The sequence below is a fragment of the Pleurodeles waltl genome, chromosome 6 (assembly GCF_031143425.1).
Source record: "Pleurodeles waltl isolate 20211129_DDA chromosome 6, aPleWal1.hap1.20221129, whole genome shotgun sequence".
Taxonomy (NCBI): domain Eukaryota; kingdom Metazoa; phylum Chordata; class Amphibia; order Caudata; family Salamandridae; genus Pleurodeles; species Pleurodeles waltl.
The window spans coordinates 716,201,802-716,490,159 of NC_090445.1; the positions used below are offsets into that span (position 1 = coordinate 716,201,802).

General features: G+C 44.2%; 1 long non-coding RNA gene across 1 annotated transcript; it reads left to right on the top strand.

Annotated features, from left to right (window-relative positions):
• The first annotated feature begins 78,387 nt into the window (after positions 1–78,387).
• On the top strand, positions 78,388–212,882 carry LOC138300197 (uncharacterized). Its single transcript, XR_011204887.1, has 3 exons — positions 78,388–78,630; positions 115,558–115,665; positions 211,633–212,882. It is a non-coding gene; the product is annotated as an uncharacterized lncRNA (long non-coding RNA).
• The last annotated feature ends 75,476 nt before the right edge of the window (positions 212,883–288,358 follow it).

The window sequence follows — 288,358 nt, forward strand, 5'->3', positions numbered from 1 at the left end:
AATCACCAATTGCATGTTGCAAGTCCTACACCCGCAAACTTTTTAGAGTTCAAAATACCTGTGAGGATGATTAAACGCAACTGCAGTAAAACATCCTTATACCACTGGGGGAAGGTGAAATCAGAATGAGTGTGTTTTAGAGTCCTTCTAAATAAAAGTAGCTGATTACAGAGCACATGACCCTCCCGTAAAGAATTCCAATAATAACATAAGATGCACAGCTAATATTTGCCACCTACCTTCTTTCTGACGTTTTTGTTTCAAAAATCTATTTATTTGAGGCCAATCTCAGATCCCTAGCTTGCTGACAGAGCATAAATTGTATCCTCGGGTATTCCGGCCATTGCCAGAAAGTGACTTTTGAGTGTTATCAACAACACATAACAGTGTAAGTGCAATGCATGCTCTTCCATGCCCCTGCCGCCCTACGCTTGAAGGCATGGTGGCACCATGGAAATGCATTGTATACCATGTGTGGCATCAAGAGTAAGGGTTGAATTCCTCATGTGGGAATGAGGTGTATTGGGTATGATGTGTTGCTGCATGAGTGATTCTCAGCAAACTGTGTGTATCTGTGCTACTTGCAGAATGCTTCCTCTGACATGGTAATACTTGGCATATTGGGGGCATCTATGACACAAAAATGCCAACCTCATGACAGTGCTCGCCAATGTGGGACATTGTCAGGACCGGCCCCACTACTGTCATAAAGGTAATGGTAGTTCTGAGGTCATATGATGGACCTTACTTTCATCGGATTGTGGCACACATGTATGCAAGGCAGAATTTGGTCACCTCTGAAACACTGGTGCTTGTGACTCCAACGTTTACTCACTAAACAAATATAAATCAAGTACTTTAGAAAAAAATGAGTTTTTTTCCTGAACCATGTGCTTTGTATAGGAAACTTGGTTTTGCTTATCAAGAATGAAAAACATGTATGCAATAATAAAGTGAGTATATTTCCAGAAAGTGACAAACTGATGCTGGAGGATAAAGTGATTATAAATATTGTTATGTTCTGGAGAGTTATAGCCAATGTTTTTTGTTTGGCGCCAGAAGGTACTTCCTGATATGGCTGTTACTTCATAGCTAGTAGAGACATTTCTATATTGATTAAGGTTTTTATGACATGAGTACTGCTGTTTCAGATATCATCCAATAAGATTGGTAGTGATAACTGTGCTAACTGAACCTTTAAGGTCTAGGTTTCTCTCTAGGAGCTTAGATTGTGAGTTCTGTATAATGTTTAATTTTTACACCACGTTCTTCCCAATAAAGTTTTTAATCATAAAGTTTGATTTGACAATCTGCTTGGAAGCGGAAGACAAAATGGGAGGGTTTACATACTTTAGTTACTGTAGAAGTGAACATAGATACTACATGCAATTAAAAAACAATATGTCAAATAAACTTACATACCAAAATTCCTTTAACTGCTTCTAATGCCCATGGCGTTTTACACAATTTTTAGTGAAAATGGGCTGAAACATGCACGGCTCTGTTACTATTTTTGAAACTTTTCATGAGACGGTGAAACTCACCATGCCTAGAGAAAGTCAGTATTACCTGGAACACGATAAAAGTAATAATCTATTTCACGAGAGCTCCCCTTCAGAACTAGTAGGCTTTTTAAACCAATTAAGGTGACAATTATGTCCTAGAATGCACAGTTTGGTAACATTCTTGCAAACTTTTCTTGGAATTAGGCCCGCCAAGAATCCTAGAGCAACTATAGTTTGATCATTTCACTGGGAAATATCTGGAACAATGGGTCCGGAACCACGCCTGCGTTGTTCACACAAGCGGAATGACGCTTGCCTGAACAACGCAGGCCTTTTTCTCTGCCTTAACCACGCATGTGCTGAAAAACGCACATGCGTGGTTAAGGCAGAGAAAAAGGAAGATTCATCGGGAGAGGACGCGGTCAGGTAAGTGTGGCTGGGGCAAATTTGGGGGTAGTTTTTAGGGGTGGGGGATGAAGTGGTTGGGGTGGTTAGGTTATTTTATTTTTATTAAGGGGTGGAGGTGGGGGGTTGGTACTATGGTTTTTAGGTGGGGGTTGAGGGGTCGGGATTATTCGTTTTTTACGGGCGGGATGAGGGTCCACGTAATTTTGTATTTATGGGGATGGGGGTTGAGTTTTTAGGGTTTAGGGGTGGGAGTCCAGGTAATTCTGTATTTAGGGCAGGTAGGGGGTCAGGTTTTTAGGGGCGGGGTGGGGGATCAGGGTAAATTTCTATTTGGGGGATTGGGGTAATTATGTTTTTAGGGCAGGTGGGGAGGTGGGTTTTTGGGGGCTGGGGTAATTTTCTATTCAGGCCGGGTGGGGGGGGGTCGGCTTTTTAGGGGTAGTGTGGGGGTTAGGGTAATTTTGTATTTAGGACAGGTGTTGAGGTTGGGTTTTTAGGAGCGGAGTGGGGGGTTGGGGTAATTTTGTATTCAGGGCCAGTGGGGGGAATCTGGTTTTTAGGGGGGATGGGGAGTTGGGGTAATGTTGTATTTAGGGCGGGTGGGGGGCAGGTTAATAGGGTTGGGGGTGGGGGTTGGGGTAATTTTGTATTTAGGGAAGGTCGGGTCGGGTTTTTAGGGGATGGGTGAGGAGTTGGGGTAATTTTATATTCAGGGCAGGTGGGGGGGGTCGGGTTTTTAGGGGCGGGGGTCGGAGGTTGGGGTAATTTTGTATGTAGGGCCAGTGGGGGGTGGGTTATCAGGGGTGGGGGCTGAGGTAATTGTGTATTTAGGTAATGGCGAGTTTTCAGGGGTAGGGGTTGCGGTAATTTTGTATTTATGGCAGGTGCAGGGTCGGGTTTTTAGGGGCTGGGGTGAGGGTTGGTGTAATTGTGTATTCAGGGCAGGCGGGGGTCGGGTTTTTTGGGGCAGGGGTGGGGGGGATAGGGTAATTTTGTTTTTAGGGGTTGCTTTGTTTATTTTTGGGGTGGGGTTGGTTTTAGAGTCTAGGGTGGGTGGGGTATCGGGTTAGTTTTTAGGGTGAGAGGTCAGGGTACTTCTGTTTTTAGGGTGGGGGATGGCATGAGACAACCATGCATGCCGTTTCCACACACGGCTTTACTAGGCATGCCTTTACAACAGGGCAGGGGTGGGGGGGATAGGGTAATTTTGTTTTTAGGGGTTGCGTTGTTTATTTTTGGGGTGGGGTTGGTTTTAGAGTCTAGGGTGGGTGGGGTATCTGGTTAGTTTTTAGGGTGAGAGGTCAGGGTACTTCTGTTTTTAGGGTGGGGGATGGCATGAGACAACCATGCATGCCGTTTCCACACATGGCTTTACTAGGCATGCCTTTACAACAAAAAATCATTGTAAAGGCATGCGTGGAAACAATGCGGTCGTTGTTCCGACCGCGTTGTTCAGGCATGCGTGGTTGCCACATGCATGGTTCCATCATACAAACACACAACCAAGCAATACTGCCTGCTGGGCTAATGGACACAACAAGCCAGTATTCTGTCCCAGCAGCCACAACAATTCTAAGATCCAAGCAAATATATACAAAATACCTACTGGAGCTATTCCACACTGACATCAAACATATTACAACATTATTCCATGGTAGTGTGAATATTATATTTCTATCACTGTGGATAAAATCCCATAAATTCATAGGGTTCCTGTGGTGGCAATACTCATCACATTATACAATGCAGAAAGTAGGGGTGTCTGCTATACTATCATGGATGCTCTGGATGTTTTAGGGACCTGCAATGAAGTTTCACTTACAGCAGTGCTCCAGAATGTATATGATAAGTTTGGGGGAAAACTGGAGTGATGTTCGCATTTTCAGTGATTCTGCTAGTTACATGAACAAATGCGTGAGGACAGGTCACAGGGAACGGCTGAGTTCAAGGCCTTCCCAGTCAGAGATCCATCCCAGTTGCAGGATGGTGTTTTGAAAGCTGCTCTCAAATCTTCTGAAGTAATGAAGGAAACCGTTCACTCTGTTGTACATCGTGGCACACTATTTAGGTGTTCAGCTGAGCTCAGAAGCAAACATTTATTCTTTTGCAATTTCTATGGCATGAAAGAGAAAGTGGTTTCAAAAGTCCGTCACCAGGTGTGTTTCTGTGCTTCCGTAGTGAAGGCCAAGCTCTCCATGTGGCAACTGATCACAGACTTTCTCCTGAATGCCGATGTACAGGCAAGCAGTGTGGAAACCTTACAACACACATTAACAGTGAAGTTAAAAGACTTAGGGCCAGATGTACCAAAGGATTTTACCCATTCTGTCTCTATGGGAAAAAGCTTTCGTACATATGGCCCTTAAAGTATACTACACCCTTCGCTTCCTGCATGATAACATGACTGCAGTACTTGTATATCTACTCCGTGTTCTTCTGCTTGAGAAAAAGCAAGGGAACTTTCAGTGACTTTGGCACTGCAAACTGCTCACTGCTGGAGTGTTTGCACTGAGGCAAAGAACAGTAAAGGATAACTTCCTGATATTTTTCTGCAACAATGCATGAGAAATGACAAGCAATGCTGAGTCGCAACATCCCCTCAAGAATGCCACTTGATGTTACTGAATGGTATTTATGGGACCTGATGCAAGTTCATTACCCCTTTCGGAAAGGATAACGTTTTGAAAAGTATCTGTGTGTTGCTAATATCGTTTTGATGACTGTGACTTCGTATGTAGCAAAAAAACAACAACAAAGAGGGGTGAAAATGGGGTACTTCTGTTTTTAGGGTGGGGGATGGCATGAGACAACCATGCATGCCGTTTCCACACATGGCTTTACTAGGCATGCCTTTACAACAGGGCAGGGGTGGGGGGGATAGGGTAATTTTGTTTTTAGGGGTTGCGTTGTTTATTTTTGGGGTGGGGTTGGTTTTAGAGTCTAGGGTGGGTGGGGTATCTGGTTAGTTTTTAGGGTGAGAGGTCAGGGTACTTCTGTTTTTAGGGTGGGGGATGGCATGAGACAACCATGCATGCCGTTTCCACACTGTCTCTTTCTTACTAATCTCTATTACGAGATATAGTAACTATACCTATCTGTTTTTTATGGGGAGTGTAGACATTATTCTACTATTTCCCTATATACTGGTTTTAATCATGTCAGAGGTATGGATTGGTATGGAGTGGATTGGATTGGAGTGGCCTGGATAGGGGTGGATTGAGCAGAGTTGGGTGGATTGGTGTAGGGTGGACTGGATTGGAGAGGGATGGTTTAGATTGGGTTGGGTTGGGTGGGATGGGGTGGGTGGTTTGGATTAGAGTGATAGGGCTGGGATGGAGTAGATTGGAGTTGGGTGGATTAGATTGGACTAAAGTGGGGTGAATTGGATTCACAGAATTGGAGTGGGGTGGAATGGACAACAGTGGGGTGGGGTGGATTTGATTGGATTGGGTCAGATTGGAATGGGGTGGATTGGATTGAAATGGGGTGGATGGATTGGATTGGAGTGGGATGGAATGAACTGGGATAGGGCGGGTGGTGTGGATTGTAGTGGGGTGGATTGGATTGCTGTGGGGTAGATTGGATTGGAGTGTGGTGTACTGAGCTGGGATGGGTGGGGTGGATAGCATTGGGTGGATTTAAGTAGAGGGGGTGGACTGGAGTAGAGTGGGATGGGTTGGAGTGTGGTGGAGTGGATTGAAGTGGAGTGGGGTGGACTGGATGATTGGATAGAGCTGGATTGGGGTGGACATGAGTGAGGTGACTGGAGTGGGGTGGATTAGATTGGGGTATATCGGATTAGGGTGTGGTGGGGTTGATTTGGATTGAGTGGGGTGGAAGTGGATTGAGTGGGGTAGATTGGATTGAGTGGTGTGGAGGAGGGTTGGGCGGTGTGGATTAGGATGGGGTGGGGTGGATTGAATTGAGTGTGGAGGATTGGATTGGGTGGTTTTGATAGGGGTAGGGTGGATTGGATGGGGTGGGGTGGATTGGATTGGGATGGGATGAACTGGAGTGGAGTGGGGTGGATTGGATTGGTGAGGGGTAGATCAATTGGAGAGGGGTAGACAGGATTAGAACTGGGTAGATTACAGCGGTTTGGAGTGGGGTGGATTGGACTGGAGTAGGGTGGATCAATGTGGACTGGATTGGACTGAGTGGGGTGGATTAAAGTGGATTGTATTGAAGTGGAATGGTTTGGGGTGGTGTGGGTGGATTGGATGGTAAAGAGGTGGATTGGATGGTAGTGGACTTTATTGGAGGGGTGAATTGGGATGGGTGGATTGGATTGGTGTGGGTTGTATTGGAGTAAGGTGGGTTGGATTGGAGTGGGTTAGATTGCAGTGTGGTGGATCGGACTGGAATGGTGTGGGTTGGACTGAGTGGGGTGCATTGGGCTGGGGTAGATTGGATTAGGATGAGGTATATTGGATAGAAGTGAGGTAGTTTGGACTGGGCTGGATTGGGTTGGTGTGGGGTAGACTGGATTGTAGTGGGGTGGATTGTGATTAATTGGAGTGGGGTGAATTGGGAGGGAGTGGGGTGGATTGGATAGGAGTGGGGCGAATTGAAGTGGGGCAGATTGTTATGAATTGGAGAGGGTCAGATTGTTTTGGATTGCAGTGGGCAGATTGGGGTGAGACAGATTGTTTTGGGTTGGAATGCAGCAGATTGCAGTGGGGCAGATTGTTTTGGACTGGATTGTGGTTAATTGGAGTGGGGTGAATTGGGAAGGAGCAGGGTGGATTGGATAGGAGTGGGGCGAATTGAAGTGGGGCAGATTGTTTTGAATTGAAGAGGAGCAGATTTTTTGGGGATTGGGCAGATTGGAGTGGGGCAGATTGTTTTGGTTTGGAGTGGGGCAAATTGGAGTGGGGTAGATGGGAGTGGAGCATATTGTTTTGGATTGAAGTGGACCAGACTGTTTTGGATTGGAGTAGGGCAGATTTTTTTGGGGTGGTGTAGATTGTTTTGAATTGGAGCGAGGTGAACTGGAGAGGGGTACATTATATTGGGGTGGATTGGGAGGATTGGAGTGCAGTGGTTTGGAGTTGATTGGAGTGGGGTGGATTGTTGTGGGGTGAGGTGGATTGTAGTGGAGCGTTTTGGAGTGGGGTGGGTGGGGCGTACTGCATGATTATGTGTTAAAGCATCATTTCAGAAATTGCACACAATAAAGAAATGTTGCTTTGAAATATTTAGAACAAGATAATCGTCTTATTTTGAGAACAGCGCCCACAAGCAAAAACAAAAGAAAACTTGAGTGCAGAGTGAGAAAAGACGACTTGACCGAATAAAAGAAAGTTAGCTATAAGAAATAATACTTTGCAATTTTGTTTGTCCTGCTGGGCACATTTTTAACAGTCACGCGCCTTCTGTTTCCAGGACACTAGAAGTTGAAAAGAACAAAATAGTACCTCAATCATGTCAGGAGCAGCGGACGGGAACTTATTAAGTTGAATCAATTAGTGATTGATCCCTGCTCCACACAAAAGAATGGAAAAATGATGCCAGGCCTGCAGTGATGAATTGCGATGCTGTAAAGCAGAGTGCCAGGCAAGCCAACAAATGGTATGCGAAAGGGGAGCTCCAAGCACTTTACTATACACAAGAGTCTTGCAAGCAAGACGCATGCGCTGGCACATGCACTCGCAGATTCGACCCTAAAAAGACATCAGAATGTCTGATTTAAATAGGATGTGATACCCTTGCTCAAATGGCCCATACTCTGCCGGGCCATCTATAAGTTTTATAATGGGAGGGCCAGAGTGGGCACCGCCATCTAAAAACTGACAGCCCGCCAGACTCAAAATAAAGCGGGTGGACCAAGGGTTTGGCAGACAGAGTATGGCATCATGTTTGTGATGGAATATTCTGCCCACCAAATTGTAAATCAGTCCCTTAGCATGTATATTCACTTTATATTTACATTATATGCCGTGATTGCTCATACACACATTCCCAGACCCACTAATATAGCTTCAAACCCACACCCTGGCAGATAACACTTGCACTTATGAACACTCAGAAATGCTCTTTGTGCTTCACAGTTTAGGGGTGGCAAAAAGGACACCATCCATGGGTGAAGAAACAGAGTGAGAACTTTTAGAGTAGAAACTGACATAGAGAAGAGGCAACAAGGCTGCATCTGTGTTCCCTCAGTCACCATGCTCAATATTGAGAAATTTATATTTCGAGCTGCTTGATCTTAACATTCTTTTGAATGCTGCTTTTCTCAAAGGCTCTTTGAGGTACTTTTAATCATTGCCTTGAACATAAAGGAAGAGAAAGGAGACTAAGAATTTACCCCAATGAAGACCAAATGGGTTTTAAAGTTTTCCTGAGTCCACCCACCTACCCTACATCCACTCACTTTCTGTTTGGAAGAAGACGGTGATGCAAAGTAGTGTAGGAAGAGTGTCTGATCCACATATGTGCTGTTTACGTAGTTATAAGTTAAAAACGTGAGACTTTGGTCTGGGAAGGAAGGAGTAGCTGGTGAGTGTCACAAGACTGCATATCACACACGTATCCAGGCATACAAACAGATTTTGCAAAAATCCAGACAAACCGCACACTTTTTCTTTTTTATATTGTTTTTATTGGCATTTAATGTATAACATCATCATTCACATAGCCTGTTGGATTTGCCATTTCCGTTATAAGTATTGTGAAACAGTTGAACGTACATCTGAGTTTTAATAACTGAGCATATGATTGTTCAGCAGAGATAGTAAATATTCCTCTAGTTTGGGAAAACCAATGTTGGATGCTGCTCTGTAAACAACTCTCGTACTTGTATAAGTGAAATATAAATACATTTACAATTTACATCACCTTTGAAAGAACACCAAACTAACACCCGTTGATTGGCTGTCTTCTTTATTGACTAGATACAAGAGAGTTATCACTACATTCCTATCCTATGAATTGTGACTCCTGGGGATGTTGGTGCTCGGGACAGCGAGACTGCAACCCCCCCTCTCATGAAAAGTTCCAATAATTTCACCAGTGATGACCACTTACCCCCAGTTTTGTACAATGAGCATGATACAACATTTTTGACTCAGTAAAGGATGCAAGTGTTTCTATCCACTCATCGTCTCTGGGTGCTCTAAGCAACCCTCTCCTTTCTGCCTCCCGAGAGTCTGCCTTCCTTCTGCCATTGCCCACAAACACCATCTCTCTTCGTGGGGTCCTATAAGGGATGTCCAGTGCATAACAGTGATCCGTGAATGCTAGATCGAAAATCGTGGAGCCCCCACTCACTGTCTTCGGTTTAGGGTAAAGATCCGGGAGTCAGACATCCAGCCGAACTTAACCGGCTCTGTGCAAAGCGCACTGCAGGTCTCCAGTCACCTGCAAGCAGAACTGGTCAATTATAGGGCAAGACCATGTCATATATGTAAAGGCTGCATCAGTCAGGGCACATTTGGAGTATGCATTGGCCTGTATCACAGCAAGTTAGTTTAGCCTGTGTGTATAAGATATGCACAATGGGGATAATTAAACTGCATACCTAAGCCTCGTATTTCAAGATAATTTGGGGCATATTTACAAGAAAGTGGCACATCATAGATGATGTACCACTTTTCTTGCGCCCCCCTGACCGGCATCTAACGAGACCACGGTTGTGCTGTATTTATAATACGGTGCACCATGGCAGTCGTTAGCACAATAGCGTCAACATTTTTGATGCTATTGTGGCGCTTTGTAACACTAGCGTCAGCAAAGCACAGGGAGGCCCATTGAACATAATGGGTGCGTCATTTTAATGCCTACTCTGAGCAGGCATTAAAAATGATGGAAAAAATTGAGCAGTGAAATCTTGTAAATTTCACTGCGCCATTTTTTCGGGCCTCCCAGGGCCAGATCACCCCCCTGCATACATTATACCTAGAGCAGGCATAATATGGTGCAAGGGGTTACAAAATGTGGCACATCGGAAATGCCAACCTAAATGTGGCACATCGGAAATGCCAACCTAATGGCATATTATCATTACAAAAAATTACGCTAATATGGTGCAAGGAGGTGCAAGGGGCTTGTAAATATGCACCTTTATGCGTATGCTCTAAGACCTGATCCAATTCTTTATCACGGAAGTCACAACCTAATTCCTTCTCCCATGATGTTTAATGGAAGTCAGATCAGTTTTAGTAATAGAGAACACGAATTTGTAAAGCCATGATATTACCCTGAGTCCGTTCCCTTACGTTAAGAGAATCTGCAGGACTTTGTGCATTTGTGCATCCATATGACCCCCTTCCTCAAAAGTTACACATTTAGAGGGTTAGGGCCCACCACTCTGAAATTGGGAGTCCGGAAATCCGGTATCTTCAGACAATGCAGCCAATCCCTGCAATTCCCCATGCTCTAAGCAGTGGCTAGCTGTGAGCACGCCTGTCCTGATTCCTTTCTCCTCCTGCATGGTGTAAAGAAACCTCCACTAGGCGTCGAAGACCCGCCGGTGGCAGTCTTGGGGCATACACTTGAACAAGCTGTGTTTTCCTAACTCCAACACTGTACCGCTATAAACTGTAATTTGGGCAGTGCAATGAAACATGCATGCCCAACATGAGTGCGATGAGGGCTACTTGCTTCCACGGTTCACCAATATATCCCAACTCTTTGCCTCTAATACCCTCCAACCATCTACCCGCCCATTGCAGCTGCAAAGCAAGATAATGAAGTTCAGCCTGATGCTAAGGCCTCCCTCCCGCGTTGGGCGCTATATGGTGTGTAATGAGGCACTCTGCCCCCCTCTCGTTTCAGATCTCTTACCTGAATGACTAATTGGTGGCTCTGAACCATGATTGTACGATCCACACTGGGTTACCCCAGCCATTGCGAACAGTTGCAGCTTGCGTCAACACAACCCTTCAGTGCTTGTAACGACTTGCCCAGGTTGGCCGCTCTGATATCTCTGTCGTCCCGATTTATTTTGACACCTAGGTATTTAAACACCTGCAATTGCCATTTTATATTCTGCTGCTCCACAGACCTCAGGCCCACCGCACTCTTACATACAGGAGCACGCAGAGGTGCACACAGCGGAACCTAGACAAACATGCACACTGACAACCTGAGCACCCCTATACATCATACACTCCAACAACAAAGGTATATACACACACACAGACATATACCTTCCAAACACACATGAACCCAAGCAGACAGCACACACGCAGAAATAGTCACACCGTCCGCTCGCGCACAAACCCACGTGCCTTAACAGACCTAGACACGCTTGCAAAGGCACTCACACGTATGTATATTGCAACAGAGATACATGCTCGCCGTCGTACAAGCATTACGCGCTTAAATCTAGAAACAGTTAAAATCCCCAAACGCACACAATATATACAGGCTTGTATGCACAAAAAGGCAGGCACATAAAACACATCTGTATGCGCAAACACGCATCCCTCGTGCCTGTTCAGTCTTCAACCTCCCCTCCCTTAGGTGAGAAACCCTATCCCAGAGCCTCCCATCTTCTGCTCTCTGCACATGGCCTCACCTGCATACCTGAGGAGGAATCCGATCCGCGGGAGCCAGAGGGGATAGCGCCGTGCCAGCCCCCTGCCTCTTCCAGGAGCCTCACAGCTGAGCAGTGTGCAGTCTGGTCACATTCCCCCAACCCACCCAGAGGCAGTGCGCGGCACTCCCTGTCCTCACATTCCTGAAGGGGAACGTGCATGTGGACCTGTTCCCCAGTCTGATCTGCAGAGGGGGTGCTTGTAGAGGCCGTGGTGTTCTCGGTGGCTCCCTCGTCGAAGCTTCTTTTGTTTTGTCTTTCGGGGCCTGTGCCAGGCTGTGGGGCACCTGCAGCCTCCTGTGTTCAGGCCTGGAGGTGTTCTCGGAAGCAGAAGCACGCGGAAGCGAAGCGCAGCATCAAGCGTGGGCACTTGTAAATGTCACCAGTTTCTCTGGACCTTTAGGCTTGATCATGTGCAGTATGGAAGACTACATGGATTTTTGCAGGCATTGTCTGTTTTAATGTCTGGGAAATCAACAGTAACAAGCAGTGGCAAAGCCAATAGGTCTCGACTATGTGAGAGCTATTGGCTTTGCCAATGTCTTTTGCCCATTTTGTACCACAACAATGATGCTGCTTAGCGTGGCTGAAAGTTAGTGGTGTGGTGTAGAGTGTAGTAGAGTTGTGTAGGGTGGAGTGGAGTGGCGTTGAGTGGCGTGTGAGTGGCATAAAGTTTAAGGTTGAGATTTGAGTTGCATAGGGTAGTGTAGAGTGGCATAGAGTAGAGTGGCATGGAGTGGTGCAGGACGGAGTGGCACCTAGTGGCGTAGAGGGGAGTGACGAAGTGTCATAGAGTCTCATTGTGTAAGGTGGCACAGAGTAGTGTGGTGCAGAGTAGAGTGGCACAGAGTAGAGTGGTATAGAGTAGGGTGGTGTAGAGTGGAATGATAGAGTGGCATTTTGTTGAGTGGAGTGGCATAGAGTGTCCTGGCATAGAGTGGAGCAGCAAGGAGTAGCCTGGAGTGGCTTAGGCTGGAGTGGCATGGTATAGAGTAACATATAGTGAAGTGGAGTGGCATAGAGTGAAGTAGCATAGAGTAGAGCGGCATAGAGCAGTACAGTTGTGGGTGTAAGTAACTAAAGCTTCGTAAGAGAAAGCAGATTGGGTGAAAGCAACATAAATAAGAAGCTGTATGGCTGTATTAGAAGTAGGAAGCATATTTTTATTCAAAATTAGTGTGTTTTCCAAAAGACGAGGAAGAACACCTGTACTTGGTCCATGCTGCCAGGAAGAATTAACACATGAAAGAAAGAGCAGCCTACCTGAGCTAAGCAATTAAAACTAATAGTGTGCTGTGGGTGGGTCATAAGCTCACTGAAAAGTCAACAATATCCCTCGCAGCACAGTGCATGTGCCATGTAAGCAAGACCTAAAAAGGACCCAGCAAACCATGCCCACAAGCAGCCAAAGAAACACAGACTGAACTGTCAGATCAGCCCATCAGGCGCTGCTTTAACGCTCCATAGGCCTGTCTGACCCTGGTGTAGATGCCTGACACAATGGAAATGTGCATGTGTGCTAGTGGAGGTGGGTGACCCAATGAAAGCTCAAACCAGGCTTGAGCCAGATTCATGGCTCTGGCTCAGCTCGAGGTGCATTTGGTCCCTCGAACCTAACACAAACAAAACCTTTACGTCGCTTCTGCCACTGTCTACGCTGTAACCTAAGACACCAAGAACTGTGTTTGATTGTAAGACTGTAATGTTGCTGGATGGATAAGAATCTAGGCCACATGTACGGTGCACATTACAACACACTTGCCTCTTACCTCACGAGTGGAATTGTCGCCAGGGTGTATTGTCCATGGTTTTTCTTTGAATCCTAGGACTTGTACTCCTGTTTTACAATCAAATAAACAAGACGTCAAGTCCAAGAACTAAGAGAAAAAACCTGGACTGGAGGAGCACGTCACGCATGGACCTGGGAAACTTGGTGTTGCAAGACAAGGGGGTGTGAATATTTCTAAGTTCAGTTTTAAAAAACTGTCATGTTTAAAAGACCTCTCAAAGCAACAATACAATCTAAGGCAGTAATGCGAAGCACTCCAGCACGTTAAAGACATACAATGTTGAAAAGACTTTGCCATATTTTTATATAATGTTTGTTGCACAATTAGCATATAAAATATTCTCAGGGCTCGGCGCGTGCATGGACGCTTGAGCCAAACCAGATCCTTGGCTCTGCTCTGATGGGGTTCTCCTTCTTTATTGGCTTGTCCACCTCCGTGTAACTGTGTTGATGTCATGTTGTTTGCTGGCTTCTCCTATCCATGCTAGTATGCTCTGATCCTTTGTGTTATGTACATTTTCATGTGTCACGCTGTGTCTGTGCTGGTTCCTGTCCACTTGTTATACAACCCATATGTTCCTACCGAGATGTTGTAGCTTGTATATTTGTGCGCACGTGCTAGAGGCACACGACAGGACTGCTGAATGCCGTAAAGACTGCACATTCAATCTCGCCAACGGTGTCACTAACGTAAACGTAGTACGCTAAACCAACTTGTGAAAAAACATATCTGCTGCATATATTTCTCATGCTTCCAGTGAACATTCACAAAACTGAGTGGGATGGGCAAAAGAATCATTCATGGAAACAGCTCACATAAATAAGAGGTGTAAAAACAATGACACTTCTTACCGCCCAAACAGGCACACATTTGCCTTTTGATCTCACTTGTATGTTTACCACTTTCATGATTGAACAACTTGAAGTGCAAATAAACCAACAGCAATGTCTTCATTCTCAGCCACCCCCTCCACCCCCCGGGGTACAGTTCGTAATACATGTACTGCAAAATATGCACTATGTGTAATCGAGAAAAAAAAGTTGTTGTAAACCACGATGAATTTCAACCGCAATTATGTATCTAAACTTTTTTATTTTTTTCTGCTGTTTATCCTGCAATGAACCTTGACCTGAGGGGCTTTCTCTGTATTTGTTTCTCTTCCAGCACAATATGCTTTGCTCTCCTTGGTAAATAAAAGGTGGATGTTTATTTGAAAGGTGCCAAGCGGTTTGTTTGTAGTTTACATTTTTCAATTTGAAAATCATGTTATCATTACCCCTTGGGGGGTGGGTTCCAATATGATTTATTGGCAACGTATGGAGGTCTAGAGATGGAAAATATATGATAAGAAGTCCTAACTCTTTGCCTTTGGTGAGTTACCACTCCACTCCCAAGCTACCTTGATGTAAATGGAAATTGGTCCATAATGTTTATTGTGAATTTTATCACTAAAAATTACAATGAAAGTGAATGTGATTATATAAATTGATAATATTTCTAATAGTAATTATGATTGTATTAAGTACACCAGATAAAATGTATACATTTTTTAATTACTTTTTCCAGAGCTGGTGGTGAATGACCGTGCAGCATCATGAGTAAGACTGAAACAAGCACATCCTGTCCCTTTGATCTCCAGTGTATAATTCATTTATCGTCAGATGTCTAACACGGAGTTACCCTGACAAGCCTGCAGGACTGCTCATCATGGAAAACCTTCTTAGAGGCAACTCAAGTAAGGAATCACATTCCACTGTTAGACATTGCGAGAAATGTGTGGAGCAACATGGTTCCTCACATATTTTACCACAGGAAGTGCAGGAGCCTGTTTAGTATGAAGAGAGATTTATGGACTATTAAGTGAAAAGCTGAAGCAGTGTCAGTGATAATGTTGGAATGAGTGAGTGCACGAGTAAACACTTAAATAGAAGAACATTATTAAAGTCAAATGTGCATGCTGAAGAATGTATATTTTGTGGAAAGATAAAATGCTACAAGGGAACATCAACACATAAGAAATTAATCAAGGCCACAGAGCGTAGAGTTGACAAAAGGCTTTGAGAGTGTGCAACCATTAATTGTGATTCAAAGACCTTAGCAGTTTGTAGGAGGGACATGGTGGCTGCAGAAGCCCATTATCATGCATCTTGTTATAGGAACTATGCAAGGGTTAAAGCAAAGGAGGAAGATCATGCATCTAGCATTCAAACGGATATTCACTGCAAAATATGAGAGATGAAGCATATGATGAACTAGTTCATTATTAGAACTGTGATTATTCCTAACAAAGAGGAAATATGTGTGGCAACTCTCACTGAAAGGCTTGAAGTTCATGACATGCAGAAGAATACAGGGAATAGACGAATCGACCAAGAAGCATATTAAAAGAAAATTGGGCTCCAATTTTAGTGACAGCCTCCACATATTCCCAGAAACCAAGGAAATTATTGGCCCAACCTGATCGTGTCATGCTCCAGGACGTTCAATCAATCAATCAAAAAAATGTATAGAGCGCGCTACTCACCTGTAAGGGTCTCAAGGCGCTGGGGGGATGCTGTTTTACTGTTCAAAAAGCCATGTCTTGAGGTGTTTTTTGAAGGACAAGCGGTCCTGTGTCTTGCAAAGGTTGTTGGGGAGGGAGTTCCAGGTTTTGGGGGCGAGGTAGGAGAAGGATCTGCCTCCGGAGGTGGTGCATTGGATGCAGGGGACTGTGGTGAGGGCGACGGAGCGGAGGTGGCGAGTGGGAATGTGGAAGTTCACTCTTTCATTGAGGTAGGCTGGTCCAGTGTTGTGGAGGGATTTGTGTGCGTGGATGAGGACTTTGAAGATTATCCTTTTGTCGATAGGAAGCCAGTGAAGGGATCTGAGGTGGGCGGAGATGTAAGAGAAAACCAGAGTTCGAAAAGAGAATTATCAGTTTTATAGGTTAAGGCAACAGACATTAACAAGTTCATTCATCAAACATCATTGCACATAAGAACAATGATTGAAACAAATTTGACATCAGCACCATGCCATATCATCCATCAGATGTTGATCAGGTAGCGCAAACCCGCCTTATTCAGCTGCAGGGCTTGTAATTGAAGTAGTGGCTTCTTGCCGTGCCACGAAATTCTGTGTCCACTAGCTCAAAAAAGGCCTGTGGCACTTTAATCAAAATATTGACAAGCAAAAAAAAAAAAAAGAGGGAGGATAGACATATCAATCAATCCAGCGCACCCCATGATTGGCAGGGAAAGACCTATCCATTGACAGAATAATGCTCGCATCTTCTGCAGAATGGTCTTAAAATTAAGAGAACAAAGATCCTCAAATTTAGGTGACACACAAACTCCCAAATATCGTATGAGCTGGGATGGTGAGTAATTAACTTGCATAAACCTGGGTATCATGTCTGAAGTGGAATTAAACAATAATGCCTGCAAATTTGCTTGGTTTATTGTGTACCCTCCTACCGCAGAAAACGTATTAATTCTAGCAAAAGCGCATAGAGTATTAGCCGTGTCAGCAGCCAGATAGAGTGCTATATCATCTGCAAACAGTTTTAACTTTGCAGATCCCGCAGCCAGGGGCTGATCTGCTGCATCTTGTTGAAGAGCTGAGGCTAATGGTTCAAGGAACAGTGCAAATAAAGTAGGTGATAAGGGGCACCTTTGCCACGTTCCCCGAGCTATTTCAATCTGGCCTGCTAATCGAGCGTTAATAACAATGGATGCCTTCGCTTGGTTGCACAATTTTTTCAATAATAGGGCATTAATTCTGGTGTTAATTCTGGCGTCTGTGCTGATTTTTTATTGATGTATTTCAAAAGATGTAATATTGTCTACTGCAATAATTTTTTTATTGTGCCATTGATGGGTGGGGCCACAATATCCAGCGGAACATTGAACTACATATCTCCCGATGGCATGTTAACCAGTAAATCGTGGTTTCTTTGATAGGCGGTGATTGATCCCCTGGAAGAGGGATCTTGAGTGCTATGACAAGGCACTCAGCTAAAGGGCAGGGGGAGGGAGGGTTAAGAGGGGGGGGATCCCATGGGAGAGCCCCAGGTAGGATGGGCTCACTGTGCCTTTTTACTTTAAACTTGGAGGGGATGGCGGCTGGGCACTAAGGGACTGGAATTTGGGTGTGGAGTGTGGCACTTGGAGTTGAGCTTTAACTACAAAATGTAGCAGTGTATGTCAAAAATGTTTATGGGTTCCCATGCTGTTAATACTTTCAAGAGGAAGGATAGGCCAGCCTCAATATGTTGTTGAGTGTAGCATGCTGAGTAAGTTCGTACCCCTAAGATGAGCTTGATATTCCTTACTATTGTGTCATGCAATGTGATCAGCTTTAATAATAGGCAGAAGAGGAATGGAATGCTGGCTTGGTTCAAGTCTATGAAAACTAAAGTAATTTTTGTTCAGGAGACACATTTTAAATCATCAGCAGCCCCAATTAAATTCCCCAGTTATACCCAGCATGCTTTTCAGCATCAACAAATGCAGCAGTTCATGCGGTTGCAATATTGATTAGTAGAAATATTGCTGCATAGATAATAAGGGTGCATAAAGATCCTAGTGCCAGGTGGGTGTGGGCCCAAATGAACTGTACTGCCAAGTTAATTTGGTCAGCTTCTATGGTCCTGTTATAAAGACTATTCTGACTCACCAGCTTCAATCTATGACTTTGCTGAGGGCATGGAAGGGCCAATAGTAATGGGTGGTGACTTTAATATACTTTGTGATCCTGCGCTGGACTGCTCCCGACTCAATAAAACCCAGACAATACCTAAATCTATTAAAGCTCTTCATACCTTCATGCATGATTTTGCCTTGATCGATCTATGGAGATCTGTTCACTCATCGGATAGGCTCTAGACCTGTCACTCAGAAACAATTTCAGTCATCATCAAATGTAGATTTTTTTGTCACATCACATGATTTGCCAAGATCGCAGACAGCTATAATGGCAAACCCTTTTTCAGATCACACTGTGATCACCCTGGACCTTAATCTCTTATCTCAAATTCAAATGCCATCAAGGTGGATGTTTGATAAATCTCTATTGGTAAATGAGGCATGGGTTGCACAGATGCGGCTAACACATCAGGATTTCTTGGACTGCAATGTTGGCTGTGCCTCAGAATTCACAGTATGGGACGCCTTAAAGGCCTTTTTCAGGAGGAAGGTTATAGCTTTCAACACACAGGTTAAGCGGTCAGAGAAAGCTACATACCACTAGCTACAAATTGTGTTGGAACAAGCAACAGCTGCATACTTAGCTGTTCCTTCATCAGAGGCTAAGACCAGGTTGAGGTGTGCCCAGTTGGATCTTAAGGCCCATTTCCTTAGCAAGGAGATGGTAACCCATAGTACAATGCTACAGAAGATTTACGAGGATAATGAGCAGACCGGTAGGTTGTTGGTGCGGCTGGTGAAGCACAAGGTTCATGCGAATAGCATTACGTATATTTATGACTTGAGCACCACAGCATCTACATCAATCCCAGAAGAGAAAGCTGTTTTTTTTTACATCATTCCACGCTGTTTATTCAGATGCCTCAATCCCATCACCTGATGAGATCACAAACTGGTTAGCGGATATCCATATTCTGTTAATCACAGCAGAGCAGGCCTCCTTGACCGCCCTGGTGGAGGTCAGGGAGGCAGTTGATTCCATGCCTAATGCCAAAGCTTGTGGAACTGATGGGATTCCAGCTGAAATTTTTAAGCTGCTCACTCCCCAATTAAATCAATGTTTAGCTGCTTTGTTTAATAGCATTCTCCAGGGGGCTAAAGTTCCAGATATCTTCAGTCAAGCAGTGGTTGTTAGTTTTCTGAAGAAAGGCAAGCCTCCCGAAGACATTCAGTCATATCGTCCTATCAGTTTATTAAATGTTGATTATAACATTTTCATGAAAATTCTGTCAAATCGTTTATCACCCGTGGCAGCATCAGTCATCCATTTAGATCAGAATGGCTTTTTAGCTGATAGACATATGTCAAAAAATATCCACTACTTGTTCCAAGCAATGGATTATTACACTACACAACAAACTTGCACTCCTATTATTTTTTTAGATGCAGAAAAAGTATTGGATCAGGATCAATGGAAGGTGCTTTTCACTACATCAGCAAAATTTGCTTTTTAGGCTCCATTTATTGATGGTATGGTTCTTGTTCAGAGAGTAGAAGGAGAGTAATCAAACTTTGGTGAGGTGGCTATGTCTGTCTTGCCCATGGATCTTCGGGAAGGAAATACGAGTCAAAGAATCCATGTTGTGTTTGATACATAAAATAAGATGTCTATCACGAACAGCGAAGGGACAGTCAGAAGTGAAAAACTCCGGCACCACTTATAGAGCATCTCACCTTCCCAGATTGTCAGACAGTGGAGGAATTTCCTAAGCCACATAAGGAGTAAAACAACTCTTGTCGCATTTCTTGTTAGTGAATGGAGGAAACCAGAATATTTTATAAAACTTGAGAATAAAACACTGTTCGTGACTTGTGAAGATAAATGATACAAAATCACATCTGAAGGGAGCCATGAAGTGCCAGATCTCAACAGTACACACAAAGAAGCAGATATTGTTTGTTGTTGCATGACGCACACGCTGCTACTGAGGGTTGAGGCAGTAATGATTACCTCAGGTGACACCGATGTGTTTATTATATGTTTGGAATTCCAGAACAGAATCGTGGCTAAATTATTTCTGAAATGTGGTACGAAAATGCACATGTGAGTCCTTGACATTGGGAAAATTGCTTCAACTCTTGGTGAAAATGTTTGTCGAGCTTTGATAGGTCTCCATATGTTTACTGGTGTGACACGGTAAGCACGTTTGCGGGAAAAGCAAAAGTAAATGCATTCAAAATCCTGTCTGCTAACTGACATACACAGGAAACATTTTGCAGCTCGGAAGCTAATAGGATCTCTCTGAAGATCTAAGAGACAAATTGGAGCAATTCTCTGGCTTGCTGTATGCACCAAAATCTTCGGTTCATCACGTAACTGACTTGAGATCTCACCAATTCTGCGCAAAGAAGGGTGAGATAGACAGTCATTAACTTCAACGTTGCAGGGACTGTCTGAAGAAACATGCCGAATGTGCGAAATATAAAGCTGCTATAAGCAAGAGATTTTTTCAAAATTATCCACAGACACCTAGTGCAATTGGGAGAGGGTAGAAGTTGCAAAAACACGAGGGAACAGACCAACTGGTAGTGGACTGGATGGAGGGGCAATCAGCACCTCAGGCTGTGTCTGACCTACTGCCTTAAAAGTGCATTAGGAACTGCAAACTGCCAACATGTGTCTGCTGTCTAAAGGATCTCAAGTGCACTGACGTGCAAACTTTCCACCTGTGAAAATCAAACAGATGCAGAGAATGATGACACCTATTCAAAAGAAGAAGACGACAATGAAGGTGAATGATAAAATTGTGTTTATGTTCACTCATAACATATTGTCTATGTAAGATGTGACAACTATTATTATTTGAAATTGTAAGTGAAAATTATGCATATAATCTGTATCAATCTATGAGGAATACAATGACGTTATTGTTATTTTAATGACTATATTGTTATTGCAATTAATAATCATATTTATTTTAAATTATATTGAATTTAACCAATATGATGGAATTAGATTTATTTTTCCACATATTATGATGGATTTGTATGCTATTTATCAAAAATATGAAAACTATTACTTTTTCAGCTATGGTTGCTAATCCAATAATATCAGACAAAAGGCAAAGAGTGATGACTTGCAATCACATATTTTCCATCTCTAGGCATCCATACCTTGCGTAAAAATCATGTTAAAACTCATCCCCCGAGTGGTACCAATGGCCTAAATTTGGGGTCCTGGCTCATAGCCTAATGGGGCAGGAATTGAACAGCGAGAGCTGTAAGACATAACATTACAAAGGAGCTGTAAGACACAACAATACAAAGGGAGATGACGTGGATCGTCAGCACGCTACATGTGGCAAGCACGTAGCAGGCATAATCACGTGTGGGGCAGGAAACTGTTCATGTTACAGGCATTTGGGGTGATGATTATGGCGTTAGTGCAAAAGAGGCCCCACGGGGTAAACATACTTGTCAACAGGCATGACCCAGGTGGGGGGACTCCTGATTTTTCAACCAAGAAACAGCTTTATTTTTGCTGTTTTCTGTCTGAAATTGCCTCTGGTTCAATAAAAGTCAATGGGAAAAAATATTACCCCGATTTTTTTTCAAAATCCCCCACTTTCCAGGTCTAAAATGTTTGCATGTATGCTACAGTCAAATACAGAGTGAAAAGCGGTAAACAAAAGGGAGTTCAGTTGTTGATTCCCCAATATTTAGGTCTGGGAGGAGTGAGCGGAGTCCTGGTTTGCGGAATTCTACTGAATTGAAAAAAAAAAAACTCAGTGAAATTCTGTGAAGCTGGAGTTCCGTGAACCAAGGAGTCCTCCTGCTAAATGTGCCCATCTCGGAAGCGCTAAGCAGGGTCGGACTTGGTCAGCCAGGCCCAACCCTCCTTAGCGCTTCCGAGATCGGACGCATTCAGGAGGGCCGTAGGGAGTGAAAGCTGCAGTCACAGGCCTCTTGTGCACTGGCCTGTCCCATGTCCAGGGCACACGGGGCAGGCCGGTGCACAAGAGACCTTAAACGCATGCTCTCTTTCGCTGGCTACGGCCCTGGCCTAAATTCAGGCCAGGGCAGTTTCAGTCCTTGTTTATGCACCGTTGTGCATACACAACGACAACCAAAGAGACGAGGACTTACCTGAGTTTTTCCAGGGGGGTCCTCCTCTCCTCGTCATCTGATGGCGATGATGAGTCCTCCTCTTCAGCGGCTGCCTCCCTCCTCTGCTGTGCGCTGCAGCCTAGTTATGGGCAGACTGTCTGCTCTTGCGCTGTGCAGCCCATACTGGGCTGCAGCACGCACCAGGTGTTCTCCCCTCTGCTGGTGGGGCCAGTAGGGTTTTTGGACTAACTCCATGCTCGGAGTGCAACGCAGACTTCCAAAAACTCTGTTAGCTCTTCCAGAGGTGCAGAGTTCCCAACACGCCCCTACCAATATTATGCAGCAACATAAAATTGTAAAGATCCACAAATGGGGATACCCAAGCTGGTGTAATCCCGGTTCAATTGATGTTTAATGAACAGCAGGAAGGAGCATTTACCATACCACCATCAGGGCTTGTACTTAATGAGGGAATCCATCTCATATAAGTTTTGAAATTGGCCCTCTGGAATTGTTAGAAATAAGTCAGGTGTCTGATGGAAATCTGCACAATTTAAACTGATTGCCTATGTGAAACAATAATCATATATTCTTATATCCCTCAGTGCTATTTTAAATAGATGTAACACATGTGTTAACTGATATATTTAATAGTTAAATATGGATGTAATTTCTTATTGATGTAAAGTGTCATTCAACCTCCGTTATGTTTGCTAAGTTTCATGGCTCTGGTAGGCCCAGTAGCCATTTTATTTAGAGTGGTAAACGTTAACATTTCTGCCTGTAACCTCGTTATCACTGATATGGCAATTGTCTTTTGAATATTACAGTGCTGCCTGATATTTTTACATTGAATGCATAATAGACTGGATGAGCGAGAAAACAGGAAAATATCATGTGGTGAGATCCAGTTCAAAAAAATAATAAAGTTCACTTATAACTTTTGATGCAACTCAAATATCATTACATCCATCAACATTTAAAAAAAAACAGAAACCCAGTCAAATCAATCATAATAATGGTCCAATCCCCAGCATTCCAACATACATGACATAATAGTACATGAAACAAACATCCAGTTAATGTATAAAAGGGCATTCTTCAAGACCATAATTATGTTTCTGTGCACGGAGGAAGATCATGAATTCCTTCTGAAGCTTCTCTTGAGTATTCAATTATTGTTTCTCTTCTGCAACTGCAAGGACAAAAATAACAGTAAATCCTTGCATGTCCTTATATGTGTGAAAGGAACATTTCGATTCATAAACTTTAACATGTCTGTCAGAGGGAAAGCGCATTTTAATGACAATTCCAATAATATCATTGCAATATATGAGAGAAACACTAAGGCAAATCTAATACTAGAAGTTACCTAAAACACAGATATGAATTATGAACTACACAACAGTGCATGTATAATGCAGGGTCGAGATGGAAAATATGAACGTTCTGGGTGAGATAATCTTCACCCGTGTGTCCTTAATAGACGTAACACGTTCCTTCATAATAACTGAGAAATTTGGCATTCTAGTCCAAGACCGGAGGCTCAGATTACACTCATTCAAAGCCTTTTACCACTAACCTTGCCAGCCCTGAAACTGATTTGAAATACAATTTTGTAAAAATAGAGTTGGATGGCCAGTCTGTCTCAATTAGAATACCTTCTAATATAGCTCCTAGATGGTAGGCTTTAGAAGACATAACTCTCCGGGCAGAATGAACATCAAATTAGTAAATGTCAGTCCCCTCCTCCTGCATCACACATTTAACCCATCCAGCTGGAGTGGATGAAGAATCTTCCCAATGAGCCTTCATCATTGAAATCACAAATTGGTTGACTCCCCTGGCTTTGAAGTCTCATGAAAACCTCTTAGACTCTTGCAGACATTTCACCACACCCAGCTTCGGGTTGTCAGGAAAAGCTGGATAGTAAACTGACTATTTGACGTGGTGCATCTGCCAATGGAAAACATTGCAGCCTCTCGAGTAAAGAGTTTCTCTGACAAGTCCAAACATCTCAAATGCTCTTGCAGGAAATTATGCATAGTAACATGGTTGATGTAGCAAATAGTTGCTTTCTGGAAAGGTTAGGGTTGTCTGGCTCGCTAAAAAAGGGGTGCAGTACTGTTTTCACATCTCATGTCTTTGAATACCTGGGATCTGAGTGGTCTACACAATTTGATGTGTCTTATAAGTTTACAAATAAAGGGGTGAGATCCAGCCATCAGAAGATGTTCTGCTAAAATGGCAAAGCTGAATGAGTTAATGGTAGAGTATTCTCTTCTCACCTCACCCAGTTCAGAGAGAAAATGTAAGATTAATAAAATGTCAGCCCCATAAGATCCACATCTCTAACCACACACCAGCTACACCAAGCTGCCAAGGGTGATTTGTATCGCTTGTGGGTTCCTGGGGCCCATGCCTGTTCGAAGAAAAAAGAAGCCTTCTGCAAAACGCCAGGGAAGTGTTATCGTTGCCTGAAATGCTTTCACTTAAGCTGGCTCTGAGTCCAATCTCCAGCTGAGAAGTGTGTCACTTGAGAATTCATTCTGATTGCAAATAAATCCTTAACCTAAAACCCCATTTGTGACAGGAGGTGAAACACCTGAGAGTGGAGCTGCCAATCACTGGAGTCCTTCAGAAATTGTGAATTCCAGTCCCCTACAGTGTGGGATTGATCCAAGAGAGGAATTGCCTTCACCAACGTTCCCTTCTCTAGACAAAGATGATCGGCTATTAATGTGAGAATCTTGGCCCTGGCACATTCCAATTTGCTGATGTATTGTACCACTTACATACTGCCCATTAGCAAGAGGACACATTTCACATTGCCCTTCGTTAGGCTGCTAGATTACCTCACTAGGTGTGCTTGGCAATTGAAATTGAGATCCAGTTTTTTTTGGAACTGTCAACCCCCTGTAGAGGTCTCTCTGCATTGAGCTCACATGCCTCAATGGCTGGTATCTGATTCTATAACAATATCTGGGATTTAAAAGAAGATCACACAGTTGTTCCATGCTTTCATGTGGTTCAGCCACCTCTGTCATCTCTGACCTGGCATCCTCTGACAGTTGAATCTTCTCTGAATAAGAGAGTCCCTTATGCAAGTATTTAAGTTTGAATCTCTGAAGGGCTCTGAAGTGTAATGGACCTGTGTAGATTGCCTGAATAGAAGATGTCAGAAGATCCCACCACTCTGGTGAGACTCTGCAAGGAAATCCTTTTCTTCATATTCTGTTTCTTTTGTTCTTTCTTGACTGACTGGATTTTGAAGAGGGGTAACTTCATGATTGCTCTCTGGGAGTCTTTTATGAACCCAAGAAAGTCCATCCTGTTCTTTGGTTCGAAATCTGGTTTGATTGGTCAGGAAACCTCAGTCCTCCTCTACGAGTGAGGTGGCCATCTGAGCCTGATTCAGTACTGTGCACTTATCCTGCTCCATGAAGATGAGATTGTCCAAGTAAATGATCAGTTTGGAACCTGGTGCATGTGCTATGCCACTAGATATAGTGAAGCTTTGAAAAGTACCAGGGGACAGAGGAAAGACTGAATGGAAGAGCTTTGAACTCCCATACCTGATCTCGCCAAAGAAATTGTAGAAATCAGTGATGCAGTGGAAAAATGGGAATCATCAGATAGGTGTCGTTTAGGTCCAATCCAATTAGCCAATCCCCCTGTCTGAAGAGAGCCCTTAAGAGATGGATTCTTTCCATCTTGAATTATAGGCCACAGCATGATCACTCTGTCCAAGTGGGAATCGGCCAAGGCCAGCATTGAATTTCACAGTCAAGCGCGAGTGTAAGTGTAGATTAATCATGAAAGGGCCCAAACAAGGAGTATTTATATACAAAATGGCATCCGTGACCCATCCTGTGGGGCTGAGGGACCCCCCTCCCCCCCACACCATTTACACCTCAAGAAGAGTGTCTGTCAGGTTGAGCAAAGGTCAGCCTGACTGACACTCTTCATTTTCAGGTAAGGCAGCCAGGAGCAGGCTCCCAGCTGCCTGAGCTGAACTTTGCTGGGCTGAAGAAGTCACAGCCCTGTGGGTGTTACCTCTTCAGCCTAGCAAAGGTGCCTCAAGGCCCTCCCCATCATGCTGAGGGAGAACGTCACTGATAGCTTCTGAGGTGAGGGAAGGCAGCAGTCCCAACCCTCCTGGGACTTCCAAGGCAGTGCAGAAGGTAGATGTGTGTGTGTGTTTTTGTTTAATGAATATTTGGTGCGTGCGTGTGTGTATGTTTCAATATTTGATAATTAGTGTTGTGAATGGATGTGTGTGTGCGCACGTGTATGAATGAATGAGTGTGAGTGTGCATGTATGCCTGTGTGTCCCTGCACCTCCCTCCTGAAACTACAAAATGGGCTACAACTAATGTTTTTCCTTACTCCAATCATATTTATTGAATTTACGGCAGACTTACCATCCAAATCATAGTTCAGTAGGAAGTTTTACTCCAACGTTTTGCTCAGTAATGTTGTAGATTCTCGTGCATGTTGATATTCTGATCATTTTGTTTTATACAGCAATAGAGCTACAATGCCTTGCTGGATTCCTTGCAAACTTCTAATGAGAAACATTACATAAAGGTTAATCTTAAGAAAACAAATATTTTCATTTATGAAGTAAAGAAATGCAAATGAAAATAGTGGTTAGCTAACATTGAAGTGAATCAGGTATAGAACTATTGCTATTTGGGCCTTTCATTTCAAAAATTGGAAATTGTAAGAAAAATAGTAGTGATTACTAGCAGTCTAAATCTATTTAACAACACCTATTGTGCAGCCTACCGGTGTCAGCTCAAAAAATAACTAAATAACTTAGAATGCAATCTTTTTCTTTCCTTGGTGTATGTTAGAGTAGCCACCCACAAACACATCTTCAGCTACCGTTGGGTTTATCTGCCCTGCCCCTGAGGACCACGGGCAAGGCAACAGAAGGCAAGTGTAACTCTCTTCCCCCAGACATGGTCACTGGAGGCAGGCAAGAAAAAATATTCCATCCCCCCAACCCTCTCCCAACTCTCCTGTGTAACATTCTGGGACAAATCAACATGGGGCTGTCAAGTTTTCTCTGTGAAGAGCCCCTACTAGGGTCTTGGCTCCTATCCCCTGGATGACATCACTGCCATATCCCTTCCCACCGAAACTTCAAGTGGAGCCTCTGCAGTGTTTGGTACAGATATCTGAGCTTCCTCCTTTGTTCAGGGGGCCTGCGATGACCCATCCCAGATGCAGTGCACCAGCTAATTGCCAGATGAAGATTTCCCCCATGTCCCATTTGTCTCCCAGGAACTAAGTCAATCCCTGATAATGCTCTTTTTGTGTGGACTGGCCTTTATCCCCTTGCTGGGGGACAGACTAATTAACTTGGCACAGCAGTTGGGATAAAGGCCTGGAATCTGATGATGAGCTCAGCCAGAGAAATATGACAATATTTGGTGCCCCATTAGATGTAAATGTGCGGTTTTGGAGCCTGCATATTCAAACTCATTGTGCATGTTATACCCCAGTTTGGCACTTTGTTGGACTGTGTAGGCCTACATGGAGTGAGATTGCACTTTAAGTCAGATTTCCCCTATGTATATAACACATTGAAAGCACTACTTATTTTGCAGCAACCCCTACTGACCTATCTATGAATGCCCACTAATATCCTAAGGCCAACCCCAGGTCAGTACCTCCCCTTGCAGAGTCCCTTCTGTGCCAGGCTACCTATGTGCAATTACCAGACTGCGGATGATTCGAGTCTCACACGTCCAGTCTGCATGCGTGCGCACACACATGTGCATATGGGTTCACATGTAAACAGCCGGGTGCCTTTTTACAGTGAGGTAGACTCAGGTAGTGAGTTTCACCCACTGTAAAGACTCAAAAATCTGGTGATCAAAATTGACAAATCCTGGTGAATTTAATACTTCATGGGTTGAAACCATTCCCAACATTCATCATGTATCAAATCTTTTTATTTCGTTAGTGTAACTTTTTTGATGAACAAACACCTTTTTTAATTTGAGATAAGTGGCCTACTGAAATTATTCACAGTAATAGCTATGCGACTCTCCTGGCACAGGGACATCAGTCTCTCCCCTGACACATGCATATCAGCATCCCACATGACACATGGACATCAGACTCTCAGCTGACACAGGGAGAGCAGGCTTTCACATGACACATAAAAAGCAGCCTCTATCCTGACACATGGACAGAAACCTCTCACCTGACACATGGACAGAAGCCTCTCACCTGACACATGGAAAGAAGCCTCTCACCTAGCAATGGCAGCCATGGCAACTGGTTCGTAACCCCAGAGCTGTAGCTGAGCAGAGCCAAACTAGCACAATAAGCAGCAACCTCAGCCATGGCAAATGCGCAACAGTAAAATTAAATAAGCAGAGAGTGCCTCACCGGTATTAAAGGCACAACACACAAACTGACAATGAGTTTGATTATTTTGTTTTGTGCTTTCTTTCCGTTCATATTTTTCCACTTTGAATATTCCACTTTGAATAATATGCATTATTTGATATAATTTCTCCATTCTTGATGTATACATCATCATAGCTTTTTGATAACACCCAACATGTTTCAAGACAAAAAGCCCACAATACGACAGATTGGGGGCTAACTAGGTTTGGTGGCTAGCATCTACTCCTTGACAAATGTGTAACTTCAAGGGAGACTCCCCAACTCATGGCCATGAAGCATTGAGAAACCCCACTGCAGGGTGTCTCTGAAATTAGCAGTAGACCGGTATGAGAGCCTTATGCCTCATAATTTTGCAAAGATTGAATGTAAATTATAAGAAGGGAGTTCATGAACCCTGAAGAAGATCACAGACAAGTATAGGCATTATAGTCAGTCTAAACATAGGCATTTACAAGTGGTTAGGTGATCCATTGATTTCCCCATTGAGCCACGTATATTTTTATTTAAAAAATACCAAGGGCCCCTAACAATAAAAGAAGATCTTTGAGGTGCACCGTAAATATTTTACCACATCTGGACCCCTGTATTTGTCCTAAATAAATTAAATAAGTAAGAACTCCCCATGTTTATGTCTACCTGCGTGATACTATCATACTTTGGTGTGGAGGGCCACTGAGGAAAAAGCATGCCATGAGAATTTGTGGGTAAGGCAACCAATCAAATATATTTTTGATTCCTGTAGGCTATTGTGTTAGTGAAGGGAAACGGAAAGTTTTTTGTTTTCATTTTTTCAGACCAGGCAGTGCCTGGGCCAGGGCTCACTGCCTGCTCTGGAAAAAAAAATTCCCATGCATTCACAAAGGGGAAGCTGTCCCCTGGGGACCCCTTCCCATTGGCGAATGGGTTAGCACCAGTTTGAAATTGGTGCTAACTGTCATTGTTTTGTGACCACATTCACTGTCACAAAACAATCATACATCGCACTGCGAATCGCAATTAGGAAGGGAATGCCCCTTCTTAATTGCGACTTGCAAACGCTTTTTGCGATTCGGTAAAGAGATTACCGATTCGCAAAATTGGGTTTGTGGAATGTAAAATGTTTTTTTCTTGTCGCAAACGGCCCGAGTCTGTGAATGGGGCCGTTTGTGACGATAAAAAGGCTTTGTACACGTGGCCCTCAGTTGTCTAATTATGAAGACGTGAGTGGATTTTCATCCTCTTTTGTCAGTGTGATGGCTCAACTTCACTGTTTAGCCACATATTTTTAATAAAACATGTTTGGGCCTCTAGATCCTCTATTTAGGAAGGCTCTTAAATGAACACTGCAGTAGGCAGCAGGCACTACAACAACACTGAGCATTGTGTTGCTTTTAGTGTCACCATTACATGCGGTTCTTACAATCTCAGTATTTAGGAATTCCAATCACAAATGAGCACAAACAGTAGTATTGCTGTCATCCATACTGCCTAAAACGCTTGTAATTTATCCTCATGACTGCCTGCAAATCAGGGAGGCGAATGGAAGAAAATTATAAACAATCATTGGCAAAGCCAATACGTCTTGCCTTTGGAACACATTGGGTTTGCCAGTGCCTTTGGTGATGCTGTTCAGCATCTACATGATACTGTGCAGCATGGTCAAAAGTAAACGTTCATGCCATTTTGTATGGGTGTGCATGCTTGATGATGTATATGTGCAATGCATGATGCCTACAGAATGATGCAGGCCCCTTTTTTTCATTATTTACTGATTTGAGAGGGATCAGTAAATCAATAAAAATGAAAAAGTAGTAGGGAACAGCAGCAATTTGCTGCCTGGTCGCCACCCCTAAAAATGTAAAAAAATAAAAAACAAAAGTGAAAGACGGTGGCCTTGGAGCCCAAAGGAGGAGTCCGTGGGTGGATATGGGTGGACTCGGACAACAGTGAGCGGGCAGGAGGAAAGGAAAAGCTGTACACAAGGGAAAACAACATTGGGAGAGGGAGTAGCATGCGAGGGACAAAGCAACACAAAGAGTGAGGGAGGCAGAGAGTTTGGTGGGGGGAGAAGCACACAAGAGAGATTGCTAAATGAGGGAGGCAGCAAAACAGAGCGCAAGGGCAGGTATTTGATGGAAGGGAAGCACACAAGAGAGGGAGCTGGAAACACCTGCACTTGCATGGGGTGCTTAATCCAAAATAAAAAAGTAGTTCCTTAAAAGTGAGAAATGGAAGGATACAAGTCAGCCAATCAGAGAGACTGTAAAGAGACTATGCTTCACTGGAGGAACAAATGCAAGATGGACAAGCTGGGACAAGGAAAACCATTGAATAAGAAACAAGCAAATGAGAGTGACAATAAAGCAAATCAATGGTAAGCAATCAGTGGGCTGTAAGCCTCTGCAAATTATTGGTATATTAGAATCAACCTAAAAAAAGTCAAGAGCACACACCCGTGTATGTACGTGGATGGTGAGAATAAGATTAACCTGTACTCTCAGAGCCAGTTTGGGTGCACGTTTTGCACTGACACATAGATGTTCTTGTTTGGTGTGTGAGGAGGGGAGTAGTTCAGACATTTTCTGTGGGATTATATGTTTGTCCTTCACAGATGCATCGATGTTCATGTCTGGTGAGTGGAGTGGCATGCATATACCACATTCAGGACTGCTTGGAGATGGTATGTATGGATGTGTGCTTATACAATGACCCCTGAATTTTCATGTGATTGTATGTATTTTGTGCATATGTGAGGAAAAATTGCATTGCTCGTTCTCGGAAGACCTGTGTTTTGGTGTGTGGTTGTGCACTTATGGTTGTGTGTGTGTGTGTGTGTGTGTGTGTGCGCGCGCGCACACGCATGTGGCCAGTATTGAGGGCGGCAGTGCTTCTGCATGAACGTCAGCACCCGGAGTCGTAGGCCCCAAATCACCGGGTAACTCTGGCGGGAGACTTTTTTTCATGACACAGACCCTGACGCAACGAGTAATCCCTGCTACTGCTCCCAGTTCTCTGTGCGCCCTTTGTCTGGCCTCTCTGCATGAGGCTGGAGATTAATCTGACAAGTCTTTGGCTGGGGGATGCTGCAGGCCAGGATTTATGGAAAGTCCTGTCAGAGGTTGTACTTTCAAGCAGCACAGCTTGAAATAACAGGCCGCTGCAATAGCAAGGACATAAATCTCACCTGAGCTACAGGTCACCAAGAAACATGCAGAGAAAGAGCTGAAAAAATATCAATTTCGGCTCCGAGGTCTCAGTTTAGGGGGTAGTCAACTCTTTAAACCGACCAGGGGGGCCGTACCAGAGAGCCCAAACTGGTATATTTGGAATGAGTGCGAAATGCAATGTGTAAAGTTAAAAAAACAACAGAATTCAAAGACTGGCTGAAAGTAAATTTAAACTTCTTTCCTGGAAAGAGGCTGCTTGTATATAAAGGGGCCTTTCAAGGCAGCCACAGTGAGCGAGTCTCACTTAGCGGTGACGCTTGATGGGCCTGACATGTTTAAGGAACCAGTAAACTGAATGCTGGGCCGGGCTCCTCGGGAGTGCAGGCCCCCGGGTCTCCAAGTACTTCAGGAGTCTCTGAAGTGTTTGACAATCTCCCGGCGCCGCCCTGCACCCTTCCTTTTTCTGAAATGGATGTAATTGCTTTGAAATTTCATTGAAAATTGTTGGAAGGCCTCTGCACATGCTACCTCTCATTGGCGAGTACTGATCAAATTGGCCAACACATCTGGCACTATGCTAACTTCTTCAGGCGGCCAGTCTCGTTCAGGCGCGAAACCCAAGCAAGCCAACAGTATCTATACAAACCAACAGCTGACATTAAAAAAGGAATAAAACAATACGCAACCCCACGCGCCTCCTCATGCCCCCCGCACCTCATCGCAAACCCACCTATTTATAGAGCACGGAGGTGCTTGCATTGTTAGGCTGCACGGTTAGCCTATTGTATTGTTATTGCCACACAAGTAGTGAAATCTTGATACTGTTATTTTAGTGTTATTTTGCCGTGCATTCAGAGGAGTTTTAAGGCATGGGCAAAGTGAGCATTTGCCTAGGGCCACACCTTCCAAAGGCCCCCTTAAAAAGTGACCCTCCGTCTCACCTCTATTTCTTCATCACATTCACTCTCCATCCATCTGCCGACCTCCCCCTTGCACTCTTTCTGTCTCCATGCAGTGCCGTTCTAAGGATTCATGGAACCCTGAGTTAGACATATTTCCCTTTTGTATGACCGATTTCTGAAAGTTTCAATATAATTCAATGTTGTTTGTCATCATGTGGGCATGGATTAACTAAACGTGTGTAAAAAAATTGAAAGTTGCTCTGAGCGTGGGGTCCCAGGGAATATTTTGCCCGATGCTCCAAAACTACTTAAGGTGGGTGGATTGTGCTGGTGTGGTGTTCAGTGGAGCGCCCATCTGCACATGTAGCGAGACTTGTGATCATTCACTCGAGGAGCCCTCTAACCCAAACTGCAGGGGTAGCGGAAATGACAGTAGGCATCTTTCACCCCTATCCAGCAGGGTGGTCTAGTATGTTAAATAAACGCTCACTGCTGAGATATGCGGTGATCTACATGTCTTACGTTTGAATTCTGGCAAGGCTGGCACAGTGAGTAATATAGACCTACAATACTCTTATATCCGCAGCTCCCGCTAAGGTAGGTTTAGACCTTCTTTTCTTACTTCCAAATCTACTTATCTAGACTCAGCTTGTGATGTAGAGGTTTGGTTGAATATTTTTATCTTGCGCAATACTGCATGTGATATTGCTGGGGCAATCATTGACTCTAGAATGAGTAAAGGACTATTGCTATGCTGTTGCTCCTGCCCCCACGATTATCAGACCAGGGGTAGCAAGAGTAATGCCAGGGGGATCAAATGGCAAGCCAATGGTAGCAGCTGCCACCCAAGTTGAGATCCACCCTGACCTTATGTACGTCACTCTCTGCTTAGGATACTGGGCACCACCTCAAACTAACAGTGCCACAGAGGGAACTTAATAATGCTCTGCTCCCTTTCTCGACAAGAGTCTCGCCGCACCATCCGCCTGCCCTGCTAAGTGATTCAGTCCATAAACCCCAGTCTATCTGTCCCTTTGACTAAACCACCATCGCCAGAAAATCACAAGAAAGTGGAACACATCTACATGCTGACTGTTTTATATGTTATGGACCCCCGTGCAAAAAGTGGCATACATGTTATGTTTACAATGTGCTCTGCAAAGTGAACTGACTTCAAAGTGATCTTAAGTACCTCTGATACGTTTGTCCGACACCTCTCTAAACTGGATACAAACACTGACAATAGGAAGAGCACTTCTGGGAAATAAATAACATGAATAGTGTTACCCTTTCCGAACAACCACCCTGAAATAAGTTGTCCACATTGAGACAGTCGTATTTAATGACTAGATGCGGACAAGTGCAATATACAGTATAGTCTGTATGTAGTGCGTGAGATTCTTATTCTCCGTCCTTGATGTACCGGCCCCACTGTTAATGAATGTTCCCTATGCTGCCAGAGAAAGCTACAGGGAACTGTCCATTTTTCCAGACCCAGCCTTTGAGAATGATCTGGAGAAATGGGTGCAGTGCAACCAGTGATTATTGGGGGTGTGTGAAAAATTCTGCTCCACCGGCAGAGTTCACAGAGATTTGCCCACCCCTTATTCCGCTTGGAGTGCAGAGTTCTGACAAAACTCCATCAACTGATGCATTTCAGAGTTTGCTCTCACACTCAGCTCGCCAACATTAAGATGGTGATCAAGCATTTGCATCCCCTAGAGCAATTTTCAGGCACTAGAACCCTCCTGGTGAGATTTCTCAACATGGGTGGTCCTGGCAGGTCAAGAGCGTTTGCATTAAGAAGCTGCCGCTTGAGTAGAAAATCTACTCGAGCGGCAGCAAGAAGCAGCATCCTCTGGCACCCCACATGGTGCTGTTGGCACTGAGTTTACATTGCAGAACAAGCTCCGCAGCACTATAAATAAGCGTGAGCAGCGTGCCGTGCCCAAATTCTGCCCTCTGTTCTTTCTCTCTCTCACACACATGTGCACACAACTAAGTTACCCAGCGTCAAATCATCTCCAAAATTGCCAGGTTCTTTGAGAGTCGAGTTCAGTGTGCCTAAGAAACGTATCCCCCAGGTCATGGGCCTGTACATATAGCAGTAGACCCGTATACATGAACTTCCTGGTTTGGTCCCTAGAGATACTCCTAACAAACATATTTCATATTTCACCCCATGGACAAGCTTACACACAACACATATTCTATTTTAGCCACTGGAGGGGCATCATCACATCCACAAATCTTTTTTCAGCCACTTGTTGGCGCTCCTCTCACACACATTGTTTGCTTAAACCACTAGATGGCATGGCATCCATCACATACGGTTATATTATATGGACTGTTAGACAAGCCATTAAAAAAAGACTATGCTAATGGAGAATGCAGTGGCCGGAGAATTATCCATGAACAAAGCTTCAGACACTGGACATTACCAAACATGAAGTAATTTATGTACAGGACCACTGGATTTATGCTATTTTGGAGAAAAAGTGATTCCTGCATACGTATAGATTTACCTCATGATCCACCATCTGCTACATAATCTGTAGGATTAGGGAAAAAAAAAGTTTCTAGCTCAAATGGATAAACCGATATTAAAAATGTAGCGACAAACATAGCAGAGCAGTGGAAGGCCCTTCATTTGGCTGGTAAACTGGCACTAATGAGGTGAAACCTATGCCCAGACAGTGTTAAAAAGTGTAACAAGCTATTGACTTTGGCAATCAGGTAGGAGTGGGTAAGAGGGAGGTAACGGGTGGTGGTGGATAACAGGATTGTTTTATAAAGTGGTCAGCGCTGGCTGCTTCATAGTATTTTTTTCCTTCTGTTAGTTGGGAGTTGCTGAGTAAACAGAGATGGGCGCAGTGTGGGAGGGAGAGAAGAAACAGGGATGTGAGGGCAGGAGGAGGGGGGGAGAAAAAACAGGATGGGGGTAGGGGAGGTGAGAAGAAACTGTTGCGGGTTGAGGAAGAAGAAAGAGGGAGGGGGTAGAGAGAACATTTTTAAAAAGTGATCTGATGTGGCCAGAGATGATGGCAACATAGCACCTTTTTAGAAGAAATAATACCTGAATCACAGCATGAGCAGCAGATGGCCAGCAGAAAGACACTAGTTAAACTTAATTAATCTGTGCTTGATCCATGCACCACAGAATAAAAAGAAAGTGACCCATGGCAAGCTCTGTCCAATCAGAAGGCCGCAAAGAAGAGTGCCAATGATGCCAATTATTGCTAAGCAATGGGTGGGCTCCAAGCAAATTATTAAACACATAAGTCTTGAAAGTGGGAGGGCATGCTCCTGCTCATTCTCACGCAGGCTTGACCTAAAAATGACAAAATAATGAATACTATTTCAAAATGTGCCACATTATACTACATAATTTTCCCTTTCTTGTTGCATAATTTAGTCAACCCTGTCACATAATTTGGTCCTCCACTGCTGCATAATTTCAGTGGCTCTGAATATGGAGAAGAAAAAAAAGCACTTCATAGTATACTGCATTCTCTATGTGTATGTGCACCAGAAAATACTGTTTTTCCAATGCAATATTCAGACTAACCTCATGGCCAAAGTAGGATTACACAGAGGATACAAGGTGGTTTCCTTTGTTTTTATAGTTATATTCATATGAATCTCAAGGCCATGAAATATTGATGTTTTACAGACCTACTCTGAGACACTATGCAGACTCCAGGCATTACCTGGGTATAGGCAGGCAGCTTTCTGGGTAAAGGACGATTTGGTCATTTTCAGACCTGCAAAATAAATCTTATCGGTAACTATAGATATTTGGACCTCTGGTGGGCAACAATTTGGGTATTTACAGACCCACTCTGAAACAGTTTAGAACCTATTTGAGGAGTCTAGTTAGGATTTATAAAATGGACCTGGACACAACATTATAGACTTTGGTGTATGCAGAGGGCTATCTGCAAACCCTCCTAACATCATGAGGTGAGGGGCAGGGGGAACAGTGCCGCTCTTCAATTAAGAAAAGTTAAATTTGCTGATTTTAATTCAACGTTTGCTTTAGCACAGATTTGTCAGGCGGTGCTAGAGCACCTCACAATGATTTTGCTGCACAGCATTGATTGCTGCACACGGATAACCAGAAGCAAAAAGAAAAACAAAGGAGAAAAGTGTTAATGCACAGTATTTCTACTCAGTAGATGTACAACAGAGGCACAAATTACCAATGATGTGCAGATACAAACAGATCACTGTTATGGACGCTCGTTGGAAGATGAACACTTGTCTTTTCCGAACTTGTCAAACAGTGTGGTGTCAGATCTGGTGGTGAAATGTTTGAACTGATATTAATAATTAGAGATTTAGAGGAACATTTTAACATAGACTGTCCCCAGAAAGGGTTCATCAATAGACGCAATAATGTAAAAACAAAGCCAAACAAAATGTCCAACCCCATAGCGCATAGCGAAAGCGACTAGTTGCAACTGGAAATTGTGGTAGAAATGTGCTTTTATGATGCTAACAATATAAGCACTTCCCAAAAGCTCCACCTTCACAATTGTTTTCATGTTATTACGTTGGTGTCCTTTTTACGTCTTGGCAGCAGACAGACAGAAAATTGCCTGTAGATAGAGCTATTGGTTCCAGTACATAACTTACACTTAGAGTGGGCTCAGCTCCTTGCTAATGATTGGATAGTTTTGTTGTCTAGTTCAATTATCTGCTCTTGAATGAATGGATTCCCTTCCTATTCCTGTGTTTGTCCTGCTCAGGACCATTTTGGCTTCCAAAGATCTCTTTGATTTAGTTGTATCTTTCCACTTCATAGAGAGTGTTTTTTAGGTGGAAGCGTAAAAGACATATTGGGAACATGCTGAAAGCTTCCCTAGTAATGGATACCACCCATTGCTTACCATTGGCTTTGTGTTCTGTAACTCAGATTTGCTCGTTTTCTGTTTGCTGGCTTTATTTGTTTTAGTCTGTTCAGCGTATCTTTGTCCCTCCTGTGGAGCATAGCTTGTTTACCGCATTTCTGATTGGCTCCTCGTGTTCTTCCATGAGTGTTCACTTTCTGGGAATGATTTTTTCTTTGTCGTGAGGCACTCCATGATATAACGTGTTTTCAGTTGTCTCCCTTTTATGTTAGTTCACAGCAGTAAACATGTTGTATTTCTTAAAAAATTGTCCTGCCTCCTATCTTTCTGCTTGACTGAGTCTACTTAATTCTGCTAATAACAGTTCATCAATCTTGCATTCCTGTGAAAAACAATGTTCTGTTTAATGGCCTTGTTTATTTTGGTCAGTGCTCTTTACTAATAGCATAATTTAAACAATCATCTTACTCAATTTCACACCCATGCCATAGGTGCTGAGAGTAGGGGTGCTGAAGCATCCCCAAAATAACCATGCAGGAGTCCAGAAGTGAGTGAGCAATAATTATTAGGCCTTTAGATTTTGTTTGTATCTTGTCACATTTGCTGTGCATTCAAAGACAGAGGTCAGATGTTAAGCCCTGTCTTTTGAGGGAGATTGGTGTTTACTTTTCCTTCTCTGACTGCAAAGTGAGAAGATTTATGTGGCAATCTTTCTGGGTACTCGGGGTGTGCAAAGAAATGCTGTAGGATGTTATTTTTTTATAGCAACCAAAAACTTTAAACAGCAGTAAATGAACTGTACAAATATTTCAGAATATATCAGAATTAGGAAAGCACAGATGAAGAACAATTTTTTGCAATTCTGAAGTGTGGTGGAAACAAATATTTTACTACAATAAAAAAAATCAGTACACTTGGTGATGCCAAATTCCACACAATATCGTTTGTGCACTGTATAGTTTTGTCAGCAAACTATGTCTGTGCAAATGTAATGTTAATTTCAATTGGAAATGTGTTGTCTGTAATGGTAGTGCGCTACCACTCTATGCATATTCCACTCTACACCACTCCAAATTATTCCCCTCAATGCCACTCCAGTTTATGACACTCAACTTCACTCTACACTACTCGTTGTCACTCCACTCTATGACACACTAGTCCACTCTATGCCACTCTATGCCATTCTATTCCACCCTGTACAACACCACTCTATACCACTCCACTCTATGCAACTCCAGTCTCCGCCACGCCAATCTACGCCACTCTGCTCCACTCCACAATACTTTACTCTACTCTATGTCACTCCACTCTGCGACACTGTACTCTACAACAGTCTGCTCCACTCTACACCACTTCACTCTATTGTGATCCACTCTGCTCCATGTATTTACTGCACTCAATGACACTCTACTCCACTCTATGGCACTCCACTCTATGACATTACACTTTACAGTACTCCACTCTATGCCAATCCACTCTACGCCACTCCATGACAATTTTCTCCACTTTACGCCACTCCACTATATTGCACTCTACGCCACTCCACTCTAATCCACTCTACCTCACTCCACTCAATGACACTCCACTCTAAAACACTCTACTCAACTCCACACCACTCCACTCTATGCCACTCCACTCTACTCCACACTCTACTCCACTCCACTCTATGACACTATATTCCACTCTTTGCCACTCCACTCTAAGCCACTCTACTCTATGACACTCAACTCTACGCCACACTACTCCATGACACTCTATTCCGTTCTGTGCCACTCCACTCTACAACACACTACTCCAATCTACTCCATTCTATTCTACACCACTCCACTCTACAACACTCTACTCCACTCTGTCACTCCACTGTGTGACATTCCACTCTACACCACTCCACTCTATGACACTCCACTCTCCTCAACACCACTCCACTCAAAGCCACTCCAATCCATGACAGTTTAATCCACTCTACCTCATTCTATGTCATTCCACTCTACTCCACCCTGTGCCACTCAACTTCATGACACTGCACTCTATGACACTCTGCTCCACTCTACGCCACTCCACTCAATCCCACTTTACTTCATTTTACTCCACTCCATTCTATGAACCTCTACTTCCCTCTATGCCACTCCTCTATATGCCTCTCTGGTCTACTATACTTTACTCTACTCCATTCTATGCCCCTCCACTCTATAACACTGCACTCCACTCTACCCCACTCGACAATACACTACTCCACCTCTATTCCATTCCATAATGCACTCCTCTGTTCCATTCTATGCCATGTCACTCTATGCTATTGTATGTCACTCTATGCTACTCCACTCTATGCCACCCTACGACACTCCACTCTACAGTGCTCCACTCTGTGATATTCTACTCCACTTTACACCACTCCTCTCTACAATACTCTACTCCACTCTAAGCCATTCCATTCTACAACACACTACACCACTCTACCCTACAATACTATGCCACACCACTCTATGCCACTCTATTTTACTCCACTCTGTCACTCCACTCTACAACACTCTACTCCACTTTACATCACTTCACTCTATGCCACTCTACACTACTCCATTCTACACTATTCCACTCTATGCCACTCCATTGTAGGTCACCCGACTCCACTCTATGACACTCCACAACCACTTTTCTCCACTCAACTCTGCACCAATTCATGACACACCATTCTACAACACTTTCCTCCACTCTACATCACTTTACTCCACTACACATTACTCTACTCTATGACACACTACTCTAATACACTCTATGACACTATATGACACTCTTCTCTGTGACACAGTACTCCACTCTATGACACTCCACTCTATGACACTCCACTCTATGACACTCCACTCTATGATACTCCACTCCATCACACTCCACACTACAACACATTACTCCACACTACTGACACTCCATTTCACTCCACTCTGCGATACTCTATTCTACTCCATTGTATGCCACTCTATGTCCCTCCACTCTATGACACCCCACTCTACTAAACTACTCCACTTTATGACACTCCAGTCCACAACACTCTACTCCAGTCTATACAGCTCCATTCTATGACACTCCTTGCCACTTTACTCCACTCTACTCAACTACTTTCTGCTCACATGCAACACTCTACGACACTCCACTTTATAACACTTTACTCCACTCTGCACCACTCTATTTTATATCACTCCAGTGTGCTCCACTGTATGCAACACCACTGTACTCCACTCTACAACACTCCACTCTACAACACTATGCTCCACTCTACTCCACTCCACTCTATGCCACTCTACTCCACTCTATGCGACTCCACTCTGACACTGTACTCCACTCTATGCCACTCCAGTCTACAAGACAAAACTCCACTTTATGTCACACTATGCCACTCAACTCTACAACACTCTACTCCACGCTACAGAACTCCACTCTATGTCACTTTGGGCCACTATACGCTACTCCACTTTATGCCACTCCACTCTATGACACACTACTCCACTCTATGCCACTCCACACCACTTTGCTCTATGACACTTCACTCTATGTTGCTCTAATCTACAATACTATATGCCACTCCACTCTACTGCAACTTTCTCCAGTCTACGCCACTCTGCTCTATGAGAGTGACTGCCACTCTTGGCATCTCCACTCTACACCACTCTACAGTGATTTCGGAGCAAATATGGCACAAATATTGGCAACTAGTCCATTATGCCAAGAGTACCATTGATGCCAGCGCCCTGTCATGTCATGAGTGATACTGTAAGGAAATGCCTCTTTTTGCATGATCACTCCCAAAGTTTTGGACTAATGCTACTGGTTTTATCAACTCTGAGAGTGCACCGAGGCCTGCTACCCAAGCCTCAGTGCCAGTGCTCTAACCCCGTACAAAATGTAGTTGAATGGGCTGCCCCCAATAAGTTGGCATAATTATAAGTTCCTAGTATATGGTACCAAGGGTGCCCAGAGCATGTAAGTTAGAGTGTCCCCCCCAGGGCTGCAGCACTGATTGTGCCACCCTGGGTGTGACAAAGTACAAAATGGCTCCCAGCCTGCCAATGCAGGCTGAAAGAGCAGTTTTAAACTACTAGTTTGATTTTGCAACTTAAACCAATGGCAAAGCCCCTACTTCTCTCAACAATATATAGAATTGTCCTAAAGGAAGGCCTATGGAGCCCTGAGGCAGGGAGCTGTGTATTATTAAGTAGGACATATACTTTATCCTATCCTAAAAGCAAAACTTCCAAATTGTCATTTTTGCTGTGGAAAAGTTAGTAGCCCCGTTCGCTAACACAGGGTTACCGACTGATCACTCCACCCTGGTAACTTCTAAATGGGACTATGAAGATGGATACTTTAAGGTATCAAACTAATTGTGCCATTAAACCTGACATGATGCCCAAGTCAAATTTAATGTCACTTTTTTAGAAAGGCAACTTTTAGTAAGTTGCCATTTTGTTGCCCAGTTGTCCAGTGGCCTCACACAGCTGCTGGCCCCCAGACCGCCTTCTGCTCTCTTGAGGAGCAGGGTGAATGACTCTCTGGCTCAGGAACAATAGTAGCCTGCTACAGAGAGAGGTGTGACCTTCCCCTTGCAGGAAGCTACTCAGGTTGTTGGTCCAAAAAGTAAGCTTCAAAAGCAAAGCCGCCTTTGGTGGGTGAACGGGAGTCATAGTCCTCAAGGGTTGCTACTTTGTTCAGTTGGACAGGCTAGTGGCGGGAACAGAAATGGGAGACCAGTGCCCAAAGAATTTTTCCCAATGGAGTGTTGCCTATGAGTAGCCACACCTCTAGGGTGAGTTGACAAGCTCCTAACTTCCAGGGAAGGGTTCAGAGATCTTGGGGGTGGGCAGAGTAGTGCGCCATGGAGATGCTGGATGCCACATACAGCCGAACATCATCACAGTACAGGAGGGGTCCCAGCAGCTTATTGGCTAGTGACCAAATTATCCCTCTAGGGCACTTTCTGGGTATACAAATGGCAGCAGGCACCCTGAACCTCAAATTTTGGCAGAACTGGAGAAAGTACCAAAGAAGGACTGCCTTGCTTTCCCCTGGACCTGGCAAGAGAGGCTGCACCAACAGCAGGACTGCATCTGAGGCACTTTAGGCTAGCAAAGAGAGGAATGTGCCTGTGGCTCCTGATTCCTGGGAACATCATTCTCAAGTCTCAGACCAAAGAAGTGACTTAAAGGATCAGTAGGCTGACTCATGGAACCAGCACCAGGGCCATCAAAGCTGAAGAAGCCCCATCCAGCAAGATGGTAGCCACATTCCTGGAATTATCACCAGCCACCACTAGGCAACCCGAGAGATAGATCCTTTGCCAAAAGTTGCCACTGACTCCCCTGGGCCCAGGAGTGTTGCCTGAGTCCGTGTTGGTCTTCCAAAGGGACACTGGCCTCCACCAATGGATATGTCGCGCCGCGTGGTGCGGCGCGAGCCGAATGTTCGGCACAAGCCGGGCGTTCGGCTGGGGCCGCACAACGCGTTTCTAAAACGCGGCGCGCCCCCAGCCTTTCATGCACTTTTCGAGGCCCCAGGCATTGCATGGGGCCTCGCTCTGTCGTTTTCCACCGCCTTGCTGGGGTCTCCTGACCCCTCTTACCTGTTCTTCTTTCTTGTCCTCTTTCTTTTCTTCTTTCTGGGGTCTTTTTGTTGTACCTTTTTTATGTCTTCTTCCCTTCCCAGGTTACCTTTCTCTTCCCAGCATTCATTGTTCCCTATTCTCTATGGTTTCTATTCTGTTTTGTTCTATGTACCTCTCCCTGTCTAATATGGTGTCCTTTTACTTCCTGTGGTTCACTTCCTGTCTTTTGGTATATAAGGGCTGTGTTTTCTTCATTTCCTTGCGCTGCAACACTTTCTGCTCAGATAGTGTCTTCGCTCCTGATTTCCTCGCCTTTTTGGTTCTGGATTTCATCGCTCTGTGTTTCCTGAATTTTGTTCTTTTTGATTCCTGCTTTTTGTTCTTGTTTTTCAGGAGTCCTCCTGTTTAGAGGTTTTTTCCCCTTTTGTTCTAAGGGTTTTTTTCCCTCTGGCGCTATTTTCTGAAGGCCACGGTCTGTTCTTGGCGTCTCCATCACCTACAGCACCGTGGCTACCAGAAAGAGTCGCCCCTTTTTGGGCCAAAGCCGAACATCGAAGATCCACGCCACTAGATCTGCAAATTCCAGGCGCAAGCAGCACGTGAGTCGTGACAGATTGCAGCGCCCAACCATTCCGACGTCCTCAAACACCATGGATAATACAGTGGCGGCTGCTGCAGATTCTGATCAATCTCTTTTGACCACGATTCAGCAACAAGCTCAGGAATTGCAACAACTACGCAATGAAAATGCTGCGTTACGACAGGCTTTGGCTCTCCGCACTAGTGATGTTCCGACTATCTCCGCTTCTACCCCTCGTTTCTCCGGCGAACCAACCAAGCTTCGTGAGTTCCTGGATGCATTAACGGTGTACTTCGCCTTCCGACCAACCCAATTCTCCCACGACAGGACCAAGGTGGGTTATCTCATCAGTGCCTTATCCGGTCCAGCCTTGGCCTGGGCAACCCCGATGGTGTCGTCCAATGACCCAGTTTTGTCGGACTATTCCACCTTTGTGAGTCGCTTCAAACAAATGTTCAGTCGACCTGGATTGGAAGCCTCTGCAGAAGAAGCCTTATGCGACATTCACCAAGGCTCACAAGATGTTCTGCAATATATAACCCGTTTTCGTCAGCTAGCAGCAGAGACCACTTGGGTGGAACGTACTCTGGTAACGTTATTTCGCAGAGGACTCAAAGAAGAAATAAAGGATGAACTAGTACATTCTACCAGAGTGGAAGATCTTCGTGGCCTGATGGATCAAGCACTGTCCATCGAATATCGTCTTCAGGAACGGAGGTCGGAGAAGAGAAGGAGTAGAGGGTTCTCCCAGCCAAGTACCTCACGAGCTGGTCTGCAGCGTTCTGAGGAACCTCGCCCTCCTGCTAGAGACGTCGAAGGGGAACCCATGCAGGTAGATACTACCCGAGGTCCGCTCTCCGCCAGCGAGCGAGAAGACAGACGCAAGAAAGGGTTGTGCCTGTACTGTGGTTCTGCTGGTCACATAATTCGAAACTGTCCTGTACGTCCGCCCAGGCCATCGGGAAACGCCATTTCCCGTCCTCTGTAAGAAGGGAGGGGACGGGATCTACAGCTATACCTTCCATCAGCTCCTTTAATGACAATACAACCTCCTTGTTCATTTTTCCTGTCTTGTTGCAACTTCCTGACGGTCGTCAAGAAGAGACTATGGCATTACTAGATTGTGGTGCTAGTGGAATATACATGGACCAGACGTGGGCTGCTACTCACCAAGTGCCTACACAATCTAAAGAAGTTCCCGAAAGGCGCGCCCCCAGCCTTTCATGCACTTTTCGAGGCCCCAGGCATTGCATGGGGCCTCGCTCTGTCGTTTTCCACCGCCTTGCTGGGGTCTCCTGACCCCTCTTACCTGTTCTTCTTTCTTGTCCTCTTTCTTTTCTTCTTTCTGGGGTCTTTTTGTTGTACCTTTTTTATGTCTTCTTCCCTTCCCAGGTTACCTTTCTCTTCCCAGCATTCAGTGTTCCCTATTCTCTATGGTTTCTATTCTGTTTTGTTCTATGTACCTCTCCCTGTCTAATATGGTGTCCTTTTACTTCCTGTGGTTCACTTCCTGTCTTTTGGTATATAAGGGCTGTGTTTTCTTCATTTCCTTGCGCTGCAACACTTTCTGCTCAGATAGTGTCTTCGCTCCTGATTTCCTCGCCTTTTTGGTTCTGGATTTCATCGCTCTGTGTTTCCTGAATTTTGTTCTTTTTGATTCCTGCTTTTTGTTCTTGTTTTTCAGGAGTCCTCCTGTTTAGAGGTTTTTTCCCCTTTTGTTCTAAGGGGTTTTTTCCCTCTGGCGCTATTTTCTGAAGGCCACGGGCTGTTCTTGGCGTCTCCATCACCTACAGCACCGTGGCCACCAGAAAGAGTCGCCCCTTTTTGGGCCAAAGCCGAACATCGAAGATCCACGCCACTAGATCTGCAAATTCCAGGCGCAAGCAGCACGTGAGTCGTGACAGGATATTGCTGGGCCAGCTGTATACAAAGATCAGTTCCCCAGCAGAGGTAGACCTTCTGGCAGCTTAAAGAGGACTTCATAGGACCCTTACTACTGTGTCTAAAGTCACTCCACCTCATTCGTGATCCAAGGAATAACTGCAAGTACACCCATGTTGACCCAGAACATCCTTAGCATCCTTAGAATTCAGCATCCCCAGCATCAGGACCACTCCATTGCAGTCTATAGTTATTTTTATGTGAAGTGTGGAACTGGACTAGAGACTTCTTTGGTGACCTGGTAACTGTCCAAATACTTCTTAGAGGACCCCTGACCTTCTCCCTACTGGATTTGGTTGCCCTACTCAGACCCGAGTAGTCAAACACAACTCTTTCAAACTCTTTTAAAGTTTCTAAAATGTACAGGTATCAATGCTTGCGCTTTGGACTAAATGCTGCGAGTTACATTTTACTTTAAAATCTATATCTCCCAGAACCCTCCATTGGATTGTGCTCATCTTGGTGACTAAAAGATTCTTAAAAATATAATCTATTTTTATGAATTGGTGTTGGATTTATTTCCTGTTTGTGACTTTCTTATTTCATTGTTTGGTGCTTCTAAATGCTTTACAGTTGTTCCTTTATTTAAGCCTTGCTATTCGCAGCCACAGCTACCCAGGGTTGAGCTAAAGATTTAACAAACAAGCCTGACAGGAATCAAGATGGTTTTGCGAGTATATTACACAGCAAGATCGCACAACCGTGCCATATAGTACACCATAATCCAAACAGAGATCTTGAACAAGTCCCAGCTTTTCAGACCTAACCATGATGCACAATATTTTGAGTTTGTTTTTAACATTTGAACTGGGCGTCCTGAATCCCTAGTATGCAAAGTCATGTTGACTAAAAAGACAGGAGTGGCCACTGAAGGTGTTACACTTGACATGAGAAGACTTCCTGGAGACCGGAACCTTTTCCTAATAGGTCAAATCGCTAATTGGGCGCAAGTAGGCAATCATCTTTGCATGTGAAGGGCTGGCTAATAGTCAGTCAGATATCAGCCAGATTAGGTGTGGGGAAAGATCATTCACCTGTCAGACATTTGAAAAGCCGAAAGGGCTGGAGATCGGCTGCAGAAGGTTTAACAGCCAGTCCCTTGGCAGAAGGGAAACAGCATCTTCAAACATTATAATAAAGACTTTCTACCATTCATAATGACAAACACAACCTTAAAGACTTCGGAGGAGCTACATAAATGGTACATCAGACGACCTCCCCCCCCCCAGGAAGTGTGCTAATTATCTGCAGCTCAGTGCCTCTTCATGCTGCACGCGCCTGTTCCCGCCCTTGTAACTTTCATGTGTCAATAATTAGTGCTGCAGTCACAGCTCGTCCTACAGATCAAGAAGGTGTCGAGTCAGCCAGGTCTTGCACCTTTCCGCACTTCAGATCTTGGACCTCCCTCGAGGCAGACTGGGCAATAATGTACCCAGAAGTAGAAGTTATTGTAGTTCTGCTTCAGTGTTCACAGGTGAATTGCAGCACCACGTGTAACCCCTCTACTGTTGCCATCACCTTCAAAGATATCCACCCATTGATTGGCCGCCAAAAGTGACGGTGCATCAGAACGCCTGGGGTGGAATCAGTCACATGCCAGGCATGACCCTGCTGCATCCTAACACTGGTGGACGTAGGTACCCAGTAGGATTTGCAGAAAAAGTGAAATGGGTTGTATGATGGAACCACGCATGCGGCAACCATGCATGCCTGAACAACGCAGTCGGAACAACGACTGCGTTGTTTCCAAGCAAGCCTTTACCACGCATTCCTTTACAAACTTTTTTCTTTAAAGGCAGGCCTAATAAAGGCATGTGTGGAAACGGCATGCGTGGTTGTCGCATGCCACCCCCACCCTAAAAACAGAAGTACCCCGACCCCCAGCCTTAAAAACTACCCGATACCCCCACCCACCCTGAGCCCTAAAACCGACTCCCACCCCCAAAAATAAAACAACCTAACCCCTATAAACAAAATTACCTCGACCCCCTCATCCCCACCCCTAAAAACTACCCCGGTACCTCCCACCCCCCCTGAGTCCTAAAACCGACCCCCACTCCCCAAAAATAAAACTACCCAACCCCTAAAAACAAAATTACCCCCACTCGCCACCCCGCCCCTAAAAACCCGACCCCCCCACCTGCCCTGAATTCAAAATTACTGCAACCCCCCACCCCTGCCCCTAAAAACCCGACCCCCACCCTAAATACAAAATTACCCTGAACCCCCCACTCCCAATAACCCACCCCCACCTGCCCTAAATACAGAATTACCCCAACAACCCATAAAAACCCGACCTCCCCACGTGCCCTGAATACAAAATTACCCCAATCCCCACCCTGCCCCTAAAAACCCGATCCCCCACCTGCCCTGAATACAAAATCACCCTAACCCCCACCACCCCTAAAAACCCGACCCCCCACCCACCCTAAATACAAAATTACCCCTAAAAACCCGCACTAAAACCTAATTACCCCAACCCCCCAAATACAAAATAACCCTGACCCCCCACCCCGCCCAAAGACTGGCAGGCAGTGTTGCTCACTCACCCTGTCACTTGAGTTTTGCTGGGATCCCAGGCCCACCAGGCAGAGTAGCCTCCATGGGAGAAAGGGAGCTTTGAATAGAGATGCCCACCCCCAGAATTCTGATCTTCCAAGCCCCCAATCCCAGCAAGCAGTTCCCACACACCTAGACTACTGGCCTTCCAGGACCCCAACTCGAAAACGCAGTTTTGCTTATCTCTTTTAGCCCGACAATTAATGCCTGTTGAAAGCCCAAGGCCTGCGGGAAGGATGGCCTCCTTGGGAAAAGGGGAGCTTGGCGTAGTTCTGCCCCAACCACCACACTATTGACCTGCTGGGTCCCCAAGCCTAGCAGGGAGTGTTGTTGTCCCTAACCCCGTCACTTTAGGCCTGCCAGATTCTTGAGTCCAGCAGGCAGAATGGCCCTCACAAGGGTGGGGAAGCTGCTGTTAAGTGATTTTCCTGTCCCAGAACACTGGCTTGCTGGGATTCCAAGCTCTACACTCAATGTTGCTAACCACACCCCTCCACTTGAGGCCCACCATATCCCCAAGCCCTGTAAATCGCTGGGGCCCCCTTTGGCATTGATAAAAGAGACAGAGCTGAGAATCTTATCTGTGCTGCTGGCCAGGCATCTTGTCCTTTGTGTGCAGGGTCCTCTTCCTCAGTGGCAGCAGCAGCGGATGGAGGAGGCAGTATAGCCATGTTTTTAAGAGTTGGAGGCAACACTTGACCTGCTTCCTAGCCTCCCCCACCAGCGCACTAGTGGGCGAGAAATAGGGGGCTTCAATTTGCCCTCTCCATGGGCTGTTTTGCAGCTATTCAGCACAGACATTGCAGTCCTTTCATGGTTCATCTCAGTGTCTTCCAGTTTCAATATTGAGAAGGGGATTTCTTGCTGGTGGGTTTTTTTACCAGTGAAAATTGGTAGAAACCGAAAACCAGAAAGCCAATGTAGGAGTTATTGTACATCACCTGGAAAAAATCCACTTCTTCCTGGTTGCATTTTTCAACTGGTATTGGCATTGAATAGTGTTTGATGGGGTTCTAGCTTTTCTGTTTCTATTTTAGTTTTTTCTTGAAGTGTATCCTTGTTTTTAATGCTAGACACATACTGCCCAATGTCCAACAACTCACCAGGATCCCATATAAACTACCTGTAACTCATCAACTGGAATTTCCACCAGGATGCCTTCCACAGTGTTCAGGGCCAGACATGGAATCAAAATCACCCTTGGCAAAAAGTTTCAAATGGCCCTGTGGCGAGCATTGTAAACATACTATACCCCCTGGAATGAGATCTGGGAGATTCTCCTTGTTAAGGATTATTTAGAAAATGGGCACAAATTATGCATTTTAGGGCAGTTTGAAAATGTCTGCAGAGCTAAACGGTGTACAGGCAGTTCTAAAGGGGAACTAGTGAACTAGTACATTAATTTAGAGTATGTAGAGGACTCAGGAACAATATTTTAGCAAACTGGAAAATCATGTATGTGTTTATAAAGAAATTACATACCAGTACAGGAAAGTGAATGCCCAGCTGACAAATATTTGTGCCACAGGAGATATGGGGTACATCGTATACAGCATACTCCACTGAATAAATGCCAATACAAAATTATATGTTGAGAGAAATAGCACTGGTTCAGCATTCTGTGTCAGGACGTTAGGCCCATCGCTAATCCGGTGCCAGTTACAGATCATCAAAGTTCCTGAGCCAATAATAAAATGATGCTAAGCATGCCAGCCTACCGGTGGTGCCGCTGAAGTTTGCTTGAGTTCCTCTAAAAAGGACAGCTGGTCAGAGGTGGTCACTGCTGAATATGATGACCAGGAGACAGGTCACTATGTCAGTGGGTGCTCGGAGTGCGTGTTCTTCGTTGTGCTGTTGTTTACAGCACCGCTCAATTACTATATAGGCTCAAGTTTCACATGAAAACATTTCCATTAGGTTACATGTAGTGGTATGTTGCTGGAGTCTGCATTGCTCGAGCATGAACATTTCAGACTGCCATGGAAGTTTCTACTTTGCCCCAGTACATAAAAGACCAATGCCATATATATATATATCTTCCTTCAAGGTACATAAATGTGGAGATAAAAATAGTAAATCTACACCTACCTAGTTACACTTACCTTCTCGATATTTTGGTCCTCAATATTTCTGCCACGATATTCTGTCCACACAATATTTTTGTCATCGATATTCTATCACACAAGTCTCCAGCACTTCACATCTGTGTTTTGGTACATCACCAGTTGTATTCTCTGTGTCATATACCAGTTGGACATTATCTTGTACATGGTCTCTGTTTTTGTACACAGCATGATGATTTTGATAGATTGAACAACAGGGTCTGCTAATCAGTTAAATCATTGAGTCACCTCAAAGCCTTCTGTCACCTGTCCATATATGGCCACTATAGGGGTGCATGGGCCACATCCAGTAATTCGTATATTTTGGAGACTAAACATTTTGCTGAGCATCAGAAAACAAGCAGTGTCTCCAAGTCACTTGTACTAAGAGTGGTCAATGTCTAAGCAGGAGATAATAGAACCGCCTTTATTTATTAAGGAAATAGTCCATTTTACAAGAATTGAATGATTTCAACTCCTGTGTCAGGGGCATATCCATCAAAATTCTACAGTTGTTCTACTTGAATAGATCAAATTTACCCCTTTGTAAGGCAGGTGTAAAGTCTGGATTGTGGTGTAAAGCTGTGAATAGGGCGGTAAATGTTTGTATTAATTGAAATTGTATCTCAGGTGCCGAAAAGATTCTTGAGCCCTTTCCAGATATAGACATCTGAGATCTATCTAGCTATAGTGAGTTTCAAAGTTTGAAAGTTTTCCTTTCCCCACATGCAAGCGCCTCCAGCAAAGCCTGAGTGCCTTTCCTTTTTAATGTGTTGCATATTTGCTGAATCTTTCTGATTGTGTTAGCAGGATCCATCACTGGGGTTGCCTCAAAAATGTCTAACAATCTTATTAACATGTTCATCTTAAGGAAACAGTTGCCTCCAGTTCCTCAGATCTCTTCTAGCATCATTCAGGAAGGAAGGGTAGTTAGTTCTTTATAAGCCCTGTACTATGTTTTGTAAATAAATCCCTAAATACTTGAAGTTCTTTTTAGCTCACCAGAAGGGAGATGCTTCCTCAAATAACTTCGGAGTATAAATTCTCAGGCTGACATTTAGCATGTTGGACTTCTTAGAATTAATCCTAAATCCTAACATTTCTGTAAAGTCAACGAAAGCCTCAGAGATCAACATCAATGGTTTGATTGCCAATAATAAAATGTTGGTTGTATGTGAGGCTATTGAGGACCAACGCATCGACCTGCCAAAACACAATGATCAAAATAGTGACCTGCCAAAATAAGATGGTAAAAGTTTGGCTACCAATATATAGTGAAGGCAAGTATTTATACGCAAGTGTAAATTTACTTTTGCTGATATATCATCAAGGTACAGAGATGTGGAGATAGGTATTGCATAAATTCCCCACCTATATATACTTACTTTTACAATTCTGTACCAATCAGTATTTTGGCAGGTCCATATTAAATCATGCTATCCTGGAAGAAAACCAAAAATATAATTTGCAAATAAGTTAATTTTATGAACAATCACCAAAACGGAACTCTCTTTCCAATCCACTAGTATAATACTAAGAGTTAGGAGGTGCACTTTGACCCTTACTTTTCATTCGGACTGGGGATACCACTGGTGTGTACCGTGCCCAGGAGGAAAGGTTTTAATTTGGCCTGGTTAACCAAGACGAATGGCCCTTATGTTAGTGTAGTTAACCCATATATGGATGATCATAAGCCTGAATGATACGTTTGTAACAAGTAAGACATGTAGGGGTCCAGTCTATTAGCAAGAATCCTGATGTAGATCTTTAGATCCACATCTGTTATTGCATTTTGCTCTGCCACATATGCACTAAGTACTGTTAGTGGATGCGTCGTGACTTACACCTTTCTGAAGATCTGGCAAGTCTGAACTACACATTACTTAGACCATCATGCTGTCGTGGTGGATTTGTGATGGTGGAGCCGGCACTACAGTCACAAAACCTGGCAATCTTCCCAACTCTTGACAGAAGGAGTAGTCCGAGGTTTTGATGGGCATTTGTGGTGAAGTACCCATTTTGCCAAACTCTAACTTGGACCCAGACTATTCATTATCAGGTTTCCAACCTGTCACCTGCAATTGACAAGCACAGAGCTGGGCAGCGCGGGCTTCATTCACTGTGGTATATTACTGTCTTTGCGCAAGTCTCATTGTGTCTTCACACTAAGCACCCATTGACACACAAATCAGTCTCCAGCTTTTTCTGAGCTTTCCACAGAAACACGCTGCCTTTTGTCATTAACAGCAGCAGCACATTTTTTAAAATATTGAGGTACTTGTTCAGTTCATTTGATCTACAGATGTATTACCTAATTTCAAACGCGGAATGAGTCTCGTTACATCAAACTATTTTTACAGTCTCTGGATTTGAGAATTATATAGGTTTTGTGTCTTATTTTTGCCACATCAGCTTCAGCCTCTGAACTTGAGAGACCACATTCTCTGACTTATGGTCTTCATTAAGTGCTCATGGTGGGCAGCAAGTGTTGGAAATCCTTAAAAAAGGCACAGGGTCTCATTGAAAGTTTGGCGGACGGTCACTCCTTCACATACATGATGGATATCCTGTCTGCCTTATTATAATAACTGCCATAAGATAAAAGGTGTAAGGGATATCCACCCTGTTTGTGACAGAGTAACCCGCCTGCAGAACTCTAAACATGCCCATAATTTCCACTGAGGTGCTATTTTCGGTCCCACTCCCAACCAGGGCATTCATTCCAGTTAGGTCCTAGAATCTGAATCACCAACATGGGGAACTGCTTGCAAGGAGCCCAAGTGGGCTGTTGTCTTCAGGGCCTGAAGTCTGGAGCGCCTCAAAAGCTGGAGTTTTGAGCAAAGACATGGGGCCAGGGTTGGGGATCGTCTTCCTGAGTCAGGTGGTTTGCGTACATCTAAGTGATTCCCTGGTTCCCGGGGAGCTGAGAACTTTTGAGAGCCTTGAGCGTATCTGCACCACCTTAGGGTGAGAAGGGGTAGTTCACTGTGAGTGACTTACCAAGGATTCTTTCAGGTTTAGATGAAGTAGCATTTCTCATGGTCAATGAGTACAAAAATATTTCGCATTCTGTGGTGAAACCGATTCCCTTGCTGGCCAACACCCTAGGCCGTCTGCTGTGTTGCTAGGCCTGTTGTGTCAGGGAACATTTCCCTCGGCTCGGTGGGGATGGCCTGACTTGTGGCGCCTACGTTATGAGTTCAATAGTTGAATAGCACTGGCACAACCGATGATTAAGGAGGAAAAAAGTTGCAGACAGAAAAAGTTCCCAGTTAAGGAACGTGTTCCCGCCAAAAAGGGTAGACAGAAGAGGCCAGGAGGTATGCAGCTCACTGTGACAACACAAACATTTGGATGCCAGGGTTGCGGCTTGGGCCTGCTGAAGTGAAGGAGTTTGGTCTCACCATTCAGTGCCAGTGCTGAAACAATTTGCGTACTTATCTGCTTGGCTTTCGTCCCGCTCGGGCTTTGTTCAGGTCTTGTAAAGATGTTTATTCTGCAACTTTTCATTCTCCAAGCAGTCTATTCACCACCTGCCGGGCCTGAAAGGCCTGCGCTCCGATACACGAGATTAGGCTTTGTGTGTTCAAGGCAAGGACATGCTGCTACAGTATTCTTGTTTTTATCGTGCCCAGTCAAAGGGGAAAGCTTATTTTTGCAGAACACAGAGGCTCAGCAGCCTACTATGTTCTCTTTCTGCGCCCAATGTAAACTAAAGGGACATGTAAACTCCTGACCCGAGCGATTTGCTCTAGCCTGACATGCCGGAACGAAAGTGTAACGAGAGAAATTCCTCATTCACTATGCTGGTTTGCATTGTTGCAAAGCAAGTGTAGAGCATCACCAGAAGAGGGTGACAGGCTGCTCTCAAAGGGAGAAAAGACCGCCACCATGCTAGAGGAGAAGGACAGCAAAATGTCACTTGCCTACATCAAATACCTTTCATGGGCTCTGGTTTCCATTCCCAAGGGCCTGATGTAGAGTTCGGCAGATGGGTTACTCTGTGACAAACTTGAATATCCTGGCTGCCACATTACAAGTACCATTGGATATAATCATTGCTGGAATGAAGGGGCAACCAGCCGGATCCCCAATCCATCAGCTATTATTCAGTCTGATCGAGGATCTGTCTCGCCCTAGTATAATTGGTTGAATAAGCCCCAGTGTAATTTGCCAACATTTGGACACTTCAGCAGCACCTGCATGTTGTCTGCTTGGAGCAGCAGCACGCAGGCAGCAAAGGAGTCTTTTTTATTTTCTCTTACACCTTAGTCCCAAAACAAAGGGCGAATTTAAAGGGAAATCAGCCCTCCTTTTGTTTGAGTAGAATGTTGTCTGGGAGCTATCTGCAGCCTAATACGTAGATGCCAGTGCAATTGGAGCTTAGTACTTTATAGAAAATTAAGTACTTCGGAGATTTTGAGGCATTTTTCTTGACTTTGTGCAAACCCTTTATGTAAGAGATATGAATGCTCTGTAAGAATGTCAGATTACATAAGACAAAGAGGGTCTCAGGGTGTAGGAATGACAGAATGTCTTTACTGTTAGGGTTTATATGCTAAGATAGTACGACTGAGCGAAACACAAAGTCAGGAATTAAAATGCAGTGCATTGCTTAGTGTTGTCCTTTATTACTACCCAATAAACCCTTTTTAATAGCCTTAAATAACATATTGAGAAAAATCAATGAGGTTTCTTTCAGTTTGCATGCAGGTCCTTGGTGTTGATTCATAGCTCACTACGCTATGTTAAGAGAATTTCAATTTATAAACTGCAAATAATAAAAGTATCTCTGTGTCAAAGGCAATGGCCCACTTACCTATCCACGTAACACAAGAATCTGTCCTCTACATGTTAGACTATGTGCTTTGCAGGAAACACATTAACTCTCAGTGCTCTGGTATGAGTCAAAACTGTGACTAAACAAAACACAAATCGTTCCAGCAACTGTTTCGACCACCAGAGTTGTCCTATCATTATTATTTTTCTTTGAGATTTACTGGGAACATAAAGCTCTCTGCACGAGTGCTTTAAACCCATAATATCTCTTAAAATGAAGCCTTTGCAACTAAAGGAGCCAAAACAGATTTACTGTTGCATTTCTCCTTAGTGCCAATTTCTTTGTGGCAGAGTTTTTTTTTTAAATGTATAAGTTGACTGTCAACTTCTTTTCATGACTCCGCCACTTGTGACTCTATCCCCTTTTTGTTGCCCACCTTGACCCCTAATTTATGGGTTCCCAGAGTAGAGTGTTTCCAATTACAGAATTGGATAACGCACTTGTAATATGGCAGACAGAATGTCTGTCATGTTTGTGACAAAGTGTCCTGCCCACCGAACTCTAAATGAAGCCCTTAGTTTGTTAAAACTTTGTATAATTGTCCAAGGTTTTGTCTTTAAAGCCTCCTCGCCAGGATGATGTAGAATTCCCTAGCTGCCTGCCATTGATTCCACCTCATTACTCCTTCTTCCAACACACTTCACCATCTGTCTCTCTATCTCACTCCTAAATGTTCTTCCTATGTCAATATTTCCCATAATTTTTAATTAAAACATCAGCACTGCCCACAGAACAACTCTCTGCATCAACTAGCATCTGCTTCATCTAACACCCAAATATAGGCCACCCACTAAGAAAATCCAGATAGTTCCCAAGAGGCCTGTGCCTCTTCATGGCCTCAAACAGCAGCACCTGCAACAGACTCAACCCCTCTTTTTTGAAGCACAGCCCTATAGACAGGTCTGTCAGATTTCCGTTAAGTCATTCAGTGTCTGTTGCTACCACATACAGGTGTAAATATGTTTTTGTTGCAATCATCTGGCCCAAAGGTCCAGAATAATCAAGAAAATAAGAATATTTAGAAACTAATTTGATGGTGTGACAGAGGAAAGATTTAGCAAATGATGAATGAGACTACTAGATGTGCATGAGATCTTGGGAGCACTTCTCCAGGAAAGTCAACCTCAATAAAGACAATTGATCCTCCCTCCTTTGCTCGTCAATGTGCATATTTTCACTTTCTCCTTTAATGCCTGTTGTTTCCTTCTTATTGTAGAGTTATGACTGATATTATTTCTTACTCCTAGAGATTATCCTTAAAAATTTCAGAGAATGGGTTATGTGTATTCTATCAATTCCCTTGTTGTAATGTGTTAGCTTTCACTCTAGTAATATAAAGATATATAAACACATTGCTAAACATCTTGACCTGATGTCTTAGTTGCAGTCATATTTCTTACTTTGCAACATAATTCCAAGTATTTGGAATAACGACCTATCTATAACAATTCTCTTTACCTGAAGCTACCAGTTATTGAATGCTGAAACGCTGTGGGTCCTCGGAGCGCGTTACATAGCTTTCAGTAAATATGGAAATCAGCTTCATCAAATCAGAACACACCATTAAGTACCAGTGAAATCTTACATAGTAGGACATTAAGCATTACCCGCTAATCCATGTAGGGTTTTGCCCTGTATTCTAATAAACATATCTTTTCAACATGGGTATTTGAACAATGCACCAGTGTCAGCGAATACAGTAATAGAGTGTGTCACATCTATCACCAAGCTGTTTAAAAAGACAATGCCATAGGCAGGGATCAAGCTGTCACCACAACCCTCAAAGTTTTGCAAACTTACAATAGGTTGAGGATTGGTGAGTGATCTAGGGTTGCAAGAATTTTGCACAACCTTACTCCTTTGCTCTGATCAACAGTGTTAGTAAGAGTGTGATGCACCTGAGAGTTTCACAGTAGTAGACAAAGATTGCCGACCTTTGAACTTTCTCAAAGCAAACCTATTTACAAATGTTTTATAGTGAAAGGCAAAAAGCTGTCTCTGTTTGTAAGTAGCTTACATCTAATTTTCTCACAAGATAAACAATATTAAAGAGAATATTTGGAGTTACAGTAAAGCTTTCCAAAAACATCTACAGGTGGTCATAACAACACATTACAACAATTAAGTTAGACTCAAAGCGTTTTACGATTAGATACAATGGTAAGGAGATGCACCAATAGGTGGGATGGGTAACAAGAAGAACCAATAATAATGGAAATGATAACCAATTATAAAGCATTGGAAATGGAAAGAGATAATAGTCATGTGGTAGACCCTGAAGGTTGTCACTACTGGGTTTAGTAAACTAACCAGCAGGTCTGAGGCAGGGCATGGTGGAATCAGGTTGGGGAATGCTTCCCATACCATTGCCCAAAGAAGTGACTTTCTGGGGCAATCATCTGAATCTCAGTCAAACTCAGGTTTTAGATGCAATAGGAGGGACTTCCATAGAGAAGATCCTTTCAAATGAAGTACCTGTAATCCACAATTCTTGGTCAAATGGACAATATGTTTTTAGGAGTAGAACATATGGACAATACGTTTTTAGGTGTAGAACATAACATTTAAGATAAAAGATAAGGACCCAAAAACTCTACATATGTTTTAATTCTGTCTCTTTGGAAGACACAGGAATCTGAGTGTTGTTTCAGTTTTACTCTTAAAACATTGCCCCAGAACCATTATAAAACAGATCATAGATTCAGCAGATCCTCCATTACAAGAGGTTACCAATTCTTGCTAGTTTTGGGCATTGTATCCAGACATGATTTTAAAAAGTCAGTGATGACAGCATTTCCCAAGTAGCCCACAGTAGAACTCAAGGAGCCAATGAATGTTTACCTCATCTCATACCTACCAAATCTTCCCATGCTACTTAATAAGGTGATGACTCAACAGTTTTTTGCTCGGTCTTCTTTAAGACGTCTTCATTCTGGCATTAGACCAGGAAGGAGTATTGTGGCTGGCAACAATGGTATTTGCGCTGACAATACTGGTGTCTGCCCTGTGATCCTTTTGGATCCCTTGCAGAGGCATTTGACAAAACTGGTCAACCAATGCTGCTCCCCACCCACTGTAAAGTGGGCATACCTATTTCTATTCTGTAGGGTATTTCTGGAGCTGAAATCTAGATTTGAAAAGGAGCAGTGTACTCCACAATGTAGAGGGGAGGATGCTTAGATAATGAAGAATTACAATTTGTAGCTATGACCCGAGGGGTATCCCAGGCTAGAAAGCACCAGACACTAAGTGGAAAATTCAAGCATCCTTCAACAGAAATTGAAGTCAGGTCTTAAAACAATTCCTAGAAAGGAAATGATCAGGTTTGTCTGGATATGCACGCAAGTAGCAGGAGAAAGATAGACGATCCAGGATTATTTTAAGGGAGTCTGGGAATGTGGTGTCTCAGTGTGTGCTCAACAATGTTTTGTCAGAATCATGGGCAGAGTGCTCGCTAGATTGGAAGTTTAAGGATCTTACGGGCATGATTACAGGAGCTCCTTGAAAAGCACAGAATTGAACTCTGTTAGAAAAATGCTTTGGTGGAATATTTAGCTTAGCATCTTGCATCAATTTAGAAAATAAATATTCTGAGGTCCTTGCTCAGGAAATGTGATGATGTCACTGGCAGAGCATGGAACAAATTGAAACTAATAGAATGTGTGATGAAAGGGGATTCTATGGTCTTCTGCAGCAGTTATTTCTGTTTCCATGTTTGTACTGGATGCACTGTTACTCTTATCTAAAAAAACACCATTTTCACCACTTCACAGTGTGGGATTCAACATCGCAAGAACTCTATACGATGATTTTAAATATTACAGTCATATCAATTGTGGTATGAAAACTAATATTGTAATCAAATAGGGAGCAGTCATCAAATGGCATTGGTATCCCAATGTTACAGTAAAATCCATTGCCTTGCCCAGGTATAATATATTCTCCCACTCTTGAATTTAGATCAAAAGTCAGTGGTATATATTAGTAGAGCTCTCATGAGAAATATATCTGTTCAAGTCTTTGATAAGCCTAACTATTACACTTTATTCTTCATGAAAAGTGATTTAACAAGCTAAACCAGGACTTCACAGGCTAACTGGAATGTAGACTCCCTCCAGATACAGGACAGTATACTGAGTAGGTATTATTCAGATAAAATGTCATACTACCCAAAAAAGCTAGAATTGCTTACAAGATCTCCAAGGGTTACATTTGTGAACTGCTGTAGGAATAGACTATCCAATCCGACTATTTAAGTTTCACAGGCATGTTGCAAATCTTATAAACTGTTCTTTGTTCTATATATATTTACGTTATATACTCGTAAAGCTTCAGTGCAAACCAATCTCACATTCATTAACACCGTGCAATATGACAGCTAAAAAAATCATCACTTCATATCTTTTCCACATCGTCAAGGAAGAGAATGAAAGCACCTGGAAAAAAGATCAAATTGAAACTGGAGGACTCAAATCCAAATTAAGCGTAACTAAGGGCCTGATTTAGATATTGTCGGATGAGTTACTGTGTCACAACGGTGATGGATATCCCGCCCACCGAAATCTAAATCCCATAAGACATAATGGGATTTATATTTTGGGGGACGGGATATCTGTCACCATTGTGACGAAGTAACTCATCCACCAATCTCTAAATCAGGCCCTAAATCTCTTCCAAATGTTTTCTATTTATACCATTTAAAGTCAGAACCCACGAGGCCGATTTAAATTGTGCAATTAGTAAATATAGTGCAATTCATAAAAGCATACCTTATCAATTCATACCCTTCTGTTCTTCAATGCCCCCACAAAATGGGTCTAGTATTTTCTATTTCTATTTTTTGGCATTATAAGGACGCCGTTAATCATGTACTTAGCTAAATAGTTAGAATAAATAACTTTTCCATTTCCCTTTTAATTGTAGTAGGGTGGCCTTACAGTACTCTAAGGAGTTTATCTAACCTCTTCAGGGAGATGAGAGCAGAAAGAGCTCCTTCAAGGGACATTTCTGTCTTTTTTAAGGGATATGGATCTTTAGTTTAGGGGTAATGTGTGTAGGGCAATATCCTAGAACTAATTTTCATTCTCCCTAACTTGTTTGCTTAAAGAATGGTAAGCTAATATTTTCCAGGAGAAAAACACAAAGACATGCTCCCTGGGTTTATGTGTGAGAAGCACCTGTTATTCAACAGCTGGCTCGCCTAACTTCAGGCTCAGCTGTGGTGCTCAGAGTTAGGCTATTTTAGAGCATCTGTTTTATTCTACGTGGTGCAATATTTTTCTGTTTCACAAAGAGAACGTGGGCACAGCCAAAATATGTCTCAATTTCTTCCCAACACAATGTGATTGATTGTTAGTTTACCAGTGAGAACATGCGTTTCATTCACTCAATCCACTTATGTTACCCTGGCCCAACCAACCCTCCAACCCTATCAACCTCCTCCTTAACCATCTCCCCAAGGTGGAACAATATGAAAAGATACACAATTAATCTCCATTCAACTACTCCCCATTTTGCTTAACACTTGCTTACACAAAATGATCATAAAGCTATGAGGACTATTAAGAGGGCACCATACGTAAAGATCTCAATGATTTCAGACACACAAATAACAGTCCCCTGTCTGATACATCATCCGCTCATTGCTGCCACAGTTTCTCATACTCCCCCCCCAGGTTACTGAGTTTCCAGGTTAGCTTTTCCATTGCTAGTAACGACCAAAGGTTACCGGCCCATTCTTGCACAGCAGAGACCACTGAAGATTTCTACTTTTAAGTAATTAGCTGTTTACCAATGGGTAACATTCTCAAAATGAGTCTCTAGCCCAACAATGCAATGTTGGGTATTCCATAAGGTCTGAGGCCAAATAAGATCATCATTAGGTCTGGTGGTAATGAGTGGCCCCTCCGCCCCATTATGTGACTGAGTATTTCTTTGAAAACATTTTCAGCCTAATGCAAGACTACCAAATATGTATGTCCCCTCTTTCCTGACCAGAGCCCCTCCATCTTAGATGATCGGTAACCCTCTACATCCGTTTTAGTTTCAGTTGAGTGAAATGCCTGTTTGTCATGACTTTATACATAGATGCTCTGTTTTTGAGGTTTTTGCACATGAGGGGGTGTCTGATCATAGCTTCTGGAAATGTGGAAATGGTAATCTGGTGCCCAAGATATGCTGTCAATGCTTCACATACAACTATGACAGATGTGAGACCAACCTCCCCTAGGATCGCACAGGTGTTTGAAATAAGACCTCTAGGGGAGGGATAGGTCAAGAAGAGCATCTTCCATGAGGTATGTTTTCTAACTGCTGGATCTTTGTATCCTGGGTGGAGGGCCCAGAGCCATAGTTGGAAATAGCACATGCAGCCCATCTCATTTAGGTCGCAATCATTGCTTACAATGGGGGAATGCGTTAATTTCCTCTCCTTGTAATAAGTGTCTCAACATTCTACACCCTCCCACCTCCAAAGCTACAAAGACGGATCTGGGAAGCCCGATGAAAAGCTGCGGTTACCCAGGAGTGGGATAAAGGGTGAGGGGAATGCTGTCAAATTATGAGAGTGTGTATCAGAGTCCCTTATCTTCATAGTAGGTCTCAATATATCAAAAAGTAGCATATGGGGGTCTTGCTGCCTTATTTAACCAACAACTTGTCCAAGGGGATCTCCCTATCACAGCAGCATCCAGCAGAACCCAGTGTCTCTCTGCCTCATATGGAGGCCATTCAAAAAAGACTCTGAGCTGCTTGATAATTCTTTCTTATATCCATGAGCCTCCTATCCCAGATTTCCTGTGGGCTTTAATACTTTCCCGAAATATGGATCATCCTCCCTGCCCAGATGAACTTATCAATCAATCGCTTTCTAGATACAATATAGATCCTTCTTTGAGATCTTCATGGAAGGGACTGAAACCTGGATAATTTAAAACAAATGAGGGAGCACCTTGAGCTTGACTGCTGACACTTAGTCCAGCAATGAATTCTAAAAATTTTCTTCATTTTTGACAATCAGTAGTGAAGGCATGGAGCAGTCTTGTTCGACTGGCGGAACAGAGTACCTGAGCTTTGCTGTGATGCAAATCCCCAATATTTCTTTTTTGTTTGTGGCCCATCGAAACAGGTTTTTGACAGCTTTCATACAGTTTTGTTGGGAAGGTCTACATTTAGCATTTCAGATTTAGTGAAGTTTAGTTTAAACCAAGGCACATTAGCATAGGAGGCTGAAACTTCCATAACCCCTTTGATAGATATCTCTGGGTCAGTTAGTGTAAGAAGGATGTCATCTGCAAACAAGCTCATTTTATGCAGCTCCTCCCACCCCAAAGGGCATCCCACTAATTCCCATATGCTACCTAATGATTGCCACCAATTGTTCAACCACCAAGGTGAACAGCAATGGGAAAAGAGAGCATTCCTGTCATTGCTAAGATAATGTCCGCTTAAATATCCCCATTGACAAGCACTTTTGCTGTTGGGATTTATAGCTTGCTCTGAAGAACAGTCTCATATGGGCTACTAAACATATTGGCGGTGATTATAACCGCGGCGGGCGGCGGTCGCCGCCCGCCATGCGGTTACCGTCAAATGACCGCACCGCGGTCACAAGACCGCGGTGGCCATTCTGGCTTTCCCGCTGTGCTGGCGGGCGACCGCCAAAAGGCCGCCCGCCAGCACAGCGGGAAAGACCCAGCAACGATGAAGCCGGCTCCGAAAGGAGCCGGCGGAGTTGCTGGAGTGCGACGGGTGCAGAAGCACCCGTCGCGAATTTAAGTGTCTGCTAGGCAGACACTGAAATTCTTTTTGGGGCCCTCTTACGGGGGCCCCAAGACACCCCTCACCGCCATCCTGTTCCTGGCGGGTGGATGGCGGTGAGGGGTGTCAGAATCCCAATGCGGATTCCAAAGGGCAGCGGAAAACCGGCGGGAGACCGCCGGTTTTCCACTTCTGACCGCGGCCGAACCTCCGCGGTCAGAATGCCCTGCGGGGCACCGCCAGCCTGTTGGCGGTGCTCCCGCCAACCCTGGCCCCGGCGGTCAAGGACCGCCGAGGTCAGAATCACCCCCATTGTGTCCAACGTCCGGGAGAGGAATACCCAGTTGACCCTGTCAAATGCTTTTTTAGCATCCATCTCTAGTATTCTCATAGTAGCCTTGGTGGTATTTCTATAATGATGAACACAAAAATACTTTTCAACTGTGGAGACTCTGCAGTACTAAACATACCACAAGTAAAACTACACTCATAGCTTGTAAATACCTAAAAATGTTAACCTTATACAAAAGTGTAAGTTTACCTTTGAGGATAAGCCAGCTGGATTATAGTTTTTCTCAGAGCAGCACATTTGGTGCAAACATTCATCCCTAGGTGCCCAGAAAGACAGTTCGCTGCGCAGATCCATAATGCAACATCTTCGAGCAACCTATCAAACTGTTATCCTGAACCTGTCTTCAGCCAATGGACACACAAGCCAAGGAGGTGGCAGCCACCAACCTGCCATCAGTACAGCCTGCACCCCTCTGTCTCACTGACAGTCCAGGATCAGTCTAGGAAAGAAGTAAGGAATACAAGCTGGCCATTCAGAGAATGCATATTGCGGCCACTGATGGCAACCAACAAGCAGGTAACTTACATTATGGAATCACAGGTAGACTCTTGTGGGCACTGAAAGAATCTTAAAGTCGTGTGTTGAAAATATGATGACCAACTAGGGAGGGTAAAGTCCCATCATTCAGAAGGGAAGGTGAAGAGAACATGACGCAGAGCTGCATTGCTTGTGCATGAATCACAGTTTCTGTGTTGCATGTGTTCTCCATCTGAAGTCTTTGTTAACAAGCACTTTCAGGTTCCCACCCTTCATCAGGGGCTTTCTGGAATGGAATTGGAAACCTTTAAATATTTTGGTATCCAGATATACCACACAGATGACAAGCTGAAGAAGGAAACTTACACAAATGTATTTCAGGAATCAGACGATCACTACTGTTCTGGACTGGGTTTCTATTGTCCCCTCTAGGCAGGGTAGTGACAATTAAAGTTATTCTACTTCCTAGGCTACTCTGTTTCTTTATGGTGCTCCCCTTGACAGTCCTGGGATCAGTTTTGTTCCAAGATCTTGGACCTTTCTTGTCTATATTGATCAGGGCCCAGCGAAGGAGACGCGTCCACTACACACAGGTGAAATGGGGGTGCGCTCATGGTGGTTGGCTGTGGAGACAGACCCAGAACGTATGAATCTGATAAGCATCACAAGCAAAACTGATTTACTCCAGGTCATACGTGGTGCAGGAAAATATAGACTTAAGCAACCTAAAGCCCTACACACATCTCAGATGTGTTGGCGCAAGTACGCCGTAGACTAGGGCCGATAGTACCATAATGCCCAGACCTCTCATAATGGACGATTCCTTAATTGCCAACTGTGGCCAAGACACACCCTTCTCAAATATGAACAAAGCACAATATTGTATTATTAGGGGACCTGTATGACAAAGGCATGATTGTCACATTTCAGACTCTGGTAGAAGATTATAGCCAGTCAATGCCCTCGTTGATGCAATTAAACCAATATGGAATATAGACAGAACTGGAACCCCAAAATACGATGCACTATACACAATACTTACACATGGCGTACAACATTCAGCAGTGGCAATCATGCCCAAAGAGTTTGCTCCACCCCTATACCACTCAAGAACTGGGCTGTAGACAACCCGGGAACAGCAACTGGGAAAAGACGTACATGACAATGAATGGGTATGTTCTTATACACCAAAAAAGTTAAAAGAAACCTGCACTTTAAACATGCCCAACTTGGGCCCATATTTATACTTTTTGACGCAAACCAGCGCCAGCGTCAAAAAATGTACCGCCGGCTAGTGCCATTCCAATGCGCCAGCCAGGGGCCTTATTTATGGATTTACGTTAGCCGGCGCTGTGGCCTGGTTAGAGTAAAAAAAAAAAAATGACTCTAACCGGGCAATGCAGGTGTATGGAAGAATGGGGGCTGTGCATCAAAAAATGGTACAAGTCAGGTTAGAGTCAAAAATCATGGCTCTAACCGGACTTGTGCCATTTTTTGACCCACAACCCCCATTGAAATGACTCCTGTCTTAGGAAAGACAGTAGTCATGCCCCCTGCCCAATGGCCAAGCCCAGGGACTTCTGTCTCCTGGGCATGGTCACTGGGCACAGTGGCATGTAGGCGGGCCCAAGTTAGGCCCCCTATGCCACTTAAAAAAGAATAAAATAATACTTACCTCTACTTACCTGTTCTTACCTGGGATGGGTCCCCCATCCATGGGTGTCCTCCAGGGGTGGGCGAGGGTGGCAGGGGTGTCCCTAGGGGCAGGAAAGGGCACCTGTGGACTGCTTCCATGGTCAGAGACCATGGAAATGAGCCCACAGGTCCCTTAACGCCTGCCCTGACCCAGGCGTTAAAAAACTGTGCAAATCAGGCCCCCTCCTGTGCGTCAAAATGATGCGGGGGTATAAATAAGGCGCACATGCCTTAAAGTCATTTTTTGGACGGGAACGCCTACCTTGAATGTCATCAACCCAAGGCGGTTTCACGCATCCATAAAATGACGCACACTGCTGAATTTTGACGTTCGTGGGGTCGGGCGTCAAAGTATAAATATGGTGTTGGGTTTACGCCAAATTTGCATCACAAATGTTGATGCAAATTCAGCGCAAACAAAGTATAAATATACCCCTTCATTACCTAAATCATGCCTAACTTTCTCCTACACAAAAAGCTAAACTATACCTAGGAAACTCAGTGGCCTGTCCTAGATATGGGACCTATGAAGCAGATGCTTTCATATGGTGAGGCAGTGCTCAGGTATTTACCTTTGTAGGATAGCACTGCTAGAATCATGGGGAAGAGCTTTGACACCATATGGAGACTTGCCTTTTAGGTAGATTCAGCAGTCCGAAAAAAGCTAAAAATATTTCCAGCTGTGTAGCTCTAGCATTGCTTATTGGTAAGTACACTATTGTGATGAGATGGAAAGCCCCTGCAGCCCCCACAATTTAGAAATATCTACTGAATTTGCAGAAATGTACCTCTGCAGAGATAAGTGTACTGACACTTCTATAAAGACACATAAGTGGAGGGGTGATGATGATTCAGTGGGATGGTATACTTCTAGTGATACAAGCCAAAATGGGCAAAATGCTCCCCTGATGGAATACAATTATATTATCTGTCGAACATACCAGACAGGCGGAGGGAGGAGAAACCCTGTTCGTGTATGTCATGTAGGGCGGGAATTCATGAGCACCTGAAATGCTAATAGGGTACAAACTTATACAGCAACATGTTTTTCAAGATTGTACTAGGATATATGGTCTAGTAAAGGTCAAAGATTTGTTGTTATAATTCTGAGCTCTCTACTTGGCAAGATACAACAACGATGACAGCTACGCAATGTCAACGCATTTATTGACACTGTATCACATGCAATAATATACATGTACGCTTAAAAAAAATAAAAAATAAAGAGCTGTTCAACAAAAGCACATCCAGGTGTTACCTAAATCTTACTACTGAATGCTCAGATGACTGGTACGCTCATGCTGGATCGACAATGCTCAATTTAATTTAATTTATCAAAAAAGAGCCCTGACAATGTTCATTTAAATGCTCAATTTTAATTCATTTCATAGAGAAATAAACAGCACAACAACAAAATACAGGTAAATCTCGTAGCCTGTTTGTGGGCCTTAAACTGAATGTAATGCTCGAACTGGACGGAATGGTCAGAGATCTGGCGTATGGGAAGGTAAGTAAAAAACTGGAATTTAAACGTGTGTGAAAGAGCGTTTCACAAGCAGAGAGTCCCAGCACCAGAATGGCAGCTGCTGGGCACACCAAACGTTGTAAATAGAAAAAAATGCTCAGAGGACGGGTGGAGGGTGTTAAGAAGACAAGGAGACATTAACAATATTGCGTCACGCTTCTATTTTATAAACACTTACAGGCAGCTCAAACTCCTATGCATGAATCTGCACAGGAAAAGAACAAAAACTCATTATATTTCAAAGACAACAGTGTCTAACTATCATCTACTTGTTTTGCCTTACACAGGTTTTCCTAAAAAATTAACTCCTCATTTATTTTCGGGTCCTTTTTCAATTCAAAGATTCATTCTAGCACTCTGAGGTTCCTGCCTCTTGGAAAAACACCCTGTTTCTTATGTGTCAACTTTTCCTAACCAATGTCGTCTGCCTTCTCTTCCTGTTTTGTGTCTCTGGTCTTGAAGACTTTAAGGTGGAGGAAATATGAGCTTTTCGAATTTGACGGGGCTATCTTTATGTTCTGGGTTCATTTAGGCATGAAAGGGTAGGAAGCTTGTGATTGTTCATGGGAAAGTGCTGATCACCTTCATGTGTTTAAGAGTTTATGGTAAGACATGAGGCTAGCATTACGTGTAAGTGTTTTATTTACCACATCCAAGCAGCAAACATTTCAAAGTTTCAAGAAAGCAACACTGTATGAACACATAAACCAGACAGAACATATCAGGCCAAACAACTATATTGTACACAACGCTCAGTGAGATTCATTTGATTGTTTTTATTAGTGAGTTTTCGAGCCCTTTTCCCACATGGATGGACACACACAAGAAATTTACGCTGTATATTTTAAAGGACATTATTAGCAATTAATCTAGTACAGACTATATAGATACATCTTATCAGCAAAGTAAGTAGAATCGTTACTGCAATTACCGAAATCAAAATGAAAATGAGAAAAAATGGCAACATATGTGAGGTGTTTGACACAATCTGTTGAACATCTTTCCTTAGTTTTATAGCGCTATGCCAAACCTGCATTGCATCAAAGTGTTCACCAGCAAATTTCTTAGGAAGACTGCATATATCTTGGAAACGTAAGATGTTTTGTTTTTTTATCTGCCACTTTGCACTGTGTCCCAGGCAAGGCCTTAAAGTGTTTTACTTTTGCTGTGTGTGCGTCGAGGAGCGTAGGTAAGAGGCCAGTGAAATGCTGGCCCTGGATGTGTCTCCAGCATAGCATGTCAGACCTTTCTTTTCCATACAAGCGCGAGGATTCCCCTTTGACAGTATAACTGCATTCTTCCGAAATACACTTTTAACCATTATTTTACTAAATCAAATCTTGCGTTGTATGATGTAAAATGCTGCAACTAGGATGTGAAATGAGTTGCACATCTACTCAAACTTAACTCAAACCTATAATAGATAGATCAAATCACTATTATATAGTCTTTTAACAAGTATTATACTATCATAATAAAGCATACTCTAAATGAATAGCTAATGTATCATGCATATATTTAATAATGAAAAAAAATGCACTTATATATCTATGAATAAATGAAAGGAATGAAAGGAATCGAAAGTGCACAAAGTGCAGGCAAAAGCATGTAATATATAAATGGTTGGCTGGCTTCTTAGCAACATCTGCTGTTTAAAGAACCACAGGGCATGTAGGGATCATTACAGGAAGTAATGCTACTTCTTATGAGTGTATCCCAATTCAAGGTTAGGAGCTATTTCTGGGTTACCGAGGACATCATCAGTACTGGTACTTTAAAAGGGAGGTTATTATGTAATTCCTTGCACTGCAACATTTGTGGCTCCATCTTCATTTCCTTTGATACCCCCTTGAACCTCAGTCCCTTGTTTCTATTCTATAGGGCCTTTGCCTAGAGTCGCATGATGGGTGAAAAATGATGGATTGGAATGCAGCCCAAGCAATTGACAGTGGCTGAGATTAATTCAAGCATTTCATCCATCACCTTGCTGTTGCAATGATATCATTGAGAGCACCTTGATGCTATTGTATCTGAGGAAAGGTAGCTGAAGTGAAGGCACCAAGGCAAACAAGCACTGGCAAAGCCAATAGGTCTAAACTGTAGAAGAGCTGTTGGCTTTAGCAAAGTGCTTCGCCATATTGTACACCAGTGTGGCTGCAGTTCAGCATGGCTAAAACTTATTGGCATGGAGTGTTGGAGTGAGGGAGTAGAGTGTTGTAGAGTGGATTTGTTGGAATGTCGTGCAGTGGAGTAGGAGGAGTACAGTGTCATAGAGTTGAGTAGAGGGGAGTAGAGTTCAGTGGTTCAGAGGCAGAGTGTCAGAGAGTGGAGTGGAGTAGGGCGGAATAGGGTGGAGTGGGATGGAGTGGAATAAGGTAGTGCGCAGATTGGAGTACAGTACAGTGGGGTGCATTGGACTGGACTAGAGTGGGGTGGATTAAGTGGAGTGGGGTGGATTGGTGTGGGGCAGATTGAATTGGAGTGGGTGGTTTGAAATGGGGTGACGTGGATGGGATTGGGGTGGATTTGAGCAGTGGCACCTCCTCCGCTAGGGCGGAGGAGCGTGCCCCCCCTCGCCAGCCACAACCACTGAAAATCCTTTCACAAGGAAAGGATAATAATCCATGTTTATCATCCTTTCCTTGTGAAAGGGGTGGGGCTTTGTGGGATGGCCTGGATGAGGGGAGTGCACTGTGCACTCCCCTCAGAGCGCATGTGTGTTTGACCGGCCGTCTCAGGTCAGCCAACCACACATGCGCAATAGGCTGTCTCCAGCCCAGCAACTGTGCTGCCAGGCTGGAGAGAGCCTGCACAGGCTCCTAGTCTGCCTGGGAGTGCCCTGGCTGGGCGCTCCCAGCCAATCCTGATGCTGCTCTAAGTAGAGTCAGGATTGGTGCAGGACGGCTGGGAGCCTGCTTCTGCAGCGGCGTTGAGGGAGAGGAGCAGCGTGTCTCGGCAACAGAGGAAGTAAGTGCAATTATTTTTTTTTTTTATCTTATTTGATTAATAACCCCCATACCCTCTGTGCACCACCCCGCCCCCAGCTACACCCGCGAGCTGCGACTAGATTTGAGTAGGGTGGATTACATTGGATTGGGGTGGGTGGTTTGGATTGGGATGATAGGGCTGAGGTGGGGTGGAGGGGGTGAATTGGATTGGGGTGTGTTTGGATGGGTTGGGGTGGGGTTGGTTACATTGGGGTGGATTGGACTGGGGTGGGTTGCATTGAGGTGAGGTGTTGGATTGGAGTGTAGTGCAGAGGGGTGGATTAGATTGGAATGCAGGGGGTGGTCTGGATTGGAGTGGGGTGAATTAAATTGGGGTGGGGTGTGTTTGATTGGATTGTGGAGAATTGAATGGGAGTGGGGTGGATTGGAGTGTGGTGGGGTGGATGGATTGGGGTGAGGTTGATAGTAGTGAGGTAGATTGGAGTGGAGTGGATTGGAGTGGGGTGGATTAGGGTGGGGTGGGTGAACTGGAGGGGGTTGATTGGATTGGGGTGTGGTTTGGAGTGGGGTGGATTATATTGGTTCGGGGTGGGTGGCTTGGATTGGAGTGATAGTGCTGGGGTGGGGTGGAGGGGATGGATTAGATTGGAATGTGGTTGGTTAGATTGGGGTGGGGTGGGGTTGGTTCGATTGGGGTGGATTGGACTGGGTGGGTTGCACTGAGGTGAGAGGTGGGTTGGATTGCAGTAGAGTGTAGTGTTGTGGATTAGACTGGACTGGAGTGGAGTGGTTTGGATTGAAGTGGGGTGGGGTGGATTAAATTGGGGTGGGGTGGGGTGTGTTGGATTGGAATGTGGTGAATTGGATTTGAGTGGAGTGGATTGCATTGAGGTGGGGTGAATTGGAGTGTGGTGGGTGGATGGATTGGGGTGGGGTTTATAGTAGTGGGGTGGATTGGAGTGGATTGGATTGGAGTGGGTGCAGTGGATTGGAGTGGGATGGATAGGAGTGGGGTAGGCTGGATGGATTGGATTGCGGTGGGCTGAACTGGGTTGGGGTGGGTGGACTGGGGTAGAATGGCGTGGATTGGAGTGGAGTGGGATGGATTGGAGTGAAGTGTTGTGGATTGGAGTGTGATGTATTGGAGTGGCGTAGGGTGGGATGGGGTGGATTGAAATGAGGTGGGGTGGATTGGGGGCGGGTGAACTGGAGAGGGTGGATTGGATTGGGGTGTGGTTTGGAGTGGGGTGGATTGAAGTGGGGTGGATAGGAGTGGGGTGGGCTGGATGGATTAGCATGTGGTGGACTGAACTGGGTTGGGGTGGGTATACTGGGGTATAGTGGAGTGGAATGGAGTGGAGAGAGGTGGATTGGAGTGAAGTGGGTAGATTGGAGTGGGGTGGGGTGGATTGAAATGAGGTGGGGTGGATTTGGGTGGGGTAGGTTGGGGTGGAGTGGGTGGACTGGAGGGGGTGGATTGGACTGGGGTGTGGTTGGTTGGATTGTGGTGGGGTTGGTTACAATGGGGTGTATTTTACTGGGGTGGGTTGCACAGAGGTGAGGTGGATTGGATTGGTGTGGGATGTATTGAGTGTGGTGGATTGGAGTGGGGTGGAAAGGCTGGATTTGGGTGGATTGGATTGGTATGGGATGGACAGGATTGTAGGTCAGACTGGGGTGAATCTGAGTAAGGTGTATCGGACTGTGGTGGGGTGGGGTGGCAGGCATATAATATTAATAGAAGAGTATCGGTGTTTAGTGGCAGGCAGATGTAACAGAGACCAGGTATAGAACCCCCTTTTATAATTGTAATTTACATTCCTGGACAATATGATTCTCCTTAGCCCAAAGAAAATGAACTACTTGCTTTCAATTTCTGTAACCTGAAGGCATAGTTTAACCGCATAAAGGAAGACTAAAAATGAACATAGGAAAGAGAAAAGCGTTGGCAAAATAAAGTATTGCTCCACTAGGCCTAGGTCTGAAATGCATTTCTTTTTAAGTGTATGTGCACATGTAATCAAACGAAATGCTCTTCTTTGCAGTTCCAGAGAACCAATGCAACACAGCTGTCCCATTTATGTATGCTGCATGCTGCGATTGACAAAGTAAGATATGACTTTGGGTGGCTGTTTGATGAGAAGGATTTACCCAGATTGCCCCTACGTTTGTGTGTAGATGTGTATTTTTGTTGTATTAAATAATGCTGGAGAGAGAGGACTAAAACCGTCTCTAAGGTAAGCCTAAAAATAAGTTAATTTATTAAAATGTGTCCGTGTAGGTATTTTTTTGAACTATGTTTTCGCCAAAGGGTAAGAAAAGAGTGAATATTATCCGTATTGAATAAACATATTGTGCAAACGCCAATACCTCTTCAGTAACACCCCCTCGCGCTACTTTGGTATCACCCGTGGCATTTCCACCTCGTACAGTGGAATGCTGCTCTCCTCCCTATTGTTCTACGCCTTCCTCGTACAGGACAAGTGTTCCGGGCTCACACAATGTGTACTCTGTGCTCTGAAGTGGCACCACAGGCTGGCATTGTTTCCTTCTGCCATGAGAATAATGCTATTATCTTCAAAAATCAGGTCTCAGTGCCAGGTCGCCGATGGCAAGTGTAAGGGTTAATCCTTAGGGTTGGAGCATGCAGTGCCCGGCTCGAGGGTTCGACTGGCTCGCAGCGGTGTACACCTGTTTGTCAAAGTGGAAGCAGCGATTTGACAGGAGCTCATGGGTACCCAAGGTCGCCTGGAATGGTTCATTCCATGGCGATGCAAAGGGGTGTGGGGACTTCGAAGCCCGCCCTGTTTGGATAGAAGCTGTCTGGCCAGCACAATCTCGAGAAATAAAAGCTTTAATTACTGGACTCCTTTGTTGCAATAATTCTTAGTGACAGCACATTTCGTGTTTTTTACAATTGTTTATTTTAAACAATGTACTTTTTTTTTTCAAAACTGACCTAGAAGTTCATTGAAAAATGCACATCTTTTACTACGTTCTTTTGGGAAACTTCTTTAGTGGACAACATCACACCCTCTATATTATACTGTTTCATCCTAGCATCTTGGGCCATGCGACTTAGAAGAAAACAGGTTACATGGGATGGGTAGATGAGGATGCCGCACAACTGCGACTTGGCCTTTGGGTATCAATAATCCTTGTGGTGTCCTTGGCACGACTCACGTGGCTAGAGATGGCAAAAGGTACCAAGCTCAGGGCACAGAGGCAAAAGCCCCTTCTCACACCTCAGGTTACACTTGGAGAGTGCTACCTAACGTGCAGGTGGGATCCAGGAGGATAACAGTCAGAGTTTCATACTCTATTTATACCTTTCATAACCAAAGAGTCAACAGACATTGGGCCGTAGGGGGTACTCCTTGAGGAGGAATAGAACAAAAGGATTAGGACCAGCTATACTCTGGCCCCGTGAAGAGGTACAAGACAGAAATAACTCTTGGTGGGGGAAGCAACGAAATTCCTCTTAGTGAAAGGAAAACAAAAAACAACTCTGATACAATCAAAATTCCAAGCAACCAAAGGCTTTTCAAGTGATGCTCATGCACAGACGACTTCTTTACTCAGTGTTTCGCTTTTCACAAACACCACGCTGCATGTGTTAGTGTGGAAGCTTCTAATGAACTGTAAAATTAAGTGGTGTGAACTTGCTTGTTATATGACCTTGGACTAGCGCTTTAAGCGCCACATCATGCATGTAAACAGCATGTATGTGAGCGTTTGCTCCAGTCTTTGCACGCTGATATGGGGGTGTCTCTGCAGGAACGACCCATACATGTGCTGAACCAGCATCCCAAATCCTATGCGCTATATGTGTGTGTTTATACTATATGTGTGTTGTAATGAGGACAACGTGTAAGAGAAATACTTTATTTAGATGAAATGCGCTAGTCAATACAGGAGCGATGTAAACAATCCGCATCGCCATTAACCGCCGCCGCTAGAATCCCTGGTTCCCTTCCTTTGCGACGTAGATCGAATGTAAATCTCCATTCTACATTCGATCCATGCGCCACACATCTTTCCCTTACTAAACAAACAAAAGGATTAAAAAAACACACAACAATATATACATGTATACAATATCAATTTCCAAATAGAAGTACCATAACCATTACTTATTTACTTCCCTTCACAAATTCATTGAAATGCCTTGGTAATTTCCTTTCCCTCTGACTTTTCCGGATAGGTATCATACTATTCTCACGATCCCTAGATTCACTCCCTTCAACCCCACCAAAACACACCTCCTCTGATTGCAATCTGGAATCATCTCCCACAAATTTCCATTATCTTCATCTGAATCATTACACACCTTGCTTTTGTAAGTGTCACTCGCTTTAAACAAACTAACATGCCGCAAATTGCGTTTTCTTCCATCTTCAAGTTGAACAGCACCATCCAAAACCCTTACAACCTTCACAGGAGGCGACCATCTAGCATTCCCCTTATTTATCAAGCCATGGTTTTTCACTTGCACATACTGTCCTACCACCAACTTCGGCATTGGTTTATCATTGTTAATTCTTCTCAGTAATTTATTTTGATACTCTTGCACACGTTCCCTCACAGAGCTAAAATCATTCCCATCTAAACTCTTTTGTTTTCTGTTCCTTAACCACCCAGGATTTAATCTAGAAGATGGTTTCCATCCCCTCAACAACTCAAAAGGTGTTTTGCCAGTAACTGAATGTGGTGTAATCCTATAAGATAGCAACAAATTATGGATAGCTTCTTTCCAGGATAAATTAGATGCCAAAGCTAATTGTATAGCCTCCTTGATTAGTTTATTAAATCTCTCGACCTGGCCATTTCCCTCTGGATGATACAATGACACTCTCACATAATTTACACCACAATTTTTCAGAAACATTTGTATCATATCAGAGGTAAATTGCACTCCATTATCTGAAACAATAGTTTCAGGTATGCCTACCCTCGCAAACACATCCTTCAAAAACTCAATAACATTATCAGTGGTTATATTGCCAACCATACAAACCTCTGGCCATTTGGAAAAATAATCAACTAGAACAATAGCATACATTTCTTTAGCAGGTAAAGTAATGAACGGACCCATAAAATCAATCGCAACTTTTCGTCACGGACCATCTGGTAGTTGAACCATCTGTAATGGCACCACTAATGGTTTCACTGATTTATCACTCAATGCACACTTGCTGCACTCTCTTACCCAATGGTCCACCATACCTTCAAGGCCCGGCCACCAAAAAACTTCTTTAATCTTCCTCCTGGTACTTGCCATGCCACCATGACCTTCATGCCTCAACCTGGCAATAGTTTCATGCATACCATAGGAAGGCACACTTTTATCACCTCTCAAAATAATATCATTTGACACAGACAACTGCTCTTTAACCTTCAAACTCCATTCCGATGGCCACCCCTTCAAAATAAAATCTTTCACTTTCAACAAAATCTTATCCTTTTGCATTTCCCTCATCCACACATATTCAGATATACCACCATCCACACCCTCGTTTTGCAGAAACATCACATCATCATGAGTGAACGCAACATCACATTCACCATCGTCAACTTCTTCAACACTACCATGACATAGTGGTAAACGAGACAACCCATCTGCCACACAATTACTCTTCCCCAGAAGATGAAAAATCTCGAAATGGTACATTTGTAATTTCAAAGCCAACCTTGCCAACCTAGGAGTAAGGTTCTTTCCCCCTCCGGTACTCAAAATGTTAACCAGAGGCTTGTGATCCGCACAAATTTTGAATTTGCGCCCCCGTATATACATTATAAATGGTTGTACAACCCAAGTAGTAGCTAACAACTCTTTCTCAATTACAGAATAGTTCCTTTCTGCTTGAGACAAAGTACAAGAAGCATATGCGACCACCCACGTGTTTCCTACAGTATTGCTCCAATACCATATGCTGAAGCACCCACTGATATTGTACATTTAGCAGTTTCATCAAACAATTTAAGGCAGGATGCATTCACAACTTCCTCTTTTATAGATGCAAACTCCTCGTCATGTGTCTGATCCCAGCAAAATGTCACATTTTTCCTCAACAGGGCGTGGAGATTCTCCACTTTAGATGCACAGTTTTGCACAAAACGAGAATAAAACTCTGCCAGTCCTGAAAATGATAGCAATTGTTCCTTGCATTTAGGTTCTGGAGCTTCACGTTTAGCCTTCACAAGACTAATCTTAGGCCGAATACTATCCTTAGAAATGATATGACCTAAATATTCTACTCGACTTTCTCCAAATTTACACTTTTGATCTTTAACAGTTAGACCATAGTCTCTCAATGCCAGCAATATTGCCTTTAGATGACTGTCATCCTCATTTTTTTCCTATCCATATACTAATATATCGTCCTGGAATACCTTTGCACCCTTAACATTTGAAAGTAGCTTGGATAATTCCCTTTGGAAAACTGCAGACGCACTAGCCAAACCAAATGGCATTCTTTTATATTGGAACATTTCTTCTGGTGTAATAAATGCTGTACAATGTTTAGACTCCGGATTCAAATGTATTTGATGATGCGCACTCGCCAAATCGATAGTTGAAAATACTGTTGCATCTCCAATGGATGACATCAATTCTTGAAGATTCGGCAAAGGAAATGCATCTACCCAAATTGCATCATTGAGTACCCGCAGGTCAACACACAACCTGAGGTCCCCATTAGATTTTACTGAAATTACAATAAGAGAAACCTGATCTGAGCATTCAATAGGTTCAATAACATTCACACAAATCCTTTAATATTTCCTTCATTTTCCCTCTATAATTTAAGGGAACATTCCTCACTTTTTGTTTTACAGGAACAGCATATTCCTTTAACAAAATTGTATGTTGAAAATTTTTCATACTTCCCAAGCGATTGCTAAATACAGTGGGAAACATTCTCTTTACGCCATGGTACAAATCGTTCTGCACATTATCCATTTCTACAGTGTACACTGATGGACTGGCACTAGGGTCCACTTTTAATCCTAATTCACATGTATGCGGCCAACCCAAATTATCGTACCACATTCTGCAATGAGAATTTCTCCCGGACACTTCTTCTCAGCAAATTCAATCTCTGCCTGCATTTTCCTTACAATCACAATTTTGTGGCCAGAATAGCTGCAGGGACTGGTTTTAGTGTTTTGTAATTTCCTTCCAGGCCATAATTGGCTGAACATGGTTTTGCCCATTATGGTGTACCATGCACAGGAGTCCACCATAACTTCAACTTGTACACCATCAATCTTCATGAAACACTTGGGAAATTGAAGGTCTCCCCTCTGAGTGATACAACTCTGAATGCTTAAAACCATGTTCTGCATTTTCTCCTCAAATTCATCATCGCCCACACTTTCCACAATGCAACTCACTTTTATTCCAAAACTTTTACAGTCTCGCACAAAATGTCAATTTTTCTTGCACATACTACAAACTTTACCAACTGCGGGACAGCCACTCAAATTTGCAAAATGCAAATTGGCAATACACCTAAAACACAATTTGACTTTGTTATTAGTTCCAGATTTGTTATCCCCACCAACAGAACGCGATACCGCCCATTTCTTTTTTTCCTTGCCATCTCTGTCACTTCCTACAGTACACACAGTGTCATTATCCTTAACTTCCTTCCTAATAGTTTGTATGCAATCCTCTGTAATTTCACTGCTCCTTGCCAACTCAACATCTGTTTTTAAAGATATTTCTCCTGAAGACCATAACTTTTCTTGTATTTTTTTAGATTTAGTTTTCATTAACAATTGATCTCTTAAAACTTGATCATATGTCATAAAATCAAAAGCGCAAGTAACAGCAAGGCCTCTCAGTACCTCCATATACTGGTCGATAGATTCATCCACCTTCTGTTCCCTGGAATAAAATTTATACCTTTCCATAACCACATTTATTTTCTGGCCATACCTATCCTGTAACTGTTTTAGTGCACATTTGTACACATCTTCTCTATTCGCATTATCTGTAGGTGGCAAATTTTAAAATTCTCTTAAACCAACAGCCCCCAAGCGATGCTTAACCAATGATAAATGTCTATCAGGTGAACATTCACCTTCTTCCAATACATCCACATATGCTTCAAATAGATCTAACCACTATTCCCACTGAATAGGTGGGTCCTCTGGTTCATTAAAACTAAATGGTGGAGGTTGAATACTAGACATTTTGCTGAACATTTTCAAAACAGAATGTGTATATATATATATATATATATATATATATATATATAAACTACAAGGTTCTAAGCAGAAGATTGCTTAAGTCATAAACGTCTTTCATATATCCATGAACTGCATAGTAATTGACTGAAAACTGCAAAATGAGTCTTAAATGTTTCTTGAAAGATTTTTAGATATCCATAAACTGCATAAATGTCTTTCAGATATCCTTGGATTGAAATGGTGTTCCACTAAACCAAAAAAAAATATATATATAAAAAAACAATGTGCACAAAGATATGCCGTTCACAGTTACCAGCAGTTTGTAGACTGTTTGTAGATAGAAAAAATAATTAACATCCAAATTGCAGGCAAAAGGTGTGTCTATCACCGTAGAATAAGGTTGGAAATTGGAAACCTTCCCAACATCCCAAGATGGCAGCGCCCACACTGCGTAGTATGCTCTCTAGGGGAATTTGGGCACACTCCTACCCACAATTCCAGTCGTCATTGCTGCATAAGATACAGCCGATTTGGTCCGTAGAAAACACCACCAAAGCACCTCTTCTGGAAGTGGCAGTCCTCAAAATGGCAGCACGCACAGACAGCGCCTTGGGTCCTCACCGAGATGGCCATACTGCCTCCAGAACGTGGAGATCACGATCGTCGAATATAAACAAAAACAAAAAAAAACGATCTGCGAAAACCGATCCTACATCACTCACTCCTGCCCGCCTCGTTACCATTGTTAAAACGAGGACAACTGGGTAAGAGAAATATTTTACTTAGATGAAATGTGCTAGTTCAATACTGGAGCGATGTAAACAATCCGCATTCCCATTAACCGCTGCCACTAGAATCCCCGGTTCCCTTCCTTGCGACGTAGATCGAATGTAGATCTCCACTCTACATACGATCCATGTGCCACAATGTGTTCCACAGCAGGGAACTGCTGTTGCTAAAAGAGCTGCATGTTTAGGTTTTAAGCACCTATAACTCTGCTGGGGGTTGTCCGTTCACTGAAACATTTCCACTGAGCCTGAGTATTTTTTTTTAGGTCTGGTGACAGCCAAGACCTTTTTTAATTTTACTACATGTATAATATACTTACCTATAGGGGTTTTCAGCCACTTCTCTCCATCTATAAGTCTGTTGTTATTCCCATGTTGCTTCAACCCCCACCCCCACATCATTCAGAAGGTGATAGTGGATCAGCCTACATAAGCCAATGGTTCTCTTCACTTTAAGTGACTACATTTTGCTCTCTCACAAGGAGCCCATCTGCACAGCAACTAGTTTTCTTCAGTTTTTGCTTTTCCTTTATAACTGCTTTAGTGTGGCCTTTGTATTTAGATCCTGATGTGATAGCAGGGCGTTTTGATACACATTCTCTCTTTATCAGATCTCATCCCCTGCCAATGCTGGTGTAAATTATTTTTTGAGTGTCTTGCTTTTCTGACTGTTACTATTACACAGCCCACCGAATTGTGTCAATTTGAAACTGTTCCACATTGTTGTGCTCTTTTTACTTTTGTCACCTTCTTTGTTTCCTTCTTTCTTTCCTAATCACTTTTATTCCTACTTTCTTTCTTTTCTTCTTTCTTTCCTGCTTTTTATTTTCTTTTTACTTCTCTGTCCTTTTTTCCTTCTTTATTGTCCTTTCTTTCTATTACCTTCTTTCATTCTTGACTTCTTTCATTCTTTTTTATTTCCTTCTCTCCTTACTTCTCTTTCTTTCTTCCTTTTTTCTTTCGTTCTTTCTTTCTTTCCTTCTATTTTATTTCCTTTTTCTTTCCCATTCTTTTTTCTTTTTGTTCTTTCCTTCCTTCCATATTTTTCTTTCCTTTTTTCTCTTCCCTACTCTTTCCCCTTCTTTTCTTTTTTCTTCCTTCTTTCCTTTACTTTCCTTCTTTCTTAACATCATTCCTTCTCTCTTTCCTTTTTTTTCTCTGTTTCTCTCTTTCCTTTCCCCTTCCTTTTTCTTTCTTTCTTTCTTGCAGCCAATGCCAGACTGATTGACTTTCCCTTTGGTGCCACGGAGCAATACGGTAATGTGTTGTTTTTAGACCAAACAAAATTGTTTGATTGTAGCAATAAATTTTTTTATATTGATGAGGGCCCAGCATATGCCCAAGCAATACAGACAAAACAAGAATTGCCAGAAGATTGGCAGCCAACGCAAGACATAATGGCTTTTCCAATACTTGTTTAGTTCTGGCAATAGCCAAGACCTTTTGATTTTACTAAAGTTTTATGTATAACATAGGGCCGCTCAGTCTGCCCTCTTCATCCAGTGGTCAGTTATTGTTTCATTCACATTTTGATTCTTCACATTAGTACTGATGATGATGGTCATGTTTGTGCATACAGCATTGAGCACACAGCCCACTTCAACCATTGTCAAACTTCACTGTGAGTGATGGCACTTTGCCTTTTCACAAGGCGCACACCCACACATTGAGTACTGTGCAATGTATGCTTTTTGAACCTCAAAAATGTTAAAGTAGTTTCGCTTTTAGCCAATGTTTGGTTTAGATTGTAGAGGGCCCAGCAACTTGCCTTGCAATACCTTTTTGCAAAACCCCAACAACTACTTTAGTGCGTTTTCTCTAATGAAGTGAGAATTCTTTAGATTTCTCTCAGAGATGAGGTCTAGGTTTCTACGAAAGATGTTCCAGGTGCCAAAAAGCTTAATTTTCAGGGTTCTGAGCCGAGTCTGTGTGGATTACAGCAGTCACAGTAGTTTATGAGCATGTTTAAAGCAGAATGCGCTATCTAGAATCACTCAGCAATGATTATAGCTTGGTAAGTGGTAGCATGAGATTCATATATAAGTGGCATTGAGTAGCTTGAAATTTATATGAGCGTAAAATGGATCTCATTTGAAAGATGAGTATATGTAATCCCACCAGGGTAGATGCATGTTCAGGTCTGTAATGCAGTGGGTAGTGGCCAAAAAGAAAGAATTAAAAAATGTGAGTTCGGAAATTCGCAATGTCACCTATCCAGAAAACTAAGTTTTAAATCAACCTAAGGTTCCAGTATCGGGCCACAAGCCCTCCACAGATCTAGGCTCCTTCCTGGACACTTGAGAGCCCCTTCTCCATTTAACAGCTGTATGCATGGCTGTCACCCAGGTGTCCACATTTCACCTGCCTCCTAAGGATCACAAACATTTGGTGCTAAGTGTACTCAGGGCTGTGGACTGTACACATCAAACATATAATATTTGGTCACTGAAATGATTTAACAAGTCAAACTTATAATAGAAGATTACTGAAATTATTTTTAGGTATGATACCTACAATACTAGATCCCTCCATGTACTTAACATAAGAAACCTATAGTACTAGAGCCTGGAGTGATTTCGCTGTACTACTAGACATACTGAAGTTATTCATCAGTTGCATATTTGAGAGCTGTTTTTGAATTAAGTCAGTCTGAAAATGTGTTCAGTGGAAATTCGACATAAACGGTTGCAAAACGAATGCACAGTTCCAGTGGGAGGCACAGGAGGCGGGAGGGGATCCTGGGCTGCACCTTCCATTTGCATATCTCTGGCTGGTCATAATGTTCTGTGTACTGCTGTTTGTGAATTCACGGGTTTATTTTAAAAGTTTAAAAAGTGCTGTGACATGTCACTGGTAATAGTTGGCCTCACAAGTCATCAGGCCTTGTGTATTGTAACTAGATCGCGGATTGCGGGGTGTGTGGGGTTAACTTGACACACACAGTGACTTTTAAGGAGGCACGGTCTGAAGGAAACTCGCATCCCTGGGGTTCGTTAATGTAGAACTCAATAATTACACTCTGTCCTTGCTTAAGGGAATCGGCTCCTGGAAAATTCTTGCAGGTGAACTCTGACACAGAACAATTCATTGCCACTGGCATCAGGTGAAAAAAACGTGTGTTGCAAAACAACTTGGTCGGTTAGAGAATGTGTTGCTCTTAATGCAACACTCATAAGAAAAATACAATTAAAATGAATCATTAGTACACCGCAAACACCTGGATATGTACCAACGTTGGTGATGAGAATCATTCATAAAGTGTTGTGTGTTTTCTTGATTTTGGTACCTTATTATTTTTTTCCAGTGCGAATATTATCCCAGAGGACACTTTAAATAGGACGTGCAGAAAAGTGTAATGATTTGTATTTCACATACGTTTCATGAAGTGTACAGTACACACTCATAGATTCAAAAACGAGATAGCTAAATTAGATTTTCTATGTGATTTTTCCTGCTAACATACATACTTTTTGTGCAAATAAGTAATTTAATATAAAAGACACACACTATATCGTAAATTTCATAATTTCCTTTTCATCTAAAAACAAAAACTCTACGACCTTTACCTAAAATGCTACATCTCATCTTTTATTGTTTTTCAAAATTATGAATTCAAAAGTTAACAAAGTCTTCAGTTAAATTTGAGAAATGAGAGTAGACCCTTTTAATGTGTATAGTGAGGCCTCAATTACTGATGGTCTTTTAATGCCTTTGTTTGAGTCCTACACTGCATTAATGTCATAATCAATATTTTGAAATATGTTAAAAGTAGTTTTCTGCAATCCTTCTTCAAACTAATGCCACTATATGTGGAGGAAGAACCCAATACATTACCACATGAATCTTTACACAGTTTCTGACACACTGACATGGTTCCTTTATTTGTGGTATAAGCTGCACTGGTTTTGTTAATAATGCTTTTTTAGGTCACAGCTTACGAGACAGCAGAGCTTGTCTGGTTTGCAAAAAGTCATCCTGGGGACATTCAGAAAGTTGGCCTAGGAATGCATTCTGCCCCTTTGCTTGCCACTGGCCTTGTAACTCACATTTTCTTGCTTTCCATTTGCTGACTTTATTTGTTTTAGGCAGTCCAGCTTCAGTTTGATCCTTCCCTTGCCAAAACCTTATTTAAAGAATCCTTCTGAGCAGTCCCTTTCTGTAAACAGGGCTGTAAATCTTGTTAATATCTCGTCACATTTGCTGTGCATGCAAACACTGAGGTCAAATGCCAGGCGCTGTCTTACAAGGGTGCTTGTTTACTTTTCTTTCTCTGACTTCAAAGTGAGAGGATTTATATGACAATCTTGCTGGGTATGAAAGTGTTTTTTTTTTGCTACCACATAACAACATTTAAACAAACTGTGTAAGTATTTCAAAATATATATGTGAACGCACAAATTAAACACTTTGTTTTTTATTTCTGAAGAGTGTTGGAAACAAATACTTTAATATGATCAAAACAAATCATTAAACTAGGCGATGCAATTTTCACAAATTTTCATCTGTGCACTGTATAGTTTTATTAGTCTGTATAGTTTTATTCGTCTGTGCAAATGTAATGGCCATTTCAGTTGAACGTGTGCTGCCTTTAATGGCAGTGTGCTACCACACTATGAATAGTCCAGTTTACACCACTGCACTCTACTCTGCATCACTCCACACCACTGCACTCTGCACCACTCCACTGTATGCCACTCCGCTCTACTCCACTTCTTGTTACACCGCTCTACTCTACCCTGTACCACTCTACTTGATGCAAATGCACTCTTCGCCAGACTGCTCTACCCGACTGCACTCTTTAATACTGCACACTACAGGACTCCTGTTTAGGCCACAGTAATCTACTCTGCACAACTTCACTCTATGCCGCTGTACTCTACGACACTCTGTAACACTGCACTCTGTGCCAATGCACTCTATTTCACTGCACTTTACTCTGTAACACTCAACTCTATACCCTGCACTCTACACCAATCCACTGTACGCCACTCTAATTAACTCTGCATAACTGCACTCTATGCCACTGCACTCTACTCCACTTTACTATATGCCATTACACACTATGCCACTCTACACTCCACCCTGCACCACTTGATTCTACACCCTGCACCACTTCATTCTACTCTGAAATAATCTACTTGATGCCACTGCACTTTACATCACTCTACTCCAATATGTACAATCCACTCTATGCCCCTGCACTCTATGCCACTCTACTCTTAACCACTGCACTCTACGTCAATGTACTCTCCACAACTGCACTCTATGTCACTGTAGTCTACACCACGGCACTCAACTCATATCACTATGCTCTATGCCACTGCTCTCTACGCCACTCTACTCCACTCTTCTTCACTGCACTCTGACACTCTACTTTGCAAAACTATGGGGGTCATTATGACCCCGGTGGTCAGCGAAAATATGGCAGTAAGCACTGCCAACAGGCTGGGGGTACTTACCACCATATTCCGTCCGCCACAGCGGTCGGAGTGATGGCTGCCATCTCCAGCCTGGCAGCCGTCACCGTTCCGCCTGCGGGATTATGACCCCGCCTACTGCCATGGTTTTCGTGGCTTTCTTAATGCCATGAAAACCATGGCGGTAGGCACTATCAGGGACAGGGAATTCCTTCCCTGTCACTGATAGGGGTCTCCCACCAACTCCTCCACCTCTCCAAAGCCTCCCTGCCCCACCTACATTCACACCCCCTTCACACTCACACACGCATTCCCATATGCATCCACGCATGCATACATCCATGCACACACACATCCGCACACACTTTCATACATACACGCAGATATGCATTCACATAACACAACATACACGCACTCACACCTCCATACAAGCACACACACATTAAACACGCAATGCACACCCGCATCCACACACACACAAACATTCATACACACACCCATACACACAACACCCCCCACCCCACTCCCATGTCGGAGACCCGACTTACCTGTGTTCAGGGAGTCCTCCGGCAGGAGACAGGATGGGGCGCTGCTGCCACCAGCAGCATCCGCCAGCAGAACACTGCCAGGCCGTATTATGCATCATAATACAGCTGGCGGCGGTCTACTGGCATGGTGCTGCTGGTGGCAGCAGCGCCACCTTACCACCATCCGCCGACATGGCCACAGCCGGATTTCTGCCATTCTTCTGGTGGAAATCCGGCTGTGGTCATAATAGGGCGGAGTCACGGCGACGGTCTTTTGGCAGCCGTCACCGCGGCAGTAGGCGGTTTTTACCACTGGTCTCTAAATGAGGGACTATATTTTCAGCCACTGAACTCTATGCCACTCTATTCTTCATTACTCCACTCTACACTTCTCTAGTCTACACCACTGCAGTGCATTACACTCTACTCTGCACCATTCTATGCTACTCTACTCTGCACTACTCTATGCTACTGCAGTCTATGCCACTTGACTCTTTGCACCACTCTATAGCACTGCACTTTATGCCATTCAATTCTACTCTGCACTCTATGCCACTTAAACTCTATTCTGCGCCACTGCTCTCTGCATCACTCAATTCTATGCCACTCCACTGTGCACCACTCTAGTTCACTCTACTCTGCGACACTGCACTCTATGCCACAGCACTCTGCCACGCAACTCTAATCTGCACCACTCTAATCTATGCCACTCTACTCTCCATCACTCCACTCTGTGCCACTCTACTCTATGATGCTGCATTGTACGCCGCTGAATTCAATGCTAATGCATTTAATGCCACTACAGTCTACACCGCTATACCCTGCAACACTTTTACGCCAATACATCTACATCAGTTCTCTCCATTCTATGCCACTCCAGTGTATGCCACTCGGCGTGACTCCACTCTATGCCACTCCAATAAACAACACTCTCTTCCACTCCACCCTACAACACTGTACTCCACTCTTCGCCATTCCACTCTACAGCACTCCAATCCACTCATATCTATGCCACTAACTTTTAGCCATACTGGACAGCAGCCACGCTGGTGTACAACATGGCTAAACACATTAGCAAACCCAATAGCTTTTCCTTAGGCAAGACTTATTGACTTTGCTAATGCTTGTTATTCTTTGAAAATATTTTTGATAGTTTTGCTTTTAGCTGAATTTGCAATAGGGAATTTGTATTTAGATTTTGAATGTAGTGTATTTGCAATCGTCTGAATTCCAATGACTGGTTCGGAAGATGACTGATGAGTTACAACAAGAGACTCCTGAATTATTGTCTACCATTGGTTTTGACGTTCAGGTAAGGTGGTCTACTAGATCTGTTGTCTTAAGTGGCTCATAAATAGACATAGAAGGTTTGAAGGAGTTCATCAGTTGCTGTATTCTTGGATCTTGCTCAGTGGTTAATCGACTGAAAGAGCAAATCTGCATACTTTTCCGGTTTGCTTGTTATACACTGCTAAGCATATCAGATGTCTTTTGTCTGTGGATCACATGTAAGTTAGTAAGTATTGGAGAACCGTGAAGTTTTGGTAATGGCGGAAGCAAAGTAGAGTTGTTGTAGGTTGGTAGGTGAATGGAAGCTCAAAAATGTAAATGGGGAATTATTATTGTAGTATGGTTCAGGGTAGAGCACACTTCATCTGGATTTTCAAAACATTTTCATAATATGTGGGTTATTAAATATGTGTAAACGTTCCCTGTGTTACTCTTTTGCAAACACACAGAACACAACTACCAATATGGCTAGATGTGAATTGGTGAGGAGTGACATAGCAGGGCAGAGTAAGGTTTCTTTGTGGATCAGAGTCCATTTAGTGAGTTGTGTGTAGCGAACAGAGGTTTTGATTTGATCATTTAATACATGTATGAATGTCAATTTATTTCGGTCTAGCTTTTGAGAAAGCTTTAACTATCGCATTAGACTCTGTTTTATCCAACATATTCAAACATAATATGTATACATAAAGGGGATTTCATCAGAGGGCATCTTTCATTGATCTGTTAAAATGTCAACCCATCACACATACAGCTTGGGGAAATGGACTAGCCCACTTTACAAACTTGCTTCCTTCACTTTAATTGACTGCACAAAGCCTAAGCTTGTTGTTCACTTCCACCTGAAAACAGTTAATTTCTCTTTATGAAAAAATCTGGTTTCAATTGTACTTTTTTATGGTATGTATTTTGCTTCTTACCTTTAGATACAAGGTATTTATTTTGCCTGCACTTTTGGTGCCCAGTTATATGACCATTTATTTTCTGTCTCCTTTTTAAAGTTATAAAGTGTTAAGTAACATTGTAGCTGTTGGTGACCTGAGTGCTTAATTATGTGATTATTCTGATCTCCTTTACAAATAACAATCATAATCAAATGTATGCCACTACTGAACGGCTTGTTATTTAAAAAATAGCACTAGTAAAATGATGACATCAAAGAATGATTTTCAAATTTAAAATGTTTAAGACAAGGATGTGGTTGCCTGTTTATGTGTCAATTGTTTCTTTTTGTGGCATATGCTTGTAAAAATACTTAAAACTTTACCATTACACAGACCTACTTGCTTTGCCAATGCTTGCTACATTTTGGTCTTAGAGGGTCATTATGAGTTTGGCGGTCTTTTGGGAAGACCACTGCGGTGGCCGCTGCCAAAAGACCGCCATGTTAGTGGTAATCCGACTGCTAAAAAAACAGCCAATTTCCTGAAACCGCCAGGACACTGGGGGATGGAAAAAAGGCGGTCCCACCACCAGCACCGCCAGCCCGACAAAACTCCTCCCATCAGATTAGGATTCATAAATCATGACAGCGGTTCTTCCAGGGTGGAAAACCGTTGGCAGTGAAAACTGCGGTGGTCTCCACTCACATCCACTGAACACAACACCACATTGGATAGTTTGAATACCCCACACCTGACACACATCCACACACTCGACACACCTACACACTGCACTATAAAACATACCACAATCCTTTGCAACCTGAATGCTACACACAGCCACATAGAAGAAATAACAAACCCACAATTATAAATAAAATACTTTGCCACCTATACACATTTCACCACGCATACATCACACACCCGCACAACACACAATTTACTTTTACACGCAACACACTGCAACCATCACCTACGCACATCACAGCACCAACACCTCATCACTTATATATTTCTCACTCTTATTCCTTTAACACTAGCTCCCAATCTTTACCACCTCTACCATGTCCCCACAAAACACCCATGTTTCAAGGATGACAAATTGAGGGTCATGTTAGATGAAATTGTCAGGGTAGTGCCACACCTGTTCGGAGCACCGGTCCATCAAACATCAACTGCACGGAAAATGGAGCTGTGGCAAAGAAAAGTCGATAGGGTCAATGCTGTAGGCACCTATCCACGCACAAGGGAGGACATCAGGAAGAGGTGGCACGACCTCCGGGGGAAGGTGTGTTCCCTGGCATCCAGGCACCAGCTGGCGGTCCTCAAAACTGGTGGTGGCCCCCCTCCCTACTTTCACATCTTGGGAAGAGAAGGTCTTGGACATACTGCATCCTGAGGGTCTGACAGTAATATCTGTGGGAGTGGAGTCTGGTAAGCACACCATTCATGTCATCCAATTGTATTCTCCTGCATGCTCCCTCACCACCTTATCCCTCCTCAATTAACAAACCAGCCACCACTCCTCAGTCCAAATGTGCTAATACCCCTCACTGGCATGCCAATTGTCCACTAAATTCATCTGGCACCACAGCCCATGGGAATGGCATGTGACGTTCTGGGAACTGATAGCACTGCAACTCCCAGAAAGCAATATCCCAAAATAATGAAAACCTGAGCAGTGCACCAAAAGTGAGTTGTCATGCATGTGAAACTAACTACCAGTCTAACCCACCTTGAACTGGGAAACAGTTTATGGCAATAACAACAATGCCAAGGCCCACTCCCACCATCATTGCATGCAAAACACAGCTACTGCTGAGTGCCCCATCAAACTGCCCTTATACCTAATATACCTAAGATAGAAATATACTCACCTGGTGGTGAAAATCTAGATGTCAAAGTGAATGCACGTGCAATACGTCCAAATAGAGGTCAATGTCTATTGCTTACTCCCATACTGTGTCCCTACTATGACACTATTGTGCATTGTCTAGCTTTTAATTTGTACCATGTATCATGCCAGATACTTGACTAGGCAACAAAGGTGACCACCCATGTAAATAATCAGAGAAGAAGAGATGGTATGAACAGTCTAATGACTACCAACATAGTTTAACATCTTCAAGCATGGTGTATGGTATTAAAATTACAGAGACTCATTTTACACTAAGTAAATGTTTTCAGCAGCTGCCATTGTCATTACTGGGGATCATGTCAAGGCACAGTGTGTATCTCACACAACATCACCAATACTCTAAAGGACATATCACTTGTTTTATCTCTTACTGCAACTCTGTGTTCCACTTCCCGCACAGGTAACTCTACCAAGACTGACCCTACCCCCCTGGATGAAATCCCCAGTGAGGACAACACCCCTGGATTTGTGGACACTGAGGAAGAAGCTGGACCATCAGTGATACCTGGTCAGTCAACAACGGTCAGCCTCACCCTGCAACCATTCAACCCCAAACCTGTGTCCCAAGGACTGTTTCATCCATTGTGTGCCCCCTGTGCAGGTACCTGAGTCTCACCGTGTCATCCCTGACAATGATGGTCTTGCCACCACTTAGAGTGGGCACACTGTGCCAGGGACACAGGCATATGGAGTAGGGTGCAGAGGATGGGGCCTCCAAGAGACAATACTGACCAGGAAACCATCTCCCAAGTCTTGGGAGCCTACCATAATTCCCAGGCTTGATAGGCCAGGTAGTCACCATGATGAGGGAAATCCAACAGCTGCAGAGGGATAACCACCAGCAAGTCATGCAGCAGTAGCAGGCACAAAATACCATCCTGGCTTCCATTGCTGGGGTGCTGAAGGACATTAATACTACCATGAGTAGGTCTGCCACACAACATCAGGCCTCTTCCACTATTAATGACTCTCCAGGCCCTTCAACATCTGCAGCTGCTAGTGGAATGGAGGCCCTGCCAGGGGAAGGACATACCTCAGACACACCACCCTCTAGCAGAGGAACCCCCACACAAACGTGGACATCCACCCAGACATCCAGGAGGAGCAGATGCCAAGACCAAACTTACTGCCAAGAAGTAAACCTCTCCTGACTGTTTCCCCTTGTGTGCCACAGATATACCCTGTTGACTGTTCTGAAACCTAACTCCATTTTCCTGTGTTGCAAGGACACTGGACTTGTGTTACCTAACGGTGTAGAAGCTACCCTGATGATTTCAGCCTCCATGACAGAACCTTTCACTGTAACTTTGTGGTTTTTTGGTTACTATTCACACATACTATTTTGCACTCCCATATAAATAACACTTTAACGCAGGCCCTGTGTAAGTGTCATTCATCAACGATGTGCAACTGTCATCTATGCCAAGTATGGTATCAATATGTCCCTCTGTATTGTAAAAGCTTTGTTATGGACATCACATGTGTACTCTACCACCAGGAAACTCATTACACTGGGTTTATAACATAGACAGAAGCCAATAAAGCTGTGTCCTACATCTCCACACATTTATTCCAAGACTTGTAAAGAGCAGAACGCATAGTACTGCTAGTGACTTATGATTGTCAGCTTAGGCTTCGAACCCCTACCAAGCCATAGGGTAGAGAAGTTAGGGACATGCCAGTCTTTCTACAAGCCAGGAGGCGTACAGATTGGTCCTTTGTTACACCATGTAAAGCCTTATCACATACCACTACCTTAGCTTCCGAATACTCATACCCCATTATACAGACAGACATCAGTACTGATGTACCCAGCCTAGGGACCTTTCGCTTACATTTCTCACGTACCTGTAGGCTTACCGCTCACCTATGTCAGTCCACAGAGATATGCACATAGGTCTGCAAAGTAGGAATACACTGACTCTTATATTACAGGTCGGTCACATACAATATAAACCATTATGATGAGAGAGGCTCTGGGTCAACATTTTTACGTGTCAGACACAAATGGACACACAAATGACACAATTGACCACCTCCAGTACCAAACAGGTCTTCTTGGTGGGAAAACACACTTCCACCCCAGTGTCCTGACAAGCTGGCCATATTAGATACACTCCGCATACTTATGCCAATCAGTACCTGGTTTCATCCTTGTCCATTTCTCATGTCTGCTTGCAATTCCCATCTACCTCTGACACTCTCTGTGACTTGTCAATGATGAAGAGCCTAACCGAAACTCAGCAAATATGTGATTGACAGAGATGAGGGATAGGACATAGTTGTAAACATACATCAATTCTGACAAGCCATTTTCACAAGTGTGACTGCATGTGCAGGAACAGATCAGGAAATGTATACATTCTGTTCTGTGCACAATACCAAATTACAAACTGCATGCACAAATGACTCATTGGCATTGGAGCTACCTAAGACCTCATGGATGATGCTAGATAGGAGGTGACATGCCAGCCATCAATTATAGGTTACAAAATGTAATCTCACCATCAAGAAGACATCACATTCCTGCAGTCAGTTGAAGTACTAATTGATGAGATCTGCCCTGGAGTCTCCAGCTTCATCTTCATCTGGCTCTTCGTCACTTGGCAAATCTGCATTTCCACCCACAGGTTCTGCTGCCTCCTACACATCCCGTATGAATGGTATCTGACGCCTCAGAGCAAGGTTGTAGAGCATGTAGCAGGCAACAATTATTTGACATACCTTATTGGGTGGGTAGAGGAGGGCTCCTCCAGATATATCCAGGCAGCGAAATCTTGCCTTCAGAAGCCCAAAGGTCTGCTCAACTATATGCGTTGTCCTTCTGTGGGCCTCATTGTAGCGACTTCCCCTGGCGTTGTTGGGTACCTCACTGGTGTCAACAACCAGGGATGGTTAGGATAGCCTGAATCCCCTGTAAGGAATATAACAACACAAACATGAGTCCAGGACATGCACATTTGTGATAACAAGAGAGAAACTCAGCAAACACACATGTCAAATGTGACTTACCAACCAGCCAGGCTTCTCTGTGTAGGGTCGTGTCATCGGCAGTGGGATATTGCTGTTGCACCTGATGAAGGAATCATGGACTGATCCTGGATACTTTGCATAGACTTGTGAAATGTGATGATCTGCCAAACACACCACTGGGACGTTGATGGAGTGGTAGTGTTTCATGTTCCTTTATACCTGTTCACTGGCACTGGGGGGAACCAAGGCAACATGGGTGCCATCTATGTCTCCAACCACATGTGGAATGTGTACCACTGCACAAAACTCTGCCTTCACATAGGCCAAATCTGCACTTTGAGAAAACCTGATGTAGCTGTCCAGGTGTTTCAACAACGCACACACTACATCCTTCAAAACTAGGCTGAACATGGGATGAGACATCCCTAAAGTTAGGGCCACTGTATTCTGAAAGGATCCAGTGGCCTACAAGTGTAGCACTGATATGACTTTAACGATGGGAGGCATTCTATTAGGACTTCGAATGGCAGGCATCAGACATGGCTCCAACCGATCGCAAAGGTTCGTCATAATCTGGCTATTCAGGCCATAGATCTATATAATATGTTGCTCCTCTATGGTGTGCAGGTCTGTCTACTGGTTGCCGGTACACTGGAGGTAGACTTCCTCTCCTCATGCCAGGGTAACTATGTGGAAAAACAAATAGATTATAGGTGACTTTTACGATGTACACATAATCAATATGTTCATATACAAGTCAGACATATCTGCTGTCGATGTCTGAGACAACATATGACATCTGAAGTACAGGATCTTGCTATTCATCTTATGACACTCCCCTTGGTTCCCATTTCCTGAATCCTCTAATGTACTATACATGCATGCTTATTTGTGACTGTCAGTGTTTGATAGTCCAACTTAGTGTGCATGTGAAACATATTTGTAGCACCTATGCTACATTACCAATGCACATAGGATGTAGAGAATAGAGGTACATTACCATTTCCTCTGTCACACAGCTTTTACTACTCACATGCACAATTAGACTACTAAACATGAAGGCAGCACTCACTCATAATTCACACAATATAGGAAATCATTAATGACTCAGATTCCCATACTTTCCCATACCTATAATTGCATCAAAATGGCAGCTGTCTGACTTACTGTACTGGACATGAGGAAGTGGCCTTACTTTGCCGGCGGATGTCATCATGGCTGTAGGCAGTTACAACCACGGTGCCATTGCCATTGGAAGACATTGCTGCCTTTGGCAAACTTGGCCCATTGGCGATGCCCACCGGCTGTGACAGTCCTATACGTGGTGGCCATGACCGCCATCTTCTGCAGTATTGCTCACTTGACTCCTGACACTGCTGCAAGCAAGACCTCCACTACCTGAGCTACTGTGTACTGCCTCTGGGAGCCATCATGCCACATCCTGCAGGAGATAGGGCCCCAGCCTTCACCCCAGAAGAGCTGGACAAGCTTGTTGAGGAGGTCCTACCCCTGTATGAACAGCTATATAGTGCACCAGAGGAGCAGGTGAGTCCAATGGTATACCACTGTGTGAAAGTTGGAGTGTATGATGGTGTACATGAAATATGAATTAGCGAAGGTTTCACAACTCATGTCTGGGTGTATGGAAATGTGTACTTGTGCTTAGGCAGACATAGGCCCTCATTACGAGCCTGGCGGTCTGTGACCGCCAGGCTCGCGGTTGGCGGGAGCACCGCCGACAGCCCGGCGGTGCCCCGCAGGGCATTCTGACCACGGCGCTTTGGCCGCGGTCAGTGCAGGAAAACCGGCGGTCTCCCGCCGGTTTTCCGCTGCCCGTTGGAATCCTCCAAGGCGGCGCAGCTTGCTGCACCGCCGAGGGGATTCCGACCCCCCCTACCGCCATCCAGTTCCCGGCGGTCCGCCCGCCGGGAACCAGATGGCGGTAGGGGGGGTCGCGGGGCCCCTGGGGGCCCCTGCAGTGCCCATGCCACTGGCATGGGCACTGCAGGGGCCCCCGTAAGAGGGCCCCTAAATGTATTTCACTGTCTGCTGCGCAGACAGTGAAATACGCGACGGGTGCAACTGCACCCGTCGCACAGCTTCCACTCCGCCGGCTCGATTCCGAGCCGGCTTCATCGTGGAAGCCTCTTTCCCGCTGGGCTGGCGGGCGGGCGGCCTGAAGGCGGCCGCCCGCCAGCCCAGCGGGAATGTCAGAATTACCGCCGCGGTCTTTCGACCGCGGAACGGTAACCTGACGGCGGGACTTTGGCGGGCGGCCTCCGCCGCCCGCCAAGGTCAGAATGAGGGCCATAGTGTCACATGGTGGATGGTGTGTAATGTAACTTCATTCATATACAGCATAGATTGCAGCATGGACAACAATGATGTGGTGAGAAATGTTTCTGTGGACACTCCATGTTATGGACAATCATGTGTGCTGGTCATATGTGTGTAGTCAATTCCAGGTAGTGATCATGGGACACTCCACTTCACACATAGGCTGCCTGCAGATGCTTAATTGTGAAGGTGTTTGAACTTGGAGGATGGGAATGTTTGCCTACTTGCTGTGACTAAAGTGTTTTGACCACTTTTGTTGGTATGGTGCATTTGGACATGGCTTTCTCCTTTTGTCTGTGTCATCCATGCAGGTCAATGCCCATAGAAAAAGTGAATCTGGTATGCCATTGCCAAGAAAGTGCAGACCCTGGGGGTCCACAGCCAGCAGAGCACTCACTGTAGAAAGTGGTAGGAGGACCTGAGACGCTGGGCCCAGAAGACTGTAGAGACCCAGCTGGGGATATCCTCCCAACGAGGGAGGGGTGCCCGTCTGAACTTGACCCCCCCCCGTGGCCCGCATTTTAGCGGTGGCCTACTCTGAGGTGGATGGGCATTTGAGGGCAGCACAGCAGCCTCAAGGGAGTAAGTACTGATTACAGACATTTAAATCCCTCTGCCAGTTAAGTGTTTGATGTGTAAGTATCTTAACTGTAACAATGTCAAAAGTGCCAAAGGTAAAAGGTCTCCTAGGAATCCATAGAAGTACAGATGGCACCTTTGACACATAGGTGTGGAAATGGTATTGTGTATAGGGAAATATAACTCACCTACGTTAAGCCCATTTTATGACAGCATGTGATGATGCACATGTGACTGTATAATATGTATACCTCTACATTACCATACATATGTGTAACCTGCTGTGTCATCCTTCCTAACTACTGATCCTTAGTCCAGATATCCTGTTGGTAATTTGTTCAGCTCTTTGGTCTCGGTCCATTCCTGTTTCACTGGATCTAGCTCTATGTGTAACATAGGGTCTGACAAGTGAGAAACAGGCCAAATATTCCAAAGTTGTGAAATAGATGTCAACTTCATGTGAGGGTGTTATCTCATTCAGATAGTTCACATAGCATACTTGCTACACTTACTCAGATGTGTGAGGAGGTGACCCCAGTGTTAAGTGTGGGCTGTACTTTGGCAAATGTGATGTTTCATCAGGGTGGACATCCTCCATGATGAAAAGCATGGTGGTATTCATACATTCCTAGTGCAAGACATATCATATTCATGTGACTTCAGACTAGTTGTACCATGTACGTGGTATTGAGAAGGTAAGTGGCTAGCCTACTATTCACTTAGCCAACTTATTTTGCCCATCCTACATAGAGCAGGACATCTCCTAAATAGGTACAACATCCACTGTATTTTGACAAATTCTTGCGTATATTGATACTTCCTGCCATTTGTATGATTTAAGGTGTAGGTTTGCCATACTTACTTTTGCTATTCTGAAAATGTTTTAAAGTATTTTAGTATTGATAAGCTATTTTAACCATGACCACATAGTGTTGCTGGTGCTGTAGTTTACAGTTACATGTTGGTGGAACGGTATATGCTGTCAGTCAAATTGCTGGACTCTAGGTGTGTGTGTAAATCGTAGATGTGGTTTATGTCAGGGTAACTGTACTCCAAAGATGTAAGGTGACTCATGTCTGAAGTGTTGATAGTAATGTTGATCATTTGATTAGGTCATTTTGAGGGTGCTACTCAGTATGATTTGTGAAGTTGTATGTGGCCTTCATGCACACAACAGGTGTCCATCATATTGACGGTGTTGGGCATGATCCCTATGACCGTCTGTGGGCGCATCCTGTGTGCTAAGTACACTGCTATTGCCGTACATTACTTTGTTTCCTATGTGAGAATGACAACGCTGAGTACGTCCTGATTGTACAATCCTTTCCAAAAACACAGTTGATACATGTGTTGGAGAAATTGTTTGGGAGTCTATCATGCTTCAAACTTGGATATGCCAAATTCTGTAGATGCATCTGAGTCCTTTGCCATTGTGAATGTTTTAGACACAGTTACAAATTAGAGATGTCATAGATGAGCAACATGCTGTGTGGAACTTGGATTGTGATGAGGTGATTTTCATTGAACATGGCATCTGGCAATGGACTGAGCAAGTGTAGATTTGGAGTAGGTATGAATTTGATAGAAAATTAACACTGATTTCCATGAATGGTTTGTTGTTTCACAGTGATGCTCTGTTTAGGGACATGCTTATTATGTTGACAAATCATCTTGTGCAGGAATAGTGTGTGTTTTACCTGTACTGATAGGATAGTGATGTAGTGGTCAGATAGTAGGACAGTAGGTCAGCTAGTAGGGTAGTAGGATAGCATGCTGGATGTGACGTTGTTATATAGGGTTGTGAGGAGTATGTTGTTGCAACATGATGTTGGCTCAAAATCTTTCCTACCTGGGGATGTTTTACACATAAATGTGATATTACTGTTGTGTATGGTGTAATGTATGCAAAGAATGTGATGACCCTACCTTTCTCTTTGTTTCTCAGCATCAGCAGGCAAAGGAGATGGGCCGAGTGGGGAAGCTGATGGCCAGGGGACCTGGAGTGCTGATACCACTGAGGGCGAGGGGAGTGCCAGGGGGTAGACAGGAGCCAGTTCTTCATTGTCAGAAGCCTCCTCCAGTGGACACTCCCGGGCGGTAGCAGACCCATCTGGAACCACCCCAGCACCATCTAAGTCCTCCACCCGCCTTACTACCAGTACCCTTCCTGTAGCTCCCAGCCCAGTTGGCCGTGCCCGCTCACCCAAGAAGGTGGGCGTCTTTGTTGCCGCGGGCACCTCTGTCCCTGCCCCTGAAAACCCTGCTGCCCTCAGTGAGAAGGCTATTGACCTCCTGAGGTCCATCTCTGTGGGTCAGTCGACCATCGTGACTAAACCAATTTTCACTGATCCAGCCACCATACCAATCCTACTCACAGACAGCACCACAGCAGACCCTCAGACATCCACCTCAGTCACCACACCCACAGACATCACCACCACTGACACGCCTACATGCAGCACATCCACCATACTTGCAGTCATCGGCCCAACAATCACCCACCGACCATGGCATCCCCCAGCATCTCCACCCCCATCACACCTGCACTCACCCAACCAATAGACACCCACCACCTACAAACATACCTTGCACAGACATGCACCCAAGACATCCACAACAACACAAGACAACTACTCCCTCCTTCTCCACACCCAAACCCTTTTGCCATGACCGCCCTCATGTGTGTAAGAAATCTTTCCTTTCTGAGTTTGCCCTTTTCCCCACTCCTTTCCCACCTCATGATACCCCTAAATGTTCAGTGTCTCCCCCCATGTCTGGCCCTTCCACCTCCAAGACCTCCCCTGCCCCCCCTGCAAGTACCCTCTCACTGCCAAGAAGCCTATCCCTCCTAAGAAAACCCAACCCTCCCCAAACCTAAGATGAATTCAAGATCCCCCTCCCAAACCAGATCCAAAAGACCCCCTTCCAACACCTAAGCACAACCCCCCCCCTCCACCAACCTCTCCCCGATAACCCTTGAGGTGCCTGCCTGCTGCCATGATGCCCATACCTGTGGAGATTACATGGCATTCAGGAGTCAAGTTCAGGGTAAGGATATGTGCACTGTGGGCATTGGCACTCTTCTCTATGGACTGGCCTATGGTCTTTGTTTTTCCTAATAATTGTGTACAATAATAATTTGAGCCAACCTGTTGCTGGTTCCCTGCTTCAATCTGGGTCATGCATTTCTTTCCGTAGTATGGAGATGTTCATGGCTAACATTAGTTGTGTGTCTGTATGTGTGTGTGCTGCTTGGGCTACATGTGTTGCTTAGCCAGTATGTGAGGTTGTGTGCAGTGCTTATGTCATAAAGTGGAAGGGTGTGTGTTGTGTGTTGGACATTTGTGTGTTCAAGATTTTTTGTGGTCTTGGGATTGAGTGTTGTTTGTGCTGAGATGTGTTTGTTGGTGTGTAGTGTGGCTTTGTGTGCTTGACTGTGTGCATGTGCATGTTTTATGAATGATATGTTAGATGTCATGCTCTGTATAAGTCGTTTGGTAAGTAGAATGGTTGTGTATTTGAGTGTATTTTTTTGCCTCTTGGTGTTACGTTGGGATGTATGTGTAATATGTCCCTAGGTAGTGTCCTCTGTGGATCCCTGCCTTGAGATTGGAGTTGGTGCGGTGGTGTTGTGGTGTTGTGGGGTACTGTGTCAGTGTGGGCCTTTGCAGTGTTTCCGTGCATACCTGCATGTGTTTGTGACATGTTTTTCTGTGTGTGTCTGTGTGTTGGCCGCAGAGTGATTGTTGTGCATATGCGTGTGTGTGTCTGTATGTGAGTGTGTGTGTTCGTGTACTGTTACGTGTGAGTGTCATCTTCACACCCTCTTCCCGAATGTATGTAAAGTGCGTGCATGTAAATGTGAATGTACAATACCAGGTAACAGTGTGCACTTACAGTTGCTGTTGTCGCAGCAGATTGCAGAGTTGTTGGGAGTGCAGGAGCAGCGGGAAAACGTGTAGTTCAGGTTCCATGGGGGCTCCGGACGAGTACGGCTTCCTGAAGGTGAGTGTTTCCTTTTGTGCAGTTTGTTTCTGCCTGGGTTTCCAGGGTGGTGAGACCGCAGCGGAAACCTTGGTGGTGTGTAACCTTGTGATCTGTTCGGCAGAAACATGGTATCCGCCGGCCTGCAGGTGCCTTCCATCGTCCATGGCGGTCTAACCGCAGTGGTGGTGCCTGCGGTGCTTTGGCTGTATTCTGTTGTGAATACCTCCATGGTCATATTTTGACAGTCTTCTCTACCAGCATGTTGGCAGTACGACCGCCAACACCGACATGAAGGTCCTGAGACCGCCAAACTCGTAATGAGGCCTGATATTTGAGGACTCAATTGTTATTTGTCGCTAATATATGAAATTAGGAGTATGAGATTATTGAAATGTAAAGTATGCTTGTTTTGGGGTAAAAAAGATAAGGCATGCCTGTCTATGATTTGTATGTAGCAAATTTGTGACAAAATAATATTTTAGTATGAAGACCTTGTGCGAGTAAATAGCTGCAAGTAAGGTCAGTAGAGTTGTATGTACTTGATGCTATCCCATGACTCTTATTACGAATGAGGGGTACCTTCCTCGTAGGATACAAATTTTGAAGCACACACGCCATAGTATTTACACTATTAGTGAGAATAAGTGCACAAAGCATGACTTCCTGGTAACATCACATGCTGTATGATTGTGGGAAAGTATATGCCCGTATTTACGTATTTCCATATAATTCGGTAGATTTAAAAACGTTTTCCCGAAACTGTGTGTATTTGTATCAAAGTGCTGAGGTGTGTATATATTTGCGCCTCTATGTAGGGATGAGTTGATGTGTTTATGCATATGTTTTTGTCTGTGAACCCTGGCCGCAGTACACTGATCCCTAATATTTCTGATTTGCTATGAACAAATGAAATAATCGCTCTGACACTACGTGGTCTGACCGACCCTGCCCCAGCCTTACTGCCTTACGCGGCTCTCGGGGATCTAGAAGACCGTATCCCTAGTCCGATCCACTCTTCTGATGCGTTCTGCAGAAACAGATGCTGTTCTCACATCCCTGTCAGTCACACAGGCTGGGGGTTCTCTCTGTGCTCCCAGCGCTCCTGGGCTCGCATAAATCCAGGTTTTTATGGAAAGTACTGGCAACCAACATCTGTTATCCTCTTACACTAATTGACCTTTGCGGAAATGTATTAAATATGATATACAGCCTCCATTTTGGAATAGATTTGACCATGCTGGAATGTTTCGCTTCTTTATCAAAGCAGGCCCTATTGAGATATTACTGTCCACTCTTGAACGACAGTAGGGTTCGGAAATCTACACATCCTTCAAAAACTAAGGCAATAATAAATTATGGGCGGTAGGAATCCTGAGTGTAAAAGCTGCCAGTTAAAGTAAGACAAGCTGCAGCCTGTGTGATCGCTGACTTTAATTGCTTTACTGCTGATGCTCCCTATTACAGGAAAAATAATACTAACGCAAAACAAAGAGATTCCATATCAGACGTATAAAAAACGATACTGTTACAAATAAATAGCATTGAAAATGTTTCAATTTTGAGGATGAGATTCTGAAAAAACTCTAAAATTGTCATAATTGACTATTTCAAAGGTCTCTCGCAACGGGAATGTCCTGAGTGTCTCGGGTCACTACCATCGTCGCCTTCCCATCAGTTTCCACTCCGAACTCTCCCTCTGCTCTGTCCCTTTTCTTCCCACATCTCTTTCAGAAGTGTCTCTGCATGTCTTACACGTCCTCTCCTTCCTCTTCACCGGAGTCGCTTAGTTGTCTCCTTCTGCGGGTGCTTCCTTTCGTCTTCTCCACTTTTCCATAGAAACACCTACGCACACGCCTCTCCCCACCTGCAAACACTGCATTTTCTTTTTATTTTGTGTGCTGCAGCCATGTACTTTCTCCACACGCCTTTCCATGAAATCGTAACTACAACTGGCACATACGTGGTCATTACACTTAACGCTACCAGCCTAGGATTGTGAGGGTTTGTAGCGTCAACACTTTTAAAATCCACTGGCAGGCACTGTGAGAAATCCACACTACCCTCGGAAACTACGCCAGAGCATGAATACTCATCTGTAGTCTGCACCGGGGCTTCAAAGCTGTAGGGACACCCGGTACTGAGGCCCTGCACTTTAATTTGAAAGGGGGAGTACCAGCACTTCTCGGCGCAGCTGCAATGCCTCTAATGGGAGAGAGCAGCACTTCTCTGAGGGAAAAGGCACTCTTAAGAGCGGGTGCCTGCACTTCTAGATTTCCATTTAAAGCACTGGTCTGAACACACACAGCCACCTAGAGGATACCCAGCTCGCAGTAAGCACCGTAGAAGATCCGTGTTACACAAAATAAAACTACTGAAACAAGACATATGGTAAAAAAAATGTTCTTAGGGAATAGACGAACAGGTGTCAAGCGACACGAAGTAAAGGTGTGAAATTTGAAAGAACTGTACAGGTGGTTTGTATTAATTATTTTAGGGTTCTTACACTCATTGTCAAGAAAGTAATCAGTTCCCTGCGAAACTAAAAAGGACAGTTGGCTACACTGGCACCTCTTGGCTGGCTTAGCTTTCGCTGGCACTTAGATTTCTAACACAACCACGGAAAGACAACGGAGTCTCTTCGGAAACAGCACATTTCACTCCACTCCGGGAACGATGTGCACACAATAAGATGTACACGCCTCGAGTTCTCGTTACTCGTGTTGCGAACCAGAGATAACCGGGCAGCGTGCGCGGGGGATCGGTTGCAGGCCGCGGTGGGCGAGCGTTCGCCCGAAGGAATCCGGGACACTCGATAGCCCTCCGCAGACAGCAGCACCTTGTTTCGGAACGAGTTCAGCTGGATTGGCGTACGGAAGAGCGTGATGGCACCGTGGAACCCAACACTAAGCCATCTCGCCAGGCCTACTCGATATCTGCCTCCGAGACAATGGCTGGCTCTTGTCATGTTATTTTTAGCTACCTCGAGCTTCGGCTAACTAGTCTGCACTACGCATGCGCCCTCTCTTGTGCAGTTTGGGAGCTGTAATTGAGGTCCCTGTCTCAATTCTACAAAGTCGCGTGGAGTGTCACACAGCCACGCTACTTAATATTCACCATTCGTACTTCAAAGACCACACATCGAGTTGGTACTGTATCCCAACTATTATAACGGGCACAGCGAATATATAATCTTCTAAACTTTTTTTCCCTAAAGGTTCTGTCTGTTTATATTTGCCAGGGAGATGTCCTGCCTGTCAGGGACTCGCGGCTCCCAGTTGTCCTCTGTCGTTGTCTCTAAGACACCAAAAGTAAAAGAACTGCAGCAGGGCGATGCCTCGTGGACTGGTGATCTGCCTCTGGTTGGTTGGGTCTACAACCTCGTGGTAGGTCTGGGGCACTGCCTTCATGTGGCCGGCGATCCTACGCTCCACAACCCACTTTCCCGAGGCTCTAGGAGTCCAGCAACTATCACAATGTCTTAAGTGAATAGGGCAGTGTCCCTCTGACGTATTTAAAATTTCTGGCGGATTCGCTTCGTTTCATTTTGGCAAGAAGTAAGAAAATATGAACATTTCACCTGGGTGTTCCCTACATATCCTGAGCAGCCCTTACACAAAAATAGCCCAAAGAACAATCCCTCAGACCACGTTCATGAGACAACTGCGGTAGAAACATGACCTTATCAGTGTTAGACCTAGCATCCTTAGCCTGGCCTTACCCCTGACTTTATACTTTTACCTCCTGTTTTTTTTTTGCTTTACTATTTTGTTGACCTTAGGATTCTGACATTTTGCTACTGATAACCAGTGCTAAAGTGCATGTGCTTCTTCCTTCAACATGGTAACATTTGTGTATCCACTATTGCCATATTTAATTTACACATAAGTCCCTGGTAAAGTGATATACCATATACACATGGCCTGTACATTAAATGCTACTAGTGGGCCTGCAATACTGATTGTGCTACCCACTTAAGTAGCCCTGTAAACATGTCTCAGGCTTGCCACTGCAGAGCCTGTGTGTGCAGTCTCATTGCACTCAACTTGGCATTCTAAACCTCTTGGCAAGCCTTAAACTTCCCTTTTCTTGTATATAAGCCACACCTAAAGTAGGCCCTAAGTAGACCATAGGGCAGGGTGTCATGTAAGTAAAAGGCAGGACATGTACTCTTTAGTTTTACATGTCCTGGTAATGAAAAACTCCCAAAAGTCATTTTTCATTGCTATAAGGCCTGCCCCTCTCACAGGGCAGGATTGCAAATTCATTAAAATACTTTGAAGCTGTAATTTCTGATCAGAGAGGAGTAGCTGCATCATGTTTAGTATCATTGAAATCCTCCTTACTGGTAAAGTCAGATTTATTATTATCTCAGAAATGCCACTTTTAGAAAGTGGGCATTTCTCTGCTCCCACTGCCCTGTGCGCCTACAGCCTGTCTTCAATACACGTCTGACCTGGGCTAGGTGACAGCTACACTTGTGCATTCTTTCCACAGTCCCACAACACAGGATACTCAACTGCATCTGCATTCATCTGGATACTGATGAGTCTTCCTAGGGAGGAGGTTAGGAAGGACTCACACATGCACTTCAAAGGGTAGTGACCAGAGCCACACGAAGGGGCTGATTACCTCCTACTGATATTCTGGAGCTGGGGCTGGGCTAAAAGGGGGACCTTTGAACTTCAGAGAAACCTTTTGAAGTCACCCCCCTACACCCAAGGCATCTTTTATTATAAGTACTGGGTCTCTGACCCCAAAACATCAGTACACTCTGGACCTGGAAGAATATATGCTGGAGTAAAGGCTGCTGTGCTGGAGGATCACCACCTTTCTATGCCTGACAGTTTTAAGGAACTGCTGCCCTGCTTTGCTGTGCTGCCCTGCTGCCTGCTGCCATCTGCCCTGCAGACTTAGAACCACCACTACATGCAGAGTAAATCCAAGGGCTTGTTGGATTGCCCCCTGTGCTTTGTGAGGTCACATCAAAACCCTCATCCCCTTCATCATAATTTACACCTCTGAGAGCCGTTCTGCAGAGTAAGCACTGTTCAACTGGAGCGTGTGGGCCACCTTGCACAGCACCTAGTCAGTGCAGCAGGTGGGTGAAACTCTGTGGAAAACTCTCCAGTGTTGCTTTCCCCCGTTAGAGATTGTGGTACCATCTCGCACGGTCATCCAGTCAGCAGGGCAGGTGCCCTTGACCTTACAGACAGTCGGAGCCAGAGAAGACTTTCCTCTGGTTGTTTGCTCTCCCCACCGAGCCCCGGGGGCTTCCCCACTGCACTCCTCACCTTAGGAGGAGACCCGAGCAGCAAGAGTGCCCTCCCCAGACACCATCAGCACCCAGCAGGTACCGGGGTGAGGGTGATAATTGTCTACAGAAAGGAGTCATTTCAAACTTACTGTCGTTTTCTGTGACCCGAGGGGCATCTGTCTCTGCCGCACAGAGATTCCTTAAAGCTGCAGCCCCAGCTGCTCCACGGAGTAGGGCTTGGCAGGAGTGACTACCACATTCCATATAAAAGAAGTGCATTCATATCGCAGGGTTCTTCTCATTGTGTTGAGCCACATATTTGGCTAAAAGCACTGCTTTACTAACTTTCAAAATTGCATATCTTATGATTCATTAATTGGATTTTTGTGATGTTGGGCTTGATCTACTCAGATAATCAGTATTTTTCATACACCTATATGGAGTTGTTTGCAGTGTTTTCATTGTGATTGCAGTATGTGGATTGCACACATACTTCACATTTTGCCTTCTAAGTTAAGCCTGCCTGCTATGTGCCAAGCTACCAGGGGGTGAGCACAGGGTTAATTTAGGTTGTGTACCTGACATCCATACTAGGATTGTGGTCCCTCCTTGGACAGGGTGCACACCTCTGCCAACTAGAGACCCAATTTCTAACATTGTTGATCAGCAGTGAGGATATGACTTGTGTTTGTGCAATAGCATATAGTAATTAAGTGTTCTCTACAACCCCATACTTAGATCAACTTGATCCTATTCCTCCGGATTTCCAAATTTTCTGCCTGACGTATACTAATTGGCATTTTTGATCTTTCAAATTATTGGGCTTTTTGAATTGTCTATTATGTGTTGTTCTGGAGAAGGAGCACCGGTACATGTGTTTATTGAATTTGAGCTGACCAGGCTGGAGTCTTACACTGTGCAATAGCTGAAGGATTTCTGCAAGGACTTTCAAGTGTCTACCAGGGGTTTTACCAGGAAGGTGGAACTGCAGAAGACTTTGAGGGCCTGGGCAGAATCCCTGGTTGTAGGAGAAGACATTCCAGAGGAGGAGCAGGAAATTCTTGAGGAGGAGGAGAATGACCTGATTCTGGATTCCCATGAGGAAGTGGAACCTCCTGTGGAAAGGGTCAACAGTTTGCCAAAGCAAGAGTGGAAAGTGCCAACAGTTTGCCAGAAGCTCCCTGATCTGGTTTCCAGACCAGGGAGCAGCTTCTCTTCCAGAAACCTGTCACTAGAGGAGCTGGCTGGCAGGAGGGAGGAAACGAAACTCAGGTTGGAGCTTGCTAGATTGGTGAGGAAAATAAATTTGCTCTTGAGGAGAAAAGTTTTGCGCATGAGCTCAGTTTGAGAGAGTTGGGCATAAGAGCTCTGGAAATAGAGTCCAACAATGGAAATGGTGGCAGCATACCTGCAGTGTCTTCAAGTGAGTTTAAAATCCACATCCCAAAAGATGGGTTGCCCAGTTTCAATGTGGGGGATGACATGGAAAAGTGGTTGGCGGCCTACGAAGTGGCTTTATGAGTGCACATGGTCCCAGAGGAGTTCTGGGGTGGTAGTCTATGACGGTACATGCTCCCAGTGTGGAGGGACACCCTCCTTACCTTAGGGGTGGAGCACCAGACCAACTGCCCTGCTATGAAAGCTAACTTGGTCAAAAAGTTTGGTATGACACCTGAGAAGTACAAGCAAAAGTTCAGGGCAATTTGCAAACGCAATGCACAAACATGGGTAGATTTTCTAGATTATGCTGGTAAAGCACTGAAAGGCTGGGCAAAGTAAAGGCCAGCAATGTGAATGATTTTGATGGGCTGTAGAACTTGTTTTTGAAGAAGCACATGCTTGATGGTTGTTTTACAGAGATGCACCAACACCTGGTGGATAGAAAGTTTATTGATCCCAGGAAGCTTGCTGAGGAGGCAGACATCCCAGTCAGCACCAGAGTATCCACAAAGGTGTCTTGGGGGGACTCCCAAAAGGGTGGTCAGGGTTTCCACCAGAGGGAAGGGAGGGATAAAAAGAAAAAGTTCTCCAAAGGCCCCCAAAATGACTCACAGGGGAAAGGGTCTGGTTCTCATTCCCAATCTGTCTGCCAGAAACAAAACTACCCTGACAAAAGTCAGCAGCCCAAAATACCCTGTGACTATGGATACTACAAGAGGGACCCCAAGTGTCCAAAATGAGCACACCCTTCCACTGGAGGTAAGAACCCAGAGGTGAGAAACATAGTGCTGGAGGAAGAATCTGTCCCAGTTAATGGGGGACACTTTAGTGCGGTTACCCTACTTTCATTGGGGAGCAGTGAGATGATTCCTAAGATCTACGTGCCATAAAATACTACCAAGTATAGGCAATGGGTCACCGTCAATGGGCAAGGTGTTGAGGCTCAGAGGGACACAGGTGCCAGTATGCCTATGTTAAGGAGTCAGCTGGTGTCGTCAGAGCAGGTGATTCCCAACGCATTCCACCAAGTTGTGGTGGCTGGCAACAGAGAGGGTCACTATCCAGTGCCCCTTGTTCTATTATAGTGGGGGGGGGTCAGATCTTCTGAAGGTTGCAGTGAGCCCTGCCATGCCTGTGGACTGTTTGTTAGATAATGACTTAGAGTCTTCTGCGTGGAAGGAGGTGGAGCTCGAGGCTCATGTAGAGATGTTGCAGTTACCTGATTGGATCTGTGCTACCACAATATCCATGGCTGCCCTGGGAAGGAGTCAAGAAGGGTTGAAGCCAGGAACAATGGCCCAACCAGCTGCTAAAAAGGGGAAAGTCAGAGGGTATGGCAAACTAGCCCACAAGTGCACCCCTAGTGAGATGGATGGGGCCCCTGCAATGGCAGCCCTAGAGTCCACTGAGAAGGGCACTGCCTCCCTTAGTGAGCTGCCTACACCTGCTGACTGGCATGTGAAAGCAGGACCCACCAAGGAGGAGTTCTGTAGGGCACAAAGGGAGTTTCCAACCCATGAGGATATGAGGCGACAGGACAAAGCCCAAGCAGCAGGTGATGTCTCTGGGAGCTATCACATTTAATGGGAGGACAACCTCCGTTACAGTGAGCTTAAGGCTCCTGTGGATGGGACAACAAGGGACCTGATAGTCCCCCAATGCTACAGGGCCTTCCTACTGGAGCTGGCTCATGAGATACTCCTGGCAGGACACTTGGGTCAAGACAAGACCTTTGCCAGGCTTTTCTCACTTTTATTGGTTTAAGATTAGGACTTCCTCAGACATGTTCTGCAGGACCTGTGTGACCTGCCAGGGCATTAGGAAGACAGGGCAGATGCTGAAAGCTCACCTGGAGCCGCTACCAGTCATTAGCACCCACTTTGAGAAGGAAGACATCGACATTGTTAGACCTATGGATCCCCTGACCACTTCTGGTCACTGCCAGAGGCAGTGGTAGTACCCTCTGAAGACCACCACTGCACTTGTAGTGGCAAGGGCCCTAATGAGGATTTTTACCTTGGTACATTTACCCAAGGAAGTGGTGTCTGACAGGGGCACTAACTTCATGTCTGCATACATGCAGTCCATGTGGAAGATGTGTGGAGTGACTTACAAGTTCACTACCCTTTACCACCTCCAAACTAATAGACTTGTTGAAAAGTTCAATAAGACTCTGAAAGGCATGATCAGAAGTCTGCCAGAGGGCCTGATAGAAAAGTGGGACACCATCTTGCCCTGCCTGTTGTTTGCATACAGGGAGATACCATAGAAGGGATTGGACTGCAGCCCCCTTTGAGTTTTTGTACAGACACCCTGTGAGAGGACCTCTTGGTTTAGTGAAGGAGGGTTGGGAGCAAGTTCCCAAGAAAGACCCGCAAGATGTAGTAAGCTACATGCAGGCCTTCCGTAGCCGAAAGGCTAAGTTGTGGAAGCAAGCTTCTGACAACTTAGAAGCCAGCCAGGCTGTAATGAAGGAGTGGTATGATCAAACTTCTACCACTGTGGAATTCCAGTCTGGACTGAAAGTGTGGTTGATGGAATCTGTGGAACCTGGGGCCCTCCAGGATTGCTGGACATTGAAAAGAAGGATGAGGGCACCTATGTGGTAGAACTTAAAACCCCCAGGCAACCCCACTGGGTGTTTCATATCAATTGCCTCAAACCACACTTTGAGAGGTCTAAGGTCACCATGCTGCTGGTGACTTGTGGAGCTGATAAGGAGGAGAGTTAACCTCTGCCTGACCTCTTAGCCTTCAAGGAGAAGAATGGGTCAGTGTAAGGAGTGATTCTTTCTTCCACTCTGACTCCAGAACAGCTGAGGGACTGTCGCCAAGTATTGGAATAGTTCTCCTCTCTTTTCTCCCTTCTTCCTGGGATTACCCACCTGTGTACCAATGATGTGGACACAGGGGACAACCTCCATGTCAAGCACAAATCTTACAGATTGTTGTGTAAGATGAGGGCCAGCATCAAGAGTGAGGTCGCTAAGATGCTGGATTGGGGGAGATAGAACCCTCCAGTAGCTCCTGGTCCAGTCCTTTTGTTCTGGTACCGAAAGCTACCCTACTAGGCACCACACCAGAACTAAGGTTCTGTATGGATTACAGGGGGCTAAATTCTGTACCCAAAACGGATGCTCATCCCATCTCCTGGGCTGAGGAGCTGATTGACAGGTTGGGCCTGTCAAGTACTTAAGTAGCTTTGATCTTACATCAGAGTATTGGCAGATCGCCATAACTGAAGGTGTCAAGGAGAGGTCAGCCTCCTCCACTCCAGAGGGGCACTACTAGTTCTGAGTAATGCCCTTTAGTTTAAAAACACTCCTGACACTTTTCACAGGCTGGTAATCCAGGTACTTGCTGGGTTGGAGGCCTTCTCTGCTAGACACTTGGATGACAATACTGTCTTCAGTAGCAGCTGGAAGGACCACCTCTGTCACCTCTGGGAAGTGCTTCGGGCCCTGCAATAGGCAGACCTGACTATCAAGGCCAGTAAGTAAGTGTCAGATAGGGCAGGCGGTCAGTGGTGTACTTGGGGTACCAAGTGGGTGGGGGTAAAGTGCAGTCCCTCCAGGTCGAGATTGAAACTATCATGGCCTGGAAGCCCCCAAAACCAAGACTAAGGTCAAATCGTTCTTGGGCTTTACTGGGTACCATAGGAGGTTTGTCAAGGGATATGGCACCATTGTTGCCCCTTGACTGAGTTGGCTCCTAAGAAGCAGCCCAGAAATGTGAATTGGACAGAGGCATGCCAGAAACCATTTGACTCTCTGAAGCAGGACATGTGCACAGCTCCTGTGATCAAAGCCCTTGACTTCTTCAATGAGTTCATTATAGAAACAAATGCTTCAAAGCATGTCAAAGGGGCAGTATTGCCAGAGCTCAATGATGAGGCCTGGATGAACCTGTAGACTTCATCTCTAGGAGGGGAACAGAGGTGGAGTGCTATAGAAAGGCAAGCTTTTGCTGTGGTTTGGGCCTTGAGGAATTTGAGGCCATACCTGTGTGGCACTCACTTCCTAATTCAGACTGACCACAGACCCCTCAGGTGGCTAATGTGCATTAGGGCTGTACATCCCAAACTGTTGGGGTGGTTCATTTCCCGACAGGGTCTTCAGGGTGGAATACAGACCTAGGGTAGACCACACCAATGGTGATGGTCTGTCTTGGTTTTTCCACCTTAGTGGTGAGAACTCCCTAAAGGTTGGTTAGCTCTCCCCACTTTCAGCGGGGGTGACACATGTTAGACCTGGCATCTTTAGGGTGGTCTTACCCCAGACATTGTGCCCTTAACTCCTGTTTTGTTGCTGTAACATTTTGTTGGCCTTTGGATTCTGACACTTTACCACTGCTAACCAAAGCTAAAGTGCATGTGCTACTCTCCTAAACATGGTAACATTGGTGTATCTGCAATTGGCATATTTAATTTACATTTACGTCCCTTGTAAAGGGGTATACTATATACCCATGGCCTGTAAAATAAATGCTACTAGTGAGCCTGCAGCACTGATTGTGCCACACACTTAAGTAGCCCTGTAAACATGTCTCAGGCCTGCCACTGCAGAGCCTGTGTCTGCAATCACACTGCCACCTCGACTTGGCATTCAAAACATCTTACCAAAACTCCCCTTTTTTGCATATAAACCACTCCTAAAGTAGGCCCTAGGTAACCAAAAGAGCAGAGTGCCATGTAAGTAAAAGGCAGGACATGTACTCTTTAGTTGTACATATCCTGGTAATGAAAAACCCCTAAAAGTCATTTTTCATTGCTGTGAGACCTGCCTCTCTCACAGGCCAGCCTTGGGAATTCCTTAAAATACTTTTAATCTGTAATTCCGGCAGAGGGAGGAATAGCTCCATCATGTTTAGTATCATTGGAATGGTAATGATAAATCCTCCTTACTGGTAAAGTCAGATTTACGATTACTATTTTAGAAATGCCACTTTTCGAAAGTGGGCATTTCTCTGTTCTCACTGCCCTGTGTGCCTACAGCCTGTCTTCAGTACACTTCTGACATGGGCTAGGTGACCGCTACACTTGAGAATTCTTTCCAGACATCCACAACACAGGATACCGAACTTCATCTGCATTCATCTGCATACTGATGAGTCTTCTTGGGGACGAGGTTAGGAAGGACTCACACATGCACTTCAAAGGGTAGTGACCAGAGCCCACACGAAGGGGCTGATTACCTCCTACTGATATTCTGGAGCTGGGGCTGGGCTGAAAGGTAGACCTGTGAACTTCAGAGAAATCTTTTGAAGCAAACCCCAACACCTCAAGCACTTTTTGTTATAAGTACTGGGTCTCTGACCCCAAAACATCAGTACACTCTGGACCTAGAAGAATCTATGCTGGAGTAAAGGCTGATGTGCTGGAGGATCCCCACCTATGCCTGACAGATTGAAGGAACTGCCCTGCTTTGCTGTGCTGCCCTGCTGCCTGATGACCTCTGCCCTGCAGACTAAGGACCACCACTATATTCAGAGTGAATCCAAGGGCTTGTTGGCTTGTCTCCTGTGCTTTGTGAGGTCCCAGGGACATAAAAACCCTCATTCCCTTGATCGCATTTTACCCCACAAGAGTCATTCTGCAGGGTAAACACTGTTCAACTGGAGCATGTTGGGCCACCTTGCACCATCACCAAGTCAGTTTAGAAGGTGGCCGAAACTCTGTGGGAAACTCTGCAGAGTTGCTTTCCCCGTTAGAGATTGTGGGGCCATCTCGCACGGCCATTCAGTCAGCAGGGCAGGTGCCCTTGATCTTACAGACAGTCGGAGCCAGAGACAGCTTTCGTCTGGCTGTTTGCTCTCCCCCACCAAGCCCCGTGCGGCTTGCCCACTGTGCTTCTCACCCAGAGAGGAGTCCTGCGCAGCAAGGGTGCCCTCCCCAGACACCATCAGCATCCAGCAGGTACGGGGGTGCGGGTGATGATTGTCTACAGAAAGGAGTCATTTCAAACTTACTGTTGTTTTCCGTGACCCGAGGGGCATCTGTCTCTGCCGCACAGAGATTCCTTAAAGCTGCAGCCCCAGCTGCTCTACGGAGAAGTGCTTGGCCGGAGTGACTACCACATTCCATCTAAAAGAAGTGCATTCATATTCTAGGGTTCTTCTCATCGTGTTGAGCCACATAGTTGGCTAAAAGCACTGCTTTACTAACTTTAAAAATTGCATATCTTATGATTCATTAATTGGATTTTTGTTATGTTGGGCTTGATCTATTCAGATAAATAATCATATTTTTCATACACCTATATGGAGTTTTTTGTGTGGTGTTTTCATTGTGATTGAAGTATGTGGATTGCACAAATACTTCACATGTTGCCTTCTAAGTTAAGCCTGCCTGCTCTGTGCCAAGCTACCAGGGGGTGAGCACAGGTTAATTTAGGTTCTGTATCTGAGTTATCCTGACTAGGATTGTGGTCCTTCCTTAGACAGGGTGAATACCTCTCTTAACTAGAGACCCAATTTCTAACACTGTTGATCAGCGGTGAGGATATGACTTGTGTTTGTGCAATAGCATATAGTAATTAAGTGTTCTCTACAACGCTATACTTAGATCAACTTGAACCTATTCCTCCAGATATCCATTTTTTTTTGCCTGACTTATACTAATTGGCATAGAGCAGGGTGTCATGTAAGTAAAAGGCAGGACATGTACTGTTTAGTTGTACATGTCCTGGTAATGAAAAACCCCCAAAAGTCATTTTTCATTGTTGTGAGACCTGCCCCTCTCATAGGCCAGCTCTGGGAATTCCTTAAAATCATTTAAAGCTGTAATTCCTGTAGAGAGAGGAATAGCTCCATCATGTTTAATATCATTGGAATGGTAATGATAAATCCTCCTTACTGGTAAAGTCAGATTTAAGATGACTATTTTAGAAATGCCACTCTTAGGAAGTGGGCATTTCTTTGCTCTCACTGCCCTGTGTGCACACAGCCTATCTACAATACACGTCTGACCTGGGCTAAGTGACAGCTACACTTGAGCATCCCTCCAGACACCAACAACACGGGATACTCAACTGTATCTGCATACTGATGTGTCCTCCTGGCGAAGAGGTTGGGAAGGGCTCACACTTGCACTTGAAAGGGTAGTGCCTAGAGCTCACACAAAGGGGCTGATTACCTCCCACTGAAAGTCTGGAGCTGGGGCTGGGCTGAAGAGCGACCTTTGCACCTCAGAGAAACCTCTTGAAGTCATTCCCCACATCAAAGGCACTTTTTAGTATAAGTACTGGGTTCCTGAGCCCCTAAAATCAGTACACTCTGGACCTGGAAGAACATGCGCTGGAGTAAAGGCTGCTGTGCTGCAGGATCGTCACCTTGCTATGCCTGCCAGTTTCAGGAAACTGCTGCCATCCTTTGCTGTGCTGCCCTGCTGACCTCTGCCCTGCAGACCAAGAAAGCACCGCTGACCAAGAACAAAGAACCACCACTACTTTCAGAGTGACTCCAAGGGCTTGTTGGCTTGCACCTTGTTCTATGGGAGGTCACAGGGACATCAAAGACGTCATCCACTTCATCGTATTTTACCCCTCCAAGAGCCACTCTGCAGAGTATGCACTGTTTGACCAGACAGTGTGGGCCGCCTCGCACCATCACCAAGTCAGCGCAGTGAGCACCCATAACTCTACAGACCACCAAAAAACTCTCCTGAGTCACTTTCCCTCATCAGAGGATGTGGGGCTATTTTGCGCTGTCATCCAGTCCATACGGTAGGCACCCATGACCTTATGGCCCATTGGAGCCAGAGATTACTTTCTTTTTGTTGTTTACTCTCCCTACTGATTTCGGTGAGGCTCTCCCTCTGAGCTCCTCATCCGGAGAGGAGTCCCGAGCAACGTGAGTGCCCTCCCTGGACACCATCATCATCCCAGGAGGTCAGGGGGCATGAAGCATGATTGTTTACAGAAAGGAGTCATTTCAAACTTACTGTTGCTCCTCATGACCTGAGGGGCATCTGCCTCTGCCGCACTAAGATTCCTCAAATCTGCACCCCCGACCACTCTACAGAGAAGAGCTCGGCTGGTGTGAATACTGCATTCCCTCTAAAATAAGCACATTGACATCGCAGGGATCTTCACATTGTGTTGAGCCACACATTTTGGTAAAAGCACTGCTTTACTAACTTTAAAGATTGCATATCTTATGATTTATTTTTTAGATTTTTGTTGTTTTGCTCTTGATCTACTCAGATAAATAGTTTCAATTTTGATACACCTGTGTGGAGTCTTTTTGTGGTGTTTTCATTGTGATTGCTGTATGTGGGTTGCACAAATACTTTGCACATTTCCTTCTAAGTTAAGCCTGCCTGCTCTGTGCCAAGTTACCAGAGAGTGAATACAGATCAATTTAGGTTGTGTATCTGACTTCCCCTGACTTCCCCACTTGGACAGGGTGCATACCTCTGCCAACCAGAGATCCAATTTCCAACGATCGGGTTTCACATGAATATGGGTCTCTTATAGTTGAAGCCAAGAGAGGTAGCCTACAAATATAAAACACCCTGCAGAAATCTGAGGCGATCATTCTACCCTTCAACTACATTACAGCACTACATCACCTGGACTTACTTTTGGGATAGCACCAATTCATCCAGCAAATGCAACAACCTTAACATTTACTTATAGAAAGAGACCACATACCTCAAAGAAGATCACCACCCAATGCTGCACCTGTAGGAGGATACACATAACTCAGAGGAGATGTGCATCCCTCTTTCTACCAGCAAGAGGATCAGCGTGCTAGCAGCTCACTGTGTGCTCTTGGTGTCCATTAATTGTAATCTTGGCACAGCCTTTTGAGGTCTATGAATTGAGTAGCATTAAAGTGAGTAACAGAAATGCCAGTTACTTATGGAGTTAAAGGTATTAAAATTGAAGTTTGAAGCATTGTGTAAAAGAAAGTTATTAGTAATATGAAAGGGTGCAACATTGCTTGGAGGAGATAACCACAAATGTAATGACCCATAGGCGGTCACCACATTATCAAGACTCACTGCTATAATTAGATTTATCCTCTAACAGCTAATTTAAACTCAGCATACTGGAACCTGAAGCACAGGGATCTGTACCTCAAAGTGAACTCAGCACTAAGTTCTCAGTTCATTAATTGGAAATCTCAAAACATGTAAATTAGGGGTTCAAACATCAGCCTCTAGAAATACAGCATGCAAAGTACCTCCCTTCATGTTGGCCAGAATGGAACTATAGATCATCTGATGCCCTGTTTTTGGGAGTTCACTAATCAAAGGCCCCCTTCGCACTCTGCATGCAGACGAACACCACTCTCATTCCTTGTCTCCTAAACGTTGCTATGCTAAACTATAGATTTGGCACTGTAGGATGAGGCTACATGTAACTTACAGCAGTATTTTAAATCTGGAGGGAACTCCACTGTGGATGTGAAGCCTCCGACTCCAGGGCAGAGACTCTTCTTGGTGGTCAATAGGAGACCTTCACATGTGAGGTGTAGACCTCAGTTTGGCAGTGAATAGGAGACCTCCATATGGTAATGAATAGGAGACCTCCACATGTCAGTGAATAGGAAAATGGTATACAGCTGAAAGAAATCAACCACACCTTACACACATTCTCTTATAACCACACAAAATACTGTCAAAACTATCTGATTTTTTCCACTTCAGCTTTCTGGCCCTGCAACCACAACTGTCTTTTTTGCCTGAAGGACTCTACCTTCTGAGAAAAGGAAGATAAATTTAACTGAAGAGACAGCAGTTGTATTAAAATGTGTGGTTACATCCTACCAGAACTATATGGGCTGCCTCCATTCTTCCTCAATGGAACCCAGAAGGTAGCCTTATGACAGGAGGTCACAGACACTGTAAATGCACTGGGAAAGGATGCCTGGACCATGGGGAACATTTAGAAAAATGGTAAGACATTTTAAAAAATGGCAAGATGGAATTAAGTGTGTGAAGGAGAAGTTATCTAGAATTTAGCTGGCTTAATTTCTTCTTAAAAGGCCACCTGGAACCAATCTATGTCTCAATCCTTTAAAAGGGACATACTCTCCACAATTCACCCCCACCTGCTAGATTGGCTGCCGCTTCAGAACAACATCAGTATGATGCCAGGTAAGACCATGTCCCCACCACCACCTCTCTCTATCTCTCTAAAACAAAGCCTACAAGCACTTGTCCATATATGTCCTTCCCTCATACCAGCATTGTTAGTCGCACATCACATATTAACCCATCATAAACACCCTGTAACACAGTTCCTAAAAATTTATATATGTTGTGTTAATGTTGATTTTACTACCCTTTCCTGCAGGTACTCATTAAAATAGATTGGGTGCTTATGCAAGGGCAGAAGGCATTGCAACTGCAGCAGGACAACACACAGGACAGGTTTTGCACTGCAAGCAACCAACACTGACAAGTATGTCTCTATGCTAACAATCTGACTATATAGTTCTCAATTGTTGTTTTTTAAATCCAAAACATAAATGTCAATATGTGTTTTACTATGTCTTTTACTTGAACTAAAATCTACTCCTGCCATGTATATTGTTACACTGTTATATACACTACTGTTCCTTTGTCTTTTTAAGGTCTAGTGTTGTTGTCCCACATTTTGGATCACAAACGTATGTCTAAGTTTCATCTGTGTTGAATGTTTGCTGTTGTGTTAACAACATAGGAAAGTGTTATGTATGTTTTGTTCTTGGATTACCTTCAAAGTGTAAAGCATTTTCCAACTAAATGAACACTTTCTTTGCCTGACAAACAAAGCATTATACAGTTACATTTGTAAATAGAAGAAATAGATTTGTGTTTGAGTTTCAAATATATTTATATATTTTAGAAAATACATTTTAATAAAAATATTTAGGGGTAATGAAAATCTAGAAAAAAATAGTCCTTCATCAAAAACACGTCCCAAATCAAGAGTCCATGTCTAAAAATCAAATAAAGTCAGTCCCCCAAGGACTAGACATATCACAGGAAGCAGAACAAACAGGGGTAGCAGAGGAAACAGAGACCATAGACATACTGGAAGATGGGACAACAGGAGGTGTGGTGGGATGTGGAAACATTAGACTCGCTATCAAAGAGGTCATGAGGCACAATACGTTCGGAGCTGCTCAATGATCATCTCTCAGTGTATCTGGAATTTGGTGACTATGTGTCTAATTTATTTATTGGTGGATGGGGTTAACAATATCATGGCAACAGAGTATTTTACTCCGCTGCCCTGATGGAGTCCCCATCCGCCAAATTTAGAAATGACGGCAAGTATGCTGTCATTTCTAAAGCATTGACACAAACCGCTGTCACAGCGGTTCCTGTCAATGCTTTTTTAAGTTTGACGCAAAGCTCCGGCAACATGATGGTGCTGTCCATCAAGCTTATTTTCTTTTATTTTCAGAAAGAAAATCCCAAAGAGAGATTTTCTTTTGGAAAACAAAAACATATGTCCTTCACCATGGGAGTCGCCCTCCATGGCGAGGGGGCATTTTTAGCTTTTTACTGCTCCTTATCACCAGGGTTTTCCAGGCAGTGATGACAATAAAAAAATGACTATATATCTGCCCATCGAAATTAGGTTGGCACAAATATAGCCAATTATCCTACGGTCCTTACTTCATCAGGCGGTTGGAGAAGTTTGGCCACAGCAGAGATGAAGTAGTCTCAGCCATTGTCAAACTATGGTCTGTCAGTGGATCATTATATTGGCTCTATGCATACTCCACCTGCATTGTGACAGAGTATGCTTACCGACAATATATATATATATATATATATATATATATATATCAGGCCCTAGGTAATGGCTATCTTAAAAGATTGCTCCCTGAATCTCCCCAGTTAGCCTCAGGGCATCCTTGAGACCAGCAAATGACACTTAATCAGGGGGAAGAGGGTGGACTGCACAAGAGGGGTGTGGAGTATAGGGTGCAGAAATGAGCCTCAACTTTAGTTGTTCTGGACAGGCATTGAGAGGATAAGATGATGCCTAGGCAGTGAGTGCAGCTGGAAGCCCCACTGGAATGGTAGTCTCAAGAGTTACAAGGGACTCAATGTGTGCGGGCCTGCTATTGGGGTACCACAGATTGATCTTGCTTAAAGGTAGGAGGAGACTCAATAACTCCCTCCTCCTGGCTTGTGGTGTCCAAGTCCCTTGCCCACCCAATTGGCTCTTCAGCCCTCCCCAAGTCTCTTGGTGACAGATCTTGTTGCTCTCTAGGTGGAAGCACTGTCACTGCTAGGTGTTGCTTCATCCTCACTGGTGGTTGAAAGTCTTTATGCCTGCCTCCCATTCAAGGTTATTTTTTCCTGCCCCAGGTCCTGCTGAGATGTTATTTGGCCTGCCTGATCCACTGAAAACTAATGTGAGAAATGAAGGTGTTTTGGAATTCATGGGGCCTTTTCATTAAGTAATTTCGCTATGATGGGGACAAGAAAAAGGCAGGGAGCAGCAGAATGGAGTACTATGCTGTTGTGGCAAAGAAAGATGGCTTAGACTGATTTTGAAATGGCTGACTTACTCCTTCTTTCTGTAAGACATTTCCAGTTTGGACTAACAGGCCGAGATCTCTTCCTCAAATGGAGTCTCTGTCCCACGTGTAAAGCAGAGACTCCACACGCAGAGCAGAGGGATCTGCATATGGGAGGGCACCCTACACACTCAGAATAGCGACTCCACAGGTGAGGGGGCACTCTGTATGGGGAGGAAATACCACCGTACCCAGGAGGGAGAACCCTGCATGTAGCACAGTGACTGATTAAAAAATAAACATTGGGTGCCTAATTTGCATGTGACACATCAGGGGAGAACTGGTATTTGGCAATAACTGTTTCCATGGTCTTGCTAAAGATGTTAATCCTTTGCCTGTAAACCCTCTCTCTCCTTCCTTTGTTCTCCTCATACTCAGGGGTGTAGATCTCATCTCCATGTGGTTAAGACCAAGGAAAAGTAACAAAGTTCATTTAAATTAGTAAAAAAATGTGTATGTTAAATATTAATGTAAATTAATTTTTATATATTTCTTTTATACGTGCAACAAAAGAACCAATGCTACAGCCCTAGTAATTTCATTTTGAATTCAATATTTATTTAAGTTCAATACATCAAATACAATACATCAAATTAAGTAGAAATTTTTTAGCAGAAGTTTAAATTCCCACCTAAAATAAAAAAATATATTGCTTAATAATTATTAAAAGTGGTGCATAGAATTAATAAAAAGTATTTAAAATATGTTTTATTTAACTTTATTGTTACATTAATTTTGAAATACAAAAAAGGTTTTTAAAGTATTTTATAATCAAATAGTGATTTTGTTTTACTTAATTTTAAATTATATTTTTTTAGATAGTTAAATATTTGAAATACATAATTAAAGTTAACATTATTTTCTTATTTTTTAAAACCCCCAATTATTTCTATGGGTGGGTATTGCAGTACCAGTGGTTGGCCATTTGAGGTGCTGGTCTTACTTCCGCTAAGAGCAGAAGCAGAGACTACTGCTTTGGGACACTTTTTGGCTGTAGTAATTTTAGAAGTGCAGTTTGTGTATAGGAATGGGCTTGCTCATTTTTGGGTGGATACACATCCCTCCTCAAAACTCTTCCTAACCATCCTTACCCACTGCCTACTCCTCCCTAAACCACTCCTATTTAGTGGTAAGATATCTGCACAGAAAAAGATAGGACAGCTGGAGGTTGAGCATCCGCATTTAGTTTTGAGAATAACATTTTGTAGTGCGTTTGTGGTACTACAAAACGTATTACAACATGGAGTTTGGAAATAGGCCCTGTTATGTCTAGTTACACTACTAAGTCCCAAGAGGCCACTGCGATGGTGTGAATGCTCTTCTCAGATGCAGATAACATAACATTACCAGAAGCATTCGTCATAGGTAGGCTGACTATTAGAGAAACTACAAAATGTATCTAGTAATTAAGGCCAAAGAAAGCAACTGTCGATACATTCCATTGAACAGTTACAGAACCCTCAGACATGGCTGCTCTTTTTTAATTTAAAAACCATATAACATAGCTGTGATGACTCACATTGCAAATGTATGCTTGTGATGGCACAGAGCGTTTTCTGTGGTTCTGTAGTACAGGCTTTTTATGTCAGTTGCAATTCTTTTGAACCTCACAGTGTAACAGGATGGATCTCCATTCTGTCGGAGACCACAGAATACAATAAGTTTAAGATGTGAGCACAGCTCAAGGCCAAAATACTGTGACTTCAAGGGTATGCCATTCAGTTCTAGTGAGCCTAGGATAGGGGCCTCCAGACTTAGTCAAAGAGAGGTCAGGGAATGATAAAAGAGGTCATACAGGGTAAGCCCGGGCGGGCAGGTGGTGTACAGGTGTGGGGGAAAGATGATAATCGGAAGGGATATGTGAGTGGAAGAGGAAGAGATAAGGGTGGCTTATGAAATGGTAGTGGCTGCAGCAAGAGGGATTAGTGGTAGCTTCTAGTTGAATGGAGAGATCTGGTAAGAAAGATGTTAGTAGTAAGGGGCGGGGATGAAATAATGGTAGAAGGTGGCTGGTGGAGAGGGATGGGTCAGTGGAAGGTTAGCAGCAGATAGTGGGGGAAGTAGTGGTCAAATGTAGGCAAAGCGGGAGAAATTAGTGGTAAAATGGCACTATGCGGTGGGAGGAGGGAGGGTGAAGAGAAGATACTGCTGAGCAGGGAGATAATCAGTCTAAGCCTCAACATCAAAGTGGCAGAAAATATGAGACCTCTCCTGGTGACTGGTGTGGCGGAGGGGTGAACATAGAAGCAGAGAATTGAGGAGCTACATGAAGCACAGTAAATACATCTAAATGCCCAATTGCATAATACTAGTCTTTTGTGCAAAGGAACATCAGCGGTCTCCTTCTAGAGCACCCTTGGGCCTGGTGCCAGCATCCATCATTCACTTTCTATGCCCTGCTCTGTGAATGCCTAAGGGGCTCCACGTTCTGTCACAGTTTTCAGTGTGTTTTTATTTTAGTCTTATTTTTGTTGTTTTCAAGAAGCAGCAACGTGCAGGATTGAACGTTTAGATTTAGTGAGCACACCTGCTGGCCCAAACACGTCCACAGCAGCCTGCACAAAAATGTGCTGTAGGGAGAGGAATGATGGCCAAAAGAGATATAGAAATGATGGAGCACAAGCACAGAAGGCAAGAGCAAAGTCTGTCCCTAAACACAGCAGAGAATGAGGTTGTTCTCTAAACCAAACACCATAGGAAGCATGGCCTCTCACCAATATGCAGCGGGACAATAAAGCCTCTCACATGAAAACAAAAACCCCACAGCAAGAAGGAAGTCTGTTTGGCCTTAACACAAAAGCAGTAGAAAGTAGGGTCTCTCGTGAACATAAAAATAGGATCTCTCAAAAACAGCAGAAGGGGCTCTCATCTACTGAGTGGAAGAAGTGGGGCCCTCTCATCCCCAAAGGCAGCAGCAGGTAGATAATTCTCTCACCAATGCACAGAAGGGAGCAGGGCCACTCACTAACACTGAAAGCAGTATGCCTGGCATCTGCACACGGTTATCGGTAACAAGGGAGCCTTAGTGATGCCTGACTGACACCTGGGTCCTTGGGTAAGCTGATGCACAAAGAACAGTGGCCACAAGACCATAGATATCACAATCATTGTGCAAATACATCAAAGGAAATTATATTTTCTAGACTCACATGCACAGCCCAGATCACTAGAGGACCAGCACAATCACACTTCTGGGTCAAACCAAGAATTTTATAGAGTTTCCATTTCTGACAGCAGCTGTTGTTTGGAGTCTTTGCTTTTTGCTTCAGTTCATACTTGTCTTGTTCCGTCCCTTCATCTTCAATGTTTTCTCCTTTGTTAGGTTCGCTTTGGTCCTTCAGTTTCCTTACATGTAGCTTGGGGTTACCTGCTTTGTTTCCCTCTTCTCACTTTGTCTCCTTGTCCAGGCCTCCTCTCTGTTGGTGCAACATTGGCACCTCATATTCGTCTTCTGAGTATGGTTACGGTACGTCCTCTACTTGCACTGGGTAGGTCCTGCACCTTATTACCTTTCAGTTTAATTCCCATCTTATTGTCTCAACCTTTTAGTAACTGTGTTCTCTCACTCGTAGGTGGAGACCTTGACATTACCTTTAACGTGCTGTGCCACACAAACCCATTCCAGAGTTTCCAAACACCAGTCTGCAGGAGCCTCTCTCTCTCTGTCTCTCTCCCTCTTGAATTACTGTTTCGTCAATGGTGTAATTTAGCATGCTGTGAGCGATGTAATATTGAGGTATTTAGCAATGCATGGTGGAAGGCAACTCACAGTTAGTTCACTAACCACTAACTAGCTGATTTTACTACATTTTCTTTTGTAAACATAAAGTCATGTCTCATTTCCACATCTAACTATAACATCACTTTAGCCTTTATTTTTTAGTGAGTTTTTTAAAACATACATTAAGAGCTTATTATTAAGCTCAACTATAATGTTACCTTAACTTTTGGTTTTTTTCAGTGAATTTCTATGATTTGTTAAGTCACATTTTACTTTTACTTTATTTTCTTTCCATTCCCTTCATTTTCTTTCCTTTTATTTCATTCGTTTTGTTGGGCCCTGCTTTGCCCTTTGTTTCCTTTCGTTCAGAAAGGAAAGGAAATGAAAGGAAAGGACTATTTTGGAAAAGTAAAGGAAAGTAGAGGGGAGGAGAGGAGAGTAAAGGAGAGGAAATACAAGTTAAGTTTAAATCAGAGTCATAACAAAGCTCACCTTTATTTTAAAGGAATATCTCCATATTACTCTATTGGTTAATGTGTAATATATATTGAGAGACAATTGTATTTATACTTTTAACATTGCAATAAGGTGGTTCAGATAGAGGCGAATTTTAAATTCCCACTAACAATAGTTTCCCACCTGATCAAATAAGATCGGGTTAGCAGCTTATCCTCAGGTCAAACGTTTATCAAGCATTGGCCACTCTACAGAACACTCTAAGTATTGGAATGATAGTGCAATGATGCACTTCTCATTCTGTTGCAGTTCCTTCTCTGACCTACATTAGAATACCAACATCCCAGTTCATGTGTTGATTATTGGTCACTTTTTTCCCCAAAGACTATGGCATGGAGTCCATGTACCAAACAAAATCTGCTTTGACATATCTGCTATATACAAAATAGATGGAGTGCATTTCATAGCAGAGGGGGACATGATCTTCTGTAATAACTCTGAGGAGTATATCCAGTGCCACGTTTAAGAGTGCACAACACAATATACTCAGTCACTGCATAACAATAATTACAGGTGTTTTCACAAAGTGAAAACTTTCCCTAATAACATTTTGAAGCAATCCTTTACTACAGCGGACCCAGAGAAATACCGATTTTGTTGCACATGGCCAGCCCACAAGCTTTTCTACCAACGTATTGCATCATTCAGTGGTGTTAGTACCATGGTACAGGATCCGGAACTGCAGTCTAGGTACCTGCAAAGGAAGCTTGCACAGGATTGCAGCACCATGGTGGGGAAGCTTGCTTTGTGTCTGACACCTGCAGTATTAGCACAGTACCACACTTGGTGCATCGCTGGGACCTGCAATCGTATTGTGGTACCACCACTGAGAATTGTTTCCATTTGTTAACACGAGAGGGCCACACGGTACACCGAGGTTCAAATATCTCAAACTGGTGCTTCTTATGATTCCCTTGTTCCACTCTCTCATCCAGGTGCAGCACCAGTGTTCTCACCGTTATCGCGTGGCCAAGGATTCCCAGGTGATAAATTGTTCTCTCACATCTGTAAAGCACCATGTTGCCCTCCCTCCGGAAGCCAGCCCTCCATATCATATCCAATCAGCTGACCTGGTGGGATGGCAATGGAGGCATAGGCTTATGACTTCTATGTCCAGTAGGACTCTGTGTGATATGGTAGTGACAAGAAGGATGGGTCCATGTTTACCGTCAATGACTATCTGGGGTCAGCCACCCTAAACCAATCACTCACAACCTACAACCACTGTCCTCTCAAACACACCCAACCCCACTACTTCATGCATATTCATCTTCCAAAAACATGTAGTGCGATGCACTTTTGTCCTAATAAAGCGGAATGCAAGAACGTACATGCTGTGCATAGTTCGTATGTTACAAAATATATGGGCCAATAAAAACGAGCAAAACACTGTTGCTATAACACCAACAGGCATTCTCGTTCCCGGAAGTACATACGTATTACAAAATGTGTTCAAGTGAGTGCAAATAAAAATAGTTTCAAGATGTGGGAAGAGGTGAGGGTATAGAAGGTGGGATGAAGGGTCATGAGGAATTCAAATTTAAATTTCTCAATCAAATGGAAAATACAGTACAGAAATGAATGTCCAAAAACATATGTCTCCATTTAATATCCAAAGAGAAAAAAAAGAAATTTAATGTAAACGTAAAGCCAAAGGAAATAAAAAGTCAAACTCCAAACCGGAGATGGAAAAGTCTTGGTTGTTCTGCTTTGGGGCATAGGTTCCACGTCATCAAATTGCTGGGTAAATGATACTACCTACTCTATTGTTGCAGGCATGTCCAGATTTGTGGAAAGACCTGACACCTGACCGGGACCAAGCACAGGTCCAGGGTGCAGGGGTGGTAGAATGGGGGGGACTGAAAAACACAACAGAATGTGAAGTATTTGGCGAACTTGGGTAGAATATGGAGCGGAAGTCATGGGCTCAGGCTGTAATACTGGGGCATTAGGCGTACAAATGGTGACCGGACGAATACTGTCAAATAGTCTAAATCACTGGCAATCAATCTATGTAGCATTACAACCGGTTATATGACGGAACACCGAATCTTAAACTACTACTAACCTTAACAACGAGGTCGGAACACCGACCTCGTCTTTACCACTAATGATTTTACCACGAATGCCTTAACAACGATATTTCGTTGTAAAGGCATTCCTGATAAAATCATTAGCAATAGGCACCATTCACCCTACATCCCTAACCCCACCCCAAAACCTAAAACCCCCTGACCCCCCACCCACTCCCCAAAACCAAAAACGCCCCACCCCCCAACCCCACCCCAAAACCTAAAACGCCCTGACCCCCCCACCCACTCCCCAAAACCAAAAACGCCCCACCCCCCCACCCCACCCTAAAACCTAAAACCCCTGACCCCCCACCCACTCTCCAAAACCAAAAACGCCCCACCCCCCAACCCCACCCTAAAACCTAAAACCCCCGACCCCCCACCCCCTCCCCAAAACCAAAAACGCCCCACCCCCCCAACCCCACCCCAAAACCTAAAACCCCTGACCCCCCACCCCCTCCCCAAAAACGCCCCACCCCCCCAACCCCACCCCAAAACCTAAAACCCCCTGACCCCCCACCCCCTCCCCAAAACCTAAAACCCCCCACTTACCTGAGTCGTCACCTTGTCATCTGCGTCGTCCTCCTCAGCCGACTCCCTTGTTTGTACCTTAACCATGCATGTTCGTTGTTCAGGACATGCGTGGTTAAGGCACAAAATAACGAAGTCGTGGTTAAAGAAAGCGTTGTTCCGCTTTCGTTAACCAGGACTTCGTTATAAAAAATTCGGCATAAAGGATGTTTACCATTACAACCTATTGTTTTCCACCCACTGTGTCACTCTAGACAGAGGCATGCCTTATGCAAACCAGTATTGACCTGCTCCTTACTGGGAAAGTCCATTGTGACCTGCCATTTGAGGCCCCCGCCAGAAGAGAAAACTAGTGACCCAGAATGCAATTGTACTTATAAGGCCTCATAAGTGAGGTATAGCCTGGGCCTTGCATCACAGAGAGCTATGGGCCAATATCTAGGCATACCCTTGCCCTGCCCATGCATAGTGTTAAAACAAACACAGAGTAGGGGATGGGAAATGCTTGCAGATAGTCTAAGACACTCACAATTATTCTGATATTTTGAGATGGACTACTCCTATGACGGCCAGGGTCTATGTAAAGAAGGGACGGATTGAACAAAGAAGGGGAGGAAGGATAAATGGGATGAAGATGGGAAAAAGGGAAGTTAAGAAAGATATTAAAAACAAAGATTTGAATTAAGGAGGACGAGTTGATGGAAACACGGGACTGACGAGATAAAATAAGAGTGGCAGAAGAGAAATAAGGGAGAGATGACAGAACTAGAATGGGATTTTAAATTCAGGAAGAAAGGAGCTAAATGTAAAGACAAAAATAAACGATGAAAAGACAATTAGGACTTGAAAGACTGATTTTAGATCTGGGTGATTAAAAAGTTGAAAGAAAGGAAATGAGTGGAGAAAGAAAGAAAAATATTTTTTAATCTGCACATTCATTTCGAGAATAAACAAACGAATCCTAGCCCTCAAAGAGGGCTGCACAAGCCTTACAAGGGCAGGCTAGTTTAAGATTAAAATCAATATATGCTCCTGGAACGTGCATTGTCTTGCCAGGCTTTTATTAGATCCTGATGCACTGTCTTTTGTAGAAACACTGAAATATTAATGTTTCAAGAAACGTCGACGGAGATATCCACCCCAATTATTAGTTATTGTGAATTTCTCATCCCAGCAATTCTTACTTCCCTGCAGGGGCGTGCAAAAGGCGTCTCTCAATGTAAATAACCGCAGAACTAAACCTGGAGACCCGGGAGACTGATTTTCAACTGCCTTGGTTACAATGTGTAACATTATAGTGCTACAACATAATCATTTTATGGAGCAGCTAAGCGTAAGGAAGCCTATCAAGATGGTTCAGTTGACTGCGCTTTGGGAAATTATAAAAAATCTTTCTCATCAATTTCCTGCTGGAAAATTATTTGTATCTGAAGATTTTAATTCTCACTTAACTTCTACAATAGGATCTGAAAAAAGAAGTAATGTTAACATCCGTTCCTGTTGAGATCAACTGCACACACCTGATCTGATCATTTTGAATGATAAAGCAGCAAACAAATCTTAGTCAGTGCCAACTTTTCAAAACTGAAAGTCTTCCTCAATAATCAACTACACTAACATCTCCAAGGCCTTGGAATGTTATATCAGACTGTATTATTTTTTGAGCTGAAGAAGAGAGAACATGCCAGGAAGCTGTGAATTTTTGGCTGTCCATCAGGTCATCAGGTCAATCTTGGCAACGTGCCACTTGGAGAGGGTTATGTCTTTGGCTAACAACCTGCTGAATCCGGGCTAAAGATGGAGTCAGTCATGATTTTAACACCCATCAAAACATCATTTAATTGAGTGCTTTCCGATTACTCTGTATGACAACGATTATCCAGTATATGTTTTTTAAGTGTTGTAGAAACATTAATTTGACATGACATTTAAAATTATCAGCAACAATAAGGCAGAATTGTTCTTTTAAAATGCTTTAACCATGAAGTGCTGTGATTTGTGTGGTCATTGTCATACATTTTAATGATTTTGAATGATTTTTAGAATATATTTTAATGACTTTAAGTAATCGATCAAAAAAATATTCACTTACTAGTTTAATATTGACTGGAAACTCGAGTGTAGTATAGCAGGCCCTGTGTAGTTCTGCAATGTTATTTAAAACCACATTTTGGATGTTTTGGGTTTCAAGGCTACAGACACAAAGTAAGCAGCAGTCACCAGAGTCCAGAGTGTGGTCTTTCTGAGTTAAGATCCGTGGATGAGGCTGGCAATGTCTGAAAGATATCTGCTTTTTGATGCTGGAACATAAGTTCTCCATGTGCACCCATCTTTGAAACTCACACACAGTAGTGACACTTAACACCAGATTTAGAATTTGATGAATGGCCATATTAGAAGTGCATTATAGCTACATTGTCTTCTGCTAGACAAGCCTCGACAGCCCTAGGTTCTCCTAGGATTTTGCATGGTGGTTCCTTGCCTGCCATTCGACTTTGGACAGTGCTTGGTCTGGGGTGTGACTAATCCCCCAGACTTCCAGGAGGCAAGGCAGGCCCAGGAGATGACACGCTCATAAGCCCTTGACGAGTCCTGCCGCATAGGTTTTGGACGGCAGTTTCGATGAATTTAGAGAGTATTCTTTTCCCAAGGGTAGTGCTCTTAGGCCCTCTGAACCTGGGATTCTGGTGCAAACGAATGCCACAGTCAGTGAATGTGATCCTTTAAGTTCAAGTGTAGAAATTGAGTCAGAGCTGCCGAGCATCCCCAAGTCTCAGTTACAACAAGGGCCTGCTACCAACAGGAAGAAACCAACAGGAAAGACCCCAGTGTCAAAAAGGACATCAAATGGCCAGCAACAGGGCCAACTCTCCTCTTGTCTTCAAGTACAAAATGAGGCACAGCTAGCTCAGAAATTCGACCTGTAACCACAGGCCCCATAAACTACGATGTCTTATGTGGGAAATTTTGTGTCATTCTGGAGAAGAAATTGAAACCAATTGTGGACCATCCCGACCAGATCCAGCGCTGTATGGCAGTCTTATTCAAACAGTCAACTGCTACTTCAAGTGGGAGTGCTCCCCCTCGCAGGCAAGTAATATTGTCCATTGTATAAAGGATGACAATGCACGGGAATCTGTGAAGACTCCAGAAGCAACCCTGGTAGCCAACAAAGATCATTCAAAACGTGTAGCGTCAGGGTCAGAAGGTGGATTCAGCCATACTGGCAATATAGCTACAGCAGACAGAGGCCCCCCTGGGGCAGGAAAACTAACCCAGATCCAACTGAAGTAAGCCTTATCCCCAATATAAAGACTCTGAGTTTGCCTCCCTCAGCTTGCCCCTACGTTTTGGTTGTAGCAGGAGTTCCCCCCACACCCCACCCACAGAGGTGACCAAATGGAATCGTGGATGCAGCTCCGCAACAGAACTGCTCATTGGCTTGGCAGACACAAACACTTTAATCCTCGGGTCAAAAATGAGATCATAATGGTGCTAAGGGTGGGATGTTCAAAATAGGATACAATGGGATTGAGTTGTGGTAAATTGTGTGTAAAAATCATATTGAAAGTACACGAGATTTATGATTGTATTGGATCTAGAATCACTCCTCTTCCCCTAGGCTTTTTGTTTTACAAACCAAGTTTGATGAATGTCCCTCCTTGTCCCTCTGCCCCACTGAACCTCAGGCCGCCCTTGGTATGCCAGAATAGGTTCTCTGCTTAGAGCGATTTAGCAGCTGCAGATTGACAGGAAGCCAGACCCGTTGAAAGTAAGGAGTTAACTAACACCCATCTGCTTAACAAAGTTTTCTCAATCTGCTATTCTGCGACTCCCAGGACATGCCTCTGGCCCATGTGAAGCTGTACTAAAGATATTAAGTTGGAAAGTGGCAGGGCTCTGCTCCAAGATCTCTTTGCCTGAGTCTTTATAAGGTGCTTTGTTATATTTCAGGAAACCTGGCATACCCAGACAACCGAAATTGATGGTTTACTGTGTCATAGCACTCTGGCAACTCCATCTCGCTTTGGACGTGCATTGGGAGGTTAGCCATTTGGGTGAACCTAGCTGCTGGTGGCTGTGTCAGGGCCCGAGACCCCCAATAATAGTTTTTAAGTTGTAAGGTGTAACAAGGGTATCTGGGTAACTTTTATACCAATGATTTTATCAATATCCCTAATACTAAATCAGCAGTTTTATTTGATTACATTAATTCACTGCTAAGTAGTGTTGTTAAGGTGGGGTCCTCATGCCCGACTCTGCTTAGCAGGAGGTTTTAATACCAGACTTCCCTCCCAGATTAAATCTTCCAATGCAGCCATAAGAGCTTCGGCCAGTCCTTTGGTAAGCCCTTTGGCAAGTTCTGATCCCAAAGGCTTGGAGTTGACAACCAATCTCGCCTCCCATAACTTAAATAATGTAATGGAGGTAGCTGGAGTAAATGACCGTCCTGCACCAACCTATAAGGGTAAAGGTTGTTCCTTCACAACTGACTACTTTTTTCATTTAATCTAATTTAAAAGAGCTTCTTGTGTATGGGAAAGTAGTTCCCTCAAATTTCAGGCACCATAAACCTGTTGAAATGTCACTCTTAATGTCGCCTAAGCCACAATTTAGAGTGGACAGCGGGTCCTTTAATCTCCAACTATCAACAAATAACATAAGATTGGTGTGGAGATTATGGGAGTCAGCCTAATTCCTTATTCAAATAATTAAGGAGAACCTATGACTTGTTGAGGCTTGTCTGGCAGAAGGAGACGCAGTACATCAGGTGGTTGGAGCTTATAATAACCTCTCTATCAATATAAGAAAAGCCTTATTAAAACTCTCCCGGCCTACATTTAATAAACCCAGGTGGTTCAACCATAAATGCTCAGTGGTTAACCCCTTACTGTGTAGGGCGCTTGCTGCAAAAAACCTAGGCTTCCCTCAGAGGTGGATACCTTACAAAGGCAATATAAAGAGGCTATCTCTAAGCGTCGAAGGTAAGTGTTAACACAACAATGGGATTCACTTGTGTCTTGGCAAATAAGAACAGCAAACTCTTTTGGTCCACTGTAACGGACATTAGAAAAATGAAACAAACTATGAGCACAATTAGCTGCCATATCTCCAGCAAGACCTGGGAAGCTCATTGTACAAAAATATATGCTGCCACGCCCGTTGATACTGTGCCCACCCCTGGTTACTAACTATTGTCCAGCTACTCAGGTAACCCTGAGGGAAGTAGAGTATGGTATCAATCAGAGCATCTGTGGTAAGTTGCCTGGCCTGGACGGGGTACCAAGTGTAAACCCAAACTTTGGGTCCCATTATTAACAAACGTTTTCAACAATCTTGTTAATTCTCCATTACCTAGCTCCTGGCAAACCTCCATCATTGTACCTATCTTTAAGAAAGCAGACCAATCAGAGCGAGGATGTTACAGGCCCATATCCTTAATTGATACATCAGTTAAAATTCTAGGGAGGGTCCTGAATAACAGAATTAAGAAGTGGATACCCGACGCACTTATTTTGCATCCTTGCCAGTATGGGTTTAGAAATCAGGTTGGGACAGTTGAGCAATGTTTGAATTTGTCCTTGATTATAGGAAAGTATACTGTTGCCTAATGATCCCCTTTATATCTGGCATTTATAGATGTGACCGCAGTGTCTGACTACGTCAGTCGCTCAAAAGTATGAGAAAACCTCCTTTGTTATGGGATGGATGAAATACTTGTGCATTTTCTGGCATATTTGCACAAGGACATGAAGGCCAGAATTAGAATTAGCACTGAGGGAGAGGTGTCTGGTGATATAGGAGTTTTTCGTAGGGTGAGACAAGGGTGTGTATTGGCCCCACTTTTATTTATTTTATATATTAATAGGCTCCTCCCTTTTTTAATTACTTCTTCTCCTAACGTACTTAAAGTCAAAGGCTTGCCACTCCCTTCTCGCCTTTATGTGGATGACACTGTGCTGATGGCACGAACACCAAAAGCTCTGCACCTGCTGATGCATGCTTTTGTAGATTTTATGCTTTCAGTAACAGAGGTACTTAAGGATAGGGTAAGTAGAAACTGATACACTGAGTATATAAATATAGCCCAGGGAGCATTAGAGCAGTTTTATAACAAGCATCACTTTATTTATAAATAGGATCAGATGTTAGGGTAATATCCTTACAAGGGCGCATTTGTACCGCTACATAGCATATTCAGGCAAACAAAAAGTGGAAAAACAATAACAATATCCACAATTTCCTGCTATAGCACAACACTGGGTACACCCTGACCCTATGTACCTGTACAAATGCACCCTTGTAAGGGTATGTATGTTAGCGGATCATCCCTATTTCCCCTATAAATATACTTTCTTGTAAACGTTTCAGAAGGAATGCAACCCAGGTGGTACTCACCGATGTAACTGATGTTAGTGTCCCAAATGAAGTGTCTCTGCAGTTCAAGGATACGAGTGTAACCTAACACTTAAATTATGTCCGTTGTCTACTAAACAACCAGGGAAGCACTGGGGTCCATATTGTGTTCCTTGCATTAGCGTCCTCAGCACTCATGCTATGCCACTACTTTAAAAGACCCCCCTAAATATTAGCTCTACGTTTTGTTGAATGAAGTTGGGACCTCTCAGTCCTCTCCTCAGCTTTTTTTAGGGGCGCTTTTGTTGTGACTAGCAGCACGATAAAGGTGAATTCAGTTCCGATGAGTGGATGGCTTGGGTATGTCCCGTGTTGCACTTCTGGCTCATTTACGTCGGGGTATGTTCACTTGGTGGACCAATCCATTGCTGTTGCAAGTAAATATAGAGCATGGGATCTCAAAAGCAGCAGGAAAAGGTGACAGAATGCATAGAGAAGTGCCAAAAGTGCCAAATGTACTCCATACAAGTAAAGTCTGTTTCAGACGTTTATGTAGGTTGGCCTTAAAGCAAGTAGACACATCAATATATAAAGTAGGCTTATTTTACACACAATGGGTAGAAAAAATAAATATGTGACTATTATCTATGCACATATCTACATTCAACATGGCACATGAGATATACTATGTATGTCGCACATACTCAATTGTGTTGTGTGTTCACAGGGATAAGCGACCTTGGTGTCTAAGACTGTTAAGTATCGGAAAGGATGAGCCCCACCACTCAACAGTGGCTTCATACTGTCCTACCAGTATGATGCAAAAACAAAGGATGCAGCTCAGCTTGAAGTGTAAGGCCACGTACTAGTGGTGCACATGCGAACCTTGACATCTGGAGACTGGGACAGCACCTGGTCATGGATGGGACTATTGTGCTGGATATTTGTCTATGTGTATGTGTCAAGGCCTGGACTCGATGAAGGTCTGTTAAATTTATTTCTTGATTGTTGAAGGAAAAGTGACTCCTCCAATTATCCACGGTGCCCAGTATCACACTTGTGAAAGGTGTTTGGTGTGTCCTTAAGAGGGTCCCAGTCAGAACTTTAAAAACTAAGGAAAGAAGAGTACAAAAGTAATCCAGATGCAAGAATAAAAAATAATGGCCAAAAATAGAGAATAAGTGGCAATGTATGCAGCGTAAAATGGGGAGTGAATACATTGTGACACGTCTTCGTCTTGCGATTGCCTCCTTTAAATATGGTTCAAACAGGAACTGGAATAGCAGGAAAGAATCTTGCTTCATCTTGGATTGGGACCTCAAATAGAGTTCTTTGGACAATCCAAAAGAGTTTTCAGGCGATGGCAGTTTCTAGCCTTTACCATGGGTGACAACTTTCACACAACTTTCACAGAACCATCAGCATGACCAACCGTGAGACCACCCGGCTATGTGCTAGAAGCTACATCCTGCAACACGCCAACTGAGAAGGTGATGTGAGCTCATTCTCCTTGTCAATGCAGAAACATGGCATTAAAGGATGATCTTCAATGCTACTTCGGGAGAGGACAGTGGCACACCCTTTGCAATCAAAATTCCTGAAGAGTGACTTGAGCATGCAGTTAATATGCCTTAGTTGTGTCTATCTAATGTGTTATATCTTTAGGCACTTTGGTTGAACATTTGAAAGTGAGACGGAGTCGGAGAGAGAGGCCTTACACATCATCACCTGCAAAGAAAAAAGGGATACCTAGAGGAAAATTGCTTTACATTCACTTAACTTCACATGTAATTCATCAATGCATTCACAACCTCAACGTTGGTCGTTTATGAAACAGGTCTATAAATGTGGTAGTCATTGATGTCACTTTCCAATTGCATATGCATTCTATTTGTTCATTTACCTTCCACACCAACAACTACATGTCACTGTAAACTATAGAAAACTGATGTGCAATTGATGACGGACGGTGCTGTTACATGTTACTCCAAAAGGGGCAGCCTACATATAAATGAAGCAGCACTGGACTGCATTCTGCTTGCATTTTGATGGAGTGCCAGTGGTATTGTAAAAATGGTGTGCCCTGTGGGTGGCTAAAGAGTCTCATCTGCAATGAATGGCACTCGGGGGAAATGAACTATTGTATAAAATTCCCTTGACACCCTCCGCCTGTTCTTCAGTCACTGTGGCATGGTGTTGCACTGCTGCACTCGACTGTGATGCATGTCGACATGTGATGCAAGCACTGGGATTTGCTTGATTGTGAGATGTCAGCCATGGCCCCACTGGTCCTCTGGAATAAACGAGCGGCCAGAAGCAGAGTGCAGAAAGCGCCTGGACAATAGTTCAGATCATCTTGGATTTATCAGAAGAAGCATCAGTCGTCCGATTCTCACACAGCACCTGGTTGGTGTAGGTGTTGGGGGAGTAGATTAACAGTGAATCAACAGTGGTGAAAACAAATCTCACGAGGACCACCGCAAGGTAAACTGAGGGGGCACCCGACATCACCCTGCCACCCTATTTCTCTCATAGTCGAACCCATCATCACTGCAACGGAGCCCACAATATTAAACGTTGTTTCAGTGCGACAGATAGCTCCAAACAGAGCTCTATGGTCAGCAGTCAGAATGACATTTTCAGTGATCAGGAACATCCCTTCTGTTGTGTGAGGAGGAAATTCCTGGGGGCAATGACAGGTATTCTCCCAGGCAGAAGGGGAAAGACCACCTAAAGCCAAGGGGCGGGGGGAGTGCACAAATCCCCCGGAGAGACAGGTACATGGCAATAGAGCCCGAGAAGGAAGAGTTGTACACAGTGGAACAGTAGAAGCTGCATTAAAACCTTTGGGCGATATTGATTTACGAAAGGAGGCTTAAGGTACTGTATGACTGTGTTGTGGACTCAAAAAATAACTTACATCAATGTAGCCTTTAAGAAAATTACTAGTGAAAGTCTGCTGCGAAAGAGACGGGCCCACACAAATGAGTTAATTCAACAGTAAGGTTTTACCATCACCACGTCTACCTCTGGAAGAAAACCGGGATGTCTTACTCCTTGAACATTTTTTAGACCCAAATTTAGATTTTTTCACACAGTAGTTGACCTAGAGTGGTGCCATCCTTTCACCGCTGAAAAAGAAACACTGTCTGATTGGGATTGGATACATCTTAGTAGCTGAGTGGCTTGAGTTGAAATCCTGCATGTCCTTTCACCAGATTATGTCTTCCTCAAGTCCGTGTTGGTACTTACACCTTGGTGTCATTCCTGCTATAACTGAGAATGTCTAGCGGTGATTACGTTTGCGAGTGAGGATGTTAGGTCAAAAAAGTCATCCCCACATTGCAAAGAACAAGGCTAACCAGATTATTTTGAAGATATGTGGACCGAGGGTGTCTCATCCTTCTACAAATTGTGGGGAACTAGAGATTGCACTGTATTTTACAACCGTTTCCAAATAAATTAGTAAGTGATATATACGTTTTACACAACATTCTGAAGGAAAACAAGTGAAACGTTCCAATACTTGCAGATGTGCCATTGTACATAAAATGCATTATGGCCCTCATTCCAACCCTGGCGGTCATAGACCGCCAGGGTGGCGAATGACGGAAGCACCGCCAACAGGCTGGCGGTGCTTCAATCCTCATTCCGACCGCAGCGGTACAGCCTCGGTCGCCCAGCCGGCTTCAGTGTTGCAGGCCTCTTTCCAGCTGGGCCGGCGGGCGCTATATTGGCTAGCGCCCGCCGGCCCAGCGGGAAAGTCAGAATGGCCCCAGCGGTCTTTCGACCGCGGAGCGGCCATATGGCGGTTCCCGCCAGGCGGGCGGCAACCGCCGCCCGCCGGGGTCGGAATGACCTCCTATGTCTCTGTGTGAGCACCTCATGTATGAGCCATTCAGAAAAGGTTTCACCAACAGAAATAATGGACAAAAGAAAAAATATATTAAAAAAATTAAATAAAAAATATTATTCCTTCCATGTTAGTTGTCAAACCATAGAAATACCTGGTCTAGAAAATACAGTTCCACCAGAATGTGTGTTACAGTAGACAGGATTTAACTTAAGGATATAGGCATCTTATACAACAGTACTTCCAATATATGTGCCTGTTGCTTGACCACCACCGCTGCTGATCTTATCCCATTGCAAAGTACATATTCAATACACCTTTTGGCAAGTGTACCTAGCTCTCTCATTTCTTACTTCCAATTGTCCCAGCCTTCCTCTTAACTCTATGTCTGTCTCATGCTTTCAGCATATTTCTACATCTGTTATATTTCTGTTGCCATAACAATGTATCATTTTGCTCCTTATTTCAAAATTCTGACCTGCTATAGGTGTCTGCTATGCGACCTAGGTCAAGAACCTCATGGATGGCGTGCAAAATGATTTTTGTAATCCCCAGCGGAATCTAGATTATGTTGAGCAGTAGGGATTTGTCCAGTTGGCCTGGGTTCTCAAAGACGCAAGATTAATTATTCAATCCTCCATAAAAATTGCCCTTGTTTTCTTTCCAGCTCTTCACCACTTTGATGCACTAAAAGTTGCAGTAGACATACGGCTTTCAGCTGTTGGTGGCTTATGGCATATTGAAATATGTATGCCAGACATTTTATGTAGGTGCTACAAATACAATGCAAATGCAAGTGGAGTCAATCAGAAATCCTTCAAGCTGAAGAGCATTGGAAATGATTTGGTGTTAGCTGTGCCTTTAGTGATTCAGTAGTCCATGCTACTGATGATAATCACCCCTCAGGCCTTTCATATCCATCAAAATAGACACATCATAGTTCCTACTCGAGAACGGGTTGGACTAGATCCTACCTTGAAGTTACAGATTACCTAGTAGAACTAAAGACCATGGGCCAGATGTATCATCATGGCCCTTTGCGAGTCGGTAATAGCGATTTTTAAGAAATCGCTATTTCCGACTCGCAAAGTGCCATGTATCACATTTGCGATTCGGTAATAGCGATTTCTTAAAAATCGCAAATGCTATTACCGAATCGCAAATTGCGATACCGGCCCCATTCGCAGCTATATGCCTGTTGGCCCATATCTGCAAATTTTTTGCATTTCCAAAATTGTGATTTCTGAACCAGAAATCGCAATTTTGGAAATGCAAAACCCCAGGGTGCTGGGGGCCTAAGGTCCCCTCTGCTGCACCCCAAAAATGTTTCGGGGGACATGTAAGGTGCACACATGCCAAAAGGGCATGTGTGCTTTACATGTTCAATTTAAAAAATGCATTTTAAATGCATTTTTAAATTTTGCACCAGGTTACCACCTGGTTTCTTTTCATGGTATTTTGCATGTGCAAAATGCCAGTCTGCGAAAAATCGCAATTTGCTATTTTTTGCAGCATCTCCTTGCGATGTGGATTTTGCGAATCGCGAATTGCGACTCGCAAAACCAGTTTGCAACGCAAGAAATCGCAATTTTTGTGATTTCTTATTTGTGGTCTGCGAATGCCTTTCATGCATCGCAGACAACTTTTTTCATACATCTGGCCCCATATGCTTGCCTCCTAACTCCTTTCGTACGCTGATCCTGGGGAAGCAGACTATGATTTACACTTGCACTTACTACCTGTGATGAGTGGTACTGCATGCCTTGAAACAAGCATTGAGGGACATAAACTCTAGTATACATCATTTCATTTGTTTCCATGCTTTTGCCAGTAACAATTTACAAAAATGTATTCATGAATCAAATACTTCTCTCATAAACTCAATATATTGACAACATATTAAATATATCGCAAGTTTGTGTAGTTAATTGGTAATGGTATACATTGTTTCTACATTAACTCTTTTAGTATATTTAGTAGTTTTATAGAGGGTGCAATTACCTGAGTGCCTTGTTGCTAACAAACTAATGCACTCTATACAGTAATTTGCATGCCCAATGGCTCCAGGCAAAACGTGTGTAAACAAATGTGTTTTAGAGCCCTGTGAAAATGTAAGGTATTTGACTCTCAGCATAAATCGTGTAGTTGTCTGTTCAATTCCTTGGCTGCAACCACAGAAAAAGCCTGTCCTCCAAAGCTTGCTCTCTGATATTTAGTTACCTTGATCAGACAGACGGAGCTCGAGCGAAGCAGTCTGGGAGGAATGTATTTTTTAAACATATCAGACATATATGAGGACTGTGCTACTGTGAAAAGAGTCTTATGAAACTAGCATCTCATATGAACAGGGAGTCAGTGTAACTGGCCAAGTAAAGATGAGATGCTGTCAAACGTACTCCTCCCAAAAATCACCTTAGCTGCTGCATTCTGTATAAGTTCTAACCACTTTATAAGGTAATTTAAGGAGTTTAATGCATTACCAAATAGTTATTGCATGTTGTAGCATACAAAAGCATTGTGCAGCACTCACATAAAGAAGAAAAAAACTCTAAGGATTGTTTTTGTGCAGGAAGATCTCCCTTCTTATGCAAAACCAATCCTTCACAGAACATAGTCACCCTTGGAGCATGGCGCAATGGTGCCTGCAGTGGCACTAGACAGAACATAGTATTCCAGCACTAAGAGGGAGAAGAAGTGTATCATGTCTTGGTAGATATGGCACATTTCTACTTTCTCTGTTTTACACAACTCAGTGCAGAAAATGTGCTTGCTGCCCTGCGTTGCCTGAAACATTAGTAAATCTGAACCACAGTTTTTAGGTTTAGGTTTTGACAGCTGAACTGCCAGATTCGTAGAATGGGTTTTGGATCTACCCCTTCTACATCCAGCCTTCATCAGCCAGCATAAGATCATCAACCATGTCTTGGGTGAGCCTAGTCAAATATTCATCTCTCATTTAATGCTACTGCCCGAGTGTATCCTTCCATCTCCCCTTGAGCACTTACATCAAAGTGTTGGCCATCTCCTGTGTGTCTTGGTCTAGTGTACTAAAGTTGCATGCAGTAGCACATTAAACCCAGAAGTATTGGCTGTGCTAGTGTTTTTTTTTTATTGCTACTCTAAGCCAGCAAAAGAGAATAGTTACTATGCTGAATCTAGAGAATTTTTATATTAATCTTGCTTACCGACTCCAATTGAGTGGCATTTTATTGTTCCAGGGAAAGTGCTTGACTTTATCTTTTGTATCATCTTACCACAGCATCATTGCACCATGACAATAAATTGCCATATTTACGAACTCACATAGCCCCTCACTAGTTCCTATTAATTTAATTCACCACCATCAAACTGGAGCAAATACATGGAATAATTTTCTTCAACGACAAGTCGAATGCCAATAAACACTGAATTGACCACTAACCTTGGATTCTGGAGCTGCATGCTGCCCGACCTAAAGCACTACAATGCCTCACAAGAACCAGTAAGCACTACAGAAATGCAATTACAATATCATTTAGTGTCAGAAGCTTTGGAGGGACCACAGGGGGAAATTTTAGAAGGCCTCTGTTTGGTTTTCAATCCAAGGAGCAGCTCGTAACTAGGATATGCCTACGAGAGGGAAATCACAGTACTTGCCACCACCTTGTGGTGTAGCTGTGTTAGCTGTTTACAAACCAACAGATCGTTTCTGCTTCTTCTTACATAAATTCATGTTGTAACAGGAAGAAGCCTCCAAAAAAGAGCTGGGTCTGGGGCATAGAGCTGCTACCGCCCTCACCTTATGACAGCCAAAGTGGTACTCTTCATAACATAGATAACTAGCTTCTCCATGTGCTGGCCATGACACAAGTAGTGGCTAGAGTCCTCTGAAAATCACCGAGCACTGAACTTTAACTACACCCCAGTACAGAGATTGCTTACTGGCTCTGCCATGTAAAATCTGTGTAGTTTTTAATGTTTGGGGTTCCTCCTTCCTGTGAATGTGAAAGTTGTGTATGAAGAATACTTGGACACTTGAAGGACGAGGTACTCCAACATAATGATTCCTTAGTTTGTAGTCCCAGGTTTGCAGGGACTCACAACTGTATTTTACAGTTTCCCTTCTACCTACATCTTTTATCCTCACTCCCATTATCTAATTTAATTCAACTGAACATCCAAACTGCTCGCAGTTCTATCATGGACGTCATTTAGGGGTCGCGTGGGGTCGCAGTTGCCCTTTGCGCCCCCTGGCCTCAGAGGTGGCAAATTCAGCGCCAGGAACACAGGGGCAGCTCGTCCGTATGGAGGCCAGCTGGGACTCCTGTCTTTGTTTTCTGACAATTATTTCACTCATAGTGAATAACAACATATTATTCACTATTAGTGTAATAAAATAGGGTACAATTAGCTTGAATATGCCCTTCCCTTGCGACTGAGGTATGTCAAATGCTTTTAAATGAATGTTGTGTGCGTGCTTGCTTGCAGGTGAGAGTGTGTTTATGTGAGAGCGTGTGTGTGTAAGAGTGAATTTGTGTGCATGTGTGTGTTTGAATTTGGTGAATTGACGTCCATGAGTTCTATCCCTTCCATTCATTCACTTACCATCATCACACAGTATTGCTTGGACCTCTATATCTTAATCTTCTCTCTTTTGTACCACGCCTGTTTCCAATCTACCTCCACCTCATTACTTTTCTTTCATCATCTCTACCTTTCCTTCTGTCACATGAATCTTTCAGCTTCTTGTATGAAGTTGTCTCCTTAATATTTTCCTGTTTTCTCACACCTCTATCCATCTTAGCGTTCCTCTTCGGTTTCTCAAGTTCCAGTTTTTTCCTTTGCTCATTTTCTATTTCCATGCTTTACACCTACCCACACATCCTGTCACCTTACTTTCCCATCCCATCTCGCCACCTTTTATGTGCCGAACCGCCCTCTCTCCTCTTTATCCACCTCGCAATGGACAGCTCTATCCTCCCGCCTCCTCCCCGCTCTCGATTGGCCTCCGTCTACTGGTCGCCAAATCACGATCTTTTTCCAAACCCTCAATATTTTTAACTTACTATCTCTTTATTTTCTGTCCATTGGTTCTTTTCTTTTTTCCATTTCCTTTGTTATGGTACTTCTTTTATGTTTACGTATATACTTGTCCCTATCCTTCTCTTTTATTGTTCTTTTTATCACCTCTTATGCTTCTTTGTTCCATTTTCTTTCTTATGTTGGTTCGTACAATCCCTCTTATCTGCCCCCTCACAGTTTTTTTCTTTCTCACCTCCATTCTCATTTCTCTGACGTTTTCCCATTTTTTTTCTCACTTTTCACCGTTATGCATGCTCACCTTTTCCTCATGTCTGCATGGTTCTTTTGCCTCACTCACACTTTTTTGTCTTTCGTGTGATTTCTAGTCATTCTCCGTCACCTTGTAGAGTGGTTTGGTCCTATTCAATAACCAGCATCTCCGCTGTGTGTTCTCCACGTTGAATTAGGACCCTCAGTACTGAGATCAGAGTTAAAGGGGTCATGGATATTACCTCAACTGGGCGCGCTACAAAGGCAGCAATAGCGGATATTTCTCAGGGAACAGGGACAGCACAGCAGTTCAAGCTTCACTTAACCACACAAAATGTGCTGCATCAAAAACAGCATTGCTTGCAAGCTTTACACAAACAGGAGCAGCATAGACAGGAGTGCAAGATTTCCACACACCAAGGACAGGATGCAGCAGTGCAAACATCTTTCACAAAGAATTCCAGCATGTGCATAAACAGTGCAGGCTTCCTTCGCACAGAACATGTTCAGCAAAGTAGAACTGCACAAAACCTGTGCAAGCCTTCCATGAACAAAACGTGTACAACATGCTATGAAGCAGTAAATGCCTTCTTAAGAACATCAGTATAGCCAGGAGCAGGAATTGTACAAGCTGCCCCTACACAAAGTATGAAACCATGTGAGCAGCTATGGCCTCACCCCCCTAAATAGTACTTCAGGCCTCACTCACACAACCAGTAAAGAATGGGGAGTAAATGTGTAGACCTTACTTAACAAAACAGTTATACCTTACCACACAGGCATAATCCACATGGGCATCTATGTGAGGACATGTGTGCACAGCAGCCAGACCATGTGATTAAGTCATGATTATACACTATAGGTTCTCCCAAAATTACTTAACAATCTGGAGTTTTTAAACACATACTTGTAAAGCAAAATGCTAAACTTTGAGTCCACGAATCCTGGAATGAACAGTGATTATTGTTAAAAGCTAGGGCTTTCTCAACATGTCCCATGTGACTGTGCAAGTGAGAAAGAGAATGTGTGTGTCTTTGAACACAATAGGCATTCATCATCCAAGATGATAAAATGATACTGTGACTCAGAGTGCGTGAGGGACCATACGGCATTTAGGACCAAATGTACGACCTTTTGGTATTGTGATTCGAAATTTGCAAATTTTTGCGATTCACAAATTGCGAATCACAATACCAAATGCACAATAGTGTAACTCACACTGTTTGCGATTCCCAGTGGGGTTACAAATGACCCACCTCATTAATATTCATGAGGTAGGTTGCAATTTGCGACCTCATTGGGAATCGCCACACTCACAGGTATGGTGGACTGCTGGGATCAGCAGACCACCATATCTGTGACTGCTTTTAAATGAAGCAGTTTTTTTTTTTTTCAAATTCAGCCCGTATTACTTAAAGGAAAACGTAATGCATTTCAAAAACAAAAATGAAAAGTTTTATTTTTTATTTTTTCAGAGCAGGCAGTGGTCCGTGAGAACACTGTCGGCTCTTACGAATATTTTCGCATGCATTCACAAAGGGGAAGAGGTCCTATTGGGAACCCTTCTAGTTTGAGAATGGGTTAGCACCAATTTGAAATTGGTGCTAACTGCCATTGTTTTGTGACTACATTCACGGTCACAAAACAATCACACATCGCACTGCGACTCGCAATTAGGAAGGGAACGCCCCTTCCTAATTGTGACTCGCAACCCCTTTTTGCAATGCGGTAAAGAGATTACCGAATCACAAAATTGGGTTTGTGCGTCGCAAGATGCTTTTTACTTGTCGCAAACGGCCCAATTCTGCGAATCGGGCTATTTGTGATGAGAAAAAAGCTTTTTGTACATGTGGCCCTAAGTGTGCCAGGGGCTCAGCAGGTGTTTGTGCCTACTTTTTGTGCCATTGGGGCTCAATGGCAACACAGAGGGGACTGCAGATGCTTCTGCGGCCCCTTTAGTAATACTGATGGCACTGGTGCAGATGTAGCACCAGCTAGTCGTGGCTCTGGGGGCGGGGTAAAGGGGTGGTGCAGCGCGGTGCGTGGCAGGGTGAAGGGCTAATAATGTTTTTTTTAAAGTACCTGCCATGCTGCGCCAGGCCTTGGTCCTCACAACAGGCGCAGGATCCCAGCCTGCCCTGTGCCCAATCCTAATGCTGTTTTCTTGCTGCTGGCAGCATGAAAGCAGCATTAGGATTAGCCGGAGCGCCCTGTCTCAGCGCTCCGAGGCAGACTGGGAGCTTCTGTCTCCTCTCTCCAACCCAGAAACACAGTGCCGGGTTGGAGAGCGTCCAGTGCGCATGTGTGTTTGGCCGGCTCGAGACGGCCGGCCAAACATATATGCACATTGAGGGGAGTGCTATGCACTCCCACTCCGTCCCTGTCACGCCACATGGCCCCACCCCTTTTACAATAAATCTTAGTTTATTATCGCTTTATTGTCAAAGGTTTGCAGCTGCTGCTGCTGGTGGGGTTGGGGGGGTGAAGCTTTTCCGCCATAGCAGAGGAACCGCCACTGGCGCCAGCGCTATCGTCAGAGGGAGGGTATTTTCTAATTTCCAGGCGGCGTGGCCCCATGCAAATGAGGGAATCACTTTACCTCTGCTCTGCACCGTATTACAGACGTAGACACAGAGGCGAATTTGCCCTTAGGAAGTGCACTGAAAGTGCACCACAAAAAGGTGGCATACTGTCAGTGCACCCCCTGAGGGTAGCCCTCTGGAGTTGGGGACTGGGGTCCCATGGACCCCCCCAGACATTCCCCTGCAGGTGGGTGCCATCACCCATGGCACCTGCCTGCAAGGGGAGCTCTAAGCTCTCTTTGAAGTGGGTTGCCTCCTGCACAGAGAAACACAGAACGACTGAAGCATCCTTCCAGTATTTCACAAAATGCGCTGCCCTCAAGTGCATTCATTGTAATAAGGAGGACTGCCCCTGTTGATACCTGGTTCACTGGCTTAAGTGTATGCTGTAAGCAAAAAAGAACAGATGAAGGATGGAATGCTGAACTATGCCAAACATTGACCCCCAGCCACAGATCTGGGCCTAAATCCATCATTTGTTTGCTCACCATGCTGTCCCACTTTGGACCCAGCTATATGCAAATCAGTATTGCCCCTTCTCTCCATGGGAACAGTCCAGCCCGAATTGCCAGGCCAGACCGGAAACAAGCATCCTGGGACCAGTTCCACTTGCAAATACTGGAAACAAGGTTATGATTTACAGAAATGTACAGCTGTACTACTCTGAATAAAATGGCTTCAGGGCCTTCTAGAGGGATGAAACTTAGCAGGCATATTTGAGGCTCAAGCATACTTCAATTCAATAGCAGCATCCATATTTGATTCTAAAATATAGTGCAACATAAAGGAAAGTCAGGATGCATGAGGACTTCAAGAGAAACTTCTAGGTGCTTCTCCCCTACTTCAAAAGCACTGGACCTCAGACACCAACTGTTCAGTACACTTCTGGCTCTGCGGATACTCTGCCTGGAAGAAGGGCTTATGTGCTGCTGAAAGGACTGTCACTCTGCTAGACTGCTGCTCTGAAGGAACTGCTGCCTGGTGTGCCGACCAGCTGCCTCCTGCCCTCTTGCTTGGGTGAGAAGAGAACTGGACCTGCAACTTCAAACTTAAAACCAGGACACTAGAGTGACTTCAATGGATTGTCTGCTGGCCTCCTGATCTGGGGCATAAAAGGCTCCCTAACCTCCTGCACCAGTCCCTGGAACCAGCTGGCCCCTAAGGGGTGTCCCCCCAGGTCCTGAACCCTTGGTGTGGCTCTGGGAGCAGCTGAATTCAAGTTTTTAGGCTTTGCCACTGCAAACGGGCCAGTTCCCACCAAGATCTCGCTGCTCGCACCATGATTCAACCAAAGCTCTGGTAGTTGCCTCTCCACGCTACAGCATCGACTTCTAGCAAAGACACCCATGCGAAGCTCCAGCATTGCCTGCCTGTGACACCTAGCCTACTCTTCAGGCCCATGCGAACACCTCCTGCAATGCTCTCTCTGCTTCTTGTGGCCCCCTCTATCACGAATGGGACTGTTGGCATGGATTTCAGAAGGTAAACTTTACCAGATCTAACCTGGTGACTATAGCCGACCTGCGCTCCATTGAAGTCAACCTGAAAGTGTGACTTTGACCTGATCTAGCGCAACCAGATATCCTGAGTTGGTGCCTTGTGCTTTGTAGTGCTATTTTCACTTATTTGGGGGGTTGCTTGTCACTTCACCCTGAGAAGAATTGAGGTTGCTGCTTGAGAAGGGTTTCACCCCCCTTCAACAGTAACCTACGGCCAGGTGTATCATTCTTTCCAATAGCGATTACCAAATTGCAACTCCAGGAGTTTCATATAGCGATTTGCAAGGGCTCGCAGATGGACCTACCTCATTAATATTCATAAGGTGGGTTGCAATTTGCGATCTATTGTGAATGGCTACAATCACAGGGATGATGACCTGCTGGGCTCAGCAGACCACCATGCCTGTGATTGCTTTTCAATAAAGCAATCTTTTTTGCTTTTTTAAAAGCATCCCGTTTTACTTAAAGGAAATCGGCATGCGCTTAAAAAAGGAAAATTAAAAGTTTTTTTTTTCTTTTTTAAGAGTAGGCAGTGGTCCGTGGGACCACTGCCTGCTCTTAAAATGTTTTTTCGTCTACATTCACAAAGGGGAAGGGATCCCTTGGGATGCCACCTACTTTCAATGGGCTGTAAAATGCGAATGTTTTGCGACCGCATTTGGGTCACAAAACATTTATACATACCTCTGTGATTCGGTATTAGTAAGGGGTGCACTTGACACATCCCTCCCTAATACCGAATCGGTATGTAGTCACAATTCCAAGTTGCGATTATTCCAAATTGGACTTGATACATACCAAAATGCATTTTTGTGATTGCAAATGGTCTGTTGGGCCGTTTGCATTCGCAAAAATGTTTGATACATCTGGCCCCTAACCTCTTACACATTCACAATGCACATTCCTTATTCCCTAAATCTTGTACCCTACATTTAATCTGTCCTAGCCCCACAATTTCACTTCTACTATCTCCTGCAGTGTTCTAGCTAACTAAGCCATCTTATTCTGCATTTCAAAATGTGATTGGCATTTTACAGTACTTTAAAGAAGACAGAATAACCCTACCTCTGTAATTATCTGAACTTGCGGGCAACAGAATACATACATATTGGAAGCATCTTATGAAGTGCTGCTGGATACACACAGATCATCAGATGTGTTAGCCCCCTTAGCAGGTGCCTTAACCCTTAGGCCATCCTACCATCAGTGACAACTAATCTGCAGTTGGTCAACGTTCCTATTGTGGTTAACTGAGGGCAAACAGGGGGATGAGAGGTGTGAATCTTATTGCTGCAAATAGCCTCGAATTCTCCTAGATTGGATAAATTAAGCACTGTTGAGATGGGAAATCATTACTTCCATTAACATTGATATTAAACTTTGCACATGTAGTATCAAGTGGCAAGTAGAAGCAAAAGTATGTGTCTACATGTGCACCAACCTTTATAATAGAAAAGGCTGCTGTGAAGCAGCATTTCACTTTCAGGGGAGCAAAGCTTAATCTCTAGATTGCATTTACACCAAAAGTGGAAATTTTAACCCAGTCAAACTTGATAAACGCCTATATATATTTCCAAGCTTGAGAGGTCTGCTGCAAGGCCCTGCAATCCTGACAAGTACTTTTGTTTGTGTCCTGGTAAGAAGGGCGTGGCTTGTTGAATAATATTTGGGAGGAGGGGATCTGAGGATTCCCAACAAGAATTGTAGTGTACCCAACTAAAAAAGCTGAGGGTGGACAGGGGCAGGTAGGAGGGAAGGGCTCTTCACTGCACTGCACAGTGACTAAACAATCTGACCTCACAGAAATAAAATAGGGGGCCAAGAAAAAGTGTGATGCATGGTCAAGCACACCTTGAAATAGCATTACATGCATGTAAAGTTCATATACAAGGATATGCATCACTTCAAATAATAAGAATGATACAAGGGCAATGGAAATACCTTCCCCAATTATCTTTTAAGCATCAAGGCAAGGGTAGCTTACAGGTGCCACTTCTCCAACACCCTACGTACATTAGTTACTGCTGAAAGCTGACATCCTGCCCCTACTGCCGACTCTGCATGACTGTTGTGAAGGGAGAACTGCATACTATCAACCTAGCTCAAAGCAGTCCGTTTCAGGAAAGGCCCAGCCTAGAGCACAGCATGTGCACAAAGTCCAACAGATTGAAAGGAGGTGATACGGAAACTTCAAATCATCCATTCCAAAACAACAGTGAGCGAGGTAAGCACCAAAAACTCTTCAATGGCTGCCCATAAGCAGCAGAGCCCCGTTCAAGGCATTCTGCTTGGTTCGTCGTGCCAAAGGCAAGATGGGCCCAAAAATCCTTCACCAGTTGATCAAACCTTATTATGCTAACAGGGTCCTTAGGTCCTGTAAACTGGATCTTCTAGTCACACCCAGGATAAATAGAGCTAGATGTGGGGGTCGATCATTTTCATATCTTACCCCTAAGCTTTGAATCTCTCTTCTGCTCAAGCTGAGGCACACTTTGGGAAGCAGCTAAACACCTCCCTCTACCCTTAATGTGTTGTGCCTGTTTCTCACTGTTTTCCGTTAGCACTGGAAGCCCAGATCTGAGTAGCCAAGCGCTTTACCCATTTGGTGCATTGTACTGTATTGGGAAGTGGCATGTGTCTGGAGAACACCGACTGGCTAAGAGCGGTGTACCTAACAAGAACACCGTGGGATCTATGCAAGTTAGATAAATACCAGTTGGCACAAAAGTAAGGAACATAAGCTGTGTTGCTTGAGGATGAAAAGGCTTCCGTAGTTATACTTAATACTGTCTTTTCAAAAGTGATTTGCGAAACGCTTGTGAATTCGTTCATATGTGGATACAATTATGCTACTGAGTTAAACGTTTACCACTGAAAAAACATTTTACAAACCACTTCTGAATACCGTGTACGTAAATAAATAAGCAATTTCGGTGGTGGCGGGAGACACGTGACTAATTGTCGCTCAAAATGACACAAGCTGCTGGAGCGGCAAGGATAACCAGGATACCGACTTGGAGGGTCTCCGAAAAGTTCTTTGCTGTTCATGCTACACCTTGGCTCAGTGTATTTGGGCCTGACAGTGATGAAGCAGAAAATGAAGGTTTTGATTTATTAACGCTTAAACGTAGTGCTGAAATAATCATGTGTGACTTTAACCGAACTAATAAAGATTGTACGGGGACAAAATGTGCCCTCAGAGTAGTTTGCTAACATTTATACGCGTGCTTTATATAACGTGGTGTATTAGAATTGCACTAATCCGACATAATCATAAACGTGTGCTACGATTTGCTTGTTTGAAATGTTTTAGCTTAGCATTACTTTAGCGGAGGCTTTGGCCTAGTTGCCTGGTCTCACGGTTTAGATGCTCGTATTTTTCCACTGTGCTAATAAACGTGTATTTTTGCTTGAAGCTGTACTTTTCCACAGAAACCGTTCACATGCTTATCTTAAAGTTAGTGCCAGCCTGGCATATTTTCTCTTTACTTCAAGGTCGACTTGCAGGTGCGGACAATGGAGGCTCTGAAAGTGAGCTAATTGGTAGACAATGTTGCAACTTGCGTACCCATCTCCAAGGATAATGTATGCTTAAGTAAAAGCTTGAGAACTGTCGTTTTTGATTGGACAATTTGAAGCTAACCTATGAACCCTCCAATGGAAGACCCTACTGGATTTGAACTGTTGTCTATAAAACCCAGGTGCACGAGAAGAAGGTAGCCATTATACGCTCTGATTGCCATTGCGCGATCCTACAGCCATTACCAGCTCGACACCCGCCATTTTGTAGACTTCGTAGCTATTATGGCCCACTTTGCTGCGACGCCATTTGAGAGACTTTGATGCTTTCTCTAATCGAGAGAAAGAGATTTTAATGATTCTTGCCCTAGAGACTTTAACTTTGATTTGTCCCTTTGCATGAAGTAGTAGTTTTACTTTGCCGCCGTGAGGCAATTGCCCCGTCCACCCCTGCCCTTTGCTCCGTCCCATGCTGATCGAGAAATGGTACCCATGATGACCGAAGAACGGTACCTGTGAGACGAAGACTTCCTTGTATGCTGATCGTAATTGGTAAATATGAAAGGAAATTGTAAAATTGCATTGTGTTTCTTTTAGGTAACCAACTGCTGATTTTGATAAGGTCCCTAGTTAGGAGTTTTCCTATATTAATGTTGCTAAATTGTTTTTGCATGAAGTCCCACATGCAGATGCTAATTTGAGGTTAGACGAGGATTCCATATGTCGCACGATGCAATTTGAGATCTTGTTATGCTGACTAAATGTATGCAATTAGTTCATTACAGATTATCGTATTAGTGATTTGCATTGCTATTATCGAATGCCTTGTGATTCAAATGCTACATAGATTGCACCTGTTTCGCCGTTATGGACAGCTATTAATGTTCATATATGTTTATCATTTGGTGTTGAGACACATTTATATTGTGCTAGCTTTGTTAATATAGGGAAATAAAATTCACTAACTTTGAATAAACTGGTGTGGTTATTCCTGATTGAAAGGTCAGGTTTCGCCGAAATGTATTCTGGATTAATTGTCAAGTGTTATGTCGAACAAGGTATTGCTTATGTCCGTTATTGATTATTGATTTTGATGAAATTGATCGATTAGGAGTACAGAGGGTTCCCACTTAGTCAAAAGATTCATCGGCCTAAAGAGCGTCCGAACACAGGTAAATTATTACTACGGACCGCTCTATCAGTAGATGGTAGCAGAGGATGGTTGCGTCTTTTGGGACCTTGTACTCTTAAAGTACATGGTGTTGAATTAACGGTTACGCATTTTGAGACCCCACCTGAGAAGTTGAATTAGATTTTTTTGGATAAAACGTATTGACAAGATGATGATGGGCTAGGTCCACCGCGACTTTCCCGGGATCTCGGAGCTTGCGGATGGAGAGAACGGAGGTGTGGAAACAGCGTTGGCGGTATTAGTGATGGTATGAGTGAAGCTAGGGTTTTGCGCTTGCACAGCTTATTGCAGCAGAGTGTGTGAAAAGGTTGCGAGGATTTTTTTCTTTTTTTAAGGATAGCGGAGGTGCGACTCCGAGTGTAGAAGTAGTGAAGTCGTCGAACTTCATAGAGATAGCGGAGGTGCGACTCCGAGTGTGAGAGTAGGGAAGTCGTCGAACTTCATGTGCGTGTGGCGCTTTGTGCATAAAAAGGTCCACGTGGTTGTTGTTGTTGAGACGGGCCCTGCGAGGTCAAGAGACTCCGGAGTATGTTGATCCATGTTGTGGTCTGGGCGGTTTAGTAGGTTGATCGGGCGTGGTCAACGAGTCAGTACGTGTGTTAGGGAGTGAAAGAAACTTCGACTTCGGGCTTTGACAAGATTCTAAGTGCACTAGAATAGATCATTGACAAGTTGAGAGTAGGTCTGCAGGTCAGATTTGCTTGCGAATGTGGGGACTGAGAAAGACGGAATAGCGGCCGAGGCTAGTGAAAGGTCCCTAAGGTCCTGAAGCGATTGTGTTACCCTTCCTGTAGTAAACCGACAGATCTGTTTTATTTTTTTGGTAGCTCGCGATACATGCAAAAGTTGTTACGAGAGGAGGTGAGTGAAGGAAGACTAGCCGCGAGGCTTTGTCAGCCGCAGAGTGTGTGAGTGTGACGTCACTAAGAGCCGCGCTGGGATAGGTTGGTTGCAGAGAAGGGTCGCGCACGGATTGGACGCAGTCCGTGGGACTCGTTTGGAAGGGGAAAGGCAAGCGAAGAGTATTCCGGGAATTAAAGTCACCTATTGATTACAAATTTTGTGGAATTAAAGTAAACTATTGATTATAAACTTTGTGAAATAAAAGACAAGAAAAATGAAATTCTTTAAAGCATTCAGGAGTGCGATGAAGGGGGAGTCTTACATTAAAGCGAGCGTAGGAGAGGAGACGCCGCCCGTGGGTACTCCAGCTTACATTGTAATGGAAGAGAAGGGGGTAGCTCCGTGTCTTTGGCTAAAGCAATGGCACAAACTGACAGAGAAACATGGGAGCGTAGCGTTCCCGATACATGGGACATTCAATATAAGGATCCTAGAGAATTTGAGATTCACGATGTACGACATGAAGGTGCCTCCAAGGCCAGCACAGTTTGAGGCTCTAGCGATTTGGGAACTAATGGCCAGACAGCAACAGCAGAAGAAGTTTGAGACCAGGATGAGAAAGGTAGAAAAGACACTAGCGGATGCTAGGTGGGATAATGCACAGAAGGTGTGGAGATCAGATGTATTGCAGGGGATAAAATTGTTTCCAGCAATTACTAAGGAAGGAGAGGAGACAGGGAAGAAAGCTACCTGTAAGACAGACAGGAAGTGTTCCAAGGATAGAGAGGACGAGGAAAAGTTGAGAAGAGAAGAGGAGTTAGAGGATGAGGAGTTGATAATGCAATTGCTGAACGACCGTCCACCGCCTTATGCAGAGAATGGACAAGGTCCAAGTACCAGTTCTGCCCCTCCGGCATCGGTACAGAACAGTGAAACCCAGAGTTCAGGAACATCATTGGGACCAAAGGACCCGAGTCTGCTGTTCACCCCGCAGATACCGCAGGTCAGGAGAATATATCCAGATGTGCCCGTGTTGAAACCAGCAGAAAATTATCAGCCGCAGATGCCAGGGTACTACAACAGTGATAACAGTGCAGGAATGATTCTAGATCCAACCGTAAGGGGAGTACAGAATGGTTACAACCCAACAATGGCACAAGCTGAATCAACTCAGTTTTTGATGCCTCAGAAGCAGATGCAGGGAGGAAACGCACATGCTCAAATGACGGGGAGCCAGATGGGCATGCCGGCAATGATGACCCATGGTGTGGGAATGAACATGCCTCAGAACATGGGGAATGGACAGAACCCAGACGCGATATCACTACCCATTACTGTAGGTCCACCGGTACCTTTGTATAGTCAGCCTAACTTAGGTATGAGTGGTCAAGGACCAATGCTGCAGAATGGGACAGAAAGGAGGTGCATAGAAAACACCCCAGGGATAACTCCGATAGCGGCTCAGCCAACTGGGTCTGGGTCCTTGATGGAGTTTAGTCCCGTATGTGCGCAGTCAACACTGGTGAGGTCGAGCCCCCCACTGATAATACCCTTAACATCGAACACTGAAAAGTTGCCGCAACCATCAATGGCAGTCGATGTGAACGCCACGCTGATGGGGATGAATGCGCAACAGTTGACACAGTGGTTCAACAGTCTAAACTCCACACAAAATTCAGCTAGTGGGAAAGGAGAAGACTATATGAATAGGGTCAGGTTGAACATGGAAGCACAAGAATTGGTGGAAGGGACTATGGGTGTGAACAGGTTAGAGTCCTACACGGAAGAAGAGCTGAGGTATCTATGTCCCAGGATTACGAAGGAAGTGAACAAAGTACATAAGAGTCTGCAAGAAGCAGCTGACAGAAACGGGGTTGACATAGACAAGATGAAACACTTAAGCAGAAGCTACAGGTTAGATTTTGGGACCACAGATTTTGAACACATGAGGTCAGCAGGCATGAAGACACACCTTAGAGAATTGCTGCAGAGTGCACAAGTGTGGAGGTGCTTAGACAAATGGGAAAGCAGGTGGGTAAAGAGGAAGGAAAAGAGGAGGGACAGTGCTACAGAGCACAATGAGAAAAGACCGCAGAGTAGTGATACAGTAACTATGTTACCAATGAGGGAGACAGCAGGGGGAAAATTAGTACATGTACCATGGCATAGAAGCGACATTCAGTCATTTACGGATGATTTTCCCAAACTGAGAGAGAAACCAATTGAATGGTACCAACAGACTGATAGGTTTGTGAAGCTTGCAAAATGTCTCTGGGAAGACCTGAACACTCTCTTTGAGATTGTGGTTCCGGCAGATTTGTGGGAGGATTGCAAAAGAGCTGTAGGTTGGCCGACAAGTGAACCAGAGAGAGACAGGGAGACGGGTGCACCATCACCTATGGTGATGAGCTTGTACTATAAGGTGATTGAGCATTTGAAGACGAAGGTTGCCGCGAAGAATGTGGATTGGCAGAAGATTGATCGAACTGCCCAAGAGGCTAAAGAATCGATTCATAGTTACTATGAGAGGTTGTTGAAGGCGTTCAAGAATTACAGTGGCACGGAAACAATTGAGGCGAAGGATATGCTTCATTTTGTGTTTAGATTTGTGGAAGGGTTGAGACCAGAGATAAGTCAGATGATCAAGTCGCATTTGATTTGCTGGCAGTCGAAACCGATTGATGAGGTCTTGACTTATGCGAAATACTGTAGCGACGAAATTGAAGTGAAACAGAAAAGGCTGAAAGAGAAGGTGATGATGATGCAACTTAAAGCAGCTCAGACAGGTTTGCAAGGTCTGTAAGGTTTGCAAGGGATGCAAGGGTTCCAACAGCAGGTACCGCAACCGCAGTTGCAGTTGCAGGGAAACATGGCGTTTCAGCCACAGGCCAGAGGCAGAGGCAGAGGAGGTTTTGTGAATAATGGTCCGGATTTGAACACTGTTGTAACGGGTGTGCAGGCAATGAAGAAAGTGATGCCGTGTCACGTGTGCGGAATAGTAGGTCATTGGAAACGCGAGTGCCCGATGGTGGTGCAGGAAGGTGCAGGTGCAGGTGCAGGTGCAGGTGTTGGTCAGCAAAACAATGATGTCAATGCATTTCAGACAATGAGAGGACCGAAACTGAGAGGTCCAAGCCCAAATTTTCAGACCGTAAATCAATTGCAGGGATTACAACCTATGCAGCCGCAGCAGATGCAGATGCCCCGTATGCAGATGACGCAAATGCAGCCGATGCAACAGCAGTTACCCATGGTACCTAATCAGCAAATGCAAATACCCTTGGCACCAATGAGTCAGCAGCAAGTGATGGTTCCTCCACAGGTCTCGGGTCAGGTAATGAGTACAAATGGCACCGTAAACAGTTCCCATTACATAGTGAGAGTGGAATAAACAACGTATGGGAGAGTGAAAGTTCAGGAGAAGAAGGAGATTGTGTGCTTGCGGCATCCTTGGAAGTTGATCAAAGGGGTCCGTACGTAGAGGGAAGAGTAATGGGTCATCGTGTCTCGTTCTTGGTTGACACTGGAGCAACACGTTCAACTGTTAAGAGCAGTGAAGTACCAAATTTGCCACTCTCAGGGAGGACAGTTCAAGTGGTGGGAGTAGCAAACAGACATCTGATGAACCCAATTACAGATCCGGTACCAGTCAGCATCGGTAACTATCAAGGGGTACATCAATTTGTGGTATGTGACTCAAGCCCGATAGCACTATTGGGGAGAGACCTATTGTGCAAATTGGGGTGTTCGATCATGTGTTCGAACGAAGGAATAACAATTCAGACGAGCAGTGATGGGGAAGAAGAGGACAGTGTAGAGGGGGATGAGGTGGAAACTGTCGATGAAGAGTATCCTCTGATTTGTCTTTTCCCGATGATAACTGAAGAAGATATTCCAGCCGAATTACGGGAGACAGTCGGAAAGGAGGTGTGGGATATGACAGGGAAAGAGGTGGGATTGATGAAGGGAGTGGAACCAGTGAAAGTGACTGTAAAGCCCAATGCAATCTTTCCCCAGACCCCACAATACCACATGCCACAAGACACCCTCATGAAAGTTGCTCAACTTATTGACGAATTTGTAAAGCAGGGGGTACTGAAAGAAGTGTTAAGCAGTCCATGTAATTCACCAATAATGGGACTAATAAAGCCGAGTGGAAAGGTCCGACTCGTGCAGGATTTGAGGAAAATAAATGACATAGTCAAGTGTTGCCCTGTCGTACCAAATCCAGCCGTGATAATGTTTCAAATTCCTTGCGATGCCGAATGGTTCTCAGTCATCGATTTGTCACAAGCATTCTTTTCTGTGCCTCTTCATGAGGACAGCCAATTCCTCTTTTGTTTCAAATTCCTAGACAGAGTATACAGTTGGTGTCGAATTCCCCAAGGGTTTTCTGAGTCACCGTCAATATTCAATCAGATCCTAAAGAAAGACCTGGAAGCATTAGAATTGCCATTCGAGTCAACCCTAGTACAGTACATTGATGACCTACTGGTTGCATCAAAGACAGAAAGTGGCTGCACAGCCGATACCATTGCTCTGTTGAATCATTTGGGAAGGAATGGACATAAGGTGTCTCCTTCCAAATTGCAGTACTGCCAGAAGAAAGTGAAGTACTTGGGTCACCAAATAGAGAAAGGGTCACGGAGAATAATGAAGGAAAGAATTACAAGCGTACTTCAAATGAGTCCACCAAAGACAAGGAAGGAGGTGAGGAAGTTTTTGGGAATGGTGGGTTATTGTCGCCAGTGGATTCCCAACTTCTCGACTCTAGCAAAGCCTCTACTGAAATTGACCCAAAAGGATGCTTTGGATGAAATTGAGCTGAAGGGAGATGAGATGGATGCTTTTGTTGAATTGAAAGAGTGCATGTGCAGGGCTCCAGCTTTAGGTATGCCTGATTACACGAAGCCTTTCACATTGTTTTGCCATGAACGTGATGCATGTTCTTTGTCTGTCTTGACTCAAGCCCATGGTGGCGTAAACAGACCAGTAGCATATTTTTCAGCTACTTTGGATCCGGTTGCAGCAGCACTCCCAGGGTGTTTGCGCGCCGTAGCAGCAGTTGGTATCAGCCTCACTCAGAGTGAAGGAATAGTGATGGGACACCCAGTAACAGTCATGGTCCCTCACTCAGTTGAGATACTTTTGACCCGCTCCCGAACGCAGCACATGACAGGAGCAAGACTCACAAGGTATGAAACGATAATTCTGGGGTCACTGAATGTGCAGCTGAAAAGGTGCACTACGTTGAATCCAGCAACCTTGCTTCCTGGAGAAAATGCTGAAATTGAGAACGCTGAAGACGTCGAGCATGACTGCCTTCAGGTGACTGAATTTTGCACAAAACCCCGACCAGACATCAAGGATACTAAGCTTGATGAAAATGACCAAATTCTTTTTGTTGATGGTTCATGTCTAAGAGACGGGATGGGGATTTTGAAAGCAGGATATGCCGTATGTACTGTAACAGGGGTCTTGGAAGCGGGATGGCTTCAAGGAGTCTACTCTGCACAAGTAGCAGAACTTGTAGCCCTTACAAGAGCATGTCAACTGTCTGCATTGATGAAAGTCACCATTTACACGGATAGTCAGTATGGGTTTGGGATTGTGCATGACTTTGGACAACTATGGTCACAGAGAGGTTTCCTGACTTCTTCAGGATCCCCAGTGAAGAACGGGGAGAGGATAAGGGAATTGTTACACGCCATTCAAGTACCAGCTGAAGTTGCAGTGGTAAAGTGTAGTGCTCACACGAAAGGACAGGACTATGTGTCTCTGGGAAATGCATATGCGGATCAAGTCGCAAGATTTTGCGCCTTGAACTGTATATTACTCAGGGATGATTGGAATACGATAAATGAGCCAGAACTCGAACCAGCTGAAGCATTTGCCTTGAAGGTTGTAGATACAATAGATGAACTAAAAGCATTACAAAATAATGTCAGGGAGGATGAAAGAGATTCCTGGATTAAATCACAATGTATAAAGAGACAAGATGAGTTATGGGTTTCACATGAGGGAAAATTTGTTTTGCCAAACAGTCTCTTATCACAGCTTGCGCGGTTCTATCATGGGCAGGCTCACCTAGGGAGAGATGCCATGATAAGATTGTTCAAAACTGATTGGTTTAACCCCAGATTTCGTCAAGCTGCAGAAGCAGTTTGCCATCGATGTGTCACTTGCCAGCAGATGAACCCAGGAAAGGGAACAGTTGTGAACGCGAGCCACATTGGTAGGGCAAGCGGGCCTTTTAGTCGTATGCAGATGGACTTCATTGAGATGCCTGTGCATGGAGGTCTAAAGTATGTGTTGGTGATTGTGTGCATTTTTAGTCACTGGATTGAGGCATACCCCACACGTAGAAATGACAGCCTTACAGTTGCAAAGCTATTGTTGAGGGAGTTGATACCACGTTTCGGATTCCCGATCTCTTTAGAATCAGATAGGGGAAGTCACTTCAATAACGAGGTGATAAAGTTACTTTGCGAAGCGCTGAACATTGAGCAAAAGCTGCACTGTAGCTATCGCCCTGAAGCCTCAGGACTGGTGGAGCAGATGAATGGTACGCTGAAATCAAGAATGGCGAAAATATGTGCATCGACAAATTTGAAATGGCCTGACGCATTGCCCTTAGTGCTAATGTCAATGAGAAACACTCCTGATAGAAAGACTGGATTGTCTCCGCATGAAATACTCATGGGCAGGGCTATGAGACTTCCTGCAGTTCCCGCAAACATGCTTTTGAATATTACAGATGATATGGTGTTAGACTACTGCAAAGGACTGGCTGACGTGGTTCGCTCTTTCTCTCGCCAGGTGGAAGCGACCACCTTGCCACCGATCCAAGGTCCAGGACACGCACTGAAAGCAGGTGACTGGGTTGTGGTAAAGAAGCACGTGAGAAAGTCGTGTCTGGAACCCTGTTGGAAAGGCCCTTTTCAAGTGATCCTGACGACAACTACCGCTGTGAAGTGTGCGGGGGTTCCCAACTGGATTCATGCCAGTCACACAAAGAAGGTGTTGTGTCCCACAGATGAGGAAGTTGAAGCGCTGAAACTACCAGTGCCTGATAAAACAGTGCTGAGTGCTGAGACAGAACAAAACCGAACTGAAGGCGAGCAGGCAGAAACGGGAGAGAAAGAGATATTCTCTGGGGACGAAGAGACAAACTTGCTTGGGGAAGACCAAGTAGAAAGTTCAGACAGCGACGAAGAAGCTGAAGGTAACAGAGAACATGAAGCAGCTGAGGGTAGCAAAAAGCCTGAAGCAGCTGAAGGTGACAAGGAGCCTGAAGCAGCTGAAAGTGATAAAGAGCCTGAAGAAAGTAACGGTGACGAAGGGCTCGAAAAAGGTGAAAAGGCAGGAGAGCCTGATCAGAGGAGGGCTTTCCCAGAAGCAGACGATACAGAAAAAGGAAAAGAGAACGTGATTGATTCCCCAGAAAAAGGGAACGAGGCAGAACAGAACGATAAGGTTCAAGCTTCCACAGAAAAGACAGCAGGTCCATCAAATGGACATGGTGCAAAGAGAAGACTAAGGTGGTCATTCTGACCCTGGCGGTCTTTGACCGCCAGGGCGGAGGACCGCGGGAGCACCGCCGACAGGCCGGCGGTGCTCCAATGGGGATTCCGACCGCGGCGGTAAAGCCGCGGTCGGACCGGCACCACTGGCGGGGTCCCGCCAGTGTACCGCGGCCCCATTGAATCCTCCGCGGCGGCGCAGCTTGCTGCACCGCCGCGGGGATTCCGACCCCCCCTACCGCCATCCAGATCCCGGCGGTCGGACCGCCGAGATCCGGATGGCGGTAGGGGGGGTCGCGGGGCCCCTGGGGGCCCCTGCAGTGCCCATGCCACTGGCATGGGCATTGCAGGGGCCCCCGTAAGAGGGCCCCTACATGTATTTCACTGTCTGCTGTGCAGACAGTGAAATACGCGACGGGTGCAACTGCACCCGTCGCACAGCTTCCACTCCGCCGGCTCGATTCCGAGCCGGCTTCATCGTGGAAGCCTCTTTCCCGCTGGGCTGGCTGGCGGTCTGAAGGCGACCGCCCGCCAGCCCAGCGGGAAAGTCAGAATTACCGCCGCGGTCTTTCGACCGCGGAACGGTAACCTGACGGCGGGACTTTGGCGGGCGGCCTCCGCCGCCCGCCAAGGTCAGAATGAGGGCCTAAGTATCTCACCAATAAAAGAAAAGGGTAAAGAAAGTTTGAACGAAGGAGGAAGGCCAAAAGTGAAAGAGAAAAGAAAGGAAGTGACTGTTGTGGAACAATCGTCAAGTGAGGAAAAAGACTTGACAAAAGAGGAAAGTATCAGCGAAGCAGAGTCGAAAAGAGAAGCAAAATTGAAAAGGAAAAGGATACCAAACAGGAGATATTCCGGTCCTGAATGGGCATATGTAGTCAATGACGATTGGACTGACGAGTTTGTATCTCTAAGCATCGAGAACGAAGAAGAAGAAGAGATACCAATAGAAAAGAAAAGTTTCATAGACTCTGTCAATTGAAAGAGTAGTAAATGATATTGCTTGCTACAATATAACGTGAAAGAAACAACCAGCTGAGACATTGTTAAACCGGACGAGACTTGCTAAACTGATAAAGACTGAGTTATTGCCGAATTGAGACAAATGCTGCTAACCGATAAGTGACTGGCCTTTTGAAGAAGACGGCGTGAACATTGCGCTCGTTCAGCTTTGTAACTGAATTGCTAAGTAGTTTCATTTATAGGTGCTTCTAGCTCTCTGATTCTATACAGATCATGACTAGGTACGCTACGCAAAATAATAGAAAGAAATATTGTAAATATGTGTGTATAGGCTTGGTAATTACATGCATACTAATAATAATGGCAATTGTGCTTGGAATGCATGGAAAGGGCGAGAATGAGAATATTGAGGCTTCTACTATTGCTCCTGTTACTGTCACTGAACTAACACCATTGAAAAGACTAGCATTAGATGAGAGGCTCTTGCACGATAAGAAAGAGCTTTCGTATAACGTTTTCTATCGCTTGCTAACAGAGTATGTTGAAACTATGGATGCGAAAGATTGTTATGTGTGTACACAGATACCGACATCAGTAAAGGAAGGGGTAACTTATCACCACATGCCTCTTACATATGGGATTACATGTAGTATAGTAATGTCTAGGTTTTATGGTCAAACTAGCATACAGTATTTTTACTCGAATTATGATGTTACCTTTGCTTATGTTCCTATAATAGCGCAGCTTAGCCAGACTGCTAAAGATTGGGATGCTAAGATAATGAGGGAATTTTTCGAGCCAATGCAACCTTTTGAAACGGCTCATGCTCATAGGGAGAACATTACTTGCTCAGTCTCTGCTGTAGAAATAAGCTTTTTAGATCGCACAGATGATAGAAGGGCACAAATGAAGGCGAAATTAGAAAAAGAGCTACATAAGAGGACTTCAGTAGATAATTATGATTTTGCTGCTATAAAGACACAAGGGAAAATAGCTTTAGATGCTTGGCATGTAGGGAAATTTTGTATATATCGAGGAGAATCTTATTATGACAACATTTTTGTAGGAGCGAGTGAGTGTAAACATACGTTTATTTTTAAGGCCAAATGGACATTCATGATGAACGGACTTGACCCTGTCATTCCAGGTGTATATTACATTTGTGGGCATAATGCCTATTATCGTCTTCCAAAAGGATGGTGGGGGAGATGTTATTTGGGTATAGTGTTCCCAAAGGTTTATCAACTGGATGACGTATCGATGATTCAAAAGACATCTGGATCCCATCGTATCCAGAAAAGAGAGACCGCAGCTGCTGTGGTAGGAGATATATTTGGAGCCATGATTCCTTCATTGGGAGTTGTGTTGAATTCCATCAAAATAAGAAAGTTGTCTACTATAGTGGATAACATGCTGACAAAGTTTTCAGGTGCTATAATCCTGATAGATGCTGAACTTGCAGCGGAAAGAGCCATGACTCTTCAAAATAGGCTTGCTTTAGACATTCTTTTAGCAAAGGATGGAGGCGTTTGCAAAATGATTGGTGCCCGACACTGTTGTACCTATATACCCGATAATAGTGTGAAGATTAAAACTATGCTTGCTAATCTAACAAAAGAACGTGTAGATTTGAAGGAACTGAAAGAACCAGGAGTGTGGGAGAAGGTTGGAAAAGGACTTGCTTCAGTGGGACATTGGATTGGGGGAATTTGGAATGGAATATTATTGAAAATAATAGAAGGAATATTAATAGTAATAATTTGTGTGTTTGGAATTTGGGGAATAAAAAGGGGAATAATAATGATTATGGAAAGAATAAAAAGAAGAAAAGAAGAGAAAATTATGAAAAGAATGGCAGAAGAATACAAAGCGCAAACTAGGGGAACTAAAAGGAAAAGGGAACTGACAGAATTTTAATGGAATAAAATTTGTGGGCATGATTTGTGTGATGACAAGTAGTCATCAGAGGAGGGATTGATGAAGCAGAAAATGAAGGTTTTGATTTATTAACGCTTAAACGTAGTGCTGAAATAATCATGTGTGACTTTAACCGAACTAATAAAGATTGTACGGGGACAAAATGTGCCCTCAGAGTAGTTTGCTAACATTTATACGCGTGCTTTATATAACGTGGTGTATTAGAATTGCACTAATCCGACATAATCATAAACGTGTGCTACGATTTGCTTGTTTGAAATGTTTTAGCTTAGCATTACTTTAGCGGAGGCTTTGGCCTAGTTGCCTGGTCTCACGGTTTAGATGCTCGTATTTTTCCACTGTGCTAATAAACGTGTATTTTTGCTTGAAGCTGTACTTTTCCACAGAAACCGTTCACATGCTTATCTTAAAGTTAGTGCCAGCCTGGCATATTTTCTCTTTACTTCAAGGTCGACTTGCAGGTGCGGACAATGGAGGCTCTGAAAGTGAGCTAATTGGTAGACAATGTTGCAACTTGCGTACCCATCTCCAAGGATAATGTATGCTTAAGTAAAAGCTTGAGAACTGTCGTTTTTGATTGGACAATTTGAAGCTAACCTATGAACCCTCCAATGGAAGACCCTACTGGATTTGAACTGTTGTCTATAAAACCCAGGTGCACGAGAAGAAGGTAGCCATTATACGCTCTGATTGCCATTGCGCGATCCTACAGCCATTACCAGCTCGACACCCGCCCTTTTGTAGACTTCGTAGCTATTATGGCCCACTTTGCTGCGACGCCATTTGAGAGACTTTGATGCTTTCTCTAATCGAGAGAAAGAGATTTTAATGATTCTTGCCCTAGAGACTTTAACTTTGATTTGTCCCTTTGCATGAAGTAGTAGTTTTACTTTGCCGCCGTGAGGCAATTGCCCCGTCCACCTCTGCCCTTTGCTCCGTCCCATGCTGATCGAGAAATGGTACCCATGATGACCGAAGAACGGTACCTGTGAGACGAAGACTTCCTTGTATTCTGATCGTAATTGGTAAATATGAAAGGAAATTGTAAAATTGCATTGTGTTTCTTTTAGGTAACCAACTGCTGATTTTGATAAGGTCCCTAGTTAGGAGTTTTCCTAAATTAATGTTGCTAAATTGTTTTTGCATGAAGTCCCACATGCAGATGCTAATTTGAGGTTAGACGAGGATTCCATATGTCGCACGATGCAATTTGAGATCTTGTTATGCTGACTAAATGTATGCAATTAGTTCATTACAGATTATCGTATTAGTGATTTGCATTGCTATTATCGAATGCCTTGTGATTCAAATGCTACATAGATTGCACCTGTTTCGCCGTTATGGACAGCTATTAATGTTCATATATGTTTATCATTTGGTGTTGAGACACATTTATATCGTGCTAGCTTTGTTAATATAGGGAAATAAAATTCACTAACTTTGAATAAACTGGTGTGGTTATTCCTGATTGAAAGGTCAGGGTTCGCCGAAATGTATTCTGGATTAATTGTCAAGTGTTATGTCGAACAAGGTATTGCTTATGTCCGTTATTGATTATTGATTTTGATGAAATTGATCGATTAAGAGTACAGAGGGTTCCCACTTAGTCAAAAGATTCATCGGCCTAAAGAGCGTCCGAACACAGGTAAATTATTACTACGGACCGCTCTATCAACAGCTGGCATGCAACTTTAAATAAAACATGCCCTGTCTGCTCTGCTAGCGCATGGCACACGACATTCTGCCCTTGACAGCACTGGCACAATTCAGCACAGCCCACCACAGCGCGGCGCTGATGCGAAGAAAGAATCTGACCAGTTAGGTAGGGCCCGGTTGGCAAATATAATATGGGGGTGTTTCACCCCAAACACGCCCCCTCCCCCGAAAATACGCCACTGCTTCTCAATAGTGGGTCTGGTTGATGGATGTCAGTTTCCATGATATAGAGCACAGCACATGGGTTGATGGGACATGCCATGCCTTTTTCCTTCTATGTCTCCTAAAATTAGACCAGCAACGCTCTGTAGTTTACGTTAATTTAAAAACTTTACAACTCAGCAAGCGGATGGTGGTTATCAGCAGCATACATACCTGGTGTAACCTTATCTAATCTTTGCAAAGACTCTGAGTTGTGTAAAAACCCTACTCGTTCTTCTCCCCCCGAACACTATATTACACAACTTACAATGTCACAGACCAGCTTGTGGAGCCCCATAAGGATATTCAAGTACATCTCAAAAATGTTCTTGTGCATTATATACTCATGCCCACGGGTCTATCTGATAGCCTAACCTCATGAGGACCAATCAGAGGCTCATAAACTACAATTGCCAACTGAAACGTCAAGGCAGAGCACTGGAAACGCTGTTTAATCATGCAACTTGCAGAATGCTCCCTAGGACTACACATCAGGTAGCAACATGGTTAAAAGCAGAATATTTTAAAGCCAAAATAACCATGTCAGATAAAATGACTTTTTCATAGCTATGAGAAGATGCTAATCCATAATCTAATGACAAACCTACTTGTACTCTCCAATGAGCAGCGAGGAAATCACCTTGCTTTCGCCACCAACAGATTTTCTGCTGTAAGTCAAAGCATCTTTTTCACCACCGATTGCCCTCACGACAGGCATCCAACAGTGCTAGCCAGCTCTACCCCTCTTTGTGAGTTCTCATCAAGAGCTGATGGTAACATTAGAAAAGTCTTAATGTCACTCATAAAATTCTTCTTGTCATGGGATGTTTGTAAGGCATAAGTGGTTAACCTGGGACTCATGGCATTGTCACCTTTCAGTACCTCCCTCTCTATGGGATCAAGACCTCAAACATGCAATTGTAACCCGTATTGTACAGAAACCTTTGGTGGACCTAGACAATCTTTCAAAAAATCTACCTATCTCAAACGTACCCTGTGTTTTAAAAGCACTTGAAACAGTAGTCATCCATCAACTTTAATTGCACAGAGAATCAAAGTGCTTTCTTTTAAGTGACTTCCAATTGTGTTTCAGAACCTTCAGGGGCAGAGAGTCAATACTGCTACATATCAGATAAGAGCAACTCATTACCGGCTCCCAGGCCATATTCTGCAGTCCTTGACTATATTGGACCTCTGTTGAATTTCTTCACCCTCAACCACAAGATGTTCCTTGACAGCTTGCCTCATTTGATTCTTTACCTCCTTCCTACTTATTATTTTTTTTTTTAAACGAACTGGCATGGATCAGCAACACAGGAGATGGAAAATAGAGTAGCTCAAGGATACCTTATGGGGTACTTGTCGTTTTAACAAAATACAAATAAATAATGGTTCTGTATATGAAGTAAACATCTCTCAGAGTTGTATTATCAACTGAAGCAATCCATCAACCACGTATACTGATAGAAATGTGATAAACCACTAATGAAGAGTCTGCAGAATGAAAGGGTAAAAGCATTTTTAGGCATCTGACTGACAAACACGAGGAAAGAATACATGCATGGGAGGGCTTCCAGAAGTCTGCTAGAAGAAATAGCTTTTTAGAACTCACCTGAATTCGAGAACGCCGTATTTCATGTGTAGAAACAGAGGTAGAGAGTTTTTACAGGGACTAGCCTTGCACATGAAAGGGCATTCCCCTGAATGTCCTGTAACAAGAAAGACAGATAGACAATAAGGACCTGATTCAGAGTTTTGCAGACAGCTGCTCCATCAGAAACATGATGGATATCTTGCTACCTATATTACAAGTGCCATAGGATATAACACACTTGTAATAAGCCAGCCAGGAGATCTGTCAGTTTTGTGAAAGTGTAACCTGTCCACCAAACTCTGAATTATGCTCTAGATTAAGATTGAAAGATATGAGATATAAGTGGGAAGATAAAGGGCAAAGACTTTTGTAAGACATTGTGGATGAGGCAGATTAATTTTACATTTCACCATTCCTTTATAGGGAGCCCAATAATGGCATTCGGAGTGGCGATGTCATCTAGTTCTTTCTGGCTAAATATGTGGTAAACAGGGTGGTTCAGGTCACTTTGGTGTTAAGAAATTGATTTGTTTGGTACTCCAAGGTTTAGGTTATACCACGAATGAAAGTAAGAAACTAGCTGATAAAGAACTGGGGAATGTTCCTCTTCTACTACACACTTGAGAGTGTTTTCAAAACATATTTAGACTACGGATAGGAAATTTTTTAATGTATATTAAAAATACCTTGCTTGTCTGTCTGGATCAGCACCTGCACCTCCACTGTGGCTGGTAGCCCATCCAGCACTGCATGACAGAACCATCCAGACATGCAGTGTTTCTGCCCTCATATCTCTTTAGAGTTCTCGTTGCACATACAAGTGAGTACAGCCTGCTTGCCCCACAAACCTCATCCACCACATCCAGCCAATTACGAGCTGTTGGAGCTTCAGGTGGGATTTAGCAATGATCACACCAGGAGCAGGGTAAATTGGACAGAGGGGAATTTAGGAAATGCATGTGTGCAGCAACCATGGCGGCTCCAGTGGCATTTGCTTTATTTTGAAACTAGAACTGCACCACCTGCCACAGCACACCAGATATGAGACGTCCACCCTGTGCTGCTCTGTATGCCCACCGCAACCTAACATGTCCAGCACAGCGGTACTCACTACTGCCCCCAAGTCTATATGTAAAGGTGGTCATAATGCTGGCCCAGATATAGCCACAGATGTGTCCACTACCCCATACAACTGGTGCACACACTGCCACAAAACCATCCCACACACTAACCTTTCAGACTGGCCCATCTGGCACTGCTTGATTGCCTTATACGAGAGTCTGACCCTGGCTAGCACACCTCCCATTCTAGTGTTGAGACATAAGCTGGAAGGGCTCGCCCACAATGTGTCTGTCATCCATGTATGCATGTGTTCAGGAACTCTATGTTGGGTATATTGTGGTAGCAGAGGCCAGCTGGCAATATCAACATCTCAAGTGGAAATGCCACTATATGCCAGAGAAAGGGTGGCAGAGGAAAGACAGAGGAATCCAAAAAGCCATCAACTCACAGAGGGTTTTGATGGAAGCCAAGTAGAGACACTAAGTACTATAGGAAGTGGGGAAATGGGTTGACTACAGATGTACAGTTTCAATTACTCTAAATTCAATTACTCCAAATTAACTGAGTTTCAATTACTCCAAATTAACTGAGATCTTTTTTATCTCCGAAGCCTGTCCCTAACTCACAACTGTGTTCACATCTTTACATAATTCTTACATCTTTTACTTTTACTTCCTGTATCTTCGAAATTCCTCTATTGTTATTTGTGTTTCTGCATGCTTACAATATCTCAGAGTGCAGAAAAGTGGGCCGTATGTGACGTACGATCCATGGCCTGTTCACTACTCTTGCTGCTACCTCACTTCTAATGTACAGTCATGCTGACCACTGTCCTATAAGTAAACCCAAGATGCCTCCTACCTCATCAAACTATTCCAGTGAGAAAAATGCAGGGTGTAGATCTCCACCCTTATGATGGGAGTCATCTTAATCTATCCGGATTGCTCTAAAAGGTATAGTACAGAAGCCGGCACAACAGTTGGCCTCCACAAGTTGTTCCGTCTCTGGGTCTCAGTCTAATCACAGCTTAGTTACCAAAATCCTGACAGCTGACCTTGATCCCTGATAATCACAATCACACCCTAAGAGTTCCTAGGCGTACTGCTCAGAAACCAAGAGCTATCTTGATAATTTTTCAGTTTCCCTATATGTCACTCTGCTCTTGCACAGACACCAGTAGTGTGGGATATCTCAAAGTTTGTTATGACTCAAATGTAGGAGACAACTTTAAGGTTGATACTGCCTTATACATTTTGGTCAAACCTCAAGGCTTTTTGATACAATTGCTTGTAATCCACTAGAATGTATGCTTAGGAACAACATGCATGAACATGCATAGACCTTGTAATGAACTGTATATTTAATGACTGATTATCATTATGAGGTGCAATACATTACTTTTAATCAAACATATCAACCTAGGCTGGACTTATTCATTTCTATGAAGTCATTCACTTGCGGGCAAATCTCGGGTGAGCCAAATCTAAAAGTTAACAGACTTGCACTAAGGCTAGTACTTCTGGGGAAGAGTCAGTCACATGTCAGGCTTACCTGAAACATACATAACTCTGTCCTAACCACACAACCTATTCGAGGTAACTGGGCACCCAGGATATATCAACATTGCAATACAGAATATAGTTTCTCTGTGCAATCTGATTACATGGAGGTGGCCTGAACTGCTCAGGCCTTCTTTGTGGAATAAAGGTGTGGTGTAAATGCAAATTTTTCTGCTCTAGACAAAGTGAACAAAACGTGATAAATTCCCAGTCGGCTGAACTGTAATTTAATCAACACAAATCTAAACGGCAGCAGTTGATCAAACATGTCTGCCTCCACTCCTTCAGGTAGCAGTGATATTGCACAACTGTACCACACTCGAAATTTGAGCAAACATAAGAGTACAGACAGGAAGTCTGAAGAGACAGGTACTAAATGTGCAGCTGCTATTCCATGCAAAGGCGCCAAGCTGTGCTTTGTATAAAAAGAATGGAGATAATGAAGCCAAGGCCAAGGAGGAGGAGACATATGAAAATATGTATTTAAGCGCATGAGCCATAGTGGCCATAGTGGCTTCCCCGTTAGGGCCAATTTTGTAAGGTTTATAGTGATAGCTCTTTTCAAAGAACACACAACAAATTTGCCAAGACAACCCACAGATGTCCTTTTGTAAAATCTGTTGAATACTCTCAAATGGTACAAAGTAGTGCGAGTACATGTGGGAAGTGAGAGCCAGGGGCCATTGTTCTTCCCACGCCATCTTCACAAAAACCTAGATATGGCATGGCTCCTAAATTCATGGGGAGTGTTAGCATGTCACCTTTAGAAGGAAGGTGGCATCTAAATTAATATGGTTTCCATTTAAATAATTGCTTCCCTGCCTTCCTAGCCTAGAGGTCAATAACCTGAAGCAAAATCTGATCAAGATAGAATTTATTCTCATTGCAAATTCCAGCAAACTGCAGCAACTGGACTGGATCTAGGAGGTGAACCTGGGTGGCATCAAACTATCACTCATCAAGAGCATCATGTCCCTGGATTTCCAAGTGGATACCAACTTCAGAGTGCACATCCCTCTCAAGAACAATGTCTCTTGGCACCAACAGTCACTTCTCTACAGAGTGAAACTGCTTTTCCTCTCTCACCGGGAGAGAAGCAACACTCTATTGGCCCAAATCCCAGAGCCAAATCTTACACCCCAACGCTGTATTTCAGGTGGTAGTGTGTCTCATCCAAGGGCCCTGGGAGTTCAACAGTTTAACTCAATACTCAGAAATCTACACTGGCTCTCATTGTCTCCCATCCTCATCTTCAAGATCTAGTGCATCATCTACACACCAATCAATGACGGCATCACGACTTTCCATTGGTAGTACATAATCAAAATATCTAGAGGAATACACAAGTCGTCCTGCAGCAGGCTTACTAGACTTGTGACCAGGAAATGCAAGAAGGCGAAGGTTTTGTCTTCTGTTGCGGTACAAGGTGTGGAGCTTCACCCCACTTAAATTTCAAAAAGAACGATTCCTCTTCTTCAAAACGCAGATTGAAAGCATTCTCTTCAGGCAACACCTTAACTTTGTGTAACCTCTCTATAACTGATATAACCATGAAAAGTGTCCCTCAAAACCACCTAACCCCAGGACACAAATAAGGCCCTATCAAGTTTAACCCGTGCGGCATCAATTTGGTAACTCACGCTACAGGGAAATCACCCACCCACACTTCAGTTCACACCTCATACATTCCCTTCCTGTAATCCTCTGCTGCCACCAGCTCCCAGGACACGATTCTTGTAAATGTATTGATGTCAGAGTTTCCCTCCATGTCAAATGTTCAACATTCCTTGTGGGATCAAATGGAAAAGTGAATCAGCTCTTCTCTTAGAAAGCCATATGCTAAGGGATCATATGATCCTGTAACCTAATGCATAGGCTCTCTGTCTCTATGCTCTGATGTTCACAACATGCAATCAGCTCTGTTGAATGGGATGGGAAGGCAGAAGAATTAATCTCAAATTTAGGCTTCAACGGTATTCGTGCCTCAGCTTTGCCCTCAGGAGCCTGCGTCACAAATGGGGGGCATCTGCATGTGAGAGATTGACATATGGTTGCTGAAGAGAAGTTTCCCTTCCAGCGGATGAAGGTAATTGAAGATGAACTGGAAGAGAAGGTGGACACATTAATAAAAAGTGAAAGCATTTGTATGCAGTCCAGATCAAATCAAGGATTCCATCAGCTGGTTTAGACAGCCAGCTGAATACAGCCTTTATCATCCAGGTTTCAGCATGTGAATAACATAGTCAAGGAGTTTTCAGATCCACTCTCAGATAGAAGCTAGGGGTGGGGATGAATTCTGCTCTGCTTGTTGTAGTTGGCAGAGTTTTAGCCACTTGTGTTACACTCTTATTCTATTTGAGCAACAGTAGCAGCAAAATCAACTCAAGAAGCTGTGCATTTTGGCGTGCAGTGCGTGGTGCCATTCATGTAGATTTTTCAGTGTGGAACGAGCTCCCATCTCTAAATAACTGCACAACGTGTCCATTTCCATCTGTTTGTGGAGCTGTTTGTAACACTGTGGAATTCTGTGAAGTTAAACTCTGTACGTCCCACCCAGGCCTAATAAAAGGTGCAATACTGCGAAGACTCAGATGTCCTGAGTAAGTTGAGGAAGTCTCCTAAATTGCCAGTTGAAAGAGATCAATTGTTCTTCAAGCACAAGTGGCTGTCATCTACTTTAAATCAATGGGCACAAGAGATGACTATTAATGGCTACATTCTTGTTACTTCAGTCAGACTCTGTGTTAGTTTTGGGAACTATTCCTGAAGCATTTGCCTGAATCCCTGGTATTGCTACCAACATTTTGTGCTTCCTACCTTGTTTCCTCCCCCATCTTCACCACCAAAGACATATTTGGCTTGTCTGAAGGCAAGGAGGACCTTTCTTATGCATTTGGGGATATCAGCTGAGGACTCAGAGTAGGGTGCAGAGTGTTACTGGTACATATTCTTGGCATTCTCTAGTACGGTAAGTCGTTCAGCTCATAAACTTTAATTTTCCATCTTTAGGTTCACCCCTTTGCATCTTGAGTACAAGTTCAGTCGACTGCAAGGAATGCATGAAACATGTAATTATTCAACACCTACTCATTAAACATAAAGATTGTCCCTGGCCACTACCTAGGGTGGGGATTTCATACGATGATCTTAGTGTGTGCTAACAAATTACACCCACATGAACAGGAACGAGCAAGTACCACCCTTTAAAGCCATGGCATTCTGCCAAGTATCCCATTTCATACAAAATAGCAAACATAAACAGTCCACAGGAGATACCAGAATTGGAAAAGTCTTATGCCACACTCTCTTATGGCACAAAGTCTGATCAGGTATTATACTGCCCCTCTTTGCAATAATGGTAGCCTCTTTTGTCAGCCATACAACCAAACTTTCATTAGAACATATTGAATTTCTCATCTGTTCTCAGAGGCTAGGTAGTAAAACAGCTAATAAGGGTGTGGTGGCTGGAGAAGAAGAAGTACAGGGTGAATCTACTGCCTCAAGCCTCCTCTTACTTTGCTGCTTCCTTAGACTTCCTCTTCATTTCGCACCTGGAAAACGTCTGACAAACAGCACTGGAAACAACAACCTAACTGAATGCTGATATTGCGTTGGATGTATGTTTTGAATTATTCCACTTCTTAATGCGCTGAGTAAACTCAGTCACGGCTTGCAACACACTAAAGTGGCTGGGCGGTGTGTGGTGGGGGGGTTGGGTGGGGGGACAACTACAAAACAAAAGAATTTAAAAAAGATAAATAAACTTACCTGACTCCCCACCACACTGCATCGCCAGTCTTCAGGCTGCACAGAAGGCACAGTCTCTCAGCCTGCCTTGCAGCCAATCCTAACACTGCTCTCATGCTACTGGCAGCATGGGAGCAGCATTAGGATTGGCCTGGGCACCCTGGCTTTATGCTCCCAGGCAGACTGGGAGCCTGGGCCTGCTGTCTCCAACCCGGGAACACAGTGCCGGGTTGGAGAGAACTCAGTGCACATTTGTGTTTGGCCATCCTGAGACAGTCGGCCAAACACACATGTGGACTGAGGGAAGAGCACACCACTCCCCTCTGTCCCTGTCATCCCCCATGGCCCCACCCCTTTAAAGATAAAACAATAAAAAACATAGTTTAATATTGGTTTATTTTTAAAGTTCTGTGACTGCTGGTGAGGGGGAGGGTGACGCTCCTCCGCCATTGCACAGGAGCCGCCGCTGAGTAAACTGTAGGAGTCCAGTAAGTTGTATTTGGGATCATATCGCCTTTCATTCTTGCGAGGTTAAGAAAATATCTTGACAATAACCCCTGTCATTAACAGAGCTTAGCGGAGGAGGGGCATGAAGCCCTACATAAAATACAGATCACTATTGTTGCTAAAGGTATTATTAGTACTAGTAGTAGCAGCAGTAGTAGCAATAATAATACTAGCAGTAGCATAGAGGAACAAGCATTTGCAATGCTATGGATCTCGCATTTGCTCAACTTAGAGCAATCAGCATTGTAAAGTCCTACCCGGACCTTTCTTGCCACATAAATTGAAAATGAAAAGTAAAATAGTTTCACACGACTGAGCTGATTTAAAGCGCCATGGCATAAGCATTAAGCTCGAAGGAAATACAGAAAAGGAAACATAAGTTTGTTTGCAGTCAAATCTATCAGCAGTTATACAATTATCCATGTAACAGGGTCTATGTCATGCAAAGCGCTCAACTACTGCCCAGCAAGATCGCACTGCATAGGAAATAAAAAGAAAAAGTAGTCCAGAAGCCATGAGGAAAACATGGAGCCTCGTATGTTTTCAGTAGCTGGTCGGTGCGCTCAAACACCGGAAAAGGCATGACGTATGCATTCCTTTCAATAATGAAATTAAGTGGATTTTAAAAGGCAAGCCCATGAACCAACAAAACTGGTGGGCGTGGTTAAAAGCCCACAGAGAGATTACAGCAGGCTAGAGCGTTTTCTCGCTCAACCCTAAAAATTCACTTTTAGTTTTTGACTTTTATATACATCTCCATTCACTTGAATTGTTTCTTTTAGTTAATTTCAGAGCCCTATCACTTTCACCCAGAACACCAGCTAATACTTTTGCTGACCTGTTGTGGTATTAGTGTTTATTCAGCAGACCTTAATTCGCGTTTGAGGTTGTGTCTTCTAAGACTCTTGTAAAGCCGTCTTTGTTGTGGGTGAGCAGCATCACAGCTGGTCTTTTTAGATAAAACCCATACAAGTGCATCAGTAAACTTCATTATAGAAGGCAAACTGAAAACAATGCTAAAGGGAAGTGAGAGAGCAAAAGGACCATATATTGCCTCTGTGTCTGCGAAAGTCATGATTTTTTGTAAGAAAAGGATGATATCTCATTTCTTCATTTCAAGACCGCAGTCACATATTATGCTTGTTTGATGCAGATTTGTAAACCCAAATGGGGAACGCTTTGCTGTTGAAAAAACAATAATTTCAATGTAGATACCAAAGGCCACTCTGCTTATTAGAGAACGTCCTCTAGCCTAGTTTCTACCATGAAGGCCTAGTAAGTCATGACACCTCTGGCAGAACCAGCCCCATAGCTTGCTGCATCACCCACCAAACCTGTCTTGATAAAGTGTGGGAGAAAAAAACCAATAATGAAAGTTGTTGCAATGTGAAACTGAGACATAGTGAGCTATTGAACAGATTACATTCTCTGTTCATATGCCGACATGCAAACAAAAACAGCGGATGCGGATGCATAATGATGCTACCATGGTGTGATGACATATACATGCATATGTGTCACCATGCATGCACACATTTATGGCATAACACGCCTGTCTATTTTTTTAAGTACCATTCTAAGATGGCAGATGCCAATCTTGGATTAGTAACTAAAGAGAATTTAAATGTGAACAAAAGCATATTTTGAAAAAGGAGATGCCAGTAGCTTATTACAGGTGCTATACACTTAAAAAAATTGTATAAAATATTTTTTGACAAGAACACAAACACAGCAATGGAAGAGTTGGGGGGCAATAGAGGATTCGATCAGGGCAGAGGTTAACGCCAAAGGGAAGCAACGGGGAGTGGTGTGGGAGACACCAGAGGAGATTGAGATGGAATAGGCTGAGATGATCAATGATAGAGCTGGTGAGGAGGAGGTAGCAACACATATGGAACAGAAGTATTTGAGAAAGGAATCAGAACGCGAGGCGAGGGAGAGCAGAAAACATAGATGCACTCTGATGGAATACCTGAAAAAGAAAGAAAGTGGCTCCATGAATGCAAATAGACAAAGGACAGAAGTCTTTCAATCAGGGCACAGTCAAGAAGAAATGTTCAAGACGTGAGACAAAAATAGAAAAGGGAGAACAGCCATTAAATGAGAGGGGAAATGAGGTATACAAGAAAGCCATCAAATCAAGGGCATTAGATTTGACAACAGCCAACTAATGTCTGTAAGCTAGACCTAAAAGAGAGGTTTGTAGACAGCACCTTTAAGAGAAAAAAAAAATGTATACCAGGAGGGGTAAAGGCATGGAACCTTACTAACCTTCCACTCTTAGCAATATTTGACATAGGCTGACTTGTGGCCGTATGATCTTTTATCACATGTTTAAAGACTAAATGATTGAAGTTGTGGAGTTTTAATAACCTTGAGGGTCCTGAAGACATATCAGATCTGAAGAAGTTCACTGATCTGGAGGTATTTTCTTTAGATGTTCCAGACAAAAGGAATTGGCAAACATGTACCACAGATGGTAGCAAAGCATTAGAACTTCTTACCATGCAATGCCAAACCCTCAAGAACTAGATGACTCTACCATTCATTGGTTTTTCAGTCGTTACCTCCAACGACGTCCAGATGGTGGATGCATTTTCTGTATTTCTATTTGCCCCTCTCCCTTCCCCCAGGAAAAGGAAGAAATGGAACTTGGGGGGGTTTCTTATAGTTATGGACACAATGATAAACATCTGATGACAATTTAATGAATTCATAATACGAACTTAGGTTCGTTCACGAAAATATGCTTTTGCTCGGAGGACCTTCTGATAATTCTGGTGTGAAGGAAGAAAGAATGGCGGTGGAATGGCACCATATACTAGCCTGTTCTGTGTAGGATTAAGATACAATGAAGCAAAGAGGAAAACAGTAAACGAAAGGCAACACCCTAGGGAGCAATGAAAGACCAGTCTAGATAAAAGGGATCAAAAGGTAAAAATTCTAACAAGCAATAACAAGGTAAATACTATAACCGCAGTTTATTGAGATTTTAAATGAAGTAGTTTTATTGTTGCAATTAAAAATGACTAAGAAGCGACATGCAGTAAACAAGAAAAATGCCACAGGGAAAGTATCTAAAAGTCAGCTGCTGCCAGCAACAAGGAAAATAATGATTTAGGCACATGCTGAAGCACTGTACTCCTGTTTCCTCATTCACCGGATGAATACAAACTCATTTCATTGGCTGTTATCCCCCAAGGTGCTACGGAAAGTGTTGTCTCTTTTTGCTAAACTTTGGTTGTGCTGCTAACAAAAATGTATTGCAGAATAGGAGACAGAAATGATAGAGTGAGCCTAATGAATATAACAGTACACACTACGGTATTAATACATTGTTATTTTTCAGAGTACAAAAATAAGATTATGCAGGCTTAGAGCAAATTCTGGAGACTCAGATACAGGGGGTCATTCTGACCCCGGCGGGCGGCGGGAGCCGCCCGCCTGGAGGGAACCACCAGAAGACCATACCGCGGTCAAAAGACCGCGGCGGTCATTCTGGGTTTCCCACTGGGCTGGCGGGCGACCGCCAAAAGGCCGCCCGCCAGCCCAGTGGGAAACAGCCCTCCATGAGGATGCCGGCTCCGAATGGAGCCGGCGGAGTGGAGGATGTGCGACGGGTGCAGTGGCACCCGTCGCGTATTTCAGTGTCTGCAATGCAGACACTGAAATACAAAGTGGGGCCCTCTTACGGGGGCCCCTGCAGTGCCCATGCCATCGGCATGGGCACTGCAGGGGCCCCCAGGGGCCCCACGACACCCCTCACCGCCATCCTGTTCCTGGCGGGCGGAACCTCCAGGAACAGGATGGCGGTGAGGGGGTCGGAATTCCCCATGGCGGCGCAGCTTGGATTCCCAGGGCAGCGGAAAACCGGCGGGAGACCGCCGGTTTTCCTGTTCTGACCGCGGCCGAACCGCCGCGGTCAGAATGCCCAAGGGAGCACCGCCAGCCTGTTGGCGGTGCTCCCGCGGTCCCCGGCCCTGGCGGTATTTACTGCCAGGGTCGGAATGACCCCCACAATGTGCAAAAAGTGCAGTTCTGTTAGTATGCAATATTCTAACCTTAACAACTTCTAACACTAGAAACAGGCGCTAATAAAGCTTCAAAGGTCTGAGTAACAAGGCAGAGCAGTAAGGGCGCATTACCCTTTACATGCTTGTGAAACAGCATCATCCACAATCCACGCAGGAGTTAGAGTTAGTCTGTTCTAATAGCTCCCAAGATAACATTTTGTATGTTCAAACCACCCCAGCTCTTTAAGACCTAAAAAGTATTTATTTACTTTTCTCATTGTGGGAATTCTATCAGGAGGGCAACATTTTTAAAGATTCTTGTGGGAATGAATTAGGGTAGGAAAAATTGAGCAGATTTCCCGTCTATGTTTTCACTCGATGTTTAGTTGAACAAGGATTTATCCACTTAAAAACATTTTTTTAATTTAAATAGTAAATATTTAAAACAAATATAAAAGTATGTTTGCATTTTATGATTAATTTGATGTTTGACTATTATTGAAATGAAATATTATGTTATTTTGAATCCCTAAATAATGTTGGTAGGATTGTAATGAACAGTTCGTATTTTTATTAAATCTTAAGCGAATGAAGTGTGCATCTTTCTACTTGACAATAGCAACCTGTATTATCCATAACCCCAACATTTCTTATGCATAGATCATCCTATCTTGACTTTCTTTCTAGAGGCATCTAAGACATTTATGTGGTGTTGAATCAATACTGAAAATACAGAGATTTTTAAGAGTTTACCAAAAGTTCCAGGCATGCAGAGGGATTGGGTAAGTGGTGGTGGTGGTGTGGGAGCGTACACTCCTTGTGCAACTCGACAGTTTGTGGCTGAGCGGCGCACTCGGTGTGTACATATGGGCTCCATCTTCACTGACCATTGTGGTGTTTCTGAGCTCACGGTCACCAAAAGTGGTGTTCCCGGAGCTGTATGGATCAGCGGGCAGGAAGGGCAGCAGTAGAGCAGCATAGTAACATTTTATGCAAAGGATGTTAGGACTGGCATTGTTTTTGTATGCCTAAACAACTGCATGACATGAGTTTCAGGAAGGAGTCATGGAAAAGCCTTATAATCTGCACTTTTCCAGATGGTGATGTATTGAGGGAAACCTATCCCAGATTTCCGATCCATGATGGAAGACGGGCTTTACATGAGATGGCAGTTTTTGTTCAAGTAATATACAAGGATCCTTCTACAAGTGATGGAACACATTTGTTCCCTTATTGTGTTCATTGCCTGTTTGGTACTAATTTTGTCCCTGTGGTTTTAGCCTTTATAGCTGGATATCTCCTGGATTGTTTTTGTTTGGCTCTTTCTCTTTCCTGGTGTCATCATGTTGGCTGAGACAGAAAACAGGCTCAGGCACCGAAATGAAAGTGGTCCATGTTAGCAAATCTGACAGCCAAATGTGGCCCACATTTGCAAACTGGGGCAGTTTTAAACTTGCGAACATACCCTGTACAAGTGTTTGACATGTTATGAGAGACTTCACACATTTGTGCTTGCTGAAGGCAATGATTGTGGAAAGTGTTTTTTATTAAAACAATAATCGAAAAATCAAAAATGATATAATGGCACTGCTACCAGTTGGTATATTGCCCAATGTGGGCAAGATAGTAGATATAATGTCTGATTCTCCAACTTAAAGACTATTATGGACCTACGTCTAGCCCTTAATATGTCTCTGGCCTGTGTGGTTACTTGCTAGGTCTACCTTTGCTACACATCATCAGCCTCTCTCTGACTAGTGGCTTAGTCCTGCATAAATAAATCTTAGTACTAAATGACTCTTGAAAAAGAGTCACTGGACCCAGAAGTGCTGAACAACTCTACCCCAGGAGAGCGCTGTTTTACTTCCTGGGAGGAGAGCACGGAAGCTGTGAGCGAGGACGCCGTGACCGTGACGGAGTGTGAAGGCGCATGAAGAGGTGGTGACAAGGAGTACACTCCTGTGGTTCCTGTAGTAGAGGTACTTTTGAGGTGTCACAGGTGCTATTGCTGCACTGCCCATTGTGAGCAGGGACAGGACAGTTGCAGGGTGGACAGCAGTGGATGCAGCTGTGCCCATTGTGACTGAACGTGGACTGCTGACAGCGCTGCAGAGTGCTGCACAGGTGAGGTGCAGGCAGGGGGTGATCTGCCTACAAATCCACATTTTCCAAAGACACTGCTGCCCCTTCCACATGGAGGGTGTGCTCATTGATTCTGTCCGGAGGAGTGCTATGAGCGCTCTCTGAGTGCTGCCCTGTGAGTGCTGCCCTAAACTTGATCCAACTGGCTGTTGTTTGCTTGCGCTTGTCATTTCTCTGCCGCCTACCCTTTTCTGCCCGCTTGAATGGCATCAGGCTCCAGGAGATGGCAGCTGAGGAACAGGGGCAACAGGAGCTTGGGGTACAAGAATACAGGCTGTGCAGAAAGTCTCTGCTCTGGAAGTTTTGACCCTGCTCTGAAAGTTTGGACCCTGCTGATCCCATTTGCGATAACGGAAACGGCCAAGGTGCGCATGCCGTGGCTGGTGCAGCGCCCCCCATTTCCTTCTCCCAGTACAGAGATAGGTACGGCCCCTACTAGTGCCCCCCATTTGTCTTGTGGGTTGTGGTGAGAACATTCCGCTCTCATAGTGTACGTTGTGGGAGCTGAGTGGCGTTCTTTTGAGTAGAGGGGCAAGAGGGATCTTCCTATGGAGCTGGGAGAGTGGGTAGTGAGAGAGCTCGGCTGCAGGTCGCACCGCTGAGTTGAGTGGAGTTGGCCTCGGCTGGTCGTCTGGAGGCCTGGGTGCGGCTTGTGGGCTGAGTTTTAGCCCTTAAATGGGCGCTTACATGTGTCTCTACACAGGTGCTTCCAGGGTTCTAGGACACTTGATACAAGCAAAGTTAAGTCGGGGTCCAAGAGAGTTTGAGGCTGTGGAGTGCTGGTTCCTTTCAATAGGAGTGTGCCTAAAGGATATTGTAAGAGACTTTGCATCAGTCACATTTTGGGTGCAGGGCCACATGGGCCTCTATATCTGCTTTAGATCATTTGGATTGACCCTGTATTGGCTTAACCTGGCCCGACCTAGTGCTTTGGTCCTCTGGACTGACACCCTGTGGAAGAGAGGCTTTCTTTGGACTTACATCTTGTTCTGCAGTCTATAATTTTAGTAAAGATGACTGCTAAGAAATTGAGGTCAGGCTGTATTCTAACTGCCTGGCTATGTCAGAAAGCCAAATTCAACCCACTGAGGAACTGATTTAGCAATACTTAAATGGGGGGGGGGGGGCAAAATACCAGCTTTTTTCCAGAAATAACCGGTGGGCAACTCCCAGGTTGGAGAAGGGGTACATTCATCTCCTATGGTGATGGCAAATCAGGAGGTCAGCCCTAATAACCTTAAGGAGGTAGAGCAACAGGGGCATCTTACTCCATCTCCCACTCATGTAGAAGGTGCACGTCGGGGTGAGGCAGTATGCCATTCTCCAGGGGCGCGGTCCCATTTGTATGTATCATCAGGGAGGGCTATTGAAGCCTCACATGTTTTACTGGCCACTCAGCATTCTCTAAGTTTGAATTATACGCTACCGGATCACCATTTAAATCGATGTCCCTGGAGGGGATGAAAGGATGTACGTTCCTTCTGATACGCCAATGCAGAGGAAACAAACTATGAATTTGTATTTGAGTGCTCCCAGCTTTACAACATTGGAGCATGTTAATCTATCTGTTTCTCCCGATTTAATGTTGAATCCCCCAGTGAATCTCTCACAGATTATGTTTCTGTTTTGAGATCCCTGCAGAGCCTTTGGATACATTTTGACTCTATTCTGTCCCTATTAGGAAAGAACACATACAGATCTGACCATATTTTAAATATTTTATCAGTAATATTGAATAATATGCCGACTAACGGGTCTGGAGAAGTGTATAAGTCTGCTGCAAAGAGCTTTGTTACTTGCACTGTTGACGTGAGTACTCAGGCGGGGGTTTCTAGGATCAGGCTACATAGACAACAAAATAGATGTAATCAATCCTTGGTCCTAAGTGTTCTGTAAGCCCTGTTTGTGGAGGAAAGGTCCATGAGGACATTAATACTGAGGCCATCCCCTCTGATCCTGTCCTGGTTCCAGGGGGGCACTGCAATGTTTTTCCGATTTTCAACAAAGCTTTGAGGCCCACTCCTGAAGTTACAAGCCAGGAGTCAGGCCTGAAGCGAAGGAAGGGGGTTAAGTAACAACAAACAAAAGAGTATTGAAAAGAAGGAAAAAAGGAAAATTCGGAGGATATCTAAGAAAAAAACACAAAAGATTATGGGGGTGATTCTAACCCTGGCGGTCGGTGTTAAAGCGGCGGCCAACCCGCCAACAGGCTGGCGGTAAAAAATATGGAATTCTGACCCTGGCGGGAACCGCCAACACAGACAGCCACTTTAACACTCCGACCGCCACGGCGGTACAAACAAACAGCGCGGCGGTCACCGCCAACAGCCAGGCGGCAGACAATGTACCGCCCACACTATCACAACTCACCAATCCGCCACCTTTTCCGGGGCGGGAGCACCGCCGATAAAAACACGGCGGAAACAGACTACGAACGGGAAAACGCTCACCACTACGCACTCCAGGAGGAAGGAGGACAGCATGGAACCCGAATTAAACATCCTACCTGCTCTCGTCTACCTTCTCATCTACCACGAGTACGAAGTCCGGCGCAGACAACAACGGTGAGTACTGCACCTACGACACACGGGAGGGGGGAGGACGAAAGGTTACGGGCACACACATATGCAACCCCCCCCCCCCAACTATGTACACACCAATGCAGAGCAACAAGTCACAGTGACACCACCCAAACACCCCAGAAAAATGCTAGGACATAATCAAATTTGGAATAAATATTTATGTACCAAAAAGGTCCTGAAAAATATCGTACAACCATGAAAGATATTCACAAGAAAACAAATGACATACACATCAGTGTATAACTGAAGTAACAAGTCCTGCACATCCTACGAATTCATCATGTCCGTGGGCCAAAGTTTTGAGAAACAAGGGCAAAGCCCACACAGGAGACCTGAGTCCTTTGGAGAGAACACTGCAGGGGCATCAGATGTAAAAACTACAGGCACTTCAGGGGGAAGGGAAGGGGGGGGCACCACAGCCACATGAGTCCACGACGCCAGATCCACGAGGAGCCACCATGCCCACTGGACCATCCTGGGGAGTGCAAAGCCACAGTCTCTCAATGTCTCTACAGTGGGTGGGCTGCCCACTGGACCATCCTGGGGAGTGCAAAGCCACAGTCTCTCAATGTCTCTACAGTGGGTGGGCTGCCCACTGGACCATCCTGGGGAGTGCAAAGCCACAGTCTCTCAATGTCTCTACAGTGGGTGGGCTGCCCACTGGACCATCCTGGGGAGTGCAAAGCCACAGTCCATCAGGTGGATGACAGTCTCCACTGGTCAAGGAGGAGGCATGGTGGGCACAGTGAACCATAAACAGTGAATGAGACGGCGGTGCCCAGCGGAGCGGTGCTTGAGAAGAAGGGCCCAGCGGAGCGGTGCTTGAGAAGAAGGGCCCAGCGGAGCGGTGCTTGAGACGGCGGTGCCCAGCGGAGCGGTGCTTGAGAAGAAGGGCCCAGCGGAGCGGTGCTTGAGATGAATGGCCCAGCGGAGCGGTGCTTGAGAAGAAGGGCCCAGCGGAGCGGTGCTTGAGACGGCGGTGCCCAGCGGAGCGGTGCTTGAGAAGAAGGGCCCAGCGGAGCGGTGCTTGAGACGGCGGTGCCCAGCGGAGCGGTGCTTGAGAAGAAGGGCCCAGCGGAGCGGTGCTTGAGATGAAGGGCCCAGCGGAGCGGTGCTTGAGACGGCGGTGCCCAGCGGAGTGGTGCTTGAGAAGAAGGGCCCAGCGGAGCGGTGCTTGAGAAGAAGGGCCCAGCGGAGCGGTGCTTGAGACGGCGGTGCCCAGCGGAGCGGTGCTTGAGAAGAAGGGCCCAGCGGAGCGGTGCTTGAGATGAAGGGCCCAGCGGAGCGGTGCTTGAGACGGCGGTGCCCAGCGGAGCGGTGCTTGAGAAGAAGGGCCCAGCGGAGCGGTGCTTGAGACGGCGGTGCCCAGCGGAGCGGTGTTTGAGATGAAGGGCCCAGCGGAGCGGTGCTTGAGAAGAAGGGCCCTGTTCAGCGGTGCTCTTCTCCACGGCGGGCCCTGTTCAGCGGTGCTCTTCTCCACGGCGGGCCCTGTTCAGCGGTGCTCTTCTCCACGGCGGGCCCTGTTCAGCGGTGCTCTTCTCCACGGCGGGCCCTGTTCAGCGGTGCTCTTCTCCACGGCGGGCCCTGTTCAGCGGTGCTCTTCTCCACGGCGGGCCCTGTTCAGCGGTGCTCTTCTCCACGGCGGGCCCTGTTCAGCGGTGCTCTTCTCCACGGCGGGCCCTGTTCAGCGGTGCTCTTCTCCACGGCGGGCCCTGTTCAGCGGTGCTCTTCTTCACGGCGGGCCCTGTTCAGCGGTGCTCTTCTCCACGGCGGGCCCTGTTCAGCGGTGCTCTTCTCCACGGCGGGCCCTGTTCAGCGGTGCTCTTCTCCACGGCGGGCCCTGTTCAGCGGTGCTCTTCTCCACGGCGGGCCCTGTTCAGCGGTGCTCATCCAGCAGGTCAAGGGAGCCAGACCTGGCCTGGACTCCCTGCTCAGTCGCCCTCGGACCGTGACGGTTCTGGACCCTTCGGGGACGGACTCCTGGCCTCCTTAGTGTCCTCCTTCCCAGCTGGGATGTGGCATGTGGGGTCCACCTTCTCCGCGCTCCTGCTGCCCTTCCGCTCCTTTGATGGGGCTCTCGGGCCCTTGCCGCCCCTACATGGTGTGGGTGGTGAAGTGGCCACACATTGCTCCTTGGGGGCAGCCCTGTCGGTCCTCGCACGGCGGCCCTTGTTTTTGCGGGTCCTCTTGCCGGGGGGGGGGCTGGACGTGTCCTTGCTGCTGATCGATGTGTCACTGCTGGCAAAGGGTGGGCTCCAGTACCCATGCACAACAGTGACACCCGAAGCTGGGCTGGTGGTGGCTGCGGTGCTCTTGGGACTCTTTGAAGATGGATGGGGGAGCTCATCGGGGGGAAAGAGGTCAAGGTTAGCCATGAAAAGTTTTTTAGGGCCAAGGTAAAGGGTAGGAGAAGTGGAGATGGAATTGGAGGTAGAGGAGGTGGTTGTAGGAGAGTCAGGTGTGCTGTCATTGGGTGAAGGTGCTGGTGCTGTAGGCTGTCGTGAGGTGGATGGCTGTTGGGTGGGTGGCTGCCTGTTTTTGTGTGTCTTGGAAGAGGGGGTGACAGACACAGTGGGAGAGGACACAGGGGACGTGTAAATGGCAGTGGGGGTGGTGACTGCACGAGTGTGGACTGTACTGGAGGGTGAGGTGGTGATGGAAGCACTGGCTGATGTTGGGGTGCATGCAGGTGTGAGTGTAGACGTCACAGGGAGGGAGGAGGGAGACGAGGAGGAGGGGGACACAGGGGTGGCAGTGGCTGTTGGCATGTCTGCATCTGGGTGTTGCTTGGGTGAGTGTTTGTGGGATCTGTGGTGCTTGTGTTTGGATGAGCTGCTCTTGGGTGTTGAGGTGTGTGCAGGCTGGTCTGATGGTGTGGATGGGATAGGCTGAGGAACAGGAGACAGAGAAAGGCTGGAGGCAGTAAGAAGAGGGAGGCTGGAAACAGGGACAATGGCTGCCGTCAGTGCTGAGGCCAGAGCAGTGAACGCTCGTTGATGGGCAGCCTGACCCGAATGAATGCCCTCCAGGTACGCATTGCTCTGTTGCACCTCCCTTTGCACACCCTGGATGGCATTCAAAAGGGTCGTCTGCCCAACAATGAGCGTCCTTACCAGGTCAATGAGCTCCGCACTGAGGGCAGCAGGGGCAACAGGGGCAGGGGCTGAGGTGCCTGGGGCGAAGGAGACGCGCGCCTTCCTGGGCGAACGGGCACGGAGCGAAGACTGAGGGGCTGCTGGGAGGGCGGGGCAGGTGCGCTGGGTGGCGGCTGTACCTGTAGAGGCGGGGGGCACGGATGTTGCCGCCACCCCTAGGGAGCTCCCATCTGAGGACGTGTCACTTTCGCTGCTCTCACCAGCGGTCCCCGTCGTGGTGCTCCCCTCACCCTCCGGATCACTGGTGCCCTCGGTGTCTGTTCCTGGGCCCACCGGGGCCTTGTGTCCTGCAGCTCCCTCGTGCTCCGATGCCAAATCTCCTCCGCCTGATGATGCTAATGCACACATGCACAAGAAGATGAAGAGAAAGGGTGGGGGGAGAAAAAAGAAGACCAGGTTGAGTGCATGCAATGTCAACACCGTTGGCGGAGAGGACAGACACAGGTGCCTAATGCACTAAGCCGCGCATTCGGGGTACACTACTCAGTACTACTGACTAAGACAACAGGCCAAGAGACGTCAAACGCGCACATGGGAGATGCTGGACCTTCAATGGCTGTACTTGTCACCCTACCGAGGTGGGGGCCGGGGGCACAGGGCCATGCCTAAGGGAGAGGACTACACTACAGAAAGCGCCCTGGCCTAATGTCACCCACAGCCCTCCTCCCCCACCCATACGCCTCCACTGCGCAGAAAGATAGGAGAATGTGCTGATACTCACCCCCTTGTGTCTGCTGTGATGTCTTAAAGCGCCCATCCAATTCAGGGTAGGCCACCGCCAGGATCCGGGACATCAGGGGGGTCATGGTGCGACTGGCACCCCTCCTAGGTTGGGAGGCCATCCCCAGCAGTGTTTCTGCGGTCTTCCTTGTTCCGCGGCGGATGTCCTCCCACCTCTTGCGGCAGTGGGTGCCCCGTCTGTTGTGGACCCCCAAGTTCCGGACTTCCTTGGCGATGGCACGCCAAATCTCGATCTTCTGATGGGCGCTGACCTATTTGACATGTACAGGGTGGAAAGGAGGAAATCATCAATGACCTGCATGTTAGATGTAATTGGCCCCCCCAATTACATCTAACATGCCCATTGAGTAGCGCATACTGGGGGAGGACCCCATCCACGAGCTTCTCCAACTCTTCAGACGTGAAGGCAGGGGCCCTTTCCCCAGTCGCAGCAGCCATTGTATCTTCCAGACCGAGGTCACAGCAGCACTTGCAGTATAGGTCCTCTCCTGTGGATGATCAGGTCTCGAGTGATTAAGCAGATAGAAAATGGCGGTCACGCCCGCGGCGGTGCGTACCGCGACCGCCGGCGCACTTCGTCATTGGCTCCTGAAACCCATAGGCTTCAATGTTAACCAATGCGGCTTTGCGCCGCGGTCTTCGACCGCCTACCGCCACGGTGTGCCCCGCCAGCGCATTGACCTCACATCCCATTGTCCCACTTCACAGGTCAGGCAGCCGCCATTTCAAGGGCCTACATGGCTTAATTTTGACTGCGACACACAGGCCTAGGCCTTGCATTTCCACACATACACGCCTTTCAACCCATTGCCATTCTTTAACTGTGCAAGCTGTCTGTACGTACCTGTGGTTTGGCTGACTCTGTGCTCCATGTTGTCCTTCCTAGGCACCGTCCGCTGGGACTTGCGATGAGAAGGAGGAATCCTCGCGTGTACCGACCGCTGGTGGACCTGTCGACAATGGAAGAATGCCATATAATACTTCGATACAGACTTGACCGTGCCACTATCCATGAACTGTGTGCCCAGCTGGAGCCAGACCTGATGTCCCCCATCCGCCAACCCACAGGGATTCCCCCTCTGGTGCAGGTTTTGTCAGTCCTCCATTTTTTGGCAAGTGGGTCATTCCAGACCACAGTGGCCATGTCATCTGGAATGTCTCAGCCTATGTTTTCTAAGATTTTGAGCAGAGTGTTGTCTGCCCTGATGAAACTCATGCGGAGCTACATCATTTTCCCAGAGGAGGGTGACTTGCCTACAGTGAAGGGTGATTTCTATGCCCTTGGACATATCCCCAACATCATTGGTGCCATTGATGGGACCCATGTGGCTTTGGTACCCCCAAAAGACGATGAGCAGGTGTACCGAAACAGAAGAAGTTATCATTCGATGAATGTCCAGGTGGTCTGTTTGGCTGACCAGTACATCTCCCATGTAAATGCCAAGTTCCCAGGGTCAGTGCATGACGCGTATGTGATGCGAAATAGCAGCATCCCCTATGTGATGGAGCAGCTACAGAGACAACGTGTGTGGCTAATAGGTGACTCTGGTTACCCCAACCTGCCGTGGCTACTGACCCCAGTGAGGAATCCCCGGACAAGGGCAGAGGAACGCTACAATGAGGCCCATGGGCGTACTAGGAGGGTGATTGAGCGAACCTTTGGCCTCCTGAAGGCCAGGTTTAGGTGCCTGCATATGACCGGTGGATCCCTAATGTACTCACCAAAGAAGGTGTGCCATATCATCGTGGCGTGCTGTATGCTTCACAACCTGGCTTTGCGACGCCAGGTGCCTTTCCTGCAGGAGGATGGTCCAGATGGTGGTGTTGTAGAAGCCGTGGAGCCTGTGGAGAGTGAAGAGGAGGAAGACTCAGAGGACGACACAGACAATAGGGACAGAGTGATACAACAGTATTTCCAGTAACACCCAGGTAAGAATCACCCACGCCATTTCACAATTGCTTATAGCCTCCTGCATCTGTACTTTCTGTAGTTCCCACCAGATCTTTTTGGGTAATTTTTGTTTTTCCCTTCCCTTCTCAGTGCTGTATGACTCAGTGCCTGACTTCTGCTTGGTTTGCCCATGAACTACAGCGTATTGACATTGGTATGTTGTCATCACTAATTGACAGAACAGATATTGAACAGTAATATGTAATACATTTGCTAATAATACAGCATGACTCCAAACTGATTTGTGTGCAATATGTGATTTATTTACAGTGCTAGATATTGGTACATGTGATTATAAGGGTGATGGGTGGGGGTGGAGTAATGTCCATGGCAGAGTCCAGTTCTCAGTCTCACAGGTGCATTGTCCTTTTGCCTGTGGAAGGATGGAGCAGAGGCAGTTCATGGTTGGACAGGATGGCAATGTGGGACAGTGGGAAGAGTTCAGGGGGTATGTCCTGCTGGCGGGGTCTTGACATCCTACTCTGTCTTTTTTTTGGATCTCAGGCTCCTCTTACGGGGTAGTTGTTCTTCAGCAGGAGGTGGGGTTCTGGTGGCCTGTCGTGGTGTTGGGGCCTCCTGTCCACTAGCGCCGGCGGAGGTGGTAGGCTGTTCCTGGTCCGGGCTAGTGACAGGGGCCCTGTGTGGTGCCACATGGTCCCGCAACGCGTCTTCTATCCTGTTGAGGGCCAGGACGATGGTCCCCATTGCGGTCCCGATGATTCTCAGCTCCTCCCTGAACACCATGTTGCGTTCCTCCTGCTGTGCCTGGATCTCGGTGAACCTGGCCAGTACCGTCGCCATCGTCTCTTGGGAGTGGTGGTAGGCCCCCATGATGGTGGTGAGGGCCTCTTGGAGAGTGGGTTCCCTGGGCCTCTCCTCCCCCCCCTGTCGCACAGCAGCCCTCCGAGCTGCCCGGTTTCCCCCGGCCTCTGTCTCCTGGACGGTGTGCCCGCTCCCACTGCCCCCAGGTCCCTGTTGTTGTTGGGGTGTTGGGTTAGCCTGGGTGCTCTGTAGTGGCAGACACACCGCTGATTGACATGTCCTAGAGACAGAGGCATGGGCCCGCTGGGTGGGAGCTGTGCTGGTGTTGGCAGAGGGGGTCGGGTCTGGTGTGGCCTGTGGCTGCCTGAGGGGAACCGACTGCCCAGAGGTCCCCGATGGTCCGGGCTGGTCATCAGGTTCAGTGTCGACAGAGCTGCTGTCCTCACTGTGGGCCTGTTCCGGGGGTGGGATGGACATTTCTGGACCCTCCTGGCTGGTGTGTTGGCGTTCGGGTCCTGCATGGGGTAAGAGAGTTTGGTTATTGTTTCTGTGTGTGCAATGGCGTGCGTGTTATGGGTGCCCTCGTCCCCCAGTGCAGGCATTCCCTTGAGGGAGGTGTTGTGAGGGTAGTTAGTGGGGGGGGGGGGGTAAGTGCAGTGGTCATGCTTGGGTGATGGCTGTCCATGGATTGTGTTGGCATGCAGGAGTTGGTGTTGGGATGGGTGGGTTGTGCTGGTGAGACATTGTCAGGGAGGATGTGTGCTGGGGGGTTGGGGGTGAGGGTGGGGGTGTGGGTTGGCATGCTGGTGGGGTGGGGGGGATATAGTAGTTGAGATTGGACTTACCAGAGTCCATTCCTCCGGCTACTCCTGCGAGGCCCTGAGGATGCAGGATGTTGAAGACCTCTTGCTCCCATGATGTAAATTCGGGAGGGGTGGGTGGGGGTCCGCCGCCAGTCTTCTGGACCGCGATGTTGTGCCTGGAGACCATCGATCGGACCTTCCCCCGTAGGTCGTTCCATCGTTTGCGGATGTCCTCCCTATTCCTGGGATGCTGTCCCACCGCGTTGACCCTGTCCACGATCCGCTGCCATAGCTCCGCCTTCCTAGCTATACTGGTGTGCTGCACCTGTGAGCCGAAGAGCTGGGGTTCCACTCTTAGGATTTCCTCCACCATGACCCGGAGTTCTTGGTCCGAAAAGCGTGGGTGCCTTTGGGGTGCCATGGGGTGGTGTGGGTGAGGTGTGGGGTGGTGTATGTGATGATGAGTATGTTGGTGTGTGGTGCTTTGTGCTACTATGTGGTGTGTGTGATGGTGTAGTGTGCCTCAGTGTGTATTGCTATGGATTGTCTGCTGTGTCTCTCTCTCCTTCTCTCAGTAATTGTGGTCGTAGGGGTTTGTGGGTGATGTGGGGGTGTGTTTTATAGTTGATTGATTGTGTGGGAGTGGGTTGTGTATGTGTATCAGGTGTGTGTATTTGTAATTGTCCAATGTGCCTGTGTTTTGGTGCTGTGTGTGTATTTTGACCGCGGCGGTGTGTACCGCCAATGGAATACCGCGTTGGAAAGCCCGCCGCGTTGATTCGTGGGTCGAAATGGCATGGGCGTATTTCTGTTGGCGTGACGGTGGAGGTTTGGTCATCTCCAGTTTATCCCTGCCCGCTGATGTGGCGGCCTGCAGTGGAGGTCGGATTTTTGGAGGTTTGGCCGTTGTGGGTCAGAATGACCGTGGCGGCTTTCCGCGGCGGTGTTATGGCGGTGTTATGGCGGTCTTCTGACCAGCGGTAAGCGCCTTTTACCGCCGAGGTCAGAATGACCCCCTATATTTCAAGATGCAGGTATACCCGCTACTGTGGTGCTGCTTGCATCGGCCACTTTTCCCCGAGGTCCAGCTCCTGGTGGCCCCGCCTCAATGCCGGTGAGCAGTTGGGGTCGGACATTAGGGTGGTGCTGAGGCCTGCACAGGTTATACCATTGGCTTCCAATGTGGAGGTGGTTCATCTTGGCCGAACTGGAGAGGGTAAAGACAGCTTGGAGGAGGATACTTGGGGGCGTTAAAATTTGCCACCAGTTCTATCAATTCTACAAATGATGCTGTCTGGGTCCTCCAATTTGTAGACATTTTTGCTGATTCAGAATCAGAAGGATTGCTTAATAGATGATTTATTGTATCTCTCCTGCACTCAATCACTCTGCTGGTCAAAATCTCTATGTAGGTTGTTCAGCTGAAATCCTGGGAGTTATCTGCAGCCTGGCCTTTTGTATGGGTTGACTTTTACTCCAGTGTGGAGGCAGAAGACGTTTTTAAATCCTCAGATGAGTTCAGATGGGCAGGCTTTGATATCTATGTGGCCCCAACCCTGTTGCAGGCTTTTCCGTCATCTGAGCTAACGGCCGTCAAGAAGCACAGCTTTGGAAAACCTTATTTATTCTGTAAGGGATTGGATGGCCACAGGCCTTGTAAGGGGCAATTATTGGGCAGGTTTGTTGAAATTGGGTAAAGGATTTCTGTGGTATTTTATATTACTTCACTAGCAAAGGAAAGCTAAGGGACAATGGGTAAATAACCAACAGGTTGTGGAAGCGTCCTTGAATTTGCACACCACGTATTCTCCCGCATTTATGTCAGTGTTCCAACAGAAACAAGCATTGAAACATTTAATTAAATAACATTCCCTCTGTAGTGATTCACTTGATGTGAGTAGGGGAGGTAGTTTGAGGCACTCAGTGAAAGATGATTATTGTGGGCTAATTCAACCTTATTTGAGGGACATCAAAAGAAGATCTGTGAGGAGATGGACTCTGAAGGTTGGGCTGGGCCAGGTTCCCACTTTTATAAAAATGGGCTGGGTCCATCCGGGGGGTGGGGGCGGGGATGAGGTTAGGCGATAGGGATCTGTGCCCTTTCTGCAACCTTGATGTCTTATGATTTTCGCATCTTATTGTTTTTTTGTGCCTCTTTTACTAACATAGGAAAAGGCTTACTATTGCCTGTTTTTAGAGAGCTGCAGGTCCGTCGTACTAGTGACTTAATGCATATAATTTTGCACTGTAATAGCATGGCAGTCTGCTGGCCTTTGGCAAACTTTTTGACCGTTGTTGTAGCCGGCGAATTGCCCCATACTCTACCCCAATAATTGCACAATAGTGCTGCTCAAGGAGATGTAGCCAATTTTCTATTTTGTTTTTATTACTTTTTTTATCTATAGAGGTGTATTGTTATGTAGGGCTGCACTTTTTTGACTGAGGGCATCAGCTGAGGGCAGTAGACAAATTTTCCCCTATATGAATGTTTTAATGCATTTTGTACATAGCTTGTCGTATTGCAGTATCTGTATTGTCAAATTCCCATTTTCTTTGCTGCTATCATTGACCGGTGGTTTTTAAATGTTTGGAGTTGGAGAGGGTTGGCTGCAAATGCTGTTGGATTTTTTAATTTAGAGTTGGAGGTGGGTAAGGTATTTATTTTAGCATGTTTTATGGGTACTTTTGTATTGTACTCATTTTAACACGTGTAGTTGTGTAAGCTTATTGATTCTTTCCCCAGCTTATGTTTTTGGGAGGTATCTAGTGGTATGTGAATAATAGTGGTTTTCATTGTGGATTTAATGTATTCTTGGAAATTGTTACCTTTGGTTTTTATTGGGGTGCATGCTTTGTGTTGCCTAATTGGCATGTGAGCAAACTAATACAAATGAAATGTACCTCTGATCGGTTCCATCACAACGAAGACATTGACATCAACACATTGTTTGAAAAAACAAAAACCTTTACACTGAAGAGGCTAAAATCAACCCTGTCGAGACTTTGGTGTGGCTTTAACATCCACATTAACAAGACTGGAGTTAAAAAAGTAAGGGTCAGATTTAAGAAAAGCAGCGCTGCACCCAGTGCAGCGCCACTTTCCTTGTGTGGCTTAGCACCCCCCCTAATGACATCATGTGTGCGCCATATTTAAAAAAATCGCGCACCATGGCGCAGGGTAGGGGGCAATAGCATCAGAATTGTTTACGCTATTGATGTAGTATTCAGGGTTAGCGTCAAAAATTTGGCGCTAAACCTGAACAGTACATTGGGGCCCATTGTAAGCAATGGTGTGGCGAAAGAAATGGTGCAAACAAATCTCCTGGATTTCTTCGTGCCATTTTTTCGGCCCCCCTAACAACAGGCATAATGTGGTGCAAGGGGTTATAAAGTGGCACAATAAATGCAATGCGCCACTTTTCAAATCTGGTGTGCCGATTTTGGCCTCCCTGGGTGGCATTAGCATTTTAAAAAAATGACACTAATGTGGAGTAAGGAGGCGCTAGGCCCTCTTAAATCTCGGCCTAAGTATCAACAGACGAGGTAATGGCAGTCTTGGTTTTGCCTAAGTCCATGTAAAACATGTTTCTCAGTGAAGGTATGCCGATCCCAATGTTGTCAAAGAAAGCGAAGAATATTCCTATCATTTGCATTTTAAATCTTGGGGAAAGTAGTGGAGTGTAAGTTGCAGATATCTGTGGAAGATCAGGGCATCTTAAGTGTCTGTTGATCAAGTATATGTGCCAGACACAAGATGACCACGGAACTAATGACTGTCTGAGAAGACATTATGGGTCAAGCCGATGAGTAAAACAACTTGTGTGAAATTACTGCACAGACCTAACAGTTCTTGCAACATAAATGTGAGACGAAATTGTGGTGGAAAGAAGGCAACATGTTGAGCTTGGCAGCTGGAAAGGGTAAAAAAAGAGAATTTATCATGTTATGCCTCATATAACCTCCAGCACACAAAATGCTGAGGAAAATCTAATCCCTCTGATATCACTAATTTTCAATGAAGTATTACCTCGGTGCTCAGAATGGGCACCTGTTCTCTGCAAAGTAAACCTTATGCAAAATCATCTTACCACAGTAACATAAGGATATATGTGATGTAAATTGATACAAAATCACAATGTTCAACCATTGTGAAGCTTTTCACAGAATTTGAGAAGGTTATGAAAAGCAGGAAGCGTTAGGGCTTACAACTCAAAATAAATTCTGAAAGAAGAAGCATGGAAGAAACACTAGTAAGATTTTAGGGATTATTACTAGAGGACAGGCTATATAACACCCTGAGGTTCTGTCCACGTTCCCTGCATTCATGAAAGACTTCTTCAAGGAGGAAGTTGCCCATGCTGCAAAAAAATTACAAGGATCAAACTTCTGCCCTTGCACATAGGGACCGAGCCCCAACATCCACAAATGAGGGCTTTACTGCTTTCCACCCTGTTTCAGGGATGTGCCTGTTAGAGAAGTGGCTGTGGGGAGCCAGAGTACATATAGGTATGTTTTCTTTTTGGGACATAGGTTTAGGAGTGCTTTTTGTAGCCATGCGATCTCTTTGCTGCCTAGTTTATTATGGAAGATGCTTTCTAAAGGGGTCCACTCATGACTTGCTTTTTCCCTGACTCCATAATGCTGGCACAATATCGGAGATGTGTGATTCTATGGTCGCCCGGCCTGTGCAGCTGGTAGTTTGCCTGCATGATCTCACATGATTTTAATTCAGACTCTGAGTAAAGCCAGCTTTGTGTGATATTTGTTACCAGGTGTCTAGTAGTATCTGTGTGGTGGTCAGTGGATTGGTGTCTCCCATACGGCCCTTGTGGGGAGCTAAAGGAGGTGGCCCAAGGGGACCTGAGAGAAATGTTGGTCTACTTGGACCCACCTTTTATTGTCTGGTTTGTATTTCCATTCGAGGGCTGGTCTGAGTTGTGCTGCTTGGAATTATTTGTGCATGGAGTGGAACACAAGCTGACCTTCCATTCTGCTTTTGTACAGAGTGGCCTTCACTAATACGGAGAGCAATTTTGCCAGATGAACTGGAGCAGCCATAAACGGATTTGAGCTAGCCTGGGCTGTGGGAATCGAAGTGGAAGGGTCTGTGCAACGTATCATATCCTCAGCAGGAAGTTCATCTTTATCAATGTGAGCCTTCCCAGTCATGTGATTTTGTTCCCAACGGTAGAGGTCTTTGTGACGAGCTCGCAGGACAGGCAGAATTTTATAGTGGTTGTGGAGGTAGGTAGGTATATACCTGGCGAACCCATTGTTTTCAAGGAGCGTAGTTGAAGCTGTGACTGTTGACAGGACACCCATGCTTGAATATTTGAGTTCTTAACCCTGAAGCCAGAAGCTTCAGCGAAGAGGGTCAGTTCCTTCTTCAGTGCCAGGAGGAAAGTTTCTGGTTCAGTTAAACAACAGAGGATATTGTCGCTAATATCACCAGTTTATGCGCCTGTTTGTCCAATGGAAGTGCCTTTAGGTCCAGGTTTCGTGGCAATTGTTTGATTAAAGGTCCCATTTTAAGTGAGACGTGTCTACGGATTTTGGCAGTTTTCTAGTGTTATTAGCTGCATCCTACGGCCCAGTGGGGTCCTGCCTACTACCTTAGAGGCGTAAGTCCAGTTTACTCTGTCAAATACCTTCTTCATGTCCAGCAAAACAAGGCTCAACGGTGTGTGTGTCCCCTCTGCTACTTCCAAAAGGGTAAATGCCAGACTAGTATTATCCCTCGTGTAATGATCCTTATCAAACTCTGACTGTTGAGGGGCTATGAGGGTGGCCCATATTGTGTGCAGGCATGAGACCAGGATTGAAGCAAAGATTTTTACATTAGTACTGAGCAGATCGATTGGTCAGTATTATTGACATTCTGCAAGGTCCTTTCCTGGTTTGAATAAGAGCGTAATTTGTGATTCAGGCATTGTATGTGACAATGCCTTGGTTTAGTATGTTTTAGGAACTCTAGTGAGGGCTCAGCTAATGAATTGACAAAGGCTTTATAGAAGGATTCCGGGAATCCATCTGACCCCGGTGTTTTCCTGCCAGGTAGGATAGTTACATCCACTTGGACGTCTTCCTTAGAAATGTCTTCCTCCATAAGGAGGATGTTCTCCCTATGAGTAGTCAGATGATAATTGCAAAGGGAGTCATCTTTAGCATCAGGGGACAATGCTTCCTCAGTGAAGAGGTTGCTGTAATAGGCAGTAAAGCATGTCAGGATAGCAGATGTGGAAGTACGGGGATTGCTTTGATTTTATGTATGTGATTTTGTGTGCAAACCTCATAATAGCACTGCCGATGACATAGTATTTTTTGGCAGCTTCCTTCATTAATAACTGCTCCAATTTGCCCCTTGGTTTTCGGAGGACCCATTGTATGCGAAGTGAGGTGCTTTGTGGATCTCTACTTCTAGCTTATACTGCTTTTTCCTATTCAATTTTCCATATGTGGCCCCCTGGGAGATGAATTCCCCTCGCATTATCGCATTATGGCTTCCCAGGGCAGTAGGGGACACGATTGGCCACCTCCCCAGTGTCATTCTTCTAGAAACAGTGGTTCAGGCACTCCCTCACCACTTTATCCCTGTGCGCCACATCGCACAAGTGCCATGGAGCATGAGTTTGTCGATATGGTTCTAAAATGTCTAAATGCATCCATCCTGAGGCATGGTCCGACAGAATGTTTGGCTCGATTTTGGAATTAATTATTTGCAGCAATAGGGCTCTGAAGGTGACTAAACAAATCTGTGCGGTTGTAGGAACGGTGCACGTTCGGAGAGTGGGTGTATCTTTTTCTCCTGGGTGTTGATCTCTCCCTGTGTGAACAAGATTAAGGTCAGCTAGGCCTTGGAGGAGAGCTTAATAGGGGCTCTAGGGCAGGTCTGGTCAGCATAATGCCTGTCCTCATCAGGACACTTCAATTCAATACTGGAAATTTCTGAGGCAGATTCTATGAACTGGAACTGGTTGGTCATGGTGTGTGCTGACTGATTAATGTATGAAATTTTAAGATAAATGTGAGCGTCACCTTGGGTTCACAGTGGTGTGCCGATCACTGCAATGTGCTTCAATGCCTCTTTATGGGATAGTAAGAGCTATGTAAATAAAATTACATCACAGTACAATCTGTCAAGATGTGCAACTCCACAGTACATGGATGCAACAGATGCGGCTTAACTAGATACGAGCATAGGAGCAATACTGAGTACCTCCACAGGGCTATGCAGTGAAGTAGGATAGGGCAGATGTTTCATGAGACGAGGATTACCACCTGGCCATATTTTTTACCAGCATGACCAGCATTTTAATGTCCCTGTGGTACAATAATTGGGAAAATCACTTAAAGCGGGTCTTTTTTTCTCTTTATCAATACATAAACAGTAAATTCAAGAGGAAAGCACTTTGAAAAAATGTTTTCTACAGGTGCCTTAATAATCCCGACTAATAATTAAATTACACAAAGACAGAAAGGCCATGTAAAAATGACTACAGACAACTTTCTATTAAGTTCTACTTAAGTAATGTGCTCGACCACCTGTAGAATCCTAAAACGAGACAAATGGCTGTCATTTTTCTCTGGGAAATGTGGCAAATCTACATGAGACAAGGGGCCAGATGTATGAAGTATCCACTTTACGATTTCCTAATAGCAAATCTTAGCAATTCGCTGTTTGGAAATCGTAAACTGGGATGTATAACAGTGTGTTTAACACTGGTTGCAATTTCCAAATGGGCCGCAGGAGACCTGCCTCATTAATATTCATGAGGCAGGTCACAATTTGTGGCCCGTTTGGGAATGGCTACAATCACAGGGATGGAGGCCTGCTGGGGTCAGCAGACCACCATGTCTGTGATTGCTTTTCAATAAATGAATCTTTTATTTGTAATGTAGCCCGTTTTCCTTAAAGGAAGACAGGGTGTATTACAAAAGGGAAACCGAAAAGTAATCTTTTTATTTTTTATGAGTAGGCAGTGATCCGTGGGACCACTGCCTGCTCTTAAAAAAATGTTTGCACCTCCATTCACAAAGGGGAAGGGGTCTTTTGGGGACCCCTTCCCCTTTACAAATGGCTTACCACCAACTTGAAGTGGTAATTGCAGATGTTTTGAGACCGCATTTCCGGTTCCAAAACATTCTTACATCCCCCTTCGAGTCGCTATGAGGAAGGGACGCCCCTGGCACGCCCCTTCCTGAAAGCGATTTGCAAACCTATTCTGCTAGTCAGTAACAGGTTACAGACTTGCAAAACAGGATTGTTACATGGGGAAAAGACTTTTAGTGGTCGCAAACAATGGACTGTTTGCGACCGGTAAAAGGCCAGTAAAAGGCTTTCATACATCTGGCCCTAGATGCTTTTAAATGGTGAGGACAAACTGAAGTACTTTAAGAGTGTGGGTGTGAGTGAACATGTCAAATGCTGCTGACAGACAGTGATTTATGGTTGACAGTAAACACCCATTGCCTGCTGTAGCTTGGGTGTCGTCACATAAGTGGGCTGGTCAGATGCCATAATGGATAAAATCTTTAGAAGGGCAGAAGTGGAAAACGTGGTAGGTCTCTAAAAGTGGTGCGGTCTATGTAATAAAGGGTGTGGCTTAAATGCATAAGCTACATTTCTGTGATTCCCCTAGTGTGCCACTCAATTGCTATTTTGGTTATTCTCTGAGCTTCCTTTTATTGCATTTAGATACATAACGCAACTAACATACACCAAAAACCAGCCAGCCAGGACTTATTGGCTGTGTCAATGATTATTAGCTGTTTAACATAAATAAGCAATAAAAATGATTTTGTTGTAAATAATATTGACATTTTTTGTGAGACTGTAAATGAAATACTACTGTCTGTGGAAGAAGTAGCCTGGAAGAGGTCTTCAGAGTGACTCAATCACTCCTGTTATTTACACTCTGTTAGAATTGCACCTATTTTCTCTCCACATCTAGTATACTGTTCAGTTCTGTTAACCGAACCTGGACTGGTACTGCCATTGTAGCAGTGCCATACTTAGAGTGTAAGTGTTGTGATGCTAAGAAAGTAATGTGTATCAGAAGAGTTGAAGTTAGCTGTGCAAGAGGATAAAACCATTCAGCAAGTCACTGGCATGTTAACCAAAGAATGGTATGACAAAGATTTGCCAGAAGATGTGGTGGCATTTAAACATATTTTCCCTGAGTTAAGTATGAACAATGGAGTTATTAAAAGAATGCATCTATTAGTGGTGCCTATTAGTGTTGACGTTAGCACATGAAGGACATGTCGGTATGAAAGCGATTCAAAGAAGGATCATGGAAGAATTTTGGTAGCCGGCCCAGGATCGTTGTGTGGAACACTATGGGGGTCATTACAACTGCGGCAGACGGAAAAGCCCGTCCACCGAAGTCCCGACAGGTAGGTTGCTACCAGTATGGCCGCCTCCCTGCCAGCCCCAATACGAGTTTCCCGCTGGGTCAGTGGGTGGAAACAGAATTTCTGCCCGCTGGCCCAGCAGGAAACAGCCAACAGCATTGTCTCCGGCTTGGAACAGAGCCAGCGGCAATGCTGTAGTGCGTAGGGTGCACCAGCACCCATTGCAATGTTCACTGTCTGTACAGAAGACAGTGACATTGCGACAGGGCTGGCCGGGGGGCCCTCCACTGCCCATACCAAGTGCATGGGCAGTGTAGGGGGGCTCCTGTGGCCCCCCTACACCCCGTCTCCACCAGCCATTTCATGGTGGTGCTACCACCATGAAACCGCTGGCAGAGAAGGGAGTTGTAATCCCCAGGGCAGCGCTGCTTGCAGCGCTTCCATGTCGGATTAGGACCACCAGCACTGCCACACCGTCATGGCGATGAAAAGTGGCGGTGCTGGCAGTCTGAATGCGGCGCTCCCGCCGCGGTCGTAATGTGGTGGTCGGACGGTCATTGGAGTGCCAGGGTTGTAATGGGGCCCTATGTGACAGACTGCATGGCATGTGCTGTCAGTGATAAAACTCAGATTACTTTCCCTAGTCCAACTGAAGCCATACCTATTACGGAAAAGCCATGGTCCAAATTGGGATTATACAGTCTATGTCCAATGTATGTGTTGGAGGAGAGAAGTAGATATGGTATTGAACTAGTAGATTACAAGACTAGGTTGCTAGAGGTTCAGTTTGTAAGGGTGGCCAACACTGAATAAGTAAATTACTTTTTGCAAAATATATTTTTGAGAGAGGGAGCTTCTAATGAAATAGTCACAGACAATGGAGTGCAATTTGTATCAAAGGAGCTTCAAGACTTTCTGTCACGTTGGGGGGTGAAGCATATCACCACTTCTTTATACCATCCCTGCAGCAATGGTTTGGTGGAGCGGTGCAACAGGCAAATAAAGGGCAACATTCAGTTGTCAGTGGCAAATGGTTTAGCTTGGAAGAAAGAACTCAAGTTGTTGTTGTGGGCTTTACGTAGCACCCCTAATACCAACACCATGGTGTTGTCTTTTGATTTATTGAGCGGTAGAGTGGCTACCACTAAATTTGTTAGACCTTGGATGGATGTTTTAAGTGCATCAGAGGAAAAACTAGATCATATGAAACTAATTTGTGAAAAGGCGCATATGAAGTATCTTCGTGAAGAAAAGATTAAAAGAAGACATCAAGCCAGTTTGAAAGTAGGTGAATGGGTCAAGGTGAAGTTGCCTGGAATAGTATCTAAAGGTCACTCTAAATTTTCGCTGCCTAAGCACATTATTTCTGTCAAAGATAGAGTGGTTCAGCTGGAAGAAAGAAAGTGGTGGAATAAGGAAAGATTGACCAAACAAAACCATTTACCTTTGTCTGGTGGAGAACATCACAGAGTGGGGTCAATGAGTGGTGCAGACAGATGTTTAAGATCAGAAGGAGAATGAAGACCTCCGGGTTGGCATAAGGACTGTGTTTGTACATAAGGACTATGCCAAACATTTGTCTGGATGTATAGCATGTGTTGTGTTAAATGTAGCTGTTTGTAAATTCTTTTGTATTGGAAAAAAGAGGACTCTTTTCGTAGATTAATGTATATTAGTATATTATTTTTCATGTTGGGTTATGTTTTTTGGGTATATATTCTTTTGGGTAATGTGGGTTGTTGTGGGGAAGGAGATGTGTTAGGTTCTGTCAACAGAACTTGGAATGGTACTGCCATGGCAGCAGTGTCATTCTTAGAGTATAAGTGGTGGGGTGCTATGAAAGTTCTAAGGACGGCAGTTGGATACTGACCGCCTACGCTTTTGGTTGTACTTAACTTTGCCTTCAATAAACTTACCTATAACTTTAAAGCCATTCCTGCAACTCTTTCTGTAGCTTCATATTTTATACCTCATCTCCTTCCTCTTCAGGACCCTCTTTTCACTGTCTCCTGAATGCACTTCGTAGCATCTCCTTCACCACCTCCCAAACACACATCGTACTTACTCACCTGTAAGCAATGCATTTTCTTCTTGCTAATATTTTGAAAACAATGTGTGGTCTCCACACAGATTTGCACTGAATCATAATTGCAACTTGAGTAAACGACTAATATGCTGCACGAAAGAAAATACAGAAACACAATATCTTGGAAATAGTTAACACTGAGGGAACACAAGATTAAGTAAAACCTCTGAAACATAAACTCTCCCTTATTCGCTGACAAGCATTTACAACATTTTTTTACATTCGTTGTTCAGAAAATCGATCAGTGCGGGTTGCCATTTAATTTAAGGACATGAATATAGAGGTCAATAGCGACCAGTTTTACTGTCTGCTTTTGATTACTACCGGGTCTGAGACCCAGAAGGACCCGGCCCAATTAAAGCTTTGGTCCTTAGGTATCCATCCTTTCAGGTGGGCTCGCAGCTGTGTTACTGCTTACTTTGCTATCACCTTGGTGATGACTGGCAGGTTTGCTGTGGGATAGCAGTTTTCTGAAAAGCCTTTTCTGTTTACTTTGCCTCTTTATATGGTTTCCATGTTGACATGTGTGTTAGCAATCTGACCCGCAGAACTTCTTTAGAAATTTTAATTTTGTGAATCTGTGTTCCACATAGCTGAACGTGTTCAGTCACGATGGTGCTGTGCTCAAGGAATGCTGCAATAAAAACAAAAAAACTCCAGCAACCACACTGTAAAAACACACTCATAAATGTAACGACGTGTGCATTACCGAAATGCTTGTTTGTTTATTTCAGATCTCTGATCAGGTGCAACATGCCACCCAGCGGCAGACTCCGCCCTTGCAGCCAAGAGTAGCCACGGATTCAGGGAAAGCAAAAGGCGACAGAGCAACCCTGGAATTATAAAAGGGAAAGGGTGCATACATCAGGGAAGGCAGAGACAACTTGGGTAGGAGGAGTACTAAAAATCATCGACATTCAGTGGTAAATTGTAAAATAATATGTGAGATATGTCTTACGCCATTTATCCGGATGAACACTTAATCGAACTAAAACCGCGGTTACTCTTTATACGACTATAATAGCAACAAATGTCGGGATATGTGTAGTTTTATTTTATTCCGCCTGACTCGAGAGCTGAAGAAAGTCCTAGAAAATAGAGGAGCCCCCGATGTTTCCAAGTTAGTCCATGCTGACAACTCGCTTTACCTCCAGTTAGGGCTTGAAGATTACCATGAGAATATATATATATTTGTAAATTATAAAAGAAAAGTTTTAACCGCACAAATTTGGAAATATGATTGCTAAAAAGCAACGGGTTTGATTGTCTGTTCTGAAGAAAAAAACTGAAAATGTGCTGCCCCGGACCAACATTTCGGTGCAGAAGAAAATCGCGAATCTTAAAATTAAAAGTGAGCCTGCTTCTCCTTCCGGGGTACACTCAATGACCAAGCAGCATTGCAGCATTCATACACAAAGCCCACATAATGTTGCAGGAAACCAAGTGCAACCATGGCATGGCAATCAAAAAGCTTAGAGATAACATTATGCAGTGTGCAAAGACTACTGCTGATGTTTTGAAAGTATCTACTGCCTTGATTTAAGGTACGGCAGTTGGGTCACAGTCAGTCAGGATAATGGAGGTCATACCTTTGCCACCCCAGCTCACTCTTAAATGACCTTGCCACCTTGGCCGAGCCCTACCCGCCATATCTAGAGATCATCACCAGCTCCACAGTGATCTTGCTTTCATAGCAGCCTGTAAAGGAGCGAAAAGTTTGTTGCAAGTCTAGAAAGTTTCTGACAGCCGTGCACAAAACTTTTTAGTTTTTAGAATCAAGCTTCGAAAACGAGAGTTTGTTTCTAAAAAATAAAAAAACGAATGGCCCCGAAACGCCTGCAGCTTCCACCATTACGCTGGCAGTCCCTGCTCCGTGAGCCCTTAGAATAAGAGCGAGCAGCGGGGGGCGCTGCTGGTGGGAAACTGAGCCTGCCAGACTCACAATTGAGAGGTTGGACACAGGGTTTCCTGGACACGGTACTCCCTCAAGATTGCTTATTGCACAGAGAGGAGGCTTTAATGGCAAGTAGGAAAAGTAAATGGGAAAGGGAATAGCCTCGTCTTGGCTGAAGGGATAACTGTCACGAAGGACGCCAGGAATGAACTTCACAGGAGATTTCAGAATTGGACCAGACGATAGTTTTCAGACTGAAAAACGTAAAAATACAAAAAAAACCCTATTAAGAATCACGATCTTCAGAGGGTCCCAAAATATCAAGATGCCGAGCAAATCCCAGCACGTACGAGGAAAGCAAAGCACGTCTTATGGAACAGGTCCAAGATCAGAAATATCCAGGAACACGACAAAGTGACAGTCGTGCACTACAAGAGTTTCTAGCACTCCACAAGAAACTACAACACTGAAAGGCCACGCACTCCTTTGAGAGCCCATCAAGATTTATGGTAAATGTCAAGGGCATTCCAAGAGCCAAACAAACTGGAGACTTTCTTAGCTCAGAAGCACAAATGGACACATTTACCTGTAAAAACAACTGTATAGAGAACATGTCTCAGTCACACTACTCTCGGTTACTGTTTTTTCTTCCAACCATATATATATATATATATATATATATATATCAACCAACACTTGGTTCGGCATTTCCCTTGCCGCACCTGAACGCCAATGGTGCTAGGATTTGACGCACGCCACCACGTCTGACATGAAAAACAATACCTTAAGGTTCATTAAGGCAACCAGCACTCCGCGAACGTAAGAACTAAGGTTTATTTCAACAGAACAGGAGCACGTTTCGGCGTTGCCGCCTTTATCAACCTGAGGGCCGCCATTTTGGCCCCCTTTATATACCATATGTGTTTGGCTACAATCAGTTCACTTAAAGCAACACGATAAATTTAAAATATAGTATGTGAAAAAATGGCAAATGAATAAATTACAAAAAAACACTGCATAAATGCAAATGAATAAGTAAACAATGTCTATGTGATATGTTTGTCCCCTCTTGAAACTCAGTAGAAAAACTGAGTAAATCTATTGAAATTTTTAAAAAATATGTGTCCATACACATTCAATGGTTCACACTGAGTCATCTGCTTGATCTGTTTGACAACAGTTAGAACTGATAACTAGTCTATGAAAAACAAAAAATAATAGAATTTATCAAATGTCTAATCTGTGGAGATTGTGCTATTCTGATGGAAACTTTATGGGAGGAAAAACTTATTGCTAAAGTGTGTTAGATATTACTACAATAATTCTGTGCTATGTTGTCACATTATAGTAGACAACTATTGAATCGTTTGTAAAAAACATGTTAACTCAAATGTATGTATAGCTCCTCGCTTGAATTTAACCCCACTGGTTCTCTTGAATCTAATGCCACTATATATCTGGACTCTAGTTTTCTCAGATTTTTCTCCCTGTCACCTCCACGAATATCTTTTCTTATCCCATCAATTACACTGTATTTTACTTCTTCTACTCGTCCACCATGGAACTCGTGCATATGTCGAGCAACCGGGTAGGACTCATCTTTGTTGACAATTGCCCTAAGATGTTGTAATATCCTTTTGTGTACCTGTAGTTTGGTACTTCCTACATATAACTTGGGACAACTGCATTTCAAAATGTAGATAACGTATTCACTTTTGCAGTCATATCTGCCTTTAATGGTGTGTATTGTTCTATGTGCTTGCTTAATGGTTTTGATGTTTTCCCCATTTTTGCACGCCTTACATTTTGTACATAGAGAGATTAAGACAGAGGGGATATTCCAGTGAGATTTTAGAGAAGAGTGCCGCAAGAGTCAAATCCCGCACTAGAGACCAACTGTTATTTACAACAGACAAGAAGGGTCATTTTTTGGGCACAAAGAAAAATGACAAACAAAAAGACACTGGAGATGTGAGATTCATAACTACCTTTAATACTGCCCATGAATCTGTAAGGAAGTTATTACAGAAACACTGGCATATGCTTAAAAGTTATCCTGTTATAGGTACGGAATTAAAGAACAGGCCAGTAATAACATACAGGAAAGGGACATCTATGAGAGACATATTGGTGAAAAGTGATGTGAGACAAGGCAAACTTCTAAAACCAGTTGGTTTAAATTACAAGATGGATTCTATACATGAAGTGAATACGTTATCTACATTTTGAAATGCAGTTGTCCCAAGTTATATGTAGGAAGTACCAAACTACAAGTACACAAAAGGATATTACAACATCTTAGGGCAATTGTCAACAAAGATGAGTCCTACCCGGTTGCTCGACATATGCACGAGTTCCATGGTGGACGAGTAGAAGAAGTAAAATACAGTGTAATTGATGGGATAAGATAAGATATTTGTGGAGATGACAGGGAGAAAAATCTGAGAAAACTAGAGTCCAGATATATAGTGGCATTTGATTCAAGAGAACCAGTGGGGTTAAATTCAAGCGAGGAGCTATACATACATTTGAGTTAACTTGTTTTTTACAAACGATTCAATAGTTGTCTACTATAATGTGACAACATAGCACAGAATTATTGTAGTAATATCTAACACACTTTAGCAATAAGTTTTTCCTCCCATAAAGTTTCCATCAGAATAGCACAATCTCCACAGATTAGACATTTGATAAATTCTATTATTTTTTGTTTATCATAGACTAGTTATCAGTTCTAACTGTTGTCAAACAGATCAAGCAGATGACTCAGTGTGAACCATTGAATGTGTATGGACACATATTTTTTAAAAATTTCAATAGATTTACTCATTTTTTCTACTGAGTTTCAAGAGCGGACAAACATATCACATAGACATTGTTTACTTATTAATTTGCATTTATGCAGTGTTTTTTTGTAATTTATTCATTTGCCGTTTTTTCACATACTATATTTTAAATTTATCGTGTTGCTTTAAGTGAACTGATTGTAGCCAAACACATATGGTATATAAAGGGGCCAAAATGGAGGCCCGCAGGTTGATGAAGGCGGCAACGCCAAAACGCGCTCCTGTTCTGTTGAAATAAACCTTAGTTCTTACATTCGCGGAGTGCTGGTTGCCTTAATGAACCTTAAGGTATCGTTTTTATATATATATCTATATATATCTATATATATATATATATATATATATATATATATATATATATACATATATTTAATAATGTGTACTACTCCTTCACTCACAACTATAATGAAAGACAAATTCAAACTACTGAATACTGTCATGTTTACTTATTTCGTACCAGATCCATTTCTTCTGTGAAAAACTTTCTTATAAGCACTTGAGTCAAAAGAACACTAACACCTTCCTATAATTTTCTATTAATGTTCAGATAATATAGATAATTCAGTTACTGCTACACATAACACACAGTTTTCTTTTTAATTTTTACTGTTACTAGCATATAATACTCCCAGGTTTAAACTTACTTTTGTTAGGGAAAGGGCAGGAGTCCGATTTATTCTTCAGTGGCCATCACAGACATCTCTAGGCTTTCAGGTGGGGCCTGCTGCGGGAAGAGTGGAATTTAAGACTTCTTCTGCACATGTTTGTGTACTTCCCTTAATGAGAATAAGCTTCATCCTTTTTTACACTGACATGTTGTACATACCAAACCTCTCATACACCACCAGAGTAAAACTCGGATGATTAGGTTTGCAAATATCTCTCACAACATATGTTAGAAGCACATTAGGAAACGGCTGCAGAGATCCAGATATTTGGTAGGTTGTATAGATTATGCTGGCTATGAGGTTCCAATACGTATCTGGAAGTTAGGAACATGTAGCATGTAGTGATGAGATCTCCAGGAGGGACTAGTGAGGTATTATGGAGAGAGCAGCATGGTCAAAGAGATGCCGTTCTACTCCATCGGGCACAAATAAATTTGCCTATCAGGTGTTGCAAGTTAGGTGAAGCTCTTGGCAGATGTGCTGCAAGCTACTCCAGTTTACTTTGATTTTTGCGATGTTAATCTGTGCCACTTAGGAGAGGAAAAGATAACTTCCAGTCATGTTGAATGCAGCGGTGAGCAGTCAACAGTTTAGTTCTTAATTCACCATGCTGAGTTTGTGAGATGAGCGAGCTGATATCATACTGTATAAAAGGTTAAATGTACTTCTCTCTTGGAAAGGTTACTCACATTATGTCCCATCTACTCCCAGCAGTTGTAAAATACATTTTATTAGTTGTGGTGAGCCTGTGAAGAGGGCTGGGCTCACTGCAGTCCTCCGTGGGTTCCAACAACACCCCACATACTGAATGTTTTTTTAATTGATATAAAAGTTGTGAACTGGTATGAAATTTGATTGTATTGCAGCCACATTAAGTGAAAAGTGATGTGCTAGAGATTTCCAAGAGGAACTACATATCCCAGACTACTTTGTGGCCCCAGGAGGCGGCCATTTTCCTCTGCACCTGGACCCACTTCACCAGACCAACGAGCGCTATGAAGCGCATGGGGGCACACCTCAGCGTGGGACATCCCCGGTACTCGCCCGGGCCAATGGTGGGCCCGTCCACTCCCGTCAGAGCCCAAAGGAGGCTCGGCTGGGCCACCCCCCTAACATCTATCTTGATGCAGACTTTGTACGTGCTTTGGATTTTTATACGCACTGGGGGACATATTTATACTCTGTTTGCGCCGGATTTGCATCATTTTTTTAACGCAAATCCGGCACAAACTTAACTCCATTTTTATATTTTGGCGCTAGACATGTCTAGCGCCAACATATTGGAGTTAACATCATTTTTTGCCTGCAGAAAACTACCTTGCAAGGCATGGCCATTGGGGTGGTGGGCATAGCTCCTGTCTTTACTAAGACAGGAGCTATGTCCATGGGGCTTGTGCACCATAAAATGACGCTACACTGCCTAGTGGCAATTTTTTTGCCTCTAAACAGTGTAGCACCATTAGTTGGCACCCAAGCCCTGGTTCCTCCTACGCCTCTCAGGCCCTGTTAGCATCCTTTCCAAAGAAGCTAACAGGGCCTTAGCGCCGGCTAGCACCATTCCTTAAATATGGCACCTGGACGGTGTCTAGGAATGGCGCTAGCCAGTGCTATACTTTTTGCCGCAATCCTGCGCTAACGCAGGTTTATGGCAAAAATTATAAATCTGCCCCTGGGTGTGGCTATATTGTTTTATACTATCCCCAAGGGACCACCCTCTGTTGTAAGGAACTCTGATGGGTAAAAGGAAAGTGAAAGAGGATGGGGCTGGGGTGGCACACAGTAAAAAACACAAACAGCAGAAGCATGCAGCAAGTAACTGTGTAATAGATAGGAAGACGACCTCCTAGTTGACTGTGAGGACATTCTGACCTCCTCTTTAGATAGAGCCCCCAAATATATTCAGAGTGAAGGTTCCCCTGAAAGACCAAGAGAGGCCCACAGGACAATCCCAGAGATGTTAAAAAAAATGTGGGGCACCAGTTTTAACTCCTATAGAGCAGAGCAAAGAGAGACATGCTAATACTCATTCACCATTGTCACCAGCGAGTGCGCCTCCACCTATTGGAGCTGAGGCCCTTCATTGCACCAATCGCTTCAGTCCCTTAATTGATATATCACATGACGATCCTGACCTAAGTGTATTAATGGGTGGGACAGTCGACACAGGAGCAACAGACACAAGCCCAGACCTGCCTAATGCTCAGTACATCTCATGTATAAAAGACCTACAAGATGAGGTATCTGAGCTCAAATCTATGGTTAAATCCTTAATTATAATAGTCAAACAGCTAACACCCGCAGACATGACACCCAGCAGGGATCACAACGGTAGCACCATGGCGAATTACCCAGGGTCCTCAACATTTCCGACCAAATTGCCTTCGAACACCGGTAACAAGATTTGCAACTGCACCCCTCCCCCCGTTGCTGTCAACCTGGTGCCCGGCACTGGTCATCTGACATCAGGTGGGGGGTCCATGAACTCCTGCCAGGCCCTACATACAAATACCTAAATAGGAGTGACAAACCAAGTCTTCACCATCAATTGCCTAGATTAATGAAAGATAAAGTTCCAAATTACATTGGACAGCCTGCTGCCAATTGGGCTAATTCTAACAACACTGTCCTAATGGTTAATGTCCCCAAACTACACCTACCAGTCCACAGGGAAAGGGGAGACTCTGTGAAAAACAAGGCGATCCACTGGATCCATCATGTGAGGGGCTGTTACTTCATAATACGCGAGGACATAATTGATGCAGTTAGAAGGCCAGATCCTGTTACCTGTCTTGATACAATTGAGCTGCCACTTAGGGACAGGAGCTTGGTTGATAATCTGGTTACCTTAGATGCAAGGACAAGTGCCCCAGGGTACTCACACATTCAGTTTAAGTATCCCAATCTCCCCCGCATGACAGAACCTGGTTCACCCACCTTTCACCAGGCATTTCTTCTAATCTAGATAGGAATGACTGACTTAGTGCACCACCCGACATCCCTGCTGATCTACTATCCCTCCCATGTGACATAACTACTCCTGGCTCAACTGCTTCTACTACTGCTGACTCTAAAAACATCTTTCCCCTCATCCTGGACAGACCCAATCTATTGATTCAGGACCACTTGGTCAACTGTGAATGTACCGCTCCTGAGGGGAATATAAGGATAGCATTCTGGATCGTGGCAGGTCTACTGTCTAAGGTTGTAATAGCATATTGGTGTGATTTTGTTAATAGCTATTACTGTAATCTGTGTACAAGAAACATGGGCAGTAAACCCAATCCACCTAAACGGTTTCAGAACCAAGCATACCCCGGCGGAATCATCCAACTCGGGGAGAGCAAACGGGGGGATATGTACTTACGTTTCAAATACCCTGAGAGCAGCTAGTATAACTATGCTGGCTTTGCAACCCTACCACCACATCGTTGGTGTTAAAACATCAGCAAAATGGGTGCTGGCCTTAATTAACTTCTTTAATAACACCCTGAAAGCTGAGTTAAAAACCGCCTTGACTCAACTAAAAAGGGATATCGAAGCTCTCAGTAATAAAAAATTTCAGGATTTGGTATTTCTATGGGGTGGAGGGGAAATTTCAATACCGAAGTTTGCAATAGGGTTTCAGAAAAGGTCTGCGGTTTAAGCAAAAGGGGGAACGCTGGGCACTCACACTTTACACAATTTAGCTGTGGGGAACACTTGAGTGATCTTATATTCAATATTGCCCTTGCATTCCGTAACAAAATTTGGTGCCCGCCAATCCCGTTTACACCTACGTTCATTGGGCAAGGGAAAAACTCAGTGATAGATTACATATTTGTCACATACATGCTGCAAGGGCTAGAAATGTCATTACCCACACAATTGCATGCAGTGACCATTACCTCCTGAGCATAGACCTGGATATGGCATCAAGAGATTTTTTATACCAAGCACCACTTCCTAACTTTTGTACGGTGGGAGCCATGGACATTAACATGCTCAACAGGTACACCTTACGGTGGTCAAAGATTGATGCCTAAGAGTTTCTAAAAAAGTTTTTCTGTGGTTGTAAGCAGGCTTTTGAAAGTTGTCTAGACCTGGGCTCTGACTCCAAGGATATCATTGAGAGTTGCCCAAAAATTGCTCGGGATGTGAAGAAGGGACTAATAATTACAGGTAGGGACAGCAGCAACAAGGAGGACGAGAGGGTGGTTTGATGAACATTGTACCAAGGCCCATAAAATGCTGAAACTAGCACTCCAAAATGATCACGCTGTGTAAACAAAGTCAGGGCGGCTAGGAAAAACTACAAGCGTGTTTTAACGCAGAGGAAAATAGTACTAAAAGAATATTTATGGGACAAACTGTTACTGGCCCACGCCTTGAAATAGCCATTAGTCAGGGAGACTGGATTAGTCACTTTTCCAATATTTATTCCAATCCTATTAAAAGGTCAGGGCTGATAGTAGATGCTGTGTCCGAGAGCGATTTATTTGCCCCCGTTACCTTCCCTATCAAGCTGGCATTCACTTTGGATGAGATCATTGCTGCCCTGAATGCTAGCAAAGCCGGCAAGGTGCCGGGCCCCAACTTCATCCCTGTAGATCTGTTTAAAGCCAACACGACCCTCTGGGGGCCACTGCTTACTCAAGTCCTGAATGCGTTTTGTCAAGTTGGCCTACTGAAATCCTGGAGGGAATCAATAATTGTTCCAATCTTCAAAAAGGGAGGTAGACACAGTCCAACTTGCTGCCGTCCCATCTCTCTCCTATATTTGATGCTAAAAGTTTCAGGCCACGTTATCTTGAACAGACTACAGGAATGGGCCCAGGACAAGAATGTTTTATCAGACCTACAGTATGGGTTCCAGAAGGGAGTAGTCACTGTGGAACAGAGTCTAAACCTAGGTATGCTGATCGAGAAATACTCCACTATCAAGCAAGGGAGATTGTACCTAGCGTTTGTTGATTTAACTGCTGCCTTTGACTGTGTAATTCATAGCAAATTGTGGGCTATCATGGGGAATATGGGGTGGACCTTCTGATCATACAATTTCTCAGGGAAACATACCATGGATGCAGCACCAGAGTGCGATACGGACTAGAGAGGCAAATGTACCCAGCCATTTGGAATAGAGAGGGGTGTAAGGCAGGGTTGTGTTCTGGTACCCTTTCTTTTCTCCCTATACATTAATAGTCTGGGTAACGTATTATCTGCCAATTGTAACAACCTGCCTCAAATAGGCTCCAGGCCCGTCCCCGCCCTTTTATATGCTCAAGATGCGGCCCTAATGCCTGAACCCCCCTCGCACTGCAACAGTTACTAACATGTTTTGTGTCCTATATGGAGGAACTGGGGCTATTAGTTAACAAAAGCAAGACATTTGCTATGAGGTGAGGGAAAGTGTTACCAAAAACCCCTAGTCTCATAATAAAAGACACCAGAATTGATTACTTTACGTCCTTTTCCTACCTGGGGATTATGTTTGATGTAAAAGGGACATGGCAATTTGCAATTAGAACCAGAGGACCACACTTCCAGAAAACTATTGCAGCCTTACCCAATTTTGCTTGCAAGGTTGGTAAGAAACCGCCTAGGGAGATACTAACAGTGTATATTGACAAATGTATGTCAACAGCCATGTATGGGGCAGGCCTTTGGGGGCATGTAAACAATGTCTCCCTACAGTTGATAGAGAACACCTTCCTGAAGTATCTTCTTTCTCTCCAACAGAGGAGTCCATCACACATATGACACTCGGGATTAGGGGGGCAGCTAATTTGAAACCTAGTTAAAATCCAACCGATCTTGCTATGGCACAAGATATGGACTTCTGAGTATACCAAGCTGAACCAAGAGAAAATATGGGATTGTCCTGTAATGTAGGAAAAGTAAAATGTTTGGGCTATATAAAAAATGTTATGAGTGATCTAGGACAACCAGACTACTATTATAAACCAGAAACACAATGAGCTGTCACAAGAAAAAACGTGAAGAAAGACTGCTTGTCACATTCAGAGGAACTAAGTCTAATCGTGAAACTGCTTAAGCCAAGTGTTCTGAAAAAACAGCTGATCCTAACCTCACCTGGGATGCAACTATATCTAAACGAGGTGAACAACGAACAGCAAAGATTTGTTTTGACCAGGTTTAGGCTAGACCTTTTCCATTATTCAGTGAGTTTCCTAACCATAAACGACTGGTCGAGGCCTATGGCCAAATGTCCATGTGATATGGCTACTAAGCAAAGTTCTTTCCATACGATTCTATTCTGTTCATTGTATAACTCACCAAGAAAGATACTATGGCTGCCATTACTGAGGTCCATGAACTTGACACAATGCCGACCAGCCTACAGACTTTGCCAACCATACACATCTGTAACATCATGTCCAAATTCCTATGGGCTATCCTCAGACACAGAAAAATAATACAGTTTGCTAGTGACTGAGAAGTAAATCCCATATCCATTGCCATATGTATGCTGCTGGGTGATCCTAATCATTTTTATTGTTTTATTCCTTGCATTTTTATGATAATATTCTGAACATATAATGTATATGTATACATATAGATTTAATTTTTATTTTTAATATTTTTTTGCACAGTTTTTAATTACAAAACCCTGTATTTTGCAGCTTTATTTTGTCTCAATACCATCCATTTTATTTGCGTCTTAATGCTTTTCTTATATGCTTGGATTGTGGTTAATGTATTGTTCTTGTTTTCTGTATGTATGCTTTTATGGCAAACGTCTGTCGAATAAAGCTTATTTTTTTTAATTTGATTTGATTCAATTTATTTGGATTAATGATATTTTGATTTATCTTGGACAAGAAGTGGATTAGCCAAAATACCAAGTGAAAGCAGAGTTGGGCAGCCTCAGGGTAACCTTGTGCTTTACAAGTACATAACACATAAACATAAACATGCTTGGTTGCTCACTCTGCTGCTGTATTTTGGAGAACGGGAAAAGTGCCATCAGCAAACTTCACACCAAATGAATTCTTCAGAGAACACCAACTTTGGTGAATCCCTACTATCGAAATATATAGCAGTGTAGCACAGCAAAATGAATCTTACAATCTCCTGGAGCTACAGCATAATAGTACCCCTATGTGGTGAACTGGCATACTTTGCAGGTGTACAATAGTCATTCATGTATTCCAAAGGAGCACATCCTACAGGGTGGAACGATACAAGAAACAGCCAGTAATATGAGAGGAAAGAAAAATATTCCTGTGGGTGGAGTAGAATCCCACTCTATCTATATTTTATGAAATTGGTATCTATAGGGCTACAAAACAGATGCCCTGTTATGCCAGACCTAAAAGGTAGATGCCATCAATCTGGGATCAAATTGTCCTATAAGTAACTTAGGTTTGGATGTAAAATTGTACATAGAATCATCCTGTTTGAAGTCAACACCTAGATGAAGAGGACAACGCCCTCTCCTCAGTACAAGTAGGATGCAGGATTCTGGACTGTAAAGTAATCCTTCAGGTTATGATCAACAAACGTGGCATCAGGAATAAAGTTCCACTGTAGGTGGATTTCCTGGGCTTTTCCCAAGCATTCAACTGGGTTCAAGGAGAACAACTGTGGGAAAAGATAGAGAAGACCCGCATGAATGCACCTCTAGTCCATATGTTCCCTAGGCTGCAGTGTTCGTCATCAGCCAAGGTTCCCTACATTAAAACAGAATCACTGACTAGTATATTTCAGAGGGACACCAGAGTAAAACAAGGAAATTGTTAGCTGCCCTGTCTGTATGTCAATAATTGACTAGGGGTACTGAGAGAAGTACCTAATAAACACAGGAAGATCCCACAATAAATTATACATAATTTCAAATACCATTTAGTGCGATAATTAGGTGAGTCTGACAAGATGGGAAAATGTCCTTCGGCTGGTAATTAACGAAATGGAAACTTTTAGTTGTCCTTAGGGATAATCAAAATTTACCAGAGTAAATTCCAAATCTATGTCCTGGGGTCCTCAGTGAAAAAAAGCTGCAAGCAAGATGTTTTACATAGGGGTGTGTGCTTAAGAAGTAAACCCATTTCAATACCTGGGGATTACTGTTGTCTCTTTCTCTTGTAGGCTGGACTAGGCACATCGGAAGAGCAACAAAGAGAACACAACCTGCAGCAAATAGAATACTGAGATTTGCACAGAAATATAGTGATGGAATTCTAAAGCATGGGCAGAACATCTGCAAAGACAAATCCAGTGCCATGATATCACATAATGGAACCATTTGTGCTCTTGGTAAAAGCAGTATCCCTATACGCATATCATAAAGGAGGTTTTGGGATTACAAACTATCACAACTCTATCAGGGCATCTGGAGGTGAAATGTGGCTTTGTGTCAATATCGCTAAGAAGAGCATCCTGATGATGAACTACCTGACCACAATGAAAAGCAAAGTGGTAAGAAGGTGGCTCTCCCTAGTGAGACTCAACATGCAACACTCTAGTGAGCTCCAGGTAAGAACACAAGAGGTCATCAACTGCTTGCCTCTGCAGTGACCAACACATTTAGACCATGCCACGTCTGCTGTTGTCCTGAGTGGAGGATCGTCAGATATTTAGGTAGACTCCCTAAGGCGGCGTAAACGGAAAGCTAGACCTAATATCTATTGCCTTGCCCAAAACGCATGCAGACGTCTTCAAGCTTTCATCGACGAAATTCATGCACCTAAGAGCAACGGAGGACAAACAGGACAGTGCAGAGTAGGCTTTGGCAGGCAATGTAAACCCCAAACTGGTGTCTTTTCAATAAGAAGGGCACTTGGGAGTGAGCCAGGATTGACATGATGATATTAGGTCGCTGCAGAGCTTGTGCGAGCTACAACTATAGGACAATCTGGGCACGGGAACATGATTACCCTGATGGAGAGCAAAGACAATTTATTCAGAGGCATAAGGTGTACAGGACTATCGTGCTTTAACTGAGTGAGAGCCCAAAGCAGTGAACACCAAACTTAATCTCACCACCTTCTCCACACAGAGCAAATAACGAACAGAGCCTACATCTCGTTACTCGCTCCTGGACATGCTTTTTTACCTGGCACAGGAAAACAGACTGATGCTTCCGGTCAGCGATTGCCCTAACATTTGCTGGCATACTAATTGCCGTTATCAACTCACTATTTATGGCGAAACCAGTTTTTTGTCTCGCCCGCCATGGTTGCTTTTTATTTCACTGCACGTTTTACTTTCTTCTGCGTGCATCGCCTTGTCTCTTTATTTTTTCACATTAGGTACACATCTAAAATGTTGCATTTTACCTTCTGTTTTTGATATGCCAAAGCCACGAGGCTGAATTCAAATAAAAACCTGAACCGCAACTAATGTGAATTTGTGTTTAAATTTTAAATTGTGAACCCCATATATCTTGAGGTATAATTCCAGGTTGCACACTCGACTTCATGTCCCAGGCATACAAATTACTGCTCCCTTCTGTCGAGCATTGTTGAATGGCAGCTCTGATACATTTCAACTTGTCTCTCGAGCTGTACGCCCATTTCAGCCTCGAAGCTCATTACTTATTCAAGAATTGTCTTTCACACACATGTCCATTGGAGAATAACAGCGTCTTATTCAGTGATCCGCAATGATGTGCAGATGCTTAATGAGACACTAATTTACTGTCTTTTAACTAAAGAACTGAGAACATTCAACATTACAACGTTTTGGTGACTCCCTCCATCAGATGAAATAAACAAGGACAAATATATTTGTTTAATTCTAACGTTTGTCATAAGGATAGTCGTATGCATGAAAATTGCAAAAACCTCAAGGCGATTACACCTGTTACATTTTATAAGTCAAAAGCTCCATTCTTCAACTTTGACGCCAATAACCACAATCATCCCTTCACCCCAAAGCAGAATTTTTCCCATCATTTATATCTGATGTAACTCACACCTATTAATGCAAATGTGACATATGGTTTCAACAAAAAATGATTGCCAATTTCAATGGTTTAACTGATTTGACTCTCATTACAATAAAAGCGAGGGATTCATCAAAATCAGTGTATGCAAATGCAAGCTTTTTTCACATGTAGCTCATTAGATATTCTGTGTCTCACTCACAAGTTATCTGGTGTAGACAAATTACTTGTTTCCTGAATGAATTTGTTCAAGTAAAAATATAAGGGACATTGTCAGACCCTGTTCATAGAGCCACAGGGCAGACAGAGGCTAGAGGACCATGACTGTAGGGGATGAGGTTGTTCGCCACTAGTCCCTCCTTCTATGGTTCTGCAAACTGGGCCCTGTGCACCCTTTCCACACTTGACCCATAGGGTAGTGAGGGTGGGGAGTAAAAGGCTTCTCAAAGAGGTAGTATGAGAAGGTGGCCAAGAGCTCAGAACACAACAGTTAACCAACAGACACACTATTACATTGTGCAGCCAAGTGCTTATATTTTAGTTACAAGAAAGTACCTTTATGTCACAGCAAAAATAAATGCTACATTACTGAGTGAGGTTGTACAACCCCAGCCCCCCGTGCCCTATTCCCCGAATACTGCAGCTCTGGTGGTGCTGGCAGGTCCAATCAACCTTCCAACTCCTACCACAGCTTTGTTGATGTGGGAGCCATGGCAGTGACCTCTCAGAGCACAAGGCGCAATGCAGGTTCAGCATGGAAGTTACTCACCTTCCGCAGTTGCAGCCTCTCATGCCAGATGCAGACAGGCCCTCGGTCACAGAAGTTGCAGCATTCAAGATAGATTGTCAGAGATTGTGCATCTTGAGCATTTGTGACCTCCGGGCCAATAAGGGCTTCCACATCAGTAGTGACAAGGGATCCTCAGCTTCAGCTGATATTGTCTGCGGCAGAATCAGTCTCAAGGGCCTGTGGCTAGAAGAGGGACAATGCGTAGCTGCTTTACTCTTGAATGTCTTTGTGTAGTTCCCAACAAAAATCTCTTGGGGAATAGGAGACCCTTCACACCACAGGTCACTCCTTGTCTCCCTCCCTCTCTCAATCAGCTTTTACTAGATGTACGTTACGTGGTGCATTGTTTCTGCAGGGAGTCTCTCCTCCTGTATAGCCAGGCAGTCTCCTTCCCTCTCTCAGCAAGCAGGCAGCATTATAGGTGCTAGGCAGAACATCACCTCTTAAAGAAAGAAGTGCAGACTTTAGATGAACCCCACCTGTGGGAGACTGGCTCTCCTACAGACACCATCTTCTTTCACACAGCAGTCCTTCAAGTACTCTACGTAGGATCCCTTTTATTGGTCACGAAGAACTTAGAACTGGAAAATAGTCGGGTGGTTTGGGTCCCACATTACATTTGTACTAGGTCGATGTCCCACTACAGGTAGCATTGATCCCGGTTCCAAGCAGGAGTAGCCAAAACAAGGATATCATCAAGTCTGAGATCGCTGCATCTGTCTATCATCAGCCTTCCTGAAGAAGTAATCCTGGACATACAAAAGCGAGGTCCTGCCTAAAGATTTCCCCACCTTGGCCAATGGAAGCTGTAGTACCAACCTTAACCCAAACATCTAATAAGTGGCAGTGCTCATGTGAAACTAATCAGCAACACTCTGCTAACAAGAACTTTATTGAATTTCTAATGATAGCCAATTCTCCATCCTATCTCACTTTAGTAACTGAATCTTCACTCTACAGCTACAGGAATGCAGTCAGTAAACTTCCACTGTCTGGGAAAATTGTATCCACAGTCCATCTTGTGCCTGACTAATTCAGAGGCTAAACCAGGAGCCATGAAACATTGATCTCTCAGGACTCAGTGCTCAGACTCACACCACACAGTCTTACTACCACACACATACTACAAATTCACTGCAAACACACACATTCAAAATACACACAGAATATCAGCACAAAGATCAGGGGCTCACATACAAGACATACACGAGAGGGGCCAGTAAACCGCACCCTCCCTTAGACATAGAAAAATCAATTTTGTTGCAACACTAGGCAACATACTGTAGCTTGTCACATGTATCTTTTGGGTCACATGTAAAACTATAATTAATCATATTGTTTACGCTTGTGAATAAACGTAAAATAGTCTCTTTTCTTTTTGTACATTTGCAACGTACATAGGCTAGGGCAGGACACAAGGTAAACATAGGAACTCAAATTCATTTGTGTACATATACGCATTTGACACACACACAGAACGTCAGTGCAAGGATAGGTGCTCACATACAAGAAGATCTTTATAGGACACCAGTCAGTAGAGGTATGGTCATACTGCTGAGTCACAAAATTCAATGCACTGTCACTACCATGTTCTGTGACAACCTCAAGACTACCCTAATTAGTTCCATGACGTTCATGAAGGCATGCTTGGTGTTCCCATGGAGGACACAGAACAGGTTCTGGAGCTCATGGATAGGTCTAGACCTCTCTGCACATGCTACATTAGTGTGATCTCCTGGCCAAACAAAAGCCAGGCTACAGATTCATATGCAGTTGGACAGTCAGGGCAGGGCACAGGCGTGTTTACCATGCAGAAGACATTCCCGTCCCAACAGACATTTACTAATCAAATACTTGTTACTTTGAAATAATACCATTCCATTACTCAAGCAAGATTTTAAAAGTTAGCCAGCAGCATTGTGCATTATCTCAGTTGATATACACTCATGCGTATACATTCTGTTTTTCTTAAAACAGTATTAAAAAGAAAGAGGAAAATAAGTAAATTAATTGGTGCCACTTGTAGTATCACTAACCAGCATGTTTTAGCATACCTATAATTATCATGTTTGCACCTTTTTAATCTACATTTGAAATGTACACAGGGTAAGCTTTGACACAGGGTAAATATGATCAACTTATATTCACTTGTGTACTATGGTGTGTCCTTAAAGGAAAGCAAATCTACTCTGACAAACCAATGACATATATTCCTACTATGCACGTGAATGAAAATAACAGAGGAGTAACAAAAATTGTGCTCAAGGTGTTGCAGCAGAGTTACTAGCCATGACTATAATGTAAATAAACCATGGCACGTGCTCAGTCTGTCTACACATTTTTTTCAGATACCCAACCGCATTACACAACTGTCATCCATGTAGCAACAATTCTGGAAAATAAACAGTCTCCACTGGGAACCAATATTGAAAAACTTATCTTTCAAATGATCTAACAATAACTTTGCATAAATCAATGCCACCTATTTGTAAATAGAATTTATGAAGACTTGGGCCACTTTATTTTCTCATTGTGTTATCCATGTTTTTCTATAATGATGTTGATTTCCTCAAATGAGAGATATCATGTAGGTCTAATAACATTAAACGGGGCCAACAAGCATAATCATGTGTTTCTGTCATACTTTCTACCATGCAAATAAAGTCACTAGTACCTTTCAATAGGTCTTTCAAAATAAAACAATCTTCATAGAAAAATATTCCACACGTATAGTTAATCACTCTACCAGGGAATTTTCGAAAGCTATTGTTGGTATTGGGTTTCTGTATATTTGAATGTTTTTTAGGTAGACAATAAAACATCGCAGTGTGTTTTTGTCACTTACAAAGCAGAAACCCATTTGCCACATATTGCAAAAAACAAAACTCCATCTATTGCTCTCTTCAAGTTTACAGAACACTTATGTTCCCTCATTCGCTTTTTTTTATTATGATTCCCTTTTATCCCTGGAAATGGACTATCACAATATTATGTTTAGCCCATTTTAAATGCACCTCACTTTGTAAATATCCTGCAAGCATCTTTGTGTGTTCTTGTTTCTCATTTCCCTAACCTGTAAATATTGAAAGTTGCTAGAACTCAATAATGTGTCATATTAAAACAACCTATGTTCAATTAGTAGTTGCTTTTGAAACACTGATCTCAATCTCTTCATGGATAATTGAATATGTACCAGCATAACTATAGTATCCCAAAAGGTATTACATTTATAGATTAAACAACCCCCTTCAAATGTATTGGAGAGCAACAAACTTGTGCAGGACATTGCATCCTCTGAATGTGATGCAATGTAGATGGAGTAGTCAGTGATGAATGTATGATGGAACAACGCAAGTGCCAACCACGCATGCCTGAACAACGTGATCGGAACAACAACCGTGTTGTTTCCAAGAAAGCCTATACCACGCATGCCTTTACAATTATTTTTTTGTAGTAAAGGCATGCCTGGTGAAGGCATGTGTGGAACTGCATGCGTGGTTTTTGCATGCCATCCTCCACCCCTGCCCTAAAAATACAACTACCCCCGATACTACCCACCCAGCCTAAGCCCTAAAACCTAACTCAACCTCCCACCCCACCCACAAAAATAAAACTCCCCCACCCCTAAAAACTAAATTACCGTGATCTGCCACCCCAAAAACCAAACTACCCCTACCCCCAAAAACCAAACTACCCTGAACCCCACCCCCAAAAACATAACTACCTCGGTCCCCTACCCCAAAAATGAAACTACCCCGATCCCCCCACACCCCACCACCAAAAACCAAACTACCCCAACCCCAAAAAACCAAACTACCCCGACCCCCAAAAACCAACAACCCCCCACCCCCAAAAACCGAACTACCCTGACCCACCTTCGTCCCACCCCCAAGAAACAAACTACCCCATCCCCACCCCCAAAAATCAAACTACCCAGAACCCTCCACTCCAAAAAGCACTCACTACTCCGACCCCCTACCCCCAAAATGTAAACTACACGATCCCCTTACACCCACCACCAAAAACCTAACTACACCAATCCCCCCACCACCCCCAATCAAACTACCCTCACCCTCAAAAAACCAAACTACCCTGACCGACCCACCCCAAAAAAACAATGACACCCCACCCCCAAACTCCAAACTACCCCACCCCAAAAAACAAACTACCCCAATCCCCCTCCCCACCCCCAAAAACAAAAGTACCACGACCCTCCCCACCCCCAAAACAAAACTACCCCGACCCCCACCCCTAAAAACAGAACTGTCCCAATCCCCCCAACCCGCCCCCTAAAAAAAAACTATCTCGACCTCCCCCCACCCGAAGTCCTTAATCCACCCCCACCCCTAAAAGCTACCCCGCAACCCTGCCCCAGCCCCACTTACCTGACCGCATCCTCTCCCAATGCTGACTCCCTTTTTCTCTGCCTTAACCATGCATGTGCGTTGTTCAGCACATGTGGGTTAAGGCAGAGAAAAAGGGAGTTGTTGTTAATGCAAGTGTGGTTCCACTTGCGTTAACAACCCCGTAGTGGTTCCGCAGTCGTTGTTGAAGATGTTCCCAGTCAGTGATACCTGCATGGAATACAATTCTGCAGGTGTTGAGACAAATTAGCGGGAAAAAAATTGTGATGGCAAAATATTGTGTCAAGAAGATTGTGGACAAAAATCTTGTGAAGATAAGTTTCTATAGGTAAGCAAAGTTTTTCTATCTATAACTCCATATATGTGTTCAATGTACACAGATCTGGACTTAAGAATGGTAAATCTATACTTACCTATTGCACTTGCCTCTCAATGTTTTGGTCCTTGATATTTTTGACACAATATTCTGTCCACTTAATATTTTTGTTACCGATCTTCTGTAAGTGATCCTAACATTCCTAAACATTTAACCTTTGCACCTTTGAGATATATACCTACATCGCCAGGCTAATAAGGTATAACCAAATGTTTTAGCAAGACCAAGAGGGCATACACCAGCCTAAGTTTTATTTACATTTTTCTTTTCAATGTTATTGAATTAATTATGACTTTTATGTCACTGCCACCCTAATAGGAGAAACAGCATATAACACAACTAAAGTGGAAGTGTATCTTTTAATTACTACTGTGAACGGTTTCTATAAGTCTTTTTTAAATGATTAAAATATTCAACAGATATCATACAGGGCAATTTTCAAAAATAATATGACACCAACTAAAGTTATACTTGACAGAAGTCTGCATCATAGGTGCCCTTTCCTGCCATGCTGTTAAGGTTGGCACTGGAACCGACTTTTTGAAAAATTCAGGAACAGTGTTCTGAACAAATCTGTAGTATTCCAAAAGGTTCTGAAACAAATTCTTATGCAGATGGCATTTTATTGCAGTTACCAAATTCAATCAATAATGCTGGCAACCATTAATGAATTTATGGTTATCTTTATACAAAAAAGTCAGGATATGCTATAGGTAATTCCACTATCACAGGAAAGCTGAAGTAGCCCTGTACCAAACGTGGGTTTCAGAATGAAGGAGAGGCGTGTTAAGTATCTTGTTATCTTTATTGCTGTGAGTAACTGAGAAGAGCAAGTGCAATCTTAGCTATTCCTTTGAAAATAATAAGTGCACTCCTGCAATAATGGTCCTCTTGTATTTATTGCATTGCAGGTGTTTAGATACCATTAAAATGAAAAAAAATTAAACCAAAACAGGTGAAGATGGAAAAGGCTCTGAATAACCTCTCTTCACTTATGGCTTTTGGGTCTATGATTCAGCGCACCAAAAAAGAAAATGTCAGTGACTCTGTGTGTACGTTCTAATACATAGTGAATATATAGCAACGTTTTTAATCCCAAGAAGACGGAAATGACAACTGGACAATAATGTCACGTGTAGCAATGGCATATACAAACTTAACAGGAACTGGCTAATGCATGATTTGGTCTCATTGTGCAAAGTTCTTGATGATAAGAAAAAAACATTAAACATGTCAACATTCTGAAGAAAGGGATTCAGCTTGAATGATAGCATTCATGCTAAATGTATGATCCTGGGGAAACATTTTTCAAAACCAGATGCAACATCAAATGCAGTATAATCACTTCTTCACTCATCCACGTCGGATGTGCAAAAGTGAAAGGATGCTACAGGTTATGCAGGATGATATAAATGAATGTTGGTGATCACAAACTTACTTTCTTATCACAAGTCAAAAAAACTTGGGTGATCAAGATGAAACAATATTATTTATCTGTGTTTACTAATATCTAATTCCTAACATTGCAAAGTCTTTATCTTACATTTTCCATCTAGACTGTCAGATCTCTAAAGCACCTTAGACATTGAGTTTCTCACAAGGCCTGGAAAGTATGGAACACAGAGCAGTGGAAATTGCAGATACGAGAACGCACAACATAGTTTCACTTGCCTCATGTTTCATAAGCAATTCTGTTTTTTTGTCAGAGTCACACTTTAGCACTCTTTCAAGATTGAGTAGATGCCTAGCAATGTGTCATTTAGGGTCAGATGTATCAGAGAGTTTTACCCATTTTGTGTCTATGGGAAAATGTGTTCAGACATATGGCTCTTAGTAGCTGCAGTTCTTCGCTTCACATCAGTTTCATTCAGTCCAGCACATTTGTTTTCTCCCATTCAGGACTCCTGTGGTTAGGGCTTTCCATTGAGGCCCTTTATTGTACTTTGCTCTTTGTCCTTGCTTCCTAATCACTTTCTGCTTATGGATTTGGTTTGTTGGCTTGGTGCCCTGACTGTTTTCTGACATCCTGATATTCTTGTCTGGTATTCTTGTCTCACTGGAGCTTGTTACATCACATTCCACTATTACTACGAGTAATCCTCATTCTATCAGTTTGCATGGCTTTCTGGTCCCAGTTATACCACGTTCCTAACTGCTGTATTCTACTTACCTCATAGCTGTTCCTTAATCCCTAAAGTTGGAAAAGTTACCTCCTAGATTCCTCAGTATGTTACGCTGTATGAGACAAATGCACCTAAAGGACGATTGCAGTTCCTGGATTTCTTTTACACTTTGTTCCCTGTTTTTCTTCTAGTTCTTCCAATTGGTGTACTGTCAACCACCTACAGCTGTACAGCGATTGAGGATCATCATGGGCTTTTGGCATGTCTATCTAGACACAGCCTATCAAGGACAGAAATGCAAGGCTAGGCCATTTTTGCTTGACAATTATTGGAAGTGCACGATGGGATTTGCACTACACAGTTCTTTGGTTTTCATAAACTAATACTTTTCTTGGAAAGGTGTGGCATACAATTTCAATATAGATCTACTATTACCCATGTCTATGTGAATGGGCAAAGCAAACTTAAAGTGCTCAATAAATTCTAGTACATTATTTAATACCATGGCTGATATTAAAATCAGGGCCATGACTAGAAATGGAAAAAAGATTAATGGTGTTATATATCAAAAATAGAATGTACTATTCACAGATTGTAAAGAATATCAATGTATTCTTTACATGGAATCACACCACTTGAACTTTTCTGGAATTCTTCAAATACATTCTTGACACTTAGCCAGAGAAAAAGTTAAATCCAAATCCACAGTAGAACAGACAATGTATTTATTTATTCGTTTGTTTGTTTATTCATTTATTTATTAAGTTACATATAGTGCTAACATGTCACCATGCTGAACAGGTTTCTAGATTCAGATGATCCAGAATTAACTTACAGTCCAGTGGAGGGTTTGATATTCCTGTCTATTCATTCAAAATGTTGAGGAGGATTTGTTGGTCCATTGTGTTGTAAGTGGCAGAAAACCAAAGATGATGAACTCTGATGGTTGGTTGCAGAGATGATGGCAGGACTGATGGTGAAGAGTGCTGATTCTGTACCGTTTCCCGGCCTGAAACCAGATCGAAGTGCTTAATGAAGGTTATTGCCTGGTGGTCTTAAGGTTGCTCGATGCCTTCAGTTTCTATTATTTTCCAGATGAACAGACGTTTTGAAATTGGTCTGTAGCCTAATAGTGTGGAGGAGTATGCTGATGTTTTTTTTGACAAGGGGTGATCGCTGTCAATCAGGGGCAATTATCTGCTTCACGGTCGAATAGATCAAGTAAAGTAAGTGTGTTAATGTGGTTGGGATTGAAAGTGTTTACAATTTGTATATTCTATAAAATATATTTCAGGTCTTCCACAGCTCTTCTATTTCCCCTTTTGTCTTTCCGTTACCCCAGTTTGGAATTCGGATCTGTAGAAGAGCAGTTGATAATATTATTGATAACGAGATTTTAGTACTGCATATTTAAAACATGATTTTAATATTTAATATATATATAAAGAAAACATTTCATTTCCAATGTTCATCTAATTAATTACAATCAGCAAGGCAAATGCAGGTTTTGTTTCCTTAGGTTTCACTTATACCAACCGACTGCAACTCGTTTATCCTCAGATAATAAAACAGTATAGAAGTGGGAAGTGCAAAGTGGCAGGGAAGGAGTATCAACATTGTTCTTTAACTGATTTTTTCTTTATATATACACACACATTTACATACCAAAGTAATTATTTCAGACATGGGAATGGAGTGATCCCTGCCATGTATACATATAATCTCTTTATGCTATGGCTTCGTCCATTTGAATTATTTTCTTCTGTCTCTCGCAAGAGCCACCTTCAAAATCCATTGTCCTTGGATGTCTCTTCTTTATCAGTCCCAACCCTTACATTCCCAGCTGTCAAATGATGCCAAACCGGTCCTTCATTTTCACCGGAGGATTCATAGATTGTCCATCAGGCAATGACTATTGTCAACCCTTCCACATGATTCCTTCCTTAACAGGGTGTAGTGGGCACAGAGAGTTAATTTGATTAAGACGTTGATGCTGAGAAGCACAGCATGTTTCTTACGTCGCTTAACTCTTGGAACCTGTTTCTTCATATTGGTGCATTGACACTTCTCTTCATTTAGTACAGTTCCAACAAACTCAGGGAATTATCTAAGTGGGGACCATTGTCCATTATTCTCTCACTGGATGGATGAGTTGTTTCTTTTGGGAAAGCCAAGCCTCTTAGGCTACGGTGACTACCTTATCTGAACCTCAGAATATCTTAAGATCTGTCATAAGACTGACTGGTTCTATCCCATGCTCATATAAGGATAATTTAATCAATACATTGCCTCTGTGTTTATCAGAAACCCAGGGGCATATTTATGGGTCGCTTGCAGTGCCACAGTGTCACTTTTTGTAATGCTCCGGTGGCACAAGTTACAAAATCACATCTATGAGGCCACACAAAGTCACTTTGTGTGACTTTGAATGGCCTCATAGGTATGGAGTAAGGAAAGGCAGCGCAAATCGCTGCGTTGCCTTACTCGGCATCCGGGAGACGTTCCATGGGCATTGCGGTGGGTGTTCCCATGCAACACCCATGGATTTTGACACATCCCCCAGCTTTACAAAGCCATGGAAACCTGGGGCCGACAACATCTACACCTGTGCACTCTGGTGTAAGGCACCTGCATTGGCTCTAGGCTGCCGAAACGGCCCCAGAGCGGGGGGGGGGGAAGGACAGGAATGCACAATACTGCATAACTACCGTGCATTCCTGCCCTTTCACTTTGGCATAGGGCAGCACAGCAAGGTGACTTGTTACTGCCCTATGCCAAATCCAGATAAATGAGGGCCTCCAATGTTAAACTCTTACATTTTGTGCTAAAATAGTCACTTAATTAAGGCAATTGTACTGTAGCAAGGCTGTAGCTGCATAATCAAATATGTATGTAGGAGTTCATCTAATGCGATACCACGCACTAAGAAGGCAGGGGAGGAACGCTAGACAGAACAGAGGTTGATTGCTTGAACATGAAGGCATAGCATTGTCATATTAAAGTGAAAATATTACATAATTGAAGCACTGATACAAGCAGAAAGTAATTTCAGAAAAAAAATCATCACAATTTCAACCAATTACAATAACGTTAAATTGTTGCATTCTGATATATTGCTTGACCCTAAAACTGAATGTGTGGTCGGAAAATGAAGACGTATTTTTAAAAAATGAACATTTTAAAACTGTTTACCAACATTTGTCATGTATAATATGATAACGTATGTGTGATAAGTACTATAATACATTTAAAAGTTAGAATCAGATTTGAGGGATTGTAAAGAAAGGTGTTAATTCTGCACACATTCTTTGGAATGTTATGTAGGTGAAAAGAATCGGTTAAAGTTTTTGTAATCAACACAGTTAAATCTCATATTAAACTGGGAAACACAGAACTGTTGCCGTGTAAAAAGATGATGCAGGGATCTGAGAACTGGCTGTAGCTGTGGTGTTATAGACGCATCCCATACTTCCCTCATATGAATTAAAATAGGACGCAGTGATGATTTTCCACTGAATAAATAGACATAATCAAATAAAGACTAGACTGTGAATTTTATTAACTGCTGAGAAGTATTGTCTTGATAAATCATGTAAATAATTGTTGATACTAATAGAGATAGATGTTCAGAAATAAGATAGAACCAAGACCAGAACGCATTGTGAGCTTATTCATAGAACATGAAATTTAACCTATGTGAAAATTGCATTATTTGGTCACAGTAACCCCAAAGAACTAAGTGCCAGATGTATCATTAATTTCAATAGCGATTACCAAATTGTGATTTTTTGCGAATCGCAATTAACTAATCGATATTAGAATGTATGAAAGTCTAGGAGTTTCATATAGTGATTCGCAAGGGCTCACAAATGGACATAGCTCATTAATATTCATGAGGTAGGTCGCAATTTGCAACCCATTGCGAATAGCTATAATCACAGGGATGGTGGCCTGCTGGGCTCAGCCGACCACCATGTCTGTTATTGCTTTTAAATAAAGCAAGCCCTTTTTTTAAATGCAGCACGTTTTCCTTAAAGGAAAATGGGATGTGTTTAATAAAGAAAAATTAAAAGTTTTTTGCTGCCTGCTCATAATTTTTTTTCGCATGCATTCACAGATCCCGTCTGCTTTGAGAATGGCTCAGCACCAATTTGAAATTGGTGTTAACTGCGATTGTTTTGCGACCGCATTAACGGTCACAAAACAATCTTATATACCTCTGCGATTCAGTATTAGAAAGAGGCGCCCTTGACATGACCCTTCCTAATACCGAATCAGTATCTAGTCGCAAATCCAATTTGTGATTCGGTAACAAGTCACCAAATCGCAAATTGGACTTGACACATCCCAAAATGTATTTTTCAGAAAATCACAATCGCAAAGATGTTTGATACAATGTTTGATTGCCCTAAGTCACATATTTAAGAAAAAGTGGTGCATCAGAGCTGATGCTCCATTTTTTCTGTCCCCCCCTTACCGGCACCTAACAATACCATTGTTGCACCTTATTTATAACACAGTGCACCATGGCGGTCGTGAGCACAATAGCAAAAAAAAAATTGACGCTATTGTGGCGCTTTGCTACACCAGCTTTAAAATGTATGCATTGCGCCACTTTGTAAAAATGGCGCATGGAAAAAGCCACTTTAGCGCCGCCTTAGCGTATAAAAATAATGCTATGGTGCTAAGGTGGCACTAGGGGCTCTTAAATATGCCCCCATTTTATTTGTTTTTGTTAAAAAGAAGATATATAGAAATGAAAGATCATTGTCGTGTTTTACTTGGATGCCTCATAATCCAGTGAGAAACAACAGGTTTCAATGTGTCAGTGGGGAGCGAGCTGTTGGGATCATTTGGACAGTTGGAGTACAACACATTTTCTTTTACCAAGAAATGTTATATAGTAAGAATGAATTAAGTTTCCACTGAATTTTGTTTGTGCAGATGAATTTGTTGCAGTAGAACATCTACAATTCTCTTAATTTTCATAATTTTTCATTTTTTGCTGGACCCTACATTTTTGTTTGCCTTAGAATTCTGTGCACTCTACCACTGTTAACCAGTAGTAAGGTGACTGTGTTTTCCCTTTAAACATGGTTAAATTGGCTTTACCCTTGATTGGCATATGTAACTTGCCTGTAAGTCACCACAAATGGCACAAAATGTATCTAGGGCGTGAAAAGGTTAATGCCACAAGTGCACTGCAGCACTTATTTCATCCAATACAGTGGCACTGCAAACATGGCTTGAGGCCCATCATTGTACCATGCCTGCAGCATTGTAAAGACCGCAATTTGACCCGTGAACATGAACCCTTTTGACAGGTAAAAACCTCACTTTTAAATATTATTGTCATCTCTATGTTGGCCTTCTAGTCCAAAAGGCAAGATGCATGGTACTTAAAATTAGGACAGGTATACATTTAATGTTAACATGTTGTTACAGTGACTAGCACCCAGAAGCTATTTTCACTGTGTCAGGCCTAGCTGTCCAGAGTACACATTAAAATACTAATACTGTATCTCAGGAATGGGGCCAGCTGGAATATTATTCAACCAACTATTTCTAAAAGTTATTGAAATCCAATTAATACTGAAGTTGGCGTTTTAATAAATTAAGTAAAATTACCTTGGTGACTAATTTGCATTGGTGCTTCAGAGTCTTCCAGCCAGTAATTAGCCTTTAATAAGTGTGAATAGGTGTGAAATGCCTCCCAGAAGTAAACAGCAGGCTGACCTGAATGAGCGGAGATGTTTTCTCTGAACACCACGGAATATGCAGCGTGGGGGCTGTGGGAATCATTTTGACAATACAATGTCAAATCCTGCATGAATGTCAAATGCAGCTAGACAGGTCTGCAGAGTTCACATGTAGCATGTGGGGCACACTATGCAGGGGAGAGAACAGGAAGCCAAGACAATTCTGGTGGATCCAGTGTCTGGTGAGGGAAGGGCTCTGCTTTTGTCCTACCAAACTACTGTCTTTGGGTTATATATAAAACTTAGGGCCCATGCGAAAGGGTAGAGAACAGGATGCCAAGACAATTCTTGTGTATCCACTCCTGTTAGCTTAAGCAGCTTGCTTTCATCCTACCAGACCTCTGTCTCTGGGTTTATTGTGGCTGCAGTGACTGCCTCCACTGGATTTTAGTATTAGACGTGGGTGGACACTAAGATTATAAAAGAACACTCCCTATGCACACACCCAGCTCTCAGAGCTCATGTTTGGTGGATCTGAAGACTTTTGCATCTTAAAAATGGCAAACGTGGGCAGGGTTGGCCCAAAGAACATTTGCCCCCTTGGTTAGGGTGTGTCCAGAACTCATTCCTACCTACCTACTAGATAGTGCCAAGAATAAATGTGGCATCTCCAGGCACTCACTTCAGGACACTTCCTGCACATGTGGAAGATCTGAAGGGAATTGGACATGGTGTCTGTGACCCAAAAGGAGTCCTAAAAGATTGGACCTGCTCCTTCATACGAGTCAAGGGTCATAAGGATGAGCTCCTCTTCAAGCTACAAGTATAAAACATGCTAAAAGAGGCCTTTTTCTGGCAGTACTTAGCTGAACAGTGGCAACTGGATCTAGCCTGGACTGTGCTGTTGTCCTCTATCTGACATTATGGGAGTCTCTAAGTGCCTCAACTGAAGTACTGGGGAGCTTTAGAAATGTAGTCCTGTGGCAGATTTGGATTCAAGAGACTAAAGTAAGAAGGTAAAATCTTTGCCCATGACAAATCTGGTTGGTGTATCCAATTCACACCTCATTGAGGTCAACCTCAAATTGTGCCTATGTCCAAGTCTACCATGACCAGTGACTATCATTGATGCTTTCTACTTTTTGGCACAATTTCTACTTAGAACTTTTATAAATGTATAAATCTGCCCCCCTTATTGGGTTTCTGTCACTTTGACAAAATGGTTTTCATTTGAATACATTTACTACTGTAGATCAGGAATTGACACTCAATGATAGGAGCAGGAATGCTGTGAAAGCTTGTGCACACCAACAAACCCTCTTGTTTGTGGGTTTTTGCAGACTTTTTCATGACCTTCCCGCCTACCCTCCAACAGTGGTTGAGATTTACCACTGTTATGGGCAGGATTAATTCCATTTTCCAAACTGGGACTGGATAACGGAAACCCAACTATTGGTTGGGGTTTTGGAGAAAGGGTGTCTCCAATGAGATAAATATTTTCATGGTGAAGAAAAAAGGGTAAAGTTGCACTCATACAAAAGCATTTCTGAATGCACAGCTGCATACTATTTACAATTATTCATGAGAAAAGTCTGTAGCATGGGAGTAAATAGGAAATTACAAATGTTTTCCAGGAGTACTCTTGGAAACCTTTGAAAATCCTGAAAATTCAGAAATTTGGACCCATGAAAGGTTGTAATCCTGCAGATTGATTTTTTGTGTAAACAATCAGGCCCCTAGAGTTTCTAATTTGTAATCTTAAAGATATAGAAAACCAGTAAGATAAAAATGGGATTTATTAATAAAAAAATTAAACAACACCTTTTGAGGGGAGAATGGGTTCCAGATTTTTAAAAGTTGAAGCAAATTGCTTACATTTGAGGATAAATGGGGAGTAACTTTTGGATTTTCCAAGATGGAAATATAATATTTTGGAAACTGGAATTGTAAATATACGTTATAAAATAAAATTAGTGGTCAAACACACTGTGATTTAAATTGGCACTTTTCTGCAGTATCATAATAATTTCAAAGTAGGTCTTTGAACTCAATAATCAAAATAAGTGAAATGTTATGCCTGCTACACAGATGGAAAATGGGAAGTGTTTTAGATAATGATTTTTTCAATAAAAGGTAAGGTGTAAGTGACCACAGACACACCCAATACCTCCCAGAAAAAAATAGTAGAATTTACCTTTGGAATTACAGATGAAAAGAAAGCATATGTTCTTGCTCTGCCCAAGTTTGCTTGCTAGTGATTGAAGTCTTTGGGATTTCATATTACAGTTTGTTTCAGGCGAATCATTAAGGTTTAATTGTCACCTTCATGAAAGAGGAGCTGGTTATGTTTTTAAAAACAATATGTATAGATTTTAGGCAAAGCTTGGCAGTGACCAAGATGGCTGCTCCCTGAGATGGCTCCATAACAGCACCATCCTTTCCCCCTCACCCAACAGCCCTTTGAGCTTGTAGTGCGGACTGCATCTCGACAGCAGGTCCAGGCACTCCTGCTGCACCTTCAGACCATCTCCTTATTTTAGTGGGCAGTCCTGGAGTGAGCCCTGGTGCAGCCTACATAGAAGAGCCATGTGACGAGGCTGCCTCGCTCTGATCTCAGGGAGCTAACAGCCTCGGGAGCCTATGTGGTGAATGCCACCTTGATGGTAGGTCAGTCACTTCTGCAGCGCTACCAGACCTGGTCCCACCTTCCATGGATGGCCCTGACATGACACACCCAGCATATAGGCAGAAATGAGCCTCTGTATGGAGTCATCCTGTGCCACTCCAGGGTAGGAGGCGCACTTCCAGCCCGGCTCCAATTTGACACTGATTTCTGCTTGGCACTGAGTCACGGTGACACCTCTGTGAAGTTCCATGTGGGAGGGCACCTGAGCCTATGATCTGACCTGGGGCAACAACTCCCCGCATCTCTAGGACCCTGTTGGGCCTGCGATGGTGAGGCAGCATTGGCTGCAGAGGAAGAAGGCGAAGGCCTCCCCGACCAACAAGGATTTGGCATACGGTATCACTTGGACCAGCAGTGATCACGAGCATCTCATTCAGGAGTACATTTCTCTCATGAGATAAAGTGAGTACATCACCTGCTCAACGCCTTGGCCCCACTTGTAGAGGGCTGACTATATCCTTTCACTTTGCTTGGCTCCGTGCTGTGTTGCATACTTTGTATTTCTTCAGTTTTCAGGTCTCTCTGTTCTTATTCTTTCCATTGTAAAATGTAGAACCTTGGTTTGCTTCATCTGTATGTTGATTGTGTAACCTCGTTGCTTGGTCAGGTGGGCCTCGCATTTACTCTCTCCACACACACACAACAAGTTGAGCAGTCCCTCCTGCGTCCCTCTTCCTTTATATAATGATTAGATGTCAAGAGTGCTTTAATCTGGGTGGAAGTTCCTCACTCACCCAGCTATTATGTGCCTTTGAGACCCCCCCAAAGGCGACCAGGGCCAATTCTAATGTTACATGGAACGGCTCTCATACATCTGAGTGTGCACAGCTCCCCAGATATTGGTATTCCGCCCTGCTTATCAGTACTGGCAGGTGGAGGGGTGCAGGTGTGGGCTGCTCAGCTCAGCTTCAATCTCAAAACCTAAAGTTTGATTTTTCTTTTCCCTCCACTGTCCTGGAGCAACATTTACCCCCTCTCATGCCTATGCTTCAATAGCAGCTTATCCCAGACTTTTTTCCGCTAAGGACCTCTCCCCATCTAGATCCCAGCCATACTCAGGGATGAGGAAGCCCTCTGCACAGTCCACTGTGACGTCCAAACTCTAATGATAATGCCCACGAATGCTAATGGACCGGGCTGCTACATTAAGCACAAGAAGATTCTGCACTATATGAGCACACACACAGATATACTCTTAGTCCAAGAGATCCACCTGTTACCAACAGAATGTTCAAAGCTCAAGCGTGAGTGTGTGGGTGTAGTCATCAGCAGCCGTAGATCAGTGATGATCAAGGAGAACCATTCATTGCAGGCAACTGCTCCACGAAGAGTGGGAGGGCTATCCTCACTGAAGAGCGGTTGCCACGTTAGGTCCTTGAAACATGGGTGGACAAGGAGGATTGGTGGGTGTTCATAAAGATAAGGGTCCTGGAGAGATCTGTGGTAGCATGTTCCATTTCCGCTCCACCTCAGATAAAACTAGGCCTGGGCAGAATTTCAGTTACTCCAAGTAATTGGAGTAATTTCAGTAATTCCGCATTAGACTATGATGCAGAATTATCAATAATAACGCAATTATGCCCACTTGCCAAATTAATTAATTTGGAGGAAACAAATCCTGCAGCAAAAGCACATTTAACGTGCGCCAGGAGCTGCTTGCACTGGCTATTGCTATTTTGTTTCATTTAGAGCTATTTATGAATGCAAAATACAATGTCACATCCATTTTGGACGCAAGGGCTCATTTTTGCACTAAGAAAATAGCACCAAATGCAGAACCATTCTTCTCGCAGAATTCTTAGGTAATTCTGAGTGATTACGCACACATAATTACACGAGCTACATTCAGCCTTAGATAAAACCTGCTTCATTGCCCAACTGCCCAGGTTACTACCCTCATTTGGGAAAACACCAGTCCTGATGGGAGGTGATTGGATCTTGGCCCCAGGCCCGACTCTCAATAGGATGGGCCATGATGATTATTTTCATTGTCTGAATACGGCCCTATTGAGAGACCTCTGGGATGATCATTGCTTAGTCGATGTCTGGTGCTTGACCACCTATCTGACAGGAAATACACCTTCCTTTCCTGCCCTTATGGAACTTAATCCTGCATTGACTTCTACCCTGTTCAAGGTAGATTACTGACGCACATCACTCACTGTTACACTCTGGGGGCGTTACCAACGACAGCCCGGTCTGGCTAGGGCAGGATTTGAGAGTGACCAACTTACCTCCCTTCAGGTGGCAAATAAAGGCATTTGCATACAAATGCTCGGATGATGGGAGCAACTACACCATCACATCCGTCATACTTTACTGATAATGAAGGGTATGTTGACTCCCATTGGGGAATCTTGGGCTTTGGGCAAATCGATGTTGGGAGGGAGGATGATGCAAGACTCAGCCCTGCTGAAACGTAGGGCTCAGGCAGTTCTTGAGGTATTGGAGGCTGAGGTTCGTGCCCTCATGACAAGTTACACTAAGACTCCTACACAAGCTACATGGCATCAGCAGGATCTTGTGAAGATTCCATTGAATTCCTTACTCTCAAAAGCCGCTGAAAGAGCCCTGGTGATACTTGTTTGGCATCATTCTGAGCGTGGGGAGAAAGCCGATAGACACTTGGCTGCTCGGCTTCAGCAAAGGGAATCCCAGCTAGCTATCCCTGTCATCTGGAATGTGGTGGAATGTATCCTAGTGCATCCCAGGGATATAGGAAACAGATTTGCATCATTCTGCTCTTTCCTCTACACCTTGGAACTCAAAGCAACCTCTGCATAGATTGAGAGATTTCTGGAACCCCTGACTCTCCCTTCTATTAATGAGGATTGATATGGTTTACTGTCAGGGGACTTAACTGTAGAGGAAATGGCAGAGGCCATATGAGTGTTCCCAACTTGCAGATCTCTGGATGGGTTCCCTCGGGAGTGCAACAGATCTGGGAAAAACCTTATATCTAACCCAGGCATTTAAGGAGGCAGTGATGATTCACTCCTTGGGAGCCATATCCAATAAAGCCATTATAACTCTTCTCAAGCATAACAAGGATCCTCTAGACTGCACCAGTTATCACCTGATCTCTCTCCTCAATGTAGATCCCAAAATAATGTCTATGATCATAACGTCCCATTTCAGGAGGGTGATCCCTGAGATCATTCATGAGCCACAGTTGGGATGTGTCCCAAAACGACATTCCTCCAATTATCTTTGGATTCTTGCCCACCTATTATGGCATACAAGGAATGACCCAACAGATATCCTGGCACTCTCACTGGAGATAAGTCATGTCCTGCATGGGTCTCGGTGACGTCATCATAAGTAATGTCCGACTATTGTGCAATTGCCCGATGGACAATGTATCCCATGGAGCTTGTCTTTCAGACCCCCTCCAAACTGGAAGAGGCACCAGGCAGGGGCGTCCTTTATCCCTACTGCTGTTCCTTCTGGCCATAGAACTCCTTGTTGTGGCCATCCATAAGACACAGGGATTAAACACAGGCCTCAACAGAAGATGGGTAACGAAGGCTCTGCTTTACTAGGATGATATGTTGCTTCTTCTATTCCATTAATTGTCATCTATTGCTGCTGTGATGTCCAGCATAGAGGACTTCTCCACCCTATCAGGCTATAAAGTCAACTGATCGAACAGTGAGGCTCTGCCCATGGCCAGGACCACTTGACATACTTGTGTACATGGCTCTAACATGAGGTGGGTATTGAAGGGTCTCAGATACCTGGGAGTTCTTCGCCTTCCCCTGATTGAAAGCTCCCATCGGGACTTCATAAATTGTCACATCTCAATCCATCTTTCTGGGGGAAAGTCCAGACTGAGAAGATGACTGTGAGCCTCACTTACGCTTTCCAGATACCCAGACACCTCCTAGCACAAAATGATTCTGATATGAGATCCTGCATCTGGAATGGGCACAAGCCCATGTTCCGAGTCTTCCCATTATGGGCTCATACACTGGCGGGTAGTCTGAGGCTTCTGATTTCTGGCGGTGCAGCCCCAGTCTGGGTTTACCTCGAGCGCACTCTCTTCAGCCTCCTAAACCTAGCACTGTCCATGTACCTCATCGCCACTAACAGAGCAGTGCACAAACCCTGCCTCAGAAGCATCTACCGCAACTTGGAAAAAGGCCCATAAATTGATGAGTATTTCCCCACTGCTGCACCAGGAGGCTACAATGTGGCACAATGCAGAGCAATGGATAGGTAGCCAGCCATTTTATTAGGCATACTGGTATGAGCAGGACCTGCGATGGGTGGATCAAATATTTGATGGGAGAAGCCGTAATCATCTTCTCCAAGAAGAATTTGGGCTTTGAGAAACAGATAAGTGGCCCACTGTGTCTGTTCTATTTGTGGGGCACTTCTTGTGGAACTGCAAGTGTTGCCCATTCTCCAATATCTTCATGCTTTGGGTAAACGCAGGGGCATGGTATCTGGCCTGTATGGAGCTCTCATTAAAATACTACACTCACTCCTGTTCCTTGTGATCACCAGATTTATGTGGCAACTGCTCTAGGTAAGGCAAATTCAACCGATGATTGGACAGCTATGCTTTTAGTCCACGATCAGGTCTTTTGGGAGTCCAAATGAAAATGTTTGTACTTCAAGATACTGAGGCCCATATTCATACTTTTTTAGCACCGCATTTGCGCCGCTTTTTGATGCAAAAGCGGCGCAAACTTACAAAATACAATTGTATTTTGTATGTTTGCGCCGCTTTTGCATAAAAAATTTACGCAAATGCAGCGCTAAAAAAGTATAAATATGGGCCTGAATGACTGGGACTGGTCACCAGTGAAACTCAAATGAGCCAAACTCCTGCCTCAAGACATCTGCTGGAGGTGTGGTGCCAAACATTGCGACTTACTCCACATTCTATGATTCTGTCATTTCTGCCTATTGGTCACAGGTGTGCGACTGCCTACGGCAATGTGGCTCCACTCAGATCACGCTTTCCCACAATCTGGCAATCTTTCACAATGTCTCAGATCTTCCTGCAGCACACAAACATTGTCAACTGGGTGCTTCACTGGCTTAGTACAAACTGGCGGAGCTAACAGAGTTTTTGGAACTCTGCGCTCCACTTGGAGCATGGAGTTATTCAAAGATTCCACTAGCCCTGCCAGCAGAGCGGAGCTTACCTGGTTCATGCTGCAACCCAGCTATGAGCTCCACAGCGCAACCGCAGGCAGTTTGAGTGCAGCCCATAAATGGGCTTCAGCGTGCACCGGAGCAGAGGCCTGAGGGAGGCAGTCACTGCGGACTCATCGCTGTCGGACGAGGAGGAGAGGAGGACTCCCTGGAAGACCTAGGTATGTCATAGTCTCTTTCTTTTGTTGTTGTTATTTGTGCATACTGGTGCACAAACACAGACTGGAACGGCCATGGCTTAAATTCAGGCCAGGGCCATAGGCAGTGAAAGCTGCCATTTCAGGCCTCTTGTGCACCGTCCTGCATTGCACACAACACAGGCCGGTGCAAGTGCACACGGGACAGGCCGGTGCACAATAGGCCTGGCAGCTTTTGCTACCTACGGCCCTGGCCTGGATTCAGGCCAGGGCCATAGGCAGCGAAAGGAAGCTGCTGTTTCAGGCCTTATGTGCACTGCCCTGCCCCATGCGCACTGCACACGGGACAGGCCGGTGTACAAGAGGCCTGCAACAACAGCTTTCACTGCCTACAGCCCTCTCCTGAATGCACCTAATCTCGGAAGTGCTAAGCTGACCAGCCCCGAAATTGCTAGAGCTTCTGAGATCGGGCGCATTGAGATGTCTGTGGGTCACGGAAGTCCACCTCTGAGGAATTCAACTGAGTTTTTTTCCAACTCCATGGAATTCCGCAGAGCCGGACTCCATGAACTCCACCCAAGCCTGAGCAAATTATGTATAATTCCTCAGAGGCAACAATCCACCTTACTGACCTGCTATGAATGACTAATAAAACTCTATGGAATGGCCTGTCATGAAAGAATTTCTTACCAAGCTACACACCCACGAGGATGACTGGGGTCACTTCTTTATGAGTGATGATGTACCACCTACTTGAGCCTTCACAAATACTCCCACACTGCCTCCCTTGACATTAGCTGGGGCTTAGTCTGACTTGCCCTCAACTGACCTTGGCGTTATGAGGGTAAGAGTTAACTCATGTTACTGGCTTCTCCCTGCTACCCTAATCATATAGGACCAGATGTACAAAAAATGCAATTTCATGGAAATCGCTATTTAAGAAATGCACAATGCTATGTACAGCGATACCAATTTCCTAATAGCGATTCCAACAAAGTAGAATTGCTATTAGGAAATCGGTATTAAGAAATCGCATTGCATTTGAGGCAATGGGCCGGTTTTGCATTTCCTACATAGCAATTTCTTATTACGAAATCACTATTTTGGAAATGCAAAACCTGGGATGGTAATGAGAAAAGAAGCCCCTCTTGGAGCACCCCAAAAATAGGGGTGCAACTGTAGAGCACACAGAGGGGCATGTGAGTAATCAATTGCAATGAAAAAAAAGCACCTTGGGGTGCTTTTTTGAAAATGCACTTGGTTACCACTGACTCCAAGTCGGTGGTAATTGCATCACCTAACAGGAAATTCCTATTTGTGATTTCCTTTTCTCGGAATCACAAATTGCAATTTCTACAAAGTAGAAATTGCAATTTGCGATTCCTTAAAAGGCTTTGAACATTAAAAAAGCCCAGTTTGCATTTCCTCATTAGTGGTTTGGATAGTTAAGAAATGCAAAACGGCTTGTACATCTGGCCCTATATGTCTTGATGAAGGTCAGTAAAGAAGCTGACCCATGATTAGACTCATGCCACCACAAAATGCCCAAAACATCCTTGCAAGGACAATGGCTTCAATTCCTGCTATGAACATAATTAACAACTTATCAGCCAGAGGAGCTTTTCAAGAAGAACTCATGACATCTTACAGACGCAAATGTTTCTATAACATAAAATCAGTGACAAAAATATTGTGATACAAAATATTGCCAATAGTATTGAGGGCACAAATATCAACTTTGCATACTTACAATGTAAAGTACAGAAATAACAACTAAAAAAATATATTAAGAATTAAGAATTTAAAATATTTAATATTATATGAACTTAAAATTACCTTTTAGATATACAGGGAGTGCAGAATTATTAGGCAAGTTGTATTTTTGAGGATTAATTTTATTATTGAACAACAACCATGTTCTCAATGAACCCAAAAAACTCATTAATATCAAAGCTGAATATTTTTGGAAGTAGTTTTTAGTTTGTTTTTAGTTTTAGCTATGTTAGGGGGATATCTGTGTGTGCAGGTGACTATTACTGTGCATAATTATTAGGCAACTTAACAAAAAAAAATATATACCCATTTCAATTATTTATTATTACCAGTGAAACCAATATAACATCTCAACATTCACAAATATACATTTCTGACATTCAAAAACAAAACAAAAACAAATCAGTGACCAATATAGCCACCTTTCTTTGCAAGGACACTCAAAAGCCTGCCATCCATGGATTCTGTCAGTGTTTTGATCTGTTCACCATCAACATTGCGTGCAGCAGCAACCACAGCCTCCCAGACACTGTTCAGAGAGGTGTACTGTTTTCCCTCCTTGTAAATCTCACATTTGATGATGGACCACAGGTTCTCAATGGGGTTCAGATCAGGTGAACAAGGAGGCCATGTCATTAGATTTCCTTCTTTTATACCCTTTCTTGCCAGCCACGCTGTGGAGTACTTGGACGCGTGTGATGGAGCATTGTCCTGCATGAAAATCATGTTTTTCTTGAAGGATGCAGACTTCTTCCAGTACCACTGCTTGAAGAAGGTGTCTTCCAGGAACTGGCAGTAGGACTGGGAGTTGAGCTTGACTCCATCCTCAACCCGAAAAGGCCCCACAAGCTCATCTTTGATGGTACCAGCCCAAACCAGTACTCCACCTCCACCTTGCTGGCCTCTGAGTCGGACTGGAGCTCTCTGCCCTTTACCAATCCAGCCACGGGCCCATCCATCTGGCCCATCAAGACTCACTCTCATTTCATCAGTCCATAAAACCTTAGAAAAATCAGTCTTGAGATATTTCTTGGCCCAGTCTTGACGTTTCAGCTTGTGTGTCTTGTTCAGTGGTGGTCGTCTTTCAGCCTTTCTTACCTTGGCCATGTCTCTGAGTATTGCACACCTTGTGCTTTTGGGCACTCCAGTGATGTTGCAGCTCTGAAATATGGCCAAACTGGTGGCAAGTGGCATCGTGGCAGCTGCACGCTTGACTTTTCTCAGTTCATGGGCAGTTATTTTGCGCCTTGGTTTTTCCACACGCTTCTTGCGACCCTGTTGACTATTTTGAATGAAACGCTTGATTGTTCGATGATCACGCTTCAGAAGCTTTGCAATTTTAAGAGTGCTGCATCCCTCTGCAAGATATCTCACTATTTTTGACTTTTCTGAGCCTGTCAAGTCCTTCTTTTGACCCATTTTGCCAAAGGAAAGGAAGTTGCCTAATAATTATGCACACCTGATATAGGGTGTTGATGTCATTAGACCACACCCCTTCTCATTACAGAGATGCACATCACCTAATATGCTTAATTGGTAGTAGGCTTTCGAGCCTATACAGCTTGGAGTAAGACAACATGCATAAAGAGGATGATGTGGTCAAAATACTCATTTGCCTAATAATTCTGCACTCCCTGTATATGTATAATTTAGAGAATATGTAAACATATGTTAAAACTTTAAAAAGTGAATAAAATACGTTTATAAGAATTAACAGAAATAATATACATAATACATCAACATATACAATTATTAAAGAATCATATGTAATAAAGTTACAGACACTAATAACAATTAACAATAATTCAAAAACATTGCAGAGAAGAATATTAGAAAAATAATGGAAAACATTTTTTTTTCTTTAACATAAAAATACATCAAAAAAATGAATATTTTTCTAACATTAAAAAATGTTTTAAAAAAACAAAGAACATACCATTAGCAGTAAAAGCAATTAAATCACAAAAAGTATGTAAAAAAATTAAAACAAAAAAGGCAAAAAAAAATGTACATTCAAAGCACAAAATACTTACTCTACAAAAAATATACAGATAATATATTGCAAATATTGATACTAAATACAACTTTAATACAAAGAAAACATAATTACAATTCTAACACTAAAGTAAGAAAACATAAACAAGCACACAAAAAGACGACTAGAAATAATAATTGAAATTTTTTTGACATGATTAAAAAATATAGCATTACTACTACAGTGTAAGTAACTTTAGAAAAAGTGTTAGGCTTTGGATGTGTCAGATTCACTAGTCCCGCTACCACATGAGCAACAGACTGGTCAGAGTCTGTTGCCCTCCCCAGCTCCTCCTGCTGCTGCTGCTGTCTCTGCACCAGATTGAACTGAGAGTCTGCTGACTCTCAGTTCGAGGCCCACCTCCACCCACAGGCTCCTGCCTGCGCCTCACCCCTGGTGGTTCAGTGGCCATCTCCAAGCAAGTATCTCCGCTCTCTCACTCATTCTTTCCTCTTTTGTACTCCTTCTTTACTCCTTTTTTACTCCTTTTTACTCCTTTTATCCTTGTACTCCTATGTACTTCTTTTTACTCCTTTACTCCTCTGTACTCCTTTGTACTCCTTTTTGTCCTTTTACTCCAGTATACTCCTTTTCTCCTCCCGCTTGGCCCTCTCCCTCCCACGCCGCTGCTGCCCCTGCAGCCTCCCTCCCCTCCACAAAGCACCTTTCCCGCCCTCCCGTCTCCCAGCTGACCGAACCCCCCACCTCCCTCCCCTCTTAATGGTGGCTGCAGCACTGCAAGAGGGCAACTCCTCTGACCTTTAGTCAGAGTCTGTTGCACTCCCCAGCTCCTCCTGCTGCTGCCGTTGCTGCTGCTGTCTCAGCCACCGGATTGAACTGAGAGCCTGCTGACTCTCATTTTGAGGCCCACCTCCACCCGAAGGCTCCTGCCTGCACCTCATCCCTGGTGGCCCAGTGGCCATCTACAAGTAAGTATCTCCGATCTCTCACCCTTTCTCTCCTCTTTTTATTCCTTCTTTACTCCTCTTTTTATTCCTTTTCTCCTTTTACTCCTCTGTACTCCTTTTTACTAATTTTCTCCTTTTATTCTTTTGTACTCCTTTTCTCCTACCCTTTCTCCTCCCGCTTGGCCCTGTCCCTCCTGCACCGCTTCTGCCTTGCGGCCCCACCCCTCTCCCTCTATGAAGCACCTTTCCCACCCTCCCGCCTCCCAGCTGACCGAACCCCCCGCCTCCCTCTCCTTTTTAATGGCTGCCGCAGTGTGGCCACACAGCAGCCGTGCGCAGTAGGCGCACCAAAGGCAAGTTGGTCAGCGCCCGTCCGCGTCTGGACCGTGCCCAGTCCCAGAAACCCTGGATCTCCAATGAGCCATCCCCAGGCCACCTTACGGAAATCCACCGCCGGAGGGAGGTCCTTCACCCGCCTCGCAGCAAGAGCTGGAAGCACCTACCCATGCACCTCAGACATAGCCCATTGCTCACCATCTTCAAGAATGAGCTTCAGTCATGGCTCTTCAGATGAGGCTCTGTCCGTCCCTCTGTCTCTCCCCCCCACACCCACGGCCCCAGCGCTTTGAGACTATCACGGGTGAGTAGTTGTGCTCTATGAAAATTGATTGATTGATTGAACAGTAGGGCACGTGTTGAACTATGAAGGGCTGAGATTTCTGATTGCTTCTATACATATATAGGTCTATCTATGTGGGTATCTATTTATATATAATATATATATATATATATATATATATATATATATATATATATATATTATCTAGTGGCAGTAGTCATAGGTAGGTTTGCTTTTCCATAGATAGAGTTGTTTTTATTTTGTTAATAACTTTAGCCCCCTTTGACAAATCATCACAAAACTTTCCAAAACAAAAAAGGTTCATCCACCTCAGGTCCTTTCTGGAATGTTTTGTGGTGATCTGTGAACTGTGGGCCGAGAAAAAAGGTGAGCCCTAAAATGCAGCAAAATCCCTGTGCATTTTACATAGACTTCTTTGGACTGGGCTACAGCAAAAGCTGCTGAATGGAACTACACCAAATTTGGCAGGAAGCTAGATCTTGGTGCACAGCAAAAGCTTTTTGAGATTTAGTGTAATTTCGAGAAATTAAGGGTTTAAAATAATTGTATATTTTGGAAGTTGGGCTCGCGAGAGTCGCTGGGACTCTTGCGGGAGCTGCCATTTAAAAACAGCGCAATCTGATTAATCCAGGGAGCCTTATTTCGATTGGGCCACCTCACTCCCATGTTGGGAGTAATTTTTGTATGTTTACAACTACTGATGCACATGTTAGACTACTGATGGGGAGGGGTTGTATTGTTTAAAATTAAGGGCCAGATTTACAAGAAACTGTTGTGGCACTGGACCAAAATTTGCTGTGCTGTGCTGCGCCAGTTTTGAAAAGCAGGGATGCGATGTATTTACAAGAACACAATGCAGCCCTGCATTTCCCCCTACGCTGGTGCATAATTAAGCAGTCTGCACCAACACATGCATCTTTGTACCATAGTGCAAGGGTGTCTGCATTGAGGTGTGTGATTCTTAATGTGCAGCAAGGTGGCCCTTCCTGCACATAAACAATCATCAATGACATTTTGCTTCTTCTATGTGTGCTGCAGGACACAGCACACATAGAAAGAGCAAACACGAGGAGGAATAAAAGTATTCCTCCTTGTTGTGCCTTGCTAACACCACCCCATGGGTGGTGTTAGTTTGTGGCACTGCCACAGATTTACACCTTCTTGTAAATCTAGGTCAGCGTAAAAAGCTATGGGTGTTGCTGTGGAATGCCCATTGCAACACCCATTGCAAGCCCCTCTGACGCAGAAAAGTGTGTCCCAATAGCCCATATTTAAAAGGAGGTGTAAAGTCACAAAAAGTGGTGTTACACCTCCTTGTAAATATGGAGAAGTGGATAGCACCACCAGAGTGTCGCAAAAAGTGACTCGCTGGAGACGTTACAGCCTTGTAAATCTGGCCCTAAATGTTTTATTGCTGTTGAGTCCCGTGATTATGTATGATGGAAGCTTTTTGGATCCTTAAAGGCTCCGTAGAATGATGATGTACATTTTACAGTGTAGTGAAGTGAATGCAGGTTAAGAATATTGAGTTTGTGATTACATGCTGACAAATAAAGATGTGTAATATGTAGCTCCGCGTGTGGCATAGTCACTGGTAGCTACCCAGGCTGAGAAAGACACTATAACTGGCGACCAGATAGGGGATATGTAACCTGATGATAGCCAATACTCTTTCAGAGAGTTTGCTGTGGTACAAGCAGACTGCTTGTTCGTGCCACGTGTGCCTTTGCCAAAGGCTGAATCGACTGTTGGCATATGTGGAGTCAAAGTACAATTCCAGCCGATATAAAGCATTTGAAGATAAACAAAGCTTTACTGAGAAATCTAAGCATCATTGGTCAAGAAACTACGAACAAGGCCATACAGAAAGGTAGCACATTACTATGCAACATAAAGCCTCATAGAGTGATAATGCCAAATGCGGCCAAACACAGATACAGAAAAGAGTGCTAGCTGATAGAACGGTTGGTAACGAAGCAGATAGAAGTTACACTTACCTGAGCCTTGAAAAGAAGAGCTTTATGACCTCAGCGGCAGTTGAGGAGACCCAAGAAGAAGCACGGGGTTGGGCTTATGGAGCTGTCCAATACTTCAAGCAGTATACCACCAAAGCTGCTCGGTGGCGGCTCAGCATAACCCCAGAAGTCTCCAAAAAGTAAAGGGCTCCAATGGAGACCAAGAAAGAGGCAACAGCTCCACAGACTGTTAAAGACAATCCAGAGGCCAACACGTCACAAGGCCTCAGAGATGGTGTGCATAAGACCATAAGACTTAGGGGGTCATTCTGACCCCGGCGGTCTCAGACCGCCGGGGCCAGGGTCGGCGGGAGCACCGCCGACAGACCGGCGGTGCCCCGCAGGGCATTCTGACCGCGGCGGTTCGGCCGCGGTCAGACAAGGAAAACCGGCGGTCTCCCGCCGGTTTTCCGCTGCCCTTGGAATCCCCCATGGCGGCGCAGCTTGCTGCGCCGCCATGGGGGATTCTGACACCCCCTACCGCCATCCTGTTCCTGGCGGTTCGCCCGCCAGGAACAGGATGGCGGTAGGGGGTGCCGCGGGGCCCCTGGGGGCCCCTGCAGTGCCCATGCCCATGGCATGGGCACTGCAGGGGCCCCCGTAAGAGGGCCCCACTGTGTATTTCAGTGTCTGCAATGCAGACACTGAAATACGCGACGGGTGCAAACTGCACCCGTCGCACCCCTGCAACTACGCCGGCTCAATTCTGAGCCGGCGTCCTCGTTGCAGGGGCATTTCCTCTGGGCCGGCGGGCGCTCTTTTGGAGAGCGCCCGCCGGCACCGAGGAAATGTCTGAATGGCCACCGCGGTCTTTTGACCGCGGTGCGGTCATTTGGCGGCTCCCGCCGCCCGCCGGGCTCAGAATGAGCCCCTTAGTGTTAGCCAATCCTGTGAACAATTAAAATGCTTCTGCCTCTCTGAAAAAAACACCACCCTTCAATATGGCCAAAAAGCAGTATATTGATAATAGATAGACTGTTTGGATAGAGAGATTTGATGATTTAATTGATGCGCTAGAGGAAACATAACTAAAATATTATCAAATACCTCAAGAATCTTGCTGGTGATGGTGCAAAAGAAGTCATAAAGTAAATGCTGCGAGCTGATGAAGTTACGTACTGTCAAACTAGAGAAGCCTTGAATCACAAGTACAATCCCATGCTGAATGTAGATCATGAAAGGTACATTTCAAATCAAGAAATACAAAGAATTGATAAAACCATAAATGAATTTGTTGGGTGCCTGGACACAGCAGATTCAAAAAATGTAATGATGAAGAAGGAATATGTCTCAGAGTTATTGATGGATGCTTGTCAGATTCATTCAGATGAAGAATGCGAAGGGAAACTCTTAGTCTGGAGCAAGTTTGCATTGCTGCGAGAGCCGAAGAGCATGCTGATCAACAAGCTGCTGATACAGAGGCCCGAGGTGCTGATAGCGAGTCTGTCATGAAATTGGATTGTGCAATATCAATGTTTACCTCAGAGAAATGTGCACACGTTGGAATGGCCTTATCTGAAGAGAAGTACCAGTCAAAGAAAAGTCGACATGAGAAAGCACTCAAGTCATTCTAGCATTGCCCAAAGATTACACTGAAAATAAATGGTTGTGCAATACTTTTGATAATTGACAGTGGTGTGTTGAAAAATATTATGGCTGATGTGAAATACAATGAAGTTTCTCTGCTACCGCAACAGATACAATCAAAAACAAAAGAGTGCACATGGGCTGCATCAACGCCTTTGAAAAGTAAATGTGCATTCATAGCGACTATGAAGCACAAGAAAACAAAAGTGCAAGCGCCAATTCACGTACTTCAAAGTACATCGTCAAGTGCCTGTCAACTCAGTTTCAGCATAGCTGTTGATATGGGACTGATCAGTGAATTACAATATGACTGCACATCACAAAATAGTGAGTCAATTCCCTTCATTATTTCATGGGTTAGGAAAATTTAAGACTATGAAAATACAGTTGCTTATCAATGCGGATGTTTGTCCTGTTGCTGAAAGACGCATAAGAATTGCATTTCATTTACAAGAAGCTGTTGAAAAGGAACTCAAATTGTTACTGAAGCATGATATCATTGAGTGTTCTACTGGTCCGATGCCATGGGTTTCTCCCATAGGAGTAGTGCCCAAAAAGGACAGCGAAAGAGCTGTATGCATCTGCATGGATATGCATCAAGCGGACAAGGCAATTGAAAGAGAATGACATCCAGGTCTGCATATTGCTGACATTATAACACAATTGAACGGAGCAAGTCTTCTATCGCCTTGATTTAAATCAAGGATATCATCAGTTAGAACTTAAGGACAATTGCAGGTACATTACAACTTTTTCTACACATATTGGTCTGTTTTGACACAAAAGACTAAGGGTCAGATGTACAAAGCTATTTTGTGGTCGCAAATGGCAAAATTCAAACTTTGTGATCACAAAATGGCCTTGTACCATGTACCATCTCTATTTTGTGAGTCTATAACCTAACTCACAAAATAGGGATTGGTACTCACTATTAGGAAGAGGTGTGCCAAGGGCATCCCTTTCTAATATAGCAAGTCGCTTGGGGATATATGATTGTTTTGTGGCTGGGAATGCGGTCACAAAACAATCACAGTTACCACCGATTTCAAATTGGTGGTAAGCAATTCGCAAACAGGAAGGGGAACTCCAGGGACCCCTTCCCCTTTGTGAATGGGAGTGCCAACATTTTTTCAGAGCAGGCAATACTCTTAAAAAATTAGACTGAAACATTTCATTTTTATTTTTAAAATGCATCCTGTGTTCCTTTCAGGATAATGGGCTGCATTTTTTTAAAAATCCATTATTTAAAAAGCAGTCTCAGATATGGTGGTCTGCTGACCCTAGCAGGCGACCATCCCTGTGAATGCCACCATTCCCAAATGGGTCGCAAATTGCAACCTGCCTTGTGAATAGTAATGAGGCAGGTCCCTTGCGATCCCTTTGCGAATAGCAAACAGTGTCTGAGGCAATGTACATTAGACATTGTGACTTGCAATTTGCGACTCACAGTCTCTAGTGGTCATACATCAGGCCCTAAGAGCCTGATTTAGATCTTGGCTGAATCAGGTCCGCCGTTGTTTTTCCATCAGATAATCCGTCTGTCAACTAGGTGGTCTGCCCTCTTTATTTAGATGCTAGCAGGCCCATAGATGAAAGTCTGTTGGTAAACTGCTGTCACCACCAGAATTTTACACCATCATCGACGGCACCATAGCCAAAAGCGGCTGGCGGAGGGACCAGAACCAGTTTTACCTCCAGGCCAATCCAAATGTGCCTTCCTGTCGATGTAACTGTGGCAGCTAAACCTACACACCTGAGTTGGTGGAATCAAAGGGATGTAAGGTCAAAACTTGCCTTTTTTCTGCTTTTCACTTCCCTTGTCATCATGAACCCAATCATACAAATCCTTCCTTTGCTGCTGCTAATGGACCATGATGAAAATCAACCCCATTGTCACACCGGAACTGAAGGTAAGTGACTGTTTTACCTGTTACAATCAAAATTGTCTGTTTACATTAACTCTGGACTCGTGGATTTATAAAACATACTTGCAAGTGTTTCCAGTACAATAATATCCAATGCATATGTGTGCAATGTGGTAGTTTAAGAAATGTAACGAAACACACCTGTATATTTTATTTGCATTCACTAATTTGGTCCAAGCTGCCCTCCTGCTAATAGACACCTACACAAACAATCACATTATTCCAAAAATCTAAATGTGTCCATACATATATGTTTAATCATTTTCCCTAAACAACCAAATCAGATACATATGCATTGCACATTATTTGAACTACATAAATCTAATAAAATTGTTAATTGCACTACACAATACAAGAAGTAGGTTTACAAGAAATGTACATTCAATGTCACCCCTAAACCTAAAACATTTCATATATGTATTAGTGTCATATTTCCCCTTGTCTAGTCCTTTTTCTGTTAATTATTAAACTTCATTTAACTCCAAAAAGTTTTTTTATGTGTAATGCATATGTGTTTATCATTAACACTTATCATTTTTAAATGAACATACCTGCATTCACATGTTACAAATATATAAACATGTTTAATGTTGGTGTAAGGTTCATTATCATGATGGATACTTGCACCAAAATGAACAAGTCCATTACAAGCGTTCATCATTAATGTATGCACTATACAATAATGTAAAAAATAAAACCTGTTTTCATCACTGTCATAAATGAAATTAAGTTCATGTTACTCACATTTGCATAAATAACTTTGTCATCAAACAATTACTTTTAATTAAAAGTAATGTCAGGACTGACTATGTGAAAAGAAATTATATTTTATTAACAAATGAGTTACTTCTCTCATATTCAATGTATTTAGCATAAAATAATAAATGTCTATAAAAAGGTAGACATGCACAAGTTAAGTTTCTGGCCCAGAACTTGCCTCCTAATGACACTGCCAAAGTACAGTGTCTTCAGTAGGGGAATCTAGTGGGCAGATCAGGCACCTAAACGATCTTTCTTGGGAGGGGTGGGTTTTGGTTTCTTATAGGTCAGGGACAGTTAAGTAGTAAAAGTGGTTGGGGGAGAAGGGGCAGAAGGGGTGGGAAAGGATTGGGTTTGGGAGGTAGAGGAAGTTGGAGAGGGGTGTTGTGTGTATGTCTGTCAGTCTTCCAGCTGTATGTGATGTGTGTTTGGGTGTGTGTTTCTTTGAAGGTGTGTGTTCGGGTGATTGTGTGCATTTGCTTTTGGTGGGTGTTGGTGTGTGTGTGCTTTTCTGTAAGTGTTGTGTGGATGAGTGCGCAGTTGAGGTGGTTGGTGTGGTTGTGGTATGTTTGACCTGTCATCTCTTGGTGTGATTTCCCCTGTCTTTTAGCTTCTGACGTCCTGTTTGATTGTGTGCTGAATTTCGTTTTTGCTGGTTTTAAGACTCCGGCCACTTTACCACTGCTGACTAGTGCTAAAGTGCAAGTGCTCTCTGTCTAAAATTGTATGGGTGATTGGTTTATCCATGATTAGTGTATTTGATTTACTAGTAAGTCCCTAGTTATAGTGCACCATGTGTGCCATGGGCCTGTAAATCAAATGCTACTAGTGGACCTTCAGCACTGATTATGCCACCCACCTAAGGAGCCCTGTAAACATATCTCCGACCTGCCACTGCAGTGTCTGGGTTTGCAGTTTTAAAATGCCATTTCAACCTCGCAAGTGCACCCACTTGCCAGGCCCAAACTTTCCCTTTTACTACATGTAAGTCACCCCTAAGGTAGGCCCAAGGCAGCCCCATGGGCAGGGTGCAGTGTATTTAAAAAGTAAGACATGTACTGGTGTGAATTACATGTCCTGATATTGAAATAGTTTGTTTTTCACTATTGCAAGGACTATCTCTCCTACAGGGTAACATGGGGATTGAATTGAAATATATTTTAAGTGTAATTTCCGTTGGGAGCATATAGAGATATGGAGTTTGGAGCCTCTGAACTCACAATTTAAAAATACATCTTTTGGTGAAGTTGGTTTTTAAATTGTAAGTTTGAAAATGCAACTTTTGGAAAGTGGGCATTTTCTTGCTTAACCATTCTGTGCCTCTGCCTGGCTGTGGAATACATGTCTGGGTCAGGATGACAGTTAGGCTGTTTGTGAATTCACTCTAGACAGTCACACAAAGGCAGCTGAGGTGTGCCCTGTGTACCGTGATAGGTCTTTCTGGGTTAGAGTGGTGGGTGGAGCTGCCACTTGCACCTCCAACCACCTGGAAAGTGCTGGCGCCAGGGCAGGGAAAGGCAGAGTCTTGTTCACTACAAATATTTCTCTTTGAAGTCTGCCTACTTGCAAATGGGTATAAGTACTGGACCACTGACCCCACAAAGTTAGGACTGAGGATGTTCCGCCAGGAAGAAGAGTTGGATGCTTTAGGAGGGACTGCAACCCTGCCTGTTGCTTTGTTGTACTTGCCTCCTGCTTGCTAATTCTGTCCTGGGAGTGAAAGGACTGGACATTTTTTCTTTCTACATCCTGCTTTCCAAGATTCTCCAAGGGCTTAAGTTGAGCTATCCTCCTGTTAATACATCTCAGGGACATCAAAGACTTCATCTGTCAGCACCTGGGCTCTCCTGCTGAGAGCCCTGTCCTGCCAAGTGGTGCCAAATCCAGTATGGGCCCTCGAAAGAGGTTTTACGTGCTACAAGAAGAAAATCTACACATCAACTCACTGCGTCATTTCCAACTAACACATCACTGGAAGGATTTGACACATCGCTGCTGCCTGCATGAGAACATGGTCCCCGATTGACGCAACAGCCCTAGTTTTCAGCGCAGGCTCCAGCTTTCATTCGCAGTGCATCAGAAGAACAACCACTGTGTGAGTTTCAAGCACTGCATCACTGAAATCCGTGGTGCACTGCTTCATTGCAGTGAGATTGACTCATCACGGCTTGACTTCCGATGCATCACAGACAGCTCATCCCTGGGTGCCATTTTCTACATCGACACCGCACCACAATAAGGAACTGACAGTTTGTGCCGTGAATGATGCATCACCTCCCCTGTAGCAGTAAGTAACCAACACATCACCTCCCCTGCCTAGCAGTAAGGAACTGACGCATCACCTCCCCTACCACAGTAAGGAACCGATGCATCTCTGACTCTTTTAACACATCGCCTCCCGTTCTTTGACTCATTTCAGGTACTTTGCCTCAGTCAAGCACTTTATTGGTTTCAAGGAACTACAACTGCATTTAATCTTTTAAAAAACTGATATCTTTGCTTGTGTATGTTGGATTTTTGTTGATTTGGTCTTGTTTTACTCAGATAAATATTGGCTATTGTTTTAAACTGGTGTGAAGTACTTTTGTGGTGTTTTCACCGTGTGCCTACAATTACTTTGCACATTGCCTGTGAGATAAGCCTTACTGATGAGCCAAGCTACCAAGGTGGGGAGCAGGGGTAATCTTAGCTGTGTGGCTCTCTTACCCTGACTAAAGTAAGGGTCCTTACTTGGACAGGGTACAAACCACTGCCAACTAGAGACCCCATTTTTAACATGGTGTGTGTATCTGTATGTGTTATAGATGCATGTGTGTCTTGTGTGTGTTTGGTTGTGTGTGGTTTGTAGGCATTTGTATTCAGGTGATTGTGAGTGTGAGGGCTCAGTGGATGGTGTTTTGCATGTAGGTGTATGTGTGCGTGACTGTGTGTGATTTTGAGGTGGATGCTGTGGTGCTTGTGAGTATGCTGGTGGTTGTGAGTGTGGTGGTGATTGTGGTGGTGGTGGTTCTTGTGTCTGTGGTGGTGGGTGTTGTAGTTGTGGTGTGGTGATGGTGCTAGTAGGTGTGGTGGTGGTGCTTGTGGGTGTGGTGGTGGGTGTGGTGGTTGTTGTGGTACTTGTCGGTTTATTGTCAGTAGTGTGTGTATGTTGGATGGGTGCATGTGTTTCTTAGTGCGTTTGTGTTTATGTGTGGGTGTGCTGCTTTTGTCTGTTGTAGTAGGTGTGTGCAATGAAGTGAGTGTGCTTGGGATTGGGGCGGCAGGTGGGATTTGGGATGAGGACGTTTGTGCCAGTTGGGGGGCTGCCGTCAGTGCAGAGGCTATTTTCGCTAGTGATCTCTGCATGCCAGGCATTGAACTATGAATGACATCCATGAATGTAACCATCTGTTGTTTTTGGGAACTAAGCCCCTGGACGTCATTAACAATCTCTGTCTGGCTTACACAGATGCTGGGTAAGGGCTCAATATCCTCTTCACTGAGTGTAGCCTGGGGGACAGGAGCAGAGAGGGAGGTTCCTACACAAAAGACACCCCAGACATTTTAGTGGGACAGGTTTTTCTAAGTGGGGGGAGAGAAAGAGAGAGGGTGGAGAAGGAAATGTGGGTGGCAGACAAAAATGCTGATGGAGATGGTCCTGTTCGCCACCATCAGGGACTGGTCATCTGTAGATCAGGTGGCCTCCGTGCCAGTCCCCTCAACCTTCATGCCACTGTGTCCGTCAGCGTCCGATGTTTCCCTACCTGACACACAGTGGCCAACTGTTTCCCCACCTTCATGGCCAATGTCTCCTTCACCTGCTCCTGAAGATGTTGAAAAGACACATACAACATTTTTATTATATCTGAGAAAATCAAGAGCATCACAAGGTTATTTAACAAAACATTTCCTAATTTTAATTTTTCACCTGCTTCAAGGCTATAAACCTTAGGTATACTTTACCACTACACCCATGCAGGTAGGGAACATATTATGGACCCATTTGCTCACAGTTTTGAAAATTACCATCATTAGTCCCATTTCATTTTAGATCATTTCACTTAAACACTTCAAATTTCTCATGGAATTGTTTAATAACTCTGAATGGTACAGATTGGGTTGTTTGAATAGTGAACTCACGTCACAAAAATAATATCTAGCAAGAAACCTTTCTACCATGTACATTATCTGTCTGCAAAAGTCCCTTTCAATAACAAATCAAAGGACATAAAAATGTTGTTTTGGGTGCATGTTACTATGTCACCAATTGTTACACATTCGTGTCTGTTTCAATTAATAATGTTTGCCTACTAAATTCATGTTTGTGGAAGCAGACTCGTTTACATGCACATTTGTGAAGGAGTAAGGCTTCATGTCAATCTGCAACTGTTAACATGAACTGACTTGAATTTTGCAGTGAAAATATATTTATTAAATGTTTTTGTTAAGTGTTGCCATTGGTCTCATGTTCCTAGTCACTGTGGCTCACATGCTCAATATTGTTTGGTCATTACACCAAGTCACCAATGTGAAGTCAGAAATATCTACTGTATCATAAGTGTATTGCATGCTATGTCACCTGAGCTAGGGCCAACATACCTCTTCACAATTGTGACAGAGCATCATGCCTGACAGAATCATCAATTGTGGCCTGTTTGGTAAAACTGTCCCTCATAACATAACCTAAATCCAGGTACCTCTTTTTTCTTAGGCAGGCATGTGTCTTCTCAAAACAGTCCTTTAGTAGTGATAAGGAATCTAGGGCCAGATGTACAAAGCTTTGTGCATGAATTTCGCTGTTTGCGACGTGCAAAAAGCACTTTGCAACGCACAAGCCCCGTTTTGCAATTCGGTTACCTGGTTACCAAATCGCAAAATGGGTTTGCGAGTCGCAATTAGGAAGCGGTGTTCCCTTCCTAATTGCGAGTCTCAGTGCAATGCAGGGTTGCTTTGTGACCGCGAACGTGGTCGCAAACCAATCGCAGTTTGCACCCTTTTGTAATGGGTGGTAGCACATTTGCAAAAGGGAAGGGGTCCCTATGGGACCCCTTCCCCGTTGTGAATGGCACTGCAAACATTTTTTCAGAGCAGGCAGTGGTCATATGGACGTTTCATTTTTCGTTTTTGTAATGCATCTCGTTTTCCTTTTAGGAAAATGGGCTGCATTACCCAAAAAAAACTGCTTTAATAAAAAGCAGTCACAGACATGGTGGTCTGCTGTCCGTAGAAGGCCACCATCCCTGTGAGGGTCATCACTCGCAAGGGGGTCGCAAATTGCGACCCACCTCATGATTATTCATGAGGTGGGCCATTGCAACCACCTTGCGAGTCGCAGATGGTGTCAGGGACACCATCCAACATTCCGAACTGGGACTCGCAAATTGCCTACATCTGGCCCCTAGTGGCAACTTTTACCACAAATCAATACACAAAACACATCATCTTACACCTTGTGCAAAACTTAAATCTTTCATATTTCCTTGTGTGCATTGGATGTATGTCAACCTTTATGTTGATGCCATAAATTATTGCTGTAACAAAAACATTTTACCTAGCAACAAAAACTTAAAACATAACTGTTGATGCTGCTGTTGGGCTCTCAACTGCCCATCAAGGTCTAAATAGGCCATTTGGGGGCACAGGGTGTGGCGCACGCACTTCCCACGCTGGGATGACTGGCCGAGCTGGACTTTAGATAACTTTCCAGTCCACTGTCATGCTGCTCTGCTTGTAGACCCCCAGGGCCCACACCTTCTTGGTAATGGCCTTCCAGCTTGCCTTTTTCTGATGGGTGTAGACCTGTACGGATATGAAAAAAGAAAGAAAAAAATGTTTGTAGGGTTTTGTTTGTTTGTATTGCTGTACCACAATTTTATGAAATCTATCACAAGCATTTCTAAAAGGTTAGCACAGATTATTTTCTAAAATGTATTATATCCTAGGAAATACTAATTTGTAGTGAACTGTTGAGTTCCCTCATCACTTTTCATGTCCTTTACAAATCCAGGCCACAAACATCATCCAGGCCAGGGGTCTGAAACATTTCCTGTAGTGAGAGCTGCTTCTGATCACTACAAATCATTGTGATCTAGTGAAGGCTAAACAACATGCACACTGTTAGCGCACACCCCACGCCCAGCTTCATTGGCTTAATGCCTAATGTTTTTAGAGCCAGATACTATGGTTAGAACCACATACTATAACTAAGGGCAGTATGGAAGGGCTGCCATGTGTCAGTGAGAGCACGGTTTTTGGTGATGTAGAACATGTGGGTGTAGGAATGGGATATATTTGTATGGGTGACAGGGAGATTATGCTTGCAGCACATGACATGCTTTTTCCCATATGTGGCAGCATTACATGTATAATATATGCAGATACTCATTATTCAGAAAATGGGATAAATCTAAAGTGCAAAAAAAGATTCAGACAAGTTCATAATGTTTTCCTGCACTTTCATTTCTCTCATTTCAACATATGGCTGTATTGTTCAAGTATACTTATGGCACATTTTGTACTTGCCACTGAAAGTAAGGGACATATAGTTTGTAAATGAAACAAATGAATTGTGAGTACATTGTAATGATCCCTCCCATGTACCCTACCCCCACTACCCTGTGCCCTTGAGGCAGTGTGCCCCATCCCACTGGGTCCTCGCTGAATTGGAGGTGGTGGTGATAGTGGTGGTTGGGTTGGCTTGACAGCAGCCAGGGCTTGGGGGCACAAAATTGGGGTAATGTTCCTTTGGACACAGTAAGTGGAGGTGTCCATTGGCTGAGGTGTTGTATCAACTGGGGTGGGAGGTGTAGGTGTGGGAGGAGTGAGATTCACTGGAAATGTCTTCCCAGACAGACCAGATGGACCAGGCTGCTCCACATCATCAGGACTTGCAGGAGTTGGGTCATCACTGTAGACTTTACTCTGGTCTGGAGTGCAGGTATCCTCAGTGGTAGATGGTTGTTCTGGGTATAGGACCTAATATGAATGACAAGCAAAACAAGAGTACAGAGTAAGAGTATAGATTATGCATCAAATGTGCCATGAGCTACAAATCAAGCAAACTAAAATCAATAAATCAGTATTTTTTAGGATGTTTAGACCATTCAGTGTTTTTTTTATATATTTACCCAAACATTATAAATTACACACATCTAAACTTCAAAAAAAGGCATGTGAACAGATGTCTGGAAAATAAAAAGATTACTTAGGAAGTGAACATAAATTCAACCCAACTCAGCATAGAGGACACATGAGAAATTAACCATTCTAAGGCCTAGCAGAACTAGCAGGCTAAAATTCAGACTATTGTGCAACTTAGTAGGATTAATGGCATTGGACATCATATGAACTTTACTGATTAAAGTTATTGTCATTATTGTATTCTGCACACAAAATAACATGATATAAAATCTTTAAGTCAACGTATTTTGAGTTGTGAAACTAATTACATCACTTCAATGAAATGAAAACAAAGTGACAACAAATAAAATAGTCCACTTTTATTTATTGCATAATACGTGGATTGAGAAATGCCTGACATTTTGACACATGAACATATATGGAAGTAAAGAGAGAACAACCAACATCACATTACAAACATATTTTCCCGACACACAAACAAGGCATCATGGTAGTTGTAGTCCTTTCACTTTGACATTGACAACACTTGGAAAATTGTTAGTTGAACATTCCTAGTAGCATATGTGCAGTGAAGATGTACACACATTTTCAAAATGTTGACATGTGAAATGTGTAAAAAGGTGAAAAAAGACTTCCAAGCATTGTACCTTTATGGAACGATGGATGGGGGATGGGGGTTGAAGCTGTTATCTTAACCACAACAAAATACATTCAAACAAACAATCAAATACAAGAAATAACAGTAAAGAACAACTGACATATTGACCACACATACTGCCCAGTAGTAAAAGGAATAATGGCACAATAAAGCCAATAATTTGATGATGACAATAGATTTGTGGTTTTTAAAATTGTACTGATATGTTTTGCAACGGTGAAAAACATACAGCTAACATAAGAGCAAAAACGACATTTATGTTTAGTGAGACATATATTAGTCTAACTTATTAGTCTCCACTCCACCAGGGATTCTTGTCAAGCCTTCAGGATGTCATTGTTGCAGCACCCAAATGACTTTCGAATGGTTCATATTAATCATTTCATACAGTACAATGTAGGTTCATGAAATGTATTTATTTGGGGTTTTTGATAAGCGTTAGTACACATCCAAATGGTGACCTCAGAGAGCTAGCAAATGGGTGAATTTAAGGTGCTAGATATAGCAATGTGTTCCAAATAGGCCTCCTTTTATGACTTTGTGTAATATTCCTACAAAATAATTTATACTAATGTTAATGTCTTGGTCATGCAAATATCTAGAACCTAAATGCAAAGGGTGGACCAGTCTTAGGCGTCTGATGGATAAGACTGGGATGAAGCTGCAATTTATTGTTCTTGAGACAAAGGGATTATCCAAAAGCCAGAGTGAAAGGTCATCTTCAGGGATTTCCTGAATTTGAGGTAGTCCTTCTCAAGGTGGATGGGTAGCGAATTCTCAAGGGAAAAGCCCTAATAATGAAGGGAGGAGCCACTGTGACTTGTGTAGCTGAATTGTTGGTATGGCAGAGGCCACTCTTAGCTGACCTGAGGCTCCAGGTCAGTTGATAAGAAGCAAAACAGCTAGCGTGTGGTTTCGTGGTTGTTCATGGAAAACCATGTGAACAAAACCAATGCACTTTATGTCACAGGGAGATTTAAAGAGATCTGATCGCAGGGGTAAAATTATTATGGGGTTCTAATCCATATAGGAGGTGAACAGCGTAAATTTGCATTCATTGGTACGTGTGAGGGGGTGGGGAAGGCCTGTATAGAGGTCATTGCAGTTATCCAGGTGGGACATCACCACAGTGAGGATTAAGGTGATTTTGTGCAGACAGTGTAACAGCCGCAGTGTCCCTTTCTGTTGGTTCAAAAGTGGCTTCGGAAGCCTCATTTATCTGCAAGGGAAATGAGAGATCACTATCAAAGAGTAAATTTGTGTTATTTTTGCCATTATAGCACAACCTGTCTTTCAACATCCACCATTGAATGTGAAAGAGGCAATAGGCTACCTTGGGAAGGTTGCCAAAATCATCTTCAAGCTTTGAATGAAGCTGGTTGCAATTCCGCATACACTATGGTACCTAAACTTAACTACGCTGTCTGAGAAAAGGGGCCATATAGGCATTAAATAAGATGGTAGAAAAGGTGGTGCCTTGAAGAACACCACACAGACGGTCAGCTATTCTTGAAAGGAAAAGGTCCACTTTTATTTGATGGGTATGGTTGTGCAGAAAGAAAGCCAGTCCTACTGGAGCAGTGCCACGGATTCCAGCTGAGGTAAGCATTCTATGAATGAGCTCCTGGTGGCCGATGGTGTCAAATGCAGCAGGAACGATTGAGACATCTGTTTTTATATTATAGACACCTGTCTATTTTTATTATCCCAGCCCCCTGATATACCTCCATTAAAAAATTGTTGACAGAGATTTTCATTTTTGATTTGTGTTTTTGGATCATTAGAGAAATAATTTAGCTTGGGTAGACATTGCTTATCTAGGCCGAATTTTTCTGGATGACATTTTTAAAAATGACAAATGTATTGCAGTGATGATGCAATATTTCAGGAACTATGAGGCCTATTTACCTATATACTTCACTTTGGTGTCAAAACATAGGTTTTGGGGAACAATTAGTCTTATAGAGACAGAAAATAACTCCTCAGAGCAGCCCTTCCTCCATTTTCTAAAACAGCAGCTATAATAGAAGAAGAAGAGACATAGATAGAAATGACACAAATAATAATGGGTTTTAATCCTTTTATGTGTACACCAAACAATGTTTATGATCTGAAGATGAAAAAAATAATGTTTATCCCTCTTGTTTTCATAGTTTATTTATTTGTTTCAACAATTGCTGTGGTACACTTGCAGAATGTTGAACATTTGAGAAAGGCATTCCAAAAGGGACATAGGGCTACATGTACCAAAGGTCGGATTTGCGACTTGCAAATTGCGAGTCAGAGCGACTCGCAATTTGCGAGTCGCGAATCCGAATGTAGTATAGTGTCATTGACACTAATAGCGATTCGCAAGGGGGTCGCAAATGCCCACCTCATGATTATTCATGAGGTAGGTCGCAATTTGCGACCCCCTTAGGAATTGCGTCCCTCACAGGGATGGTGGCCTGCTGGAGACAGCAGACCACCATGTCTGTGACTGCTCTTAAATAAAGCAGTTTTTTTTTTTTTAATGCAGCCCATTTTCCTTAAAGGAAAACAAGACGCATTACAAAAACAAAAAATGAAACGTTTTTGTTTCATTTTTTCAGTAACATTCACAAAGAGGGAGGGGTCCCATGGGGACCCCTTCCCGTTTGCGAATGGGCTAGCACAAGTGTGACACTGGTGCTAACTTCGATTGTTTTGCAACCGCATTTGCAGTCACAAAACAATCATACATGGGACTGTGAGTCGAAATTAGGAAGGGAACACCCCTTCCTAATTGCGGGTCGCAATCCCATTTGCGATTCGGTAAAAAGTTTACTGAATCGCAAAACTGGGATTGTACATGGGGATGTGCATTTTGCATGTCGCAAACAGCCAGATTCGCTGTTTGCGACGTGCAAAATCCATTGTACATGCGGTCCGTGGTTTTGTAGCACAGGTTTTGCATGTACATGTATCTGTAAGTTCTGTGGGTAGAGGTTTTAGAAATTTCGTAGGTTCTAGCACCCCATCAATATCTTCCCAAATAAATCCCCACAGATTTTTCTCTACATATGCATAATCCAAAACATTTACACATCTTCTGACCAATCACAATGCTCTGTTAAAGTGTCAACTCACAGAATAAGACGTCAATGGAAGGTCACTTAGAGGGACTGATCTCTTGAATTCACTGTACCGAAGATCGTCAAATGTGTGACAGTCACAACTCATTTTCCACACACACACAAGGTTATTTTTTATGTCTTTACAATCACATTCTTCTTCTGTCTCAGAAAATCATTTTAGAAACTTCACAGGTTCAGCAGTTAAAGCTGAAAGTTTTGTTCATAGTGCCATCACCCGTAAGAATATGTGCCTTGATAAGAACACTGGGCATCTCTGGGTCAAATTTCTTGCACAGAATATGAAGCGGGATTAAGGGCCAGCTGTAGAAAGCATTTTGCATGGTGCAAACTGCAAAAATCGCAGTTTGCGCCATGAAAAATGCCTTTTGCGATGCACATTCACAATTTGCGAGTCGGTACCGACTTGCAAATTGTGAATGCGACTCGCAAATAGGAAGGAGTGTTCCCTTCCTATTTGCGACTCGCATCGCTATGCTAAATTGCTTTGTGACCGCGAATGCGGTCGCAAAGCAATTCGCAGTTACCACCAGTGTCACACTGGTGGTAACCCATTCGCAAAAGGGAAGGGGTCCCAATGGGACCCCTTCCCCTTTGTGAATGTTGCCAAAAAGGGTTTTTCAGAGCAGGCAGTGGTCCAATGGACCACTGCCTACTCTGAAAAACCGAAACCAAAAGGTTTCGTTACTTTTTTTATTTTGCAACTCATTTTTTCCTTTAAGGAAAACGGGCTGCAAAATAAATTTAAAAAATGCTTTATTTAAAAAGCAGTCACAGACATGGAGGTCTGCTGACTTCAGCAGGCCACCATCCCTGTGAGTGCAGGGACTCGCTATGGGGTCGCAAAATGCCACCCACCTCATTAATATTAATGAGGTGGATCTTTGCGACCCCATAGCGACTCACAGTCAGTGTCTGAGACACTGTACTGCATCCGATTTTGTGAATCGGAAATTGCGAGTCGTACCGACTCGCAATTTCCAATTCGCAAAATCGGACTTTGCTACATCTGGCCCTAAGTGTCTTTTCTCAACCTGTTCCATAACGTGTTCATAACTCTGACAATCCTTGACTTATGAACATTGCAAAAAATCTAAGTAACACAATAATAACATCTGTGTCATTTGACAGAACTTTGACTCGATTGGAAACATTTCAAACAGTCCACTCAACATTTGGCACAACATGAAGGTCAGCTCCCTTCAATTTGCTGTTAAGTTCTTGAGCAATATGTCCGTACCTTTTTAATATATTTCTACACGCAGCAACTGCTCATTTACAATCATTCCACTTGCATTAATTGGAAATTCAGTGTTCACTGAAGCATCAGCAATGTTTTGGCAATCAAGTGGGCCTGTGGACACTTCCACCACTACTTCTGCAGGAGACATTCAGGAGTGGTCACCGACCACCAACCACTAGTCCCCCTGTTCAAGGGCACTACACCACATCCCCTTCAACTTCAACATTACAGCACAGAGGTAACCTACCGCCTGGGTCCCAAAAACCCAGCGGATTTCTCGTTGCACTAGCCACCACAACCAGCGGAGAACTGCATGTCCACTGACAAAGAGGTGGAAGCATACGTGCAAGTGCTAGTCCACTATGCCTGTGCAAGGACACTTGACCTGAAGGAAACATCTGATGCCACAACCGACGATGCAGAGCTAACCAAGATGAAGAATGCCCTGGCTGGACAGTCCTGGAAAGACTTTCTCAAGGATGACAATGACTGGACAGGCACAGAGAAGGGAAGGCTAATTAAGCTCTGCAGAGTCCACAATGAGCTCAGTGCAACCCAAGATGATCTAATACTAAGAGGACACTGGCTGGTAATTTCAGCCAGCCTCAAACAATAGGTGACCACGCTAGCCCAAATGGGAAACCTGAGCACAGAAAAGATTACATTGTGCATGAATGACAAAGTATGGTTTCCCCATCTAGAAACTGTGGTTGATGACTTGGTGAAACACTGCCCTGCCAACTGACAAGTACACCGGAAACTCCAGGGCCCATTATAACAGAGGGACCATGTTATATGTCCTGGTCCAAAGTCAGCCTGAATTTCTGGACTTTTCCCGATGGGAGCACCACCATAGTTTTGGTGGATGGAGACTCGAAATATCTGATTGTTGAAGTACATGACTTCACTACAATTACCAATGTGACACCAGTTTTAGAAAAGATATTCGCGATGTTCGGATTTCCAGAGAAAATTAAGACTGACAATGGGCCGCCGTTTTAGGGAACAGAGTTCAAAGATCTACTGGAATGACTAGGGAAAAAGCATTGACGCATCACCCCTCAGTGACCACAGGCAAATGGTGAAGGCAAGCGCTTCATGCGCACATTGAACAAAGCCTTCCTATTTGCTACGCTGGAGGCAGCTGACCTTGAACTTAGCCTATAACGGTTGAGAGAATACCTAGGAAGGCCACACTGCACCACGCAACAGCCCACTTGGTTGCTTAAGTTGAAAGGAGAGAGGCGTGATACCATACCAACTTGCCCCAGGTGGTTGCCGCTGCCATACAACCCTGAAGAGACTCAGGCGAGAAGACAGGAAAACAACACACGGGCAAGTAAGTAGGGGCATGTGGCAACGCGATACCTAGATTTCGAAGACCATGTGATCACCAATGACAGGAGGCCAGGATGGAAATTCCGGACACCTTTAGAACCTGGAGTGTGGACTTTGTGACCCGGAACATATGATGGTTCTGCAAGGTTACGTTCCCTGAGTCCCCAGAAGAAACCACAGGGTTTGAGGACACACCCTGTGGCCTTCCATCTATGATCCAACACCTGAGCAAGGCAGCAGAATACAGAAAACTGACAAAGATCAGGATGCCCAGGAAGACACCCACTGCTCTCTCCACCAGCAGTACGATCTCCGGCCAAAATCCGCAGCCAATCCAGAGGCTCAGAGAGTTTGTGTGTCACATGACTAGATGAACATTCAGAACCATGTTGTGGAGGGATGTAATGAGCTACCCGGCTCTTGTATATTTGAACTCTCGTCATTCCGTACCTTGGATGCACACCGAGCTCACCCTCTGGCCAGGTGTGGCCAGAGGCTATAAATAAATGTGTGAAGACTGCATGTGGTCTTCTACCCATACCATGAGTGCGAGCGTATGCCTCACTGTTTGCTGCTCGAATGATGTGCCGATATTAGGACTGATTAGTACATGCCCTGTTTCCTGCAGGGCCACAACAGAAAGCACTATTTTGGAAAAGGGCAAGATTCATGCTCACCAATTATAAACAACACAGCAACATTACAGAATCAATAGGAGAAGCATCGTTTTACTGTGCAGCAACAAAATAACAACTATTAAGATCTAATGTTCATATTTCCATTGAAATAAGGCACGTAGGGACATATCTAGTTGGCCCATGAGGTTCAAACAGTAATCTTGACCCTCAGACAAAATCTGACACGTTATTTAATAAACAAAAATTGCAAATGTTTCCCTCAGTTGAGTCTTACATATAAAAATTCCAAACATACTGTGCATCAGGATTATCGTTGACCAATAGTGACCACATTCATACATTCAATAAACAGTGATAAATAGTAATTCCTGCTAATTCAAAATAATAGAACGTTTCCAAAAAAAAACAGCAAAAGGTTACTCGTGTTAAGAATGTCAAGGTGTACGGCATGTTCCGTCAACCAATCACATTGTGAGACAATTAAGCACCCCCATCTTGCTGAAACGCGAGCATGACTATCATTCCATCCTTCCGCTGCCCTCCTCGCGCTGCGTGCACGCGGAGGACAGGCTGCAGGGCTTGGATGTGGCTATGAAGTCATTCCGCTGCCTTGTAGCCGGCGCGCTGAGCACAATGGGCCCTTGTGAGGGTAATTGCAGGTATCATTTGCCGCAAGTACAGTAAGTGGAGGCTCGTGTAAACTTTCACGATGATAGCCCCATCTCCAGCATGGGTCTGAGCAGACGGGCTCCGGAGGGGCTCCGCTCAGTCTGCAATCTGGGAACAAATCACAGTGCGGCCGGTTTGATTGGATCGAAGGCGGGAAGGGATGTTTAAAGCTCCGGGCTTTATCAGCGTGTACACATCCTGTGCAGTGCTCCTTCAGGGCCTGGAGGACTCCCGAGCTCTACAGCGAATACAACGGGCACCGGCAGTGGCACGTAGCTTGGTCAGAAAGATCGGGGCGTAGGGGGGAGCTTCAGACTTCCCAACAATCCCGCTCGTTAAAATACATAATATGAGCAGCAGGCATTAGAGGAGCTTAAGGAGCAGTGGAAAGGCAGAGGAGTGCAGATTGATAGGGATACTTAAAACTAAATATTTTGTAAAATAACTAGACCTTCAAAACAGACGAGAGAGAGGGAGTGTATATTTGTGTGTGTTTGTAAAAATCCCGAGTGAAATCCAACAAGCACCTTACCATAACCAACTTAAAGCACTTGTACCCAACTATTAATCAGAGAACACATTTATTAGGGGGTTAAACACCCCAAACACCCCCTTGAAACTACGCCCAGACAAGAGAGGATATGACATTACAGCCAGGGTCTTTGGAACTAGGGAACTAGGTTTGAGTGTGTGTGTCAGCTCGACATCCTACGATTTAGGGCAATTCACTTTAATCTCCCTGTGCCTAAAAAAAGGAATGTGTCCTTTTGTAATGTAACTGGTGCTTGTGTAAAGCGCTCCAATACATTCGGGCTGTGGTTTCGCTATATAAAACTGTAAAAAGAAAACTTAAATAAACGTAACAAGAAGAAGTGTGACATGAAAAAAGAACCACCACCCTGAAAATTACACAAGATCAAGCCTAAAAAATCCAGGTCTCTGGATTGCTGCAGGTGGAGAACCACGCATGGGGTTTAACATAGGTAAAGCAAGCAAAAAACACCTGTGAGCCATCTGCGAACGTCACCACAGATAAACCATAGGAATTCCCCTCCCTGCACTGGGTGATCCTTAAAACAGAAAGACTATAAATAACCACAACACACATACACATGCCAACATTTTTAAAAACAAAAAAATCAGGCCATGTATTTTCACCATTTATTTCTGTTGAAACAGAGGCAATAAGAGGTGCTAAACAGCTTAAATAAAGCCATTTGGCTTAAAAAAATCGGGTCTCCCATGTGTGAGACTATTAGCACAGATAAATCAGGATTATATAAAAGAGAAACCACCAAAGAATATTACCACAGATAAATCAGGATACACCGACCCATGAAGCTTGCCACAAATAACCCATCACAAAAGCTAGTACCCTATATGATTTACCACAGATAAACCATCCTAGAACTTCCCTTGTGCCCACGGCTGACAAAAGATAAACTGCACGAAAACCGCTGTCTGATCTCTCCCATGATCTGCTTAGTTTGTAAAAGAAAGAGTGCTGGTTCCCGGAGCTCTTCACAGAATCCTGTTGCTAGTGCAATTAAATGTTGGTCGTCTTAAATCCACATCATGCCTCTATCCTCCACTGCTAAACACTCCCTGCCTCTTTATTCCACTCTTGTAAGTTCCTACTTTCTCCCTTTGTGATGTCTGCCTGCCATGTGTTGTGTTGTCTGATTTGCAACTCTGGGGTCATTGGTATAGGTTGGGCTTGAATCTTATTTGAACTTCCTACCGGGTTATAGAGAAAATACTAACAGATATTAATGTTTCTGGTGCACAGATAGGTTGTTTGTTAAGGTTCAGCAAGGATTTCTGTAGAATTGGTGCAGGTGGCATAAGGAATTTATGTCCCCCGCAGCAAGGGTGAACTAGTGGATATGTAGTGGTAGGTTTTCAGATGCAAAATATACATCCATTTCCTTAAGATCCCTGTTAAAGACGCACAAGCTAGGTACTTCAATAGAAAGTGCACAGAACCTAGATTGACAGAGCAGCTTTCTGTCTGATTAACTTAAACTGGTCTGGGGTTTCACCAGAAATAAAGGTGTAAAATTTATAACACGACTGTTAATCTAATCAATAAAATAATTAGGAAGTCTTTAGATAATGATGGCTCTGAGTTGTAAAATACACCTACTGCGGAAAAGAATGGATCTATTCATGCACAATTTAGCAATATTAGGGCACTTATCTATGGTCTTATGTATATTCATATATTCATGCTCTAATACCTATTTAAAATGTTTTGCGGAGTCTTTCCTTTTCCTTCTTCTCTGTACAGCTCTGTCTTAAAGTCTTGATTCCATCTTCTCACCTCTCATGAACCCCTGAACCATTGCATGTTGAGGCGACCACAGTCTTATTTCTGTGATAATGGGTGCTTGTAGTTTGCTCCTAATCTGCATAAATAAGGAAATCACTGATCCTTCCCCAGCCCTGCTGGACCTTCTCTTATAACGTAGAGGTCTAACTAGGCAAAGTCGACTCTCCTCCAGATGAATGATACATATTTGGGGGTTCACTGGTGGTACTCAAGAACACAGCGAATATTCCCAGGTTTATTTGAGTTCCCAAATTGCCAGGTAAATCTCACTGGGATTTGGGGACCCAATCAAAATTTGTTTTTGCAGCGCAACATTTTTTTTTGCATTACAAGCATTCGTGGAATTAAAAGGGTCCTGCAGGGCAAGAAATATTTATTTTCCATACCTGTGCATAGCCCCAGTCGCCAGCCTCTTACTGCATAGAAAATAGTCTTGACTTCAGAGTCAAAGCCACCCCATCACCTCATCCTCTGACACCGCTGAATGATTCCTCACCACCCCAAAGTCTGAATCTGGAGGAAGCTCCAAATCATCTAAAAACACAGGTATGGTTAGTCAAACTAGTTCACCAAGCACTATCCATGAACCTAGCAAAGGAGAAGTTAAATACATCATGTTTAGTACACTGATGTAGTTGCATGTCACTGACAGACCGCATTGTATCCCAAAAACATGTGCTGCATACAAATTTGAGAACCTTCCTCCTCCTTGCCAACATTGCAGCTGATAAACCATTACATTGTCACCTCCTGTGCCTCACAATAATAACCAATGATACAAACCCTGCCCTTTAACACAGATAGGCCACAAAGAACCACTGTCTGAGCCTCATAACTAGAGATCTAAGTATGCACCACGCAGAGCCACCCCCTAAACTCCACCAAGTAGATACCACCCAGAGACACCCTTCCAGCCTTGCAAACTTTATACTATAAAGAGGTGAGCCACCTACGAGCCTCATCTTAGATAAACAATTAGAGAGCCACCTTATGACCTTCACAACTACAAAGCCAAAGGCATACCACTCAGAGCCACCCCCGGTGCCTCACCACGTATGTACCGCCCAGAGACATCCTTCCAGTCTCACAAAGTATGTGCCATGAGGAGCCACCCCCTGACACGAGGAACAGGTAAATAATCAGAAAGCCACCCTTTGAGTCTCATCAAGTACATACCCCCTAGAGCCATCCTGTAGGTCTCAGCACATATAAAGAACAGGGCCACCAACCTGGCCTTAACAAAAGATAAAACAGAGAGCCACCCTGTGTGCCTCAGGAAGTACATACCACACAGGGCCAATGTCTGAGTTTAACAATTTACATACAGCATAGAGCCCCTTTTCGAGCCTCACCATGTACATACCACACATGACCTTGCTTTGAACCTCACCAAAAATATACAACATGGAGTCAACCACCGTATATACACCACAGAGACACCACCTGACCCTCACCATAGACGTGATAGAAAACTACTCTCTGAGCTTCATAAAGGACATGCTACACAGAACCTAACAAGAGAACAACTACAGAGCCTATACCTAGCCCACACCATAGATGAATAAAGAGAAACACCGCTAAAATGACCTAGGGCTCAGCTCACCCACACATAGCTATCCCTCGCTGGCGTTGATTCCAGCCTTTTACCCGTGCCGTGAACTTTAGCACTGATACAGGCGAGCCGACACCCTCCCTTTTTACAATCGATATTTATAGACACCAGAAGCTTAGAAAGCTGCGGCAAAGACCTGTCTCGTGTTAATGGTCCTTGTTACAGCACGTAATTGCAGCACCCACCAGCAGCAGACTCAGAAATCCTTAAACCCCTTATTACAGGAGATTAAGATGAATTATATGAAATGCTGCTAATCCCTCCTTTCTCCTGGTCTCCCCCACACGGCGCAGCGATTGTCACCTCTCCTTTTCCAGGGCCCACTCTGCAATTTTAGATTTTCTCTTATAAAAGTTCCTAATTAAACCTAATCTTACGCTTTTTTTCTTGATTTACTTCTGCTGAAGAGCCCTTCTGCCGCACGAAGGTTCTTCCCTCTGCGGCGGCTCCAGTTGTCCACAGACCAAGCCCACAGAAGGCTCCCTGAGTGAGCAGCAACGTGTCAAAGGCTGTGTTATACTACGGAACTCACTGAAACCAATATAATCAAATATTTTAATGGAATGAAATAGGACACCCGGAAGCCGTCTAGCATGTCGTGAAATAGTGCTTGTTTTGAGGTGAAAATGTGGTTTATTTGGCAATAGCTACGGTTGGTGAGACTGCGGATGAGGTGCAGAATAAAGGAATTTATAGATCCTTATCTGCTTATTGTGCCCTGCTTCTGCTTTCAGACTACACAATTTAGTCCTTTACCTGGGTTCACATTATCACCCAGTTTCCCTAACCCCAGGTCTCCTCTCTGCACGTCTCCTTGTATCACTATTTATCGGGTCGTTATCTCTGAGACTTGCTGCATGTGCTGTAGAATTAATGCCTGACCTGTGAGCACGCGTGATGCAACCAAACTCACGTTGTGTGCCCCTGCTGAAGATTCACCCCTGTTCTGTGCAGGGTATGTTGGGTGTTTTTGATCAATGCCACAATTGCAACTTGCATTGCCTCTCGTTTCCTTTTGCATTTCTAGGTATACAAACCGCTCTGTGCTGGTGGTAGTTTATTCCAGTGGAGAATACTCTGAAGCTCATGTGAGTGTGAGCGAGGGTTACTATGCTCCTGACACTGTGTGAATGCTACTGTTTCCAAGTCCCAGTGGGTGCTGTGTCTTCACTGCTCCAGTCCTACCCTAGTATGTGCTTTCTGTGTTCTAGTGTCAGTGTAGTTCACATCTCACTGTTGTATATTCACAAAGTGACGGATGGAGGGGCATATTTATACTTGTTTTGCGCCGAATTTGCGTCATTTTTTAATGTAAATTCGGTGCAAAACGAACTCCACATTCATACCTTGGCGCTAGACCTGTCTAACGCCAAACTTATGGAGCTAAAGTCATTTTTTTGGTGTCGTAACCTACCTTGCTTCAATGAAATGCAGGGTAGGCGTTCCCTCTTACTCTTTGGCCTTAGCGCCATATTTATCCCCCATGCTAAAATCACGCACGGGGAAATGGGGTAAAATAATGGTGCAAAGCTTGCCTTGCACTATTATTTAACGCCTGGGTCAGGGCAGACGTTAGGGGACCTGTGGGCCTATTTCCATGGTGGAACACCAGGCTCCAGGGACACCTCCACACCAGAGGCACAGCGGAGGAGGGGGGACCCCATCCCAGGTAAGTATAGGTAAGTACAGGTAAGTATTTTTTTTAAGTGCCAATGGGGGCCCTGATATGGGCTCCCCTACATGGCACTGGGTGCAATGGCCATGCCCAAGGGACCCTGGTCCCCTGTGTTGGCCATTGAGGTGGTGGGCATGACTCATGTCTTTTCTAAGACAGGAGTCATGGGGTATGGATGGTTTTGAGTCAGAAAATGACGGTAGGCAGGTTAGAGTAATTTTTTTACTCGAACCTGCCTATCGTCATTTTTTGGTGCAAAACCCCCTTCTCCCATACTGCCAGCTCTGCCTGGCTAACATCATTTTTTTTACTCTAGCCTACCTTTTGCACCGGCTTGCACCATTCCAGAAATATGGTGCCCGGCTGGTACGCAGAAATGGTGCAAGCAGGTGCTAAACTTTTTGGTGCAAAACTGCCTTAGTGCAGTTTTGCACCAAAAAGTATAAATTTTCCCCAAAGTGTTTCTGTATCAGCGTTAGCGTAGCTTTTGAGGCAAATTTTCTCTGCCAGCCTAGTTCCTTTCTCCGTGTTAGTGTTAGCTTGAGAAGGCTACAGATACAGGCCTTTCCTGGCTCATAATGGATAAGTTTACTTGCAGAGTTCGTCAGTAGAGAAGGCGTTGGGATATGACTATGACACTATTCGTTTCCATTAGAAAGTAGGTCCTGATGTACTAAAAGTCTAGTCACTAAAAGTAGTTGTATATTGCATACCAGCATTTTGTTAAAAGTCTATAATGTTGCCAAGCATTCTTGTTTGGAGCCAGAAGCGGCCTGACTCCAGACAGGACTAAAACATATGGATCATGTCAGCATCATGATTGTGACAGCGGGGGCATTCCAAAGGGGAGCCAAATATTTTATGCAATGCTGCTGGCGTGAGATATGCCCTATGTAGTATGTTGTACTGTATATATTGAAATTTGGCATTCCGCGACACCCTCTTATGATATATTAGCACCCGGCCCCATTCCTTATCTAGAAATTCTCTAACTACGTCTAGCTCCCAGATTCGACGAGTCAGTTGCAAGGGATCTCAAGCCATGTATGTCAACGCTCTAGTGAAGCAGGTGATCAGGCGCCTACCACTACCCATAATATGTAAAGTGTGCACTAGAGGGTGAGGGTCTGGTTCCAAATCTGTTATCTGCCAGAGGTCAGCTAATATGGCACAAATTCTGGCGTGTGCCAAGAAGTGGCCTCCAGGTATGCCTCACATCAGTGTGCACTCGGTTAAAGGATTTGAGTACCTTATCTCAGAATAGAGCTCCCACTGTGTTGATTCCTGCCGTCTCCCAGCATTGCAAACCCCTTTGGCCCAGTAGCTCACAGAACGGCTGAAAAGCCGACAGCCAAATTTCCGGGAACTATTGTGGCAGCGAGGGAATACGCCTGATGCCTTGCTTGTAGCTGGTGTGGCCTATTGTCAACAGTGTACTACATTGTGGGGGTGGCACAGCAGACAGGAGAAAGGTTTCTTGGACCATACGCAGTGCGTCTCTAGTGGCGCCCTGCACTAGCTCTTCCAGCCGTTGGCTCACCAGCCATCGTCCGGGACATCCTAATCTCCGTAATGGGCAACAGGGGGGCTGAGCTGTGCAACAGCCACTCCAGCAGATGGCCCAATTTGTTGTTCTCAGCATGCATCCAAGCCTAATATGCTTGAAAGTCCAGGCAGCACAGCTGCTCCACTGATCGGGCATGCCTCTCAGTGGTGTCAATCAGTTGGAGGTTCCCTTCTGAGGAGGTTTGTCATTGGAGTTCTACTTCCTGCAGTGTATTTTCCAATTTTACTAACTACTTGTGTATTATTGCCCGAATCCCACCGTTGTGCGGATACAGTGTCCATGCACCACTGCTTCCAGTGCCTCCCAGTCAACCAAATGAGTGGCTGCTGTGCCCCAGTTATCAGTCAGATAGTGCTCCAAAGTCTCCGGTGTGGTTTCCCTGAACCCTTGGTCTTCCAGTGCCACAGGCCACAACCTGTATGTGGGTACTGGCGGTCATGGGTCCCCCATTGGAATTGCACCAGTAAGGATTTGTTGTCAAAGAACGATTCCCCCAGATATTCTGCAGTGGCGGCCAGTGACTGCAAAAGTGGCTGGCGCAGCATATAGTCTAATCAAACATGCAGATCGTGTGGTGTGGAATAAAATGAGAACTCTCTATCTTCAGGGTGCAGTGTGCGCCAGCAATCGCGCATTGCCCACTGCCCCACCCATTGGGAGAATAGTGCTGTCGAGGACACCACAGGTGAAGTGGGTTGCGGGGGATAGGATTGATCACAATCAACAATGAGTACACTGTTGAAATCCCCCCTTCCTATCCATGGAAGGTGTGCCCATCTTACCAAAATAGTGGATAATCATATGAAGAAAGCTATTGGGAGACATTGGGGCCAGAGATGCTGCCCAACAGCACATGCCGACCATCCAGTATTTCCTCCACAAAAACATATCGCCAGTTGGGATCTATTTCTGTGTTAGAAGAGTGGGATGCAAACCATGTCTCTGCAAACCCAGAGTAAGTAGTGCAATAGAATTGACCACGCCATCTATGCTGCAGCCTAATGTCCTCTCTTCCAGCTATGAGTGTTTCCTGCAATAGCGTTATCTGCGCCCTGCAACATCGAATGTACTGTTGTATTGCATATCTCTTCCGAGTGGTGCCCATACTTCGAACATTCAGAGTAACTTCGTTGATGTCTGTCATTTAACTGCAATAAGGAGAAAGGATGCCATCACCTTGTTGAGGGCCCGAGTCTGGACCTGTTTTTGTGCTATATGGCTTCCGTAAAATAGATTATAACTGCAACTATTACCCGCAACTCCCATCCCAGGGCGTCTCCGAACTTCAGAGTATGCCCAAATCTTGAACATAAAGTCCTAACCTATGGGGTCTCCATTTAACCCAACAGCGAGAACGTCTGAGGTCTCCATTTAGTCCAACAGAGAGGGCCTTAGGCACCCTGGAGCAGGGTGTGGGGGTGGATGGTCTACGCATTCCTTGAGTTGACTAAGTCGTTTTGCAGGGGAGGTGTTCGGTGCGCGTGCCACCCAGCCCGCCGTGGATAACAACTATCAGGATACTGCGTCTCATCTCGGGTATGAAGTTCTTTTTCTCCACCCATTTCACCCAGCTGGCTAGATGAGGAGGTCGCAGAGGGCATCACACATTTGGTCAATCTGGGACTCGCTAAATCAATGAGTCCACTGTCTGCAGGGTGACCTCTGGCAGTATTTCAGAGGGGGTCTCACTGGTCGAGACCTCTGATTCAGATTCGGAGAGTCGCCTTCCACTGTCCAACGACTGGATCCACCCCCTTTCCATCCATAGCGTAGATGCCATCAAAATGGGTCTACTTTTGTTCCATGCGGGCCTGAGCCAGAGTAGGAGCGATTTTCGTTTTGTCTAGTTCATGTTCTTTAAGGATTTTTCTTCCTCGTTTCCTTCTTCATGGCTGTTGAATATGTATTTGTGGTGAGGACGACGTGGAAGTCTCATATCTACACTGCTCTACACAGTCCCGGGTGTCCGTGAGCTCAGTGAAAAAGAAGCTAGTACCGTTAGCTATGACCTTGAGTCTAGCTGGGAACAGTAGGGAGTACATTAGATCATCTTGGCGCAGCTGTTTTTTGACTCCTGTGAAAGAGGCTCTTTGATGCTGGGCTGCAGCTGTGTAATCAGGGAACAGATTAATGCAAGCATTCTTTTACTGCATCAGCACTGCAGCTTATATCTTTTGCAGTATTGTTTCTTTGTCTCCATAGCTCACAAGGTGGACCATCACTAGTCTAGTAGGTACCCCAGCTGGAGGCCTGTGGGCCGGAACGCTATGCGCTTGTTCCACGATATATTGTGGGGGTTGACAGCCTACCCCCACCACTTGGGCCAACCATTCCTCGAAAAAGCGAACTGGGTCAGAGCGCTCCACCCCTTCAGGGAACCCCACTATTTGGAGGTTGTTCTGTCAGGATTGGCCCTCCTCAAACTCCACTCGGTGCTCCAACTCCCTTTGTAATGAGGAACTGGACCTGCCCCTCCAGTTCCTTTAGCGATGGTCGCAAGTCCTTAAGTTTGCACTCTGTGCTTGCTACTCTGGTGGACAATTGCTTTTGATCTTCTCGCAATAGGCAACTTCCACCGCCACAGCATCCACTTGGTTGCGCTGTCCTGTCTTGTTGCTGCTATGGCTTTCAGGATCTTGTTGAGTTTGTCATCATGAGATTTGGGTGTCAGGGCCTCCTGTTTGTGATGCAGCACTGGGGGGGCGACCACAAGCCCCGCTATATGTCCCCCTCTCCTACCCATGGCTCCCAGGCAGCGGGCAACCGTCTCGGGGGGCACGGATGGTAGTCACCTGTCTGTCTATTGTTCCCTGCTGTTCAGGCAATTGAACCAGGTAGGTGACCCGGAAAGTCAATCCTAGAACAGCGGGGCCCGCAAGGACAGCGGAGCAGAGCTCTACAGGATGGTCTGGGCAGGCGGTGAATCAGTAGGGAAAGCCATCCATTCTCATAATATCTCAGGGGGGGGACACCAGTCACCACACATCCACTCCGATGAGTCAGCACCCCACAAAGGCTCGGGGGTAACTACAGCAGTCAACTATAAAGGTTCCATGAAGGAAAGAGGGAATAATGCAAACTGTCTGCCAGCCGCGTCTTTGCAGGCCTCCAGTGAATCACCAGCAGATGGGGCCCACAGCACGAAGTGCCTCCGCAGCCCAGTTCAATGTCACCAGGTGCAGGCGCTAGGGGTCTCTGCTCCAGGCCAGCCAGTCTTAACTGGCGTCTCACCCCCCCACCGGCTCACCAACAAGCCACTGACCACCTCCATTCAGGGCTTTCACAGCACCTGTCCATAGGCAGCACAGACTGGAGCAACAATTGTCTAAGCTCCCCAAGAGGCCTTCCAGTAGCTGGGAGGAGGCACACTCACTGCGGCCGGCCCGGCCACGCTCCTCTCTGCGGGCTGTCCGATGTCCCAGCGCATGGCCCCCCGGCAGCGGGAGCCCACCCAGCAATATTGGCCTGCTGCGGCTCACACAGTGGTAGCATCGACCGTGCAGGCCCCCAGGCACTGGGGAAATGGGGAAGGGTCTTGCCACCTCCTGTGGTGTTTGCTGGCCTCTGCCTGCTGTCGTGTTTCGGGCCCGGGAGAGGGGGGCTGCTCGCAGGCGCAGGCCGGTCCCGCTCCTCTAGGCCTCACAGGGGGAGGCCCTCTGTACCACCACAACTATCTGCTGAATAGAGGAGGCTACCCTGTTCCCAAACCGGCCTCCCAGCGCCCCTTCAGTCTGGTTTCCCTTTTCCGCCAGTTAATGTGAGTACATGCCAAGATAGCTGCACATAGTGTTAGATCATGGGCCAGGCGGCAGGAGCCTCCTCAAACTCCAACTGCCATCATGCAGCACCAAACCACGCCCCCCTAAATGAGTGTACAATGTTAGTCTGACTTTTTACATGAAGGTCACTTTAAAAATCAGTGTAAAATGTTGGTATGACTCACCAAATGAGCTGTAACGAGCATTTTAAACTCATTTTTAGTCGAAAAGGGCACATCTACTCCCCCTCTGAGATCAATCGGCACTGCTCAACTTCCTGTGCTCTGGGTTCCAATGGATGCGACAAGTGAGGGTATTAGGATGATGAAAGGTGTCTGAATAACTTAGGATTCTGCAGCATGTGGGGTCTAGCTTGGTCAACTACCAATTTCCTTCTTCATGGCTATGTTTCGGCAGAAAGGAGTCCCGGAGCAGCCCATCAAGAAAGAAATCCAGAGCTCCAGCCTAGATTTGAGGAGACAAAGAGACTTTCGGGTTAGGGAGTGTCAAGGAGCTCATAAATCGGAGAGTCTGTGGGAGGGTGAGGCTGGAGATTTGTTATGGTGGGGGACTCTGACGGGACACTGGAACTGAGTGGCTACAGTCCACAGTGGGAGTGGTTTCCCAATGCCTCAAGGGGCTGCAAATGCTATAAGTTTATTTTTAAAACTGTGTAGCCTTTCAAATTTTACACATAGTTTACAGTCATGGGCACTGAACTTATATGGCAAGGAAGGACCAAATTATGCTGCAGAGTTGACTGACATATGGGCCAAGAAAATGCAAATTATGTGGAGCAATGCAACACATTCAGTGATAGTATCAGTTCATTATTTTGTTATTTTGAGGTCGAAGCCTAGCAGATAACACAGCTGTCTGGTTTGTTTACGACTTCTTGTCGACATTCTGAAAGCTTCTCTGGGAATGCATTTTACCCATTGCTTACTATTGACTTTGTGGTTTGTAACTTACTTTTGCATGGTTTCTACTTGCTGGCTTTGTTTGCTGTAGACTGTGTCGCTTGAGTTCATCCTTCTCGTGAGCATCCCATATGGTTACTGTACCCTTGCAAGTACTCGCTTTCTGTATACAGGCCTTTAAATCCTGTTCTTATCTTAAGCACTTTTTTTGTAATTCTGAAGTGTGGTGGAAACAAATACTTTAATGTGATCAAAACAGATCAGTACACTACGTGATGCCATGTCCACATATTATCATATGTGCACTGTACAGTTTTACCAGTAAAACTGTATGCCTGTGCAAATGCAATGGTCATTTCAATTGACAATACGTTGTCTGTTAAGGCAGTGCACTACCACACTATGCACATTCCACACATGCCATTCCACATTACAATACTCCAATCTACAACACTCTACTCAACTCTATGTCTTCCACTCTACGCCACGCACTCCATACTGCAACACTCCCCTCCACTTTAGGACATGCCACTCCACTCTACGACATGCCACTTCACAGTATGCCCTTCAACTGTAGGACACTGTAAAGCATACCACGTCACTCAACTCCACGCCATTCCACTCTTCGCCACTCGCATCGCAACACTACACGCCACTCTACTCTATGCCACTCTATTCTATGTCCCCCACTCTACGCTTCTCCACTCCACTCCACACCATTTACCCCACTTCCAATCTACCCCAATCTATCCCATTCTACTCCAGTTTACCGCACTCCAATCCAACTCACGTCACATTGCTACACTCTACCTCAATCTACTCTACTTCAATCTACCCCACTGCACTCCAATCTTCCCCACTCTACTCAACCCAGTCAACCTCACTCCACTTTACTGCAGTCCACTCCACTCTACCCCACTCCACTCCAATCTACCTGGCTCCTCTAGAATTTACCGCACTCCACCCGACTACAGTCCACTCCAATCTACCCCTTCACTCCAATCCACACCCTCCACCTAACCCAATCTAACCCAACTACTTCCATCCCAATCTACCCTACTCCAATCTACCCTATTCCAATCAACCCCACCCCAATCTACCCCACTACCATATACCCCACCCTACTCCAGTCCAATCTATTACGTTACACCCCTCTATTCTATGCCAACACAATCATTTCCACTCCACTCCAATTTACCCCACTCCACTAGAATCAACCCCAATCTCCCCCACACCATACTATTCCACTCCAGTTCATCCCACTTCAATCTACCCATTTCTACTCCACTCTAATCTACCCCACTCCAATCGACCACAATCTACCCCACTCCATTCCAATATACCCTATTCTAATCCACCAAATCTACCCCACTCCAGTATACCACTCACCACTCCACTCCAATTTACCCCACTCCACTCCACCGTAATCTACCCACCCTACTCCACTCCAATCTACCCCACTCCAATCTACCCCAGTTCAGTGTACCCCGCTCTACTCCAATCTACCCCAATCCATCCCAGTCCAGCCTTCCACAATCTAACCCACTCCACTCCAATCTCCAATCTATCAAACTCCACTCCAACCCACTTCTCTCTACCCAAATCTACCTCACTCCTCTCTACCCCAATCTACCCCACCCCAACCTACCACAATCTACCCCTATCTACCTCATGTCACCCCTACCTTCCCCACTTCAATTTACCCCACTCCAATCCACCCAATCTACCTCACTCCATTCTACCCCACTCCACTCTAGCCCAATCTACCCCACTCCACTCTACCCCAATCTACCATACTTCCCTCAACTGTACCTCAATCTACCCTACTCCACTTCACTCCAATCTACCACACTTCACTCAAATCTACACCACTCCAGTCCAATCTAACCCACTCCACCCAAATCCACTCCACTCCAATCTACTCACCCCACTCCACCCCAATCAAGCCCACTCCAATATACTGTACTCCAATCTACCACACTCTACCCCAGTCTACCTCACCCTAATCTACCTCAAACCATCCCAATCTACCCCATACCACTCACTTTACCATACTCCAGTCTATCGACTCTACTCCAATCTACTTCACTCCACTCAAGCCTGCCCTAATATACACCACTCCACACCATCCCACTCCAATCTACCCCACTCTACTTCAATCTGGCCTAATGAACCCAACTCCAATATATCTCTTTTCACTCCACTCCATTCTACCACACTCCACTTCACCCTACTTTACCACCTCTACTCCACCCCAATCTACCCCACTCCACTCCACCCGAACCTGCCCCACTCCACTCTGATATACCCCACTCCAATCTAACCCAGTCCAATATACCCTAAATCCACTTCAATCTACCCCAATTCACCCCACTCCAATCTTCCCCAATCTACCCTACTCCATTCCAATTTCCACTCCTATCAATTGAACTCCATTCCACTCCAATCTACCCCACTCCTCTCTACCGAAATCTACCCCACTCCAGTCTACCACAATCTACCCCACTCCACTCTGCCCAATCTATCCTACTCCAATCTACCCCGCTCCTATCTAATTGTAATTGTATTTGTAAAGCACATTCCTTCCATAGCGCTAAGCGGAAAGAAGTGCCAGTGAGTGCGAAGGAAGACAAGGGAGAAGCAGTAACTTTCTGTTAAAACAGTTATAATTTGAGGGAAAAGAGCCAAGTTTCTTAGCTGTTTCCAGAAAGGCATAAAAGTTTCCTCTTTCCTGATATGGAGCGGGAGAGTGTTCCAAAGTTTAGTTGCTGCCACCAAGGAGGCTATGTCCCCCCATTTAGACTTCTGGCTACGGGGGACTGAGACCAGATGGCGAAAGGAAGATTTTAGGTGGTAGCTAGGCACATACTATTTCAGAGTAGTGCAAAGACATCTGGATCCTTCGGAATGGAGCGCCTTATGTGTTAGGCAGAGAGCTTTAAAGACAATGCGTTTCTCTACCGGTAACCAATGCAGCTGCTTCATGCTGCCACTGGCGGATGCCGATCTCGGAAGGTCCAGTACCAGGCGGGCTGCGGTGTTCAGTATCAGTTTCAGTTTGTGAAGAGAACCTTTGTTGATATACAACATCAAAGCATTGCAATAGTCCAGTCTGGAAATTACTAAAGCCAGAATCACTGACATTCTGAGATCCTTCTGTAGGAAGGGTAGAATTTTCTGGAGGGTTTTGATCGCCCAGTAGCAGGTTTTAATGGTATGATTCACCTGTTGGTCAAAAGATAAAGCATTGTCAAATAAGATCCCTAGATTTCTTGCCATTGGTATGGGCGCTGGCAGGTGTCTGCAAGATTGCAGCCACCAGCAAGAATTCCATAAGGAGCTGTTGGCGCTGAAGAATAGGATTTCAGTTTTTTCTCTGTTCATTTTTAGCCGATTATGGCTCATCCATTTATTAATCTCATTCATGCAGTTGTAGAACCTGTCAGCTACCTCCTCCCAGTTCCTGTTGACTGGGATAATAAGCTGGGTGTCGTCAACATAGGAGGAAACCTGAAAACCGAAGGAACGGACAAGCTGAGCCAGCGGAGCCACACACAGGTTGAACAAGGTGGGGCTAAGAGAAGGCCCCTTGGGGACCCCGCAAGGAAGTTGGAACAGGGCAGCTCTGAAATCACCACAGCTCACAATGGATGATCTTTCATATAGAAAGGACTTCAGGATATCCAGGGCACTGTCTCTTACCCTAGCGTGGTAAAGGCGCTCCACATTCAATTGCGAAGAGATGATGTTGAACGCAGCTGAGAGATCTAATATTACTAGAATGGCACCCTTCTCTTGATCAACCAGTCGACGGATTGAATCAGAGGTGGCAATGGGTGCGGATTCTGTACTGTGAGCTTTCCGAAACCTGTGCTGGGAGTATCTAGGCAGCCACTGTCCTGCAAGAAGCTGGCAAGTTCAATATTAAGGTGCTTTTCAAGAATTTTGGCCAAGGTAGGTAATAAGGTGATGGGACAAAGATTCATAAGATCATCAGGGGTACCTCCTGGTTTCTTTTTGAGTGGGATTATAATTGACTCTTACCAGGAGGTAGGAAAGACCCTGGTTTTCAATATCTCCTGGTAGACCAATTCTAGTGCTGCGGACACCAGGTCCAGAGCGAGCCTCAATATATTAGGGGGGCAAGGATCATTAGGGGACCCAGACCTAACCCCAGATAACAATTCTTTAATCATGTTCGACAACAATGGGCAGAATTTGGAGAGTACAGGACTGTTGTTAGTTACCAAGTCTACCCTAGGAACCTTAGTGTCAGTATCCACGGGGTGCTGGGCAAAATTAGCATGGATCTGAAGGACTTTGTTTTTAAAGAAGTCTGCTACCTCACTGCAAAAGGCTTGGGAATTCTCCAGTTCCGTGGAGAGGTTGGGGAAGTAAGGGAGTGGACCACTCTAAAGAGTTCCCTAGATGCATTGTCTGCTTCCTTAATTTTAAGAGTGAAATAGTCTGCTTTGGGTTTTTTAATAACCAGTTTATTGTCCCCAAGCAGAGACCTGAGTCTGTCTCTTTCCACTGAGTTTCACTCCAGTTTCCATCTGCGTTCCTGCCACCTATATAGTCTTTGCAGATCCTTGAGTTCCTTGGTATACCAAGGAGAGGATGCTTTCTTACAGGCCAAAGGTCTAGTTTTCCTAAGAGGGGCCAATAAGTCAGTAGCTGCCCTTATCCCCTGATCGTATCTTTCTACAGCAGAGCAAAACCGCTCACTAGCCTGCTCCGAGCCAGCCTTCAAGGCCTGTTCGAACTTCTGCTCCCCAATTCTGCCCCATTGTCTGATTAACTTAGGGGGCGGAGGGATGTGAGTGGAGGCCTCCCTGTCAGCCAAACTAAAGGATAACAGATGATGATCGGACCAGTCAAGGGCCACATTCTCCAGAAAGGTGCAACTATCATGGTGAGAGAAAATACCACCCAGGGTGTGTCCTGCCCGATGGTTGGCTGACGTAACATTAAGGTCCCAATCAAAATTAGACATCAGGTCAAGGAAAGCGCTTTTTCCACGGTCCTGTTTATCCTCAAGGTGAAAGTTAAAGTCTCCCAGCACAATGCACTTAGAGGTTACAATAAGTGGTTCAATGATGGACGGCCAGTGGTGTAGAAAAGAGTTCTTGGGGCCAGGGGGGTGATAAATCAGAATGCCTTTGAAGAACACCATATTTTTCAGGTGAACCTTAAAGAAGGTGCCTTCGCAAATTTGTGGGCTAACGTTGATAGATTCTAAGACACAATGAAGTTTAATCCTGAAAAACACTTCCAGCCCCCTCCCCTCTTACAGGTTCTATCAAGTCTGGGAAACACATAGCCTGAAGGAGAAGCTGCCGTAAAATAAGGGCCAGAGACTTTCCTTGCCCATGTTTCAGTGATAAACCAACAGTCCAGGTCCAAGGATTTAATCATGTCTCCAATTTTGACACTATGTTTAATCAGACCGCATTTTAAGTGGCTCAAATCGCTATCCCCTCGCCCCTTAGGCAAAAGAGGTGGGTCCTGCTGGATGGTACAAACGGACATGTAGGGAGCCGTCTGTCCAAACTCCCAGACGCAATCACTAGACCTCCAGCCCTCTGTCTGATCAGGGTAGGCTCGCTCGCAGCCCCTGCAGATCTGCCTAGAGGCTAAGTCATGAGATGCTGTTAGGAGTATTGGAGACGAGGGAGAACCCCAAGAAGAAGGGGCATAGTCCCTGGCCCCCAGACCTGGTTGGGCACGGACGGGAGCAGACAGGTGCAGATTGACTTGCCTTAGGTGCACCTTCGGCGCACCCGCTGCATACGTCTGCTGCGTGGCTACGACCCCATCAGTTTAAATCCCGAGGGTCGCATCATTCAGAGGAGCAAAGGTCCAGCAGCTAGACTGCTGACCTGGTCCCCTACCCCCAATATGGCCACCGCCGAGGTAAGGGGAGTGCTCTAACAAGCCCTAGACCATAAAACAGAGAAAAGGCACAGCATGTGCCCGGTAAAAGCGTAACAGAAGCGAAATGTGAAGCTTCAAGAGGACACAATTTTTTTATGGTTTTAAAGTGTTTTTGGCAACGAAATAAAAAAGTCACAGCGAGGCATGAAAAAAGATAAAAGCAGAATAAAAGCTTGAAAGTCACTTAAAAGAAAACACTTCCAAGATTACCCACACTCACTTTCATAAACCACTGCGCGACCTGATCGGTTTAAATACCGATGGTTGCTTCATTCAGACCTGTTCCCCTACCCCCAATATGGCCACGGCCAAGATAAGGGGACCTACCCAATCTACCCTACTCCACACCACACCCTACTCCAATCACACATGCCTCACCCCCCTGTACCACAATCTACCCCACTTCAATCTGCTCTACCCCAATCTACCACACTTCACTCCACTCCACTCTAACCCAATCCACTGCACTTCACTCCAATGTACCACCACACTCCACTCAAATCTACACCACTCCATTCCAATCTATACCACTCAACCCTGATCCACCCCACTCCACCCCACTCCAATCTAGCCCAGCCAACTCCACCCCAACCTAGCCTGCTCTGATATATCCTACTCCAATATATCCCAATCTACTCCACTCCAGTCTACTCCACTGCAATCTACCCCAACCCATCCCAAACTACCCCACACCACTCAACCCCACTCCACTCTACCCCACTCCAATCCACCCACTCCACTCCAATCTACTCCACTCCAGGCTAAAACATTCACCTCAATCTACTTGACTCCACTTAATCTATCCCACGTCACTCTCTCCCACTCCACTCTAATCCACCTGACTGCTCTCCAGTCTATCTCACTCCACCCTAATCTTCCCCACTCCACTCCAATCTACCCCAGTCCAATGAACCTGACTCCATTCCAATATACCACACCCCAATTTAATCTACCCCACTCTGCTCTACACCAGTCTACCCTACTCCAATCTATCCCAATCCAATCTACCCCAATCAACTCCACTCTAATCTGCCCTACTCCATTCCAGTCTATCTCACTGCATTCCAATTTACCATACTCTAATCCACCCAATCTACCCCACTCTAATCTACCCCACTCCACTCCAATCCACCCCACCCCACTCCACTCCACTTCAATCTATCCCACTCCGCTGTACCCCAATCTACCACACTTCACTCCACCCCAATCTACAGCAATCCACTTCACTCCAATCTAACACACTCCACTAAAATCTACACCACTCCAATCCAATCTAACCCACTCCACACACTCAACCCCACTACAGTCTACACCAACACATTTCAATCCACCCCACCCCCACTCTACTCCACTCCACTCTACCCCATTCCAATCCACCTCACTCCAATCTACCCCACTTCACACCACTAGAATCTTTGCTAGTCTACCCCATTCAAATATATTTCACTCCAATCTACCCCACTCTACTCCAATCTACTCCGGTCTACCTTTCTCTATTCCATTCTACCCTACTCTGATCCACAAACTCTACCCCACTCCAGTCTACCACACCCTACTCCACTCCAATCTACCCCACTCCATCTTAATCTACCTCACTCCGCTCCAATTGACCCCCACTCCTCTCCAATCTACCCTAATTCACCCCACTCTTCTCCAATCCACTCCACTCCAATCTACCCCTATATACTCCACTCCACTCTACCTCAATCTATCCAGATCTAAACCACTCCTATCTACCCACTCAAATCTACTCCAGGCACCCCAATCTACCCCACTCCACTCCAGTCTACCCCCACTTCACTCCAATCTACCCTACTCTACTTCACTTGCCCCACTCCACCCAGTCCAATCTACCCCAATCAAATCTACCCCACTCCACTCCAATCTGTCCCACTCAGTTCCAATCTATCCTTCTTACTTACACTCCAGTCTATCCCGCTCCAATGTACTCCACTCCACCCCACTCCACTCTAATGTACCCTACTCCACTCCAATCTACCCCACTCCAGTCTACCCCACTTCAATCTACCATACACTGTTCTACTACAATCTAGCCCATTCTACCCCACTCTACCCCACTCCACCCTATCCCAAACTACCCCACTCCACTCCAATCTATCCCATTTCACTCTACCCCAATCTACCCCACTCTAGTTTACCGTGATCTACCCCAATCAATCTACTCCAATCCCCCACCCCACTCCATGCCACTAACTATTAGCCATGCTGAGCAGCAGCCCTACTTGTGTACAACACGGCTAAAACACATTGCAAAAGCGGATAGTTCTGGCATAGAAGAGACCTGTTGGTTTTGCCAATGCTTGTTACACCTGGTAACACTGTCTGGACAAAGGTTTCCCCTCATTAGTACCAGTGTAACTTTTGATCTGTTTGAGCTAGAAGCTATTTTTGTGTTACAAACTGTAAATTAGGCAGCAGATGCTCGACTGTGAGGCAAATACAGCAAATCCATAACTAAGCAAAAAAACGCTGCAGCCACAGAATCGCGTTATTGCGTTGACCGTATTTATAGTTTGTACAGTGACTCAACAGATGTACATCACGTCTGGTTTAGAAATTGCAAAATTGTGAATGTTAGCTCTGGAGCCTCAAGGTTAAATAAATTAAAACTCCATCCTGGGACCAGAAGAAATTTTACTTTTTAAAATGTAGACCTAAAGGAAAAGGTTTTATGGGATACGTGATATATCTACGTGTCTCCATTGTTAATGCAAGAGGTCCTGCTTGAAATGAGCAGTCAAGCCAGCCGACCAATCCTCACGCAGCCCTAGAAAGCTGCTGGTAGCACCACCCAAGAGCAATGTTTTAATAAAAATGGGATTGAAAAAGAAACTGCCTCCCATTTGTTAGTGTAACCCAGAATGAGACCCAGTCAAAAGCTCAGCACAGTCACTGGGTTACCTTCCAAATGCGTATTAAAAAAAAAAGTAGATGCCATTTGGGGTCGGCAACAAGCTTTTCTTACACAGTAGCCCCCAAGGAGAGAGCTGCAGTCCACAGATCCAGTGACCTCTAAATCAAGATGTGCTAAACCAAGAAACACAATCAATAGGGCACAGGATTTGGATCAATTTTCTTGTCGCCCTTCAAGTTGTCTCTGTTACAAGATTATGGAATGTGGGTAGAACGTATCTTTCACATAATGCAAATAATCACCCAATGTCACCAGAGTAAGGTTTCAAATTGTTCTTGGTGGTGACGGCGTTTCATGAGCACTATGTAAGTGTTCACACTCATTCTAGCTGAAACTGGAGAAAATATTGCGCCTGGTTTCTGGTTTCAGGAGGAGATAAGCTGTATATTATGATCCCTAAAATAGGTGGCCATATAGTGACAAGTGTTTATTGGAGGGCTCAATTATGATAGTCATGAACTAAGAATGTAGACAAAGGTAATCAATTGAGATTACGAAATATGGAATTTTTGCAATTCCCTATTTGCTGTTCGCAAACACCAATGTACAAATGTGTCTTGGACACATTTTGCAATTCCCAGTGGGTCGTAAATAGACCTACCTCATGAATATTAATGAGGTATGTCTCAGATTGTGACTCACTGGGAATCACAAAAATCACAGGGGAGGCAACCTGCTGGGGTCCGTGGGAGCACTGCCTGCTCTTAAAAAATGTTTTTGATAATGTTTATAAAGGGGAAAGAGTCACTTGAGGACCCCTCCTCATTTTCGAAGTAGTTACCACCTAATTGAAGTTCGAGGTGAATTGCAAATGCTTTTCAACCGCATTTTAGTCACAAAATATTCACACATCCCACTGCGATTCGGTATTAGGTAGGGATGCCCTGAACATGCCCCTTCATAATACAAAATCGCAAATTAAATTTGAGAACCAGTAATAGGTTACTGAATCGGAAATAGTGCTTTGTACATCAAAGTCATGAACTAAGAATGTAGACAAAGGTAATCAATTGAGATTACGAAATATGGAATTTTTGCAATTCCCTATTTGCTGTTCGCAAACACCAATGTACAAATGTGTCTTGGACACATTTTGCAATTCCCAGTGGGTCGTAAATAGACCTACCTCATGAATATTAATGAGGTATGTCTCAGATTGTGACTCACTGGGAATCACAAAAATCCCAGGGGAGGCAACCTGCTGGGGTCCGTGGGAGCACTGCCTGCTCTTAAAAAATGTTTTTGATAATGTTTATAAAGGGGAAAGAGTCACTTGAGGACCCCTCCTTATTTTCGAAGTAGTTACCACCTAATTGAAGTTCGAGGTGAATTGCAAATGCTTTTCAACCGCATTTTAGTCACAAAATATTCACACATCCCACTGCGATTCGGTATTAGGTAGGGATGCCCTGAACATGCCCCTTCATAATACAAAATCGCAAATTAAATTTGAGAACCAGTAATAGGTTACTGAATCGGAAATAGTGCTTTGTACATCCCCAAAAGCCTTTTTGCATTTGCAAAAAGGGCTGATTCTGCAAATCAGTTTATTTGCGACTGGAAAAAAGCTTCGTACATGTGGCCCTATGTTTCTAGTTTCAGAGAAGTGCTTTCACAAGTTCCATAACATAGTGAATATTAGGTCATTTGTTTATAGTGTCAGAGAAGAGAAGCATTAAACTGACTATAAAACACAAACAATACTTTGATACTCTTATCAGGGGGAGATATTTTTTAATCAAACTCAATGAAACAGATGAGATATCGCTATATATTTCAAGCGTGTTGACAAAATGTATGCACGTAAAAAGATGAACGCATTGCTTTTCTGGAGTCAGGAGGCAACAGATATTAAATTGAGCTCCATCGAAGAGATGAAAATGTGAAAAAATATTTCATAAGTGTGGAAGACTAAAGGGGAGATTTACAAACATTTTGTGCTGGGTTAGCATCACAAGTGTGATGCTAACAAGCACAAAATATATTTTTTCCTAATTTAATTTCCTGTGCAAAACTGGTTTTGCCCAAGAAAGTACCCTAAAGGCAACACAAAGCACTGATTTGCATTACTATTAGTGTCAAGGGGGTGTTACATGGGTGTTCCCATGCAACCACCCATGTATTTTTGCGCAAAACCCTTTCTACAAACAACAGTAGATAGGGTTTTGCACCAAATTTTAACGCCTTTTTAAAACAGGTGTTAAAAGGAGAAATGTTTTCATATCTCTTTTATTTTCCAACTTTGCATGCGTGCTGCACTGTACAGCACACATATGTGGGAAAAGTTTTAAAGTGTGTGTGTAAGCATAGTATTTACTCTTCTGGTACAAAACCTATGCTAGACTCAAACTCACACCTTTGCACTATGGCACAAAGATCAGCACCGGCACTAGGGAGAGGGGAGGTTCTCCTGCTCTACTGTCATGCGGTGCAGCATTTTTCGCTGCTGCACTGCGCTTAAATCTAACCACCTGTACAGATGAAACTAAAGCAATACCTTTCTTGTGTCAGCCAAGCATCATGAAATGAAGTTATAGATATGGAAGTGCAGCCATGACTATCATGTTTGGGGGAACGAAAAGAATCTCTGTGAAATAAATCAACATTTATCAACACATACCTGGTGCCAGGAGGAAAGAATGATTTAATCGCACTCGGTGAAATAGATACCAAAAGGTGAACATGGTGCATTCTGGAAGTTATAGCCTTGGATCGCCTAACTTGAAGCAATTGAACTAAAGTTCTAGGTTCTAATGGTTTGTAGAAGGCAGACGAAAGAATGGTGTCACTCATGAAATTGAAACAGCTGGGAATATAAATAAGGCCTCAGTCACTATGGCCACTATGGCCACTATGGCGGAGAAGAATTGCCCCCTCTGCCAGCAGCAGTAGCTGCAAAGGTTTTACAGTAAAAAGATAATAAACAGTAAATTGAGTGGGGCTATGGGTGTGAAAGGGACAGAGGGAGAGTGCACAGCACTCCTCCTCAGTGTGCATTTAGGTTTGGTCAGCCGTTTCGGGCCAACCAATCATACATGCGCAGTAGGCTCTCTCCAGCCCAGCAACGCAGTGCCGGATTAGAGAGAGCAGGCAGAGACTCCCACTCTGCCTTGGAGCACCCTGGCTGGGCACTCCGTCCAATCCTACCGCTGCTTTCATGCTGTCACAGCATGAAAGCACCAGTAGGATTGGATGTAGGGCAGGATGGGGGCCTTTGCCTGCATTGCAAGACTGGAGCCGAGCGGCGTGGCATAAATTATCATTTATTGTTATTTTTTTTAGTCCCCCCCGACAAGTGTTGTGCTACCCCTCCCCTTTTGCCTCGTGGGAGTCGTGACTACGTAGAAGAAATACATTTTGCCTGAATAAAAATATGAAAAATAGTTATAAAACCCTATTTATAATTATCTGTTACAGGTCAGGTATCCAAGCTTAGGCCTCTCTGTGTGGATGAAGGTTCCATTCTCAGGGCACAGGGGCCCATGAGGAAGTGCAGTCAGTGCTGCTTTTGTCTCGTCTTTCACATCCCAGTTGCTGTTTTCCGACTCTTCATTGGCCCTTCTTCCTTATCTGCCTGAATCCTCTTCTTCTCAAGATACCATATTCCTGACCTCTTCTCAAGGAGCCTTCTTCTGTTAGCTAACCCACCTTCCCTCAGGAGCCCTTCAGAAACTCAAGCTGTATAATGGTTTGCAAATATGTGTACCACTCCTATTGTGTTCTATTTCCCTTCTGATCTTTAACATTTTGTAGTCTTTATGCTGTTCTCATTTTTATGTCGTCATTAGCCACGACCTTTTGATTTTATAAAAATGCTATGGATAATATATTTGTAGAGGCTTTTAGCCAGCCCTCTTCCTCCTTTGTTCTGTTATCGTGCCACTCAAATTTTTCTTCCATCCACTACAGCATGAGGCAATAGGTCAGCCCACGTCAGCCATAGGCTCACTGCACTAGAAGTGAGGCATTCTGCCCTTTGCATTTAAATACAAAGTAGACCCTTCACTTGGAGGAACTACTAAGGCAATGTTTGCTTTTTGAGACAAAATATATTTTTAGTTGTAGTCAATTTCTTTCATACTGTTAAGGACTCAGCAGCTTCCCCTACAATAAAGTTTTGCAAAAAACATGACAAAACAAACCAATCATTCACAAAGCCATACGTTCGTCAGGTACTCATGAAACCATTCATCCTTCTCACCTTCCGCAGTTCTGCATGTCCATCTGCCACACTATCCAGGCATCCCTCTATTTCTAATGTGATTTCATTCTGTATCTATGTTGTCAGTATGTCCATGTAAACCTGAATGTTTGGTCATGTAAGCGCATGTGTGTCTGCTTGGGTACAGAAATGGGTGCACATATGTCTATTGGTCTTTGTGCTTGGGCGTCTATAGGTGTGTTGATATGGCACCTCTATGTGTTTTGTCTTGTGTACAGGGGGTTCTGTATGAGCGGAGGCCTGTGCGCAAAAGTGACTGTATGTTGATGATGGTCAGTGTCCATGGTACCTGTATGCCTTTGCAAATTACTCTTCGTTGACTTTCAGACATACATGCTGTAGCGCTCTACTTTGCCAGATCTTATGTCTCTGAAGACCATTTTTATATGTCCCATAGTTGAACTGGTGACTATGAAATCGTGTTGCAGCAGGGTCTGCAACCATTCTCTTCCTGTGAGTTACAGGTATGGATATCATTTAGGAGTCTACAGGGGTCATTAATGCGACTGCTGGCTTATGCCGTGCATCCCCTAGCACTACTTTTGCCACCCCTGGCCTGAAAGGGGCAGAAACAGTGCCTGGAATAGAGCAGTAGCTCCTCCATAGCTCGTCCTTATGGATGTCCGTAGGGGCGACATTCTCCTTGTTTTCTATAAAGTTTTTATTACACTAATAGTGAGGAAAATTATATTTTCACTATTATTTTAATAAAATTGAGCTGAAATGGGACTTTCCCTGGCAGCTGAGGTAAGTAAAAAATTATTTTAAATGTATGTTGTGTACATGTTTACAGATGAGAATGTGTTTATGTGAGAGTGTGTATGTGTGAAAGTGTGTGTTAGTGAAAGAAAAGGTCAAAGGGTGTGTGATGTATTTTCCACTAACCATGGCATTTTGGTGAAATGACGTTCATGGTTACAGGAGGTAAGCCCAGTGCCCTTGGCGACAGCAGAAGATCACAGTGCGCAGTGCTTCATATTGTCAGATTAAAGAAATTGTCCCTATAGTTAAGCATTTGAAGGCCACAATGGCTCGGGCGATACCCTACAACATAGCAGCCAAAAAGAATGTGGCAGATCCTTGCTGTGGTCTAGCAGTGCTTGCTAGGTCTATTCTGGACTTATGTAGCATTATAAAACTAAATTATGCTTCAAGATTGACTAAATTAGGCAGTGAGAAAGGGCAAATTATGCGGCATACTACAGCACTTTTTGTATAGTATTACTTCATTATGCAGTTATTTTTACACTACCTAACATTGTCTGGGCATAGAGTTCACCACATTTGTACTGGGTTAACACCCAAATATTGCACTAAGGAAGAGTAAGGAGACCAGTCAACCTTTGGGAAGGGCCTTCCACTGCGCAACATATCTCATCAAGTTTTAGTAACCTTTGATCCGTTTGAGCCAGAAACAAACTTTTTGCTGTTAAAATATGTAGATTATGCAGCAATTGATCGGTAATAAAGGTTGTCAAATCAATATTTGTGCGGGAAACGCCGCGGCTGCAAAATCGCATAATTCCAGTGGCTCTGCCTATTAGACTAGTCAGATCATTCTTTCGCAGGACTTCCGGAACCGTTTTTTTAACATGACGCATTGAGGCTAGACTCAGCAGTGGTCTTCAAACGTTTTAGTGCCGCGCCCCCCCAGTTGAAAAATAAAAATCATTGGGCCCCCCCTCAGAATTTTTCACAATTATTTTAGAACAATGGCAATGTTTAAATAGGTCTGAACCTATTTAAACATTGCACTTAGGTACTGTTACCTTTTTAAAACTGCAATAACATGCTTCTGCTTGAAACAAAGGCTTGTTATCTGTATAATATTTATTTTGGCCAGAGTTTGGCGCCCCCCCTGGGATCACTTGAGGCCCCCCAAGGGGGGCCCGCCCCCCAGTTTGAAGACCTCTGGGCTAGAGAGTTACCTTCTAGACTAGAGTCTGCACAAAGGTCTCTGTGGCCCAACTGGAACCGGGGAGTTTCCACCGAGAGGCTGTCGCTTCCGGCGACGCTCTGTGTAAACCTGTCACTCATTGCGCACCTATGCGCGTCAAGACTGTGAGTGGCACCCCGCAGGCCTGGCTGTCTCTCCGGCCTGAAACACGCTTTAATCTTCTTTCGCGTGCTTTCTACTTGCCATAACGTGGAATTCGATTAGCATTTGAACCCCCCTTGGGCTTTTTGCATTCAAACAGGGTCAGCTACA